Source organism: Zootoca vivipara, chromosome 13 (assembly GCF_965207765.1).
Source record: "Zootoca vivipara chromosome 13, rZooViv2.hap1.1, whole genome shotgun sequence".
Lineage (NCBI taxonomy): Eukaryota > Metazoa > Chordata > Lepidosauria > Squamata > Lacertidae > Zootoca > Zootoca vivipara.
Genome location: NC_142596.1, coordinates 45136413 through 45421945, shown reverse-complemented (window position 1 = coordinate 45421945; position 285533 = coordinate 45136413). Strand labels below are relative to the sequence as shown.

The following is a 285533-nucleotide window of genomic DNA, read 5'->3' as shown; positions in this document are numbered from 1 at the left end:
TTGTAATTACAGTATCGGAAAGACCAGGCAATGCTTCCCCCCTTATTTACTGGGATGGCTTGTGGTCAGAGGGAGGAAAACACACATTTTTTTTACGAGACGGTTCTCTGCTGCCAGCGAAGCTCTGAGAAAGATCTGAATTCTAACATTGGTGGAACAATAGGTGTGTGTGTGTGTGTGCGCGCGCGCACACACACACACGCACGCATGCAAGCACATGCAGAATTGTTCTGGAGCTTCTCTCTCTCTCTCTCTCTCTCTCACACACACACACTGCATCAAGCTTCCCGGTTTACAACAATTCAGATAATACGCATTATGTTTGGGCTGAAAGACAGGGTAAGGATGTCAGCACAGGGACAAAGAATGCTGCCGTCTCCTGAGTCAGAGCATTGGTCAGCTAGCTCAGTATTAGTCCACATTGCCTGTCCCCGGATCTTTGGAATTTCAGGCACAGAACATTTCCAGCCCGGAGAAACCAGGGATTGAACCGGGGTTTTTCTCTATGCGAGGCAGATGCTGCACCACTGAGTTACAGGGCATGCTTCAAAATCCAAGTTACATGTAGCAAGATGGGACGGAAGGTTGTATCTAATGCTAGCCCTCCTACTCAGGGAAGGCCCATTGAAATGAATGGACATGGCTAACTTATCTCCATTAATTTCAGTGTAGGATTAGCACTGGATGCAACCCAGAGTCGTCTTCTCTGTAGGGTAAATGTGAGATGGAGTTGAAGGCTTGAAATAATAATAATAATAATAATAATAATAATAATAATATTTATACCCTGCCCTTCCCAGTCAAGACTGGGCTCAGGGCGGCTAACAACAAAAATATCAAAACAAGCATAAAAGAAACAATTCAATTAAAATACAGATTAAATACAATGTTAAAATTCAATTTTAAAATGGGAATCTACAAGTGGAACCTCATTTAAATATCTGTAGGATAAAACCTTAGGGGAGGGTAACACCGGGGTCAGACTGAGTCAGTCCAAAGGCCAAGCGGAACAAGTGGAATTGGGGTTCCAAGACGCCAGGTTCTGACCTCCTGTGTGCCATGTGCCATGTTTCTGCTGCAAGCCGACCAGACTGAACTCTAAGGTTGGGGGGAGGGGCACCACCTAGGCTTCAATGCTTGAACATTCTGTCAGCTGATTCCCAAGAGCCAATCCCTGCCCACTAGACTAGGCCCTATAAAACCCCAACCTCATTCCTTGCTCTTCAGTTTGAGGAACTCATCTCTGGTGTGAGGGCACTGCCTAAACTCTTGCAATGCTGATGTGGCACCTCTGGTGGCCATGGTGCTGTTGGCATTTCCCACAAAGCCTTTTTTATATATATTAAAAAAAACCAAAACTTGCCAACACACATGCACCACCTGCTTGGTCACGAGTTGGTGAGGGCGATGGTATTTCACCTCCTCTCTTAAAAACTACATAGAGTTGAAGGAGGAAGTTGGAAGTGTGACTCTCTTTCCCACTTCCTCTTCCAGCTCTATGTGCTTTTCGAGGCTCAGATTAGCCCTGCAAGGTCCAGCTTTTACCCAGATCCCTTGAAAATGCAAGATGTGTGCACGGGCATGCAACCTATCTCAGTCTCTTGAAGAGACGTGACCAGACAAGGTGGTAACCACAACACTCATTCAGAAATCCAAACATGCCTGTAGGGCCGAGGAGGATGGTGACCCCTGCTTTAGGGAATTGCTGGCGTGGAGCTTACGGTAACCCCCCAGAGGCAGATTTAAGGGAGTGCAGCCGGTTCTTCTGCACTGGGTGCTGACCAAGAAGGTGCCCACAGGGGACACTTTGACAATGATGCAGAACGGAAGGCAGCAGGTTGCGGGGGCACCAAATTTTGGCACCACACAGGGCACCGCTGAAATTTGAAGGCCCAAAGTCCGCCACTGCTGACCCCTACCTGCCTGGTTTGATTTGATTTGATTTCTTTTCTTTACTTCATAAAGGTAAAGGGACCCCTGACCATTAGGTCCAGTCATGGCCGACTCTGGGGTTGCGGCACTCATCTCGCTTTACTGGCCAAGGGAGCCAGCGTACAGCTTCCAGGTCATGTGGCCAGCATGACAAAGCCGCTTCTGGCAAACCAGAGCAGCACACAGAAACACCGTTTACCTTCCCGCCGGAGTGGTACCTATTTATCTACTTGCACTTTGACATGCTTTCAAACTGCTGCCTCCAATCCACTAGGGTGGAGTTTCGACTCGAAATCCTATGTATGGCCTGGAGCTTGGCGCCAACTGAGGCCTGATGTTCTGTTGGGGAAGCATCTTTTCAGCAACAACCTCTGGGCAGCGTAAGGAGGGAGGGAGGGAGGGCATCCTGGGGTGAGGGCAGCAAAGCCAGTCACTTCCCCCCACCCCTCATCACATACACTCCCCCCCCCCCATCACCCCACAGCGATCTCTCGCTTCTCAGAAAGGTTTATGGCTACTTATCTCCTTGGCTTGAGGGAATCACATAACTCCATCCCCTCCTGAATTTATCCAGTGAAAAATGGGATTCCCTACCATACCCTCCAAAATTTCGCTGATGATGATGGGGATGTCCAAAGGAAAAGGGGGACATTCAGTTTCTGAGAGGTGAGAAACAGCAGAGGGATGAATGGGGAGAGCATGTGTGTTGAATTCACGGGCTTTTGGAAAGGGGACTGGCATAAACTGTCTCTGCCTACATAAGGAGGGAAGGAGGGCATCCTGGGGCGGGGGGCATCAATGCCACCAGGGGCAGGTGCTTTTAAGGTACGTGCTGGCATTTTCGATTACCGCAAGTGGGCTGAAAACCAAATCGTATGGGATGTGAGTGAATTGAGAGAGGATTAAATATTTGCTGGTGGGTATTGATGGCTAGGTACGGTGTGTGTGTGTGTGTGTGTGTGTGTGTGTGTGTACGCGCGCGCGCTCTGTCTGACAGAATGGGCTTCTCTCTCTCTTTTAACTAGCAAAAGAAAGAAAGAAAGAAAGAAAGAAAGAAAGAAAGAAAGAAAGAAAGAAAGAAAGAAAGAAAGAAAGAAAGAAAGAAAGAACAGCAGCATCATTCGCAGGAACTGCAAACTCAATTCTTGTAAATGACCTCAGTCATAACAGGATTACTAAGACCACAGGTTTGAACCAGCAAAGGAAACTCATTTTCTTTGCACAGCAGCTTTTTATGAGGGATGCGAAACTGCCATGGTTTGGCTGAGGACAGAGGTGGCCAACGGGTGGCCCACAAAGGACCACCTACATTTCTCCTTTCGTCACCTCCCCACAAGCAGGGCTGACACCCTCAAGTGGTTGCTTGTTTTCTTCCCTAGTGAGGATCCTATGACAACCGCAGGCAGAAGTTTGAGGGGCAAAGCGTTCTCCATGGCTATGCCTCTGTGCTTACAAACGCTTTCCTTCCTGAGTTCCTGCCTCCCACAGAGCCTCGGAGGACACAGGCATCTTGCCAGGGGAGCAAAACGGTGGGAGTTGTATCAGAGATGTTCCCCACGCTTAACACTAAAGATGGCACATGGTTTCAAAAGTGCAAAGGTCACAGGGTCAGCCTGGAGATCAGTCATAGAGAGGCTTTTTCAGTGTGGGCGGGGCCAGAGACAAAAGTGGGCGGAGAAAATAATGTAAATTCTACCTTTGTAGAGTAGGCTACCGGTAGTTTCTGCACATATTCACACACCGCTTTCTAGCCTTCAAAGCAAAGAAAGTGTATTCTTATTCCGATTACCACTACTATTATTTCATCTCCCACATAAAATTGTTGTTGTTTATTTTGTATATTTTGTATATTTTGTATATTGTATATTTTGTATATTGTATTATTTTGTATTTTGTATTTTGTATTTTGTATTTTGTATTTTGTATTTTGTATTTTGTATTTTGTATTTTGTATTTTGTATTTTGTATTTTGTATTTTGTATTTTGTATTTTGTATTTTGTATTTTGTATTTTGTATTTTGTATTTTGTATTTTGTATTTTGTATTTTGTATTTTGTATTTATACCACACCCATCTGGCTGGGTTACCCAGCCACTCTGGGGGCCTTCCAACACATATAAAGGCATAATATACTGTATTTTTCCATGTACAGTGGTACCTCGGGTTACAGATGGTGGGCTCTCCTTCCTTGCAGATCAGATGCCCATCTGTCGTTGATGCTTTAGCTGTGATTCCAACTCTACAATTCTATGATGCTATGGTTCTACTTAGGGACGTGGGTGGCACTATGGGTTAAACCACTGAGGACTTGCCGATCAGAAGGTCGGCGGTTCGAATCCCGTCGACGGGGTGAGCTCCCATTGCTCGGTCCCAGCTCCTGCCAGCCTAGCAGTTTGAAAGCACGTCAAAGTGCAAGTAGATAAATAGGTACCGCTACAGCGGGAAGGTAAACGGCGTTTCCGTGTGCTGCTCTGGTTCGCCAGAAGCGGCTTTGTCATGCTGGCCACATGACCTGGAAGTTGTACGCCGGCTCCCTCGGCCAATAATGCGAGATGAGCGCCACAACCCCAGAGTCGGTCATGACTGGACCTAATGGCCAGGGCTCCCTTTACCTTTATGGTTCTACTTGGGAGTCATAAGCAGGGCAGCCAGGGAAGTGAAGGGCGAATTACATTTGGCCCCATTCTGTTCTCTTCCGAACTTCCCGACGTTCTGATTTAGCTTCCCCAGCTCAGTGTGAACCAAAAAGGTTGAGGGGGGGAAGGGGAGTGTTAATCCATACCAGTGGCAATACACAGTTTTGCAATTAGGCTAATATACTGAACATGGTAGACGAGGGCACTGCGATTAAGTAGACTCCCAGGGAAGGAAGTGGCTTTTTATCACCCAGATCAGAATATTTATGAACCTATCTTCGCCTCTCATGAAGTTATTGTATCTCAGGTAAGGCGAAAAGCAAGGCTTGCTTTCCCAGCCATGATTTATAACAAGGACGGGAGGGGTTTCCGTGTCACTGGCGGAGCAGGCCTTGCCTCTGCCCGAGGAAACATCCTTACAGTTCAGGATGGGTCAGTCGCGCACGTGGAACAAAGGAAGCTGAATCAGACCATCGGACTTCAATGCCTGGCAATGTCTCTCCAAGGCAGGACATTCTCCAGCAAGTTTCAGAGGCTGAACCTGGAATCATCTGAGAAGATGCTCCACCACTGAGCGATGGTCCTCCTTCCTCTAAAATTCAAGTAAGGTTCTAGTCCTCATGGTTCCGTGTAAACAGCTAAATTTGACAAGGCCACAGAGAGCTGCTTTACTCCCAAATCAGACCATTGGATCCATCTTAGCTCAGTATTGTCAACAACACTGACCGGCAGCGTCTCTCCGGGGTTTTGAGCAGGAAATCTCTTCCAGCCCTACCTGCAGTTACCGTTGGGGATTCAAACCTGGGACCTTCTGCATGCAAGGCAGGTGCTCTCCCCCACTCACGTGGTTGCTCAGGACACCTGCTTTTTTAGGGGCACAGCAGTGACGCAATGCATAGTCGAAAGGGGGTGCAGCCTGGCAATATCACAGAGGATCTCATGCGGTCATGTGCAGACTTGAGATTTAAATTACTTACGGCTGATGATGATGATGGGTGGCTCAATCAATTTCCTTTTCTCTCTGCTTCTCATTTTTCCAATCTTAAGTCCCCGACATTTCCACATCAGTTTGCGGATTTGATGAAAATTCATCAAAGAATTCCTCCTAATATACGCTGTATCGCCCAATATACAGATCTTTTTACAAAGAGAATTTCTCTAATATAGTGCCATTTATAAAAAATAAAAAAAATCCCACTTACATATACATTAAAAAATAAAAATGAAGAAGTGTGCATGCACACGAAAGCTCATACCTATGACAAACTTAGTTGGTCTCTAAGGTGCTACTGGAAGGAATTTTATTTTTATTTATTTTTTATTTTTTATTTTGTTTTGACTATGTCAGACCAACACGGCTACCTACCTGTAACTCAAATATACATTTTTATGAATAGTCTAACCCGGTCTTATGCATCTCCATACACGTGACATGGCCAGAGAACTGCGCTGCAAAATTCAGAGGAGTGTGGATTTGAAGGATGGCTGCGTTATCGGTTTGTGCGTTGTTTTGGAAATTATATTAGGATAAAATGCTTTGTAAAATTATTCAGCCAAAATTGCACGTGTCTGCTTATTAGGAGAAAGTTGCTGGTGAATTTCCATGAGGACTAATTCTTCTAAAGTCACAAATGGATGTGGAAAGGAACAGAAATTAAGACAGGAAGAGTGAGAAAACGGAGATGGACTAAAATGGATAGATGGATCAGAGAAAAGGATTGTTTAGTCAGCGTCAGTCTCACATGGGCAGAAAACGCCTCTGAGGCTGTCACCACCCTTTTCTTTGGTTAGGAATGTATGGGGCCTGTGTCAGCCAGCAGTTTAAGCATCAGAACTCCTCCAAATGGATCCCTAGGAAGGAAAGCATCTCATTTGCCTTCCTAACTGCATTCTGACAACCGGTCGCGCCCCAGGAATGAACTTATGTGGCTGACAGGTCATTTCCGCTGATGACACTAAAAGGCTCATTTGGGCTCCTTGCCTCTTTTAATGGGAACGTTAAAGACACACCATGCCTTTGATTTAAGACTTGCCTTCCCCACCCCCACCCCGTCCGCTTTCTCCTGCATGCTAATGAGAGTCTCTCGGCCACAAATGAAAAGTTCAAAAGTTCTCTGGATCTCCGGGGGGGGGGGGGGAGTGCCCTTAAGGCCTATATTTCACCTGAATTTTCCAAACGAGAATTTCATAGAATCACAGAATCGTCGAGTTGGGAGGGACCCCGAGGGTCATCCAGTCCAACCCCCTGCAATGCAGGAATCTCAGCTGAAGCATCCATGACAGATGGCTCTCCAATTTCTGCTTTAAAACCTGCAAGGAAAGAGAGTCCACAACGTCCAAAGGAACCGACAGAGCAGGTGGACTCACTCCACCAGAATGGGCTTCACTGCTGAAGAAATTCTAGGTTTTCACCAAACCTCTTAAGGGGGTTCTCAAGCCCAAGCTTAACCATGACTTGGTACTGGGCACAAAGTCATAGAATCGTAGAGTTGGAAGAGACCACAAGGGCCATCCAGTCCAACCCCCTGCCGAGCAGGAAACACCATCAAAGCATTCTTGACATATGCCCGTCAAGCCTCTGCTTAAAGACCTCCAAAGAAGGAGACTCCACCACACCACAGTCCTCAGAGGATAAATCGGACTCCCCACAGGTTGAGGATTTTGAGGAGCTGGCAGAGACAGAGGCGGAGCTAGCTGCTCTGGCACCCAGAGCGGAACACAAACTGAGCACCTGGGGGTGGGGGTAGCCACCCCGGGGGCGGGGCTAGTCACCCACAGAGGGTGTGATGAGCCACCCATGTGGGCAGGGTGAGCGTCCCAGGGGAGCACCTCCTGCAGTGAGCAGCGAGTGTCCCAGGGGGCGACACCCATGGCAAGCATCCCAGAGGGGTGGGGCAGCGATGTCACCCCCCCTCAGGGATGACACCCAGGGCAGACTGCACCTACTGCACCCCCTTCCTCTGCCAGTGGGCAGAGTCCTCTGGAAGCTGTGCTTAAAATCCCCTTCAGGAGCCCTCTGGCTGGCAGGAGACCTGACAAAGAATGCTTGGAGTTGTGGAGCCACCACCACCCAGACACTGAGAACGGCAGCGCTAAAAGCTCTGGGCTGAAGAGCAATGAGATGGCGTGCATCGACAAACCCAGTTTGTGAGTAAAGGGTCTCCTCCTCAACCTTGGATCTGTAGCTATGGTTAGAATACAACTCCCAACATCCCTAGCTAGCAGCTCAGGGATGATGGGAGTTGTAGTCCGACCATAGCTACAGGTGCAAAGTTGAGAGTCCTACATTGCAGGGGGTGGGACTGGATGACCCTTGGGGTCCCTTCCAACAGGCCTGGAAGGCTAGAGTTCATAAATTCTCCTTCAGGAGCTATCTAGCTGCTGGAAACATCAAACGTAATCCAAACCCCACTGAGACACGGGTAGATACGGATTAATCGATTAATAACCAATGAATAGATAAATGAGTAACAACGCTGCTCTTTAGCCCATCTTTGCGAACCCAGAATGTTTGTGCAGGAAGGAACAGGATGCACACATTAGCGATCTCCGACCGGACTCTACCGGGTATCTGGCTCCCGGGTAACTCATTGAGCCGAATTCCTAGGAAATGTTGCATAATAGAAAGTTGAAGGGCATTCGTTGTCTCCAAACCTCATTATAGTTGGCTGGTGCGGGGCAGTGGAGGAGATCATAATGTTTATTTTGTTCAAAGGCTGGCCGTGGTCCCAGTGGGGCTTATGGAAGAAAAGGGAAAAAACCTCCTGGTATTTCATTTTATGCTTTTGCTATTGGAACACGGGAAGCAGTTTCATATGGAGCTAAACCATTGGTCCATCGAGATGAGTATTGTTTTTACTAAACACCAAGTGGATCAGGTTATGGGTCTTTCCTAGCCCTACCTGGTGATGCCCGGGCTCGAACCTGGGGCATTCTGGATGCAAAGCAGATGCTCTACTGCTGAACTACACCCCTTCTCTGCTGTGATGGGAGTTTCGTTTCTCCCATCGTTTCAGAAGATGCAGATTTGACAGACGCGCCTTTAAATGCAAGCTGAATTGAATTTCTCTTCTTGCAGCCCTCTTCTTCCAAAACAAGCAGCGGAGGGAAACTTTAGCAGAATTTTAGACACATTGGAAAAGGAAGTTTCAGGTTTGTATGGTACACTGGGCTCGCTCAGCGGAGACAGGAATTCTGACTGTAGCACCTGGACCTGCCAGCAAGGAAACTGAAATTGGTGATGGTTTGGAGGAACATCAAGACAGTGGTAGGTCTGAACTCGCAAAGTTCCCATCAGATTCGGTAGCTAAACAATTAAATGGCATCTACCAAGACTGCAAATTGAACTCAGAGTCCTCCTTTCACACCAATACGAATGCTCATTTCGCATTTGTGATCTAGGCTTCAGATCCAAGGCTACTGATGGATACTGCCGATAATGTAATCTGCTTGCTACCTTCCAAGGAATTGATCTTGGGTGTGCGGGGGGGGAACCGGGGACCCTGTACCCCCCTTTTGCTGTTCCCCAATTAACTCCTTGACCTTGAACTATTGCTACGCAGGAAGCTAGCTGCCGGCATTGCCTCTTGGGCCAGACCAAGTTAAAAGCCAGTGACTTATGAGGCTGGCAAGCCAACAGACTCTTAGGAACTGGGCTGCGGAAAGCAAAATGACCCAAAGGCTACAATGAGCTCGCCAATTCCGGTGCTCTCAGTTGTGTGTGGAACAAAGTGCAGGAAGCCAACATATTTGCTTATTTGTTACTTTTTACAAGCCGGCTGCCCTCCAAAGACATTTGGAGCAGCAAACAGGGCCTTCTTGCTACCTGCACGACGACCCTGCGAGGTAGGTAAGGCTGAGAGGAGGCAACGGGCCCCTGGTCACGCAGAGGAGGCATACAGGGCACCCCCACCCCGGTCTCTCCATCCTTTATCCAAGCAAGCAAGCAAGGGACATTAGCACAGTTCAAGCACACCATTCCAGCCAAGATGAAGCATGCAAGGAAAATTCAGTGGTGTGTCCTGCTGTGAATCCTGGGGGGGCAAGCAGAGAGTTTCAGAGGGCAGCATTTGATACACACACACACACACACACACACACACACACACACACACACACACACATCTCAGGCTCCGCACTCCTGGATAAGGTGGTACGACCGCCTACTCTCCCTCCCACAGGCTGTTAATTCATTGCTGGGAAGTTAATCTGCTCTGTGGTTTCAGCTGCCCTTATTCTTTAAATGCACAGCTGGCGATGGCGCAGTTCCCTGCATTTTGCAGCCCATCCTGGGATCCACCAAGGTGAAGGGCAGGTTAAAAATGCTCTTGGTAAAATAAATGTGCATATGTCCACGTTAATGGGCCGAGAAACACAAGCAGCTGCCTAATACCGAACCAGGGCATTGGTCCATCCAGTCCAGGATGGCTTGCACTGACTGGCAGCTCTCTCTGCCTGGAGATGCCCGGGATTCGATCCCAGGACCTTTTGCGTGCAAAGCACGTGTTGTTCCCAGCTGTGTAGGTGGGCAGTGCAGCAGAGCTCACTGGTTCTGAAACTGACAGCCTGTCTCCATCAGGTAGATGAGGGAAGATTCAACCATACCTCCTCCTGAACCCTACCTGTACATAAATTTCCATTTGGTTTGTCCTTGTGCTTTAAAAAAACAAAACAAAAACACTTTGTTGTGCTGCTATTTTCTTCTTTTTTATTTTGCATTTGTTGCATTTTGTTGATCAGCCAGCTTCTCTTAGCCACTCCGAGCATCTCCGTAAGGAGAGGGAAACGTGGATTTTGGATTTCGTTATAAAATGAAAATAATTATAGAGAGGTTTGCAAGGCTGCACACACAGAGACAAGCACTGATGCCATGGATCCGGTAGACACCTTCTAGGTAGGGGCACTGTGGGCCTGGAATGTGTGCAGGTTCTAGACTGCAGGCTCCTCCCGATGTTTCTTGCTCTGTGCAACCTGCGGCCTTCCAGGAGGTCTTGGACTCCAACTCCCATGAACCCTTGCCAGCGGTCCGGGATGATGACAGTAGAGCAGGTCCCTCGCCCCTGGTGCAGTGGAAGGATGGCCAGCCCCTTTCCCTTGTCCTCTGCAACTTGAACTGGCAAATATCTGTTCCCAGTGGCCTCTGCCCTGAGCCACGCCCTCCGTGTTTCCTTGGAAAGCCGTCTAAGCTTGCAATCCTGACCCCACTTACCTGAGAGTAACATCCCACTGAATGCAACAGCACTTCTGCGTAGATGTGGTCAGGCTTGCACGGTAAGCTAGTAAAAGTCACTGCCTCCAGTGGCAGTGAGTTCCGCAGGTGGATAGTGTGAACGTGTCCTTCCTGGGGGAAGGGGCAGTAGCTCAGAGGTTAGAGAATCTGCTTAGCCTGCGGAAAGACGCAGGTTCAATCCCCAAGTAGTGAGTGGGAAAGATTTCCTGATTAAAAGCCTGGAGAGCTGCTGCGAGTCAGTGTGGACAATACTGGGCTAGGTGGACCCAACAGTCTGTTTTGCAGTGTCCTTATTCATTTTTGCCTTTTACACAGAGCCATGAGGACTAGAGTCTTCACTTTGATTTTAGGGGAAGGACCATAGCGCAGTGACAGAGCATCTATCTGCTTTCCAGGCAGAAGGTTCCCCCAGTGGCATCCCCACATAGGGCTGGGGGGAGACTCCTGCCTTAAGTCCTGGAGAGCTGCTGCCAGTCAGTGCGGCCGGCTCCACACTGGGTGAAGCAATGGTCTGACTTCCTTTGTTCCTCTGTGACATCAGCCATGGGGGGGGGGGGCTACCCTTCTTCCCCTGCATCTTTTCCAGCTGTGTGTTGTGCAGTGACTATTCACAATATTCCGAGCGCAGCCACAGCACGGATTTATATAACAGCACGGCGATAGTGGCAAGTTTTATTATTTGCCACCCCTTCCTTAAAGATTCCTAATATGGCCTTCGCCTGTTACAGGACTTGAGTCAACAATTCCCTTTCCTGGCCAATGACCACCAGGTCAGACGCCCAGCAATGTACATACCGAGTTAGGCAAGTTTGGGTTTCGTTTCTTCCTTCTCCTCCGTTCACAGAGTTTAGAAAGGGGGATGGAGCGGAAAACCAAGCCTTTTGGGGCAGATTGCAGCCAGCTTGGAGTTTCAAAACACCCACTTCTCGGATGGGTGAAAACTCAGGTGCAGTCATGAAGGGGTGGCAGAAGTCGTGGAAGGAATATTGGGGGTGGATCTGGGAAAGGGTGGGAGTAGGATGAATAAGTAAAGAATATCTTTAATGGACTGATATGCACGGTTTGATTTGGGAATGATAAAAGGAATTCCCTGAAATGCCTAGAGGATTTGGCCACAGCAGTAGGGGGGATGAGATTAATCAATCAGAGAGAAGGAAGGAGGATAGATTAATTAAAAATTGGAATATATACATTCCTGGTAAAAAACAATAAGTTAAGGGAAGTAATAAAAGATAGAAGAATTGAAATGGAGTTGAATTAAGTTTGGGAATTGGAAATATAAAAATAAATATATAGATATATAAATATGAGTGCTATGTCCAAAGTAGAAAAGTTAATTTTGAGTATTAAAAAGGGTTAAATTATTACTGTGGAAATTGCCTAATTGATAATTAATAAGGAACCCTGAGTGGGGGGAGTCGGGGAAGTTCAAATTGTTATGAAAATGATATGAATTAAGAAATTTTTTGTTTAGTATTGTTTTTTTTCCCTTATTCTCTTTCTTTCTTTTTTCATTTTTGGCCTTGTCTAGGTCTTTTTTTGCTTGTTTTTTGTCTTTTTGTTTTATCGCTCTATATATGAATGTAATTTGATTATGATGTATTCTCATCCATGATGTTAATGGAAAATGAATAAAAATTATTTTAAAAAAAGAAAAAGAAAACTCAGGAGGTTAGGGAAGCTCTTAATGTTTGATGCTTTGTTGCTTTTTTATTATTAATAATATTTTGTTGGGAGCCGCCCAGAGTGGCTGGGGAAACCCAGCCAGATAAGACGGGGTATAAACAAATCATCATCATCATCTTCCAATGCGGCTTAGGACCCACGTACCTAAGGGACCGCCTCTCCCGGTATGCCCCGCAGAGGACATTAAGGTCCACAAATAATAACATACTGGAGATCCCGAGTCACAAGGTGGTTCTCAATACTAGCCCCGACCTGGTGGAACGCTCTCTCTCAGGAGACTAGGGCCCAGCGGGAGTTGTCATCTTTTCGTAGGGGCTGCAATACAGAGCTGTTCCGCTTGGCCTTTGGACTGACTCAGTCTGACCCCGGTGTTACCCTCCCCTGAGGTTTTATCCTACAGATATTTAAATGAGGTTGCCCTTGTAGATTTCTAATTTTAAAATTGAATTTTAACATTGTATTTATCTGCATTTTAATTGAATTGTTTCTTTTATGCTTGTTTTGATATTCTTTTTGTTAGCCGCCCTGAGCCCGGTTTTGAATGGGAAGGGCGGGGTATAAATAAAGTTGTTGTTGTTGTTGTTGTTGTTGTTGTTGTTGTTGTTGTTGTTGTTGTTGTTGTTGTTACAAACAGCCCTAAGGGGAAATCTCTCTCTCTCTCTCTCTAAAGTGGGTATATAGCAGGGGTGACCAACTCCCAAGAGACTGTGATCTACTCACAGTTAAAAACTGGGAGTGATCTACCCCCTTTTGGGGGGTTCAGGTCAAAGCTGTTGAGTTTTTTTAAGGAAGGGAAGCCCTGTTTTTTTGGGTTTAAGTCAAACTTGTCGAGCTTCTTTTAGGAGGGAGGAAGGCCCATTTTTGTTTAGGGCTTCAGGTCATAGTTGTTCAGCTTTTTTTAGGGAGGAGGGAAATTTTGGGTGAGCTTTTTCTGGGGTGCCAGTGATCTAGCAGTGATCTACCACAGACATCCAGTGATCTACCGGTAGATCATGATCTACCTGTTGGACATGCCTGGTATATAGGGAACAAAAACTTATATAGGGAAAATAGGGAACAATTCTTAATCTCTTGTTGGAAGCCGCCCAGAGTGGCTAGGGAAACCCAGCCAGATGGGTGGGGTATAAATAACAAATTTATTAGTATTAGTATTAGAACAACAGCTCCAAATGAACCTAGGAATCTGCCTTGCACTGACTCGACTGATGCCACAATCCTCATGCAAATGTTTTCTGCATGCTACCTTTTTGCCCAGAGGGACCCCAACCTTTGCCCTCTGGAACTGTATGTTCAGCGCAAAACCGCATGCATGGAGTTTATCCCCCTGCCAAGTTCCTCGCTCTCTTCCCAAAACTAAGCATGCCCAGCCAGCCGCAGCAGAGGCAATGCACCCTGAGACAGATGGGACCACTGGAAGCTGTTTTGCCCCAAGCCAGGTGGTTCATCCATCTAACTCAGCTGGCAGCTTTTTCCTACCCCTTGGGCTTCTGGTCCTTTGAACTGGAGAGGAGAGGAGCCAAGAGCCTTCTGCAAGCGAAGCAGGTGTCCTGCCACTGAGCTAAGAGCCTTCCCCCCTTCCAAGCTTCCCACAGGGTCATTCCAGCGCTGATACCGCAATTCTACAACTGGAGGTGTCAGGAATTGGACCTGGGAATCCTCTGCATTCTGGGCTCTTATTGTATGTTAGAGGTGGGGAACCTTTCGCCCGCCAGATGTTGCTGAACTACAACTCCCATTAGCCCCAACGAGCCCAGCCAATGGCAAGGCAGGATGGGAGCTGTAGTTCAGAGACATCCCATGGGCCAAACGTTTGCCCCACATCTGCTTTAGGTGCTCGTATCACTGAACTTTGCCTCTTTGAATCAGCCTTCTCCACCAAAACGTGGTTGGACGACACCTCGCATCATCCCTGAGCCTCCGTCACAGCGCTGCTGACTGATGGGAGCTGGAACCCAAAATACCTAGCAGACACACCGGGTCAGGAAAAGCCTCTCTAAATATTTTGCATCTCCAGGTCTTCACCGGAGGGGAGGGGATGGTGTCAAGACACTCCTTAAGATCTGCGTCAAAATAACATCACCTGCAAACCCACATCCTGCCAGCTTGAGACTGTTGCGGAAACTAACTACATATAAAGGACCCTTGGGTTGTTTTGTTATGCGTTCTACCATTCGCACATCCCCAAATGGGAATTTATTAGCGTTCCACGTTTGTTTGTTTTTTGCAAACCGTGGGAAGGAAGACCTGGAAGCACACTGCATGTTTGGAAAAGCTGTTACATCTATCTGTGCCTGGGGCTTCTGGGGACATTTTAGAGGTCTTCTCCACATGGTGGAGGTAGCCCTGAGAAGCTGCCCCCGGGAGCCATTGCGTTTGTCCTTCGGACTGTGGCCAACCTGCTCTCTGCTTGTTATTTGCCATAGATGATCAGGACAGAAGACTTCCAGCTGTCCACCAAACATACCCTTCCAAAACATGGAGAGAGCAGGCAATGGAATGTCAACATGGCTCTGTACTGCAGTGTCGGCCAAGGAGCTTCCCTTTAGAGCAGAGTTTCCCAACCTTGGGTCTCCAGCTGTTTTTGGACTACAACTCCCAGTGGTCCTGCTAGCTAGGGATGATGGGAGTTGTAACAGCTGGAGACTTAAGTTTGGGGAGCTCTGCTTTAGACCATGGGTTGTTAAGAGAACTACATGGGGGCCACCATAGCTTTCAGAGCACCGTCTCCTTTATGGGACCGCTCTGACCAGCAAGCAATGTCCTGCAAGGAGTTCCATTCTTTGCGGAAGCGAGATACTCCTAGTACATTCCACCTGAAGTGCAGATAGGGCAAGCACCTAGCAGCGATGCTGTAGAAGTGGTTTGACTTCACCCCCAGAGGTGCACTTCATTGTCTCTCGAGACAGATGGATGCCAACAAGAAGAAGCTTTCAAGCATTGGGCTGCGGGTTGGACTAGATCAGGGATTTTCGGAGTCAGGGCCCACTTTTGACCCAAACATGCATTTGGGGACCCATTTCTTAATCTTTTCCCATCTATTCCCATTGTTGTAGTGCTCCTGCTTCACTGTTGATCCTGTTAAACCACATGGGACCTACTAATGGATCCCAGCCCACGAATTGAAGACTGGTAGGCTAGATTACCTGGGAGGTCCCTTCTCCCTCTGGGATTTTTGTTATTCCATGAGCAGGGCCTTATTTCCAGGGTCCTGGACAAGATCCCAGTTGGCTAGGTCTAATTTCAACTTTCAGAAAAGACCTTCGGCAGCTCTCTAACACCCCTATGCATGCAGAGTCAGTGGACCTTATTATAGAATCATAGATAATGGATGAGTTAGAAGGGAACCCCTAAAGGGTCATCTAGTCCAAACCCCCAGGCAACACAGGAATCTTTTGCCCAGCATGGGTCTCGAAAACACAACCCAGAGATTAAGAGGCTCATGCTCTACCGACTTGAGCTACATCCCAGGCGCTGTTCTTTTTAGAGGTCAATGAATTATGCTGCTTTAACGTGCAACTCTCAAGTAAGTGACGATATTATTATCTCCAGGAAGCATTGCTCTGTGCCCAAAGAAGAGTCACAAATGAAGCCAGAAGCAGATAATGAAGCCCTAGAGTACCCCCCATCCCCAGATGTTGCTGAACTACAACTCCCAACATTCCCAGCCCCTGGCCATACTGGTTAGGGCTGAAGGAAACTAGCTCGGCGACAATGGGAGAGCCAAAAGTTCCCCAAATCCTGCCCAAATCTGTGGCCTTGCAAAAACTAAATATCCAAAGCCCACAAAGAGACTAGAGTTCTGGTGGTTGTTTTTTGCAAAAACTTTTAGAATAAGGTTTATTACCCCATTTAAAAAAATAGGTATAAAATAACAGCACGTTCTGCCCAGCAGAACACATTATTGTCAAGACTTTCGTGTAGCCTTGCTTTGTGCAAACAGTTTTTCAGTTATGAGTTATGTAAACATTAAAAGTCAAGTGTTCCAAGTTCCACCCCTCCTCCTCCTCCACATACAGTACAACTGCTACAAAAATAGATATGTTCATGACTGACACATTTCCAAAAATCCCGACATCTGCCAGCATTGCTGCAATCTGCACATCCCAACAGTCATGGCGCCAAAGGAGTCTCCGCGCAACTCCAAGCTTTCCATCACAACCGCCTCTTCGCCCTGAACAGGGCTCTCTGCGAGCGAGCGGATCGCTTCCACTCGGCCCTCAAGGTCATAGCTGCACGCTATTTTAAAAGCGGCAACAGACAAGAGTGACCTCTGGGGCCTCGATTTCCTCTCCCGTCTTCACCTTCTCCCAGCCGCGGTGGCCGATTTAATGCAAGCCCCTTACAACTTGAAAGGGAACGATTCTAGGTAATCCTTTAAGACCGGGTTGAGGGGGACGCGGCCCAAGTTCTCTCTGCCGTAAGTCGCCACGATGTTTTTCCGACAGAGTTCCTGCAGGGACCGCATGCGCTCCTTGCGCAGCGGGGCGACCAAGACTTTCCGCGGGGAGCTGACATAATGCTCCAGCAGCTGGAAGAGGCAGTTAAACACCTCTTTGCTGCCGTCCAAGCTGAAGCGGCCGGCCTGGAAGACCACGCGGATGCTAGTGGGTCCCGTGGCAGTCTTAACGCTAATGGTGAAGAAGCAGTTCTTTTGCCGACTGTCCCGGATGAGGAAGGTCCCCACCGGCTCGCCTTTGAGCTTCTCATGGGCCGCGTTGACCGACAACGGTCCCCAATAAAAACCGCACTCATCCAGCAAGGCGCTGGTGTGAATGATGGTGCTGAAGTCCGCCTGCGAGCGAAAGGTGTGGAAGTGGGTGTCCCGGGGCGCTGGCACGGCGCTGGCACAGCCGAGAGCGTGGGGGACCCGGGCTTGCAGGGCGTCCCGCAGCGGGGGCTCAAGTCGACACCTCAGGCCTGTCGCGATCCCATTCTCAGGCGTCACGCTGCTATGTGCTACCATCCTACAGACTTGGCCCGCCGGTGTGGTCTTCCATAGCCTCCGGGGCCTGGGAAGCGCTACTGCGACGGGGCTCTCCTGCGATGCAAAAGAAATAAGCCACAAATCAGGAGAAGTCTACCAGGAAGGAACAGCCTCTCGAGAAAAACCACAAAGCTTTGGCTGGTCTGCACTAAGTAAAGACAACACTCCCGTTGGGGAGCGAGCTCATTCATGTCCTCCTCTCTCTCTCTCTCTCTTTTTCCTTTTCAAACAAGAGAGAGAATCAGCCTAAATAACGTTTACACATGCTCGCAAGTGGTTTCCTCCTCTCACCGCAAAATGCATCAGAGGCCCACTGATGGGAATCGCCGGTTCAGAAGCCCGCCTTTCCCATCAGTTGATTAAACCCGATAGCGCTGTTACTTACACAGCGCTAGAATTTATCTCCGAGGCTGCTCTCCGTCCAGGAACAAACTCACCCCACACACACACAAAAAAGGTGTCACTTCCGAGTAAATTATTTCACCCCTCCTGCCCCACCATAGTCGGAAGATGATGCACTCCACGCTCTCCCTTTTTTTCAGACCCCCCCTTTGGTTTTGCTCTGAATGTTTATGAAGAGAAGGAGGAGGAGTTTTCAGAGAATCATAGATATATATATCTATGTATGCCGCTTTCTGAATGAATAAATGCAGGGCTCTAGAAGAAGAGGCTGTGGCTTACTGGGGCAGCTGTATGCTGCAGTGGGAAGGGGAGTTGCAATCATATAATTGTTGGAAGGGCCCTCCAGGGTCATCTAGTCCAACCTCCTGCAGCGCAGGAATCAATGTGGAGTTGTGCAAGAGAAATGTCCCTGCGGATCATTCCCCATCCTTTTTGCTCTTGCAGCAGCCTTTGCTGGCCTGGGACTCCCCCACCACCAATGTTTCTGGAGCGCACACCTACCACCCGCACTGCTGTTCTGGCTGAGGCCGGCGGGAGTCGATAGCCCAAAACATCTGGAAGCCCCCCCCCCAGGTCAGCAAAGGGTGCTCCGCTTCTGTGTTTCGAAGCATGGAAACTCAGAAGAGAGTGGGATTTCTCCAGTTTGGGGTCAAATCCCCCAGAGCAGACACAGCTTGCCAATATGAATAGATTCCTTTGTGCAAACCAAAAATAATAATAATTAATGTGCAGTTTGCCCGCTTGCCAAATCACTGAGTAATCCTAGATCGCCCTCTTGGAGAAGTGCTTCCCCTCCCTCCTGCTTTGCAGCCCCCGCCCCCCTATCTCATGGGATCTTAAGGCTATAATCTCCCCATGCACACACACAAATCAACCTCCGTGAACTTGTAAAGCATTTCCCACTTGCTCTTTAAGACTCTCTCTCTCTCTCTCTCTCTCTCTCTCTTTTTAAAAGAAGAATCGCTTGCACTTTAAGTGGTCCAGTTTAAATGGCTTCCTATTATTGATATATCTTCAGCATCCACCAGTGGGGAGGGAGGCAAAGCCTTCCCCGGGGCGAAACTGCTTGGAACTGCCAGGGATGAGTTCCTAGCCCCCAGCATCCACTAGGGTCGATACATCTCCTTCACCTGCTTCGACCTTCCTGGCAAGCATAGATTTTAGGATTTATTCCCCCCGGCCCGGTCAGTTTATAGATCTCGGTTGGCACGTCACCAAGAATGCACAATGCATTCTCAGAAATCGAGCCTCCCAGGTACGCCTGGAGGTCTGCAGCCGGTCAGATTCTGAGCCGTTCGCAACCTGGCGCAGACTCTTTAATTGCTTCCAAGTTGCGGGGAAGCAACAGCTGGCATCTGTAAAGTCTCCATAAAGTGTAGGATTCGGATCTCGCTGCAAGACCGGTGTCAGCAAATACCATTGCCAGGCAGTGATGAATAATATTAGGAGTCATGAAAATTTTACGGGACCTCACAAACGGGAAATGACTGATCTGAAAGAGCAGCTCAGGAGGGAACAAGGCGCTGAGGTGGCTGCTGGTTGCAACGACCACCGTAGGCTCAAATAGGATGGAGAGCAGGAGAATAATTGGGGGGGCCTTATCTCAAACCTCTCCACCTCACTTTTCGGCACCCAACATGCTATCACAAGCAAAGCGATCTGGACCATGTGGTATGATGCTACCACGAAGGTCTCCCGTCCATGCCCTCCAGTTTTGCAACGTTCTTTGTTATCCAAAGAGCCCTGTGCAACTCCAAAGCTTGTTTCCCTTAACCTGCCCACAAAGGAGCCCTGTGTCACTCAAAAACTTGCTACTTTGCTCCTGGAAATGGCCTGTGTGGTTTTATTTTATTATATAGTATTGTAATAAATCTGTAAAAGGCCTTGCCTTTGAAAGAGGGCACAAGGAATATATGGGGCAAGGTGAAAACGGACAGATTACACTGCAGTAGGTGGTTCTTACACATGTCAGGTACATCACTATAACCCAAATACTAATCCGTTTCTGGACAGGTTTTGAAGACAGAATTTTACTGCCATTTAGTTCATCTACGTACCGAGGATGAGGTGAAGCCTGTTCTTCCAGAATTTTAAGGGCTTTTGGGAGGGAGGGGGGGGAAGGATAAAAGGAGCGAGCTATATCTACCGACACCTCATTAAATCCGCAATAAGTGCAAGACTTCTACAGAAGTTTGGCATAAACTTCCTAAACAAGGAAATCTTAAGACAAAGGGGCAAAGGAAAGGGGAAAGCAGTTGGGGAAGAGCATTGTTTTCGTAAAAAGAATTGAAGGCGCCCTCCCCAAAAGACCTCTCTCGCCCTCGCTCCTTTCCCCACCAACCTCCGTTGGGGAGGAATGGCGGGCCGCTTGCGTTTCAAAGCCGTCACCCTAATGCAAGCAAACGCGAGAGAGACGACCGAGAGAGAGAGAGAGACGTTCTTATTTCACTTTCAAGGTGGCGGCTTTTGAAGCTGTGCTCCAGATCTCCGCGGCTGCTCCGCTCCACATTTGCTAAAGGTCGCTGCGATCTGTTTCGGGTTGGGTTTTTGTGTGTGTGTGTTTTCGTAAGTGCGCCTGGTTTTTTTTTTTTTTCCTCAGCTGCAATCCTGCGCTTTGGAGAGGGGGGCGCGTTTCCTTCCAAGCAAAGCAGCTCTGCTTTTTATTTTATTTTATTCTATTTGTCCCCGCTCCCTAAAATACCCCGGCACCTAACTTTGCCCTCCCCACACCAGAATGGCTCCAGCGGGGCCAGAATCCTGCCAGATCCTGCTCTACCTCCCCCGCCCGCCCCCCAGAGGGCGGGGGAGAGAAGCGGCATCTCTCTACCTGGCGCAACCCGGAGTGTCCGCCTTACCTCGGGGACGCGCCGCTGCTTCTTAACCAGAGGGGAGCGGCACTCCTGAGAAGGGTGGCCGTCGTCGCCCCCGCCGCTGCAGTCGCTGCTGTCGCCTTCCAGCGCCCGGCCGTGGCACCGCCTCCGCTCTGAGCTGCTGCTGCTGCTGCTGCTTCCCTGGCGGGGCTCGGCAGCTGCATCATCCGCTCGGGCCGCCGCGAAGCCACGTCGATGGGCGCTGCGCAGGACCGAGGCTGCTGCTGCTGCCGCTGTTCCTATCGAGGCCGCGGCGCGTCTGTCCTCATCGCCGCAGCTGATGGCTTTTTAACCCGCCCCCGTTCCCTCCCTCCGTGTGGGCCCCGCCCTCCCTCCCGCGGTTGCTGCGAAAACACGTGCCTCTCTCTTCGCCGAACACTTTCGCTTTCCATCCTGGCCACATCAAAGGCGCCTCTGGAGGGGAGGGACCTGGAACTTGCGCGGGCGCCCTCTGCACCCCTTCGCTTGCTTCCAGCCCACGTTTACCTGCAAGCTGAAAGTGCCGGATTTACCTATAAGATAAACAAGGGGTAGCTTAGGGCCCCACTTTCTTGGGGCCCCCCAAAAAAAAATTAAAGGGGGGGGGAGAACTGGATGTACCTTTCCAAAATATAAGATAAAAAACAAATAAAATTAAACCTGCATGCAGCAACAGTGGCAAATGGCTTTAGATACCTATTAGGTCCATAAATTGCCATGTATATATAGCATATATTCAACAAAAAAACCCAGCAGCAATTGGTTGTTGACAAAGGACATATAAAGGGCCCATTACCTTCAGTAGCTTAGGGCCTCATCAAACCTAAATCCGGCCCTGCCTGCAACCCCAGGGGTGCCGTGCCAACCTAAATGAAATTGCGGGGAGGGGCAGGTAAGCCCAAGAGGTGCGCACTTACTCGGGAGTAATCCCCCGTTGCATGCACTCGGCGGGACATGCCTCGCTCGTGTTGATTTGCCGTGTTGCGCTGCTGGGTGTTTGTTTGTTTGTTTGTTTGTTTAGTAGGGAGCTCCGAGCTGCAACTGCGACTGGCCGAAGTGGGACTTGCTCCCGAGTAAAACCTACTCCGGGTTTGGGCTCCCCCGGGATATACAGTGGAACCTCGGTTTATGAACACCTCGGTTTATGAATTTTCGGTTTATGAACGCTGCGGACCCATCTGGAACGGATTAATTCATTTTCCATTACTTTCAATGGGAAAGTTTGCTTCAGTTTATGAACGCTTCAGTTTATGAACAGACTTCCGGAACCAATTACACCCATGCTTCAGTTTATGAACGCTTCAGTTTAAGTACTCCGCGGACCCGTCTGGAACGGATTAATCCACTTTCCATTACTTTCAATGGGAAAGTTCGCTTCAGTTTATGAACGCTTCAGTTTATGAACAGACTTCTGGAACCAATTGTGTTCATAAACAGAGGTACCACTGTAAATAGAGGGTGTTTTCAGCGCCGCCAGGCGCCGGTGCGCATCTTTCTGGGGTTGTGCAGCATAAGAACAGGTTGAGAGGGGCTCTGAGCAGGTGCAGAGTGCGTTCCTTGCATTCAGAGAGCCGCAGCCGCTCCTCTCAGGGAAGCTTGCGCCGGGGAAGTGTCAGAGAAATGCACTGAAAAGTGCAGGATAACTGAATGGTGGCCAAGGTGCATGATAGCTCAGTTGGTTAGAAGGCAGTGCAGGTAATGTCTAGGTTGCAGGTTTGGTCCCCAGTTGCATATTTGGGCTGGACTGAGATGATCCTCAGGGTCCCTTCCAACTTATGATTCTATGAATGCCCAAAAAAGAGCAAGCACCATCTGACCTCCACGTAAGCAAATCAGGATGAATGTTCAATAAATAAATTTAATTCAATCTAATATTTAAAAAATGTTATGGAAAGAGATTCTTTTTAATTTCTATAAAAGGAGGGTCTTGTGCGGAAGGCAGCTTTCTGTTTTAATCTGGAGGTTCTCCTGGTTAGGGAAGGACTTCTCTGCCGCTTTCAAGGAGCAAGAGGAAATGTACTTTGCACATGCATAGAGGTCCTTTCAACTGTTCATTTAAAATACACGTGTGCAGTGCCGGATTTACGTATAAGCTAAACAAGCTATAGCTTAGGGCCCCACTCTCTTGGGGGCCCCCCAAAAATTATGAGTCTTTGTAAATTGTTTTTCTAATAACTTTTGTTATTGCCAAATGCCAATGTGTTTGCATTATTAAGTTTGTTATGAATAAAAAATCATTTTAAGTTAGAACTTAATTGTATTTCACTATTAATATACTTCTTAATTGTATTTCAGTTCAACAATTACTTTGATAAAATACATATGTAGTTATGTGATAGCTTTAGATACCTATTAGGTCCATAAATTACCATATAGCATATATTCAACACAAAAAAACAGTGACAATTTGTTGTTGACAAAGTACAGCTGGACATATAAAGGGCCCCATTACCTTCAGTAGCTTAGGGCCTCATCATGTGTGTGTGTGTGTGTGTGTGTGTGTTGTCCTTGAAGAGAAAACTACTCCAGGATGGTTTCTAGAAAAGCACAAGCCAATTTGTTCATAATAAAAGATCACCAGACTAGCAATTAATAATATAAATGGCCTGAAGATTACTAGCACCTGGCAAAACCAGCCTCTGATGTGCAAGACAATGAGGGGAGTCTGTTGTCTTCATGGCCTTATAAGAACATCAGGGGAACCCAGCCAGAACAGGCCTGCAGCGGACCATCCATTCTGCGCTCCCAGTGGCCAACCAGACACCCCAATGGAAAGACCCAAAGTAGGGTGTGAGTGCAACAACCCTCTCTTGGGCTGGGATTCAGAAGTAGGCCACCCAGGATCCTCAAGGTAGCCCTCATGAGGACTAGTAGCAATTTATATATTTTTCTCATAGCGTTTTTGTTAAGTCTCCACCAATATTTCAAAGCATTTCTCATATACAGTACAATTTTTTTTAAGCATACAATTTTCTTGACTTCCCACCCACCTTTCCTGATATTTTTGCTCCTTTTTATCAGCTGTTTTATACGTTTTACATAAAAGGTGAAAGGTATACCTTTTACATAAAAGGTAAAGGACCCCTGGACGGTTAAGCACAGTCGAGTTTGACTTTGGGGTGCGGCACTCATCTCCGCTTCTGGCTCGATGAGGCTCTGTGACAAGTGCCAAAGCGCATGGAAACACCATTTACCTTCCCGCTGCAGCAGTACCTATTTATCTACTTGCACTGGCGTGCTTTCAAACTGCTAGGTTGGCAGGAGCTGGGATAGATAAACAGGAGCTCGCTCCGTGGTGGGGATTCGAACCGCCGACCTTCTGATCAGCAAGCCCAAGAGGCTCAGTGGTTTCGACAACAGCATGCATTTTTATTATCTAAACCCCACTAATGTTAAATCTTTCAGTAATCAACTGCTTATATTTCAAATCCTGCCTGCGACTTCATATGTTGGTGATAATTGGATAGGTAATCCATCTGCATTCTTCATTAAACACTTTGTCATTATGCCCTCTTAATTTGGCAGTTAATTTTGCCATTTCAGCATATTCCATCCGTTTCATAAGCTATTCCTCCTTAGTTGGTAATCCTTTCTGTTTCCACTCGACCAGTAGCCATTTATAGACCTTGTGGTGGACATCCAGCTGTCTCGAGAGACAATGGAGTGCGCCTTCATGGGTGAAGCCAAACGGCTATGTTAGCAGCACTGAAGTGACCTCCCTGGGGCGCAAGCCTGGGCAGTGTGTCTGGAGCTTCTAGGGTGCCCCAAGGACAAGGCCCCCCCTCTCGGCCTCACGGATGGCAAGCAGCGTCAAAGGAAAGCAGAGCAATGCATTTGGGCCCAGCTGGGGTGCAGGAGTTGGCAGAAGAAGGTGTACAAGACTGTCTTAAGCACACCCCGGAAATTTAGGTTGGTGCCATTAACATGGATTTTTACATGTTCCATTTTCCTAGTGCAACAAATCGGCGTTATGAACGGAATTGAGCTTCTTGCTGTTAGGATAGTGACAAGGAAAAGTGTAATATGAATGGATATTTCACGGGATGATGCTCGTTCCCTGCAAACAAGTTGGATTCAGTGCTCTAGAGTCTCACTTCCATGTATAAGTTTTGTGAAGGGTGAATGCGCAAGAAACAGGTTGTGTGATGGAGCCCTTGTTTCTACCCAGCAGGGCCCTTTTTCTTTTGTTCTCAATGGACTGCAGGTGCTTCCATGGGCTTTGGACCAATGAGCAGCTATTAACAAAGACATCTGAGAATGGAGCCTCTGCACCCAGAGGCAGTCTACCTCTGAACACCAGGTGTTGAGGGCAAGCCACAGGGAAGGTAATGTTGCCTTGACATCCCGTTTGCTGGCTTCCTATCTGGCTGGCTGTGTTTGGAAATCGGCCTGCTGCATTGGATCCAGAAAAGCAATTATTAACCGCCACTAAAAAAAGGTTGGGGGGGGGACTTTATGCTTAGTGGAAATGGGGGGGGGTCTAATTCTACCACTCAAGCATCACTTTCTGTTCTTTAGAACTTAGGACCCTATAAATCAAAGACAGATCTAAGAAGCCAGACAGAAGCAAGGGAAAAGAAAGAGAAACCAGGTCCATTTATGCTCAGAAGTGCAGGTTCTTGGAAAGCTTTGAGCCATTCAAAACTGTCATATCAACCCTGCTGACAAATGTCGTGATATGTCTGTTTTTAATTTATTTCCTCTTTCTATTCATGCAGGAGTGCCAGTTGGCCTCGCAACTGTGGGTGCCCGGCGCTGTGGGTGCCAGGCAGCGTGCATGGCCCTGGTGTCGCAATTTGTGGGTGCCCGGCTCCTTCATGGGGAATTTTGTGGGTGCTTGGGCACCCAGGGCCCCAGGGAGCCGGCACCTATGTATTCATGCATTCTTATTTTTCCTTGGCAGTGAAAGAGGTTTGGGGGGGGGGGCAAGGGCACTGTTGTTTGTCTTCATTTGACTGCAGTGAGAGTTGTTTGTGTGTGTGAGGGGGGGAGAGATTGTTGGGTCAAGTTAGCCCTATTGATTTGTATGTTTTCGGTGGGTCCCTGTTGTTGTTCTGTCGGGCTACGAATGCAATAAAAAGGAGCCACACCGGGGTAAAGGAATCTTCTTTTATATGTCCCTGTATCATAGAATGATCTTCTTTTATATGTCCCTGTATCATAGAATGAGAGAATCATAGAATCATAGAGTTGGAAGAGACCACAAGGGCCATCCAGTCCAACCCCCTGCCAAGCAGGAAACACCACCAAAGCATTCTTGACATATGCCTGTCAAGCCTCTGCTTAAAGACCTCCAAAGAAGGAGACTCCACCACACTTCTCGGCAGCAAATTCCACTGTCGAACAGCTCTTACTGTCAGGAAGTTCTTCCTAATGTTTAGGTGGAATCTTCTTTCTTGTAGTTTGAATCCATTGCTCCGTGTCCACTTCTCTGGAGCAGCAGAAAACAACCTTTCACGCTCCTCTATATGGCATCCTTTTATATATTTGAACATGGCTATCGTATCACCCCTTAACCTTCTCTTCTCCAGGCTAAACATACCCAGCTCCCTAAGCCGTTCCTCATAAGGCACCATTTCCAGGCATTTGACCATTTTGGTTGCCCTCTTCTGGACACGTTCCAGCTTGTCAGTATCCTTCTTGAACTGTGGTGCCCAGAACTGGACACAGTACTCCAGGTGAGGTCTGACCAGAGCAGAATACAGTGGTACTATTACTTCCCTAGATCTATACTCCTATTGATGCAGCCCAGAATTGCATTGGCTTTTTTAGCTGCTGCATCACATTGCTGACTCATGTCAAGTTTGTGGTCTACCAAGACTCCTATCAGTTTCAGTCTGTTGGTTAGCTTATTTAGCAAGGCTGTTTGCCATATGATTTGGTACCAGTGATGTGTCTGTCTGGGTGGGAGAATGTTTGTAGTATTCTTAGTTACAGGTAGGTAGCCATGTTGGTCTGCCGTAGTCAAAACAAAATAAAAAGATTCCTTCCAGTAGCACCTTAGAGACCAACTAAGTTTGCCATTGGTATGAGCTTTCGCGTGCATGCACACCTGGTATCTGAAGAAGTGTGCATGCACACGAAAGCTCATACCAATGACAAACTTAGTTGGGCTCTAAGGTGCTACTGGAAGGATTTTTTTATTTTGTATTATTCTTACAGTAAAGGGACCCCTGACCATTAGGTCCAGTCGTGACCGACTCTGGGGTTGTGTGCTCATCTCGCATTATTGGCCGAGGTAGCCGGCGTACAGCTTCCAGGTCATGTGGCCAGCATGACAAAGCTGCTTCTGGCGAACGCCGTTTACCTTCCTGCTGTAGCGGTCCCTATTTATCTACTTGCACTTTGACGTGCTTTCGAACTGCTAGGTTGGCAGGAGCTGGGAACGAGCAACGGGAGCTCACCCCGTCACAGGGATTCGAACCACCGACCTTCTGATCAGCAAGCCCTAGGCTCTGTGGTTTATAACCCACAGTGCCACCTGAGCTTAGTCCTGCTGAAAAAGCAACACTTTCTAGGGCAGCAGGTGGCCTGACGGCATGACCTGTGTGCTCAGCCACTTATCAAAGGCAGAAAAGGGGTTTTTCACTTTTTTAGCAGCCTAAGCATATCGGCTTCTGATTGTTTTTTAGTAGCAAGTTCCTGGTCCGTAAGGATGTCCAGATAGGTTTGTAAATCTGTGAGCTTTGTTTGGAGAAGGAAAATCAGGAGCAAGGGGGAGGGGTTAGGAACATGGTGTTCATTGGCCGGGTGGTGAAGCCTGAATGCCCCACATAGTTCTCCTGCGTGACAAGTTATGCAATGAAAACCTAATATCTAAATCAGGATGCCAGTCCCTCTAATAGCCAACTCAGAAAGCGAGTGCCGGCCGCTGGTGGTGCGAACACTGAGCTGCTGGGAAACAAAACCCAAACCGTGGAGTTGGTAATGAAACAAAGGGCAAAAAGGAGAAGGGGAGGATTCACTGCAGCTTTGTGTTGCAGTTCGCACTTTCTGTTACTGCCGCAGGCCACAGAATTTGACTTCTCTGCGTGCAGAAGGAGGGTTGCCTCCCAGGGCTTAGAGAAAAAGAGGGTCTGCCGCAGCAATGTGGCTCCAATGAAACAAAGCACATGGGAATTATTTCCCATAGCACGGCCTGTATGTAACTGGTATACAGTGGAACCTCGGTTTATGAACACCTCGATTTATGAATTTTCGGTTTACGAACGCCGCAGACCCATCTGGAACAGATTAATTCACTTTCCATTACTTTCAATGGGAAAGTTCACTTCAGTTTATGAATGCTTCAGTTTATGAACAGACTTCTGGAACCAATTACACCCATGCTTCGGGTTAAGTACGCTTCAGGTTGAGTACTCCACGGACCCGTCTGGAACGGATTAATCCACTTTCCGTTACTTTCAATGGGAAAGTTCGCTTCAGTTTATGAACACTTCAGTTTAAGTACTCCGTGGACCGTCTGGAACAGATTAATCCACTTTCCATTACTTGCAATGGGAAAGTTCGTTTCAGTTTATGAATGCTTCAGTTTATGAACAGACTTCTGGAACCAATTGTGTTCATAAACCGAGGTACCACTGTATATGGTCCAGAAGAGCACTTTCCATTTCTGGAAGCCTAACCACTTGCCAGCTCCTTTGAACAGTTTTATCTGACCATCAGATGCCTTGCTGGGAAAAGCTTATCGGGGAACGGCAAGCTGCGTCGCAGATCCTGTTAAGAGAGTACGCATTGGTGAGAACATCTAGGTAATCATAAAATGCTCAGAAGTAAAGACAGACACCGTGTCCGTTGAGATCAGGTGTGCCAAGCCTAAACTGAGACTGAAAGCATTTCTGCTAAGAGAGTTTAGATGAGAGGAAATGTGCTTCAGCAGATGAGAAGTGAGGCTATTCATTCCCAGTGTGTTGAATCCTAGAAGAAAGAGAAAATGAGAGAAAGGCACTGAGTGGGGAACCTCAAGCTCAGTATCATAAAATTGTAGAGTTGGACGAGATCCCAAGAGTCCTCTAGCCCAACCCCCTGCAATGCAGGAATCTCAAGTAAAGCATCCCTGACAGGTGGCCTTCCAACCTCTGTTTAATTATCTGTTTTAGGATTTTTCCTGGCATCAGCGTCAAGTTGACTGGTCAACGGTTACCTGGGTCTTCTCCCCCCCCCCCTTTTGAAAACAACATTTGATCACTTTTAGTCTGCAGGCACCTCACCTGTTCTCCAAGAATTCTCAAAGATTAGGGACAGAAGGTCTGAGATTACATCTACAAGCTCTTTTAGCTTGGATGCAGCTCGTCAGGCCCTGGAGATCTAAATTCATTTAAAGCAGCTAGGTGTCCTTCCCCCCCCCCCACACACACCATTTTTCCTTATCTTGGGCTGCACCTCCCTCCTTGCATCATTTATTCTGGTATCACCAGGTTGAGCACTGCTTTGGGGTGAAGACAAAGGCAAAGTGGGTGTCCTCTGTCACTCAGTAGCATTTATCCATCTTCTCCATGCACAGGACCTGCCACTTGCTTGTTCTTCCTCTTGCTTCAAACACAGCCGAAGAAACCTTAAACTTTTATTATTACAGTCATACCTCGGTTTAAGTACGCTTCGGTTTGAGTGCTTTCAGTTTAAGTACTCCGCAGACCCGTCTGGAACGGATTACTCCACTTTCCGTTACTTTCAGTGGGAAAGTTCGCTTCAGGTTAAGTACGCTTCAGGTTAAGTATGGACTTCCAGAACCAATTACACTCATACTTCGGGTTAAGTACGCTTCAGGTTGAGTACTCCACGGACCCATCTGGAACGGATTAGTCCACTTTCCATTACTTTCAATGGGAAAGTTCACTTCAGGTTAAGTACGCTTCAGGTTAAGTACAGACTTCCGGAACCAATTGTGTACTTAAACCGAGGTACCACTGTACGTCTAACCTCTCTTGCAAGTCTGAGCTCATTCAGAGCTTTACCCCTCCTGACCTTCTCCCTGCGACTGCTGGCTACTTGTGTCTACTCCTCCTTTGTGATTTCCCCTTTCCTTCCATTTCTTATACATGCCCTTCTTAACTCTCAGCTCATCTGCAAGCTCCTTATGCAGCCACACCAGTTTCCTTAGATGCCTCCTGCTTTTCTTTCTTGCTGGTATTGTCTGCATTTGGGCCTTCAATAGTCCACCTTCAAGAAACGCTCATCCATCTTGGACCCCCCCTTCTTTTTGGGTGTTTCTGACCATGAGCTCCTCAAGCTTTTTGAAACCAGCCTCCTTAAAGTCCAGAGTACACGCCCGACTGCACTCACCTTTCCCTTGCCTCTGCGTCATGAAACCCAAGTAGTGTGGTACTAAATTCAGAAGTGATGGGTCCCTTCTAAGATTATGCCACTTCTAAGATTATACAGTGCTGTTATAATTATACAGTTATGCAATAATAATAATTATGGGTACTTGACTCATGCACATCTTCATGTCTTGCCTTTCAGCTAGATCTCTCTCTCTCTCTCTCTCTCTCTCTCTCTCTCTCTCTCTCTCTCTCTCTCTCACACACACACACACACACACACACACAGAGAGAGAGAGAGAGAGAGAGAGAGAGAGAGAGAGAGAGAGAGAGAGAGAGAGCTTTATTGCGGTCCATATACCCAAAATGGGACCCAGGTGGCACTGTGGGTTAAACCACTGAGCCTAGGGCTTGCTGATCAGAAGGTCGGTGGTTCGAATCCCCACGACGGGGTGAGCTCCCGTTGCTTGGTCCCAGCTCCTGCCAACCTAGCAGTTCGAAAGCATGTCAAAGTGCAAGTAGATAAATAGGTACCGCTACAGCGGGAAGGTTAACGGTGTTTCCATGTGCTGCTCTGGTTTGCCAGAAGCGGCTTTGTCATGCTGGCCACATGACCTGGAAGCTATACGCTGGCTCCCTCGGCCAATAATGCGAGATGAGCGCGCAACCCCAGAATCGGTCACGACTGGACCTAATGGTCAGGGGTCCCTTTACCTTTACCTTTATACCCAAAATACACAGTACAGCAATTCATTCATTCATTCATTCATTCATTCATTCAATAGTATATATCAACAGTTATTAAGGTGCAAGAGGGGCCTTACTAGCTGAGCATAAGCCTAGGGTTGCCCCATTTCAAAAAGTAAAAACCAGGACACCCCCAAAAGTTGTTTTTTTTTAGACAAAACCCAAAATTGTTGAGCTTTCCCCCCAAAAAATGCAAAAAAACCCATGATTTTTCTGCCTAAGATCCAAGACAAGGCGCCGCCTTTTGGAAATCCCCCCCCCCCCGGATGTCAATTCTGCCCTTAAAATCCCAGTGATGTCCGGAAAAATCTGGATGTATGGCCGCCCTACTTTAGCCTGTACATATTGATTTCTGATTCTTACTGCCTCCGAGAGGAATTTTGCTGCAGCCAGTATCAACCTAATCCTCAAGAAGAACATGGTCAAATGACTTGGAGCGTTTCAACATCTTTCGGAGTGATTTGTGCCTTCTGTGAAACTTCATGGTCCATAGCAGAACTTGCATGCCATTCTCTTGAAACTTGAAGCATTTTGTGTTTTAAAGTGTTCTGTCAGACTCCTTTCAAGTTTTGCACAAAGATACAACAACTTGAGCTCTCAGAGGATCTCCTAAGTACCATGGCTTTCACAATTGCCAAAGCCATGTTAAAAACCAGGTCATGGGACATAGAGCATCAGGAACTGATTTTAGCTGCGAGAAAAACATGTTCCCCTCTTTATTTTCAACTCGCTTGGGCACAGGAATCTAATCCCAATTATCTACAATTTCTGTTTAACCTGCAAGAAATAAGGGCTTTCTCGCTGGCTTAACGCTAATTCCTCTAACTTCCTCTGGGGTAGGTTCGCGGGGACGGTAGAAGGAGATAGGATCTGCCCATGTGATGCCCACCTAGTGGAAACTCTAGCTCACATGGTCCTTAAATGCAAAATGTATGATGATATCCGCCAGCAATACCTGGATCAACTATGTATCCCAAAATGGAAACCGGAGATAGAGGTTACACGCTTCCTATTACAGGGGAGAGACCAGGAGCTGACCAAGAGATAAGTTCCTCTATCTTTTGCCGCCGAAGTACATTACAGGACCCTGCCCTTGTTGGAGACCCACAGAGGTGAGATAGATTGCCGGCCCCCTCTTCCTTTAGGGCAAGTGACTGTACTGATGATATGGCGACGATGATATGATACTGGTGATATGGAGAGGAGGGAGAAAGGTTGTTTTCTGCTGCTCCAGAGAAGTGGACACGGAGCAATGGATTCAAACTACAAAAAAGAAGATTCCACCTAAACATTAGGAAGAACTTCCTGACTTGCCTCTAATCACGCTGATCGTCAGCAGAAAGGGTAGGGAGACAGTGGCCAAAAGGCTCCCCTTTCATGCTCTTGGATGCTGGAGGCAGAGACGCTGATACAAAAATGATAATGGGACTTTGAGCCCCCACACCTCTGGACCGCTACACCACTGTTCTCCAGGCCGCAACCCTCTCCCCGGGCCACACCCCTCACCATCCTTGCTTCCCATCCTCTCCAAGTGGATTTTCCTGGCTGGAATGGTTCCTTGAGCTCTGATAATGACCCTTGCTTGCCTGAATAGAGGGCAGGAAGCAGGTTCTTGAGTAGAAACTAGCCTGCTATCCAATTTACATTCTTGGTTACTCCATCCACCTTTGTCCCTGACGCCACCCACCTCTTTTGTGTGGCCCTCGGAAGGTCCCCCGGAAGGGTCTGTGGCCCTCGAGCTGGAAAAGTAGACAGAGCACTGGGCAACGGGCGTTCAGAAATGCGTGGCATCGTTGCACCGGTGGAAGAGGAAACGCTGTCTTGATAGGAAAACCAGCAAGCAGCGATTGGGAGGGAGGCAAGGCAAAATCAGGTGTGTTGATAAAGGAGTGGGACTTTTCAAAGCTTATGGCAACAAGATAAGATACTGGGCAAGGCACAGGCAATAGCTGAGCTGGAACAGTTACAAGGAACATGTCTAAATCTCAGGAAAGAGAGGGGAAAACCTTGGGGCATAGGCACGATCCCGGCATCTGAGTCATGGGGTCGGAGCTCTTTCCAGGTACAATCGAGTTTCACCCTCTTAGGTATTTTTGCATCGGACTCCCACGAGTGTTTTGCGACACTTGATGAGTCAATCAACTTATCAGAATCAGCTTGACCGGAATGGATGGCTTGATTAATCTGATCTATCGCTTATCTGGCTGGAGAAGGGCCCAGGGCTCAGAGCCCAAGCTCAGCATGCAGAAGGTCCCAGCCAGCAGGTGAGAGGCTCAAAGCTCTCTTAATCCATGTTTGTCTTGTTTTGTAAGCTAAAGGCTTGAATCCCGGCTGCAAATCTCCAGTGGGGGGCTGGCTTGGAGGGGAGGCAAGGGGTGCCCTTTCCTCCCTGGTGGATTTACATTTCCAGAAGCCCCCCCCCCCAGGTGTTTTTAGTCCCATGACTAATGATGGAAGAATCTCTCGATTTTTGCTCTCTCAGTTTCTCATGTTCCCAGCCTTAAATTCACTTCTCCACATGTTGCAGAAATCTACCATATTAGAATCATAGAGTTGGAAGAGACCACAAGGGCCATCCAGTCCAATCCCCTGCCAAGCAGGAAACACCATCAAAGCATTCCTGACATATGCCTGTCAAGCCTCTGCTTAAAGACCTCCAAAGGAGGAGACTCCACCACACTCCTTGGTAGCAAATTCCACTGCCGAACAGCTCTTACTGTCCGGAAGTTCTTCCTAATGTTTAGGTGGAATCTTCTTTCTTGTAGTTTGAATCCATTGCTCCGTGTCCGCTTCTCTGGAGCAGCAGAAAACAATCTTTCTCCCTCCTCTATATGACTGATGAGCACCCTTTGGGTTCGGTCAGTAAGCCAGTTACAAATCCACTGAATGGTAGCATTGTCTAGCCCGCATTTTACCAGCTTCTTTACAAGAATATCATGGGGCACCTTGTCAAAGGCCTTGCTGAAATCAAGATAGGCTACACAGGGACTGGAAGTGACCTCTGGCACCATATAACACCGGTCCTGAAGGATCTACATTGGCTTCCAGTACGTTTCCGAGCACAAGTCAAAGTGTTGGTGCTGACCTTTAAAGCCCTAAACGGCCTTGGCCCAGTAGACCTTGAAGGAGCGTCTCCACCCCCATTGTTCAGCCCGGACACTGAGGTCCAGCTCCAAGGACCTTCTGGCAGTTCCCTCCCTGCGAGAAGTGAGGTTACAGGGAACCAGTAGAGGGCCTTCTCGGTAATAATAATAATGATAATCTATTAATAAATAATAATTTATTATTTATTATTTATACCCCGCCCATCTGGCTGGGTTTCCCCAACCACTCTGGGGAAATATTAAAATACAATAGTAGCGTCTGCCCTGTAGAACGCCTTCTTGTCAGATGTCAAGGAGATAAAGAACTATTTGACTTTCAGAAGACAGCTGAAGGCAGCGCTCAGTTGGGAAGTGTTGAATATTTTACTGTGGTTTTGTATGGTAATTTGTTGGAAGCGGCCCAGAGTGGGTGGGGTACAAATAGTAAAATTGCTGCTGCTGCTGCTGCTGCTGTTATATGAATAGGCAATCACATCTGTAGAGAAGAACAAATTCATACCATCCTTACTCCAGGCAAGTAAGAGAGGCCTGGGCTTGCCTACACATTAGGTCTTCAAGCCTAAGATTCCCCACTGCTGGTTTAAAAAGAAAGATCTCCAAGGAGGCTTTGAAATTGCCCACCAGCAGCTTGCATCCGTATACCAAACTGAGCATAGAATCGTAGAGTTGGAAGAGACCACGAGGGCCATCCAGTCCAACCCCCTGCCAAGCAGGAAACACCACCAAAGCATTCTTGACATATGCCTGTCAAGCCTCCCCTTAAAGACCTCCAAAGAAGGAGACTCCACCACACTCCTTGGTGGCAAATTCCACTGCCGAACAGCTTTTACTGTCAGGAAGTTCTTCCTAATGTTTAGGTGGAATCTTCTTTCTTGTAGTTTGAATCCATTGCTCCGTGTCCGCTTCTCTGGAGCAGCAGAAAACAACCTTTCTCCCTCCTCTATATGACATCCTTTTATATATTTGAACATGGCTATCATATCACCCCTTAACCTTCTCTTCTCCAGGCTAAACATACCCAGCTCCCTAAGCCATTCCTCATAAGGCATCGTTTCCAGGCCTTTGACCATTTTCGTTGCCCTCTTCTGGACACGTTCCAGCTTGTCAGTATCCTTCTTGAACTGTGGTGCGCAGAACTGGATACAGTACTCCAGGTGAAGTCTGACCAGAGCAGAATACAGTGGTACTATTACATCCCTTGATCTAGAAGCTATACTCCTATTGATGCAGTCCAGAATTGCATTGGCTTTTTAGGCTGCTGCATCACACTGCTGACTCATGTCAAGTTTGTGGTCTACCAAGACTCCTCGATCCTTTTCACATGTACTGCTCTCAAGCCAGGTGTCACCCATCCTGTATTTGTGCCTTTCATTTTTTTTTGCCCAAGTGTTTACATTTCTCCTTGTTAAAATTTATCTTGCTTGCTTTGGCCCAGTTGTCTAATCTGTTAAGGTAATTTTGAAGTGTGATCCTGTCCTCTGGGGTATTAACCACCCCTCCCAATTTGGTATCATCTGCAAACTTGTTCAGGATGCCCTCAAGCCCATCATCCAAGTCATTGATAAAGATGTTTAATAAGACTGGGCCCAAGACAGAACCCTGTGGCACCCCACTAGTCACTACTCTCCAGGATGAGGAGGAGCCATTGATGAGCACCCTTTGGGTTCGGTCAGTAAGCCAGTTACAAATCCACTGAATGGTAGCATTGTCTAGCCCACATTTTACCAGCTTCTTTACAAGAATATCATGGGGCACCTTGTCAAAGGCCTTGCTGAAATCAAGACAGGCTACATCCACAGCGTTCCCTTCATCTACCAGGCTTGTAATTCTGTCAAAAAATGAGATCAGATTAGTCTGACATGACTTATTTTTCAGAAACCCATGCTGACTTTTAGTGATCACAGAGTTTCTTTCTAGGTGCTCACAGACCGTTTGCGGACAGGTCACCTGCTGGCAGCCTTAGGGGCGGAGCAAGCAGGGGCCGGGGGCGGTACGCCCCGGGCACCGCCCTGGAGGGGGTTTCACTCGGGGCCGCGCCCCCGTCCCGTGATCGGTGCCTCCAAAGCCACGCGCCTCGCTCCAGCTACAAACTCCAGGTAAAAGGCCCGCTCAGCGCGGCACAACCGCCGCACTAAGCAGGCTTTTTACCTGGAGTTTGTAGCTGGAGCGAGGCGCGCGGCTTTGGAGGCGCGGGGAAGCGGCGATACCCCGCCACATAACGACGCATGCATAGCGCCGCCGCGCCCGCCCGGGTGCATGACAATTTGCCGCCCCGGGTGTCGCAGGGCCTCGCTACGCCCCTGGGCAGCTTTCCACACTATGGCGGGGCGCACTGCATTTATATATGTCAACTGCTTTCTAAACACCTGTCTCTGCAGGTATGCCAATAAATTGGAGTCCCCTCTTTTTTTCTCCTTCTCATGAAAAAAGCCATGAATGGTACGCTTTGACCTTGAAACTATGAAACTAGAGGTGATGAAGAATAAACCGAATCAGGGCCTTGTCCTGGATTTCTAAAAACCGGGTTGCTACTGGAATTTGTTTTATTATTATCAACTTAAAACTTTCTAAAAATTATTCCTTTACCTGGCCGGAGCTCTTGGAATCTTTTCATTTGGTTTTCTGCAGGTATGCTGGCATGTGCAAACATCGTGCAGATCTACACCCTCGTCTGCCCTCCATCTTGAGGATGGGTAACTTGGCCACTACAGTGGGGCCGGTTTCCTGACCTTGCACAAAGCGCCTCGGCATGCCGAGCCCTCTGCCCCCCCCCTACCATATGTCCTTTCCTAATAATGCGCCCTGTGCTCAGCAGAAGGTTCAGATCTGTTTACAGCTCTCACCTTGCAATTCCCAGAAAGCATGTGCTCTCATGTCACCAGTTCAATCTCTGCAAAAGTTTCACTTTTGCTTTCCGTCTGAGCTCCCCAGAGGACAAGCGGCTGGCAGCAGCTGTTCATTCCCTCCAACTGCAGCAAGAGGTGAAAGGGGAAAGCAGCAAGTCCATAGCTTCAGCTTTCAGCTCTCCCTCTCCTTTAACTGTTTCCCTCCTGGCTTTTTATTAAGAACTCAACTCAACTTTAAGAAGTGATGCCTGGTTTGGCTGCTTTTCCTCTTCCCTCCCCATCCCTTTTTTCCTTTCATGTTGTGTCTTTTAGATTGTATTCCTGAAGGCAGAGTCTCGTCTTGGTTTTTAACTGATCTTACGTAAGTGTCTCTGGGGGGTGCTTTTTGGCTAAAGAGCTCACATTTGTGTGTTTTGGTGCTTCAAATAAATAAACACCCCTCATTCAAAGAGCTGGGTGCTAAGATTCACACTATATGCCTGAGAATGGCACTTTAGACCAGGGGTCAGCAACCTCTTTCAGCCGTGGGCCGGTCCACTGTCCTTCAGATCATGTGGTGGGCCGGACGGACTATATTTTGAGGGGGAAATGAATGAATTCCTATACCCCACAAATAACCCAGAGATGCATTTAAAATAAAAGTCCACATTCCACTCATGTAAAAACACCAGGCAGGCCCCACAAATAACCCAGAGATGCATTTTAAATAAAAGGACACGTTCTACTCATGTAAAAACACGCTGATTCCCGGACCGTCCGCGGGCCGGGTTGAGAAGGCAATTGGGCTGCATCCGGCCCCCGGGCCTTAGGTTGCCTACCCCTGCTTTAGACCCTCCCTGCCACCAGCAGAATTTGAAAGATGCCCTTATAAATGGGAGAACACCCAGGATTTTAGCATAGCTTGCTCTTGTCGTTATCTTTTCTTATTGGATCCCATTTGCTGCTCTTGAGAAGCGCAGGAGTACACCCCTTTCTTTTTGGGGAGTTGACCTCAGATGCCCTCCGTTGCCCTTGAAGTTTCCAAGTAAGATGGTTTGTTTACAATGCAAACAACTGAGCAGCAGGTAACTCATCCGTTCTGAGGAATCTGGGTCGCTCTCTTTCCAACAAGTGCTTCCTTTCTAAGAACAACGTGTTGCGTTGACTAAAAGATGGCAATCCACCCCTCCCCCAACACCCTCCCACCTTTGCACCCAACATAGTAGCATAATTTATTTGGGCTGTCAATAGAGTTTTGTAAGGACCTATTGGCTAGCGCCAGCAACATCACAGGTGAACAGCAGCACTCCTCTCCGTAGGCCTGCTCCCTCTTGATGACCGTTTTTTGTGCAAGGAGAAGCTGTTGGGGGAAGGGATATCCTCAGCTTCTGTCCTGGAGATCAATGGCCCCTGAAACAAACCAGAAATCCAGATGCAGGCCAGATGCCTGTTTCTTGAGCATCCGTTCTGATTTGTTCAAATGCAAATGGGTGCTTTTCTGAAGAACTGTTTCCCAAGAGGCGCCTCTGGTAAAAAGAGACTGCAGGAAACCACCTTCCCCCTCTCCCAGTATAAAGAATGGGCATGCCTGGAATGCAAAAGTCCTTTATCAACTGCTGTGCATGATACCAGTTCCAGATAGCTGTCACCATCTTGAATTCTAAGGAAAGCTCTTTTTGGGTGGAAACAGCTTATCAAAAAGCCCAGGGAGATGCGGAGTGATAGATCATTTGAGAAGGAAAGGGGAGGGTGTTGGTTCTTGTGGTCCTTCCTGGAAGAAGGTTTCTCTGGTTGCAGGTCTGGGCACTTCTGCTGGGAAGGAAGGAAGGAAGGCCCCGTTGAACCCTGGCAGGACTCCATTCCAAGCAATTGTGCATCAGCTCTTCCATCTTCAAAGAGGGCTTGTTCAAGGCAGCCCTGGCAGATATTCCCAGAGAAGCGGACACGGAGCAATGGATTCAAACTTCAAGAAAGAAGATTCCACCTAAACATTAGGAAGAACTTCCTGACAGTAGATAAGCAGGGATATATGGTCATAGCTGCCAAGTACCCCGTTTTCCCTGGGAAACCCCCGTTTTTTCTTACCTTTTCCCGGCGGTCCCCCGTATCACTTCGTCTCCCGTTATTCTCCCTTATATATTTTTTCTGATTTGCCCATCTATGGGCACCGAAAATGGCCGCCGGCGGCTTCGAAAGTCGCTCTACGCATGTCCTGAAGTGCGTATACGCGACTTCCGGTGTCGGCGGTGGCCATTTTTGGTGCCCATAGATGGGCAGAGCAACACTGGAAGTTGCGTCTACGCAATGGATGTCATATAGAGGAGGGAGAAAGGTTGTTTTCTGCTGCTCCAGAGAAGCGGACACAGAGCAATGGATTCAAGCTACAAGAAAGAAGATTCCACCTAAACATTAGGAAGAACTTCCTGACAGTAAGAGCTGTTCGGCAGTGGAATTTGCTACCAAGGAGTGTGGTGGAGTCTCCTTCTTTGGAGGTCTTTAAGCAGAGGCTTGACAGCCAACTGTCAGGAATGCTTTGATGGTGTTTCCTGCTTGCCAGGGGGTTGGACTGGATGGCCCTTGTGGTCTCTTCCAACTCTATGATTCTATGATTCTATATGCACCTGATTCCCGGTGCAAAACAGGCAGCTGAGCTCTCAGCCCTTCTAGGTTAAGACAGGAAGCATTTCAACAGGTCGTCTCTTCCAGGCATTGATGCAACTTGCATTCTGAAAAATCTAAGGCCATAACAGCCCAGCAGGATCAAGCCCGGTCCAGCATCCTGTTTTCGCAGCGACCAAAAAGATGTCCCAATGGGAAACCCACAAGCAAAATCTGAGTGCAACAGCAATGTCCCCACTTGCAATTTCCACCAGCTGGTATTTAGAGCATGCTGCCTTGGTCAGGGGAGGGAGATCACAGCCATTGTGGCTGGTGGCCCCTTTCCTCCATGAATGAATGTTATCCTCTTTTAAAGCCATCCAAGTTGGCGGCAAACTTCGGCGGCTGTTTGGAGCGAATCGGACAACGCTGGGTTTCGGGGTGACAGCTAGAACCCTCGGTTTTAATATCAATTGTTTCGTTTGTGGGATGCTGCAAAAGTGGGGTTTCCGCTGCAAGACCATTGCCAAACTTTGGACACTCTTGGGTTTGGGGGCATCAACTATGAACCCCGAGTTTGAGGTATCAGTTGCTCGGTTTGTGGGGTGCTGAAAAACACGGGGTTTTCGCTGCAAGGTGCTGAAAAACTATCCCTAATGTGAGATGTGCCTTTTCGCAGCGGCCACACACTGGGTCAATAACTTAATCAAGCAACCCACTGCAACCTCGAAGTCTCATTCCCAGTCAGCTACCAGCAGCTCAGCCACTATTAGCCTATAATATATGCGGAATTAGGATTTCGTGTCCCAGCATGCAACGCTGCACACCTCTATGCTGAACTGCATTTGCCAACGTAGTGTAGGGGTTAGAGTGTTGGGCTGCAGCCTGGGAGACCTGGGTTCAAATCCCCACTCAACCATGAAGCTCACTGGGTGACGTTGGACTAGTCACTCATTCTCAGCCTAACCTACCTCGCAGGGTTGCTGTGGGAAGAGAGAACCATCTACACCTCCTTGAGTTCATATTCTGCTCTGGTTAGACCTCACCTGGAGTACTGTATCCAGTTCTGGGCACCACAGTTCAAGAAGGATACTGACAAGCTGGAACGTGTCCAGAAGAGGGCAACCAAAATGGTCAAAGGCCTGGAAACGATGCCTTATGAGGAACGGCTTAGGGAGCTGTGTATGTTTAGCCTGGAGAAGAGAAGGTTAAGGGGTGATATGATAGCCATGTTCAAATATATAAAAGGATGTCATATGGAGGAGGGAGAAATATTGTTTTCTGCTGCTCCAGAGAAGCAGACACAGAGCAATGGATTCAAACTTCAAGAAAGAAGATTCCACCTAAACATTAGGAAGAACTTCCTGACAGTAAGAGCTGTTCGGCAGTGGAATTTGCTACCAAGGAGTGTGGTGGAGTCTCCTTCTTTGGAGGCCTTTAAGCAGAGGCTTAACAGGCATATGTCAAGAATGCTTTGATGGTGTTTCCTGCTTGGCAGGGGGTTGGACTGGATGGCCCTTGTGGTCTCTTCCAACTCTATGATTCTATGAGTTTCTGGAATCAATAGGTGAAATATAAATAACGATCATGATTATTATTATTACTACTACTAATAATAATGATACAGCCCATTTGCTGAATTTGAAGAAATCTGTTGGGCGCTCCCCACAATCACTTTTTGTTTCAACCGTCCAGAAACCAGCACCTGTTGAATTTTTGCCTGCTCTGCAGATGTTAGCAACACAGAGCCTCTGCCCGCAGATAGGCGCCTGAAGATATGGGACAGATTGTTCCAATGCAGCAGACCTGATCGCGGTGCAGGTTTTCTGGCCGCTGATTGGTGGCGGCGGTTGTGTGCTCTTTCCTCCGACGTATTGCCTCCTTTTTCTCGAGGAAGGTCTGCTTAATATCTCTACTTCCAGTGACTCTTGCCGTCAAAGCTGTTTCCTGAACTTGGTTTCTGATCCTCTTGAAAGATTGAAACTGTGGTTTCTGACTTTTTCTGAAAAAGTTGATTTCGGGGAAATTGAAGCACACACATATGAAACTGTAAAATATCAGCTCTGCTCATGGACTGCCGAGAGGGGTCCCTAATTCCTCCCAACTCCCAATTTCTCAGTAGAGACAGAGACGGGAACAGCTTGTTCATATTCTGTTGATGAACAGTTGCTTAGGGAGCCAGCTAAGTAGCTCAAAGGAAAGTCTAGGTCTCTTTTGGGTATCCCCTGAGATAACATCATAACACTCATTTAAATCACTCTTACATCACTTTTAACAGTCATGAATTCCCCCCAATGAATGCTGGGAATGATAGTTTGTTGGTATACCATTGTAATAAATAAAATAAGACTGCAAAGCGATGGCGGCCAATATCCATTGGGGCTGATAGAGTTCAGCAGTGTTAGAAACTGAGATATACAAGGTAGGCACCAAACGGGTCCTTAAACCAGGGTTAAAGGTAAAGGGACCCCTGACCATTAGGTCCAGTCGTGACCGACTCTGGGGTTGCAGCGCTCCTCTCGCTTTATTGGTCGAGGGAGCCGGCATACAGCTTCCAGGTCATGTGGCCAGCATGACAAAGCCGCTTCTGGCGAAGCAGAGCAGCGCACGGAAACACCGTTTACCTTCCCATCGGAGCGGTACCTATTTATCTACTTGCACTTTGGCGTGCTTTCAAACTGCTAGGTCCGCAGGAGCTAGGAGCGAGCAATGGGAGCTCACCCCGTCGTGGGGATTCGAACCGCCGACCCTCTGATCAGCAAGCCCTAGGCTCTGTGGTTTAACCCACAGCGCCACCCATGTCCCATACCAAACCAGGGTTACAGTCGCCAAAACGGAATGCCTGGTTGCCATTTTGGGGCCAGATGGCTCAAAAATTGTATTTTCCAATACGGCTTTTGGGTTCCCGATATTCGTTATGATTGCGCAGATTAAATATCATGGATAGAATTCTACAGGATGTGTTGCTAGCGGGTGAAAACAGTCCAGGTTCAAGGATCCCCAGGCGGTGGAGACGTCAGGTGCCATCCTGGTGATATAAATTAATAAGTTCCCTTAAAGGGAGATCAGCCTCATAAGGAGGACTGAAATCCTCTAAGGAGCAGGTAGACCTAGGCTCCTTTTGGTCGGGATAAAATGACAAAGACCAAAACCCAGGGCTTGTAAAGCAAAGTGTGATCTTTATTAAAAAAAGAAAACAGAGGTCTGTTATAACAGAGGTTCCCCCCCCCCAAAAAAAAAGCAGAGATGGCAAGAGGAACCTTGAACAAAAGAACATTTTCCCTTATATATCTTTGGCTGTGCATGTAAGTGGATGCAGCTGAAAAAAAGGTGGGAAGGGGAGATTAACAATTTCAGTAAACAGAATACTTGTGAGCTCTATCTGTGAATCTTCTGGAAATGGCACCCTGATTATTCTGGAGATAGCTAGATTACAGCGATGTCCCTGAATTTGATAATATGTAAATGAAGTATTGTTGGTAAGCAGTTGGGTGTGAGGAGGCATTAACATGAAATCCTGTCTATCCTGTTTACTATGTAACTTGTTGCTCACTGGAAGGACAGATCGTGAAGCTGAGGCTCCAATACTTGGGCCACCTCATGAGAAGAGAAGACTCCCTGGAAAAGACCCTGATGTTGGGAAAGATGGAGGGCACAAGGAGAAGAGGACGACAGAGGACGAGATGGTTGGACAGTGTTCTCGAAGCTACTAACATGAGTTTGACCAAACTGCGGGAGGCAGTGGAAGACAGGAGTGCCTGGCGTGCTCTGGTCCATGGGGTCACGAAGAGTGGGACACGACTAAACAACAACAATGTAACTTGTTAATTTAACAAAGTTCTTTGTTTGCCTTTTCCTGGGTAGCCTGGCCATTCCTTTGAGATGGAAATCACTTTAATTCTTGAGACAATGAGAAAGTTCCTTTGCCCCCCCCCCCCATCTCTCCTTGCAGAGAAACATTTGGTCGTTTTGGGAGAATCAAAATGGTTTTCAGGCCTGTCTTCCTGTACTGTTTGCTTGGTACATTTATGAACATTTATTAGTATATATATATATGACCTCGAAATTCTTACAACACTGGCACCTGGGCATCTTCACTGGGTCGCAAGTGGCCCATAGCTAGGTGCAAAATGCACCTGGCGAATTTCAAACGCTGCCCATGAAATAAAGAAGGTAGGCATGTGGCGGCTGCCTGAGAGCAAACCGAGGTGCATAGAGCATTGCCCCTTTGCTGTAATAGACCAGCCTCCACTGCCATCAAGCCCTTTGCAAATTATAGCTCAGAAATGTTTTGGGGGAGTGGGGGCAGACTGAACGTCCACTGAACACACAACCATAGGGTTGCCATATTTCAAAAAGTGACAATCCGGACACTAAAGTTGTTGCGCTTTCTCCCACCCACCCACCCCAAGTTGTTTTTGAGCTACCGGTATTTTTTTAGGAAATTCGCCAAAAAAATTCAACACTTCCGACTTGGGTTGCCATACACCCAGGTTTCCCCAGATATTTTAACCAGTTTCTGGAAATTCCACCCGGACGCTGTTTCTGGTGGATGAATTCCAGATACGTCCGGGAAATTCTGGGTGTATGGCAGCCCTACACAACCATAGTTTGGCCAGTTTCAGAATTCTCTGCCCGGGCGGACGCAAAGCCCACGCTGCCCTAAACTGACACAGATTCTACAGGAAGAGCTCGATACTAACATGACTCAAATTGAAGTTCTTAATCTCAGGGTCGTGGGTTCGAGCACCACATTGGGCAAAAGATTCCTGCATTGCAGGGGGTTCAACTTGATGGCCCATACGGTCCCTTCCAGCTCTACAGTTCTATTATTCTACTCTTGTGTGTGTGTTGTGCCCCAATGTTGCACCACATACAAATGCGGGGAGGACTGGCTCGGCATTTGCAAATCACCTTTGCCACACATTTTTGTCCCAGCTGAGTGACAGCCCGTGCAGTCATCCTGGCAGACATATGCAAAGCAAGCACGCTGAGCGATGCGGCAGAGATTTCCTCCCGTGGCTTTGCCCTCTCCCCGCCCCCCAGCTTGGGAAACAGGCAAGCAGCCCATCTGAATCGATTTGCTTATTTCTGGGGCTTGTCTTCTGAGGAAGTGCCGCTTTTATCTGCAATGCTTTGCAAAAGTTCCCATAATAGATACTTTGGTATTACTCAGCTTCCAAAGAAACACACACACACACACACACACACACACACACACGTGGTTTTGTAAGAAGTGCCAGGCAAAGGAGGCCTGCTCACCTCTTGCCATCTGCTGGACGAAAGTCTCATATGCCAGCAGTTCACTTTTTCTAAAAAGGATGTGTGTGTGTGAAATGCTAGTTCAAGGGAAGGGAACTGTATTATAAATAGAGTTAACATTCTCTGAGTTTCCCAGGAAGAGGAGTTGGTTGTCCATTCAACTTCCAAAATGTTCCAAAACCAAGGTGCAGCTTCCGATTGGTGCGGCCGCCCCGGAAACAATAGCCCCCAACCACATCGGGTGTTCGGCTTCCGAAAAACGTCTCCCAAAACCGGAATACTTACTTCTGGCTTTACGGCGTTCGGGAGCTGAAATGTTCAAGTACCAAGACGTTTGAGAACCAAGGTTCCACTGTCTGGAATAACTTGATTTTTAAGAGGGTTGAGGTTGTTTGTTTTTGCTTTTTGTTTATTGTAAAACCAGAATTGTAAATAAAATTATAATTTATTTATTATAAATAAAAATTATTATTATACATATGAGAAACCTCTGGCTTCTCATCATGGAATGCATCCCTTTTGTGCAAAGGCAGGCACCCCCAAACTCGGCCCTCCAGATGTTTTGGGACTACAACTCCCATCATCCCTAGCTAACAAGACCAGTCGCCAGGGATGATGGGAATTGTAGTCCCAAAACATCTGGAAGGCCGAGTTTGGGGGTGCTTGTGCAAAGGTAAGAGGCACGTTTGTTGCTTTGCCTCTTCTGCCTCTGGCGCAGTCCACCCCTGGCATGTGCCCAAGTTAACCATTCCCACCCTCCAAACCGAAGGACGGGGCAGCGGTGGTGATGAATGGTGGCAGTGAAGGTTGTTCGCGAAATATTCCATGTCCTCCACCCTCGCTTTTCTGCTGCCAATGAAAACAGAGCGAGGCCTGGAGAGCTCAAGACAAAGTCCTGCAGTTGCCAAAAGGTGGCTTTTATTTTTGCACAGTTACCTTTTTGCAAAGATGCAAAAATCCATTGGGGAGGGGGCCAAAATGAAAAACAACCCAGGCTGTGACATTTGGAAGGGGAAGGGAGCTCTGCAAAATTCTGCACTGTTTGAAAAAATTGTCCAAAGTGCCTTGTTAAATTAAGGTCTGAAAAAGAGAAAGAGGAGAGATGGGGGGGGGGAGAGACTCGGGAGTGGGCTTCATGCTAATAAATCCATTTTTAAGTGTTTTAACGTAATTATATTTCAGGCAGGGATGTGAACTCATTAAAGTTGCCTGTAATATACTGTGAGTACAGTGTGTATCCTCCAGAGGTTAAATGAGCATTTAATCTTAATTACAACTTCCAATGAAGGGTAAAATTAGAGAGGTCCTGTAGCCAGCTTAGCTCTGTGCAACGTGGAAAAGCAGGCTAGGATTTTGAGACGTGGAGCATGGGCTATTTGAACTGGGTTTAGGATTGCCCTCTAAAATTGTTTTCAAACACAAACCACCTGTTATCATTTTTTAAAGAATAAAAACAACCCACCAGAATGTGTTGTCTGTGAGTCCCTGAATGTTCAAATCTCTGTCCTAAGTCTTAAAAAATGTATTTAAAATGTAAATGTAGCAGTTTAAATTATGTCGCAGCATTTGACTAATTTCATTAGTAGCTTCAAGAGCAATGTGAAACTTAAAATTAATGAAGAAGCAGTTTAAGCATGATAATAGTTTGTTTCGGCAACCAATTTTCTATATCTGAATTAAGGAGTAGACGGGAAGTCATGTGTTTTGTATTTGGTTTTGAAATGATTGTATTAAGTATGGTGCGGGTGCAAAGGGTGTAATTTTTGTTTTTTGTTTTTTGTCTTTTTGTTTTTGTAATAATAATAATAATAATAATAATTTATTATTATTAATAATAATACTAAACAACCTCTGTCCTAGCCTCTGGGTTGTCTCACTGCTGGGATCTTCAGAAATCGTAGAATCGTATTTACACTTCCCACTGAAGTTCACTCTTCTCCAAACTTTGTGATTTATTTCTCCAGCAAGATAAAAATGCACACACAGTCGTACCTTGGTGCTCGAACAGAATGCGTTCCGTTCGACTTCCGGAACCGTTCGAAAACCAAGACGCAGCTTCCGATTGGCTGCAGGAGCCTCCTGCAGCCAATCGGAAGCTGCACTGGACGTTCAACTTCCGAAAACCGTTCGAAAATACTCGCTATGAGTTCCAAGGCGTTCGGCAACCAAGGTACAGTACAACTGTATATGGGAAAGTGCGAAATAATTGCGCCTGTGGTTGAAAACAAGACGCATTACGTTCAGGGAAATTGCATGTGAAAATGTGCATAGGTCGGGCAAAACTGCATGGAAAAACATGTGCATTGAGGAGAAATGAGCATCAAGCAACTGGCAAATTTTCCTGGGGACACTTTATTTAAATAAAAAATAATGATTAGATAATGATTAGATAATAACAATTGTGTCTCCACTTTCAATTCATAGTCTTTTTCACGGTTTGTTGACATTCGGTATAAATTCTGTTTACATTCGGTCATACATTGGGGAGGAAAAAGAGGGGGGTGGATATTGATTTACAGAAGATTGAGGGCACAAGGAGAAGGGGACAACAGAGGGCGAGACGGTTGGACAGTATTCTCGAAGCTACGAACATGAGTTTGACCAAACTGCGGGAGGTAGTGGAAGACAGGAGTGCCTGGTGTGCTCTGGTCCATGGGGTCACGAAGAGTCGGACACGACTAAACGACTAATCAACAACAAAGAATTTTTGGGTTAGAAAGGTACATACAGCGTCTCTGCTTTCAGTTCATTGAGTTCTTTCTGTAGATCATTCATGCTCAATGTGAGACACTAATGTTAGAGACAGCATAAAGTTGGGGGAGAACAGAGGTGGGGAGAGAGAGAGAGGGCAGGGAAGGAGGCAAATAAGAGCTTCATTAAAGTACCTAGGGTTGCATTGCAAGGCCATTAAAATGAAATGTTGTGCTTGGGCGCCGCCTCTCTTCAATGCCATGAATTGCAATGGAAAAGGGAAAGAAAACAGAACCATGTTTAATGCAAGGGAAGAAACAGGCCTCAAAACGTTTCGCAACACATTAGTGTGCCGGCTGCAGTGTGTAGTTGTGTCGTGCGAACGCTCCCCACGCTCCTCCCAGGGCTGGAAAGGGGTTAGTTTAACCTCCGCTCAGTTTACAAACACAATTGGTTCCGGAAGTCTGTACTTAACCTGAAGCGTACTTAACCTGAAGCAAACTTTGCCATTGAAAGTAATGGAAAGGGGATTAATCTGTTCCAGACGGGCCCGCGGAGTACTTAAACTGAAAGTACTCAGACCGAGGCGTACTTAAACCGAGGTATGACTGTACTGGCTGGATTACTGCATCGCTTCATGTCTAAAAAGTATGTCACCAGTGTGAAAACTTTGGAAAGCTCTGTCTTAAAAGCTCCCTGGTTCATTTAGAGATGATTAGAACCTGTGGCCCTCCATATATTGTTGGACTCCGATTCCCATAACCGCTTCTCATTGCTCATGCTGGCTGGGGCTGAAGGAATCTGGAGTCCCAAGAACATCTGCACGGCCACAGATTCCTAGCCCGGCGACTTAGCTTTGCAGTTTTCTAGGGCCTCTCGAGCCTGAATTTTTAGTGCCCGCAAAATGTGCCGAGGCAGCACGGCCCTGCTGAGCTAGAAACTGTTAGATGGATTCAGAGGGTAGCCTGCTGATCTTTGCATGTGAATTAGGAATTAATTGCTCCCCAAAAGGGGGTCCCGGCCTCGTAGGGAGGACTGGACCCCAGGAAGGAGCTCGGGAGTTTGAGGCTCCTCTCCAGTCTCCAGACAGAGACCACACCAGGATTCAAGAAAGCAAAGTCTGATCTTTTGTTTAAAAGGACAGGAGATTGTTGCAACAAGGTTCCCGCTCAGAGTAAGAGAAGGAGGTTGGGAACAAAAGGTGTTTGGGTGGTTTTCCTTTCCTGCGGTTGTTGACTAACAGTTCTGTTTACAGTCATACCTCGGTTTAAGTACGCTTCAGTTTGAGTACTTTCAGTTTAAGTACTCCGCGGTCCCGTCTGGAATGGATTAATCCTCTTTCCATTACTTTCAATGGGAAAGTTCACTTCAGTTTAAGTACGCTTCAGTTTAAGTACTCCACGGACCATCTGGAACGGATTAATCCATTTTCCATTACTTTCAATGGGAAAGTTCACTTCAGTTTAAGTACGCTTCAGTTTAAGTACTCCACAGACCATCTGGAACAGATTACTGGTAATCCACTTTCCATTACTTTCTTCTTTTTTCATAATATATTTATTGGAAGGTTTTTTTCATACAAAATAGAAAAGAAAACAATTTTACATAGCCAATACAATTAAAAAAGCGACAATACAAAAAAGAAAAGAAAAAGAAGAAAAACTCAATAAAAAAAAGAAAAAACAAGAAAAACCTTTCCTAGAGGAAAGAAAAAATTAAACAATCTATTTTATAATTCATAATTATAACCAATTCCGACTTCCCCGTCCCTTCCTTTCTGAGTCCCTTATTTTCCCCAAAATATACAGCTTCCAATTTATTTTAAAAATACAACTTTTTTCATTCATTTTCCAATATACAACAATCCCATTTTTTCCCTTTATCAAAAACATATAAATCTTGTTTATCTATTATGATTTCCCATTGGCCTCTAATTCTCCCTCAAAAATGATTCACAAAATTATCAAATCTCATTTTATTCCCTTCATTTGCTTCTAGATCCAACCCCCCCCCCCCGGTTCCGGTTTTCCCAAATGCTTCAACTACCGGTAGTTCCTTAGAATTACCTATTTCAAACCAATTCGATCCGTCCAAATATTAAACAAAAATCTTTTTTTTATCCAATCCCAACTCTGACCCACTCTAACCCAATGGGAAAGTTCGCTTCAGGTTAAGTACAGACTTCCGGAACCAATTGTGTACTTAAACCGAGGTACCACTGTATTCTTTAATTTTCAAGAAGAACCTGGGGGGTTCCTCTTGGGCGATCAATATGCAGATCGCATGGTCGGAGATATGCAGACTACATAGCCGGGGTCTTGTTATCAGTGTATGGTGTTAAGCCTGTTTTGAATGATTGTCGGTCGGTGTTGGAGTGAAGTTCCTTCCGCATACCTTTATTACAGTAATTCAAAATTGCCTTTACATTGTAATTTTGTGTGTATTTACAGAGTTATTTCTAGACTCGGTAGATGGCACTGGGGTGGTGGTGGCATTTTGACAGTTGACAGTTCATGAGGAGCAAAGGCAATGATATTCACAATCGTGGTGCAGCAAATAAAACAAGATTTTAAGATTTTAAGCTAAAGGCAATAGAAAAGTAATACAAAGTTATCTGTTACGTTTTTATACATGCATCAATACAAGTAAAAGGACACATTCTCGGAGAAAGGAGCAGAGATACATTCAGATACACTTTGGGGGGGGCACAAGCAGAAAGATACAATTTTAAAGATACAAAAAAGGATACCAAAAAATACATTCTTTTACGCATTTTATTTCAAAGGCACAAGTCTTTCTCGGAGCAGCAGCCTTCGGTAGCACACACATGGAGAATGTGGGGAATGTGGATATAGGCAAGATACAGTTGTGATTCCCCTCTCTGATCCTGATTTCTCTTAAGACACATGAAGGGCATTATACAAATTTCATAGAATCCTAGAAGAGACAGAAGGGACCCAATGGTCATCTAGTCCAACCCCCTGCAATGCAGGAAAAAATAATAAATTTAATAAATATAAATAAAATAGAGCATGTCCAGGAAGAGCTGGCAATATCCCCTTCCTCAAACCCTGGAGAGCCTCTGCCAGTCAGTGTTGACAATACTGGCCTAGGTGGACCAATGGTGTGACTCAGTATAAGGCAGCTTATGGCGTTATTATGGCTGCATACAAACCATAACTTCACAGTGCAGTCTTTCTCTCAAAGAATTATGGGAGCTGTAGTTTGTTAAGAGTTTCTGGGGGTGGTAACTCTGTCTAGGGGGGGCGACTTTCCTTTTCTCCCTCTGCTGCGGTCTGGGGGAATGGATGGCTTCTGCCAGGAGTCAGGTGAGGGGAAGGAGGCCCTTTGGGGGCCTTAAACAGCAGCATGAGTCTTATGTTCTTATGTGGGGGTTGCCCCAGGCACAAAATTTGTCAGGGGCACAAAATTTCAGCGCCTGGTGCAGCCAGAATCCAGCTGCATGCTTCCATCACTGGGCTCTGTTGAGTATTGCAGCAGTGAGTTCCGCAGGCTTAGGTTGAAAGGTCAAACAAGACTACAGGCAAGAAATTGAAGCAAACTAGCGGCCAGGAGGAAGCCTGATCCTTATTGTTGCAACAAGACTCCAAACTACAACACAGTAGAAGCAGAGAGAAGCCCGAAACAGAGGCAGGCTCCTTTTTTAATCAGTTCCCCGAAGTTACCCACAACACGCTTAGTAAAACATCATACATTTGCCTTAACTATGTCATAAATTGGGACGCGGGTGGTGCTGTGGGTTAAACCACAGAGCCTAGGGCTTGCCGATCAGAAGGTCGGCGGTTTGAATCCCCATGACGGGGTGAGCTCTCGTTGCTCGGTCCCAGCTCCTGCCACCCTAGCAGTTCGAAAGCATGTCAAAGTGCAAGTAGATAAATAGGTACCGCTCCAAGTGGGAAGGTAAACAGCGTTTCCGTGTGCTGCTCTGGTTCACCAGAAGCGGCTTTGTCATGCTGGCCACATGACCTGGAAGCTATACGCTGGCTCCCTCGGCCAATAATGCGAGATGAGCGTGCAACCCCAGAGTCGTCCACGACTGGACCTAATGGTCAGGGGTCCCTTTACCTTTTATGTCATAAATTGGGGAGGGGTCTTCTGGCAGAAACCGAAGCACCAGGCTTGTCCTGTCCCTCACATGACTTCCACCTTCCAGTCTTTAGGTGAAACAAAAGTATTTGCATGTTCCTGTTTTCCCAGCCAGGTTAAGCACACCCTTTGTCTCGACCAAGACCCCAATCCACTGAGGTTGGGTTTGGGATTGTTCTTGGAATGACTACCTGTCTGGCACTCAGGTGCCAAGATGCCAGTGATGATCACCCAGGCAGTGGGGCTGCTGAGTCTCATGCTTTGGGGATTATGGCTGCCCCTACCCATTCCCCAAGCTCCTCCCCGCTAGCCATTTTCCTTCTGAGTCGAACAATGTTGGAATGGTGTAAATCTGTCACCGGAGTGATTTTATATGTATTTATAAAGTTTTCCCATTGAGCCAGTACATAGATACGCTTATCAGTTAACTGCTACATTTGGTAATCGAGGGTGGTGCTGTGGTTTAAACCACTGAGCCTCTTGGGCTTGCTGATCAGAAGGTCGGAGGTTCAAAACCGCGCAACGAGGTGAGCTCCCTTTGCACTGTCTCAACTCCTGCCAACCTAGCAGTTTGAAAACACAACAGTGCAAGTAGATAAATAGGTAAGGTAAACGGCCTTTCTGTGCGCTCTGGCTTCCGTCACAGTGTTCCGTCGTGCCAGAAGCAGTTTAGTCATGCTGGCCACATGACCCGGAATGCTTTCTGTGGACAAACACCGGCTCCCTTGGTCTGAAAGCGAGATGAGCCCTGCACCCCATAGTCGCCTTTGACTCGACTTTAATCGAGGGTCTTTGTCTTTGCCTCATAGTGTGGAGAGGCAAGACTTGGTGGGAGTGTCTCTTACCCCCCCCCCCTTCCAGTTTTCTGGTAACAATATGGCTTCTCCATGTGAACCAGGAAGTGATCTCTCCAGCCAATAGAACAAATCTTCTTATCTCTGCAGTTGTGATCTCCCGGGTGTCACAGATCCCGATAGGCACTTGAATGTGCATGCGCGGTTCAGCAAAATTTAGATTGGGACAGAGCAGGAGTGGGGTGAGGGGGAATTGTGCTAATTTTTATTGGTTGGTAAAATAGGGTTTGAACTCGGAAAGTATCAAGGAGCTGGCTGAAATCTCTGGAGACACCGATTCCAAGGAAAGGGGGTAGATTTAGTTTTGAGAGTGGGAATAAAAAGGGGGTAAAAGATTTTGAAAATTACTTCGAATATTTTTGGGTAAAAGGGTAGAGAATATTGGGTAATTATGGTAAAGAGAAGTATGAAGGGTTTATGGTTAAAAAGAAGTCATAACCTAGAAGGAAGAATGTAATTTTAGAGTTGGAAACTACAATAATTAGTGAATTATAAAGAACTCGAGGAAGGGGAATGAGGAAGTCTGAAATGTTTAGATTTGAAATTGAAAAATATAATTATGTCTTTTTATTACTTTTATGGATTTTTTTCTTTTCATTTTTTTCTTCACTCTTGTATATAAATTGATTAAGAATTATCTAAAAATAAGAGAGCTAAGATGTATTTTTATGATGTTTAGTTAAGATCCTGGAAATGTTATGAGTTAACCATAAAAGAATGGAAAAGAAGATAAGTGAAGAACAATGAAGAAACAAGACGGGATGATATTGCTCTATATCTTTGTATTTTTTTTTCTTAAAGCTTTTGTCTTTTCTTTTTATGTAAAATCATTTTCCCTTGTTTATTCTTTTTCTCTTTTTTATGTAAAATCCAATAAAAATTATTATTTTTTAAAAAAATGAATGCGCATGCGCACTCCGCTGCCCTCCTTCCCAACCACCATCAATGGCCTTCCCCTCCATGACTTTGTCCAATCCTTTTTTGAAACCATCCAAGTTGGTGGTTCATGTTCTATGGTGGATTTCTCCAGGTAAGCCTGAGATCTCTCATTATAAGAGAAGGGCTCGTTTCTCTCTCTCTCTCTCTCTCTCTCTCTCTCTCTCTCTCTCTCTCTCTCTCTCTCTCATCTCTTCTTACCACCCACAATTTTAACATTATAATTTAAGACAACAAAGGCTGTCACTAGGTGTGTCTGGCGTCTGCTTCCTGAATGAGATGCCCACAGGAGCACAAATTACTAGCTTGTAGCATGAGCCACCTGCCTGTAATGAATGGGGGGAAGCTGCCATTGGCTGCACAGCCTTGTTATCAGTCATTTGCCTTCTCCCTCATGCAAATCAGCCAGTTGGACAAGATGCTCCCAGGGTGGATACTCCTGGCAGGAATTCTGAGGTTGCCAGGAAGCTCCCACCAATCTGTATGATGCAGAATTGATCACGGGAGTCCCATCTAGGCCATGCAACATGACACCAATCAAAGGGTGATTACCTGGTGATGAATTGCCTTCCTTTGAATCAATCAAATCTAAGCAAACACTTGCATAAGCAGACAGTCAAATGTCTTTATTTTGCCCCACGTTGGGCAAAACATGCCTGGTTGGACTAGACCAGGGGTCAGCAAACTTTTTCAGCAGGGGGCCAGTCCACTGTCCCTCAGACCTTGTGGGGGGTGGGGGGCCGGACTATATGTTGAAAAAAAATATATGATCGAATTCCTATGCCCCACAAATAACCCTGAGATGCATTTTAAATAAAACACACATTCTACTCATGTAAAAACACCAGGCAGGCCCCACAAATAACCCAGAGATGCATTTTAAATAAAAGGACACATTAGAATCATAGAATCATAGAGTTGGAAGAGACCACAAGGGCCATCCAGTCCAACCCACTGCCAAGCAGGAAACACCATCAAAGCATTCCTGACATATGGCTGTCAAGCCTCTGCTTAAAGACCTCCAAAGAAGGAGACTCCACCACACTTCTTGGCAGCAAATTCCACTGTCGAACAGCTCTTACTGTCAGGAAGTTCTTCCTAATGTTTAGGTGGAATCTTCTTTCTTGAAGTTTGAATCCATTGCTCCGTGTCCTCTTCTCTGAAGCAGCAGAAAACAACCTTTCACCCTCCTCTATATGACATCCTTTTATATATTTGAACATGGCTATCCTATCACCCCTTAACCTTCTCTTCTCCAGGCTAAACATACCCAGCTCCCTAAGCCGTTCCTCATAAGGCATTGATTCCAGGCCTTTGACCATTTTGGTTGCCCTCCTCTGGACACATTCCAGCTTATCAGTATCCTTCTTGAACTGTGGTTCGCAGAACTGGACACAGTACTCCAGGTGAGGTCTGACCAGAGCAGAATACAGTGGTACTATTACTTCCCTTGATCTAGATGATATACTCCTATTGATGCAGCCCAGAATTGCATTGGCTTTTTTAGCTGCTGCATCACACTGTTGACTTTTACATTCTACTCATGTAAAAACATGCTGATTCCCAGACCTTCCGCAGGCCGGATTTAGAAGGTGATTGGGCCACATCCGCATAGCTGCCAAGTTTTCCCTTTTCTCGCGAGGAAGCCTATTCAGCATAATGGAAAATCCCTTTAAAAAAGGGATAACTTGGCAGCTATGCACATCCGGCCCCGGGCCTTAGTTTGGGAACCACTGGACTAGACCTTTGTGGTCCTTTCCAACTCTACAATTCTATGATTCTATTAAGTCTTTGATTCTATTATTATTTTTATTATTATTTTTTTTATTATTATTATTATTATTATTATTATTATTATTACCTCGCCCATCTGGCTGGCTTGCCCAAGCCACTCTGGGCGGCTTCCAAAACATATAAAAACAAAATAAAACTTCAAAAAGTGTCCCAATGCAGGGCTGCCTTCAGATGTCTTCTAAAAGTTGTGTAGGAGCCTGGGGCAGCAGTCAGACCAGCAATAAAACATCAAAAAATAATTTTAATGCAGGTGCAGACTGGGAAAGGTCTGTTCTTAAGAGACAGGTTGAAAGAGGAAAGTCTTCAGGAACCACTAAGAATGCAAGAGAAATTGTGTTTGACTAATATTCCAGGAGAAGGTATTCCACAGGCTTGAGGTGCCACAACACTAAAAGCTCAATTCCCATATTGTGGGGAACAGACCTCTTGATAAGATGGTATCTATACCTCACCTGCAGAGCACTGGGACATATAGAAGACAGAGGTTATATTTCAGGTACATTGTTACATAGGCAGGGTTGCCAAAATCTACACTTCTGACAAGGGTTGCCATTCATCCGGATTTTCCCAGACGTTTCAATGCTTTCCGCCCGGACACTGTTTCCAATGGTCGAATCCTGGCAATGTCTGGGAAATTCCAGACGTATGGTAACCCTATTGTAATTAGTTTAAGGGCTGAGTCTGAGTTATTCTTTAGGTTCCTTCCAAACCAGCAATCCTCTACCTGTGAGGGTGGAATGTTTAGGAGGGAGCCTGGGGGACCAGTCAAGCTAGTTCCTTTGTTAAGATAATAGTTTTGGCTGGCTAGTTGTTGTTGTTGTTGTTGTTGCATTCAGGGCTGATTTCCTTCAGATTGGATAGGTTTGATCTTCTTGCAGTCCATGGGACTCTCAAGAGTCTCCTCCAGCACCATAATTCAAAAGCATCAATTCTTCGGCGATCAGCCTTCTTTATGGTCCAGCTCTCACTTCCATACATCACTAAACGACTAAACAACAACAACAGATAGTTAAGAGCTTAGGCGGCTTCAGTGGCGGGCGCCTGGTGCCCCCCAGAATTAGGCATCCGGGTGTACCACACCCCTTTCACCCCTGGGTAAAGACGGCCCTGGATGCGGCACAGTGAGACAAAAACACTCATGGAGGGTGAAAAGCAGAACTGGTAAGGGGTGAGGCCTGAGAAATGGTTGAGTGCGGCTGGGGAGGTTCTCAAGGGCTGGATAATAGAGGCTTGCTCCTCCGCCTGAGGTTCCCCACCCTGGAATAAATGATGCCACACTCCCTTATTATATAACAACTGGCCAGAGGCTCTTAGGCCTTAGGTGGTGCACCAACCATACATTTAAAGTGCATGACTTTCCCTCAAATAACCCTGGGGACTGTAGCTCTTTGTGGGGCAAGCTACAATTCCCAGGATTCTTTGGGGGGAAAGTCAAGTGCTTTAAGGAAGACTTAAATCTGTGTGTGCAGACTTATAGAGTCATACCTCAGTTTAAGTACACTTCGGTTTGAGCACTTTCAGTTTAAGTACTTTCAGTTTAAGGACTCCGCGGACCCATCTGGAACGGATTAATCCACTTTCCATTACTTTCAATGGGAAAGTTCGCTTCAGGTTAAGTACGCTTCAGATTAAGTACGGACTTCCAGAACCAATTACACTCATACTTCGGGTTAAGTACACTTCAGGTTCAGTACTCCGCGGACCCGTCTGGAATGTATTAATCCACTTTCCATTACTTTCAATGGGAAAGTTCTTTTCAGGTTAAGTACGGACTTCCGGAACCAATTGTGTACTTAAACCGAGATACCACTGTATACAAGAGCAATTTGGGTATTTTATTTTAAAAATGGTTTCTGTAATAACATCTGCAATAGCGTATGAAGGACAAGCCCAAGACATCTTGCATCTCACCCAAGATTTCTTTTACATGAGGCAGAAAATCCCTTATGTGGTCTCCCTGGTAGAAAAAAAATGCTGTGGTAATAAATTGAATATCTAACAATTTGCTGCAAAATAAAAAAAAAATCCTTCAGTAGCACCTTATAAACCAACTAAGTTTTTATTTTGGTATGAGCTTTTGTGTGCATGCACACTTCGTCAGATACACTGAAACAGAATCAACCAGACCCTTATGTATATTCAGAGGGTGGGGGTGGGTGGGAATGGGTGATGGGATGATAGGAGTGGTGAACCTGTTGATGGCTGTTAACGACTGCTGATGACTGCAATTGGTCCTGCGGGGGAAAAAGCAAGGGCTGAGGCACAAAAGAAAGCTAGATCATGCATAATAAGATGTTATTTTGTGACATCTAAAAGCAGTTGCCTGAGTAAGCCCATCTGCCTAATAACAGGGCAGACCCAGAATAGCGGCCTACCCTGCAGGGTTGTTGTAAAAGGCTTACTGAATAATCCATGTGTAATTTTTCTTTTTATGTAAAATACAGTTGTTAGTAGCAAGGGGTGGGCGGGAGCCTACATGATGCCCGAGTCCCTTCGAAGTCCTGTGGCCCTAGATCCAGCAAGGGTTAAAATCAACGCCGGAATGGTTCCCCACACGTTTAATCAGAATTAAGGTCTGCTTTGTCCAATGAGGCTTACTCCCGTGTAACTGTGTTGAAGTGTGTGCAGCCAAGTTGGGCTGGAGGTCATTCGCATTCTGTCGGGTTCATAACGCTTTGGAACCGCTCAACTAACATCAACACTTTTGATCTAGAAAAGTAAGGCGGGAGAAGGACAGAATTCGGATTACGTCTGCCCCGTTTCCACCTCCTCTTTCTTCTTTGATCTGGGCCGTTTCCCAAATCCCGCCCCTCCACACGTCAGTCAAAACATTCCATTGAGAGGGAGGGAAGGAGGGAGGAATCAAAGGGAGAAAGAAGAGACACAAAACTTTCAACGTTCCAAGAGCCGCGTTCCACCGGCGCTGATTGGAGGAGCCCGGCGGAGCCGCGTGACCCGGCAGCCAATGGGAGTCCGCGCAGAGCCTGGTTGTAATGTTTCGGATCGGGCAAACGGGGCGAGCCGGTGCGAGGACTTTGCAGCCTGTTTTTTTATTGTTTTTTTTTAATCCGGAGCGGAACCGGAGCAGGAAGGCGGGCGGAGGCTGTTGCTGGCGGCGCGACTCTGCTTAAGTGGGGGAAAAAAAAGAAAAGACAAGGTGAGCCAAGGGCTGGCTGGAGCTTTTGCCCGCAGTCGCTTGGACCCCCGAAAGAGCAGGCGAAAAGGGAAGTTGAGAGTGGAACAGAAACCCCGCGGGCGGGGGGGGGGAGAGCTGAGACGCTCTGAGGGGTGGGGGTCCCTTAAAGATCGAGAGGAAGCCGCAGATCTCCCCCCCCCCGCGCGCGCCTTTTACTATGGATCCACTTTCTGAGCCACTCTTGTAGCCTCTGAGAGCTCCCAATTGTTTTCGGGGTGGGGTGGGAGGACCTTTAAAGATACAAGAAAGAAGCCTCGCTTTCACCCCACCCTCGCGGGGGGGGGTTGTCTCCCCTTCTGCCATTTGTACTCCCCGCTGGACTGAATTAATGATAATTTTTTTTTGCATTTATTTCTCACAATTTTTTCATTTCCAAGAAGCCCAAGGGTGGCGTACGTGATCCCTCCCCCCCGGCAAATATCTATTCCCCACAACAGCCCTGCGAGGTAGGTTAGGCTGAGAGGCGGGTGCTGGCCCGCAAGGTCACAACCCGGGGAGAGCTTCATGGCCAAGGAAGGTTCGGACCCTGAGGAGTCCCACGCTCTAACCCTGCCTTTCTTCTCCACCTTGAACCCCCAGATGGGTTTTTTGGGCTACAATTCCCATCATGACCTAGTGAGAAGAGCCAGCAGTCAGGGATGGTGGGAGTTGTAGTCCCAACAACGTCTGGGGACTCCGGGTGGAGAAAGACTGCTCTAACCACTACACCACACTACTGTAGAGCAGCTTTCTCTGTGGTCATTTGCGGTACACTACCTCTCCCCATAAGTGTGTAGTTTTGCTCGTGAACATGGCTTGGATGTAATTGACCTGCTGTATGTGAGATGAAAATTTTCATTTCGAATGATTTCCTTTACTCTCCTCCTCCTGCATTTAATAATAATAATAATAATAATACTTCATCGCTGTCCCAGAAATAGCTTTGATCGGTGCATAGTTAAAATAGGGGCTCTTCTCTCCCACCAAAAAAAACCCACCTCCCCAGTTATGTCTAGAAAAAGTTCTGTATAACTGGGAAGTCTGTTCATCGGAAGCCTCCATCCACAGATGTCAACAATATCCTCCCTAGAACATCTTTTAATATTGCATGCTGGGCTTCCTGTGATGAAGTGCAAAGTAGATTTTTGGCCTTGTCTGCCCTGTATGTTTAAAGCAGTATCATGCCATTTTAAGCAGCCCTGGCATCCCCCAAAGGATTCTGTTATGGGTGCTGGAAGTTGAGAGACCCTTGTTCCCCTCCAAGAGTTTCCTAGGAAGAGGAATGGACTGGGAGCTGTTAGTTTGTGAGATGGGAACAGGGGTCTCATAACAACTCTCGGCATCCATATACCAAACTACAGCTCCCAGGATTATTATTTTGGCGGCCGGGGGGGGGGGGGGAGGAAGCAGCCAACAGTGTTTAAAGTGGTTGTTGTTGTTCAGTCGTTTAGTCGTGTCCGACTCTTCGTGACCCCATGGACCAGAGCACGCCAGGCACTCCTGTCTTGCACTGCCTCCCGCAGTTTGGTCAAACTCATGTTTGTAGCTTCGAGAACACTGTCCAGCCATCTCGTCCTCTGTCGTCCCCTTCTCCTAGTGCCCTCAATCTTTCCCAACATCAGGGTCTTTTCCAGGGAGTCTTCTCTTCTCATGAGGTGGCCAAAGTATTGGAGCCTCAGCTTCAGGATCTGTCCTTCCAGTGAGCACTCAGGGCTGATTTCCTTCAGAATGGATAGGTTTGATCTTCTTGCAGTCCATGGGACTCTCAAGAGTCTCCTCCAACACCTTAATTCAAAAGCATCAATTATTCGGCGATCAGCCTTCTTTATGGTCCAGCTCTCACTTCCGTACATCACTACTGGGAAAACCATAGCTTTAACTTAACGGACCTTTGTAGGCAAGGTGATGTTTAAAGTGGTATGATACCACTTTGCATAGGCATTAAAGTAAAAGTGGGCCTCATTTTGGGGACAACAGCATAGGACCCCATAACCTGTTGGTGGGCTTCTGAACAAAAATTATTATAGGCTACCCTTTTAAGCACCTCACAGGGATTGAAGCTGGCAGATTCACAAGAAAATGCAAACTCCCTCACAGTGCAAAACTACCCCCACACTGCTGGAGGCCTCTAAGTAGCACTTTTGGGGGTCGCAGGTGAGACAGATGCTGTGCTCTGCTTGCAGACTTCCACTGTGAGAACAGAATGCTTGGCCTGATGGGCCGCTGGCCTGATCCAGCATTCAGGCTCTTCTTATCTAAAATTGCAAATTGGTTTCACAGAACTGTAGAGTTGGAGGGGACTCCCGAGGTCCTCTAGTCCAACCCCCTGCAATACAGGAATCTCCATTAAAGCATCCATGGCAGACGGCCATCCAACCTCTGCTTAAAAACCTCCAAGGAAGGGAGAGTCCACAGCCTCCCAAGGGAGACGGTTCCACTGTCAAACAGCTCTTACTGTCAGAAAGTTCTTCCTGATGTTTAGACAGAATCTTCTTTCTTGTAACTTGAAACCATTGGCTTGGGTCCTACTCTGCAGAGCAGGAGAAAATAGGTTTGCTCCATCTTCTTTTTTTCTTTTTCTTAAATTTTATTTATTTCAAATTTCATAAACAATACAAATAGAAAGAAATCCAACAAATAATACGAAAATAAAGAAGAAAGAGAAAAAGAAGAAGAAAGAAAATAAGGAGGCAAACAATGTTATTTTTCTGATTGCTTGCTCCATCTTCCACGTGACAGCCTTTTAGATATTGGAAGATCGCTATCATCACTCTTCTCAGTCTCCTCTTGTCCCGGCTAAACATACCCAGGGCCGGCTCTAGGTATAGTCCCGGGGGCACCGCTCAGCGCCAGGGCACCCGACCTGCTCGAGACTGCCCTGAACATACCCAACTCTCTCAACTGTTCTTCATATGGTTTGCTTTCCAGAGCCTTGATCATCTTGGTCGCCCCCCTCTGCACACCTTCCAGCTTGTCAATACCCTTCTTAAAATGCGTCACCCAGAACTGGACATAGTATTCCAGGTTTGGTCTGACCGAGGCAGAATAGAGCGGCACTATGACTTCCCTTGATCTGCATGCTATACTTCTACTGATGCAACCTAGAACAGTATTAGCTTTTTTTGCTGCTGCATCACAGTGTGGGCTCACATTGAGCTTGTGGTTTGCTAAAACACCTACCGTAGATCCTTTTCACATGTACTATTGGCAGGCTGGTTCTTCCTGCCTAAGTGTGGAACCTTACATTTGTCCCTATTGAAATTCATTTTGCTCGTATTGGGCCCAGTTTGAAATACAGAAGAGAGGAGACAGTGCCTGAGCCAGAATCCTTCACCTGCTGCAGCTGTATGCTGTTATTTTCATCTGCTTATCTTAAGGAAGTATATAGGCAATCCTATTAAATTAAAATAATTCTGAGCAACTTACACACTAACTAAGAATATACAGGTAGAAACAAATACTGTAATGGACTTTAAAAAACGTTTCCCCCAACTACGACTCAGATCAGACCCATGGAACTTAATGAGCCTTAGTTGATTATGTTCATTAGCTTCAATGAGTCTACAGTGAGTAGGGCTAGCATTTGCTCGAATCCTAAATGTCCCTGCATCTGTTGCGTAGGGTGCTTTTAGAAAGCGCTCTGCAAATATTTCAAAAGTAATTGTTTTGGATAGGAAGTTGGTTTGGAGAAGTCCAGAGTTGCTGAGTGGGATGTAGAAAGCAAGCTGACGTTCTTTCTCTCCCTGCACCTTCTGGCTTGCGGTCTCCACCCACCAAAACTTCCAGTTCCTCTATGACTCAGGCTTTGTTTTGTAATGTTTACGACCAGCTGTTCTACTTAAAGGAAGCGTCTCCTGGCCGTCTGCCTCCTGGATCTATCTGTGTCTGAGTCTTTTTACGTTGATGACAATAGCAGAAGTTACTTGGTGTTTGTTGTGGGTCGATCGCCATTTTTATTTGGAACATTTTGTCACATTCACACCATACAGAGGTACCTTGGTTGTCAAACGCCTTGGTACTCAAACAACTTGGAACCCAAACACTGCAAACCCAGAAGTAAGTGTTCCAGTTTGTGAACTTTTTTCGGAAGCCAAACATGCTCTATTTTGAGTTTTACATTTCCAATTTGAGTGCCACACTTCCATTTTGAGTGTTAAACTGAGGTCTGCCTGTTTTTCCTATTTATTTTGCGTTTTTGTTTTAGTGGCTCTTGTTGTTGTTGTTGTTGTTGTGACTGTGTGAAACCCAGTTCAGCTACTGATTGATTGTGTGGCTAGAGTACATTGTTTGTTGCTTTCATTTTATCGTCTCGTTAGATCAGGCATCCCCAAACTTTGGCCCTCCAGATGTTTTGGACTACAATTCCCATCTTCCCCGACCACTGGTCCTGTTAGCTAGGGATCATGGGAGTTGTAGGCCAAAACATCTGGAGGGCCACAGTTTGGGGATGCCTGCATTAGATAGTAAAATTCATGTTAAATTGCTGTTTTAGGCAGGCATCCCCAAACTCCGGCCCTCCAGATGTTTTGGCCTACAACTCCCACGATCCCTAGCTAACAGGACCAGTGGTCAGGGAACATGGGAATTGTAGTCCAAAACATCTGGAGGGCTGAAGTTTGGGGATGCCTGGTTTTAGGGGTTGTTTTTAGAAGCCTGGAACAGATTAATCCAGTTTGCATTACTTTCTATGGGAAAGCGCGCCTTGGTTTTGGAACGTTTTGGTTTTGGAACGGGGTACCGGAACGGATTAAAGTTTGAGAACCAATGTACCACTGTACGTTTAAAGCAGGTGGCGTTTAAATTTACTAAATAAATGCACTTGTAGAGAATTGTGCCGTTCCCACCAAGGATTTTCGCCATTGCTGTGCCGCATTACCTTTGCAACAACCCTGCGAGGTAGTCCAGGCTGAGTGGGGATTTGCAGCAGGGCCTTAAGCTGCTTCTGCCTGGATTAGCATGTTATCCTTCCACGCATTTGGAGAGAGCCAAGCCTCTGCCAACTACCGTGTTTCTCCTAAAATAAGACACGTCTTATATTTATTTTTCCTCCCAAAAAACACACCACGGCTTATTTTCAGGGGATGTCTTTTTTTTTTGGTGTCTTTGCGGAGGGGGGAGAGACGGAGCGAGGCAAAACGGTGTGTGTGTGTGCAGAGCACAGACTGCCCACCTCGCGGGGGTAACCTCCTGCTGCTGCACCTGGGTAAGGAAAAGGGGACTTCTCCCTCGCGTGCACGCACGCACAAGAGCACCAGAAGAGTGCTCTTCGTGCTGCACTGTGCTCCCCAAGCGGCAGCGCGAAGAGCCTGGTGAGAGGCAGCTGCGGCTGCAGGTGAAGCCCGGGTGGTAGCGAAGAGGCGCCCGATCAGCTGAGAAGCGGGCTTCTTCGCCACCGCCGCAGCGCTCAGTGCGTTCGCCCCCAGTCGCCCACGCAGATCCCGCGCTTCACCTGCAGCCGCAGCTGCTTCTCACCAGGCTCTTCGCGCTGCGCTGTGCTCCCCGAAGCGGCTCCCACCCCCGGCTTATTTTCGGGGGATGTCTTATATTTATTCTACTAATTAAAAGCCTGACATGGCTTATTTTTGAGGACCGTCTTATTTTAGGAGAAACACGGTAAATTACAAAGGGAGCTTGTAATCGGATGGCGCTGTGGTTAAACCACTGAGCCTAGGGCTTGCTGATCAGAAGGTCGGCGGTTCGAATCCCTGTGATGGGGTGAGCTCCCGTTGCTTGGTCCCAGCTCCTGCCAACCTAGCAGTACGAAAGCACGTCAAAATGCAAGTAGATAAATAGGTACCGCTACAGCGGGAAGGTAAACGGCGTTTACATGTGCTGCTCTGGTTTGCCAGAAGCGGCTTTGTCATGCTGGCCACACGACCTGGAAGCTATACGCCGGCTCCCTCGGCCAATAATGCGAGATGAGCACGCAACCCCAGAGTCGGTCACGACTAGACCTAATGGTCAGGGGTCCCTTTACCTTTTATGGCTCTCCTTTGGAAGGTAACGAGCTTCGTGGATAACGAAGGGCTCTCGCTGTCACCCCAGGCTATACAGGTGTCGTCCACAGTGCCCAGGTAGCAAACAGCAAAACCTGGTGTCCTGCCTCATTTTGCCGCAGTTTGTTAAAACTCTTGCCAGCACTGCAGGGTTGGCGTTGCTTGATTTGGGCCCTTCGCGCTTTCCCTGTGGACCTTCTGTGTGTATGTGGCAGCCACATGTTCTCACTTTCTATTTTTAACCTATTATGTTTATTTTAAGTGTTGTTAAAAAAAATTATTTTTATTTTTAGAAATGTCCAAGATGTCCTTTAACCTTGCAATGCAAAGACTTTGGGCAGGGCGAGGGGTATTGTTACTGTGTTTGCTATTGTGGTATGTATTCTTGCCTTTTTATGCTGCGATCCTCAGGATATAAATTTAGTAAATAAAATAAACACATAGATAAGGTTAAATGGCCAAAAATGAATTTAGTTTTTTTTAATATGCTTTTTAAAATTAGTTTTCTTACTTAACAAACACATACAAGAAATTAACAGAAGAAAAACAGCAGAAGAAAACATAACATGCATCCATAAATCCCTAAGTTGAATGGCCAAAAATGAATTTAGCTTAGTGGCTTTTTTCCACTCTGAAGTTTATTCGGAAATAACATATACAGGGGCAGCTCAGTCGGTAGAGCATGAGACTCTTAATCTCAGGATCATGGGTTCGAGCCCCACATTGGGCGAAAGATTCCTGCATTGCAGTGGGGTTGGACTAGATGACCCTCGGGGGTCCCTCCCAATGCTACTATTCTGTGATTTTATAGCAACAGAGGAAGCTGCTTTATATAGGGACAGATCATTGGTCCATCAGCTCACCGGGGTTTCGATCCAAGTCTCTCCCAGCCCAACTTTGAGATGCCAGGGATTTGAACCTGGGGCCTTGGGCATGCAAGGCAGATTCTCTGCCCCTGAGCTACGGACCTCCCCCAAGAAGTCTCATTCAGTTCAGAAGGTCTTGCTCCTTTTGGGATTGCTGTTATCTAAATAAATAAAAGGCCAGCATTCTTCGTTTATGCCGGCAACTGCGACATTGCATGAAGATTCGGTTGGCTATAGAAAAGTCTTTCGGTGGGGGGAAATTCTCATTCCTGTCTTCTACCCCTGCACCCACCCCACCCCACCCCCTTTGTAGGAAACGATGCTAGAGTGACTCTACAATGAACGACGCTGAAAGGAAACAGTTTGGCTCAGTGGAAGAAGAAAGGAACTACTGGAAGGAGCTGGCTGTGAAATACAAGCAGTGGTAAAACATTCAGATGTCCTTCTGTGATATGGGCAGGGTGGGGGACTTTGCAGGCCTGAAATGCTCACTTCTGTGCCATTGCTGAGATTGTAAGCCCCTCAGGGCAGGGACCAGTTTCATTATTATCACCCGATTCCCTAACCATAGCCGCTTAGGCCCTGTCTGCATTATACCTTTATTATACTGCTTTAAGCAATCATGGCTTCCCGCATAGAATTCTGGGAACTGTAGTTTGCTCAGGGTGCAAAGAATTGCTAGGAGAATCCCTCTTTCTCCTCAAAGTGCTACAGTTCCCAGAGTGGTTAGCAATCAATCCCTCTTTTCCAGGCCAATGGCTGGAACCAAACTGAACTTTGGCCTACCTGTACGCCAGGAACCCAGAGGGGAAGTGAAGAACCCATTAAATTTGAAATTAGAAAGTTCTATGGCTGTGGAGATGTGTTTTGAAAGCAGTGTGAGGAGCTCTCCTCGAACTCTCCAGAGCCAAGCAAGATTCGCGGCGGTTATGGGTGGGGACCACCGGCACCCGGAAAGCGTTTTGCGAAACACAGCTGGGCTCCTCGATTTCGCCGGTTGCGGAATCCATCTTCTCTCGGGGCGCGGAATCTGGTTGCGGAATTTGTAACGGCGAGGAGGGCGCTGACTCTGAGCCTGGCTTTGTCCCCCCCTCCAGCGCGGAGAACGCCCAGGAGGAGCTTCGCGAGTTTCAGGAAGGGAGCCGCGAGTATGAGGCGGAGCTCGAGGCGCAGCTGCAGCAGGTGGAGTCGCGGAACAAAGACCTCCTCTCGGAGAACAGCAGGCTGAGGATGGAGATCGAGTCGGTCAAGGTGAGGCATTGGAACCTCCAGGCCGAGCAGCAGTATACCCCTGCGTACCGGTTTTCTGGTCGGCAGAAACAACGAGGGGTGTGTGGGTGGGTGTAGATTCCTGCCTTCCTGCGGACATCCGGGTGGCATCAGATTTTGTTTTCTAGTGGGAAGCATGATGCTGGTCTAGCCAGACCTTCAGTCTGAGCATGGTGCTGATAATGCCAAGGTTGCAGGTTCGATCCCTACACGGGGCAGCTGCATATTCCTGTATTGTGGGGGGGTGATGATCCACAGGGTCCCTTTCAATGCTAGAAGTCCATGAGTGTATGAACCTGCAGAGCACTTCTTTCTGTTATTCTTTCAGGGGGAAGAAATTGGGCAATGCCCAGTTTGGTAAGGTAAAGGTAAAGGGACCCCTGACGGTTAGGTCCAGTCGCGGAAGACTCTGGGGTTGTGGCGCTCATCTCGCTTTACTGGCCGAGGGAGCCGGCGTACGGCTTCCGGGTCATGTGGCCAGCATGACTAAACCGCTTCTGTAACAGATTGAGGTTGAATCCTGACAAGACTGAAGTACTGTTTTGGGGGGACAGGGTGTGGATGACTCCCTGGTCCTGAATGGGGTAACTGTGCCCCTGAGGGACCAGGTGCGCAGCCTGGGAGTCAATTTGGACTCTCAGCTGTCCATGGAGGCGCAGGTTAATTCTGTGTCCAGGGCGGCTGTCTACCAGCTCCATCTGGTATGCAGGCTGAGACCCTACCTGCCCGCAGACTGTCTCACCAGAGTAGTGCATGCTCTGGTTATCTCCCGCTTGGACTACTGCAATGTGCTCTACGTGGGGCTACCTTTGAAGGTGACCCGGAAACTGCAATTAATCCAGAATGCGGCAGCCAGACTGGGGACTGGGAGTGGCCGCCGAGACCATATAACACTGGTCCTGAAACATCTCTATTGGCTCCCAGTACATTTCCGAGCACAATTCAAAGTGTTGGTGCTGACCTTTAAAGCCCTAAACGGCCTCAGCCCAGTATACCTGAAGGAGCGTCTCCACCCCCATCGTTCTGCCCGGACACTGAGGTCCAGCTCCAAGGGCCTTCTGGCGGTCCCCTCGCTGCGAGAAGCAAAGCTACAGGGATCCAGGCAGAGGGCCTTCTTGGTAGTGGCACCAGCCCTGTGGAACACCCTCCCATCAGAGGTCAGAGAGATAAACAACTACCTGACATTTAGAAAATACCTAACGGCAGCCCTGTTTAGGGAAGTTTTTAGTCTGTGGTATTTTAATGTATTTTGTTTGATGTGTGTTGGAAGCCGCCCAGAGTGGCGGGGGAGACCCGGCCAGATGGGCGGGGTATAAATAATTAATAATAATTATTATTATTTAATAAAGAAGGGGGAAAACAGATCTTTCGTGAACAGACACTTTTCGTGAACAAGACACTTTTCGTGAACAAGAGCGTGTGTGAAATAGCTTGCATAGGACCTCTGGATGTCCATACGCACATGAATGCTGAAGGAAGAAGTGCAGGGAAGTGGGGAGATACCTTTACAGAGGGATGCTTTCGTGGAGGTTCCTACTCTGCCGGGGGTTGGACTGGATGACCTTTGGGGTTCCCTTCCTGCTCTAGCAATCTGGTTGGCTGCTTTTGATAATGGGGTTCGTGGGCTGTTGTTAACCTTTCAGACTGGTCCAGGAGAACCCCGAGACATTTCTTGCAGGCAGGCCAGTAGGCAGCTACAAACCATCGCTGTGAGGAATGGAACTTCCTTGTCCAGTGGCAGTCTACCACCTGAGCGCCAGTTTCCAGAGGACAAACAGTGGGATGGGGTAGAAGGGGTTCTGCTGTCTTCCAGCCCTGTTTGTGGAGTTCCCATTGGAGACCTTCTTAGGAGAGAGATAATATGGGCGAGAATAGTGAATGCAGATTATTTTTTAGAGGGGCTGAGCTCTGTGTGGGATTCAGAGTGTGGGTTCGGTCCAGCCAGGTCCCTGACCCTCCTGCTTTGCGGCTGGCAGTCCGACCTGCTATAAAAAGAGACAGGCAGTATGGCGTAGTGGTTAGAGTGTTGGACTAGGACCCAGGAGAAACCAGGGTTCAAGTTCTCTCTTAGCCGTGGGCCATTCACTGCCTCTCAGCCTGACCTTCCTCGCAGGGTTGCTCTTTGGGTAAATCCTGCACACCCCCTTGAGCTCCTTGGAGAAAAACAGTGGGGCAGGAACGCAATAAATAAACGAAAGCCCAGGGTGGGGGAATGGATGTGGTTTATCCCCGCCTTGCCCCAAGGCCTTTTGGCAGAAATGCTTTTCCGCGGGAGGCAAAACTCTCCTGACAGTTGGCTCATTCATCCATCCGAGGCAAAGAACAGCATCATCGCCCAGGAAGGGAAAGGACAGAGGGGCTATTGATGCTCCGACCAGCTGGTGGCCGGTTCCAGCTGGGTGGCAGAGCAGGCCAGGTGCCGGGTGCGAATCCCGAGGCCAAGGGTCGGCCTTCTCCAGCAACAGGCTCCGAGGATGCGAGCCAGAATGTGGGTAGCCACCCGAGAGGCTGCCAGGCCACCCAAGTGTGTGTGCTTCTCAGGGCCGACCGCAGAGTTTGTGACCTCGTAAGAATAGCAGCAAGAGGAGTGTGGGGCAAAGCAGCATTTTTTCCTGCCAAAATCCTCTTGTAGGGACTCGCTGTTGGGCAGGGCTAAGCCAACCCTCCAAAAACTGCATCAGTGGGGCCCAAAACAGAGAACCTTCCCTATTTTGTTTTTCTCTCTGTTTCTGTGAGGCTGAGGGTTTGGGGGTTTTTTTGACTTGGAAGAGACTGTAAATTCCTTTTTGGCGATCAAATTAATTTGCCCATTGCTCCTTACCTTACATAGAATCATAGAGTTGGAAGAGACCACAAGGGCCATCCAGTCCAACCCCCTGACAAGCAGGAAACACCATCAAAGCATCCTTGACATATGCCTGTCAAGCCTCTGCTTAAAGACCTCCAAAGAAGGAGACTCCACCACACTCCTTGGTAGCAAATTCCACTGCCGAACAGCTCTTACTGTCAGAAAGTTCTTCCTAATGTTTAGGTGGAATCTTCTTTCTTGTAGTTTGAATCCATTGCTCCGTGTCTGCTTCTCTGGAGCATTTCGTACTGGTGTTGCAAAACCGAGGTGCTGCTGTACGCAGGGATTTTATGATACGTAAAATGAACCATGGAACGAGAAGAAGGGAAGTCACTGATGTATAAAGGAGTACTTTAATCTTCCATTGCTCTCAGCAGCTCCAGGGGTTGCTGCGATTCTTTTCAGAACGCCCTTCCCTCTGCATTTTCCTGCAGAGGACTTTCTGGGAGCTAGCGCTGGAGGCCAGGTTCCCACAGTGCGCGGGATGCTCTTTCTTACATTTGCTCAAGCTAAGCAGGGTCCGGCGTGGTTTCCGATTGGAAGGGGGACCCGCGCGTTGAGATTCCTGCATCGCAGGGGGGTTGGGCTAGATGATCCCTCGGCTCCCTCCCAACTGTGCCAATTCTGTGATTCTGCAATTAGGAAAAGATCACGACCCAGCACTCCGAAGGCTACCAGCAGATCTCCACCCTGGAGGAAGAGCTCGCCCAGACCAGGGCTGTCAAAGAACAGCTGCAGAAGTACATCCGGGAGCTGGAGCAAGCTAATGACGACCTGGAGAGAGCCAAGAGGTACTAACCCAAAGGGGGGGGTCCCTTTGTGGTGGGTGGAGAAGCCCAGCCCCCCAGGGTTTGGACTGGTGTGGGGCTAGGGATCCTATGGGGGCCGGATGCGAGGTGGTTCAAAGTGAAAGCTGGCGTTCTTAAAAGTTGCAAAGGAGAGGAGGAAGAAGGCTGGCAAAATGCCCCACAAGTGGGAGATGTGGGACAGATTCTGGATCTGAAAAAAGAACTCCTCAAGGGAGAACCAGAGGGGACTCTTGCACACCCAGTGAGAGTGGGAGTGCAAGGAAATCTCTGGAAAAATGGGAAGGAAGAAGGAGGGTGTTGGGAAGTAGCAAGAAAAGTGTGGAAACAGCAGAGTGGGTCTAAAAAAGGCTGGCGGAAGTCTTCCGAAAGGGTGGGAGTGGGATAAAAAGATTAACCATGTGATTTTAGGCTGGATTGATTGAAAAAGTCCGACACTGGTATGAAATATGGAATTTGCTGAGATAGCTGGGAAATCTGGGCCCAGGGGATGGGGGGATGAATGAAGTATTAAATTGGAGTTCATTGCTGGTAAAATTTTAAGCTAAGGGGAGATATAATCAATAGAATATAGGTATATAAAAATTGAGTTTATAGATAAATTGAATGGTGATAATTAGAGAGGAAATTTTAATTAATTAAAAAATAATTTGTATATTGTGAAAACTGCTTTACGATCAATTGAAATAGGGAATCAATGAGGGGGGAGCCGGGGAAGTCTATAATGTTATGAAGATGATATAAGATTATTAGATTTTTTTTTCTTTTTTCTGTTGCCTTTTTTGCTATTTTTTCTTTTTTTCTTTTTCTGTGCTCTTTTTTTTCTTTTTTCTTTTTTCTATTAGTATTTTGTACTTCTAATGTATTGTTTTTCATATGTGTAAAATGAATAAAGATGACTTAAAAAAAAACAAAGTGCAAGCTGGCGGCTTGCCAGATTGGAATTTGAACCCGAGTCTACTCAGCCTGTTAGGTTGTCAAGTTTGCCCATTCCAGCGCAAGTCCTTCTCCTCCTCTGCAGAGCCACAATCATGTCCCTGGAAGACTTTGAGCAGCGCATGAACCAGGCCATTGAACGCAACGCCTTCCTGGAGAGCGAGCTGGACGAGAAGGAAAACCTCTTGGAGTCAGTGCAGCGACTGAAAGATGAAGCTAGAGGTTAGGAAAGGGATGGGTGGTCTTTCGCCTCCTCTCCTTTATTTATTATTATTATTATTTTAAATTATTTTTTCAGATTGAAATTTTACAATCACAAGGTGGCGGTGTGGGTTAAACCACAGAGTCTAGGGCAGCGGTCCCCAAACTAAGGCCCGGGGCCCAGATGTGGCCCAATCGCCTTCTAAATCCGGCCCGCGGACGGTCCTGGAATCGGCATGTTTTTACATGAGTAGAATGTTTAGAATGCATCTCTGGGTTATTTGTGGGGCCTGCCTGGTGTTAAATGAATAGAATGTGTCCTTTTATTTAAAATGCATCTCTGGGTTATTTGTGGGGCATAGGAATTCATTCATATATTTTTTCTAAATATAGTCTGCCCCCCCCCCAAGCTCTGAGGGGTAGTGGACCGGCCCACTGCTGAAAAAGTTTGCTGACCCCTGGTCTAGGGCTTGCTGATCAGAAGGTCGGCAGTTCGAATCCCTGTGATGGGGGTGAGCTCCCGTTGCTCGGTCCCAGCTTCTGCCCACCTAGCAGTTCGAAAGCACGTCAAAGTGCAAGTAGATAAATAGGGACCGCTCCGGCGGGAAGGTAAACGGCGTTAACTTAACTGTGCCGAACGAATGGAAAGGGAACAGCAGCTATCGCTGTCCTTCATAGCCCTCTCCCCTTCCTGTCCAGATTTACGCCAAGAGCTGGCTGTGCAGCAGAAGGAGAAACCTCGGGCTGCTGTAGAAGATTCGCTGGAAGTAGATCGGATGGACACAGCTGTCCAGGCCACTTCCTCTGTGCCTTCAACCCCTGTAAGCCATCGGGGCCTTAGCACTGGAATGAGCACCCCAGGAACACCCAGAAGAAGTATGTTTTTATTTATTTATTCATTCATTTTATTAAAATTATATACCCAGTTTTAAGACGTAATTCCCCTTTCAGCCATCGGTTCTTCTAATATCAGGGCCGAATTGTGCAACAGCTCCCCCTTGTGGGCACTTGAAGCAGCAGCCGCGCACAGTGCGTTTCAGTATACTTTAATGTCGCCCAATTAACTCCTCAAGTCGTACCATGGACGTGGAACGGAATCCATTCCGGAAGGCCGTTCGACTTCCAAAACGTTTGGAAAGCAAAGCGCGGATTCCGATTGGCTGCGGGAAGCTCCTGCAGCCAACCGGAAGCCGCGCCGGACATTCGGCTCCCGGAAATTGTTCAGAAACCGGAACACTCACTTCTGGTTTTCGGTTGTTTGGGAGCCCAAGGAGTTTGAGATCCAAGGTACGACTGTAATAAGACTGGGAATTAGGTCAGGGTGTAAACGCTTGCTGAAAAGGCACTGCAGGTTGGGGAGTGGAAAGGAAGCAAGATTTCACCTGGATCCATTCCTTCAGCTCCTTCTAAGCCGCGGATAAGGATGATGTGGCCCTCCAGATTCTGCTGGAGGCCCAATGGTGCTTTAACATCTTCTGAAAAGAGGATTCTTGGTGTGTTAGCGGTCAGCAAGAGGAGAATGGCTTCTGAGCCTTCTTACACTTGAAAACCTATACCTATACACCCTTGTGCAAATTAACTGAAACAAACAATGTATTTTATTGTACAAAACTCACATATATGTATATTAGTAACGGATATGACCTCCGCTATTTTTAAGCAGCGTTTGAACATGGTTTGGCATGGAGTCTACTAGTTTCGAACAGCCACTGTGGGTTTTTGGATCCCTGTGCCAGCGGCTGGATGAGCTTCTCCATAGTTGTACAGTCTACAGCACAGAGGCGACTTTTGCATATAGCCCACAAATTCTCAATGGGATTTACGTCTGGGGAATTCCCTGGCCAATCAAGTACCTGTATTTGCTGCTCTGTCATGAATTTCTTCACCACTTTCGATGTGTGACAAAGGCATAGCTGCCAAGTCTCCCGTATTCCCCGGGAAACCCCCGTTTTTCCAGCTGTTCCCAGCCGAAAAAACGGATTTTTTTGTTTTTTCCCGGTTTATTCTGGCGTGGCAGCCATTTTGGAACAGGGCAGAGCAGCATCAAAAGTAGTTTCTGAGCATGCTCCGCCCAGTTCCAAAATGGCGGCAGCGCTACTTCCGGTCCAGTCCCTTATTTCTCAGGCCGGAACTTGGCAGCTATGGACAAAGGGCTAGGTTCTGCTGCAATATCCCAGTACTGTCAGGATACTTCTTTCCCAGCCCTGGAATAACTCACTTTCATAGAACCTCAATATATTGTGGAGAGCGCATCATTCCTTCTGTTGGCTGCAGGCTTCCGACACCATAACGACCAACTGACTTTTCGTGTTCGTTTTGAGTACAGGATTACGAGTAAGATAGAAAACATGCTTTATTTCAATTAATTTGCACAAGGGTGTGGCATTGAGGGCTAGTCACTTGCTGAGTCAGCTTATTTTCCAAGGGTGCGGAGTTTCTGCCTGCTGCTATTTGTACTGTGTGAATAAAGATATCCTCTCCTAAAGGTCTTGAGGACAGCTACAGCGCAACTCCGCTTACACCAGCAGCTCGAATATCTGTGCTAAACATTGTGGGAGATCTCCTTCGGAAAGTTGGGGTGAGTAGATGGGCCCTGTTTGCCCTGGCCCCGTGTGGAATACAGGGCCAAGTGAAAGCTGTAGAACGAAGGACATGCTAAGAAATCAACTCGGCCCTTCCAAGATCACTATATATCAATTTTTGGCAATTATATCCCATCTTTTATGCCCTCCAGGGAGCTCAAGGTAGCACACTTCTTTTTCTTCCTTCCCTCTACAGCCCTGGTCAGCAACTAGATTTGAATCAACAGCTTTTTTTGCCTTTTTAAAAAATAAGAATGTTGCTGGGACAGCCACGGGTCTGTTTTGTGGGGCGAAAGCTGGCAGATTCCCTCCCCCCAGGTGTGAGTTGCCAATGTACTCTCCTTCCATGTACCCCTACCTCCCCAAACCCCAGTGTGTTCAGATAGCTCAGTCAAGGGTCATGGGTTCGAGTCCCACTTTGGGCAAAAGATTCCTTCATTGTCAGGGGTTGGACTAGATGATGCTCAGGGTCCCTTCCAACTCTGTGAAAACTGATTTGCTCATGAGCCATTCAGACCTTTAACCCTGTTTCCCCACCTGGCCTGGTCCATGCCAGATAACGGATATGCTCCCTGTCGTCCCCCTTCTTTCATTGGGCTTCCGAACTGAAACTAACTTTGCATTTCCTTCTAGGCCCTGGAATCTAAGCTGGCTTCATGTCAGAACTTGGTGTTCGACCGGGCTCCATACCGAAGCCCCGCACCACCCCAGGTCCACATGGTACATGATAGGCGGCTGAGTGGCCCCTACGGCCCCCCAGGGTGAGTGTTTGCTTTCATGTCTTTGGAGACTCTTAAGTCAGGGCTTGACCGGGTGGGAGGGTGCAGGTTCGAGAGAGATGGTCGACGTGATTTGCCCGGTTGTGGCGTCAAGGAAACGGCCGAGAGCTCGATGAGCTGGGAGGGGAAGACCTTGGAAGGTTCAAGACAGGCAGAAGGAAGTCGTCCGTGCAGCGTGGAGTTAAGCTGCGGAACTCCCTGCCACAGGAGGCCGCAATGGCCACCAACCTAGATGGCTTGAGAAGAGGATTAGACAGAAGGCTGTCAGTTACTACTGGGCACAGAGACTGGAGGCAGCAGTAGTCCTGAATATCAGTTGCTAGAAGCCACAGGAGCAGGAGAGAGCTCTTGTGTTCAAATCCTGCTTGCCTGTATCCCACAAGCATCTGGCTGGCCGCTGTGAGAGCAGCATGTCGGGACTAGATGGGTGGGATCCAGCAGGCTCTTTTTAAGTTCCTAGGGTTTAGCAGAGCATCTGTGGGTTCACGAGTGGAGGCTGGCACCCATTAGGGACCAGTAAAGTGGCAGGCAGGGATGCCTTGGTCTCCCAGTTCTCCCAGTACACGGCAACCACACTGGTGCTCACGCAGGGGAGAGAGAAAAGGGAAGACTCTGTTTTCAGCCAGTTTGCACACAGGCTATCTAAAGCCCTTTTAAATGTGTTGTGCATAGCTGCCAAGTTCTCCCTTTTTTTAAGGGAAATTCCCTTATGCTGAATAGGCCTCCTCATGAGAAAAGGGAAAACTTGTCAGCTATGGTGTTGTGGAAGGGGAAATTAATTGGGTTGGTTTTATTTTCATTCTGTCTTTTGTATATTCTCATTTTATGTTGTGAACTGCCCTGCGATTTACAAGTATAGGGCAGTATACAAAATATAATAATAATAATAATATTAATAATAATAATAATATGCTGTGGAAGTCCCAAGTATGGTAGCTGGTGAGATTAATCTGCACCTTGCCGTGGCACCTTATTCCTGGAATTACCTCTACAGAGGGGCACGGGTCATCTGGTGTTTGAGCTTTAGCCAGCAATAGTTTAGCATTTTAACTTGCTTTCGGGTGAGCTGCGGTTTACAGCTGCAGCCCCCTCGGCTCAGGTGGGGAGGCGGATATACCATGCGGAGGATTCTGGGACAGGTTGCCTTTCCTTCTCCGCAGCTGGAATTTGGAAGTGGTAAACCAAAAAGCTTTAAACTTGCTCGCTTGCCTTTGCATAAGGACCTAGGTGGCGCTGTGGGCTAAACCACTGAGCCTAGGGCTTGCTGATCAGAAGGTCGGCGGTTCGAATCCCTGTGACGGGGTGAGCTCCCATTGCTTGGTCCCAGCTCCTGCCAACCTAGCAGTTCGAAAGCACATCAAAATGCAAGTAGATAAATAGGAACCGCTACAGCGGGAAGGTAAATGGCGTTTCCGTGTGCTGCTCTGGTTTGCCAGAAGCGGCTTTGTCATGCTGGCCACATGACCTGGAAGCTATACGCCGGCTCCCTAGGCCAATAATGCGAGATGAGCGTCGCAACCCCAGAGTCGGTCACGACTGGACCTAATGGTCAGGGGTCCCTTTACCTTTACCTTTAAACCAAAAAGCTTTAAACTTGCTTGCTTGCCTTTGCATAATTTTCACTCTTTCCAGCACAAGCTTTGGGCCTGGATCTGTCCAGCAGAGGGTGTTGCAGGCACCGTCCGGGTGATGCAGGCTGAGAGTTGCTTATTTTGCTCGCTTGCTCGTTATGTCAGCAGAAGAGAAGGCAGTGTTATGTAAACTGGGCTGGGCCCGTTTTTAAACGTTTTTAGCGCATTATATAACCGAAATTGCCCAAGCTTCCTCTCCAGTTCATCTGAAATCTCCCAGCACATCTATCTGCCTGAATACTTTAATTTAGGCAAGGGGGTCGGGTGGCACCTGTGGGTGCAACGCCGCCTTTGAGGTCTTCCTCTGGTACCCATAACACATTTGGGGCACCTGCCCCTTTGGCCACGGGGTGGCAAGGCTGTGAGGACCCCTCTTCTCCCTTGGAAAGGACATAGAGCCAAAGGAGGAAGTTAGAAGAGGGACGCTCTTTCCCACTTCCTTTTTCAGCTCTTATGTCCTTGTCGAGATAGTTTGCTTCCCCTGGATTCAACTTTCCCCAGATTCCTTGGGGAAGCCGAGTGTGCGCACGCATGTTTTTCTCTCTTTCTGATTCTTGGGGAGAGAGGAAAGTGATCCGAGACAGCCCACAGCACTCACTCAAAAATCCAAATGCGCCCATGGACCTTGGTGGTGACCCCTGACCTGGGCAATTCCAACATTTAATATTAGCTAATTGGAGCCTCCATGTTGGGGTGCAGTCTACCAGCAAAAGAGCAAACCTGTTGGGACACAGCAGAGGTGGGACTCTTTCATTCAGGTTCTGGCTGGTGGTGGTTGGAAATGGGATGCTAGATTAGATGAGACCTCCGATGAAGCTGAGCCTCTCCTAGGCTCTGTTCCCCTCCAAATATTTGGTGGGCAGCACTTCCCACCATCGCTGACCACTGGCCATGCAGGCTGCCGTTTCTGGGAGTTGGAAGTCCAAAATATCTGGAGGTCCACGGGTTGGGAAGAGTTGCTGGGCTGCTTTAGTACTGTGTGTGTTTGTGAAGCAAGCCACTAGAAGCATGGCTAAAACCCATTCCTGCTTAATGAGTCACTATTGCCATCAAAACAATGAGATACAGTGGAAACTGGAGTTCTTGGGAAAGTCCAGAAATAAACGATAAATTGCAAGAACTCAGGCCAAAAGAAGATGGATTTCAAAAAAGTCTTCACAAGGTTTTATTGATGTGAAGCGGAGTTTAAATGGGAATCAATCCCAATGTTGAAGGCACATAAAGATAAATTCCAGTAAAAATCAGGACAAGGCCCTGTTTCGACTATTCTTCGTCAGCTGGAATATTAAGAAAGTTAAAATAAATCTTAGGATAATTCCCCTTGTAATGAAAATTCATTCAACTCTCTAAACATAAAGTTTTCTCATATATAAAGGACAGAGACTATATTTAAATGAACATAACTGGTATATCTGTGAGTGACTGACCTTACATCAAACTTACATTCTGTTTTCTAAATAAGGGGTTAAATTGCTTATAATGTACAAAGAAAGCTTGTCTGTGCTTTAAATAATAAATCCTCTTAAAAAAATAATAATCCTTATTTCAGGAATACATGTAATTTGGCCTGAGTTCTTTCTATCAAAACAATGAGGACTAGCAGCTTGGCTGTTGAAACCTAGTATTTCCTCCTACCCTTCACAAATTCTGGTGCTCCCTTACTGTGTTTTCCCTGGCTGCCGTAAGTCATAACCTCTCTTGCGTTTCCATGCTTAACGCCTTTTCCTTCCCTCCACCCCACCTCTGTTTCAACAGGATGGTTAAGAGGCTGGGTTTAGGGACGCGGCCAGCAACTCTCGCAAGGCCAATAGGCCTTCCTCCGCAAGGAGTGTTTCAGATGCTTCTCTGAGGAGCCACCAGCCCAGAGTGCCCTAATCCTGCAGGGTGGAATCCTTGGTTTCTTTTCCTTGTGTTTAATGGGGATACTAACACTCGCTTTTGGCCACTGACTTGAAATAGAAAGTGACTTGTAGAAACACAGGTGTGCCCAGAGACCATTAACTGCATCTTGTTCCACCAGACTGGGGCTCGTCCCCACCCCACAAGCCTGGCGGTTTCTGTGATGCAGTAGATCCATAGATCCACACACAGAAGACTTCCCTGGAGGATCCATCCTTGGAGGCCCTGGCTGGGACGAATGACACCAGGAACTGTAATTCCCAGAACGTTGGATGGAGCCGCGTCCCATTGCACCGATGGAAAGATGAACTGAACTTCTTCAATCTAGCACATCATGCCGTGTCTTCTGCTAAAAGATGATGGATGGCATCCGTGTCGCATCAGAGCCAATCTTCCACCGGAACGCAGCGTTGCTGGGCTGTAAATCTTAATAACAAAATCCAGCTGGTGAAGGAAAACGGCTGCTTAGGAGGAGATTTCTGAAGGGGGGCAAGATGTTTCCATCCCTTTTTGTCTGCCCTTACTTGCTCCTGGCGTAATGTGAGGCTGTACTTAGCTGGGAGAGCCCCACCAGGAATCATTTTCCTTGACTAGAGGATTTTAAATTTGGTTTGACAGCTGAGCCATCTCAGCTCGTCAAATGCCTTTTGTTAAGTGCTTTCTGCAATTGGAGCAAAGTCACACCACCTCTTACTTTGCCAGTGGTGGTTGGGGGACGATGGTATTTTTTAAAACACACACCCACACACAGCCCTTAAAGCCAGCTGCACGTTTGGAAGAGGAAATAAGAGGTGGAGAACGTGCTTAAGAATTTGAAATCTGATACATTGATGTTGCATTGTTGCATAAAGTTTTGAAATTCAAGGTCTCAATTGTGTTTGTAAAGAAGCAGTGTTTGCATTGTGCATTGCATGGAATCCGGGGGGGGGGGGCGACGTTGTTGGGTTACAATTTCCTATTAGTCTTTGATCCAGTAACTGAACTTGTCGACAGATGTGCAACTCACATCTTTTCAGGAGCCTTGGGATTTGGGGCTATGGAGAGAAATCTCAGATCCCACCCTTGAAATATGCAATATCGTTGACTCCAGAAATTTAAACATGTTGGAAAGTCCTTTGGGTGATGGGAACTGGCTGTATGAGGAGGGTGGCGTTTTATGCCATTGGAGAGGTGAAAATTTAACAATTTATTGTTCCTTTTCATTTTGCCCCCCTGTGTGTTCCCAGCCCTCCCCTGCTATAATGGCATTCCACCACCAGTTAGATCCTCTTAAATCTTTTGGAAACTGTTATTTTTGTTCTTTTGAAGGAGATTGAGTACACATTTTACAGTTTAGTGTTCAGTAGGCAACATTGCGCTGTCAGAAGCACCAGTCAGAATTGGACTCCATATTGGGAGCACGCTTGCCCCTTGGGGTTTCCTGTGACTGTTTTAAAAACAGAGCAAGTCTCTAGTCCTCTTTGCAGGCAGGCTAAAGTCTCCTGCCTGAAGCTGGGAAACTCTGTATAAACCTAGTACACCTTTCCCTTTGCTCAGATCAGGCCGGCAAAACTCAAGAGCAGCCCCAGTGATTTTATAAACCTTTATTAGTGTGTATTTAAGCACAAAATTCATCTAGAACAATAACAGTTGGTTTAGTACTCTTCATTCCCCCCCCCCCAAAAAAAGTGATGAAGAAAGGCACTTTGATCTTGTGAACTGGGTGGAGGGAGTTGGAAGGGGGGGGGGAGTGCACAATCTGAGTGGGGAAAATAGTACCTGAAACTTTACGAAGGAAGTTCATAAAGGGAAGGGCAGCGAGATTAGGGAAGAGGCCAGAAGCCCAATAGATTTTGTCTTGCTGTTGGTCTGTAATAAAGAGGGGGGGCGTTTTTGGTCACCCCACCCTGTTGCATTAGTCCCTCGGTGAAGTACATTCGCTCTGGAATGATGCCCGGCAGCGGGCAAAAAAACAGCAATTCTGCAACAGCTAGGAGGGTTGGTGTATACATTGGAGTAAAAGGCAGCTGTGCTCTCATCAAGGCCTCGAGGGAGGTGTCAATATGTCTTTGGGATCAAGAAAGCAGCATACAGTGCTACAATTACCCCTCTTTTATACCCCCCCTTTTTTTGGTGCAGAGTTAAAATCAGCAAGCGTGTCTTTTAAAACAAATTTTAAAAAAATTCATTATTATTCACTGGCTTTTGTTCCGTTGAAATCCCCATCCCGGGCATCCGCTTCATCCTCCGACCCTTCGGCATTTTCGATCACACGCCGGCCGCCGCCGCCACCCCCAGATCGGCGCGAGGGGCCAAAGGAGGACGGCTCGTTTCCACGCCTGCGGTTAAAGGAATACGAAATAAGAAGGGAGGAAGAAATGGGAACCCGGCAGCTCGTTGAACTTTTCCACCACCCCTGGCCCTCAGAAGCAGGGAAAGGTTGAAGGTATAAGCCAGGGGTTGCCAACATAGTGGCTGTGTGCGAACAACATGTCTGCAAGGAAGCCCTCCCTCGCCCCCCCCTGCTTTATTGATGTTTGAAAGCGGCAGTCTGTGATGGTGTGTCCCCCCCCCCCGCGGTTTGCAAATGCACCCCAAAAGGTTGGCAACCCCTGCTTTTAGCAGGCTATAGTTAGCAAGGCAGCTCTACCGACTAGGTAGGTCTGCTCCCGTGGCGGGGTGTGTGGATGGTTAGTTGGTTGGCTGCAAAGAGGATTAAAAAGCATCATTCTTGGATTAGGTGTGGGACTACGTGCTCATCTTTTATTCTGACATAGAGGGGTGGGCTGGAGCTACAAGTGATGCAGGTAAAGAACGTTATAAAAGACCATGAGGTCTAGCAACCTTCTGCCTGGAGTGATGATGCCAGATGAATAAGCGAAGCTGAGAACGGGGTGGGGGTGGGGTGGGGCTGAAGGCAAGACTATACCTTCGCTTTCTGATGGCAGACCACCTCCTCTGACTCCAGAGGCTCGTCTAACCCAGGCATCCCCAAACTGCGGCCCTCCAGGTGTTTTGGCTTACAAATTCCCATGATCCCTAGCTAACAGGACCAGTGGTCAGGGATGATGGGAATTGTAGTCCAAAACATCTGGAGGGCCGAAGTTTGGGGGTGCCTGGTCTAACCTTTCTCAGCTTCAAAACAAAGCTGCCCCCAACAGTGGTTGGACGGCCATTTGTCATGAGTGCTTTAGTTAAGATTCCTGCATTGCAGGGGCTTGGAAAGGACCCCCCCTTTCAATTCTGCCATCTTGCAGCAGACAGTTCCATAAATTCATTACGTGTTATGTGAATCTACCGCAAGCCAGTTTAATTTAGCTGACCCACACTGTTCTAGCATTGCTCTTTTATCTGCTTTCTCCTAGATATTCCTCATTCTTTAAAACTGAGTCACCCCTTTGTCAACCTCTCCCCACTGCAAAACAAAAACCACAACCCTACAGAACTCCAAATATTACATAGCCTGTTCTTAGGTTGGGGCAAGTTTTCCAATGCCCTGGTCATTTTGGTTACATTTTGCCCCAGCCCTGCAAGATATACAGGAAGGGCGGCATGGGTGTGAATGAATGGTTATGTCCACACCCCTGTGCCTATCGGGAAGAGGACGGGGACCAGAATCTGTGTAGCAACAGCCCAGCAAAGCACAATTTGTTTCCTTGCAAAAAGAGAACCTCTGCAAATATTACAGAATGCAAGCGGAGCAGCCGCTTGGGGCAAGTGGTTTTCCCGGGCTGTCCGTCAATGACTGGCATCAGAAGGCGCTCAGCACACCTGAGCAAGTTCCAATATTGAGCAATTGAGCGGATCAATACTGCTAAGACGGTCCCTAGCTGTGGGTTGGGGGTGTGCATATCCCTAGCTCAGTGCTTCGCCGTTTTCTGTGCAGAAAGGGTGCAGGTGACACAAAACTCAGCGGCGAGTTTCTGGCCTTGAAGGCGGGACAGTGCATTTTGTTTTGGTGCCAAGCGAATGCACACACGGTGGTCAGTTAACTGTACTGCACCCCCGAATTCTCGGGCAACCAAATTCCTACAGAAAAGCAGCCCAGAGGCAGGATACTCTGGCATCGTGATACAGGTGAAACTCAGAAAATTAGACTTATCGTTGAAAAGTGCATTTATTTCAGTAATGCAACTTAAAAAGTGAAACCAATATATGAGATAGATGCATGACATGCAAAGCAAGATATGTCAAGCCATTATTTGTTGTAATTGTAATTATTTGCCGTTAGGCAGGTCAATTATAGAGGGACACGGGTGGCTCTGTGGGGTAAACCACAGAGCCTAGGGCTTGCCGATCAGAAGGTCGGCGGTTCGAATCCCCGCGACGGGGTGAGCTCCCGTTGCTCGGTCCCAGCTCCTGCCAACCTAGCAGTTTGAAAGCACGTCAAAGTGCAAGTAGATAAATAGGTACTGCTCCAAGCAGGAAGGTAAACGGTGTTTCCGTGTGCTGCTCTGGTTCGCCAGAAGCGGCTTTGTCATGCTGGCCACATGACCTGGAAGCTGTACGCCGGCTCCCTTGGCCAATAACGCGAGATGAGCGCCGCAACCCCAGAGTCGGTCACGACTGGACCAAATGGTCAGGGGTCCCTTTACCTTTACCTTTAGGTCAATTATAAATGGAATGTAATTAATGAAATGTAATAGCGATGCTTATTTTTGTTTATTTTTGTATTATTGTAACTATTTGTTTTATTACTGTGGAATTTCCGAAAGAAAGCATTTGTAAAAATTAAAAATGTAATAAAAAATAATAAGTTGCATTACTGAAATATATGCACTTTTCAACAATGTTCTAATTTTCCGAGTTTCACCTGTACATGACTATTGCCTGGAATGCAGTGCGCCATTCTGCTCACACCCGGCAGACGGCTGGTGCATGCGGTTTTGCAAAGGCAGCGAGGATTAAACGTGATTGTCAGAGAGGAGAAAGTAGGGAAGGAAGGCTATGCCAAACTCTAGCATTTTGTGAAACGGAGCACAGATCTGCAGATGTTAACGAAAGGAGGGAGGCAGGCAGGCAACAAAGCAAAAATCTGTAATATTTGTCTCTTTTGCTACAAGACATTGACATCTAGATATCCAAGCCTTCAGAGTTTGCAGAAATCTCACATGGGTTTTATTCAGGACAAAAAGAAAAGAGGGTGGGGGACTGGGATTTGATTTGGTTTGGTTTGATTTTTTTTTTTTTTACAAAACACAAGGGGACTGCAAAGATGAAGGCATGGTACCTGCTCAGTCACTGCGAAGGTTCTGGGTTCCCTCTGAAAGAGAGATAAGGCATCTCAAGCAGTTAGCTGAAGGAGACACTCAACATCTGTTTGCAGGAAGGGTTACTTTCAAGTCATTTATTGGTTTTGGTTTTTTTTAAAAAATCACACTGTTTATGCTCTGCCGGAACTGCAGTCGGGAGCCTCTGGTCCACAGGCCGAGACAGGTGCAAAGGAGCAAGCAGGGGTCTTAAAAGGCACTCCCAGTTTGTCCTTGGAAAGTGGGGTTTCTATACGGGGCCATTTAAATGGGAATTTGCTCCTGTGTGGAGCTAATCCCTGCTGATATTGAGCCCAGCTGATCGGTGCTAACCTCTGAGCCCCGCTCAGAGCAGCCGAGATCTTCCTTTGCACCAAGGCCTAAGCTCAAGCGAGGCTACTATGGAGAAGAAGTTCACCTGGAGTCAAGGGGATTGGCAGGGGCTGGTCCCGCAGCCACATTAAAGTGACTTGCTGGGAGAGCTTAAGGGTCTAGCCTGCTGCCTGGAAAAGGTTTCTCCATCCCAGTGCTAGAGGGTAAACCTTTCTCTGTGTGTGTTTGTGTGCTGCTCTTTTAATTGCAGGAGGGGGGAAGGATCTACCCATTTTGGTTCTCCCACTTTCTCATTTTTCTCCGATCTTAAACTCGGTGCTGCACATTTTGCAGCAATTTCCATTAAAAAAAACAACCCTCGTGAAAACTCATCAGCGTTCAAGCGCAAATTTCTCCTAAGAAACGCATTTTAAATATGAAATTTTGACAAGTTTAATATAATACATTTCCCCTGATATCTTCCGTTTTTACGCACGCTTCCCCCTAATAGATGCATTTGGGGTAAATGTTGCATTGCAAAAATTGGGATACGTGCAAATTTTGAAGGCTAGCTGTGTTTCGGTTTGCATGCTGCTTCAGAAAATGCGGACTGGGTAGATTCAGCTTTGAATGTACATAGAATCGGATTTCTCCTCGCTAAATGCAAGAGAAAACAGGCAGCGGAGAGGAAGAAGGTAGCTGGGGCCCTAGGACGCTGCCTTCTACCGAATCAGACGACTGGTTTGCAGAGGCTCACCAAGCTCACAGGTTTATGTTTTTCGCAGCCTTGGCTGAAGATGCTCAGGACTGAACCTATGACTTTTTGTGTGCAAAACAGGCCTGACCCTTGAGCTATGGCCCTTCATAAATGACCCCCATCCCCTCCCACAGCCAGGGCAGAGAGGAGCCGCAGGCTGTGACAGCGATGGCATCCTAACTGAGCCTTACAGACCAGCTCTCTCATACGTGCCAAGCTCCATCTGTGGGCAGGGAACAGAACACACAAATGAGAGTTGGTGAACTCTTAAGTGGGCGATTCCACTTCATACACCAGAGTCGACACCCATCAGAGAGGAAGGACCTTTTTCGGGCAGAGGGCCACGTTCCCACATGGGCAACCTTTTGCTCTATGGCTCTACCGCAAACGGGAGGAGGTTGTGGCGGAGAGAGCACTCACCTGAGTTTGCTCTTCAAGGCGGTCACCTCCCGCCCCATGGCCTCGTTGCTCTCGGTGGCTTCGTCCAGCTCCCGCTGCAGCTTCCTGCGGTTTGCATTGATGCGCTGGGACTCCTCCTCTGCCTCCTCCAGCTGCCTTTTCAGCTGCTTGACGCGAGAGCTGGCCTTGTCGGCCTAAAGGAAGACGGAAAGGCAAGGAGCCCAGAGTTGGTGGCGCCCCCAGCCAGCCTTTTGGCTGCTCAAGCTTTCCTGTGTACCTGAAGCCCTATTTACCTGAAGAAGCATCTCCACCCCTATCGGGAGTGTGAGGTTACAGGGAACCAGGCAGAGGGCCTTCTTGGTGGTGGCGCCCGCCTTGTGGAATGCCCTCCCGTCAGATGTCAAACAGATAAACAACTATATGACTTTCAGAAGACATCTGAAAGCAGCCTTGTATCAGGAAGTTTTTAAGGGTTGGTCTTTTACCGTGTTTTTTTATATTCTGCTGGAAGCTGCCCAAAGTGGCTGGGGCCACACAGTCAGATGGGTAGGGTACAAATAATAACATTATCATCATCACCATATTTACTGTAATGTAATGTGCACCTTTTTTGGGACAAATTACGTCATGAAAATTAGGGCGCATTTACACTCGCCAGAAAATACTGTTTTTTGGTTTCAGGGTTTAGAAAATTGAGATGCGCTTGGATTAATATAAAAGATGCAGGAGGGAAAGGTTAATTTATAAGGACCCACAAAGGGGAGGAGGGAAGTTCAGGAGATTCCTTGGAATCTTGTTTTTATAGTGGTTGTTGGATAATTGATTGTAAAATTTTAAAGCCTGAAAAACTAAATTTTCAAAATAAATAAATAAATTGAGATGTGCATGATGGCGCATTAGATCCGCAAAAATGTGGTATTGTTCCCTTTCAACTTTCCAGCAAATCCTTCAAACCAAGCCCTCTTCCCACACTGCCTTCTAGTTTGGCTTCTCAGCTAGCCCATGCCATCAACACACCTGGTCTTTGTACTGTTCTGCTTGCTTCCTTTCATCCTCAACCTGCAGCAGGACTTCCTTGAGCTTCTTGTCTTTCTGGCGGAGGGTCTTTGCTGCTGTTTGCTTTTCTCTGTGGAGCAACGGAATTGAACGGGAAGGTTAAAGGTACTAGTCCCCATGGAGGAAAGTTGTGGCTGGGAAGAGGGGAACTGAGCAGGATTCAAGGGCAGAAAATGCAGTTCTCTGTTAAAATCTTTTCAGCTTCCCTAAGGGATGAAATTGCTTTGGATTTCAGCTTGGACTGCGGAATATCGGTAACTGATTCTGCAAATGAGCCCTCCCAATGATGTCTAAAAGGAAAGGGGGAAAGGCACACCACAATTTGCACTCCTGCAGGAATATTTTTTAAAAATAAAAATAATAATAAATGGTGAAAAAAACCCACAAAGTTTGTTTATGTATATGTGCACACACATATATGGTAATGCACAAAGAATTTCTTTTTTAACCTTTTCGGATATATTTATAAAATCGTTCAAAAGTATTTCCCAGAAGTTCGTGTTGTTTAAAAGCACGCTGCTTATATTTGCATAGAACTGTTTCTTTTCAATTTCATGCAGACATTCACAAGCACACCTCCTGAGCAATAACAGATTATGACATATTTACGTCCAATTCCAGCACGCACCGCTCCTTTCAGCAACTTCCTGCTGGGAACTTTTGTCCCTCTACAATGGGGAAGGGGGAGCTTAGTTGTACCTAAGACTACAACTCCCCTCGTCCTGGACTATTGGGCCAAGCTGGCTGGGGCTGATGGGAGTTGGAGTCCAACGAACCTCAACTGCTTGTGTCCAAATCAAAATCCTCAGCCCGGAAACCTGTATTCTCCAGTATGTGGCTGAGCCTATTACTTTTGAGCATACGCTCTAGGGCGGGATTTGGGACGCAGAAGCATGTGGATACCCCCAGCTGCCAGTACCTGGATTCCTGTTCCAGCTGTTCTTCCAGCTGCCCAATCTTGGCTTCCAGGGCTGTGATCGTGGCCTTGAACTTGGATTTGACGGCTCCCTCCATCTCCTGCAGTTTGGACTTCAGCTCCTTGTTCTGCCTCTCCAGCTGCTGCCGGGCGCTTTCGTTCTTCTGCGCTGCGGTGCGCTCGGAGGTCAGCTCGTTGTTCAGCTGTTCTGACTGGAACCAATCGAAGGGACAGATCAATCAAAGTGGGGCGGGGAAAACAAGTCCGATTAGGGATGGCCAACCCTGTCCTGTTCAGTTGCTCTCTGGCCCCGTCTGCACTAAACATTTGAAGCAGTATCACGCCACTTTAAGCAGCCATCAAAGAACCCTGGGAACTGTAGTTTGTTAAGGGTGCTGAGAGCCACTAGGAGACGCTCCCAGAGCTACAGTTCCCAAACTTCCCAGGGAAAAGTTACAGGTAGGTAGCCGTGTTGGTCTGAGTCAAAGCAAAAATAAAAAAATTCTTTCAGTAGCACCTTAAAGACCAACAAAGTTTTTATTTTGGTATGAGCTTTCGTGTGCATGCACACTTCCTCAGATACTCTTGAAACAGAAGTCAGACCCTTATGTATATACAGGGGGGTGGTGGGAATGGGTGATGGGCTGATGGGAGTGGTAAACCTGTAGATGGCTGTTAACGACTGCTGATGACTGCAATTGGTCCTGCGGGGGAAAAGCAAGGGCTGAGGCGCTAAAGAAAGCTTGATCATGCATAATGAGATAAGAATCCAATGTCTTTGTTCATCCCAGGTGGCTCCATGGTTTTAAGCTTGGTAATGAGTTCCAATTCAGCAACTTCTCTTTCCAGTCTGTTCCTGAAATTTTTCTGTAATAAAACAGCTGCTTTGAGATCTTGTATAGAATGTTCTGGGAGATTGAAGTGTTCTCCTACTGGTTTCTCTGTCTTGTTGTTCCTGATGTCAGATTTATGTCCATTTATCCTTTGGCGTAGGGTCTGAGAACCGTAACTCTGTGATGAGAATAAAGGGGACTCCTAACAACTCTCGGCACCCTTCAAAAAACTACATCTCCCAGGATTCTTAGAGGGGAAACCATGGCTGCTTTAAAGTAGTATGATTCAGCTTTAAATGTATAGTGCAGGTGAGAACTCGGTTTCCCATTTTCCCAATCTTTTGCTCCATTTCCAAAATCAGATTGCTTTCTCTTTTTTTCATAAGAGGCCGCATGAAATTTCTTAGCAATCTTTGCGTGCATTTCTCCAAACACACCTGCTTTTGCAAGCAAGGGAGCAAAACTGCATGCGTTTGGATAAGTGCACACACCAAAAGGCTTACAAATCTTCAGGGGGCCTCCCTTATATCATTAACCCCAGCTAGTGCGTGTACAGGCATCCCCTGGGAGATCACTGTGGGTTCGGTTCCAGACCGCTGCAATAAAGCAAACAATGCAATAAACCGAGTAACATAATTCTTTTGCTTTCCCTGTGCATAATCAAAGTTTGCGCTATACTAAAGCCTGTTAACCCAGGCCCCCCTTGGCTGCAGGGGCAGGAGGGGGGGGGAACCCAACTCCAACACAGCCCGCTCCGCTTCTGTGGCCAGAAGCAGGATGGCAGTGGAGGGCTACTTTCCCCTGGAAGTGGCCATGCTGCCTGCAGCTGCACCCATGTCCTCACAAGGAGCAGTATCTGTGGGGTGCAATAAAGCCAAGCGGAATAAAACAGGGTATGCCTGTATTGGATTTGAACTAGGTTTTATCTACATCGGGGGTCAGCAAACTTTTTCAGCAGGGGGCTGTTCCACTGTCCCTCGGACCTTGTGGGGGGCCGGACGATATTTTGAAAAGGGGAAAACAAATGAACGAATTCCCATGCCCCACAAATAACCCAGAGGTGCATTTTAAATAAAAGCACACATTCTACTCATGTAAAAACATGCTGATTCCCGGACCATCTGCAGGTCAGATTTAGAAGGCAGTTGGGCCGGATCCGGCCCCTGGGCCTTAGTTTGCCTATCCATGATCTACATAATCATTTTAACTGTCTATATGTTTGCAATATTCATATGTATGTTTTTTATTGAGATGTGAAATCACTTTTGAGAGGCTTCACAGGAAGCGGTTCACAAATTAATATATAATCTATAGACATTTGTTTTAAGACTTTTTTGGGTACTTTTTTTCACCGATCCGCACATATTTGTGCATGCTTTCCTATGGGCTTTATTATAGTGTGCATGCTTTTGGTTTGAGAAACGCATTGCAAAAAATTGGGGAGAAGCGTGGATTTTGAAGGATAGCTGCATTTTGGTTTAGGAAGTTGCTGAGTGGGGAATCTCTTCTATTTGTCATTTGAAGGAGCTGCGAATAGCAAGCGAAATTATTGCTAGTTTTTGCTTTACTTTTTTTGCAACTCCCATCCTCCTTACAGAAATCAAGGTGCCTGCAACGTACCTGCTGGACAGCCTTGCGGAAGCGGTCGCTCATAGCTTCCATGTTGCTCTGCTCCTCTTCCAGCTCCTCCTCCAGCTGGGAGATCCTTGCTTCAAGGCGCCGCTTATCATCCTGGAGGCTGGTCCTACAATCATACCGTGTCAAGGGCTGGTCAGAATCGGACGCCAGAGACAGCTCTGACTCCGAAGATAGGGGAATGCAGACACAGACAGAGCAGCCTCTAACAGAGGAAGAATTGGAGAATTTGCCCCCCTTCCTTCAACGTTCCCAGCAGCCGATTCAGAGGCAGGCAGCACAGTTGGGGGAAGAGTTGGACAGCTTTGAGATAGTAGCTAGGCAACCAGGAGGGAGGGAGCGTTTGGGAGACTCTTCATTCGAGAGCGGCAGGGAATTCCTTCCCTCCCCTCGAACTGAAAGGGTTAAGGAACAACGGAAGCACAGGGGAGGGAGAGCTGGTCATTGGTGCACTTCTTGCTGCGGAAGGGGAAGGGATTCAGAGTGAACAACTGATATCCTGATGGAGGGTGGCCCAATGCTGGAGAGGGTACTGTGTAAGGCACCTGTTTATACTTCTTGTTTGGACAAAATGGCAGCAGTGAGTGGAATTAGGCACGCAGTTCTAGTAGCCTCCGAATCCCGGCTGGGAACTCTTACCTCCCAGAAGCAGAACTTGCCAGCTCTTCAGCCAGATCGTCCTTCTCCTGCTCAGCTTGTTTCCGTGCCCGTTCCGCAGCTGCCAAATCCTGCCAAAGGAGGCAAAATTGAGCCCCTCACTCGACAAAGCAAACATGGCTACTCCAGATCCAAGGCTGGGTGGAAGTTAGATCTACTCATATACCTCTGGGAGATTTGCAGTAGATCGGCAAGAGTTTCCAACTTGCAAATAGCAACTAGCAATAGCAAGAACTAAAATAAGTTCTACCCATCTTAGATTAAAGGGTAAAGGGACCCCTGACCATTAGGTCCAGTCGCGGACGACTCTGGGGTTGCAGCACTCATCTCGCTTTATTGGTTGAGGGAGCCGGCGTACAGCTTCCGGGTCATGTGGCCAGCAAGACTAAGCCGCTTCTGGCGAACCAGAGCGGCACACAGAAATGCCATTTACTTTCCCACCGGAGTGGTACCTATTTATCTACTTGCGCTTTGACGTGTTTTCAAACTGCTAGGTTGGCAGGAGCTGGGACCGAGCAACAGGAGCTCACCACGTCGCGGGGATTCAAACCGCCGACCTTCTGATCAGCAAGCCCTAGGCTCTGTGGTTTAGACCACAGAGCCACCCGTGTCCCTTCCATCTCAGATTAGGTTGCTGAAAGAACACTTGGCGGGGGACAGAAACCAGGAGTGGCTTTTTATCTTGGTACAGGTCACAAATTCCCTGGCTGAACAAGTGCTCCCCTGTTCCTTAGAGCAGGAGAGGTCACACGTGTAACAATCATAGCTGCCAAGTTATCCCTTTTTTAAAGGGATTTTCCCTTATGCTGAATAGGCTTCCTCGTGAGAAAAGGGAAAACCTGGCAGCTATGGTAACAATTGGTTGACCTCATAATTTGGGTTTGTTTTTTTTAATGTGGTGAACTCTGGCTGAACGCATGAAACACAGTTCCTTGAGCCGCATCGAATGTTCTCTGCCCACTAGCTCAAGGGCCCGTCTACTAGTGGATGGCAGTGCTTAAACGTGTGCAACAAAGAGATCCAGCGCAACAGTTGTGTTAGTGGAAGTCTGCTGGTTCCTGTTGTGCAATTTGTTGCACAACCTTTCGGTAAGGCACTTGTGTTTTCCCTTGTGCAACAACCTTCCGCAAGTGCAAGGTTAAAGGGCCTTTAACTTAGCAGCGCTACACTGGATACACCCCATGTTTTGAGAGTATACCCTTAACTGTAGCCCTCGGGCAGACGCTGAGCTACGCCGTCCCCCGAGGGCTAGCCGGGATCCAGATTCTCCAATTTACCTCTTGAACCTGCATCAGCTCAGCCTCCAGATTTTTGGCTTTCTTCTCGTTTTCTCGGGCTGTTGCAAAGACTTCTTCCCGGGCAGCCCGGGCATCGTCCAGTTCACGCTGGAAGTCCTTCATCTGAGCCTGGGTGAGAAGAGACACTGAGTTAGGATGGAGCCTCATCTGCATTCAGGTTCAAATCTTTCTCCGCATCGCCCTCCACCTGATGGGATGTTTCAAGGGTCAAAGAAGAGTGTCTGAAGTTTAAGAAAAAGGTGACGAGGGCGTGGGAGGTGGGGCATGATAATGGTTTATAAAGGGATGTGCGGTGTTAATAGGGATCACACCGATCTATCCAGTTCCCTCAATTTCTGCAGAAATGTGCAATTTTTTAAAAAGTCCTCATGAGAATTCAGCATTTTGGATACGATTTCTTTTAAAATATGCATTTGTGTGCTATTTCCCCTCCAGATCTACACATTTTTTTGCAAAGGGGTCTAATATAACACTTTTTTAGCACAGTCGTACCTCGGATCCTGAACGCCTTGACTCTTGAACAAATCAGCTCCCAAACGGTTGAAACCCAGAAGTGAGTGTTCCGGTTTTTGAATGGTTTTTGGAAGCTGAGCGTCCGGCGTGGCTTCTGATTGCTACCAGAAGCCGCGCTTTGGTTTCCAAACGTTTTGGAAGTCAAACGGACTTCCGGAACGGATTCCGTTCGACTTCCAAGGAACGACTGTGTATTATTTCTACTAATATGTGCATTTTGATGCACACTTCATCCTAGCACATGCATTTGTGGCACACATTAATTACTTGGCTGAAGAACTGCATTGCAAAATTTTTTTGGTGAAATGAGAATTTCAAAGGGTGGCTGTGTTTCAGTCCATGCATCATTTCAGAAAGCAAGAATTAGACAGGCTCGATTTTAAAGGCGAACCGAACTGAATTTCTCCCCCATCTCACTAGGTTTGGAGGGCCCTTGGGCAAGACACCCTCCAGCCGCCCGCCCCCCCCCACCTCAGAGAATCTCTCCCTCCTCACTCCAGTGGATCTAGGAGGCTCTTGTCCTTTGGGCCCCTGGAAGATGCCCAACCCTCCTGGGTGAAGAAAGCAAGTGGGGTGCCCTGACCTGGAGCTTCCGCAGCTGCTTGATGGCTTCGTCCCGGGACTTGTTGGCAAAGTCCAGCTGGCCCTCCGTGTCCTTGATGTCCACCTCCAGTTTTTTCTTGGCGGCGGCGGCCAAGCCCCGTTGCTTGCGCTCGTCTTCCAGTTCCACTTCCATCTCGTGGAGCTAAGTAGCAGCAGGGAAGCAATTGGGAAAGTTTCAGACGTGCGCAGCGGGTTGGGCTAGATGACCCTCGGGGTCCCTTCCAACTCTGCAGTTCTACGATTCTGTGAAAGGCATTGCTCGGTGACTCGCGGCTAAATGTGTGGAAGGCTCGCAGCGCTTCCTCAAACGGTAAACACGCTGGGGGGGGGGGAAGCAGGGCAGTCTTTGACAAGGTCCTATTCTTTGACTACTTTTGGGGAATATCTATTTATTTAAGAGCTGGACAAGGGACAGGCGGTTGTGAGCGATTCGGTTTCCCCAAAAGGCCTTTGGGTTGGAGTTGCTGTCCAGCTAAGTTTGTTCGTTCATTCTTTCAAAGCATTTATAACATGCTCTTTTGCTGGAAAAGCTCAAAAACAGTTTACAGATCAAGAGAAAATAACATGGTACTTGCCCTCAGGTTTACATCCGAAAAAGGAGATGGCACAAAAGGAAACAAGTATGGGGAGGGAAGAGGAAACAAGCACAGACAGGGCCCAAATATCTTAATATTTAAGTGGCTTTTATAATGCTGAGCTTGGATGAAAACCATTTTTTTTAAAAAGCAGTTCACAGGAGCTGCAAAACTGCAGCCACCTGTTCGTTTTGCTGGTTAAATCCATGCCGCAAAACTATGTTGTCCTCCTCTGTCCACAAACACTTCCATATTGAGTTCTGCTCAATAGCTATCAGAAGCCATTCGTGTTCGGATATCTTCCTGCCATCAACTGGAGGAGGTGTGCTTAGGTATTGGATAGCCCAACGCCGAGATTCTATGCTGGTCTTCCTCAAGCTGGTGCCCTCCAGCTCTGGTCCAAAACAGCTGGAGGGGACCAGGTTGGGGGAAGGCTGTTCTAGAACACCCCTGGCCCTGTGGGGGAAAGTCTCCTTACTCTCTGCGGCTACGAGAAGATAGGAGGTAAAATGGAAGCTCATACCTGCTTCTGCAGCTGCCTCCTCTTCTCTTCGTTCTGCTCATCCCTGGCTTGCAGGTCTCTTTCGAACTGTCCTTTCAGTGCCTGCATGTTCACCTCCAGCCTCAGCTTTGCGTCCTCCGTCGCCTGGAGCTCGTCTTCCAGCTCCTCCAACTGGGTCTTCATCTCTTCCACCTGCTGCTCCAAGGCCCGTTTGGATTTCTCCAGGTCATGGACCTGTTCGGAGCGGGAGACAAAAAGGCAGCCCGAGTGACGAGAGAGGATCGAAGGGGGGGGGGAAATCACCAGCGTTGAATTAATAAATAAGGCAAAAGCAAAACCTGGAAATGCGATTGCTGGGCTCACTTGGAAAGTAAAGTCACTGCAATCTGATAATCAACTGGCAAATATACCGTACGCACGTGTGTTTTTACAAGATGCATGTAAACGTTTCAGGCAGATCAGGAGACCCTTCGAGGGAACTTACGTTCTTGCCGACGTCATCTTTGGAGCTCACGAGATCTTCCATCTCTGCTTTCAACAGCTTGTTGGTTCGCTCAAGTTCATCCTTTGCTTCCAGGGCCTCCTCCAGAGCCCGGGAGAGAGACAGAGCCTTCGTCTCCTTCTCCCGAGCTTCAGCCTCTGCGCGGTCTCTTTCTTCGGCATATTTGGAAGAGATGGTCTTCTCCTCTGCTAGCATCTGCCAATGAACAAGATGCTGGTGAGCTTTGGGTCTCAGCAAGAAGGCCATTGCTTCGAATCAGTGGCAAGAGGGGTTTCCAACAGCAAAACAGCTCAGAGAAGCTGACTGCTTAAGGGGTAATATAAAGAAGGAAATCATCATCAAAGCCCAAGCTGCACTGGACAGGAAGCAATAAAGGAAAGCTGCAAGGAGGAAGCATTTAATTAACATTGCAGAGGGGGGGGGGATTTCCTAAACAGGACATACTTGTTAAGTGAATAACATGGAAGGGTTTGTTGTCTTGGGAACAGGCATTGCTGGCTAAGATAGCACTATAGTAAGTGCTGTGCAAAACCTCAGTAAGCAATAAAGGAAACAAAAGCTGCGAGGAGGAAGCATTTAATTAACATTGCAGGGGTCCCTTTCCTAAACAGGACCCGTTTGTGAGTGAACAATATGGGAGGGATTTTGCCGTGGAGAAGGTTATTGCTGGATAAGGGGCACTCCAATGGCAACCCAATCCTTTTAATGTTTTGGTCACGCTTGGCACAGTAGACAACGTAGAAAGAGAGCATGCAGGGAACTGGACTCTTGCCTGGTCGAACTTCTTCTGCTTCTTCTCCAAGTTGGAGACCATCTGGCGCTGGTTGTCCAAGTCGACCACCAGGTCATCCAGCTCCTGCTGAAGCCGGTTCTTCGTTTTTTCCAGTTTGTCGTAGGAAGCTGCTTTCTCCTCGAACTGCTGCGTCAGGCCTTCGATTTCCTTCTGCAGCTTCTTCTTCCCTTCCTCCATGCCCTCGATGGTGCTGACGTACTCCTGGAGCTTCCGCTTGGAGTCGGAGAGCTGCAGTTTGGGGTTCAGAGAAAGGTAAGCCCTTGTGACACCCAGCGCCCCAACCAACGCAGGTGCAAGCACCTTCCCCATGAAGGTGCGTAATCAGCTGATCCAACAGTATTGTGGGAATGTAGAGATGGGTCCATGTACCCATCCAGCTCCCTCCTAGTGGCCCTTTGTTTGGGGTTTCTAACAAAGATGGGGAAGCTGTGGCTCTCCAGAAGTTGTTGGACTACAATTCCCATCATCCCTGATCACCATTATCCCTGAGAGCATGATAAAAGTCATGGATCCTGGGAGTTGTCATCAGGGGCGTACCTAGAGGTTAGGCAGTGGGCAACGTGAATGTGAGCCCAACCTTGCCTTGGGTTTTCTGGGCAGTGAGCCACAATATTTCAGTCTGGAAAATGGGAATTTTAAACAGCCTGCCTCACAGCGGGTGTGCATGGTAAGAAACCAAAGGGGTTCTGCTTTGCTTTTTAACACCCAAAGTGGATAAATTCAGTCGCAGTTATCAGTGATTGTCAGAACCTGCACGGTCAACGTTGAAATGTGCCTCTCCAGGTTCTGCTTCGCTTCCATCTCTTCCTCCAGCTGGTCCTGGATGCTGTTCTTTTCGTCCTCCATCTGGCGAAGCTTTGTAGACAAGTTGAGCTTCTGGCGGGTTTCCTCCTGGAGCAGCTCCTGGGGGGCGGCAAGAAAGCAGAAGCTTTTGCTGGTGAGTCTTCCCCAAGAACCTCCCTGAAAGTCTCAGTTCAGCGTGCGGTGGTACTTACCTGAGTGTCCTGCAGCTGAGATCCCAGAGTCGCCACATCCTTCGTCAGCTTGATGGTCTTGCCCTCTGCTTCATTCAGCAGCCCCGTCACGTTCTCAACCTCCACCTGGAAGGGAGAGGAAGAGCAAAACAAAGCAGCGCTTGGATTAGCATAATCCGCAGTCTTCTCACAGGAAATTAATAATAATAATAATCTCTCTCTCTCTCTCTCTCTCTCTCTCTCTATATATATATATATATAAATGTATGCATTGCGCGCACAGAGGTCGCAGCCTTTCTCCGTAACCGCTGAACCGAATTGCATCAAATTAGGGCAAAGCGTGCCTTGCCCACCAGGGAGGGATCTGGTGTAAAAATTATTTCAAAAAACCACACCTTTCACACCTAAAATAATGATTAAACGCAAAAAAATGTGGCGCGCAAATTAGACACCACCAGCTGACGCTCTGAAGACTTCAGCAGCATCCAATAGAAAGGCAGATCGCGCTCTGTCACCAGCAGAATCTCTGAAGGGCGGCACCAAATAATGACATCATCAACCGAGCAACTGAAACCACCAAGGCGGCCATTACCAGACAACCCACAGGCCAAGGAATGGAGACACAGGGCGGAGGCCTCGGCTCGCATTTAAATACTAGCCCAAGCCAAAGCCGACAGACTAGGCATCGCCTCCCGGCGGCTGCATTAATAGACGCCTGGCAGCATTAGGCAGTCATTCATCATTTCCCCTAACACGCATTTCGGGGCACGGCAAGGGGTTTTTGCTTTTTAAATTAGCGGGTGTTGTGACACATGCAAGGCTCTGGTGGCCATTTTAAGTCCTCGGATATTTGCAGTGGCCAATCCCCCCCCCCCCGGCCGATTTAAATGACAACCCCAAATAGAGAAATAAAACATCGCAAACAGCACAATAAAAAAAAACCCAACACCACATCCTACATTCAAAACACCTACTCCAAAATTAGAAAATCCAAATAACAAAATAAATAACAAAAAAACCCACCACAAAACCCACAACGCCCAAATCATACAATACCCACCCAAATAAATGACAACCCCAAAAACAAAATTAAACAATAATAACTTCTGCTTCTCATGTTCTTATTTTTTTAAAAAATTAATCTAAATATATAAAAATGTTCACGATGTGTGCGCAGGGGCCAATGTATGGAGATATAGGGGGGTGGGGCCAACACTCCCCAGGGACAACAGAGGGCTCAGACAAAAGTGCATGCTGGGAAATAGAACCCAGAACCTAACAGTTCCTTCCCCAAGGGTGGGGGCCAAGGTATGGAGATACGGGGGAGGAGCCAACACTCCCTGGGGACAACGGAGGGAAGGGTATCCTACCGAAACACAGGGATGAGCCGAGGGGGTGGAGGGAGGAGGGGCGGGATACGTCATGGATCGGGACAGGGTGGGGGGAATCACAGGGGTGACACAGGGCGTTGCCAGGCCAGCTAGTAATAATAATAAATTTGCTAGGCTCCTGCATCCTTTTTTATTTTTTAAAAAAACTGCAGAAATGAAAAAGGGTCACTGCATCGTTACCTGCAGCTTGTGGACTTTTTCGTTCAGCTCTGTCCGGACGCGCTCCCCGTCTGTAAACTTGGACTGCAGCTCCTGCAGCTGAACTTCCAGCTTCTTCTTCTTGTTCTCCACCTCCTGCTTGGCCTGGTTGAGCAACCGGACCTCGCTGCTCAGGTCGGCATTGTCCTTCTCCAGAGTCTGCTTGGTCTTGTCCAGGTTGGCTTTGGCCTGAAAGCACAGAGGACATTCGGCATTTACGTACGCAAGAAGGGACCCAGAGTTGACAAGTCTTCCAGCAGTGTGGCGGCCATTGTTCTCTTGTATACGTCAATTTCACCACCACTTGATCACACTTCTTTAATCTGAACTTTGACACACTGGGTCAGTGCGCCAGGAGTCTTGCAGGGGTCCCTTCAAACGCTACAATTCTATGATTCTATGATTTTTATTAATGTTTTGAAGACCCGCCCTATTCTTGTGACCAGGATTTGTTTTAAATACAGTCGTATCTTGGTTCTGGAAGGCATTGTGGCTCAAACGTTTTGGCTCCCAAACACCACAAACCCGGAAGTAAGTGTTCTGGTTTGCAAACGTTTTCTGGAAGCCGAATGTCTGACGTGGCTTCCGCAGCTTCTGCTTGAGTGCAGGAAGCTCCTGCAGCCAATCGGAAGCCACGCCTTGGTTTTCGAACGTTTTCAGAAGTCGAACAGACTTCCAGAATGGATACCGTTCAAGAACCAAGGTACGACTGTATTGTGTTTTAAATTGTTCAAACCTTCCTGGGGATTATATGGTGCAGAAAGGGTATGGAATACTATATCAGCATCAGCTTTTTATTATTTTTTACTATTTGACATCCAATATCATTAACTCTCACACCTGAGACAAAAATGTGCAGTGTAAGGTAAACTAAAGCATGCATAGATTATGTTGTTATCAAACCTGTGACCAGAAACGCTTAGGATTTATGTCTGCCTATTCGTTCTGCCTGTCCTGAATTTTGCAACATCCAGGCCACTTCTGCATTTAAAACACTACGCCCAGAATGCCTAGATTGTTGCGGGTGCTGAGAGTTGTTAGGAGACACACGCCCACACCCTTCACAGAACTACAATTCCCAGAGTTCCATGGGAAGAAGGGTTGATTGCTAAACCACTCTGGTATAAAGGGTGCTTTGACAGAGAGAAATTGCTGGGGGGTGGTGTGGGATGGGGAAGGGGGTGAGACGTCACTGGAAAAAGGACCGTTACCTGCCTGCTACACCTCGGCACTCCTGGTGGCAGTGGGAGCCGCGGGGAGGTGGGGGATGGAAGGGGTGGACAGAAGGAGCAAAGGAGGAATATAATTGAAAAAGATTGAAATATGATTTCTTTAAAGTGATATTGGGGTTGAATATGATAGAGGAAAAATTGCTAAAGAAGGAGGGGGAAATGAAAATCAGTAGGGGGGGAGGGGAAGTCCAGACGACAATGTTTAGTAAAAAGGATATGAGAATATAGCTTTTATTATTATTGTTGTTTTATAGGTATGTGTTTTTTTGTTTTTGTTTTTTTCTTGTTGTTTTTTTTTCCTTTTTTTGTATGTCTGTTTTAGTTGTTGCTTATTGTGTGTCTATCACAAAATGAATAAAAATTATTTTGGGGAAAAAATAAAAGGGTGCTTTGAAATGCACAACATGAGTGTGGCCTCCATTGCATTGGGTGGCCCCGAATTCGTAGGAGTCCCAGCAGTTCGCAAATTCTGGCTCTGAAAGGGCACAGCCGCCCCCCAAAGCAATGCCCTGGCATTTGTTTATTCGCCCGCTGGCTTGTTACCCGTTTGAATTGTTCCAGCTGTTCCGTGAGCTCTTCCACAGCCTGCGTGTGCTTCTGCCTCATCTCCTGGACCTGAGCCTCGTGGGTGCGGGTCTCCTCATCCAGAGCTCTCTTCAAGATGGTGACCTCCTGCTCACGCTTTGCTCTGAAAACAACAGCACAGGCGTGGTTTTTTTTGGGGGGGGGGTCCTTGTGTTCGTCTTTTGCCATCCCAAACCACATTATTTGGGGATACAGCCAGCTCTGCCGTCGCCACCAGGCTGGGAGGGTTGCAAATGCACTCCAGGAAATTTAAAGAGGATTTGAAGTGCTCTTGCGCCCTACTGCAAGAAGAACCATACGCGGCCCTCAAGTCCTTTCTATGTGGCCCTCGGAACCTCCCCCTGGCTACACACGTCGCTGGCCTCACTTTGCACCTAGAATGGTGAGTCATTTCGGACTCACAGCTGTCCATGGAGGTCAATTCTGTATCCCGGGCAGCTGTCTACCAGCTCCATCTGGTACGCAGGCTGAGACCCTGCCTGCCTGCAGACTGCCTCACCAGAGTAGTGCATGCTCTGGTTATCTCCAGCTTGGACTGTTGCAACACGCTCTACGTGGGGCTACTTTTGAAGGTGACCCGGAAACTACAACTAATCCAGAAAGTGGCAGCTAGACTGGTGATTGGGAGTGGCCGCCATCGAGACCATATAACAACTGGTCCTGAGAGACCTACATTGGCTCCCAGTACGTTTCCGAGCACAATATACAAAGTGTTGGTGCTGACCTTTAAAGCCCTAAACAGCCTTGGCCCTGTATACCTGAAGGAGCATCTCCACCCCCATCGTTCAGCCCGGACACCGAGGTCCACCTCCGAGGGCGTTCTGGCGGTCCCCTCCCTGTGAGAAGTGAGGTTCCAGGGAACCAGGCAGAGGGCCTTCTCGGTGGTGGCGCCCTTCCATCAGATGTCAAGGAAATAAACAACTACCTGACTTTTAGAAGACACCTGAAGGCAGCCCTGTTTGATATTTTTTTGTGTTTTTAATATTCTGTTGGGAGCCGCCCAGAGTGGCTGGAGAAACCCGCCAGATGGGCGGAGTATAGATAATATATGATTATGATTAGCTGGCAGAAGGCAGACTGAACTTGGCGGGACAGCACCCCAGTTGCCCTGTCATGCACCAGCCTCCCCCACATGGATGGTGTCCACTTTCCGCTCCTCTCCCGCCCGAACCTGAGCTCCTGCTGGGTGGCAGTGCTGTCCAGGGTGTCTTCCAGCTCTGTCTTGAGAGCCTCCAGCTCCTCGCCCAAGTCCCGCTTCTGCTTCTCAGCTTTGTTCCTTGCGGCTCGCTCGGAATCCAGGTCCTCCTGGAGGTCGGAGATGTGCCCTTCCAGCTCGCGGATTTTCTTCAGGGCGTTGTTTTTCTGGCCCGTTTCGTCTTCAAGCCTGGGAGGATAGGATTTTTAGAAGACTTTTTCAAAACAAAAAAATTAAAGGAACCAACTTACTTAGCGGTAGATATAGTTTGTCATTAAGGCACAGATTGCTCAATCCGGTCACTACAAACTCCCCCCTCCCCATGTGTCTCCCAGAACCAAAAGAGGCATGAAAAGGGCAGAGAAGAGGTTGGCAATGTGCAGGCCCAGTCTCCAATTGCTGGGGGGGGGGGTTTGAGCGTGGAGGGGAGGGAACAGGTAGCTGTGGGGAGGCAGGGACTTTCAGTCTCGGCAACTGACTAATGGGGTAAGACCTACCAGAGATGAGTTGCTGTGCTCATTAGGCCCGACACTCCTGTACAGAACATGTTTTTGCTAATACAGTGGCACCTTGGTTCTCAAATGCCTTGGTACTCAAACAACTTGGAACCCAAACACTGCAAAACTGGAAGTAAGTGTTCCAGTTTGCGAACTTTTTTCGGAAGCTGAATGTGCTCCATTTTGAGTGTTATGCATCCGATTTGAGTGTTACGCTGTAGTATGTCTGTTTTTGTTATTTATTTTGCGTTTTGGTTTTTGCGGCTCTTTTTGTTTTGTTTTTTGTGACTGTGTGGAACCCAGTTCAGCTACTGATTGAATGAATGTGTGACTGCAGTACATTGTTTATTGTTTTCATTTTATGGATCAATGGTCTCGTTAGATAGTAAAATTCATGTTAAATTGCTGTTTTAGGGGTTGTTTTCAAAAGTCTGGAACGGATGAATCCATTTTGCATTACTTTGTATGGGAAAGCGCGGCTTGGTTTTGGAACGCTTTGGTTTTGGAAGGGATTTCCGGAAGGGACTTCCGGAAGGAATTAAGTTTGAGAACCAAGGTACCACTGTAAAGAGTTAACTCCAACTTGCACGGTGTGGTTTACTGTTGGCTTGCTCCTGACAATGTGGCCTTCGGGAAGAATAAAAGATTTCCCACCCCAGGTTTAACCACAGACACCAGTGGTCTATCTTGGGACTTTCTAGGTACAAAGGAGATGCTCCGCTACCCCTGTGCTATTGCAGGAGTGTGAATCACACTCCTGGGGGCTCATTTTGGCTTTCCCCAGGAGGGCAACAGAAGCATGCAGTGGTTTCCGCAGATAGGATAGTGTGTCCCACCAGCAACACTGCCAACCCTTTAGCAAATCCTTTGTCATGCAACCACAGTCCGAAATTACCAGCCATCAGCTGGGGTGCCTCAGGGACTTGTCCCCACCTGGCCAGGGCTGCCTGGAGCTCCTCTTCCTTTTTGGCCAGCTGCAACTTCAGCTCTGCAATCTGGGCTTGGAGGTCGGCAATCTGCTCGTGGAGGTCGCTCGAGTCGCCCTCCAGCTTCCTTTTCATCTTCTCCAGTTCTTGCCGGCACTTCTCTTCTTTCTTCAGGCGGACTTCCAGTTCCGAGATCATGGACTCGTGCTTGTTCTTCAGCTTGGTCAGGTTCTTGGCTTTCTCCTCCTCTTCTGCAAGGTTGGTGGTCAAGTCGCTTATCCTCTCCTCGAGAAGTTTCCTTTCCTATGGAGAAGAAGAGAGGGAGGCACACAAAAAAACCAACAATCTGGAATTGCATTTAGTTTGCATGAACTTACTAAGGAAAAAAAAAACTGGCTTTGCTAAATGTGCCGCATATAATACTCGTTCTGCATTTGTGAGACACTGTGGAACTCGTTGCCTATTAACATCAGGTAGCCACTTCTGCTGTATTCTTTCAGCACCTGCTTGAAACCATTTTGTTTAGGCAAGTCTATCCAGACATGGATGCCTCTATCCAGCCATTAGTCCTTTATTTAAGATATTGCCTTCATCGCAAGATCCCAGGGTGGGTTGCAGCCAGAGATATCGCACAATATTAAAAACCCCATTTCAGTCAAACTAAATAACATTGTGTCAGACAGCAGGGGTGCGCTCACAGAAACGACACGCAAATCTTAATCGTCAAAGGCCAAAGAGGAGCTTCTTCAGCAAAGGGAGGGAACTATGGGCGGTATTCAACGAATCTGTACTTCTGGCTGTGCGACAGAACATCACCGCCTTCTCCTCCCCTAAATCTTCTCTCAAAGGTTGTGGGGGGGGGAACCGTCTACAAATTTAGGAGGTGCACAGTGAGGGGAAGTACTGCTGGGGGCAGCCCAGAGTGCTTGCACTTCTTTGTATTGAAGGTGTCTGGCGAGCCTCTGCGGGGAGGGAGTTCCACATTTTGGGAGCTGCCACAGAGAATGCCCTCTCCCAGTCTGCCAGCCCCCATGTTTCTGTGCCTGGCAGAACCACCAAGAGGGCACCCTCGGGTGCTGAGAGGGGTTGCTTAGGATTTCCCTGACTGCTACCTTTGCACTGGCTCTGAAGAACAGGGCATGGTTTGCTCAGCAGCACGGACCTTTGTGAGTTTGTTGTTCTGATCGTCCATCACCAAGATGTCGTCTTCCATCTTTTTGATCTTGGCCTCCGCAGTTACTTTCTCCAGCTGCAGCTTCTGTCTGGCGGCTTCCTCTTCTTCCAGCTGATCCTCTAGTTCCTTTTGGGGGGTTCATGGGAGGTGGAAGGTTAAAAAAAAGGGGGGATGTGAAGTTTATTTATTCATTTGCTTCTTCAGATATTTTAAGCACCATCTGTTATGCAAGCATTTGAACTGTATAGCAATTGGGGCTGGATTAAGACCTTTGCATTGAAAATAGTATGGTGCCCCCCTCAATGTGTAATCCTCTCTCTCTCTCTCTCTCTCTCTCTCTCTATATATATATATGGTGAGTCTTTTAAAAGAGGCCCCGTGGAACATGTGTACTCTGTATCCACAGGGCCTCTTTTAAAGGACTCACCGTGTGTGTGTGTGTGTTCAAAATGACACAAAACCTACGTGTAGGCTGAAATTAAAAGTAGCTTCTTTCTAGATTCCCTAGATGACTACAGTGGTGCCTTGCAAGACGAATTTAATTCGTTCTGTGAGTCAATTCGTTTTGCGAAAAATTTGTCTTGCGAATCCCATAGGAATGCATTGAATTTTTTTTTTTAAAAATGGCCCATAGGAACGCATTAATTGAATTTCAATGCATTTCTATGGGAAACCGCAATTCGCTAGACAAATTTTTCACAAAATGAATTCGTCTTGCGAGGCAACCTCCGATTGCAAAACCCATTTGTCTAGCGAAAAATTCGTCTAGCAGGGCATTTGTCTAGCGAGGTACCACTGTACTTTGATGGGTTGGGTTTTTATTTGAAATATCAAAGTCTTTTTATAATATTTTTTTTTCGTTTGTCCCTGCTTTACTAGAGCTTAGTCTGCCTGTTGGGTCATCCAGTGCTGAAAGTACTATCATAAACTCCAACACACACACACAATATATATACAAACAGAATTAGAATCCAGCCCAGTTAGTAGTTGTCCAATCAAGGACTTGGCACAGCGTTGAGGGGAAAGCAAGCTTCTAGCCCTCATTGGTGTGAAAATAAATTTGTAAGTGTACCTTCACTGTATGCAGAAGGGACTCTCTCAGAGCCACCCTCCCACTCAGTGGGTAGAGAGCATGAGACTCTTAATCTCAAGGTTGTGGCTTTCAGCCCCACTTTGGGCAAAAAGACTCCTGCGTCAGAGGGGGTTGGACTAGGTGACCCTCGTGTTCCCTTCCAATGCTACAATTCATCCATTCTGAGTTTCTACATCTCTCCCTTCCTTGCCTCTCAGCAGCCCACTCTTCCTCTCCATTCTCCAGCCAAGCCCATTTCTTTGGAGCAATGCTTTTAAGTCTCCCTCTGATCTCCCAGCATAAGAACCCAGTGGCGGTGTAATGGTTAAGAGTGCCAGACTAGGATCTGGGAGAGACCAGGGTTCAAATCCCTGCTCAATCCGGTCACTACAAACTCACCCCTCCCCACATGTCTCCCAGAACCAGAAGAGGCGTGAAAAGGGCAGAGGTTGGCAATGAGCAGGCCCAGTCTCCAATTGCATGGGGGGGGGAACGTGGAGAGGAGGGGACTTAGGTAGCTGTGGAGAGGCTGCCTCTCAACCTAACCTTCCTCACAGGGTTGTTGTGGGGGATTAAATAAGAAGAGGAGGTCCATGTATACCAACTCTTGAGCTCCTTGGAAAGGGGAAAAGGTGTGATATAAATAAATATATAAATGATGATGATAATAAATTTAAAGCTCGGGTACCAGCATTTGCTGCTGCATCTTCTTCTTCTCGGCCTGCAGCTGCTGCCCGCGTTCTTCCTCCTCCTCGATCCTGGCCTCCATCTCATGGAGAATCTCCTCCAGCTCCTGCTTCTTGGCAGCCAGCCGGATACGCATCTCCTCTGCTTCTGCGTAGAGCTCCGTCTCGGCTTGGAGCTGCTCCTGAAGTTGGTTCTTTTCTTCAGACAGCTGGCAAAGGACAACAGCAAATGTTAAAATTCGGGGAAAGTGGTTTTACTTACCCGAGGGCAAACTCGTTTGATCCCAAACTGGCAGTCATGCACCCAGCGCTGCTCAGGAATTCGAAGGGGAAGAAAAATTATGGGGAGTTTTGAAATAAGTGGTTAAAATCAGAGCAGTTTTTAAAGCCTCAGGCCACTATCGTGCTTCAAAATGGCTATCCAGGAATAGCCAAAAATGGTTCCTTGATCTCAGAAACCATCACAAACAATTGGGCTGAAATCAGGGCAGGTGTGAAAGGTTCAATTCATCGTCTTGATTAGAACATCTGCTTGAATTTGCCTGTCCTGGAGTAGCACTAGTTCTGGGCACCACAATTTAAGAAGGATATTGATAAGCTGGAATGGGTGCAGAGGAGGGAGGCCAAGAAAATCAAAGATCTGCAAACCAAGCTTTATGATGGACAGCCTAGGAAGTCGGGTTTGTTTAGCGTGGATAAGAGGAGACAGAGCAGGTATGTCAGCCATCTTCAAATATCTAAAGGGCTGTCACAAGGAAGATGGAGCAAGCTTGTTTTCTCCTGCTCTGGAGGGTAGGATCAGAACCAGCGACTTCCAGTTACAAGAAAGGAGATTCTGACTAAATATCTGGAACAGGCATCCCCAAACTTCGGCCCTCCAGATGTTTTGGACTACAATTCCCACTTTCCCGACCACTGGTCCTGTTAGCTCAGGATCATGGAAGTTGTAGGCCAAAACATCTGGAGGGCCTCAGTTTGGGGATGCCTGATCTGGAAGAACTTTATGATGGTAGGGGCTGTTTGACAGTGGCATTGTCTCCCTCGGGAGGTGGTGGGCTCTCCTTCCCTGGAGGCTTTTAATTTTTTTTTTTTAAATACATTTTATTCCAATTTTCCAAATTCAACAAATTAACAAAACCAATCTTTTATACAAAATCTTATATTCACAACTTTTACCTTGCTCCGCCGAGCTATGACTTCCCCCCCTCCCTTCATGCGGGTTTCTTATTAATTCCTTTTTTTTGCAGTTCCTTTTTTAACATATTGGTCAATTCGTAAAGTTTATTTTAATCCTGCGAGAGTTTTTAATGATCTACAGTTTTTCTCCATATAGTCCACATATTTACTCCAGTCCTTTTGAAACCTTGTCTCCCCCTGGTCACGAATCTTGCATGTCAATCTAGCAAGTTCAGCATAGTCCATCATTTTTATCTGCCACTCCACAATTGTAGGTAATTCCTGTAATTTCCATTTTTGGGCTAACAAAGTCCTAGCCGCGGTTGTTGCATACATAAACAGTGTTTGATCTTCTTTTCTAATCTCTCCTCCTATTATTCCTAACAAAAATGCTTCTGGTTTTTTTGGAAAGGTATATCTAAACATCTTTTTCAATTCATTATATAAACTTTCCCAAAATCTTTTAACTTTTTCGCATGTCCACCACATATGATAAAATTCACCATCTTTCTCTTTACATTTCCAGCAACTTTTATCACTCATTCTATACATTTTAGCTAACTTAACTGGATGTTAGGTTAGAGCCGATAACTAATGAGGCTCAGCTGTCGGACTTGGCTGATAGCCCGGAACTGGAAGGGAGGCTTGCTTTGATAAAGGAACTGGCTGGGAGGGGTGAGCAAATGGCAGGAATAACTCAAACCTCAGAAGAGAGTTTGTCCGAGTCTGGTCCTAGTTCTTTAAAGTTACAGGAACGTAGGAGGGGAGGGTTACAGGATAAGAGGAAATGGCAATTACAGAGAGAGAGGCAGAGGGCGTTGTTCGAGCGTAGGAATAAAAGGAGGTGGACTCACGCTAGAGAGCTAGATGAGTCATCATCTGATTAACTAGTGGTCTTGAGCAGGAAGTTGCAGTCTTTCTTGTGGTTACTTGCCTTTGTTTTGTCTATTTGGAATAAAACTCACTATTTACACACAGACTGTGTGCTAGCCATTGCTGTTGCTTACAGCATGACTCATCTAACTTGCTGCTGAAGGGGAAGCATGTGGATTTAAGCAAGAATGGAAGAAAAGGGGAAGCAGCAACCGGCTGGGGATTTATCAGTCGGCGCAACAGCAATGGAGATGAAGTTAGAAGATAATACTGAAGCTCTCTGGGCAGAGAACCAAGAGTTGAAGGCAAGATTAGCACGGCTGGAAGGAGTGACCTCAGAACAAGCAAGACAACTCTCTGACTTATCTGGCAGGCAAGTGGCAAAGAATTTTGTTCCCCTTCCCCCACGTTTTAGTGGGAGCGGTGCAGAGTATGATTCATTTCGGGCTTCCTGCTTGTATTATTTAAGGCTTAAGGGAGAAGAATACAGAGATGATGATGCCAGAGTGGCCCTGGTGGTGGGGCTTTTGGAAGGGAAGGCGCGGCAGTGTATTGCCCCTTACCTAATGTCTAATGACCGAGTGCTCACTAACTTATCAGCCTTCTTGAAGCTTCTGGATAGCATGTTCAGGAATCCTGCACAAGAAGCAGAGTGGGAACAGGAGTTCTTGAGCCTTAAGCAAGGAAAGGGAACTGTAGCACAGTTCTGGTCCTCTTTTGTGAGACTTGCTAGACAACTAGGCTGGGAAGGAAAGGCCTTGGTTGGATTGTTTAAGGCGGGACTCAGTGAAGAGATTCGGGTGGAGTTGGCAAAAAATCCTGGGTTGAAGACCTTGGAAGAGGTGGCACAAGTCGCCTTGCAACTAGACCTGAGGTTCCAATCGCTGGACAGGTTGCGTAGGGGCCAAGGAAGGTCAGAGAGCCGCAGGACATTTGTGCCCTTAGAGCTGCCGGATTCACGAAGGGTGGAGGAAGAAGCACCCATGCAACGTAGTTCTATCAGAAGGGGTACAACACCTAGTATTACACACGCTGAGAGAGAGAGAAGGTGGAGAGATCGGTTGTGCCTTATCTGCGGCTCCCCCAATCACATGGCTCGTCAGTGTACTGTAGGAAGAAACCGAGGTGCGCTGTCTGGCACAAATGTAACAACACCTGGAGAGGGCATAGTGGAGCAGTCGGGAAACGAGATGACCCAGCCCGTTCTGGAGGCCTCGGGTTGGGGGAAAAGAGACCCAAAGGGCTTCCACCTGGACCGATCTTACCAGTAATTACAGCATTCGCAATGCTACGACTCCCAGATGGAAGGGGCGAGCGTGTGGAAGTTCTTATTGATTCTGGAGCCTCGACTGATTTTATAGACATGGACTTGGTGAGCAGGTTGGGAATAGAGACACAGTCATTGGAAGAACCTTTAGAAGTTAGAACAATTGATGGTAGAGTGTTGCTGTCTGGCTGTGTGTCAGAGGCCACAATGCCAATTGGTCTAGAACTGCCGGGACACCGAGAGGTCATTGCATTCCATATCACCAGGTTGAACTCCTACCCCGTGGTTTTGGGGATGAGTTGGCTATCCCGTCATGATCCGATGATCTCCTGGGGCCAGAGATCGATGACCTTTTCGTCAGTGTATTGCCGACTACATTGTTTGGGAATCAGGGCGGAGAAGAATGGTGAGGCCAATGGTACGCCAGACTGTGGTCCGCTCACTGGGGAAGAGAGACAAATACCCCCACAGTATAAGTCTTTTAGAGACGTATTCTGCGAGAAGGAGGCAGATCGGTTACCACCGCATCGCCAGTACGATTGCAAAATAGATCTGGTGCCAGGGGCTGAGATACCCGCCAGCCGTATCTACGCTATGTCAGAAGTGGAGTTGGCAGAACTGAGGGAGTTCCTGCGAAAAAATTTGGAACGGGGTTTCATACGGCCTACCAAGACTCCGGGAGGAGCTCCAATTTTCTTTGTGGATAAGAAGAACACTTCTGAGAAAAGACTTGTAGTTGATTACAGGAAGATCAACCAGCGCATGATTCCCAGTCGTTACCCGTTGCCACGAATTGGGGATTTGCTGGAAAGATTACGGTCGGCTAAAATTTTTACAAAACTGGACTTGAGGGGGGCATATAATTTGATACGAGTAAGAGAGGGAGATGAATGGAAGACGGCCTTTAACACCAGGTACGGCACATTTGAATATCTTGTCATGCCGTTTGGACTACAGTCGGGCACGGCCACCTTTCAGGCATTTATTAATTACGTGTTGTCCGACTTGTTGGATCGTTCGGTCCTTGCTTATTTAGATGACCTATTAATCTACTCGGAGAGTCTGGAAGAACACGTACAACATGTGAAGGAAGTGTTAGAGCGTCTAAGAGAACATCGATTGTACGCTAAGTTGGAGAAATGCCACTTTCACGTAACAGAAGTGGAGTTCTTAGGCTATAGAATCACCCCAGAGGGGGTGCACATGGATCCAGCAAAGGTTCAAGCAGTAGTGTCATGGCAAAGACCCAAGACTCGAAAAGATGTACAAAGATTCTTGGGGTTTGCCAATTACTATCGGAAGTTTATACCAAGGTACTCAGGCCTTACAGCACCGATAACAGATTGTTTGAAAGGCAAAAAGGCGTTTAAATGGACTGAGGAAGCCCAAAGGGCGTTTGAGAGACTTAAGAACTTGTTTGTAGAGGAAAGATACTTGGCTCATCCAGACCCGTACAAGCCGATGGTCGTGGAAACCGATGCTTCGGACAAAGCCATTGGGGCGGTGCTTCTCCAGGAAGATGACAAAGGGGAACTGAGACCATGTGCCTTTCACTCAAGGAAATTAAACTCGTCAGAACAAAATTATACTATATGGGAGAGAGAGTTGTTGGCAATAAAGGATGCTCTACAAACTTGGCGACATTTCTTGGAAGGGGCGCAGCATCAGGTGGAGGTACGCACTGATCATAAAAACCTAGAGTACTGGCAGACGGCTCGTCAATTGAACCAACGACAGATTAGGTGGGCGCAATTCTTTGCCAGGTTCAATTTCCGGATTAAGTATGTGTCTAGTGCTCAGAATCAGCGGGCGGACGCATTGTCCCGAAAACCGGAGTATTCCGAAATAGAGACCGGGTTAGAACGGAGATTGATCCTGAGCCCCGAACAACTGCAGCTAGCAACAACGACGGCATTAGAACGGTCAGACTTTCTCCAACAAACGCAGAAGGATGGGTTCGCTCAAGAGAAGAGGAAGGCAATACGTAAGGGGGAAGTCCAAGGGAAGGAGTTTACTGAGAGAGGAGGGCTGCTGTACAAGGGGGAAGCTCTCTATGTGCCAGAGGGAGAGCTTCGTGCGAGGGTGCTGAGACAATGCCATGACAGTCCAACAGCAGGACATTTTGGGCAGTGGAAGACGGAACGTCTGGTATCAAGGGATTTTTGGTGGCCACGGATGCAGGAGGAGGTCAAGGAGTATGTCCGGGCATGTGAAGTGTGCCAACGGTCCAAAAGACCTCGCGAAACACCAGCCGGGCTACTTCAACCACTGCCCACACCACAAGCACCGTGGGAAGGCATTGCTATGGACTTTATCACTGATTTGCCCGAGTCGCAGAAACAGACAGTGGTTTGGGTGGTAGTAGATCTGTTCTCCAAGATGGCACACTTTGTTCCTTGCAAGAAATTACCGTCGGCACAGGAGACCGCGCAACTCTTCATAGAACATGTGTTCAAATTGCATGGATTGCCGCAGAAGATTGTGTCTGATAGGGGAACGCAGTTTACCTCCCAGTTTTGGAGGAGACTGATGCAATTGCTGAAGGTGGAGGTGTGCCTCTCATCGGCTCGGCATCCTCAGACAAACGGAGAGGCCGAACGGACGAACGCGACGTTGCAACAGTACCTACGTTGTTACGTGAATTATCAACAGGATGACTGGGTTGGGAAACTAGCGTTGGCTGAGTTTGCTTATAATAATGCTGTGCATGCTTCTACACAGCAGACGCCATTTTTTGCCTGCCATGGGCGACATCCACGGGTGTTTCCAGGTCAGGGAGATGGACTGGCAGTGCCTGCAGCTGAACAGTTCGCAGAAGAAATGGAAGCGTTGCACAGTATTCTGCGAGAACAGCTAGAAAAAGCGAAGGCTCTGTATAAGGCAGAAGCTGATAAACACCGGCAAGTGGGCAAGGAGATAAGGGTAGGGGACCAAGTTTGGCTATCCACTAAAGATTGGCCGAGCAAGGGACGTTGTAAGAAGTTACTGCCGCAACGGGTAGGGCCATTCGAAGTGTTGGAACAAATAAATCCTGTTTCATATAAGTTACGTTTACCGACTTCAATGAAGATGTATCCGGTGTTCCATCGGTCACTCTTATCGCCAGTAACGCCAAGACACCGGTATCAGAAGAGGAAGGAGCCACCACCTTTGCCCATCTGGGTGGAGGGTGAACCGGAATATGAAGTGGTTCAGCTATTGGACTCTCGTAGAAGGGGCAGGGGGGTACAGTATTTGGTGGCTTGGAAAGGGTACGGACCAGAGGAGAACTCATGGGTGAATGCGAGTGATATACATGCATCTAGGCTGCAGAGAGAGTTTCACCATAGGTACCCTAATAAACCCAAACCCCGGGGTTGGGTAGAGGAGCAGGCAGAACAGGCAGACTGGGAAGCTGAAGTGAATGGTGGGTTTGAAGAGGAGGAAGAAGTAGAAGAGTCGCAACCGGGTTGCAGTTATTGGGGAAGTGAAGAGGGAGAATGGTGGGAGGTATCTCATAACGCCCCAAGTAAGGAAGTGCGGAGGCGGGAGGAAGGAGAGGAGGCCCCTAGAGGGGGGGATGATGTTAGGTTAGAGCCGATAACTAATGAGGCTCAGCTGTCGGACTTGGCTGATAGCCCGGAACTGGAAGGGAGGCTTGCTTTGATAAAGGAACTGGCTGGGAGGGGTGAGCAAATGGCAGGAATAACTCAAACCTCAGAAGAGAGTTTGTCCGAGTCTGGTCCTAGTTCTTTAAAGTTACAGGAACGTAGGAGGGGAGGGTTACAGGATAAGAGGAAATGGCAATTACAGAGAGAGAGGCAGAGGGCGTTGTTCGAGCGTAGGAATAAAAGGAGGTGGACTCACGCTAGAGAGCTAGATGAGTCATCATCTGATTAACTAGTGGTCTTGAGCAGGAAGTTGCAGTCTTTCTTGTGGTTACTTGCCTTTGTTTTGTCTATTTGGAATAAAACTCACTATTTACACACAGACTGTGTGCTAGCCATTGCTGTTGCTTACACTGGAGTTAAATACCATCTGTACATCATCTTATATACATTTTCTTTCAAGGCAGTACATGCTGTAAATCTTAAAGTTTGATTCCATAGTTTCAACCACGCATCATATTCAATATTATGCCCCAAATCTTTTGCCCATTTAATCATCACTTCTTTTGTCAACTCATCTTTTGTATACCACTCCAACAACAGATCATACATCTTTGCCAAAAGCTTTGTTTTGCCTTCTAGCACTTCTATTTGAAATTTGGATCTTTTATCCTCAAAACCTATTTTTCTATCTTCTTTAAGCACATCATTTATTTGATGGTATTCTATCCATCCTGTTAACACTCCTTTAATGTCCTCAAAAGGTTTTAAACTCCATCCTTTTTCAGTTTTCGTCAAGATTTCCTCATACGTGGCCCGCCTCTTTTCCATATTTACTTTCTTAACTGTTAATATCTCTGCTGGTGAGACCCACCAGGGTGTTTTAGTCTCTAACAGCCTTTTATTTCTTTCCCACACCTCGTACAGAGATCTTCTTATCACATGATTCGTAAACCCGGTATGTGATTTCTTTTTATCATAACATAAATATGCATGCCATCCAAATCTATTGTTAAAACCTTCCAAATCTAACAAGTCCGTATTCTCTAGAGTTATCCATTCTTTTATCCAACAGATACAGGACGCTTCATAATAAAGCCTCAAGTCTGGCAGGGCGAATCCACCTCTTTCTTTCTTATCTACCAAAATCTTATGTTTTATTCTAGGTTTTCTCCCCTGCCAGACAAATCTTGATAAAATCTTTTGCCACTCTTGGAATTGCCTCGTACCTTTAACCACAGGTATAGTTTGAAATAGGAATAACATCTTAGGTAATACATTCATCTTTATTGTTGCAATTCTTCCTAAGAATGACATTTTCATATTAGTCCATCTTTCCAGGTCTTTCTTTATTTCCTTCCATACTTGTTCGTAATTATCACTGTAAAGATTAATATTCTTTGCTGTCATCCATATTCCCAAATATTTTACCTTTTTAGCCACGTCGAGTCCATGTTTTAACTGTAATTCCTGTTTTTCTTCTTTCGTCATATTCATTGCCATAACCTTGGTTTTTTGTCTATTTAATTTGAATCCTGCCAATTGACCAAATTTCTCCATTACTTCTATAGCTTCTGCAACACTTTCCTTTGGATTTTCCAATGTTAAAACTAAATCATCTGCGAAGGCTTTCACTTTAAATTGCTTTGCACCTACCTTAATACCTCTAATTGTAGATAGGTCTCTTAATCTGATCAATAATATTTCCAGGACCATGATGAACAATAACGGTGATAAAGGGCAACCCTGTCTAGTTCTCCCTGGAGGCTTTTAAGCAGAGGTTGGATGGATGCTTTGGCTGAGATTCCTGCATTGTAGGGGGTTGGACTAGATGACACTCGGGGTCCCTGCCAACACTATTATTATGCGAGCACCTTGTTGGTATGTTAGCCATCTTCCAATATATATGCACACTAATCTTCTAGCTTAACACAGCAAGAAGAGTGAGACATCGTAGTTCTAATCTACTATTTATTTACACACTATGTACAGACAAAAGCATAATGGCATCCGTTCTCCCCAGCTCCAAGAGAACAAACAGAACAAGTGAAAGTGAAAGTACATTAGGTAAAGGTAAAGGTACCCCTGACCATTAGGTCCAGTCGCAGACGACTCTGGGGTTGCGGCGCTCATCTCGTTCTATAGGCCGAGGGAGCCGGCGTTTGTCCGCAGACAGCTTCCGGGTCATGTGGCCAACATGACTAAGCCCTTTTTGGCAAACCAGAGCAGCGCACGGAAATGCTGTTTACCTTCCTGCCGGAGCAGTACCTGTTTATCTACTTGCACTTTGACGTTCAAGGCACCCTGCAAACTCACCTGGCTGTGCTTTTGTTCCAGTTCTTTCAATTCACTCTCGGCCTTGATCTGCCTTTCCTTCACCGACTTGAGCTCTTCATCTTTCGCCTGCATCTCTTCCTCTTGGCGGGTGACCTGTAGCAGCGGCTTCACCTGAAAGCCGAGAATTTCTATGGTTACTTCAGGAAACACCCTGCCTGACCCCTCCACACACACACCCAAAAAGGAACATAGCCTGCCTTTCCTAGCCTCCCCCACAGGGAACCTTTCAAGGAGAGCAGGCTGGGAGCTATAGTTCCCCAGAGAGCAGCCTTTTGGAGGAAGGCTGTTCTAGGGCACCTGGCCAGGGCAGCCCCAGGAAGGGGCAGCTGAGGAAGGCACCTACTTTGGTGAAGAGTCTCCACCACTGCCAGTTTCTCAGCTTCAGGTAGGCAGCGCAATTCCTTTGGATGACCTTCATAGCGGTTAACTGCTGCTGCCTCTTGGCAAAGGCCCTGATCAGAAAGAGAAATATACAGTCAAACCTCAGTTTTCGAACTCATCCATTGACATACATAGTCTGCCCTGGAGCAGCAGCTGAAGTGGGAGGAGCCTGGTAGTTTTGCAGACTCTCCCTTCTGACAATGCTGTGCTCCATGCAGACTGGCTTGCTTGCATAATAAGAATAATAATAATTTATTATTTATACCCTAGCCACTCTGGATGGCTTCCAACAGAAGAAGAAAAACAGCATGAGCTGTTCAAAAGCTCTCTGTCCTTTTGGCAGGCCCATTACACAGGGGATCTGGTCCAGCAAAATCACACCACTTGTAGGAGTGACCATGCTTGATGCTTCTGATTCCGCACCTCCCACCCATCTTAAGCTCCCCCCCTTTTTGGGGGGTGCTCATTGGGAAACAACCGTACTTTCTTGCCAGGTAGCCTCGGGATTGAGCCTGGAAAGTAATGATGACGTCTGTGATCTTCAGGTCCCTCTCCTCCTCCAAATGAGCCAAGACGCCCGTTCTGAAGAAGATCTTGCTCTGCCCGATCCTGTACAGGTTGGGGTCAAGTTCCAAGGCTTTGATCTATAGGGGTGGGAGGAGACACCAACTTGTAGTGTTCGATAAAAACCAGATACAGTATACGCTAACCCTCCGTGTAAGCTTTGTGCAAGCGAATTGGGACAAATGCTCAATAAACGGATCATCTGGTGGAGCCTGCAGTGTGTGTGTGTTTTAAATGGCATGTATTTATTTCTACAGCATTAGAGCAAAACTGTATAAATGAATTCTGGAATACGGGGTGTATTTAAAAGATACATCCCAAAACACAGAGTTGGTCTGGAGTAATTTCGTTGTTCCCGCAAGGGGACAATGACAATAAAGATATCTTATGAGTGGAGAAAATAAAACATCTTAAGGGAAACCCTGGAAAGCAGAGAAAAAGAAGGAAGAAAACTAAGGAGAAGAGGTGAAAAGAAGTCTGGTCATGTTGGAATGTGGAAGAGGAAAGTAACAGAAAACAAGAGTCAGGCAAACAGTGCAAAGAGGGACATATAGCAAAGGGTGAAAAGGCTTTGCTCACCATAAGTATACATGCTTGCTTTCCATCCATAAATCCTTTCGGAATGGCATTTGCAGCAAGAATTTCATAGCTATGGGCAAAGCATATTGAAAATAGCATTGAATTCTGCAACATCTGAATATAGGCGTGATCCAAATCATATCAATCCTTGGGTAAGTAACACGTGCCATCGAATAAAATGTATAGTCTCTCTCACTTCTGAGTTACAATTTATCCATGAATCTATTAATGTCCATATTTTGATATTTATTTATTTATTTATCTATTGGCACATTTTTTGGGAAGAATACCTACTAATTGACTTCTTCCATCAGTTTGTGATTTATCAAAGTTGGGTTTTGCAACTCCATTCATATATCCAGCCAATATAAGAGGAATACAGATTAAGTAAAAAGTTAATCAAAGTATATTAGACAAAAATGGGTAAATTGGGGGGAAAGCATACTAAAATGCTGATGAAAAATCTAATAAAATAAAAAAAGTAAAAACGTGGAGAACTGAAGACTGGGAAAAGGAGAAATTGAGGGAAACAAAAACTGATGGATTTGCCTGTTACTATTTAAACCCTTCGATAACAATCCTGAGCTCCGATCCACGGAGCAAACTGATAGCAACAGTGCTCTTGCACAATTCCCATTCCTTTCAAAAGAGATGATCTTGGTGAATTGGAGCCAGTTTCATTTCGAGACTGTTCATACTCCTGTAGCTTTGCAATGCTACAGGAAGCCTAGCTATTTGCTCCTGCTCAGGACCATTTAATTGCTCATCTTCTAACATTGTGTATGCCATCAAATGCCAACAGTGCCCTTCAGCTCTCTATATTGGACAAACAGGCCAAACCCTACGCCAAAGGATAAATGGACATAAATCTGACATCAGGAACCACAAGACAGAGAAACCAGTAGGAGAACACTTCAGTCTCCCATGACATTCTATACAAGATCTCAAAGCAGCTGTTTTATTACAGAAAATTTTCAGGAACAGACTGGAAAGAGAAGTTGCTGAATTGGAACTCATTACCAAGCTTAAAACCATGGAGCCACCTGGGATGAACAATGACATAGGATTCTTATCTCATTATGCATGATCAAGCTTTCTTTAGCGCCTCAGCCCTTGCTTTTTCCCCGCAGGACCAATTGCAGTCATCAGCAGTCGTTAACAGCCATCTACAGGTTTACCACTCCCGTCAGCCCATCACCCATTCCCACCCCCCACCCTCTGTATATACATAAGGGTCTGGCCCTTCTGTTTCTAGTGTATCTGAAGAAGTGTGCATGCACACGAAAGCTCATACCAAAATAAAAACTTAGTTGGTCTTTAAGGTGCTACTGAAGGATTTTTTTTATTTTGCTCCTGCTCATGTTCAAGTCATGCAGCCCAGTCACTGAGATTCCTAGACCCAGGTCTGATTTGGGGGAGTCTTGCACAACACCCCCCCAAAAAAATCCTTATCACTCCTTGCAAGCCTCTTACCGCTGGCGGAATTCCTGGAAGACAATTCTGTTAGGGAAACCCTGGCGACAGATTCGGATCCCTTCCAAAACACCGTTGCACCTCAGTTGCTCCAGGACCAAGTGAGCATCTAGCTTCCCGGACTGTAAAACAGGGAGACGTTCTTTTATAATTCTATCACCCAACGTAGGAAAGGGGGTAGGAGGGGTTTGCAAAATGCCCGTTTTTACACTTCTGCAATATATAAGTGAATAAGCTTCAAAACCAGAGCAGAGAATTCTGTCTAGAGGCTTCTCTACACTAAAAACTAGTGGTTCTGAAGGAGCAATTCTGTGAACCATAGTTTGGTAAAATGATGGGATTCCTCCATTAAAGATTCTCAACTTCACATACACAGTGGAAACTAGTCCATTAGGGCAGGGGTGGGGAATGTCTGGCCACAAGGCTGTTCTCCCTAAACCGCACACTTGTTCCACACCTGGCATCATATGTGGCATCGAGTGCATGAGCTCCTGGCTGTTCCTTTCTAGGGCAAGGCATGCTTGCTGATGGGCAAGCATTGCTTTGTTCAAATAGCAACAATTGGTTTCCAACTGAAACTGCTGTGGAAGAGTTACTCCCCAGGGCTCTCCCCAGACAAGTTTCCTGACTCCAAAGGCCACATCCTCTCACTGGCCCTAATCTGTAGCCTCCCTTCAAGTGGGAAAACCCAGCCAGATGGACGGAGTATTATTATTATTACCATATTATTATTATTATTATTATTATTATTATTATTATTATTAGGCTTCAAGTTTCATTTTTATTTTGGCGGATTACATGGCTGATTTCTATTTGCTGTCTTTTCCATTTTGATAACCGTTTGGTTTGATATGATTGTTGTGGTTTGAGTTTCTTCAAATTGCTCTGGGAGCTTTTCTGAAGCATAAACAAATACAGTGTTACTGTTTTCGAATGTCTCCGTTGACAAACATTTCGGTTTTTGAATGCCGTAAGCCCGGAAGTAAATTCTTCGGTTTCTGTCATACCTCCGAAGTCGAACATGTCACGCGGCTTCTGCTGAGTGCAAGATCCTGAGGCCCAGCTGTTGGCTATTACGTTTTCGGTTTTCAAATGTTTCAGAACTCCAATGGTCTTCCGATACGGATTACAATGGTACCTTGGTTCTCGAACTTAATCTGTTCCAGGAGTCTGTCCGACTCCCAAAACCGTTCGAAAACCAAGGCACGGCTTCCGATTGGCTGCAGGGGCTTCCTGCACTCAAGCGGAAGCCATGTCGGACGTTCGGCTTCCGAGAAACGTTTGTAAAGCGGAACACTCACTTCTGGGTTTGTGGTGTTCAGGAGCTGATTTGTTCGGGAACCAAGCCGTTCGAGTACCAAGGTACCACTGTACGTTCGAAAACCCAGGTACCACTGTGCTTGGAAAAGGAGTGGATGTGCTCACTCTCGGTGCCAGCAGAGTACTGACCCTTTTTTCGTGATTCGGGATGATGCATCGGACAAAGTTGGGACTCGTGTTCCTTAGGGTGGTCATGAGCTTCGTCAGCTGCTCCTTGTACAGCTGCCCAACTGTTCGGAACATGCCCTTCTTCGTCTTGGAAGCGCTCGGGAGGGAGCTCTCCGTCATCTTGGCCATCTGGTCCAGCCCCACGATGCGGTCCACTGAAACACAGCCAAGACTATAAAGTCAGCCTTTAGGGGAAGCCTTTAGGGGCAGAGCAGCTGCTTGGCATGGAGAAGGGCCTACGCTCAATGGACGGCGTCACATGCTTCATGTCCTTACCATCTTTCCAGAGATCTGCCACAAACTTCTCGGAGGACTGGTTTAGTAAGGACGTCACGTTGTCATTCAAGGGATCCATGTTCTTGGTCAGCCAGGCGGTGGCATTGTAGTTAACCTTCCAGGAACAACAAAAACCAAGTATGTGTGAGTCACTGCAAGTTGTCACTTGGCAACTTCCAGCAGGGGCAGATCTGGGTAATATGGCACCCTGACTGGACCTAATGGTCAGGGGAACCTTTACCTTTACAAGGCAAAAATGTGATGCTTCCCCCAGCCCTCCCTCTATGAGTCTACCACAGAGGTTGGCAACCTAAGGTGCATGGGCTGGAAGCGGCCTATGAGGGTCACTTAACCAGCCCATGAGCCACCCCCGAACTGAGCCGCCCACTCGGCGAATCCCCGCGCGCTGTGCTAAACCAACGCAGCGTGGTGTAGGGACTCTCTTCCGTGGCGCTGGAAATCACTTCTGCACATGCCCAGACGCCGGAAATTGCTTCTGCGCAGGCACGATTTTTGGCATCTGGGCATGTGCAGAAGCAATTTCCGGAGCCGTGGACATGTGCAGACGTGATTTCCGGCGTTGCACTGCGCCGGTTCAACCCACGGAGGATCTCCGCGGGAGTGATCCGGCCCATGCCCAGTAAGCCTTGCCAACCCCTGGTCTACCCCCTCTCTGCCACTGTTGCCAACTGCTGATGCTCCTCTGCCCCATCACTGCTACCATACAGTAATTGAGCAAGGAGGCAGCAGGAGCTGACTCTTCCGCCTTCTCACCTCTGCCGTTATTTGCTTGCTCATTACCCTCCAGGCCAGAGCAAGAGGTAGGTGAATAAGCAAGTTGCAACAGTGAAGGGGAAGAGCAGGTGTAGGGGAATCGTGGGGGGGGGGCACAGCAATGACCTGCCCGTGCCAACCCTATGCACTGTCCCCGAGTGCTTCAGCCTGCAGGCAGGGAGAGGGTAGCATGTGTAGGGCTGCCGTATGTCTGTGTTTTCCCTGACACATCCGGGAAACGCTTAGCAAAATGAAGTCCAGGCGGATTTTTGCCGAATTAGCAAAATGTCCGGGGAAACCCAGATGTATGGCAAGTAGGGCTATTTTTTACAAAAACAAAAGCAAAGGAAAGCAACTCTAAGCATGTGCACTATTAAGAAATTGTCACAAAAGATGATTTGATATGTAAATTAAGCGAATTAGCAAGGTTAACAGCAGCCATAAGACTTCAGACAAATCAAAAATTAAGATCAGAATGGCAATGTTTCGAGGAATATATGGGAAAACACTGCTCTAAAAGGAATGTGTTGATATGCATGGATTAAGTATGTAAAGTATAAATGAGAACAATAATTTGAAAGGGTTATAAGAGATGCATTATCCAAAAAAATGCAATGACAATATTCAAATTTGAACCAAAGGAAGTCGAGTAGTTGTGGAGGGAAGCCACGGGGGTATGTAGGGTTTGTGTTTGTAGTATAGGGGGTATATGTATTTTTTCTTTTTGGATCAGTATAGATTAGTTTATTTAATTTTCATTTTTGTATCCTTTATTAAGATTAAATAAAAAAATATTTAAAAAGAAAGAAAGAAATTGTCTATTCGGATGCCCCTGTCCTGCTCCTTACCTTTCCTGCGTAATGAATGATAGAGAACTCTGTTTTGTCCTTGAGTTGCTTCTGCTTTTGGAACTTGGGGTGGTTGCCTTGTTCGTTACCCAGTTTCTCCACAAAGGAGGTGTCCGTAGCCTTGGGGAACCAGCACTCCTCATCCAGCAAGGCCAGGACGCCAGGGGGGTTATTCTGAAATGGAGAAGAACAGAACGCAATCAGATCACCTCTCGGAAGAGACCTTTCCAACCTACTGGGTTTTGACTGCTGGAATTTACTGTCGTGCTGGTGTCCATTTGGTAAAGAGCTGGGAAGAAAATGGTGTTCATTTGTTTAGAGGAGGAGTGGGGAGTCTTGGGGGGGGGAGGGAGAGAGATGATTGTCTCCTCAAGCCCTAGCAGGTCAAATTTGACAGGTGGGCAGGGTGGCCATCTATCATTAATGATATCAGGTGATGCTGTGCTTCGAAGCCCCGATTGTTGAGACCTCAAAGTGCAACACAGGGCTGTTTGAAAGCCCTTTTGCACAGTCCTGCACTGCTCTTTGAACCTCCTAAACCAGCTGGTTTTAGGATGGTTAAAGAGCAGCATGGGGTTGTTTGCAAAAGGGCTTTCAAACGGGCCCACAGTGGGCCTAGAAACTCCAGTTTTAGAGGTTCAAAGAGCAGCACAGGGCTGTTAAAAAGTCCTTTTGCAAACAGCCCTGTGCTGCTCTTTAAACTCGTGTTCTGTTAATTCATGGCCACAGAGATAAAAATTAATGTAGGAAATTAAGAGCAGCCCTCGTGGGTCAGGCGAAAGGCCCATCTAGTCCAACATTCTGTTCTCATCCCTGCCAAACAAATGACTCTGGAAAATTTGCCATAACTGATTAAAATTAGCCTCTGGTTGCCAAATGCTTCCATTGATCAATTGATGGATTATACCTGGGGTAGCCAATCCTCTGTGATACAATGCTAAGGTGTCAGTGTGGTGTAGTGGTTAGAGGGGTGGAATAGTGCCTGGAGAGCAGCACTATTCCTTAGCCCAAGCTACCTCAAAGGGCTGTTGTGAGGACAAAATGGGGAGAGGGGAAGAACCTTGTATCCCACCTTAAGCACCTTGAAGGAAACTATATACATTTTGTGTGTGTGTGTTAAAAATAAGAAATCAGAATTTAATACTGAGAAATTTAGCAAGTCACACTTGATGCAATAGTTTAAATTTAATGAATTGCTTAATTTAATTTAGACCTGACCAGAAGCCTGACCAGACTTTAAGAAATTCTGAAGGTGGTTGTAATGGGTGACTGGCCAACCAGATGTTTAGACAAAGCAATCTTACTGGTCTTTCGATCAGCTCAATGCAGGGCTGCAGGTCCAGTCCAAAATCAATGAAGTTCCACTCGATGCCCTCCCTCTGGTACTCTTCTTGCTCAAGGATGAACATTGTGTGGTTGAAGAGCTGCTGGAGCTTTTCGTTGGTGTAATTGATGCACAGCTGCTCAAAAGAATTGACCTGCGGGAAGCAGGGGGGTGAGAGAGAGAAAGCAGGGGTGAAGCAGCGGCCATATATAGGGTTAATCTCCTTAAATCAAGGTAAGATTTAATTGGGGCTTTAAGGTTTAAAAAAATTTAAAGGTTGATTTTTTTAACCTTAATAAGAGGGACCCGGGTGGCGCTGTGGGTTAAACCACTGAGCCTATGGCTTGCCGATCAGAAGGTTGGCGGTTCGAATCCCCGAGATGGGGTGAGCTCCCGTTGCTCAGTCCCTGCTCCTGCCAACCTAGCAGTTTGAAAGCACGTCAAAGTACAAGTAGATAAATAGGTACCGCTACAGCGGGAAGGTAAACGGCAGGGCCGTCTTAAGCGCCGCTGGTGCCGTGGAGCGACAGATCCCTCCGGCGCCCCCCCTGCCCCGTTTCCCAGCGTGGCTGCCATAGGCGCGGCGGGCGGGCAGGCACAGCATGGTTGCCATGGGCGCAGCTGCGCGTCAGACCGGCGGACCGGCCGGCCAGCGGGTGGGCGCAGCTCGCGGCGCCCTCCTGGCGGGCCAGCGCCATGGTGCCCTGCGCCACCGGGGGTCTACCTACAAGTTCATAAAGTTTATAAAACCAACAAGCTTATAAACCTACAAACGGTATGGAAGGGACCAGCCCTATCATTAGGCGGAGTGAGGTGCGTGCCTCAGGGTTGCTGGGGGACGGCAGTGAAGTGTTGGAGGGCAGAGCGGTGTGTGTCGAACGGTCTGCCTGCCCCCTCTGAGTGAAGCCCACCACCACCACCACCTACTCCAGAGGATGATGCCCCATTGGACCAGCATCGAACAAGATTCAACTCCAGTACAGTTGGCTTCTGTACAGGGAACTGGGGACAATCCACCATGCCCTTCACCTCAGGCAGCAAAATGCCTTGGACCACGGACAGGACCGGATTTAGGTTTGATGAGACCCTAAGCAACTGAAGGTAACGGGGCCCTCTATATGTCCAGCTGTCCTTTTTTAGTCGATTGTAATATGTCGTATATTTCATGTTATTTTTTATTTCATTTGTTTTTTATTGTATTGTTTTTGTTTTGTATGATTTGTTATTTATTTATTTATTTATGTATATATGTTTGTATGCGAAATTAATAAAGATTTATTAAACAAAAAAACAAAAAAACACTGTCACTGTATGTCGGTTTTATTTTACCGCATTTTTCGCTCCATAAGACACACTTTTTCCCTCGTAAAAAGTAAGGAGAAATGTCTGTGTGGCTTATGGAGCGAATGCGTGGTCCCTGGAGCCGAATTGCCCAGGGGCGAAAGGCAGATCGTGCTTTTATATATATATAAAAAAAAGAGCTAAAGGCTAATAAGAGGGAAAGGGGAAGCAGCTCAGCAGCTGATTGCAAGAGATCTGGGAGGGAGATAAGGGAAGCTAGCTCCCTTCCACCCCGCCCCCTTGCCCAGGCCTCCATTGTTGAATGTTCTGCAGAGGGAGGCTGTTTGTTTCCCCAGCAACATGTGACTGGCTGATTGGATTATCAGAAGCTGCAGAACTGTGAGTTGAACAGGATTTTTTCCCTTTGCAAAGTAAACTCAACAACTTTGAGCTGATCCTTTAAAAAACAGGGCTTTCCCCCTTTCCTCCTCAGAAAACTAAGTGCGTCTTATGATCGAGTGCGTCTTATGGGGCGAAAAATACAGCATTTGTTTTTTACCTTATATTTGGGAAACGTATACCCAGTTGTTTTTTCCCTTTAAATTTTTTTGGGGCCCCCAAGAGAGTGAGGCCTAAGCTATAGCTTGTTTAGCTTATATGTAAGGTCAGCTGCTCCAGTTACCTTGGGCTGAATAATGGGGGCATACCTCAAAAATCTCAAACCCAGCAATGTCGAGGATTCCCAGGAAGGATGCTCCTTGTCTCTTGGTCTTGTCCAGCGCTTTGTTCACCCGGCTCAGAATCCAAAGGAAGAGGCGTTCATACGTTGCTTTGGCTAAGGCCTCTATTGCAAAATCAGCCTGTTGAAAAAGTTAAACGGGAGCAAGACCAAAATCAACGAAGGAACCACAGCCAGCTTTTATTGCATGGCAATCATTGGTGTCTGGGGGAAATTCCCATTGTCTGGTTGTCGAATCTTTTGAAGACCATGACCAGAACTGAGGAAACAAGGGAAAGAAGGCCATTACCTGTTCCTTGGTCTGAGCTTTCTGAACAACATCTCGGCCAACCTTGATTCTTGGGGTGAGTATTGCCCGGGTGAAATCTGTCACATTAATACCCATAAGGTGGCACACTTTTTGTGCAGCTGGAATAGAAGAGATTTGAAATGTCGTTTTATACTAGGGATCATGGAGAAATTCAATTTTGGTTGCATTTCAACCTAATTTGCAGTTTTCGAACCAACATGGGGATGAAAAAATGAGTATCCTTCAAAATCCACTGTCCCCTGAATTTTGGAATGCAGTCCCTCCAACCAACATGTACAAAAAAATGAAGATATTGGTGAAAACAACATACCAAGATGCATTATATTTGGAAAACCTGTTTGTGAAAATGTGTAGGTCGGTCAAAAGTCCATACAAAAATGTGTTTATTAGGGAAAGTTCTCACCCAAATGCTGGTGAATTTTCAGGAGGGTCCCTTAAAAACAGAACCCCACACCAAAACCGCTGCAGAAATGTGGAGAAAGGAATTTAAGACTGGGGGAGAAGTGGGAAATGTGGAGAAACCAAAACTGACTAATTTGTGCACCATTTCATAGAGCATCTTCCCCCCTGTTTGAGTCGCAAGTAAGAGATGTCAGAAGCTCCATCAGAAAGGCAGAGTTTCATTTTCCATGAGCAGCTACTGCTGAATATTGATATATAAGTTTCTGCTGTTGGATATTGTATATTGATATACAATATTCTGCTGTTGGATAATGGCCATGTGTGCATGACTGCTAGTAAGCCAGGCATCCCCAACCTTCGGCCCTCCAGATGTTTTGGCCTACAACTCCCATGATTCCTAGCTAACAGGACCAGTGGTCAGGGATGATGGGAATTGTAGTCCAAAACATCTGGAGGGCCGAAGGTTGGGGATGCCTGTAGTAAGCTATACATGGTCCATTTCTGCAGTGGGGGGAACTCACAAAGAGGGCAGAAATCTGAATCCTGCACCGTTCTCTGTCATACCTGTGTTGTCTGGCATTGAAGCTTGGTCTGTGTTCCTCTCTTTCTTGAAGACGATATTACCAAGCTGGAGAACGGATGAGACAACTCTCAGCATCGCTGTGCGGGTGTAAAGGAGAGATCTTTAAGAAGCTTGAACATACATACAGATTCATACTCCGCTCAGTCAACAAGGGGGCTCAGAAAAGAGTTTTAGCCCCACCACAGTCTGATGGAAAGGTCCGTTTTACATTTTGTACCCAGGATGAATCCCTAAGCTTCCAAGTCCCAAAGATGAGGGAGAGCCAATTTGGTACATCTCTCATACTCAGAAGTCCAGGTTACAACCCTATGGCCTGTTAAATGCTGTGCATTATGTTTTTATTATTATACTGCGTAGATGATGTTCATAGTGTTGTACACCACCCTGGGATCTTTGGATAAAGGGTGGTGTATAAACTGAATAAATAATAATAATACTAATAATATGTTTACACGTAAAATTAGTTTATGTTAGGGTTGCTACATTTCAAAAAGTAAAAACCAAAAGTTGTTGAACTTTTTTTAGACAACCCCCAAATTTGTTGAGCTTACCCAGAGTTTTCCCCGCCCACAATTTATTTCTGAGTTGTTTACTCTTGCATCTTTTATCTCAAGACCGGTTACACACACTTTAAAGTCTGTCTGGAGGATACCGCAGGCAGCAGTAAAATTTCTGGGCCAGTAGGTGTCACCAGACTGAAAAACTACAGACACCCTCTTCCCTTAGACACCAAATGCAGTCAGAGACCCTTAAAGAAAAGAGGAGCATTTGGAAAACAACCACGGCAAACAATTCATCTGACTGATGTGTCCTCTTCTTCCAGTCATGAAACATTTCCAACACAGCTGCCACTTCTCTTTATTTACAAAAATAAAAAAATAAATCCCAATCCGAAACTTCCATGTCCCGATCTCCTTGCAGCTCTCTGCTTGGACGTCAGTGCTAGGAGGACCCCTAAATCCTAGCTTTAAATGGTCATCTGTCTGGTTCTTCCTGGCTGAAGTTCAAATCCCTTCTGCTGAGTTTGTGCAGAGTCCTGTCACAGGAATGCTTTAAAAGTTTATCTTTCCCTCGCTGCATCTCAAACATTCAGAGCCCAGGTTTCCAGCTACTGCTCTGTGCTGAAAAAGTTACCAACGGCATTGAATCTGCAGAAACACTGCCTTTAAAAAACAACAATTCTAATTCATTCTTGATGGTGATCGTACATGATCCAGGTAGGGCTGGGAGAGGTCCCAAACCTGGCAGAGCTGCTGCCAGTCTGTGTAGACAGTACCAAGTTAGATAGATCAACAATCCGACATGTTCTGTGGCAGCGTCCTAAGTTCAAAAAACTCATTCATTCGGCACAAGTTACCGGCCAGAGCTGTGCAAATGATCAGCGGTAGACGAGAAATCAATGGCAATCGAATTTGTTTCTCGTTTGCAATCTAAAGCGCAGATGCAGATCATAAGTTTCTGATGTGACTGAGTGGTAATGAAAACAGTTTCTGAGTTCTAGACATTTGAAGCTGCCTTATAACAGGTCAGGGCATCAGTTCATCTAGCGCAGGGATAGGGAATGGGGTAGTTGTCTAGACCAGTGTTTCCCAACCTTGGGTCTTCAGCTGTTTTCAGACTACAATTCCCATCATCCCTGACCTCTGGTCTTGCTAGCTAGGGATGATGGGAGTTGTAGTGCAAAAACAGTTGGAGACCCATGGTTGGGAAACACTGGTCTAGACCAGTGGCGTAGCATGGGGGAGAAGGGGCGGTTGCCCAGGGCACAAAATTTCAATGCCCGGTGCTGCCTCAATACAGCTGCGTGCTCCATTGAAAATGGCTTCTCCATGCAAACCAGGAAATGACCTCTCCAGACAACGGAACAACTCTTACTTTCTTACTTCTGTGGCTGCGATCTCTTGGGTGATGCAGGCGCCATTAAGCAGTTGAATGCACATGCGTACTCTGTCCGTTTCCCTCCCACATGGCCCCGGGTGCTGGCAACCCATGCTATGACACTGCTCCAGATATTGTTGACCTTCAGCTCCCATCAACCCCAGCCAGTGTCGTTGATGGACAGGGATGATGGGAGTTGGTGCCTGATAACATCTTGAGAGCCACGTACTTCCCATCCCTGATCTAACCCAGAATTTTCTGTGCCAGATATAGCCAACCTGGTGCCCTCCCAATGGTAATGGACCACAAGTCCTATCCCCGCCCCCTCCCGGCCTTTGGTCATGCTCGCGGGAGCTGTAGTTCAACAATGTTTAAGCAGAGGCTTGACAGCCATATGTCAAGAATGCTTTGATGGTGTTTCCTGCTTGGCAGGGGGTTGGACTGGATGGCCCTCGTGGTCTCTTCCAACTCTATGATTCTATGAATGTCTGAAAGGCACTATGTCCTTGGTCCTCAACCTTCAACTGATATGAGCTGGGTTGTGACAGCGGCACTATCACCAAGCGAATAGATGGTAACATATAGAGAAGCTGATTTCCAAATCTGGGTTAAAGCTGGGTCCCATATCTGAAAAGGACGAAGACTGGTCTAGGCTGACTAGTAGCACCGCTTCAGGAGAAGTCTTTAAAATCACTACAGTACTTAAAACTTTTTCAGCTTTTGCAAGGAGCATGTTTATGCTCACACAACATCTATGCCCTTTTCCCTTCCTTATAAATAGCTGATAATCAGGAAGAAGAAACCCAGAGGCCCCGTAGAATCTAGTTGCAGACCCAGCCCAGCTATGGGTTGGTGGTTCCTCCCCACCCCAGTGTAGGCCTCCATTAACAAAATAATCTCCCATATTGCACACACCATGCAATACCCCACTACCCACAAACCATCCAACATTTCACAGGTGAAAACAAGGACATGGTCATAATAGAGAAGGCAGTAAATTGCAAGCATAATTCTGGTGAACAAAAATCCCCCCAACAGTTATTACAGGCATCCCCAAACTGCGGCCCTCCAGATGTTTTGGCCTACAACTCCCATGATCCCTAGCTAAGAGGACCAGTGGTCAGGGATGGTGGGAATTGTAGTCCAAAACATCTGGAGGGCCGAAGTTTGGGGATGCCTGAGTTACTAGAACTGTTGCTAAAAGAAACACTCTCAGGCGTTGAAGAAGTGCGGAGGAAGCTTGAGAAAGTAAAAATAAATACTACAAACCTAACGTTGGAAATTCACAATCCTTTCTCTTCAATTTTGCTTCAAGGTATCTGAAACTAATCTTACATCAAAGCTAATTTAAGCCTGGAAGCTCAATGCATATAACTGGACCACTCTCAATACCAGCTTTGCTAGAAGACGCTTTTCAAATACCTTCATGCAAAACCTGGATCCAAATGCCACTATTCCTATGAAATACAAGACCAAAAAAAAAAGGAGATGCAGTTCACCAGACTAAATCAGGATAGTTTTAAACATCCATCAGCACTCACTTAAATCCTGCACTGGGTGACAGATTGTTGTTGTTTTCGGGATACAGAAAGAAAAGAAAAGAAATGGATAAAGCACATTTGCTTTTTGCGTTTTCCCTTACCAACTTGCTCTTCCTCATTGAAGCCCATAATACCCATAGCTTCCAGGGTCTCCTGGAACATCTCATCGTCTTGCTGAGAGGGAATGGGCACGTAGCCATTAGACAGGAAAGTGTAGTTGTTGAAGCCTTCGAGCAGCAGGTCATCTAGAGAGTGAACAGTAGCAGAATTGAGACGAGCCAGTGCTATAAAAGAAAACTGCAGGTTTTTATACCTCTTATAACAAATTATGTGTGCTTTAATGTAATTTATGTCCTCCTTGTCCTACTGCAAGTGGCTTTGTGTGGGTTATAACCTCAAAAGACAGCCCATGAAGTAGATTCAGAAAGGAAGGGCTGTAGCCAACTTAGTCCTGCTCAGAGCCATTGAAATGAGTGAACTGAACATGGTCCCTTCGGCCCTATATATGCTCCTGTAACGTTTACCCTGGGTGGCAGGTGGCGCCGTGGGTTAAACCACTAAGCCTAGGGCTTGCTGATCAGGTCGGCGGTTTGAATCCCCGCAACGGGGTGAGCTCCCACAACAGAGTGAGCTCCCGTTGCTCGGTCCCAGCTCCTGCCAACCTAGCAGTTCGAAAGCACGAAGTGCAATTAGATAAATAGGTATCGCTCCGGCGGGAAGGTAAACAGCGTTTCCGTGCACTGCTCTGGTTTGCCAGAAGCAGCTTAGTCATGCTGGCCACATGACCCGGAAGCTGTATGCCGGCTCCCTCTGCCAGTAAAGCGAGATGAGCACCACAACCGCAGTGTCGTCCGCGACTAGACCTAATGGTCAGGGGTCCCTTTACCTTTAACATTCACCCTGTAGCCCAACCTATCCCAACCAGGTAGCCCCCACCCCAAAGCCCGCCCTGCCCCCATTATGCCCTTGCCCTGCCCCCTTTCCCGGCCACTTCTGGGTTGCCGTGATGCGCGTATGTGCAGTTTCACGTCAATTGGATGTGCGTTAATCAGTCGTTGCCTGCACTAAGTCAGAAGCAATCTTCCACCCAGCTCAGTATTTTCTGCACTGACTGGCAGAGGCTCCCCAGGGGTTCAGGCAGGGAATTTCCCCCCGTCTTGCTTATGGATGCCACTGGGAAGTTCTGCATGGAAAGGAGAAGTTCTACCACCAAACTACAGCCCCTGCCTTGCTCCCCGACGGTTCAAAACAGAAGCTGTCACTGCCAGGGCCTTACTCTTCATATGTTCCGTGGCTCCAGCAAGCAGATAATAAAATATGTGGAAGGTCCTTTCATCTCGGGCTTGCCGGATAGCCCGGGACTTTTCCAACAAATCTGTCGGCAAATGTTAAGAAAGAAAGAAAGAAAGAAAGCGAAACTTTGGGTGCTTTTAAATATTGGCTCTGATGTTTTCACTACTTACCGTAGTATCTCTTGCATAGGTTCTAAATGATTTTAATGATTGGCTCTGATGTTTTCACTACTTACCGTAGTATCTCTTGCATAGGTTCTAAATGATTTTAATTGTGCACAATTGCTTTGTTATTGTTGTTGTTGTCATCAGATATCCACCTTAAGTGCTAATTTAATACAGTGGTAACCTTGGTTCTCAAACTTAATCCGTTCCGGAAGTCCGTTCCAAAACCAAAGCATTCCAAAACCATGGCGCGCTTTCCCATAGAAAATAATGCAAAATGGACTAATCTGTTCCAGAATTTTGAAAAGAACCCTTAAAACAGCAATTTAACATGAATTTTAATGAGACCAGGGACCCATAAAATGAAAGCAATAAACAATGTACTGCAGTCACACAATCAATCAATCAGTAGCTGCTGAACTGGGTACCCCACAGTCACATAAACAAAACAAAAGAGCCGCAAAAATAAAAACGCAAAATAAATAAATAAAAACAGACAGACCTCAGCGTAACACTCAAACCGGAAGTGTGGCACTCAAAATGGAGCATGTTCGGCTTCCGAAAAAAAGTTCGCAAACCGGAACACTTACTTCTGGGTTTGCAGTGTTCGGGTTCCAAGTTATTTGAGTACCAAGGCATTTGAGGAACCAAGGTACCACTGTAGTGGAAAGCTGGGATATAAGTTACTGTTATGTACTAAGTTGTTTTAATAAAGAGCACCATGGTAGGTTAGCTGCATCTGGCCTCCTCTCCCCCCAACTGTCAACTGGGGGCAGCCATTCCATCAGACCATCTCAGTGGGAGAGATAGGAAGCAGAAGACTCACTCCATCACTTTCCCCAAAAAAGCCAATCTCCACCTGGCACCTCCCAGTCCCTGAACCGTGACAGCTGTGTCATTATAAGAACAACTGCTTTAAGAATTGCTGCCTGAGTTTGATTTCTCCACCTCCTATTTCCTCCCCGACCCTTTTCCTTGTGTGTCATGTTTATTTAGACCAGGGTTTCCCCAAACTTGGGTCTCCAGCTGTTTGGGGACTACAACTCCCATCATCCCTGGGCAGCAGGACCAGTGGTCAGGGATGATGGGAACTGTAGTCCAAAAACAGTTGGGGACCCAAGTTTGGGAAACCCTGGTCTAGACTGTGGGCAAGGACTGTATTAATGGGTTGTATGTGGGAGCTCTATAAATGCTCTATCTATATATATAAAAATGTAGGCATTGCGTGCGCAGAGGTCACAGCCTTTCTCCGTAACTGCTGAACTGTAATGTAACAAATTTGGCCACAATGTTCCATGCTCATCAGTGAGGGATCTGGCATAATTTTTTTCCCCAAAAAGCAAACCTTTCATACCTAAAATAATGATTGAACACACAAAAATGTGGCGCCCAAATTAGACATCATCAGCAGAAGCTCTGAAGACTCCAGCAGCATCCAATAGAAAGGCAGATTGCCCACTGCTGCCTCCAAAGCCGCGCCACCAGATGACATCACAAAATTCCACAGTAACCAACCGAAAACAGGCCTTTTGCAGCAACAAGGCACAACCAACTGAAAACAGGCCTTTTGCAGCAACAAAGCCCAACATTGCCAAGTGGAGGTAGGGGCCTGCCTGGGGGGGATGTGGGGCCAAATAGAGGGCAGGGATAGGTAATGGGTCAGAACAGGGGGGGGGGAGACATAGGGATGAAACCTGCCCTCTCCACAGTATCTCGCCTCGACTTTGCAGACTAGGCTGAGTGGATTTAGGGGCCTGCCTGGGTGGGGGATGGGGGCCCCGAATAGGCCGCAGCATAGAATCAACTGAAAATGGGCCTTTTACAGGGCCATGCCTTTGGGTAGAATAAATGTTATTTCACATAACACATGTGGGTAAGAGAGTCAGGGTTGGAATAGGGCAAAATTTTACAGAACACACACATTGGGGGAATGATTGTGTGCAAAATGAATGGGTCACAGGGATAACCGGGGGGGGGGGAGGAAGAGGGGGCATAATAGGTCATGGATCAGGACAAAGTTGGGGGATTCACAGGGATGAGGGGGGAATCACAGGGATAAGCCGGGGGGGTGAGGGGAAGAGTGGGGGAATCACAAGGATGATCGGCACTGGGTAGGGGAAATCACACAAATAACCCATAGCAACGTGTGGCAGAGCCAGCTAGTAATATAAATTATAGCAGCATCTTTCAGAATCTAAGCCAGAGAGAGAGATTTCCCATTCGTGCCAACTTGAATTTATTTTAACTGAATGTCCCAGGGGCTGAACACAGGACCATCCATATGGGAAGAGGGAGCCTTTCCCCTGTGACATTACCCCTCCTCTTCCGAACACATATCCTGCATGGATTGAGCAAGACCACTTTCTGGGAACTTTACCAAAGCCATATCCCTCATCAACTCTGCTCCACACCCTCCTGAAACACTTTTGCCTTGCAGGGTTGTGCCTCTTTCTTGCCAGGATCGTGGACGGAGAGGGTGGGGGTGAGCTTATCTGGTTTTTACATGGCTGGCGTCTCATCCACTGACCTCCTACATTTGTCTCTGGACATGCCCAGCACCCATAAGTTTCCCTGTGACAGAATGCAGCCCTCAGGTTCCCTGGTCTATGGCAACATCTTGTAGCAATGAGTTCCGCAGGTGAGATGTTGGTCCCGCTTCTGGCTTTTTGCTTCGCTTCAGTTGCTAATGAAGTTAATGAGTTTCTCCCTGATGTTCCTCCTTTTCTTCCCTCTTCCCCCTGCAGATATTTAAGCCTTCTTGTATAAGGGAGATGCTCCTTTCCTGCGCCTTCTCCAGCTCTACAGAGGTTTCGGCTTTGCCAACGACTTCACTCATTTGCTTTCGATATTTACGCAGAGGATGACTACGGGGATCAATCTGCTCATTTGTTTGTTTCTCTGTCTAAACAAAGCCCTTTTGCACAAACACCGCCCCAAGGGAAAAAGCTGCTGGCAGCCACTCCTGCACGAAAAGCAAATTCTTACTGGAAATGTTGACATTTCAGCTTGGTGACTGGGAGCAACCGTCGAGACCACATAACGCAGGTCCTGAAAGACCTACATTGGCTCCCAGTACATTTCCAAGCCAATTCAAAGCCCTAAACGGCCTCGGCCCAGTATACCTGAAGGAGCGCCTCCACCTCCATCGCTCTGCCCGGACACTTAGGTCCAGTGCCGAGGGCCTTCTGGCGGTTCCCTCACTGCGAGAAGCAAAGCTACAGGGAACCAGGCAGAGGGCCTTCTCGGTGGTGACGCCCGCCCTGTGAAACGCCCTCCCATCAGTTGTCAAAGAGAAAAACATCTGCCAGACAACTATCTGACGTTTAGATGACATCTGAAGGCAGCCCTGTTTAGGGAAGTTTTTTTTTTAATGACTGATGTTTTAATATATTTTTAATCTCCTGTTGGAAGCTGGGGGAACCCAGCCAGATGGGTGAGGTATAAGGAATAAATATTTTTATTATTATTCGGTTTGAAAGGTTGGGACATCCTGCAAAACGCAGGCTGGCGCTGCTGCGCTCCAGGGCCTCCCGAAACAGGAACATTGAAAGTCCCTGCGAGGCAGAGGTCGGAAACCTTTTACGGCCTGAGGGCCACATCGCATCATGAGGAATGTTCCAGGGGGCGCATGTCGGTGGCGGGCATGGCCAGAGGCAAATGTGGATGTGACCCTTACCTTTTTGTACTGTAGTCTCTGTGGGATGTAACACTACTGCAGCAGTCAAATACAACATTTCTTGTTTGCCCAGAGTGGACACACGGGGATATTACTCCAGCCAGGAGGACTTCCTGTCACACCTGGTCTGGAGCATCCTCCCCCTCCGTGTGACCAGGTAGATGGGCGTGACCCTGGGAGACCCCATAAAAGGGCTGATCATGCAGCCATCTTCCTTTCTCTCTTGAGACTCTCTTGATTCCATTCCTACTCTTGATGTTTTTTGCTGTCTGCTGGCTCTCAGCCAGCAGCACATGGACTTATCCCTTACACGGCGCCTCCTCCCTCCCTCCTCCTGGCTTCTCCCCGCCCTGCCTAGAGGAGGAAGGGGGGTGGGCTTTGTTGGTGCCAGCAGCAGCAGCGCTCAAGCGGCCGCCATTTTAAGCAGCCCCTCTCTGGAGCCCTTTCGCACGCCACTCATTGTCCCTCCGCCGCCGCCAGCCCCTGCCACTCGCAAGATACAGGTAAGCAGCCATCGGGGCTCGTGGTGCTCTTGCATCATTCCCCCCCCCAAAAAAATATAGTCCAGCCCCCCACAAGGTCTGAGGGACAGTGGATGGGCCCCCTGCTGAAAAAGTTTGCTAACTCCTGTCCTAGCCTATTCTCTCCTGTGGCTTAGTGCCCCCACTCTGGGTGGCCAGAAGGAACTACTGCTATTGCTGCTCTCCCCACTCCTCTGGAAGCAGCTGACCTGAGGAACCATGCTGGGTCCAACACCTGGGCCTATAAATCTGCTGCTTCTGCAGTGCCTCCTTCTTCCTGATCTTGGGATGAGGAAGAAATTAGGTGTTTCAATTCACACTTTAATGAGAACCTAGCTAATTCTCGCTCTGCCCAAAGCTACGCACAAACCCAAGCAGCAGCCATTCAAGATCTGCACCACGAACAAACGAAGGCAGCAAAGCTTCCGAGAACAGCCCAAAACAGAGACACCCACATCAGCCTCCTGCCTCCTCTCGCCACGCGGCCTTGGAACCGTTCGCCTTTCTCAGGCCCAACTCTGAGCTCCGAGTACTACTTTCTCGTACTGCTCCAAGTTCCATCCCACGTGCCAAAAAAAGGATACAGGTTTCTATGTTTGCTCCCACGATGTAGCCAGTTACGTCAAAGTTGATGCGGATGAATTTGCCCTGTCGGTGATAAGAGAAGACAGCTTTTGATACTTTGCTAGCACATCGTGAGAATTACAGGCTTCCCCAGTCTAACTTAACCAGAATGGAATTGGGAAGGGGTTAGTTGGAAGGGATTCTGCGCAAAGTTGGATCCAGTGGAACTGAGCCTCGAAAAGAGCATAGAGCTGAAAGAGGAAGCGGGAAAAAGCGTCACTCTCCCGACTTCCTCCTCCAGCTCTATGTACTTCCCAGGCGAGAAATGGGAAACTCTCACCACCTCGTGACCAAGAGGGTAGTGAAGGGGGCCCACTGGTTTCGTGGGTACCAAAGGAAGACCTTAAGGGGGAGCATTGCACTGAGGGGGGGGCACACTGGGAACCCCTCCCGTGGCTGATGAGAATTGTGGTTGCAGTTGTTTTCTGAATTCAAGCAGGGATCTCCTGCTCCAATTCTGCCTATTTTCCAGAGGCTGTCCCAGATTTACAGAAGCCATCCCGATTTCTGAATTGAGACAGGAATGTCCAGCTTTTCCTGAAAGGTAAAGGGACTCCTGAAAATTAGGTCCAGTCGTGACCGACTCTGGGGTTGCAGTGCTCATCTCGCGTTATTGGCCGTACAGCTTCCAGGTCATGTGGCCAGCATGACAAAGCCGCTTCTGGTGAACCAGAACAGCACATGGAAATGCCGTTTACCTTCCCGCTTGGAGCGGTACCTATTTATCTACTTGCACTTTGACGTGCTTTCAAACTGCTAGGTTGGCAGGAGCTGAGATTGAGCAACGGGAGCTCACCCCGTTGCAGGGATTCGAACCGCCAACCTTCTGATCAGCAAGCCCTAGGCTCTGTGGTTTAACCCACAGCGTCACCTGCGTCCCTCCCTTAGGACATCCCTCTTTTCATTGGATGGTATGTGACAATGGGTATTCTTTAAAAATGCATGGTGCCATTAAGATCCAGCCACCTTTTAGCTTAATTCCCCAGAGGCAAATGAATGCACTGGGCCCAGAAAATCCTGTTGGCACCCCATAGCTCATAATAAGGTCCCACCGTATTATACATTTAAAGCAGTATTATACCACTTTCAACTTACGAATCGGGAAGAGTTGTCATTTTTCACGGTTTTGGCATTCCCAAAAGCTTCGAGGATGGGGTTTGCCTGCAGCAGCTGTTTTTCCAGCTCACCCTAAAACGGATTCAAACGCCATTATCCCCAGGAAGCGGACAAGTCTCTCTGCCGTAAACAGTCACACGCAAGATGCATACAGAGGCTTCGGCCAAGGCAGGTCCAGCCTTGATTCCCTCCCCTGCAGATAAATAATCTCTGTGTTTTTTTAAAAAAATGTATGTATATTGTAATGCACGCTGGGCAGGGCTTTCTTTTGCTATGGGCACCGCAATCTGGATTCTACTACAATGCACACAGCGTAAGAGGGTGGGAACCGCAGCACTGGGTATTTTAAACCAGTCTAGCCCTCCACACATTGCTGAACCGAAACAATGGGCCAATGCTGCCAAAACGTGCAGAGTTCCAATGTGATACAACACAGGTAGAACACGAAGGCACAGAAATAACCAAAGTCTTACTGTATTAATAGGAAATAAGGTAAACGCAAAGTACAGGCGATACACGGTGGATCAGCAACAACGCGACAGACAGGTTGCTGGCGTTTAAGACCTGTTTCGCCCAATATTGGGCTTCTTCAGTGGTATCTTCTTTAGTGAAAGTACAGTTTCTTATTTAGGCTTAGGCCACAGTGTTTTCTTGTTAATTTTGCAAATTCAACATATTGTATTCTTTATATTCTTAGTTAGAATATAATATAACATTCTCCTCTAACTAAGAATATAAAGAATACAATATGTTGAATTTGCAAAATTAACAAGAAAACACTGTGGCCTAAGCCTAAATAAGAAACTGTACTTTCACTAAAGAAGATACCACTGAAGAAGCCCAATATTGGGCGAAACAGGTCTTAAACGCCAGCAACCTGTCTGTCGCGTTGTTGCTGATCCACCGTGTATCGCCTGTACTTTGCGTTTACCTTATTTCCTATTAATACAGTAAGACTTTGGTTATTTCTGTGCCTTCGTGTTCTGCCTGTGTTGTATCACATTGGAACTCCCCACATTGCTGGCTATTGAGGCTGATGGGAGTTGGGAGTCCAAGAACATTTGGGGCCCCACAAGTGTCCCATCACCCGTGCTTTGCACATTCCAGTCTACATGCATTTTTAGAGATTATCTCTGCAAGGGATGGAAATGAGAAGCCTGAAGCGGCCCACTGTAAATGTTGAGCTCTCTGTTTCTTCCTGCCGCTTGTTTAGCCCGGTGCTGTCCATCGACCGTCCTTTGGACGGACAAGGCAGCCGGTTGCAGCAAATGAAATCATTTCTTCGGATGGCCGCAACAGAGGGCAACGCATCTCTTTTCACTGTGCGTCCACTGCTCCATCAAAGGCTGGTGGTGATTTTTATGGAACTACCTGCTAAGAACTCCTCCCTCCCCCCCTCAAACCCCGGACCTAGAGCGTTGAAGCGTTTACTCAGCAAGGGGAAAACGCTGCAAATTAGGCAAGGGAAAGAAATGCCCAAAAAATAAAGAATAAAAATCTGTAAGGTAATGCAGCACAAAGCAGATTACGCCACATCTATTAATCATGTTAAATGCAGGGCTTTTTGAAAAGGTTGAATATGACAATGCATTATTTTGAGGTTTTTTCATATCCAGATTCCCCACCCCACCCTGTGCAAATGCATGCATGCAGTTACACACGGATGATGATGATGAACACACACACACACACACACAAGCAAGCTATGCAATGCATCTAGGCAGACACTAACTAATTAAGCACATTTCAAAAGCAATGACAACAGGCCAGTAAACGGATTTAGGTCAAAGAAAGAGGAAGGTGGAATATCGGAGACGAATATCTTTCCACAAGAGGAATCCTTTGCTTTGGGCTTCTAAACGGTCTCCTCCACTGATCACCTGTGATGATTATGAATCAGCTCCAGGTGACTAGATAGCAAAAAAACTTCTGTGAACTGTAAGAGAACGGTTTCCTTTTTTCCTTTCAAGCTGTCAATATGGGAGAATAACTACGTTTCATTTCTTCATCACTAAGCCAGTTGTTTGGGGAGGAGTGGACAGAGGGACTAGCAACATCTGTAGACTTAGCTGCCAAGCTATGCTGTGCGTAACAGCTGTTCAATTGGCACTTCGCTTCTGGAGTTTTATTCAAGTCATTCTCTGCCAAGAGCTGAAGGAATACTGGATCCTTTTTGAAACCAGAACTGAACTTTCAAAATTACTGATGGACAAGGAGCCCTACACGTAAGATTTCCATTGTCCTTTGGGGGGGGGTGCTTTATGGAAGCATCAATCAACATATCTACAAAAAAAAAAGGGGAGAAAAGGCCTCTGAAACCTTGGAACTAGAGCTGTGTCCACACCATACATTTAAAGCACGCACACGCCCCCCAAAAAGAATTCAGGGAACTGTAGTTTGCTGATGGTGCAAAGAGCTTCCATTGCCAGAACCCTTAAGAGACTCCCATTCTCAGGGTTCTTTTGCAGGAGAGGGAATGCGCTTCAAATGCGCCTTAAATGTATGGTTTGTACGCAAGCTATAGATCTCTGCCATGTCTCACTCAGCTACCCTTTCCTGCATAACTGGTGCCTATCGCTGCTGCAAAACTGCCAAGTCTGTATTAAATAAATCCCCAAAGTTTAAAGCTTAATTCTTTTGCATGGCGATGGTTATAACCTGGCCACTCTGAAGGCATGCATAAGGAGGTTTGTTGCAGGTGTGTAGCACAGGGCAGGCAGCAAGCAATGTCAAAAAACAAGCAGCGTGCAAGAAGACCGGGATGATGTCAACCAGCTACACCACACTGTGATCCTTAGGGAGAGTAAGGCACTCTTTCAAAGGCGGTCCAGTTTGGAAGTGCATCACTGCTCGGGGCTACTTCCTCTCGAAACGCCACAAGTTTGCTCTTCCGAGATGCGTTGGAAAGAGGAAATTATTCCAGTGTGCGAAATGGAGCAGTGCTACTGGGAGAAGCAACTCTGGTGGCCTCAGTTCTCATGAAGACCGTGATCCCAAGCACACTTTTTCTGGGAGCAAGACATGCTGAAATCTGGACCGCTGACTCCGTCAGTGGTGCATTTGAGATTAGGGAATTGGGAGAACATACACAGGAACACTGGGTGCTATCGTTGCCCTGGGCCATGTGATAGTAGGGATCCAGTCACATCGAACCATTGGGTGATTTCTTCTAGAAGGTGGAGTGCAACAACACCATGCAGATCTACACTCTGTGCCTTTGTATATATATATATACACACACACACACACACCAAATAATCCAGGTTACTCACGTAAGCAAAAGATGGACCTTGCTGCAGTCAGATAACACGGCATAAAACAGTTGTCAGTATCATTCCCAAAGTACTTTTTTTTAATTTTTTTAAAAAAGGTGTTTCCACTTGAATTCACAATCCACGGCGGCAGATGCTTATATGTATGTATGCATGTATATTATACATGCAAATAGACACACAACACACCTAGGATCATATAATCATAGAGTTGGAAGAGACCACAAGGGCCATCCAGTCCAACCCCCTGCCAAGCAGGAAACACCATCAAAGCATTCCTGACAGATGGCTGTCAAGCCATCCTCAAGGAAAACCAAGGCAGAAGGACCAACCTGTGGATCTGCACTGGTAGGTTTAGATATGACCTAAATCCAAACAAATAAATGTTTTGCTTGGGGGGGGGGAGAGAGAGGTGATGGGTTAGTCTTAAATTGAGTTCTCCACTTTCCCATATCAATCTGCCACTTTTAAGCCCTCATGAAAATTCATCAGAAAATGAGTGTGGATTTCTTCTAACAGGTGCATTTTAAAAAAACAAAAAAACCACTTCTGCCAAATACAATGTATGCTGGGATCTTACTGTCACTAATATAGGCATATATTGCACGTTTATAGAATGCATTGCTGCACACAGGAGTTGGCTAGAGAGCTGCACTGCAAAAATTTGGGGAAGTGCGGATTTCGGAAGGCGTCTGGTTCGCATCTTGTTTCGGAAAGTGAAGATTGGGCAGGTCCACGTTAAAATGCAAGCTGAATTGAATTTCTACCCCATCCCTAACTCCAACTCCCATCTCCCCTGACCATTGACCATATTGGCTGGGGGATGATGGGAGATGGAATCCTGCATCATCCGGAGAGCACACAGGTTCCCCCGCAGGCCTGAGGTAAGGAAAGGATCCAGCCCAGTCTCACCCATAGGCTTTAAAGATGGGGAGTGGACTTCTAGATTTGCCCAGCATCAGCAACTCCCCAGAGGAGGAGCCACATATGGAAAGCTATGCGCTCTTCTGCCTGTGTTTAAGGAGGGGATGTCAAACAAAGAGCCCTTTTCCCATAAACACACAGGGGTTGTGACATAACTGCGTCCTCTCAGTAATATGTCAGCAACTTGGCAACGAAAGGGATGGAGAAAACGGCCTGAGCTGCAAAGCGGCCGGCCTGGTCCAGGTACCATCGTTCGCTAAAGACTATCCCTGTGCTCCCCTAGGAGACATCTGCGTTGTTTTTTGTTTGTCGAGATAGAAGAGGGGGCTCCAGAAAATGCTTACCGTGATGCTGGTGTCCTTCTTGCCCTTGTGAGAGGAGGCCACGACAGCCAGGTACTGAATGACTTTCTTAGTGTTTTCCGTTTTGCCAGCACCAGATTCCCCTCTAAGGAGGAAAGGAGAAGAGAGGGGGAAGATAGCATTGCTTTTCTCTCCCACCACTTAGCAATCAGGGAAAGGGAAAAGGGAAAGGACCCCAGGGTGGTTAAGTCCAGTCAAAGGCGACTATGGGGTTGCGACGCTCATCTCACTTTCAGGCCGAGGGAGCTGGTGTTTGTCCACAGACAGCTTTCCGGGTCATGTGGCCAGCAGGACTAAACTGCTTCTGGTGCAATGGAACACTGTGACGGAAGCCAGAGCGCACGGAAACACCATTTACCTTCCCGCCACGGTGGTACCTATTTATCTACTCGCACTGGCGTGCTTTTGAACTGCTAGGTTGGCTGGAGCTGGGATAGAGCAACAGGAGCTCACCGCATCACAGCGATTCAAACCGCCGACCTTCTGATCGGCAAGCACAAGAGGCTCAGTGGTTTAGACCACAGCGCCACAAGCTGAGTGTTATTCTGCTTCCACTAGGGGAGAGGGAGGGAGGGAGGGACCCAGCCAAGACAAAGTCCATTCATTCTGACCTCTGTTGGCCTCCGGAGAAATACTAGATTAAACTTCCTACAATATACTCCACAAATTTGCACAGCAATGGACCTATTGCCTTTCTGCTCTGCCTCTGAGAACTCATGCGACACCATGCACACCAAACTGTGAGACCTAGCAACAAATCGTTCCAGGTCCCTTGCAACATGTGTGTGGGACCTCAGGCCCTTGTGCAGAAACTGCCTTCTTGACCATTGGACCCACTCTTGGTCTCGTTCGCTCACTCTGCCAGAGTCTGTCTTTGCATGCAGGGGAGGTCCCTAACTCATTGAGGGTTTGAGACCCATCGGCTACTCTCACCTGGTTCAGCCGGCCAGTCGAAGCCGTTTCCTGGGATTGTGGCTGCTGTCGCCCGCTGACAGCCTCTAGGAGCCACAGGTGAGAGCTGAGTGTTGCATTTCCCTCCACCTTTTGTCTAAGGAGCCCAAGCAACACTTTTGCTGCTCTCCATTTTATCCTCTCAACAACCCTGCGAGGTGGGCTAGACTGAGAGACAGCAGCTGCCCCAAAGTCACCCAGTGGACTTTGTGGCTAAGCAGGGATTTGAACTCCTTTTCTCCCAGGACCTAGTTTAGCACTCTAACCATTATTCCACATGGGCTTCCATACTGCTTGCCACTTATCCAATATTAAACTGAGAGGAGTCAGGAGTCCTAAGGGCTGGAGAGCTTTTTGCCTTGATTCCAAGTTCCTTCAGTCTTGAATGCACATCTTTAAAAAGAAATATTGGAGGAAGGATGTGGAAACAGCACAAAGAGATAGATGGCTATCGCAGGAGTGCATAAACAAGCCTTAAAACTTACTCATTTGTCTGGGATGTTGTCCAGGGGTTTGGGAATATCCATAGCTGGGTGTTTGGGCTTTAAACTTACAAATATTATTTCACATTATCTCCAACCTGGCCCTCAGTCCCTGTCTGGCCCTTGATTCTCTCCCTAGGGCTAGATACCCTTCACCGGCCCTGCTTTGCACCTTCCTTGAAGGTTTTTGCCTGACTGGAATGTGCCCTTGAACTCTGAAAATGTCTCTTGCTTGCCTGGACGGAGGACCGAGGGGCGGAGTGTATAGAAAGTAGCCAACTGTACAAAGGCAACATTTACATCTGTTGCTCTCCTTGCTCCTGCCTCTGACCCCGCCCACCATTGCCATGTGGCCCCCCAGAAACTTTCCCAGAAGGGGACGTGGCCCTCAGGCTGGAAAAAAGTTCCCCGTTCCTGTCGTAAAAGTAACTAAAAGCAGGGACAAGATGGTTGCATCCGAGATAACGGTCCCCAGTTAATTTGCCTCCTAAACACCCTCTTGTATTCCTGAAGTGAAGACAAAAACACATCAAGGAAGCAAGTCCTTGAGGTGTAGGGTGGCAGGGAGAGAATTGATGTATTATTCTTATTATTATTATTATTATTATTATTATTATTAAGGAAGGACATTTGCAGAGGAGTTAAGAGTGGATCTGCCTGAGGTTCCTTTGATCTTGGAGCTGTTCCACCAACTTTGCTCTGCTCAGTTCCTTTTCCTAATTAGGAGGCGGCTCTTCTCAAACGCCAGCCCACAGATAAATGTCCATGCGACAGCCCCCCCCCCACGCACCCGAGAGGAGGAAGGCGGGAGGGTGCTTTGCGTTGGCACCATGCCTTAAGAAGACTAGACGCTGTTTCTTCCTAGGGTGGGAAGCCACGACCGTTCAAAGTGCTACGAGACTGCTTTAAGAGCAGTTTGTTAAGGGGGCTGAGAGTTCTCAGGAGACAACTTCACGGAGCTACAATTCCCAGAGCTCCCAAGGAAGGAGGGCTGACTGTTAAACCACTGTGGGAATTGTAGTTCTGTAGCAAACTACAGCCCCTAGTAGGAAAGCTGTGACTTCTAAATATAGGGTGAGTATGTTGCTTAACTAAAAGGGTGGCGCTGTGGTCTAAACCACTGAGCCTAGGGCTTGCCGGTCAGAAGGTTGGCAGTTTGAATCCCTGCAACGGGGTGAGCTCCCGTTGCTCAGTCCCAGCTCCTGCCAACCTAGCAGTTCGAAAGCACGTCAAGTGCAAGTAGATAAATAGGTACCGCTCCGGCGGACAGGTAAACAGCGTTTCCGTGTGCTGCTCTGGTTCGCCAGAAGCGGCTCAGTCATGCTGGCCACATGACCCGGAAGCTGTCTGCGGACAAACGCCGGCTCCCTCGGCCTATAGAGCGAGATGAGCGCACAACGCCCGAGTCATCCGCGACTGGACCTAATGGTCAGGGGTACCTTTACCTTTACCTGTGTTGCTTAACTGGTGCCTGGCTACAGCATACCCATTCCTCCCAGACAAGCTAAGGAAAATCCCCACAACACTAAACAGGTTCACACAGACCATGCTTAAAGCGTGGAAAGGAGAAGTAGGTAAACTATCCCCGACCCGATCCCCACTAATTCCCCTGGCACACCACCCACTATTCCACCACGCAGCACAAAACCTCCAGATAAAAAACCTGGCAAGCCAAAGGCTTATTATACCACTTAGCAGACTTCTACAAAAATAACAAAGCCATATCAACACAAAGAAATAGAAGACAAACTAGGGGGCACCACTACCAACTGGTGCCTGGCTGTCGCTGGTAATGAGGCCAGAAGGCCCATCGGTCAGATCCGGCAAGGCAATGCTCCTGTGTTCTTAAGGGAGGGGCGTGTGAGCTCTCTGTCCAAGCCCCTCTGAAGCTCTGCTGCAGGATAAACTCTGCCTAAGGACCCAGCCTCTTTCTTCAAATGGATTCTTTGGGCGGAATGATGAACCCTGATCTCGCACAGTTTCAAGTCTTCCTGCAGCTTCACATGGGGCCCGAGGCTGAAATATGTGCATGTTTTATTGGTAAAAATTAAGTGTTCTGGGAACGGCTCCAGACTAAACATGCCAGTTTGAAGACATTTGCGTAAAAGGCTTTCACATAAATCTACTTTACATCCTTGCTTTTGGGAAGACCAAAAGCATGCTTTTAAAAAAAACTAACAAACATTAACTTCACTTATTATACTTTAGCCATCCTTCCTCTTCCACTTAATTTCCTTTGCCCGAGGACAGGGATGGTTTGCCGGAGACCCTATTCCCCCCCACTCCCCAGTTTTGAAATCAGAAATCTGCTGGGCAGGCTGAACTGCCTACCCTGCCGCATCACAGCAAGGATCCCCTTGTTGGATCCCCCCCCTGCAAGGGCCCATCTAATCCAGTATCCTGTTTCTTAAGGGGGGGGGTGGACAACAACTGGCTACTTCTAGCAAAACCAATAAGCCTGGCATGAGAGCATGCATTTTAATATTCTGCTGGAAGCCACTCAGAATGGCTGGGGGAACCCAGCCAGATGGGCAGGGTATAAATATATTATTATTATTATTATTATTATTATTATTATTATTATTATTATTGGCAGCCAAGCAACTGCTGCTCAGATATACACTGCCTTTAAAAAATGGAGGCTCCATAGTCAATCCTTTCTGCTGTGTCATGGGGGAGGGGGGTGTCTTGGCTGTCTGACCTCGCAGACTACGCAGTTTGGAAGGGCGTCAAATGTGGGCGCTTACAGACCGTTGCTATTTCCGAGTGACAGTTAGTCGCATAATGGCCTATTCAAATTGCATAATTATGGTTGATAAGCCAACATTTCCCACTCCCTCCCAACCCCTCCCCTGACTTTTTGCAGTAAGGAAAGTGATGCAGAAAATGCACTAGAAGGGGTCAGCAAACTTTTTCAGCAGGGGGCCGGTCCACTGTCCCTCAGACCTTGTGGGGAGCCGGACTATATTTTGAAAAATAATATGAACAAATTCCTATGCCCCACAAATAACCCAGAGATGGATTTTAAATAAAAGGACACATTTTACTCATATAAAAACACCAGGCAGGCCCCACAAATAACCCAGAGATGCATTTTAAATAAAAGGACACATTCTACTCATGTAAAAACATGCTGATTCCCGGACTGTCCGCGGGCCGGATTTAGAAGGCGATTGGGCCGCATCCGGCCCCCGGGCCTTAGTTTGGGGACCCCTACACTAGAATGTGTGGAATGAGGCTTACTTTGCACAGCGCCCTCCAGCCTCCCAGCAAACAAATCAAGGTGAATGCTTAGCAAACAGGTAATCTGGAAGAGGCTGGTATCTTAAAATCTCCATGCGGTTAGCCCCTCCTCCATCACCACCACCACTACCCAAGGGCTGCCAATAATATTTAAATATTGCATCATTAATGCTACAGTTCTGTGCCCAGACTTTGCATGAAAAAGATATCCGGTTTGATCCTCGGCATCTGCATTGAAAAGGGCAGGTAGAAGTTGATGCTACCGGAGAGCTGGGGAGATCTGCTGCCCATCAGTCAGCAGTACTGGACTCAACGGACAACTAGCCTGCTCTAAAGCAACTTCCTCCATTCCTAAGTAAATTAACCAAAGTGAGCCCAAAGTAGCCACTTGCTAGAGAGGTTGGCCACTGTCCCTCTGAGTGAGTCAGTACTCTGGCCTATCCAAAAGCACACCCAGACTCAGTGCTTCTTTTCGGGGGGTACGCAGGGGTACACATACCCCTAAACATTCTGTGAATCTTTGTACAGTGGTACCTCGGGTTAAGAACTTAATTCGTTCTGGAGGTCTGTTCTTAACCTGAAACTGTTCTTAACCTGAGATACCACTTTAGCTAATGGGGCCTCCTGCTGCCGCTGCTGCCGCCACGCAATTTCTGTTCTCATCCTGAAGCAAAGTTCTTAATCCGAGGTACTATTTCTGGGTTAGCGGAGTCTGTAACCTGAAGCGTCTGTAACCTGAAGCGTCTGTAACCCGAGGTACCACTGTACTTTTGTCCATTTACTGTATTTATTTTTCCCAATTTGCACTATAAAATGGTGATTTTATAGAGTACCTCTAAACATTTTTTTCTAGAAAGAAAGATAAAAGCACTGCCCAGACTGGAGACTCACAGAGAAAACGCTCCATTGAAACCGGATGTTTCCTTTAAAACAAAAACAAAAAAACAACCTACTACTACTACCGAATCTACTTTTAGCTGCAAGAGTGAGGAGGTGGAGGTGTCTCCCATTTTAGATCCCAAACATCAAAGCGCCTTGGAGTTTGGAGCAGCTGGCGCTGAAAATTTCTGGCAAGCTATACCTGGAGCTTGTGGTCAACTGCTTGGCAGCAAAGGGTTTGCTATCCAACATGTAATAAAATCTTTCCTGGCTCACTGATCATGCCCCAGACCACAGCGTCGCCCTGCACACCTCCCGTTTGCAGTCCATTAAAATGGAAGGTAAACACAGGGCATAGGTGAATCTGTCAATACTGGTTTCTCAATTTTTCAGTCTTAAATTCAGTTCTCCATGTTTCCACATCAGCTTGCATTTTTTTAAAAAAGGACCATGAAAATCCATCAGCGTCTTAGTGTGATTTTTCTCCTCATATCTATCCTATAGACATAAAAGCGTAATGCTGTCATCAGACAGCCTGCCCTGGAGGATGTGTAGTGCCGCACCACCGTCTTGGATTAGCAAGAAGTCAGAGCACAGCCCCCACTGGAGGATTTGTAACGCAGAGTGGTTAAACAGTCAATCCCTCTCCCCATGGAACTCTGGGAATTGTAGTTCAGTGATGGGGAATAGGGGCCTCCTGACCACCCTCAGCACCCTGAAAAAACTACAGCTCCCAAAACCCTTTGGGAGAAGCCACAGCTGCCTAAAGTAGCCTGATACTTTGAACATATAGTGCAAATACACACACCGGGCATATATTTCGATCATCCATCCAGGCAAGCAGGGGGCAATATCACAGTTCAATGACAAATTCCAGACAGGGGGAAAGTATTCAAGGATGGTAAGAAGGGCCTGGGAGAGGTTGTAGCCTGGGGAGCATCCTGACGGCGAGTCAGAGAAGACGAGGGGACAATGTTTGGTAACTGACCTGCAGTTCCCCGCCCGTTTCAGTGCCATCAGAGTGCCACACACATAGCAGCTATACAAAAAAGGAAGGAATTTTTCAAAAGCGGGGGCAGGGGGGATTAACAAGCTCCCACAAAATGGAGCTTAAAATGGGAAAGACAACAAGGGGAGGGGAGTTGGGTAGACAGACAGTCCAAGGCTGCCTTTAAAAACAATTTCGAACCTACAGGATTTTGTCCGGAACATGCTATTCAGTCTGAGAGCTACACATATGTCAACTGATAATATCAGTTCCACTCTCCGCAAGTGAAAATGTGAGCAGAAATAGAGAGGTGTGCATGATCAAACTGGTTCTACTTACGTGCAAAGAATGGACTGGTCTTCTCGATCTGTAGATAAAGAGAAAACCCGTATTAAGTTTGGGATATTCAAGAATATGGTGAGTTATTTGGGCTTGGTGTATATATGGTACCCACCATTTCATACAGAAACGAGATCTGAATCACAGTAATGCAGGAATCTTCAAAAGAGTTTATTAAACATATACTAGCAACTTCATACTGGGCATTGCTTAGGCATTCAAAGGAACTTCAAAAAAAAAGTGCATTTTTGAAAGGTTCAGCCCACCATCTTCATTCAAAATGGCATCCCACTGTATCCAAGCACAGGCCAAATCCTGCTCCTTGATCTCAAGAGCCATCACACCAAACTTGAGGGCAATGTCTTAAGAGGTGCCAAAATGCATAGCGAGCGAACACCTTTCCAAAATATACCGTTGGTTATTTATTACACAGAAGCAGGAAGAAAGCCATTTTGGCCAAACCATGCCCACGTGCCCTATATGCAACATCACATACAATGTGAGGTGTGGTGCAGGTAAAGAGACGCCTGGGCTAAAGGGATTTACAGGCACACCGATCAGCTGGTTTCTGGCACTTTAAAAAAATCTCTCTGCGCTGCGCTTTGTAAGCAACAATCAACTGAGTGGCCCTGCGGGGGCACCTGATGTCATTGTGGCATCTGGTGATTGGCATGTGGGCAGCCACGCCCACCTGTCCATCTTGGCCCAAGGGGGACGGATGGGAGAGATAAGGATTCTGATGCAATCCCCCACCCCTGTGCTAAGTGGAGAGGCCAGCAGCGGAACTAAAGCCTTCTGGCACTTATTGGGGCTGTTAGGACAAAAAGCAGGGAGGTCAACAGTAGGTGGCACCAGAGAGCCCATGACAAGCAGAGCAGTCTGATTCTAGTTCTGTTCCCATCCTCCTCTCTGCTGAGTTCTACAAGTGGTACTGAGACCAAAGAGGAGGAGGAGGAGGAAGAAGAAGCTGACAAGCAGGGACACTCCCTGGACCAGTTGGAAGTCAGGTGGCAGGCAAGAGGGAGCTTTTGGTGGGGCAGTGACACATTTGTCCTGATGGACCAACCACCACGGGCAAAGCCAGTGACGTAGCACTGAGTTTCTGCTTCTCATGACTTCTGAGCATCTGGACAAGTCTCTGTGTCACTTGCCAATCGTGTGCATCGAGGGATCAGCAGAAAACCGGAGGGGCCCCCAATGGACGCACAATACTTTTATTTTTATCACACTCCCTAGGTTAGCAACAATGGACATTTTTATTTTTGTCCTCCGGGACAACATTGAAGACAAAAGGTTAAAGATTCAAGTTGTTTCTATTTCAAAAATAGAAACGGACAAGTTCCCAATAGAACGGTGGTTCTTTAAACCGGGGTCCACAACGGATGTGATGTTTTTGGACAGTTCCCGGGGGCTGCCACAAAAAGCAAGAGGGAGGAAACTTAACGTAACAGCGATGTAGGCCAGACTGCAATCACTCTCTCCTTCTACACTCTGGGGCTGCATATACAGCTTACATTTAAAGCACATTCTCCCCTGCCCCCAAGGATCCTGGGCACTGTAGTTTACCTCTCACACAATCCACAGCATCTTCATTTTTTAAAAAAACCTACAGTTCCCAGGATTCTTTGCAGGTGAGCGGGTGTGTTCTAAAAGTATACAGCTGGAATGCCAGGCACGGAACAGAGAGCAAAAAGGGAAGCGTTGTTTTGTAGCAGAAAGGTGTTTGCCGCATCTATCAACTGTCAAACCTCATAGGAGCATGGAGTACTACACACAGATCTGGTTATATATCTTCAGGACGCATCCGAAGCTCTGTATGCTTCTGGAAGGAAATCTCTGTGATCAAACTACAGTCGTACCTTGGTTTTCGAACAGCTTAGTTCTCAAACGTTTTGGCTCCCGAACGCCACAAACAAAGTGACTGCGAACTATTTTTGGAAGCCAAACATCTGACGGGGCTTCTGCGGCTTCCTATTGGCTGCAGGAAGCTCCTGCAGCCTATTCGAAGCCGCACTTTGGTTTCTGAATGTTTTAGAAGTCGAACGGACTTCCAGAACAGATTCCGTTCAACTTCCAAGGTATAAGTTTTTGCACACACTTGAATTTACCCCAGCTGACAGCCTTGGAGAGCGTCCTCATTAGACTTTTCCTCAGCTCCAGGCTCAAAGTTCTTCTCCCTCCTTTTAATCCTGCTAATCACCCCCGCTGACAAATTTAATTGGGTGCACTTAGCAGAGAATGAATTCCACTCGGGCTGAGATACGCCAGTGGTCAACGCTAGAAAGGAGAACAGCCCGGGAAATTAAACAGGGGCATGTCAAAAGTTCCGACAACACGGTTGGGGGATGGAGACAAAAGCCATGGCAGTCCCTTCTCCTCCACAGTCTTGTTCCCGGGTGCCCCCCCAAGTGTTTTATGCACCCCAGGATCCAGGATCTGCTTCCATCATGTGACATTCTTGGGTGGACATTTTTTTTGGGGGGGGGTGAGGTTTCCTGGGCTGGATCTCAGCCCGAAATGACTATCTATACAGCAGAGTAGACATTCAACACAGCCTTTATTTCCTCCCCAGGTGAAGGCTGGGCTAAATGGTACCGCTTTGAAAGCACAAGCTTTCCCCCAGCATCCCACGCTTCCTTCTTCGAAAACAACATTGTTCTTTTGGACCAACCCCCCTTCCTCCTCCTCCTCCAGCCTCTGTTTGCGCCCCCGCTTCCCTCCCAGAGGACCAGCTTGCTCTGCTTAATCGCAGCCTTGAATCGGATGGTTTATCACAAGGAAGCGACTCTGAGCTGGCAGCTTGACCATAAAAGGAGAAAGCAACAGAATCGGGCATCCTGGCCTGCAGCTTCTTGACATTTTATTATGGGCTGGTCTCCCTGAAGAGTTTGTGCATGTTTCTTTCCAGCACAGTCGGGGAGAGGGAGAGGACGGCAGGAAGGAAGAAGACCTCTTACGGCTGCTGCCATTTGACTACCAACCAGGGGTAGATGAACCCGTCCATTTCGCTCCCTACCAGCCTATCCGATCTTAAGTTTGGTTCTCCACCTTTCCCCAGTTAGCAGCTTTTGCATTTTGTGAAAAGTCGTTACAGAAATTCATGAACATTCAGTCAAATTTATCCAAATGTACAGACGTTTGTAAGCAACTTTGTCTCGTATACAAATGCATGCAATTTTACCAGCCCCAATGCATTTTTTTGTACGTTACGTTCGCTAATATATGCATTTTTAGGCACACTGCGGGATGTGCACTTTTACACCCCCTACTTGGCCGGAGAGCCACATTAGAGCGTTCAGAAAAGTGTCCATTTCAAAGGATGGCTGTTTCTTGACTTCACATATTGTTTTGTGAAGTGCAATTAGGTCAGGTTCACCCTTAAATTGAATTTCTGACGCATCCCAACTTACCATGTCAACAGTGGGATGGAGAGGGAAGAAGGAAAGGGACAGGAGCACAAGGGAGTTTTCCAGGCTCTTTCTCTTTTCAGGTGGGATTCAATCACACAGCAGAATTTCAGGTTGCCCAATAAAAGCTGAGCAAAATTTCCACTTCCCCTCTCCACCCTCTCCCAAAAATCATTCCCCCCCCCCCCGAAAAAGAAAGTGATGGGAAAATGCACTAGGAAGCAGGTGGTCACAACTGCATGGCACAATGTCATATAATTTTCCCGCAAACAAATCATATTGAATGCTCCACAGATAACCAAAGTTGCCTAATCTCCCAACAAACTCTGGGCAAATGAATCAGGATTAGCAAATGAGCACACCAGTCTGATATTTTTATGGGAGGGAATTGCATCTATAAATAAATACATCTGGAAGGTCATCTGAAATGGTCCTAAAAGCATCGGGCAGTTGCTGCGGAGGCGGGTTCAAGGGCATATCATAAATTTTGGGTTGGGCAAATGAAGCCTGTGTTCTTTTGAGCCTGTATCCACTTTAAAAAGGAAACTGATTTGTTGTGGTTTTGAAAGTGACAGGTAAAGGCATTGCAAAGCATGGCATGGACTAACGATTAACAGAAAGACATATAAACTCTGTGCAAGCAATTCAGGATGAATGTTTGTTGTTACATGGCCTCCCCGGAAAGAAATCTGAATGAATAAAGGCCATAGTCTAACCTCTGCGTAAGCTTTGTGCAGGCGAATCGGCATGAACCCTCAATAAACAATCTGCCTGGAGAAAGACAGCCTTATCCTCCTCTATAAATTTGTCTAATCCCCTCTTAAAGCCATTTGAATTGTTGGCATTCAAAACATTTTGTGAGAGCAAATCCCATAGTTTAACTACATACTGGGTGAAGACGTCTGTCCCAAGTCTCCCATCATTCCGCTCTCACTGGATGGTCCCACTGGATACTGGGATTACGAGAGAGGGAGTTTCTGGAGGTGGTTGGAGGATGGATGGAGACTAACAGATTGAGGTTGAATCCTGACAAGGCAGAAGTACGGTTCTTGGGGAACAGGGGACAGGCGGGTGTGGGGGACTCCCTGGTCCTGAATGGGATAACTGTGCCCCTGAAGGACCAGGTGTGCAGCCCGGGAGTCATTTTGGACTCACAGCTGTCCATGGAGGCGCAGGTCAATTCTGCAACCAGGGCAGCTGTCTACTAGCTCCATCTGGTGTGCAGGCTGAGACCCTACCTGCCCATGGACTGTCTCGCCAGAGTGGTGCATGCTCTGGTTATCTCCTGCTTGGATTACTGCAATGTGCTCTACATGGGGCTACCTTTGAAGGTGACCTGGAAATTGCAACTAATCCAGAATGTGGCAGGTAGACTGGTGACTGGGAGTGGACACTGAGACCATATAAAACTGGTCCGAAAATATCTACATTGGCTCCCAATACATTTCTGAGTACAATTCAAAGTGCTGGTGCTGACCTTTAAAACCCTAAACAGCCTCAGTCCAGTATACCTGAAGGAGTGTCTCCACCCCCATCGTTCAGCCCAGACACTGAGATCCAGCTCCAAGGGCCTTCTGGCGGTTCCCTCACCATGAGAACCGAGGTTACACGGAACCAGGCAGAGGGCCTTCTCGGTAGTGCTGCCCTCCCTTCAGATGTCAAGGTGATAAAGAACTATGCAACTTTTAGAAGACATCTGAAGGCAGCCCTGTATTGGGAGGTTTTCAACATGATGTTTTTATTATGTTGTAAGCTGCCCAGAGTGGCTGGGGAAACCCAACCAGATGGGTGGGATATAATTATCATCATCATCAATATCATTCCCCTTTCCCTGTCCCCTTTCTCCACACCTAAGATGATTTTAGGCACCTCTACCATGTCCATCCCCATTGCTCACTTCCTCCCCCCAACTAACCCCCGCCAAGTGATTTCCTCAGTGGCATAGCGGGGGGGGGGGGGTCACAGACCACGCTACGCCACTTCTCCAGACCCCTGATCCTTTGGATCTAAGGATTTCCTGTATTCTACAGCATACTTTTCTGAGCAGAACTGTACCCAGTATTCCAAATGTGGTCACATCATATAGGTAAAAAGGTAAAGGACCCCTGGACGTTGAAGTCCAGTCAAAGGCGACTATGGGGTTGCAGCGCTCATCTTGCTTTCAGGCCGAGGGAGCCAGTGTTTGTCCACAGACAGCTTTCCAGGTTGTGGGCAGTATGACTAAACCGCTTCTGGCACAATGGAGCACCGTGACGGAAACCAGAGCACACAGAAACGCCATTTACCTCCCGCCGCAGCAGTACCTATTTATCTACTTGCACTGGCGTGCTTTTGAACTGCTAGGCTGGCAGGAGCTGGGACAGAGCAACAGGAGCTCACTCCGTCGGGGGGGGATTCGAACCGCCAACCTTCTGATTGGCAAGCCCAAGAGCAGGCATCCCCAAACTTCAGCCCTCCAGATGTTTTGGACTACAATTCCCATCTTCCCCGACCACTGGTCCTGTTAGCTAGGGATCATGGGAGTTGTAGGCCAAAATATCTGGAGGGCCGCAGTTTGGGGATGCCTGCCCAAGAGGCTCAGTGGTTTAGACCACAGCGCCACCTGCATCCCATCATATATTACATCCAGGGCAATAGTTCCCATTTGCCTGGATCCCTCCCTTCCTGCACTTCCATATTAAGAACATGCAGATATAGAAAGCTGCCTTATGCTTGGCCAGGCCATTGGTCAATTTAGCTCAGTACTGTTTACACTGACTGGCAGCAATGGCTACCCAGGGTTTCAGGCAATCCTAACTGGAGATGTTGGGGATTGAACCTGGGACATGCAAGGAAGATGATATTTTGTTAAGCTACACGCCTTCCCCAACTATTCTCCAGGGGCAAAGAGGCTGGGGCAAAGAGGCTGGGGCAAAGAGGCCAGGGGCAAAGACACAAACTCCAGAGACCACTTTAACCAGGAGGAAGTTGCATGTTTACTCACGGAGCAGCTACATTTGCTGCGTCTGAACTTTAAGCAATGTTTCTGAGCATCGTGCTGGAGACTCACACAGCTGTATATTTTAGCTGTTTAATTAGACTTCTGTGTTTTACACTCATTCGGATCCTTTAAAACCTTCCAGTTGTATATAGGAATTGTTAGTATATCTTGGCAGTAAGTCTATGTGAATGATAGCGGCCGAAACAAACAAAAAATTAAACGGAGTGAAAATTACAACCATAATTCAGACACTCAAAGGAGGGAGCTGGACAGAGGACGCAAAACAGCCCCAGTTCGGAAGCTCAAATGTGCTCAACCTGTTTGTCCGTTTTGAAGCGCCCGAATGCTGACAAATGATGAAACAATCCAGATGTAGGCAGGGGGAAAAGGGACAAAGCAGAGAGGGAAGGGGGGGAGGGGGGAGATGGATAGGCAGAAGCAAAACAGAGACTGCCCATTTTTTTGGCAAGCTTATTTCCTCTTGGCCAAATCAAGACCCATTCTATAGGAGCAAGTTTCCCAAACATCCAAAAGATGAAATGCATTTGCTATTGTGAAAGTTGCCTGCACTTGGAGGTGGGGTTGGGGGAGAAATTTGGTTTCGATTGCATTTTAACAAGAAACAGCCTAATTTGCACTTCTTGAACCAATACGTGAACTGAAACACAGCTCTCCTTTGACATTCACAATTCTCCAGCCAAACAATGTGGATTATATCATGGGTTAGTGAAGGTGACACAGAGATGCATTAGGGGAAATTCGCTGCAAACAAAACCCCAGTTAAAATTGTATGCAATGTCTTTATCGGGAGAAACTTGGGAGAAAACTCTGGCAATTTTTCATGAGGATGTTTTTGATTTCTAAAAACAAATTGTACGCTGCTGCAGAAATGTGGAGAACTAGATTTTAGGGCGGAGGGGGGGGGTGGAAATGAGAGAAACTGAAATGAGCAACTTCATCCATCCCCAGTTGGAGGGGGAATTACTTGCAGAAATATGTACATTAGTCAAAATGGCATAGGAGAAATTTGCCATTTTTCTAAACTGAAAAAGCCCCGTCTGCTGTAGCACAGGGGTAGGCAACCTAAGGCTGTGGGCCGGGTGCAGCCCAACAACTGTATAGCAAGTCTCACTGAAAGCCTTTCCAGCTAAAGGGCGGGGGTGTAAATGCAGTAAATAAATAAAATAACTTTTGCAATTCATCAGGGAGTCACATAAGGAGTAAACACATGCTTGGGAAGCTCAGCAGCAACCCGGGCGCCAGATGCAACAGTCCCGATGGCTCAAGTTCTGGACTTTGTCACCCCTTCAGCCCAGCACTGGCAGCTCTGACTGGCAGCAGCTGCCTTATATGTTGGGCAGGAATCTAGAAAGATGAAATTCACAAATGCACCAGAGGAGAGGCCGGCAAATGTGAGTATCCTGCAGACTTTTAGCCACTGGGAAAGGCCAGTTCAGTGGCAGAGCATCTGGCTTGCATGCGGAAGTTCACAGGTTCGGAACCCGACACCTCTGGTCTGAAACCCCAGATAATTGCTGCCAGTCAGAGTGGACAATATGGAGCTTGAATGGCCAATGGTCTTGACTCAGTATAAGGCAGCGTCTGATACTCCCATGTTCCCAGACGGCAGAGTGGCAGCCTCCACCAGTCCACAGGGAGCACCTCTCCATGTCCCTATTTGCCAAAACTATTTGCAACGCATTTGACCCTGCCCACACGCCTGGCCCAGATGGGCAAAGGGAGAGGAGCGTTCCCTTTTTGAGTCAGATTGTGGATGGCAGACAGTGCCAAAGGATTCTTAGGAATGTTTCTGCAAGCCCGCATAGCCCCCAAGTCATGAAGCAAAGACAGGAGCTAGGGCTGGCCCGTTACGATGCTCTGGGTGGAAAAGGCAAACCTCGGGAATTGGAACAAGGACTAGGAATAGACGGGTCTGGCAATTTCAGTTTCTCATTTTCCAGTCCTAAATTCAGTTCTTCACATTGCTATACCTGCTTCGTTTCTTTTAATAATAATAAAAAAACCCTCAGGAAAATTTTTCAGCATTCACATTTTCTCTAATATTCACATTTTTGCAAGCAATTTCTGCTAATATAGTGCATTTCCTGTGTTACTATCAATAATACACGCACTTTCCAAGAATACACACATTTTGCTCACTTTACCAGTACAGTCATAGCTTGGAAGTCAAACAGAATCCGTTCTGGAAGTCCATTTGACTTGCAAAACGTTTGAAAACAAAATTGTGGCTTCTGATTGGCTGCAGGAAGCTCCTGCAGCCAATCAGAAGCCCCGGAAGCCCCGCCGGAGTTCGGGTTCCAAAAGAACGTTTGCAAACCAGAACAATCACTTCCAGATTTGCAGCATTCGGGAGCCAAAAGGTCCGAGTTCCAGGGCGCTCGGGGTCCAAGGTACGACTGTATTGTTTACTCCAATTGGCAACAAGCTGAGAGAGATCCTTTCCAACTCTGCTACCTCCTGAGATTCCTTTCAATGTGATCATCATCAGAGGCCGTTCCCCATGTGCTACCTCCAAGGGAAGTCTGGAGGGTGGAAATTTGTGCATGGGCTTTTTGGTGGTGGCTCCCCATTTGTGGCTTGCTGTTCCCAGGGAAGCACACCATCATAGTCAGCTTTTAGGGATGAAACTAAGACATTTTTGTCTGTCCAGGCTTTTGCTCCTTACCTTGGGCCACACTGTAGTGTGATTCCTGGCCTGTTTTGTGGCAGTTATCTTTACCTGAGCGCAGGATTTGTCCTTGTTATTGTTGGACGAGCGCTTTCCAGGAATTTTGCTCTGCTGTATTTCCCCCGATGTATTTCGGGCTTCTTTTTTTATGACTGGCAAGCTGTTCCGTATTTCATGGGCTCGTAAGTCCCTTTGAGCCATCATCTTGCAGAAAGCGAGGAATAAATGCAAATAATCATGGAACCCGGGACCTTCTGAATGTAAGGCATGCTCCCTACCACTGTGCTAGGGGTCCTTCGGTGTAAGAGACTTTACACCACAGCCAGACCACTGCTCCATGTAGCCCAGTGCTGTCTGCTCTGACTGGCAACATCTCCCCTAGAGAGAAGGACCTCTGGCGGATGCCAAAAACCGAACCCAAGACCCTCACTGCAGCACCAAAGTGCTATATCGCCCATCACTTTCTGTGGCCTACTTTTGGCCAGAGAAAACCGACACAACATTTTCCACGTGATTTTTTTTGTGTGTGTGTGACGCTTAGAAGCAAGTTACCCAGCCTTACCTTGCATCATACTCCTGTAGGCTGTGTCGGCGATGGCATAAATATGTGGGGGCATCTCGTGACGTTTCTTCCCTTTGTACATATCGATAATCTTCTCTGAATAGATCGGCAGTTGCTTGTACGGGTTTACCACCACGCAGAAGAGACCTGAGTAAGTCTGTAAAGGGGGATAAACGTTACCAGCAATGTGATGTGGGGTTTTGTTTTTTAGAAGCCCTCTACATTCCCTTAATAGTCCTTTCCTTCCCCCCCCCCCAGCAGAGTTAAAGTTCTGTGAGGGGAGGTAAAGAATCGCTAGCAACATTCTCAACCAAATTACAGTACCCAGAATCCTTTGGGGGGAAGCCATGACAGTTCAGGGGATATGAAACTGGTCTAAGTTAAGAGTGTGTGGGGTCAACCAAAATGATCAAGAGGATGGAACAATGGCTCCCCTACAAACGAAGGTTGCAACATTGGGGACGTTTTAGTTTAGAGGGAAAGTGTGTAACATGACAGCAGACCCTCCAAGTGTCCCTATTTTCCAGGGACAGTCCTGGATTGACAGAAGCCGCCCCAGTTTCTGATTTGATCCCGGAATGTCCCGCTTTTCCTTAGGACAGGGGTGGCCACCTCCCAAGAGACTCTGATCTACTCACAGAGTTAAAAACTGGGAGTGATCTACCCCCTTTTGAGGGGTTCAGGTCAAAGCTGTTGAGTTTTTTTTAAGGAAAGGAAGCCCTGTTTTGGGGGGTTTAGGTCAAACTTGTTGAGCTTCTTTTAGGAGGGAGGGAGGCCCATTTTTGTTTAGGGCTTCAGGTCATAATTCAGCTTTTTTTAGGGAGGAGGAAAATTCTGGGTGAGCTTTCTTTAGGGGTGCCAGTGATCTAGCAGTGATCTACCACAGACATCCAGTGATCTACTGGTAGATCGCAATCTACCTGTTGGACGTGCCTGCCTTAGGACGTCCCTATTTTCATCGGAGAAATGTTGAAGAGTGTGGAGTTATGCAACCCCCGAGCCAAGGAGATAAGTAACTCTACAACCACCAAAGGCAGCCCTGTATAGGGAAGTCTCCTAATGCTTAATGCTTTATTGTGTTTTTATATACGTTGAAAGCCGCCCAGAGTGGCTGCAGTAATCCAGTCAGATGGGAGGGGAAGAAGGAAGAAGGAGAAGGAGAAGAGGAAGAGGAGGAGGAGGAGGAGGGGGGTGTCCCTATTTTCATCGGAGAAACGTTAGAGGAAACGTTATAGAAATTTATAAAATTATGCATGATGCAAAGAAAAGAAAATTTTCCTCCTCTCTCATAACACTACAACTCAGGGGCATCCAATAAAGCAGAATGTTGGAAGATTTGGGACAGACAAAAAGTGCTTTTTCACACACTGCATAGTTAAACGATGATGGGGTTGCCATATGTCCAGGAAAACCTGATCATGTCCTCTTTTGGGGAGGCAACATGCCCACTCAGGCAGATTTTTACATTTTAAATGACATGTCCGTTTTGGGGGGCTCAGGCTTGGCCTGCGCAGCCACACCTGGATCCACACGCCTTTTCCCACAGCTCAAGCTAGCAGCGGCTCGGGCTGTCCTATTTTTTGCTCTTCAAGATAGGGCAACCCTATTTATGGAACTCCCACCTGCAGGAGGCAACAAGGGCCACGAACCTGGCTGACTTTTAAAAAGGACTGGACAAATTCGTGGAGAATAAGCAATCGGTGGCTAGTAGCCAGGATGGCTAAACTCTGCCTCTGCCATCAGAGGTGTGATGCTTCTGAATAGCAGTTGTTGGAAACTGAAGGAGGGGAGACTTCCTCTTGTGTTCGGATCCTGCTTGTGGGTTTCTCATGGGCATCTGCTTGGCCACTGTGGGAACAGGATGCTGGACCAGATGGGCCATTGGCCTGATCCAGCAAACCTCTTCATGTGTGTGTATTTGATTGAGTTGACAATCGCATTGTCGCCCACTTCCTGCAGTTCAGTCAGCAAAGGACTCTTGCAGAAGGAGACTGAATAAACCTCTTTCATTTTTTTTCAAATCGCAGCAATTATGCACAGTGGCAAACAAGTTGATTCCTGCACCTGCAAGACATAGGGGTAGCCAAGCAGAGGCCCCTCCAAAGGTTCTTGGGCTCAAACTCCCAGCAGCCCCAGCCATCACGGTCAATGGTCAGGGATGGTGGGAACTGTAGCCTAACTATATCTAGAGGGCACAGGTTAGCCAACAATGCTTAAGAACAGGCATCCCCAAACTTCGGCCCTCCAGATGTTTTGGACTACAATTCCCATCATCCCTGACCACTGGTCCTGTTAGCTAGGGATCATGGGAGTTGTAGGCCAAAACATCTGGAGGGCCGCAGTTTGGGGGTGCCTGCTGAAGAAGATAACAAAGGCCTGCCCCGTTCGTCTCGACGGCCAACCGTTCAAGCAGAATGTGAGGGCTACAGTTCTCTTTTCCCATGGCTCCATTTAGGCTAGCCTTGCCCTCTGTGAATTTGTCTGATCCCCCGACTAAAAATGGGCTGCCGCCATCACTATTTCTTGTGGCAGTGAGTTCCATAGTTCAACTACATGAACCAGTGTCTGTCCTGAATTTCCTATCGTTCAGTTTTGTTGGAGGACCCCAGTGGGTTCCAGGGAGGGAGTTCTACCATGTCTTTCTCCCACAATAGAATTTTTATCATCGCACAGGTCAGGAATAACACAGGCCTGTGTCTCAACGTGGGACACTTAAGATCATTGCCAAGAGTAAGAGCATGGACACCGTTCTAGGATAACCACGCAGGTTTTTTATTGTGCACTACTTCACACATTTTTTTCAGGGGTGACCCTTCTCTCTCCCCCCCCCCCCATCTTCCTCCCTTCTCCCTCTCTTTTTCCCCAAGCATCTGTGCAAAATTTGGGCTGAAGGCACCTGGTCCATGCACCCACCGAGGGCATTACTGCAACAACTCCAATTCTCTCCACCACCACCCCAGTTTTCTAATCTCTTATTAAAGCTCCCAAGTATGTAATTATACAAAAACCATCCGAGGCTGACCTTTTAAATCAACTCACTATGTCCTTGAGCGCAGATTTGAAGCCTGGGGTTTCCCTTTCTTGACCATATTAGGAGACGGCCCAAACTTTTCACACAAACTAAACACTTTATATGGCATGAAAGCAAATGCAGAAATATCTGTTGGCAGCGCTGAGGACCAGAACAGCTCAGATGCCCTGGGCTGAACTGCATAGGTTCAATAAGTCCGTAGCAACTCATTCTTCAGGGCTCTGTTTTGGCACTGAAGGGGGGGGTTGCTTTTCTCTCTCTCCAGAGGATCAGAGCACATCCCCCCCCCCACCAGGGTTGTCAGCTTACCCTGGGCTGCACAGCCTGTTTACAGAATCAATCCGGCCTGGGCAATTGTCACAGTTAAATCCACAATGGCAGGTGATGAGGGCTTTAGCTCGCGTTCCTTGCAAGCATCCAGAAATATCTTGCTGGCTGCTCCGACTACACTAGACAAACCTCTTGGTCCAATCCACAGGGGGTTGGACTAGATGATCCTCAGGTCCCTTCCAACTCTACAATTCTATGATGGTTGGATACTCCCATTCTGTGTGTATATAATAAGTTATTAGGCAGCATCTTAAAAAGCAGAGACATCACCTTGCCAACAAAGGTCCGTATAGTTAAAGCTATGGTTTTCCCAGTAGTGATGTATGGAAGTGAGAGCTGGACCATAAAGAAGGCTGATCGCTGAAGAATTGATGCTTTTGAATCATGGTCCCATGGACTGCAAGAAGATCATGGACTGCAAGAAGATCAAACCTATCCATTCTGAAGGAAATCAGCCCTGAGTGCTCACTGGAAGGACAGATCCTGAAGCTGAGGCTCCAATACTTTGGACACCTCATGAGAAGAGAAGACTCCCTGGAAAAGACCTTGATGTTGGGAAAGATGGAGGGCACTAGGAGAAGGGGACGACAGAGGACGAGATGGCTGGACAGTGTTCTCGAAGCTACAAACATGAGTCTGACCAAACTGCGAGAGGCAGTGGAAGACAGGAGTGCCTGGCGTGCTCTGGTCCATGGGGTCATGAAGAGTCGGACACAACTAAACGACTCAACAACAACAAATTGTTATTTTTATTGCACAGCCTCAGTCTGGCCTCAGGCACAGTTTTGGCACTGAAATGCCAAGCAGGTTGCCCTGCTTGGTGACCTTAACAGGGAGAGAGACAGGGTTGCACAGTGGCTTTTAACACCATTGAACATTGCAGGTTTTGAATGCTTTCAGTGTGGTGTGTGTGTGTGTGTGTGTGTGTGTGTGTGATTTTTACTGCTTTTCTGTTTGCCGTCCGGAGGATAGTTGCCAAGTTCTCCCTTTTTTAAAGGGAAATCCCCTTATGCTGAATAGGCTTCCTCGTGAGAAAAGGGAAAACTAGGCAGCTATGGTCCGGAGGAAGGGCATGATAGGTGTTTAATAAATAAATAAAACAAAACCCAGCAGCTCCCAGTCACCAACTGAAAGGCAAAAGCCTTTGGATGCAATTCAAGGTGCTCACTTTAGTATTTAGAGCCCTATACGACTCAGGCACCAAATATGTAAAATAGCACTCCCTTCCCTATAAGACCCTCTTGGTTGCTAATGCTGGTGGAGTGGTACTTCCACCGGCCTCCGAAGCTCAGAGTCGGGTGACCTGGGAAAAGTTAATTCTTTGTGGCAGCCCCTAAGATATGACAGCCATCTTCAAATATCTCAAGAGCCGTCACATGGAAGAGGGGGAAAGTTTTGTTTTCTCCTTCTCTGAAGGGTAGGACTCGAACCAATGACTTCAAGTTACGAGAAAGGAGGTTCCGACTCAACGTCAGGAAGAACGTTCTGACAGTAAGAACTGTCCGACAGTGGAACTATCTCCCTCAGGAGGTGGTGGGCTCTCCTTCCTTGGAGGACTTCAAGCAGGGGTTGGCTGGCCATCTGACATGGATGCTTTGGTTGAAATTCCTGCATTGCAGGGGGTTGGACTGAATGACCCTTGGGTTCCCGTCAAATTCTACGATTCTACGATTCTATTATTGTAAGTTGTGGAACTCCCTCCCCAGAGAGGGCCTCCTGGCACCTTCACTACACAGCTTCTGGCGACTGGGTGAAGACACACCTCTTTTTGACACTGGAGACCTGTATTTTGCGGACGCACCTTACCGTTACTATCTAAAGCTGCTTTAAACTGTTTTAGATACTGTGTTGTGGTGTTGTAACCCACCTCAGGGCGAAGGATAAATCGCCACCACGATGAGTGCGCATGCAACAGCCCACAGACCAACCTCAGACTTACGTAAATGAGGCCGGAGAAGTATCTCTCTCTGAGGTTGTGCAGGACGGAGGCTTCGTTGAGGCAGGTCAGCTCGGCCATGTCTTCCACCTTGGAGAACTTGGGGGGGTTCATCTTCTGGATGTCATCCTTGCTGCAAGTCACCTTCTTCCCGTTCTCCGCTAGCTCCACCAGCACCTCGTCCCCTTTCTCCTCCTTGATGCTCGCCGCCTCGAACCCATGCTTTTCCGAAGGGATCCACACAAGCTTTTTGGCCGACCAGTCCGCCTGGGCCACCGTGCTGTTGAGGACGTTCTTGTCCACAAAGAGGAACTTCTCGTCATCGCTCAGCTGGCCTTTCTGTGCCATTTTGACTTAATGGGCACCTGAGAGAAAGAGGTTTTTTAAAAAAGTTTTACAATTATTATTATTATTATTATTATTATTATTGAAGAATTTATATAGTGTCCCATATCTGGGGGTCTCAGGGCAGTTCACAGAATAAAATCAAGATATAAAACCACAAAACACATAATAAAAATAAAAACGACAACCCAATAGCCCCCCCCCCCCCAAAAAAGAAAACCATCTTTTAAAAGGGCATAGGATGTAAATCGGATCAACCAAAGGCCTGGTTAAAAAGGAACGTTTTTGCCTGGCGCCTAAAGGTGTATAATGAAGGTGCCAGGCGAACTTCCACAGATGGGGAGCCACTACAGAGAAGGCCCGTTCTCGTGTTGCCACCCTCCGAACCTCTTGAGGAGGAGGCACACAAAGGAGGGCCTCAGAAGATGATCTCAAGGGCCGGGTAGGTTCATACGGGAAGAGGCGGTCCTTGAGGTATTGCGGTCCTGAACCGTTTAAGCGTTTATAGGTCAAAACCAGCACTTTGAATTGGGCCCGGAAACTAATTGGTAGCCAGTGCAGTCGGACCAGGATCGGTGTAATAGGCTCAAACTGTCTTGCTGTGGCAACAAAAAATAATTTTGCACAACTTAGTTCACCAACCTGCTGCACCCTCCAGGTGCTTATGACTACAACTCCCATTACTGTAGCTGGGATGGATCAATCAGCAGAGCATGAGTCTCTCAATCTCAGGGTCGTGGGTTTGAGCCCCGTGTTGGGCAAAAGATTCCTGCATTACAGTGGGGGTTGGTCTAGATGACCCTAATGGTCCCTTCCAATTCTATGATATTCTTCTTTTATGTTTATTAAGTGTTTGGAGAAAAAAACCTGATAAACTTGTCAGTCCATCGGGACTGAAAACAATCACAGTGAACTACGGAGGAGCATTAAGAAATTTAACACGGAAGAGCCTGCCTACTTCAATCCATCTCTCCAAAGGTTTCTCTGTATTTGTGAGTTTGGTGAACTCCCTGTCCAAGAGGAAAAGGTTGCCAAGAGGCAACAGAAGGATAATGGGTCGAATTTCTCTTTGGCGGCACGTAATTGAGAAGTCTGTTTTTTCTGCTAGTCCAACAGTTCAAACACCAGCATGCCCATCTTAAGTCTTTATGAGATACCTGCTTCTTTTTGAGATAGCAACACATTGTTGAGAGGGAGGGTGTCTTATGTGATGTGGCCTTCGCAGCCACGAGCGCCGCTTCAGTATATTTTGAAATTTATTTGCTTTATTAGTTAAATCTGCAGCCTGCGCTTGGGCTTTCCTCTTTTGAAAGTAGGACCTACACCACACAAACTGTCGCCGAATGAAGTGGGGGGGGGGGTTTGGTGGCCGAAAGAGATCGCCCAACCTCCTTCCTTTTAAACTGACCGAGCTTCAAAGGCGAACCCAGATCCCCGTAACTAAACAAGTCAAGTCGTTTGCAAATGCTCCCTGTTTGCAAGAGGTCCACGTAGGCTACCATATATGGGCATGTTCTGCTCATTACCAGCCGATCGGCCAAAAAAGAGAAAAAGGAAAAAGGAAATCCAACGATAACAAGTTCAAAACAGATACCTTTTAGGGAATAACGAAGTCCTTTGCCATGTCGGACAGTTTAAAAAATGGTACCGTTCGTGTCTGAGACAGCGTGGCTACGGCAACAGCATCCGAGCCAGCTGATGAGTCTAATCAGACAAGTCGATATTTTGAGGAGGACAGGACCTGAGGGGGCCACCGCCAAGAAGACACTGGGAATTAACGCGCTTCTCAAAACCTCGACTTGCATGTTTGGTGCCGAGTTAGTGAAATAGAGGCATCTTTCGGACTGGTGGTTTTTGCCCTCTTCCCACAGTTTTTTGAGATCTGTCCTCCCTTGCAGGGTGGGTGTTGCTAGCCGCTTCAAGCAAGCAGCCATGGGTGGGGGGGTTGTGCTCCTGAGGCAAATTTGCATATGCTAAGGTATGCTAATTCGCCTCTGGGCAAATGAAGATGGCGGGCAGCTGGGGTCTCGCCAGCACGGGGCTTTGCAAATGCACCCAGCTGCCCTGTAAACAAAGTAATAAAAAAGAGAGAGAGCTTTTACAAAGGAGAGGGGAAAGAGAAGGAGAACAGCCATGGCCCTCTGAGGTACTCCTTGACAATGCTCCTGCGCTGAGGCGCTGTTTAATAAAGGGCCCATCGGCCATTATGCAAAGTATTTAAAGGAACATCCTAGCATTTAAATAGTTATGGTTTCTGCAGCCCAAAGGATCCTGGGAACTGTAGTTTGTTGTGGGTGCTGAGAGTTGATCGGAGGCCCCTGTTCCATACATATCCCAGGTTCAAATCCCACAGCGTTTTCACAATTAATCCCTCTTCGAGGGGAACTTCAAGGGGAACCTGGGGAGCTGTAGCACTGTGGGAGGAATAGGAATCTCCCGACAATTCTCAGCGCCCTTAACAAACTACAGCTCCCAGGTTCCTTTGTGGGAAGCCATGACGGTTAAAGTGGCTCCACAGAGCTTCAGGCGTTTAGTGTGGATGGGGCGGAGGATTACACAAAATGAATCTTTTTAGGTGTGCTTCAGGTGCTACACTTTTCAGGTGTTCAACCTAAAAAGAATTTAAGGAGAAACACACACCAGTTTGTTTCCAGGCCCAATCCAAGGTGCTCACATTAGCATTTAAAACCCCAAACAGCTCAGGCCCTGAATATTTGAAAGACATACCCTCCAACATTTCTCTGATGAAAATAGGGATGTCTCATTTCCTAATGATAATTTATACCCCGCACATCTTACTGGGTTGCCCCAAGCCACTCTGGGCAGCTTCCAACATATATAAAAGCATGAAACAATAATAATAATAATAATAATAATAATAATAATAATAATAATAATAATAACTTCCCTAAACAGGGCTGCCTTCAGACAACTCGGGGGTTGGATAACACCACACCCTCCAACATTTCTCCAATGAAAAGAGGGACTCCCTAAGGGAAAGCGGGACATTCTGGGATCAAATCAGAAACCAGGACAGCTTCTCTAAATCAGGGACGCCCCTGGAAAATAGGAATACTTGGAGGGTTCTGTCTGAAAGGCCAACTCCTTCCCTGCAGACCCTCTTGGGTATTAAGATTGGCAGATCTGGGTAGTTCAGGAGGGGTAGCAGTATCCAGCACCATTAGACAGCTTTCAACATAGTAAGCTGAAGATGAAACTCTGGCCTTTGGCACCTGAAATGTATATTTTTAGGGCCTAACCCCTAGTCCGATTGCAAATGGCTTTATCTGATTTTAATCTCGCATTTTCACATTGCTGTAACCTGATTGTGGAGGAGGAGGAGGACAATGACGATGGTGATAAGATAAGATAGGATAGATAGATACTTTATTGTCGTTGTACATAGTACAACGGAATTGAATGCCATCCCATAAAAACAAAACAAAAACAACAATTAGAGCCACACACACACACACACCCATCACAACTCCCTAAGATCATATTATTTAGTTACAGCATTTAAGATGGTTATAGCTCTTGGATAGAAACTGTTTTTTAATTGATTCGTTCTTGATTTAATTGTTCTGTATCTCTTGCCCGAAGGCAATGGTGCAAAAAGAGTATCTCCAGGGTGAGATGAATCCTGCAAAATATTATTTGCTTTTTTTAAGGCAGCGGGAACTGTATAGTTCTTCCAGGGATGGGAGAGGATGACCGATAATCTTTCGGGCTGTGGTTATGACCTTCTGGAGCAGTATTAAGGACCAGATTATTATCTCCACACCAAACAGAGCTAAGAGACCCTGAGAGACCAGGGTTCAAATCCCCGCTCAGCCATGAAGCTCCCGGGGTGACCAGTAACTGTGCCTCTCAGCCTGCCCTGCCTCACAGGGTTGTTGTGGGGGTTATATGAGGAGGGGGAGAACCACATAGGCCACCTTGAGTGCATCTTTGAGCAAAAGGAGGGCTATCAATGGAGTAAATATATAGCAAAGAATGGCTGCAGCTTCTTGTAAATGGGGAACTCGGCTGCAAGCCCCGCTGTGGCCATGTAACAGCATGTCGAGCACATAGAAGGCTTGTGAGCATCATCTGCTACGACCCCCAATGCTGTTGCTTTCCTTTACTGCCATCTACTGACTTTCCCCTTACAGTACTTTGATTTGAAGCTTTAAGACTTTCCTTTGCCTTATTTGTCCTTCTGAGGATGAAACAAAACAAACCAGTAACTAAATGTCACTATTAAAAAAAAAGGACGTCCTTGGAGCTGCCTCAGCTCCTTCTGGACAGATCTGACTTTTTAAAGAAAAAGAAAAAAACCCGATTTTTGCTTGACTATGATCACCTCTCCTGTAAGGTATGACAACGAAGGGGTGGGGGGGGGAGAGAAAGCCGATTCAGTTTACATTTAGAGGCAACCTTAACAAATGCACATTTTCCTAAACCAAATGCAGACAGAGGGACAGCCAGCCAACGATCAAAGCCCTCACGCTTCTGAGTTTTGCAGTGCAGTCTTCCAACCAAGTAGTGTTAGGATAAAGTATGCATATAATAGTGAATATTATGTCGGAAATGTGTATATTTGTCAACGCTGCACGCAAGAAATGGGTTTATTCTGAAAAATCAGCACTGAAAGGCTGAGGGTTTTTTTTTTTAAGGCTGTAAATTGTTGCAGAGGCACAGAGAACTGAATTTAGGGGGGAAATGAGAAACGAAGAAAACTGAAAATGGATAGATACTCTCATGCCTGCTGAGAGCCTTCCCCAACTTGTTGCCTGCCAGATTTTATTGGACTCCAACTCCCACCGGTCCCAGCCGTCATGTCCGATGGTTAAGGAGGCTGGGAGTTGTAGTCCAACAACCTCTGGAGAGCGACAGGTCAAGGAAAAGCTGGTATTTATGCCACAATCCAAGATCTCCAATTCATATGGGGAATTGAACCATCCGTGGGGACTCATTCATCACTGAAATAACTGGCAACAAATCTTTTCTCATGTCAGTAGCTTGTTAAAAGGCAATTTGCCAAGATGAAAAATGTCAAAATTCAGTTACCTGCCATGAATGATTTCTCAGCATATCTTTTCTTTTTAAGAAAGCTGCAGCTGAATCTCTGCTTCTTAAAGCCTCGTATAACTTAATTAACTCTGCAAAGGCTTTCATTCTTAACCTTGTTCCTATACATGAAAGGCACACTTTACACCCCTTGTAGGAAGCTCAGCACACTGGGAATCCCACCTGCCTGCTAAAGAAGGTTCTATATGCCAAGCAATGGCGGTTTCTACATCTGCCCCAAAGGAAACTTCCTAACTGCATTTTACAAAGACGAGCAATTAATTTCAGACTGATAGCAGAGCTCACTCTGAACTCACAGCAGCACTGGCTTAAGCAGGAGAATTCCTTTGCTGTCAAAAGAGTACTTACAGGGGTCCAATTGGGAAAGCAGAAAATGTCTTGGGAGAGTCCGGAATTGATGCTGCTAGCAGCTTGGGCAGACCAAGGCTGCTCTCCCTTTGCAACCTCCCTATATAGAGGTGGACTGGCTCCCATGGGGAGGGTCCCCAGAGACCGCCCCCTGCTGGAAAACCCTTGCACTACCTGGGGGGGCTAACAAATAAAGAAACTCTCTTGTACATTCTTAGGTTCAGTTTGAAGCTGTGGCTAAAACAGACCTCACTACCACCTCCCGATAAACTGGGGTTTCTGCCTTTTGTTCGTAATGGCTTGCGGGAGAAATTTGTGTGATATCTCAGAAATCATCAGACTCCTCTTTCACGCTCACTTTTTAATAAGCCATTTCCCAGAAATGGAGGGGCTTTACTTGGTCTGCAAAGCAGCAATGTGACCCTTCTTAACCCCTTCCTGATTTCTCATGTCTCTGGGTTTACAGCAAGAGAGAGAGAGAGAGAAGCATCAGTTAGGAAGGATTAAGAGTAAAAACTCCCAAATTTTCTCCCTTGCCATAAAAACAGTGTTATCTCTCATCGGTCTTTTGATGTCCGGCTCAAAACATCAGAGCAAAGTATGTTCATTTCCATGAGAAGGGTCTCTTCCTTGGAAGTGGGAGGGGGAGACGAAAGGTCCCTCTTCCCAAGCCAAGCCGAGCCCTGGAAGGAGAGGTCCCCCCACATCCCCCCACGTGTTTATGTAACATTTTGGAACCTTGGGCCGTTTTAAGCCCGGCCTGTCTCTGGGGAGCGAAAGGGTCGTTTTTTTCCCAGCTCCTGCCCCAACCAACTCTCCACAGAAGCGGCTGTTTTGCAGGGAATCCCAGCCTCCTGAGAAAGTACTGCACATAATTTATATATATAAATACCTCCCTCTGTCCTTAAATGGGAAAAGATAACTGTTAAATGGCTTGTGGCATTGGAGCGCGCGGGGGGGGGGGGAGCGAGCAGGGGGGAAAGAGGGAGGGAGGGAGGGAGGATGGAATGGGTGCCTCCGGTGTGGTGGAAAAAAAGAGGCAGGCAGTACCAGCTGGCAGAAAGTGAACGAAGGACAGAGGTGCCTGCAGCCAGCTTTGGGGAGGAATCTGGTCCTCATCAAGGCCGGCAGAAGTTTCAAAAACAAAACAAAATTCTATGCATTCAGACTTCCATACTCTCTCTCTCTCTCCCTCTCCCTCTCTCTCTCTCTCTCTCTGCATCTCCCTTGCCTAGGCCTGGGCTTCTCAGACATCCCAAAAAGGGAACGCGAGGATCCTGCAGGAATTCCCATCAACATACCGGATACGAAATGCCCCACATGCAGCAGCTGCAGCAGCCTAAATATGGAGCCCCATGTCAAAAGCAGAGGACCGATGGACCGGAGGGGAGGGGGGGCAGGCAAAGAGACGCAAAGAGTTTCGCAGGAACCAAAGGTGGAGGAGTTCTTGAGACGCAGCAACGCTTGCTAACTTAACACAGGAAGTTGCCGTGGACCACCAGGCCAGGGCTGCGTCTACACTGAGCAGAAGCGGTTCCTGAGTTTCACAGCAAAGGATCTTTCCAAAGTCCTACCTGTAGGCAATTCCTTGGTCCATCTGGGACAAGTCACTTGATCTACACTCACCTGGGCCCAAAGAAACATAACCATCACCCTTCTCCTCCCCATTTGACCCTGAACTTCTTCTCAATGTCACCACAGCGATCCTCATCCTTTATTTACACAGCAATGTTATCAATAAACGTCATGGCCCTATGCCTTTGCTTTTCTGTTAATGCCTTTGCAAAATGTTTGTTTTGAAACTCTTCACAAAAAGTATTTTCGAAAGAGTCCATCTAGCTCAGTACTGTTCACACGGACTGGCAGCAGCTCTCCAGGCAGAGAATCTTAGCCTCAGTTGGAGAGATCAGGGAACGAAGTTGGTACCTTTGGCATGCAGAACAGGGGCTCTGCCACTCCCTCCCAAAATAAAGGAATAAATAGGAATATAGGAAGAGCTATATTTCACCAAGTTGGAACATAGAATAATAGAGTTGTAGAGTTGGAAGGGACCCCGAGGGTCATCTAGTCCAACCCCCTGCAATGCAGGAATCACAACTAAAGAATCCATGGCAGATGGCCACCCAACCTCTGCTTAAAAACCGCCAAGGAAGGAGTCTACCACCTCCTGAGGGACTCTGTTCCACTGTCAAACGGATCTTAGTGCCAGAAAGATGTTTAGTCGGAACCTCCTTTCTTGTAACTTGAATCCATTGTTTTTTGGGTCCTACCCTGGTCCAGAGAGACCAGGGTTACGTAGACCTGGATTGGCAGCATGGTGCCTAGAGACACCACAAGGTGTTCCCAGGGCCCCTTCCCCTCTACACATACCCACGCTGAAATTAGGCATGGGATAAAAGCCTTCTATTGTCTCCAGCTCAAGGCTTTTCTCAAGCCTAACAGATGCAGAGGGGGGACTGGCCTTCCTGCAATTCTTGCCTTTCCCCTACACTTTCCAAGTAGATCATTCCCCCTCCCAACCTTAGGGATTTGAAAACTTAAACACTTTTTTCAAACTCAATAGCTGGCCAGGGATGGAGTGTGAGCATGTACATGAACGATGCCCAGAACACTCCCTTTGTTGGGTTTTCATGTGTGTTCACGGGCCCCACAAAAGGTTGAAGACCCCTAGTCCACCCTGACCCACTTCAACCCTCCGGGTTTTCAGACTGAGGTTTTCCCCTGGAGATGCCAGGGCTCTGGATCCAATGTTTTCTACTACTGAGCTATGGGCCATTGTGTTCCGTGGGGCTACCCTCAACGGTGGCTAATGGAAAGTCCTTCCCAAGGCCAGAGAGCTCTGCTGTCCTAGACTTCTCTTCCTAAAAGATGTCAGGTGTTTGGAGGTTGTGAGGGACAGGGGATATCGCGAAGTCCCTCCCCTCCTGAGTTCAAGCCCGTCCCCGAGCAAAGGGGAAAGCAGGGAGAGTTCCGATTCCAGTGGGGAAGCAGGAAGTCGTGTCCGAGGCTCAGGCAAGGTAGAGGAGCCAGGGTCCCAGGTGGGACAGGAAGGGGCAAGCAAGGGGGGAAGACCCATCCCCCCAACTCCAGAATTACGCAGGAAGAGGAGGGGCAAGAGGATGGGTCTGCCAAAGCTTTTATGTTGGAGAAAGACGCGCCAAAAGCCATTAGGAGGTTCTGAAACCGACTGACCACATCACTCCGTGTAAATAGCAATGACTTGAGCACTGTAAATACGCAGCACCAATAAAAGAATAAAATGCAGAGCTGCGTGGCGTCGTTACTCTGAAGTAGTCCACTCCGGCCACCGTGACAGCAACCTCCTAATCATTTTTGGGCTACTTTGGAGTTGCCGGGATGAGCGTGTCAGAGGCGGAGAAGTGGCGGCAGATCGCGGAGCAAGCCCAGCTAGAACTGCAGCAGCTGTCGCTGCAGGCGCAGGGAGAATTGAAGGCAGCTAAAGAGGAGACTAAGAAGGTCCAGGACGACCGGCTACAACTTGCGGAACAGGTGAGAGAGCTTCAGGAAAAAGAGCAGCAATTAAGGGCGGTGGCGGTAGACCTCCAAAACAAGCTGGATGCAGAGAAAAACAAGGCGGGAGGGGCACCCCAAGTCCAAGTGCTGCCAGGAAGGAGAGCTGGGACCCTAGTTAGCAAGTTCAATGGAGACCCGAAGGAATTTCAAGGCTTTGAGACTGAGATTGTGTATGCTCTTGAGCTGCACCACGATGAGTTCCCTGATGATGAGCACAGAGTAGCGTTTATTGTGGAGCACCTTACCGGGGCAGCCAGGGAGTGGCTAAGACCGTTAATTGCAACAAGGAATCCTTGCATGAAGAATGTCAAACTATTTCTAGAAGGTTTGAAAACGATGTATTCGTCCGATAGTCATATGGACCAGACTAAGGAGGAACTTCATAATTTACGCCAAGGAAATATGACAGTTCGCGCGTATTGGGCGAAATTCACCATGCTGGTGCACAGATTGGGGTGGGAACTGGGGTCCCCCCCAATGCAAGCGGCGTTCTACTTGGGGTTGCATGAGGAGGTGAAGGATGAGCTCTCGAGAGGTCCAAAGCCCAGTGATATGGATCAGCTGAGCAAAGCGGCTCTGGCGGTGGGGGTGAGACAGGAATCCCGGTGGAGCGACAAACAAGCAACGCGCGCAAAGCGGGCTTGGTTCCCACGGTCGCAGGAGAAACCACTCCCCCAACAACCCTTTCAAGCCACGCCTGGGGCCAGCCAGGACCAGGAACCCATGCAGATTGATAGCGCGCGCGCGCGGGCTTTTCAAACCCCAGCGGCGCCAAGACGCAAGGAGGGAAAGGGCGGGAATTGCTTTCTCTGCAACTCCCCCCAGCATCTCGTCAGAGACTGCCCACATCGCAGGGAGTGGCAAGGAAGGGCGGGGACGGTGGTGCCCTCCCCCACTGACGCAGCACCACAGCAGGGAAACGGGAAAGCCTGGCTGCAGGAGACAAGGGGCAGCAGCCAGGCACAGTCAGCAGACAACAGCCCCAGCCCACCCACCCGCACAGAGAGGAGCAGAGCCAGCCCACCCCTCCCAGAGCAGGAGTGGTTCTAGAAGTCACGCTAACGCTCCCAAATGGCTATCCCCTGACAGTCCTTGCCTTAATTGACAGTGGTGCCTCAGCGAACTTCTTCTCGAGAAACTTTGCAGAAGAGCACCAGATCCAGCTTCTGCAGCTGGATTTTCCCCTTCACGTGGCAACCATTGACGGCAGAGAGCTGCTGGGGGGGGGCATCACTCATCAAACCCCCCCCATGAGAATGACGGTGGGAAGGCACTCAGAGACACTGGCATTCAACGTCACCACCATCTCAGACCCCCCCATCGTCTTGGGCATGAGCTGGCTGGCGCGCCACGACCCCTCCATCAGTTGGCACCAGAGATGCATCACTTTTGGATCGGACTTTTGCCTGGAACATTGCATGCAGCACCAACCAGGGGAGGGGCCTCCGATAGCCACGGTGGCCACCATGCACGTCAAAGGGGGTGAGGCGATACCCAAGCCGTACTGGGACCTGCAGGAGGTCTTCAGCGAAGCGGAGTCCGACCACCTACCCCCACACAGGCCTTTTGACTGCCAGATCAACCTGGTGCCAGGGGCAACTATACCCCCAGCCAAGCTGTACGCCATGTCAGACCAGGAACTGGAGGATCTGCGCGCTTTCATCGACAAGAACCTCAAGCGGGGGTTCATCAGAGAAAGCAAGGCAGCAGGGGGCAGCCCGGTCTTCTGGGTGGACAAGAAAGACACGCAACAGCGCCGCCTGGTGGTGGATTTTAGACGGCTGAATTCGGTGACAGAGCCAGTGGCTTTCCCCATGCCCAGAGTGGATGATCTCCTGACAGCAGCACGCAGGGGCAAGATTTTCACCAAGCTAGACCTGAGGGGGGCGTACAACTTGATCAGGATCCGGGAAGGCGATGAATGGAAGACCACGATGTTCACGCCTCTGGGCTCTTTTGAATATCTGGTGATGCCCTTCGGGTTGCAAGGGGGCTCAGCCTGCTTCCAGGCCTTCATGCACCACGTCCTGGGGTCCCTCCTCTTCAAGAACTGCCTGGTCTTTCTGGATGACATCCTTATCTATTCCAATGACCCAGTGCAGCATGTGAAAGATGTCAGGGAAGTGTTACAGCGCCTGAAGGAGAACCACCTGTATGTGAAGCTGGAGAAGTGCAAGTTTCACACCAAGGAGGTGGACTTCCTGGGCTACAAGCTATCAGACAAGGGGCTGGCGATGGACAAGGACAAGGTGCAGGCCATCCTGGACTGGCACAGCCCCAGGACGCGCAAAGATGCCCAACGCCTACTAGGCTTCGCCAACTTCTACAGGAAGTTCATCAAGAACTTCTCTCGCGTTACGGCTCCCATCACTGACTGCCTGAGAGGCAGGCAGAAGTTCAGGTGGACACCAGAGGCGCAAGCAGCGTTCGAAAGCCTCAAGAGGGTGTTCGCCTCGGACCAGAACCTGTTCCACGTGGTCCAGGACGCGCCCCTACGCATTGAGACAGATGCTTCTGAGAAAGCTGTGGGCGCCATTTTGTTGCAACTGGACGCCAACAGGGAGTGGAGACCCTGTGCCTTCTTCTCCAGGAAGTTGACACAGCCCGAGCGCAACTACACCGTGTTTGACAAAGAACTTCTTGCGATCCACGCTGCGTTCAAACATTGGAGACACTTCCTGGTGGGCGCCAAGCACCCCATCCAGGTGTGCACAGACCACAAGAACCTGGAGTTCTGGAGAACTGCCAGGGTGCTCAACCAGCGGCAGATACGGTGGGCAGAGTTCTTCTCGAACTTCAACTTCTCCATACACTACATCCCGGGAGAGCAGAACGTCAGGGCGGATGCCCTCTCCCGCAAGCCAGAGTACATGGAGGAGGAGGAGCCACCAGCCCCAAGGCACATTTTCCCCCCGTCGGCATGGTCCTGCGGAGCAGCAGTGGTGAGCGAGGCAGAACTCACAGCACTGACGGCAGCGGATGACTTCGCCAACCGCATCTTCAGAGAACTGAGAGGGGGGAGGGAGCAGGCAAAAGACTTTGCAGAACGCAGAGGGCTGCTTTTCTACAAGGGGGCACTGTACCTGCCCACCACCCAGCTCAGACGTAAGGTCCTCAAACAGATGCACGACAACCCAACGGCGGGGCATTTTGGAAGGGACAAGACCACTCACCTAGTCATGAGACACTTCTGGTGGCCAGGGGTGAGGGAAGATGTTCGAGACTATGTACGGGGCTGTGACACCTGCCAGCGGGCAAAGGTGGTCAGAGCAGCGCCACCAGGGTTGCTGGAGCCCTTAGCCACGCCACACAGGCCGTGGGAAGTGCTGTCCATGGACTTCATCACAGATCTGCCTTCTTCCCGGGGTAAGACCGCAGTGTTGGTGGTGGTGGACCTCATGTCCAAAATGTGCCACTTTATACCGTGTGCCAGGGCAGTCTCTGCAGAAGAGACAGCCAAACTGTTTGTTGATCACGTTTTCAGACTGCATGGATTACCTTTAAGGGTTATATCGGATCGTGGCCGCCAATTTGTTTCCAGGTTCTGGCGGCGGCTCATGAACCTCCTGCAGGTGGAGGTCAGCTTGTCGACGGCTAGACACCCGCAGACCAACGGACAAGCGGAGAGGGTCAACGCCATTCTGCAGCAGTACCTGAGATGCTACGTCAGCCAGAGGCAAACGGACTGGGTGGATCGCCTGCCACTAGCAGAATTTGCCTACAACAATGCAGTGCACGTCTCCACAGGGGTGTCGCCCTTTAAGGCCAATTACGGGCGCGACCTCAGATCTTTCCCAGAGAGGGAGGGGGAGGAGGAGGAGGAGGGCCCACAGGCTGAGGATTGGGCAGAGGAACTGGAGACGGTGCACCAGCAGCTCAGAGAACACTTGGAGAGGGCCAAGGAAGCGTACAAAAAGGGGGCAGATCGCCACAGGCGACTAGGGGAGGTCATCAGGGTGGGGGACAAGGTGTGGTTGTCCTCGGAGGGCCTTCCCACCAGAGGGAGGTGCAAAAAGCTGGCACCCAAAAGGCTGGGCCCCTTCACGGTCACGCAACAGGTCAACCCGGTGGCATACAGGCTGGCACTGCCAGAGGACATGAGGGTGCATCCAGTGTTTCATAGATCGCTGCTGTCGCCGTACAGGGAAAGCAGCAGGCTCCGAGACAGCGAACAAACCCCCGAGGGAGGGGGGGAGAGGGAAGGCAGGGAGCACCTCAATGAGGCCACGGCCATCCTGGATTCAAGGTGGGGGGTGGGGGGACTGGAGTACCTCATGGCATGGGAGGATGCTCCACCGTCCCAGAATGAATGGGTCCCAGCCACTCAGATACAGGAGGAATTCTTGGTGGAAGAATTTCACGCCCTCTTTCCCCACAGACCCAAGCCCTGGCACATGGAAAGGGAGGGGGAGGAGGAGGAGGCACGGGAGAGCAGCTCACCATGGCGCTGGGAAGCGGAGTTTGAGGAACCAGAGGATGAGGTATGGGTGTCACCGAGATCCACCCAGTCAGAGGAAGGAGCAGATTGGCAGAACGTTTTTACCCCCACCAGCTCTGACGCCACGGACTTTTTGGGATTCCCGTCCGCCCAGGCGGAAGGGGGGGGCTCGCAGGACTGGGGGGAGGTATTCACACCAACGGGCTCGGAGAGCACTGAGTTCTTAGGCTTCCAGTCGTCACCGACACATGGGGGGGGCCTGGGGAGGGGTGAAGGAGAGCTTGGGAGGGGGGTGGATGTGAGGGACAGGGGATATCGCGAAGTCCCTCCCCTCCTGAGTTCAAGCCCGTCCCCGAGCAAAGGGGAAAGCAGGGAGAGTTCCGATTCCAGTGGGGAAGCAGGAAGTCGTGTCCGAGGCTCAGGCAAGGTAGAGGAGCCAGGGTCCCAGGTGGGACAGGAAGGGGCAAGCAAGGGGGGAAGACCCATCCCCCCAACTCCAGAATTACGCAGGAAGAGGAGGGGCAAGAGGATGGGTCTGCCAAAGCTTTTATGTTGGAGAAAGACGCGCCAAAAGCCATTAGGAGGTTCTGAAACCGACTGACCACATCACTCCGTGTAAATAGCAATGACTTGAGCACTGTAAATACGCAGCACCAATAAAAGAATAAAATGCAGAGCTGCGTGGCGTCGTTACTCTGAAGTAGTCCACTCCGGCCACCGTGACAGAGGTGATGGACATCACTGCTGAGACACACTGCCAGGAAGGATGTACAAAACTGGGCTGGGTGGAATCATAGAATTGTAGAGTTGGAAGGGACCCCAAGGGTCACCCTACAATGCAGGAATATGCAGGTGGCCCATATGGGAATCGAACCCATGACCTTGGGGTTATCAGCACCACACTTTCACCAACTGAGCTAACTGGCTCCACACTGCATCTTCTGAAGCAGTTCTGGATGTTGCAAAAGTCCCGAACTGCAAAGAGAAATGAGGGATCCCCCCAAAAGAACACCCCTCCATTTATGCAAACTAGGAGAAAGCACCTTATAGCCAAGTTTTCAAGTTATTGCTTTGTAAAGCTGAACGCCGCCTTTGAAAAAGCACGCAGCCCGACTGCAGCAACCACCTACAAAACGAAAACAAAAAAGGCTGTGTGGTGCTCCCTCTGGAAGTTATAAAGCTTGTTTCGTAACGATCTGCACCTCTCAATGGCCGTAGCTTAAAAAGGAGTGGAAATTCTTTCCCATTCTTTGCGTTCACGTACATCCAGAGGCTGCTGGCAGACAAGTGCGCCTAACAGAACAAAGAGTGGCAGATGATTTATAGGGCGATACGGAGCTGAGCTGGAAAGCTTGAGGACGATTCATTGCAGGACAGGGGCTGAGGGCATGCAGGTCCACGATGAAAGAGAAGCCGAACGCAATTGCGCTAAATAAAAAACAACGCATCCAGCTGTGGGCTGGAAGCTGAGCTCACTTACCTGCGTGTGGACCGTCTAGTTGATGCTGGAGTCTATGGGACTAGGGCGGCTTCAAGTTTAAGTCGGGCACTTTAGGGAGATGGCGAGCTGTGCCACCAGAGTAGAACACCAAGCAGAGCCGAGTAGCAATTGCCAAGGTCAAGCGATTCCGCCCTCAGATGCCAGCTCTGTTCTGATGGGCAGCTGAAAAGTGCGGCTGGCTGATTTGAAAGCATCATGTGTCAATGCTTTGCTGAGGCTTGCTGCTGCTAACAAGATCAGAAATCTCTCAGAAGAGGGCCTCTCGCTGCTGGCATCAGAGGGGAACCCCCTTGCCCGGTTCTACAGACAAGATGGTGCAGAGAACAGGCAGGGGCCGTTCCTCCTCACCATGTCTGCACAGATCCTAGACGGTGGGTGGGCAGTACAAGGGGCTTCTGTAGACCAGTGTTCTTCAGCAGATGCTGTTGGACTAAACCAGGCATCCCCAAACCTCGGCCCTCCAGATGTTTTGGACTACAATTCCCATATTCCCCAAACATGGGTCCTGTTAGCCAGGGATCATGGGAGTTGTAGGCCAAAACATCTGGAGGGCCGCAGTTTGGGGATGCCTGGACTAAACCAAAAGTATTGTTCTGCTTCCCTTTGGGCCACACCAGTGAGGCAGCCCAGGACCTCCAGACACACTGCCCAGGCTTGCGCCCTGGGGAGGTCACTTCAGTGCTGCTAACACAGCGGTTTGACGTCACCCCCGGAGGTGCACTCCGCTGTCTCTCAAGACAGACAGATGCCAACAGCAATTCCCATCAGCCCCAGCCAGCTTAGCCGTTGATCAGGGATGATGGGAGTTGTAGTCCAACAGCATCTGACTGCAGACCCAGGGTTGAGGAACTCTTAAAACCTAAAACCCCAACTACTCGTGACATCAGCTACTGCAGCATGGGATGGCTCCTCCTGAACAATCCCCTCCTGGCAATTATAATAATTATAATATAATAATCATTTATTATTTGTACCCCGCCCATCTGGCTGAGTCTCCCCAGCCACTCTGGGCGGCTCCCAATCGAATATTAAAATAATACAGCATTAAATATTAAAAACTTCCCTAAACAGGGCTGCCTTCAGATGTCTTAATAATGTGACATTTATATCACAAGGAGCCAAGGCTGTCACACGTGGTCTTTGTCCTCCCACCTGGTTTTATCCTTGCAACAAACCAGGGGGAGGGCAAGATACAGGGGAGCCTCCTGGAGAGCTTCAGGGCTGAGTGAGGATTTGAATCCAGATCTCCCGGTTTTGCAACGTGAGGCGAAAGACAAGGTGGCCCTCCTTCCTAATTCAATGTACAGAAGCCAGCTTGACTGGCAGCTGAAACTTAACTTTTAACGCTGGCAATAGGACAGTGTCCTACATTGCATCGGAGGGCCGAAGGCTAGCTTAGGGGGCAAGGGGCAAGCACTGCAAGATGCACAGAGTTTCCCTTTGGCAGACAGGCTCCACAAGGCCTCCTTTCCCTCCACAGCCATTCCTTCAGACTGCCGGGGTGGGGGGGGGAGAGAGAGGAGAGAGAGAGAGAGAGAGAGAGAGAGAGAGAGAGAGAGAGAGAGAGAGAGAGAGAGAGAGAGAGAGAGAGAGAGATGGGAAGCAGAAGGCTCCGCCAAGCATCTCCTACCCCTGCACTATGCAAGTTGGTTGTTATAGGAACAACTGCTTAAGAATTGGTGCCCAGGTTTGCATTCCCCTCCCCTCCTCTTCCCTCCCCGTCCCTTTCACCTTGTGTGCCATGGGTTGTTGTTGTTGTTGTTTAGATTGGAAGCCTGTATGCTGCAGGCATCCACGAGATCAGAGCAAAGTGGAGCAGTCTCAAAGGAGGATTCCTAACGAAATGGAACAACATCCTGAGCAGCTGGCTGAACTGGGGACAAACACATAGCAGTCTTGTTGCAGCTGGTAAAACACCTTGGCAGAAGACCGATCCAAGGAAGAAGGACTGGGGGGGGGGGTAGGGGTGTCCAGTTATAGGAAAGAATATTCCCGATGAGTATTAGCTCTGACACCAAGGGGGTGTGTCTGTGCTCTCTTTAAAGAAAGGGCTGGGCAGAAGGAACAGTAACACATTAATTCAAGTAGCAAGTTGTTACACACATATCAATGCAAGTTTCCTGCCAGAGAGTGGCAGGGAGGTCACGAGCTGTTTCTGGAAAATCAGGACTTGCCGCCAGGTGACTAAGGTGTTCCTCCTAGGGAAAGATGGAGAGGTTTCTCAGGAAATGAACGTTAATCCAATTCCTCAGGGGAGATGCTTGCTGGAGGCTGCCTCCACCCCTGTCTCACGTTCATTAATGCTAAATAAGGTTGTCTGCTTGCATTAGATGTGGTTGGGAGTTCTGGAGACCAATTAGGCTTGCACTTATCAATCTGCATAATAGGGTCATATTACTGTGAGGACATTCCCCTGAACCGCAGCTACTATGGGAGAGGACGATATCTGGCACGAACCAGTGAGGTTTCCTCTTTCACTTAGGTTGAACTAGTACTGTAGCTTTCTCCAATTCCTTGCAATAGTGCTGCCCTCACTGCTTGAAGAAAAGCAAAAGCAAAATATCTTGGGGCATATGCAGAGTGCCAGTTGAAACAGAGATTCTTGGTAACGCAAAGGGGGGCTGGTGTTACCCACAACATAGAGACACGATACCATTGCTAGCTGAGACTTGCAGCAATGCTTACACAAAAAATAGTACTTTCCAGGCTCAAAGTGTAGAATCTAACCAGAGTTTCTGTGCCGGGCCCGGCCTCCCAGAAAATGCAGCAGTGTCAAGTGGAATGCCCGCTTCATCTGTTCTGCAGAACAGACATCATAACTTTGTTGCAGGCTCAAGTTTCTATCTAGCCAGTGAACTCCAACCATCTGAGCACTGAAGGTCAGTTTCCCCAGCCATTCAGACCCAAAAGCTCATCTCATGAAAGGGGCTTTTGTAAAGCAATAAATGATATCGGGGGACAATCATCCTTCAGCCAGGCAAGCAGAAAAAAAGAAGAAGGAAGAAAGATTACTACATGTTCAGTGTTATTGCTTAAAAGCATACTGGTGCAAAATGAAATACAGTATGCCAACTTCCTAGCCTCTAAGGGGAAAAAAGTGTGTGTGTAAGAAAAAGAAACTATTGTGCCTAAAACTGCACAGATGCTCGTGGGGCCAGGGAGGGGGCACCCTTTCCTAGAAAGTAAGTGACAACATAGCTTTGGGCCTCAATCCTAGACAGCCATAGCCTGGGTGGGAGGAAAAACATGTATGTGGGCAGAAGTTTTTTGAAAGTTCCAGCTTCATGGGAATGGCAAGCTGCTTTTCCATTTTGAAGCGGGTCAGCTTGATGATGATAAAATAAAATTATTATTATTATTATTTATCTGTACCCTGCCCATCTGACTGGGTTGCCCCAGCCACTCCAGCTTCAGCAAAAACCCATGAGATGCCCTGTGAGGGACAGGGGATATCGCGAAGTCCCTCCCCTCCTGAGTTCAAGCCAATCCCCGAGCACAGGGGAAAGCAGAGAGAGTTCCGATTCCAGTGGGGAAGCAGGAAGTCGTGTCCGAGGCTCAGGCAAGGTAGAGGAGCCAGGGTCCCAGGTGGGACAGGAAGGGGCGAATAAGGGGGGGAGACCCATCCCCCCAACTCCGGAATTACGCAGAAAGAGGAGGGGAAAGAGGATGGGTCTGCCAAAGCTTTTGTGTTGGAGAAAGACGCGCCAAAAGCCATTAGGAGGTTCTGAAACCGACTGACCACATCACTCCGTGTAAATAGCAATGACTTCAGCACTGTAAATACGCAGCACCAATAAAAGAATAAAATGCAGAGCTGCGTAGCGTCGTTACTCTGAAGTAGTCCCTCCGGCCACTGTGACAGCAACCTCCTAATCCTTTTTGGGCTACTTTGGAGTGCCGGGATGAGCGTGTCAGAGGCGGAGAGATGGCGGCAGATCGCGGAGCAAGCCCAGCAAGAACTGCAGCAGCTGTCGCTGCAGGCGCAGGGGGAATTGAAGGCAGCTAAAGAAGAGACTAAGAAGGTCCAGGACGACCGGCTACAACTTGCGGAACAGGTGAGAGCGCTACAGGAAAGAGAGCAGGAATTAAGGGCGGTGGCGGTAGACCTCCAAAACAAGCTGGATGCAGAGAAGAACAAGGCGGGAGGGGCACCCCAAGTCCAAGTGCTGCCAGGAAGGAGAGCCGGGACGCTAGTAAGCAAGTTCAATGGAGACCCGAGGGAATATCAGGGCTTTGAGACTGAGATTGTGTACGCTCTTGAGCTGCACCACGATGAGTTCCCTGATGATGAGCACAGGGTAGCGTTTATTGTGGAGCACCTTACCGGGGCAGCCAGGGAGTGGCTAAGACCGTTAATCGCAACAAAGAATCCTTGCATGAAGAATGTCAAACTATTTCTAGAAGGTTTGAAAACGATGTATTCGTCCGATAGTCATATGGACCAGACTAAGGAGGAACTTCATAATTTACGCCAAGGAAATATGACAGTTCGCGCGTATTGGGCGAAATTCACCATGCTGGTGCACAGATTGGGGTGGGAACTAGAGTCACCCCCAATGCAAGCGGCGTTCTACTTGGGGTTGCATGAGGAGGTGAAGGATGAGCTCTCGAGAGGTCCAAAGCCCAGTAATATGGATCAGCTGAGCAAAGCGGCTCTGGCGGTGGGGGTGAGACAGGAATCCCGGTGGAGCGACAAGCAAGCAACGCGCGCAAAGCGGGCTTGGTTCCCACGGTCGCAGGAGAAGCCACTCCCCCAACAACCCTTTCAAGCCACGCCTGGGGCCAGTCAGGACCAGGAACCCATGCAGATTGATAGCGCGCGCGCGCGGGCTTTTCAGACCCCAGCGGCGCCAAGACGCAAGGAGGGAAGGGGTGGGAATTGCTTTCTCTGCAACTCCCCCCAGCATCTCGTCAGAGACTGCCCACATCGCAGGGAGTGGCAAGGAAAGGCGGGAACGGTTGTGCCCTCCCCCACTGACGCAGCACCACAGCAGGGAAACGGGAAAGCCTGGCTGCAGGAGACAAGGGGCAGCAGCCAGGCACAGTCCGCAGACAACAGCCCCAGCCCACCCACCCGCACAGAGAGGAGCAGAGCCAGCCCACCCCTCCCAGAGCAGGAGTGGTTCTAGAAGTGACGCTCACGCTCCCAAATGGCTATCCCCTGACGGTCCTCGCCCTAATTGACAGTGGTGCCTCAGCCAACTTCTTCTCGAGAAACTTTGCAGAAGAACACCAGATCCAGCTTCTGCAGCTGGATTTTCCCCTGCACGTGGCAACCATTGACGGCAGAGAGCTGCTGGGAGGGGCCATCACTCATCAAACCCCCCCCATGAGAATGACGGTGGGAAGGCACTCAGAGACACTGGCATTCAACGTCACAACCATCTCAGACCCCCCCCATCGTCTTGGGCATGAGCTGGCTGGCGCGCCATGACCCCTCCATCAGTTGGCACCAGAGATGCATCACTTTTGGATCGGACTTTTGCCTGGAACATTGCATGCAGCACCAACCAGGGGAGGGGCCTCCGATAGCCACGGTGGCCACCATGCACATCAAAGGGGGTGAGGCGATACCCAAGCCGTACTGGGACTTGCAGGAGGTCTTCAGCGAAGCGGAGTCCGACCACCTACCCCCACACAGGCCTTTTGACTGCCAGATCAACCTGGTGCCGGGGGCAACTATACCCCCAGCCAAGCTGTACGCCATGTCAGACCAGGAACTGGAGGATCTGCGCGCTTTCATCGACAAGAACCTCAAGCGGGGGTTCATCAGAGAAAGCAAGGCAGCAGGGGGCAGCCCGGTCTTTTGGGTGGACAAGAAAGACACGCAACAGCGCCGTCTTGTGGTGGATTTTAGACGGCTGAATTCAGTGACAGAGCCAGTGGCCTTCCCCATGCCCAGAGTGGATGATCTCCTGACAGCGGCACGCAGGGGCAAGATTTTCACCAAGCTAGACCTGAGGGGGGCGTACAACTTGATCAGGATCCGGGAAGGCGATGAATGGAAAACCACGATGTTCACGCCTCTGGGCTCTTTTGAATATCTGGTGATGCCCTTCGGGTTGCAAGGGGGCTCAGCATGCTTCCAGGCCTTCATGCACCACGTCCTGGGGTCCCTCCTCTTCAGGAAATGCTTGGTCTTCCTGGATGACATCCTTATCTATTCCGATGACCCAGTGCAGCATGTGAAAGATGTCAGGGAGGTGTTGCAGCGCCTGAAGGAGAACCACCTGTATGTGAAGCTGGAGAAGTGCAAGTTTCACACCAAGGAGGTGGACTTCCTGGGCTACAAGCTGTCAGACAAGGGGCTGGCGATGGACAAGGACAAGGTGCAGGCCATCCTGGACTGGCACAGCCCCAGGACGCGCAAAGATGCCCAACGCCTACTAGGCTTCGCCAACTTCTACAGGAAGTTCATCAAGAACTTCTCTCGCGTTACGGCTCCCATCACTGACTGCCTGAGAGGCAAGCAGAAGTTCCGGTGGACACCAGAGGCGCAAGCAGCGTTTGAAAGCCTCAAGAGGGTGTTCGCCTCAGACCAGAACCTGTTCCACGTGGTTCAGGACGCGCCCCTACGCGTGGAGACAGATGCTTCTGATAAAGCTGTGGGCGCCATTTTGTTGCAACTGGACGCCAACAGAGAGTGGAGACCCTGTGCCTTCTTCTCCAGGAAGTTGACCCAGCCAGAGCGAAACTACACGGTGTTTGATCGGGAACTTCTTGCGATCCACGCTGCGTTCCAGCACTGGAGACACTTCCTGGTGGGCGCCAAGCACCCCATCCAGGTGTGCACAGACCACAAGAACCTGGAGTTCTGGAGAACTGCCAGGGTGCTCAACCAGCAGCAGATACGGTGGGCAGAGTTCTTCTCGAACTTCAACTTCTCCATACACTACATCCCGGGAGAGCAGAATGTCAGGGCGGATGCCCTCTCCCGCAAGCCAGAGTACATGGAGGAGGAGGCGCCACCGGCACCCAGGCACATTTTCCCCCCGTCAGCTTGGTCCTGCGGAGCAGCAGTGGTGAGCGAGGCAGAACTCACAGCACTGACGGCAGCGGATGAATTTGCCAACCGCATCTTCAGAGAACTGAGAGGGGGGGGAGCAGGCAAAAGACTTTGCAGAACGCAGGGGGCTGCTTTTCTACAAGGGTGCACTGTACCTGCCCACCACCCAGCTTAGACGTACGGTCCTCAAGCAGATGCACGACAACCCAACGGCGGGTCATTTTGGGAGGGACAAAACCACTCACCTAGTCATGAGACACTTCTGGTGGCCAGGGGTGCGGGAAGATGTTCGAGACTATGTACGGGGCTGCGACACCTGCCAGCGGGCAAAGGTGGTCAGAGCAGCGCCACCGGGATTGCTGGAGCCCTTAGCCACGCCACACAGGCCGTGGGAAGTGGTGTCCATGGACTTCATCACAGATCTGCCTTCTTCCAGGGGCAAGACCGCAGTGTTGGTGGTGGTGGACCTCATGTCCAAAATGTGCCACTTTATACCGTGTGCCAGGGCGGTCTCTGCAGAAGAGACAGCCAAACTGTTTGTGGATCACGTATTCAGACTGCATGGATTACCTTTAAGGGTTATTTCGGATCGTGGCCGCCAATTTGTTTCCAGGTTCTGGCGGCGGCTCATGAACCTCCTGCAGGTGGAGGTCAGCTTGTCGACGGCTAGACACCCGCAGACCAATGGACAGGCGGAGAGGGTCAACGCCATTCTGCAGCAGTACCTGAGATGCTACGTCAGCCAGCGGCAAACGGACTGGGTGGATCGCCTGCCACTGGCAGAATTTGCCTACAACAATGCGGTGCACGTCTCCACAGGGGTGTCGCCCTTTAAGGCCAATTACGGGCGTGACCTCAGATCTTTCCCAGAGAGGGAGGGGGAGGAGGAGGAGGAGGGCCCACAGGCTGAGGATTGGGCAGAGGAACTGGAGACGGTGCACCAGCAGCTCAGAGAACACTTGGAGAGAGCCAAGGAAGCGTACAAGAAGGGGGCAGATCGCCACAGGCGACCGGGGGAGGTCATTAGGGTGGGGGACAAAGTTTGGTTGTCCTCGGAGGGCCTTCCCATCAGAGGGCGATGCAAAAAGCTGGCGCCCAGAAGGTTGGGCCCCTTCACGGTCACGCAACAGGTCAACCCGGTGGCATACAGGCTGGCACTGCCAGAGGACATGAGGGTGCACCCAGTGTTTCATAGATCGCTGCTGTCGCCGTACAGGGAAAGCAGCAGGCTCCGAGACAGCGAACAAACCCCTGAGGGAGGGGGGGAGAGGGAAGGCAGGGAGCAACTCAATGAGGCCACGGCCATCCTGGATTCAAGGTGGGGGGTGGGGGGACTGGAGTACCTCATGGCATGGGAGGACGCTCCACCGTCCCAGAATGAATGGGTCCCAGCCACTCAGATACAGGAGGAATTCCTGGTAGAAGAATTTCACGCCCTCTTTCCCCATAGACCCAAGCACTGGCACATGGAAAGGGAAGGGGAGGGGGAGGAAGCACGGGAGAGCAGTTCACCATGGCGCTGGGAAGCGGAGTTTGAGGAACCAGAGGATGAGGTATGGGTGTCACCGAGATCCACCCAGTCAGAGGAAGGAGCAGATTGGCAGAACATTTTTACCCCCACCAGCTCTGACGCCACGGACTTTTTGGGATTCCCATCCTCCCAGGCGGAAGGGGGGGGCTTGCCGGACTGGGGGGAGGTGTTCACACCAACGGGCTCGGAAAGCACTGAGTTCTTAGGCTTCCAGTCGTCACCGACACCTGGGGGGGACCTGGGGAGGGGTGAAGGAGAGCTTGGGAGGGGGGTGGATGTGAGGGACAGGGGATATCGCGAAGTCCCTCCCCTCCTGAGTTCAAGCCAATCCCCGAGCACAGGGGAAAGCAGAGAGAGTTCCGATTCCAGTGGGGAAGCAGGAAGTCGTGTCCGAGGCTCAGGCAAGGTAGAGGAGCCAGGGTCCCAGGTGGGACAGGAAGGGGCGAATAAGGGGGGGAGACCCATCCCCCCAACTCCGGAATTACGCAGAAAGAGGAGGGGAAAGAGGATGGGTCTGCCAAAGCTTTTGTGTTGGAGAAAGACGCGCCAAAAGCCATTAGGAGGTTCTGAAACCGACTGACCACATCACTCCGTGTAAATAGCAATGACTTCAGCACTGTAAATACGCAGCACCAATAAAAGAATAAAATGCAGAGCTGCGTAGCGTCGTTACTCTGAAGTAGTCCCTCCGGCCACTGTGACATGCCCCTTCCGTTGTGTACAGAAAACTTCCCCTTGTCCAGAACTAGTCTGATACAGGTTTCCTTTGCTTGTGTCTCTTAAAATTATTCCTATCAGCATGCTAGATCAGATAGCTAAGCTAAGTACTTCACTAAAGCATAGGCAGCTGCAGCTACTGTAATTCACAATAGAACAGAAGCAATGTTATATATGGCTTGGATTTTATCTGGTTAGCCATAATTAATCTACACCCGGTCTGAGGGCATTTCCTAACCCAACCTTACATTTTACTCCCTTCTAAGAAGTGACAAATCCCTCCCAAAGAGGCCTGAATGTTTGTGAGTGTTCCATGACATCGCAGCATTTGCTCAGCCAAGGGTGGCTCAGGAGAGCTGTTAGCTGAACACTGTATTCTTCCCATTTTACATACAGTTCTTAATTTTTATCCTCATTTCTGATTGCTAATTTTGTCAAATGAGAGACCAGGGAGAGGAACCTGCCCTCAAGCATAACACTGCAGTGCTGCTCCAATGAGGAGAAGCAGCTAGGAGCACAAGTCTTTTGTCCTACTGCACCCAAAATTTCAATCTTGGCTTGTAGGCAGTGCTTAAACCAGAGTTTCCTAGTTTGGATGTCACAGGAAACTGTGGTTAGGAAATCAGGAAGTCTCTAGTCAATCAGGGCATGTGAGAAGAGGAAGGAAAGGCAGGGCACAAAAGCTCAACAGCATTACATCTGCACCATACCCATAACTTGGTCCTAAATCTATATAATATCCTTAGCTGAGGCTTAACACTGTCCTTTGCTGAACACTGGAAAACACTTCAGGATTGCAGGGAAGGCCGAAACATTTACTAAAATAACATCCCATTCCTGTAATTGTTAACATCAATTATTGTGGAAAGTCCCTATCGTTGTGAAAAGTCTGTTTCCACCACATAAGGATTCAATTATCGGACACCCTCGCAAGTCAAAGTTTAAGGCAAATTATCTTTTATTCATGTACAAAGAACCAAAAATAGAATTCAGTATGACACTGAGCTGAAACACTGGACGCTTTTAATTTTTAGACCTATAGGCCAAACCTGCTCCTCCCCCCTTTTGTTTACCATTTATCATACCGTGAAAATAAATGGATTCTGACCCACCAAGAGATTGATGCTGTAAAACTGTCACAGTTTCTTATGTTTCCACACTAACATATCCCTCCTTTTACCAACAATATACCTTGGACTAGAACTGTAGAGGAAACCACAGCACAAAGATGATTAGAAATGCCACATCTACAAAATTGCCCTTACCCATTTTACCAATCAGTCTTGAGAACTTTGCACAGTAACAAATAAACACCTGCTCTGCACGAAGGGACACGTGATGGTTTATTTCATCTGTTTAGGCCCCGTGAACTCAACATATCTTCAAGCTTTGGGCCAGCTATGCATCCTGGCTCCGCAGCAGCCCCTGAGAATTAAAACAAAGACGACGTGTTGCATTTCAACATGGTAAGTAATGCCAACTCTTGAGTAATCATATTTTCTTATGAGATCTACTTGGGATGAGCTGAACCTACAGATCACATCACTGGCCAACTAGTTTTCCTGCATGGAGGCCAAAAATCTGCTTGGAAAATTGATTTCAAGTTGCAGAAGAGTCATACTATGGTCTTGCACAACTCCTGCTCATTTAAGCTAGGCTTATGCAAGTTATCTTTCCAGTGAATGGCACCTCTCATCCACTTTTCCAGACAGGATAAAGGCAAGTCTTGTGCCTTTGCTTCTGCAGTTCTGTGCACACTTACTTGAATACAAGTCCCACTGAATTCAGGAGGATTCACTTTTGAGTATAGATCACGCTGCCAGCAGCTCTTGCAATAATAAGTTGGGTGAGCCGCGTAGCAGATCTCCTCTGTGACCAATGTTACCCAAACATCCCAATCAATAATATGCCGCTCTTCAATACAGATTCTCAGAACAGTTTCCAATATAAACGAAACAAGTAACTACAGCAGCAAGACACAACAGCAACTTGCACAGGTTAAAACCCAAAGTAAGAGAAGAAATCCAGAATGCACTTAAAAGCTAATAAACTCGGCACCAAGCAAACCACTCTAGGGAGGAAGTTGCAATGCCCAGAAGGCACCACAATGAAAGCGCTCTCTCCAGCCGCCATCGACATTGACTCCAACAATGATGGGACCCAGCTGAGAAACTCCATAACAAATCTTAACAACATGGCTAATTCATGTAGGACTGGGGCGTTTACGTTCCTCCATACATTGCTGGACTACAACTCCCATTGTCCTTTGCTGGCTGGGGCTGATGGGAGTTAAAATCCAACAACATCTGGAGAGCATCAGATTCTCCATCTTAATGCAGGAGGAAGGTGGCCAGGTTTTATGTTTGGTTATGTCTCAGTACCAATGATGATGTGTGCCAGTGTCAGAACAGTAACTTCTCTTTTCCTTGAAAGTAAAGTTTATTTGCAAGCCCCTCTCAGGGGTGGCAAACCTGTGGTTCAGATTTTTTTTGGTCTTCCAACTCCAATCAGACTTTGCTGGCACAGCCCAGGGATTATGGGAGTTGTAGTCCCAACAACATTTAGAGGACAATAGGTTAAACACTTCTGCATTATTTATACACTCCCACACACCCTAACCAAAGCATACCCATTTGACTCCTTTCGTTGGTTGGTTTGAAACCTGTAACAAAGGTGCTCTGGGGAATGTATTGCAGACCTTTTCTTCATTACCATGTAACAGCTGGTTTATAATTCCATACAGAAGTGGCCTGTTAAAAAATGGGGAAAATTGTTGAGTGGAGAGAGCTGAAGAAACAAGGGGCAAAGGATCATTAGCCACTCCCATTTACTTTAGTGGAACTTGCACAGAGGGAATCTTTGGTGGACTATGCTTGCAGATTTTCAGCAAAGAACAATTGCCATATGATCGTAACTCAGAAGCAAGGCCCTCTGGGTCCAAGGAAATGGACTTCTTTGTAAGCACTCTTTAGAGGCACACTTACAGCATAATCTTATCTACTCAGAAGTTTAGGACTTTATTCCTAAGTAAGTATGTATAAGATTATAGCTTTAGAAATTTACCACAGAGCCCCTGAAGTGTGGGGAAAACATTATATGTGTCATCCTGCACATATATGATTAAGAATGTATTCATCATATATCAACACTTTAAGGCATTCAAAATCCAGAGGGAGCTTATAGAACCAGAATATATGGACTATGTCATCTTACACTGATCTGCTGTTTGGATCTTCAACTATATTTAGTTCATTAACAAGAAATTCTCTGTCCAATGGAACTTCAGGTTGGCCAGATTCTGAAAAACAGAACATGTGAACATTAATCCTTTCTGAACTCGGATTCATAGAATCATAGAATTGTGAAAGTTAAAAGGGACCCCAAGGGTCATCTAGTCCAACCCCCTGCAATGCAGGAATTGTATGTACCTAGCTATTTTAGTAACCCCATTCACGCATGGCTCGCAAACAAATCACTATTCACCAGCCACCAGCCACAAATCTCCAGAGACACATTTCTGTAGGACTGTAACTTCTGTGATTTCCATTTCCATATTCATTATTTATTGGATAGTATCCATGCAACAGAGAAAAGGAAATAGGAAAAAGGCTCACCTGCTGTTAGAACAGATGAAGCATATTTGTATTTGTTGAACTCCAAGTATTCACGGATCAGTTCGTTGATTAAAAGGTTCTCATGGGACAACGATGGCCGTGGCTCGCTTTGGTCATCCAGCGCGTTGAAAACTTCAGCTCTGATCCTTGCTTTGATCTGTCCCAGCGTACCTCTCTTCTCCAGCGTGTCTGTTAAAACTAGGGAGTACAAAACCAGGCAGCTTTTCTATTAACAAGAAACCCAGCTGTAGCTGTTCCAAGTGCGAAAACAAACAAACACATTCCCCCCCCAAAAAAAGAACAACCAAAAAAAACTAAGCCTTTAGTTCTCATGAGCTGCTTTGGACAGAAGCTAAGTTTCATTAGACATGCTGGACATTAAAAAAAATTGCAAATTAACAAAGTAGAATGAGATTGTCGCAGACAGAATTAAATATGCTTCCTTGTTGGCATGATAAAACGTATCCCGATCAAGTCCATGACAGGCAGCTAGGCAACAGGTACAGCACCCCACAACAGAATAGCAGCTGCCCCAGGTGAACTTCCACCTGCTATGCAGCTCTTAAAGGCTTAGGAGCAGAGCTGGGGGAGGGCAGACACACACCCCAGTGAAAAATAAGTTTAAAACAAGTAACCCCGCCCCCCCTCCTCGCACCAGGACAAAGGAAAGAGAACATTCCCGCTTCCCTTTACCTGCTTTCAACTCTGTTATGGTCGCCATCTTGGAAGGGGCAACCGGAGGCGGAAGTGGGAAGGGAAAAATAACCGAAAATTCCCGGATATAAACAAACAGGCTTCTCGGTCTCTAGGGCAACCGCAGGGGCAAAGCACGCGTGCGCATTAGGGACGGAGGAGCCTCCCTCCACCCGGCGGCGGTATCTGCTCTCTACTGGCTGCGCGCTCAGCCAATAAGCTTATCTGGAACCGTTAACCCTTTCCTTTCCTCGGGCTTGGACTTTTTCATTGGCGGGGGGGGGGGAGATTGCTGGCTTACTAGTGAATGCTAATTTAGATTTATTTATGTGGGGTTATTTATACACGAGTAGATTCTCCCCTCCTTGCCCAACAGCATCCGTTGCTGCATGGAAGGCAGATACTCAACAGGTGATGCGGTGCCCACCTTCCTTGTAGTTCCACGCTGGAAATAAATTCTCTACCTGTTGGATTTCTTACTTGTCCTGCAACCATGAAGGCTTAGATGCCCCATTAAGAAGGGGGTGAGAAGGGTCTACAAATTGCTTTTCTTCTCCCTTTTTTGTTCAGTGAAACCTCAGGACTGCTGAAGATGCTTTACAATCCTAGAATCATAGAGTTGGAAGAGACCACAAGGGCCATCCAATCCAACCCCCTGCCAAGCAGGAAACACCATCAAAGCATTCTTGACATATGGTTGTCAAGCCTCTGCTTAAAGACCTCCAAAGAAGGAGACTCCACGACACTTCTTGGCAGCAAATTCCACTGTCGAACAGCTCTTACTGTCAGGAAGTTCTTCCTAATGTTTAGGTGGAATCTTCTTTCTTGTAGTTTGAATCCATTGCCTCGTGTCCGCTTCTCTGGAGCAGCAGAAAACAACCTTTCACCCTCCTCTATATGGCATCCTTTCATATATTTGAACATGGCTATCATATCACCCCTTAACCTTCTCTTCTCCAGGCTAAACATACCCAGCTCCCTAAGCCGTTCCTCATAAGGCATTGTTTCCAGGCCTTTGACCATTTTGGTTGCCCTCCTCTGGACACGTTCCAGCTTGTCAGTATCCTTCTTGAACTGTGGTGCCCAGAACTGGACACAGTACTCCAGGTGAGGTCTGACCAGAGCAGAATACAGTGGTACTATTACTTCCCTTGATCTAGACGCTATACTCCTATTGATGCAGCCCAGAATTGTATCCTGTTTGGTATACATTCAAAATGAAATAAATAAATAGTCCAGTAGCACCTTAGAGACCAACTAAGTTACCGTAGTTCTGCTTATAAGCTTTTGTGTGCATGCACACTTCTTCAGATAGTATCTGAAGAAGTGTGGTATCTTGGTATCTGAAGAAGTGTGCATGCACACGAAAGCTTATACCCAGAACTAACTTAGTTGGTCTCTAAGGTGCTACTGGACTATTTATTTATTTCATTTTGACTGCGTCAGACCAACACAGCTACCTACCTGAATCTGGTATACGGTACATTCAGTGAGCCAAAATTGCATATACAAAGAAGCATATGTTTCGTTTATAAATTATTTGTTGCTTGTATTTTTTTCTTCGGGTGGGCTGTCCAGATCACACTGAACTTGGTTACAGTGGTACCTCGGGTTACAAATGCTTCAGGTTACAGACGCTTCAGGTTACAGACTCTGCTAACCCAGAAATAGTACCTTGGTTAAGAACATTGTTTTAGGATGAGAACAGAAATCGCGCGGCAGAGGCATGCTGGCAGTGGGAGGCCCCATTAGCTAAAGTGGTACCTCAGGTTAAGAACAGTTTCAGGTTAAGAACGGACATCCGGAACGAATTAAGTTCTTAACCCGAGATACTACTGTATATGGATTAATAGTTGTCATAGATTTGTATAATTTTTACCCTGCCTTTAATTATCCATGCCCTCCAGGCATAATACATTGAGGAAATGGGAAGCTAATTTACGATACACTTAGGTCAAACCCACTGATCTCAGAATTGCCTCCACTGGCTGGAAGAGACTCTCCTGGGATTCAGGCAACAAATGTCCCCAGACCTATCCTAAGATGCTGAGGGATTGAACTTGCAACCTTGTGCCTATCCTTTCAGAGGATTAATACCCTGCCTTTTTATATGAATGCCCTCCAGGTGCAAGTGGCCTGTGAGCACTCTATTTTAAAAGAATAAAATGGAACCTCAAAGAAAAATACACCACAAAAAGCGGCTAAGAATCAAACAAAGGTTTTCAGACATCATGAAAAGTCCTGAATGCATTTGAACAGAGAATTCCTTTTTGGAATTATAGGGACAGAACTACCCAAACTGTGTAGGAATTTATTCATGTATGCGACTACAACGGCAAGAATGTTATTCGCCCAAAAATGAAAAGAAGGAAGTCCTGACGAAAGAAGAATGGATACAGAAACATACTGTATGGAATACGCAGAAATGGCTAAACTTCCCGGAAAAATAAGAAATCAATATAACAAACTTTTTATAAAAGAATGGAAATGGTTTATGGAATATTTACAAACAAACTGTAAACAGATAAGAGCATTGGCAGGATTATTGTAATAACCTGCAGTTTTATAAGAGTATACATTTAAAGTAGATGAATAAATGATTAAGTTAATTTGGAATATGCAGAAGATATAAAAAATAAATTTAAGAAAGAGTGGGAAGGAAGTCGAGTTTTGAAATTTTAAAATGATTGTAAAATTATTGAAATGTATAAAATTGAAAATTATAAATGATTTTTTTTATAAAAAAGAATGCCACTGTTAGGGGACACCACCAAAAAGGCCTTCCATCAGGTAGCTGCTTGAGTGTCCTCAGAGGTACACAGGTAAGGGAAGATTTTGTTTCTGGCAGGGCTGGAAAAGTACGAAGTGCAACTGGTGCAGATTCTTCCACCCCGAACCCAGCATGGAAATGCCAATAGGAGCTGCTGCCCAATGTATGTGGTAGAGCAGAAGGCATGGAACCCAAACAATAAGTTACAGGCCAGCAGTAAGACTAGAAAACACATGTTTCATCCAAAAAGTTGTTCTGGAACACATACTTCTCTGCCTACATGTTCAGAAGCACTTGATGCGGAGCTGAACAGCAGTCTTCACCTGCCTTTCCAAACTGAAAACACCTTTAGCCCACAAACATGCAGCCCTTAATTTTTTTTGTCACCTTATGTTGCATGGTGGGTTGTGCTGCTGTTGTGACCTGCCTTAGGTCAGGCTGTGACCCAGTACAGTGGTACCTTGGTTTGCATATGTCTTGGTTTGCATACATTTTGGATTACAAACACGTCAAACCTGGAAGTGCATGTCCCGTTTTTGGATTACAACCCATTTTTATTTGGATTATGAACAAATTGGATTACGAAAGCGCGCCTTGGGTTACAAACTGTTTTGGTTTACAAACGGACCTCTGGAACGGATTATGATTGTAAACCAAGGTACCACTGTAGTGGGTCAAGACCTGCCAGTTGAATGCTGACGAGTTTAATTATTAACTTTTTACAGTTCCCAGTTCACATCTACGTTAGATAGCCATAGGCCAGTGGTTTTCAACCAGTGCACCATGGCACCCTGGGGTGCCTTACATGATAGTCAGGGGTGCTGCAGGCAACACTGCTCTCGGTCCCTCTTTCCTTCCCTCCCTCCTTGTGCTTGCTTCACGTTCACATTTGGGCAGTCGGGCCACTAAGTCTGGGGGCATCCTTTTTCCAGGTCCCTGTGGGGTGATGTGAGAAAGCACTTCTCTTTGAGGTGGCTGTGGGTGGGGCAGTGGATCAGAGACTGTGTTGTCGGCAGCTGTTGCCTGGAGAGCACCCAAGGAGAGGGGGTAGAGGAGAGGAGGCTGTGGGAACACTCCACAAGGGAGGGTGTTCTGTAGGCAAGGGGTGACATAACTGGGATTCTGAGGGTCAGAGCACATTTCCCCACAGGGGAGCCCCAGAACCAATGTACCGTAGTTGGTCAAGGGAGCCGTGCACTCAAAGAGGTTGAAAACCTCTGCCCTAGGCAGCTGTTTTCTATGTTGTACACTAGAGGGCAATGCATGTGTTTATTATTGGCATGTTTTTATTGTTGGCTATAGTCTTGAACATCCCATCTTCTACCTGTAAACTATATCTTCTTCTTCTTCTTCTTCTTCTTCTTCTTCTTCTTCTTCTTCTTCTTCTTCTTCTTCTTCTTCTTCTTCTTCTTCTTCTTCTGTAAATACTCCATTTATTCTATGTCAGGCAGGGGAATTACAATTACAAGAGCTCGGGACCAAAAAACGAGCATTTAGATCAGCAGGATGTTGGCAGGTATGCACTACGACAGTGATGGCGAACCTATGACACGCGTGTCAGACGTGACACGCAGAGCCCTCACTGCTGGCACGCGCCCCATCAGCCCATTCACGCTGCTGTTGGTCCCCCCCCCCATTTGTTCTCCCACTCCTCCTACAGCTTGTCTCTGCTACAGCTTGTCTCCGCTGTTAAAACCCGGATCCTTTGTTGTTGTTGCTGGTAGCCAGAGATTGGTTTTTTAACCCTTTCTGTGCTGTTTTTCTGGTGCTTTGGCAGACTATGATTGGGTGTAACAGCGTTCGTTTTTCAACCCGTTCTCTGCTGGTTTTTTTGTCGCTTTGGCAGACTATGTCGGTGCTGTGTGTTAGTTCCAGCGAAGGTATTATTCGTCATTTATTTCTGTTCTCTCCCCCCCCCCCAAAAAAAACGCAGCAGCTTTGGGGCATCCCCTCCAAAAAAGCAAAGCAACTTTTGCACCCCCCAAAAAAACCTCCAAAACTTTGGTCAGCAGCTCCCCCCAAAAAGCTCAACAACTCTGGGCACTTTGTGATGAATAAGGGTTTTTTGGTTTGGTTTGGTTAAATCATTAGTTTTTGGTTTATTAAATACAGTTATATATTACAATTATACATTTTTGTTATTTAAACTATAAATATCGCAAAATTATGGTTTTTTCTGGAAGTGACACACCACCCGAGTTATGCTCAGTTTTTTGGCGAATTTTGACACACCAAGCTCAAAAGGTTGCCCATCACGGCACTACGATGTGATCCTAGGTAATGACCAAAAGCCTGGACAAACAGGAATGTCTTAGTCTCATGCCTAAAAGCTGACTATGATGGTGCCAGGTGCGCTTCCCTGGGGAAAGCATTCCACAAATGGGGAGTACGATCTCTGAGTCAGGACCTGACAGCCCTGCTGAAGGGATGCAAATGGTCAATTTGAGTGTAATCTTAAAGGTGTGCCAATTTTTTTAAAAAACATCCCTTTTAAAGCTTATGGAGCTGCTGCATTTTTTTTTTATTTATTGTGCCAATTTAGCAGGGGCAGCTTTTCCTACTTTTTCCTGCAGGCATCCCTGCATTAATAATGCTTGCTTGGGTTTGATGGGAGTTGGAGTTCTGGAGGGCCATGGGTTGCCTGTCTCTGCCCTATACCAAGAAACCTAGCAATTTGTCCTAGTTGAAGCAGGAGAGCTTCAGCTGTTTTCCTCTACTCATAGAATCATAGAATTGAAGAGTTGGAAGGGACCCCAAGGGTCATCTAGTCCAATGCAGGAAACTATAGCATCATAACTATCAACTTTTCCCTTTTTAAAAGGGAAATTCCCTTATTCCGAATAGGATTCCTCACGAGAAAAGGGAAAAGCTGACAGCTATGCAGCATCCATGACAGGTGGCCAGACAACCCCTGCTTAAAATCCTCCAAGGAAGGAGAGCCCACAACCTCCCAAGGGAGACGGTTCCACTATCAAACAGCTCTTACTGTCAGAAAGTTCTTCCTGATGTGTAGTCGGAATCTCCTTTCTTGTAACTTTGGTTTGAGTCCTCTCCAGAGCAGAAGAAAACAAGCTTGTTCCATGTGACAGCTCTAAAGATATTTGAAGATGGCTATCCTATCTCCTCTCAGTCTCCTTTTTTCCAGGCTAAACATACCCATCTCCTTCAACCGTTCCTCATGAGGCTTGGTTTCCAGATCCTTGATCATCTTGGTTGCCCTCCTCTGCACACGTTCCAGCTTGTCAACATCCTTCTTAAATTGTGGCGCCCAGGATTGGACACAGTATTCCAGCAAATTTGGACTCGCCACGTCCAAATTTGCAGCGGGTGTATCTTTAAATGAAAAAGAAGGAAGTGATCATCTTGCATATGTCGAAGAGAGTGAAAGTTGCTGATTAACCACAAATGCAAATCTGGTTTGTCAGAAGCTGCCTTAATATCCGGGTTCAGATATGTAACATCTGTTACTAAGTACAGGTAGGTAGCTGTGTTGGTCTGAGTCAAAGCAAAATAAAAAAATTCTTTCAGTAGCACCTTAAAGACCAACTAAGTTTTTATTTTGGTATGAGCTTCCGTGTGCATGCACACTTCTTCAGATACACTTGAAACAGAAGAGTCAGACCCTTATGTATATACAGAGGGTGGTGGGGTGGGTGATGGGCTGATAGGAATGGTAAACCTGTTGATGGCTGTTAACGACTGCTGATGACTGCAGTAGGTCCCGCGGGCGGGCGGGGGGGGGGAAGCAAGGGCTGAGGCGCTAAAGAAAGCTTGATCATGCATAATGAGATAAGAATCCTATGTCTTTGTTCATCCCAGGTGGCTCCACCATGGTTTTAAGCTTGGTAATGAGTTCCAATGAGTTCCAATTCAGCAACTTCTCTTTCCAGTCTGTTTCTGAAAATTTTCTGTAATAAAACAGCTGCTTTGAGATCTTGTATAGAATGTCCTGGGAGATTACTAAGGCGTTTCTAAGGTGGTGGTGGTGGGAGATATTAATATATGATACTGTTCCAAATCTGGGGTAGCAGAGTTTGCGGGGTACAAGGGCACCCATCACTGCAAGAGTTAGCGAAAGTTATAAATTAATACATGATAGAGTTTAGATAATATGTGGGGTAATGAAGGGAAGTTGCTGGGCCAGTGAAAAATACAGGATGAACTGGTTCTCCTGTTCAGGAGATCGCTGATCATGATGCAATTAAAAGCACAAGGAGAAACAAGTATTGGGTCATTAAAGAACAATTGACCATGCAAAATGCTGCCCTTCCCTCCAGCCAGCTCAGGGTTAGTTAGCAGAAGACAACAGCAGAATTGAGGACAAATGAGGATGACTGGATGAGCTGCTGTGAAGGCCAGAACCATCTTGAAAGGCTAGGACAGTGGGATGGAAATAGTGTGCAGTTTGCCCTGGACTCCAGTGCTCCCCTGCTGTGGGGAACAAGCCCCTCTTAACAGGGGTGCCAACTTTAATACAATATGGGGGGGTCCAAGTAAGCTCTGCACAGGCACCATTTGAATGGCGATGCCCATCAACTCCTCAAATATTTCATGGGGGGGGGACTGAACCCCCTCCCTCCATTGGCTCCTAAGCATCTTAAGATGCCATGCTCTGAACTCTCTCTAAAGTTAGACCCAGGTGTAAATATGGGTACAATAAACTGTATTTCTTAAAGACACTTGTCTCCGCAGTGCCTTGATTTCCCAATGGAAACTCAACCTTTGGTGAGCACCTGGAACCCCCTGGAATCCTGCTACTCCTAGGCAGAGACTGGGGTGTCGTGCAACCACTGTAACAAAACTTAGTGAGCACGGAAACATGGTAGGGAAAATATTAGCATTCCTTGTAAATTAATGGTGGACCAGCAGCCAGATGAATCCATCCAGGTGTCTCCCTCCCTCCCTCCAAAATCTCTCCAAGCCACACATACCTGCTAGTCCTACTTCACATCTCTTTTTTTTTTCTTGGCTGAAATGTGTCTTTGAGCACTGCCGATGCCTCTTGCTTGCCTGGAAAGAGAGGGGTAGTAGAGTGTAGAAATGAGCCTACTGTACAAAGATAACTATCTGAAGAAGTGTCCATGCACACGAAAGCTCATACCTTTTTAGAAGACATCTGAAGGCAGCCCGGTTTAGGGAGGCTTTTAATGTTTAATAGATTATTTTATTTCATTTTTCTGTTATAAACCGCCCAGAGTGGCTGGGGAAACCCAGCCAGATGGGCGGGGTATAAATAATAAATTATTTATGATGATGATGATGATGATGACAAACTTAGTTGGTTTCTAAGGTGCTACTGGAAGGATTTTTTTATTTTGTTTTGACTGCGTCAGACCAACACGGCTACCTACCTGTAATCTGCATTCATTGTATCGCCCACTTTTGCCTCTGGCCCTTGGGCCCCAGAAGATTGCCAGAGCAGGAGAAAACAAGCTTGCTTCCTCTTCCATGTGACAGCCCTTGAGATATCTAGTAGATGGCTATCATTTCTCCTGTTCCCTCGTTTCCAGGCTAAACATACCCAACTCCCTCAAGCGTTCTTCATAAGGCTTGGTTTCCAGGCCCTTGATCATCTTAGCCGTCCTCCTCTGCACATCTTTCGACTTGTCAATATCCTCCTTAAATTGTGGCGCCCAGAACTGGACACCACATCCCCACAGTATTCCTGATGAGCCACAACCATTCCCCATTACTATTACTATCCATTTTAATTTGCTTAATCTCTTTTTAAAGCCATTGAAGCTAGTGGCCATCAACAGATAAGATGTTCCATAGAGTAAACTTATGCCATGTCAAATGCTGTCTGCCCTGAATCTGTTGCCAAATTATTTCACTAAAGGATCCTAAGTTAGCATAGGGCAGAATGCTTTTCACACACATTTGTGTCTACACTGATCTCCTCAGCATATGTTGCCTAATAATAGGGTTGGCCAGTGCCTTTTTTTGGTAAAAAATGTAGTGCTGGTACTCATATCTTGATAAAAGATATTGCCCAAATGGCTGCCATGGGCAACAAAAAAAGAGAGGGCAGTACTTTGTACTGGTGAGTACCATAGAGGAAAAGAAACACGAGGGGTGGCTCGGTATATTTTAATGGCTTGATACGAATTAAAAAGTCTGTCTTATTTTACTGGTATGCTGGAAATTGCTTTGTGATGAAAAGCTGTCAGAAAAATAAAACAATCCACTCAAATCTCAAGAATTATTTTCTGAGAACTTGCTGCTGGGGTGACACTTAGGAAATGTGTTGAGGATTGAGGTGACACCTAAAAAGCTCTTTTGTGTCCACCTCAGGCACCCAAATCCAAAGCAGCGTATGAACGCCAGCCTGTGGAAAATTTATTTTCCCGTAAATGGTGCCCCGTGGAAGCTCCGTGAGCCATGTTTGTCGGAAAATGTCAGAGAATGGATGGCTTTGTTTAGGAGTCTTGATCCGTTTGATGTTAATCGCACTTGATCCATTCCCGCCGCTCTGACTCTGTTCCTCAGCTTTCCCTTGGAAAAGCCGTTATTGTTCGTCAAGTTTATTGTTGAATTGGCAGCTGGCCTCTTTGGCGTAATGGTTTCCTTGTAAAACTCAATTGCCTTACTGACAATTTCATTTCTCAGAAGGTGGAAGAAGCAACAAGGGGATGGATCATCTATCTTGGACCTGGTCCTCACCAACAGGAAGGAACTGATAGACAAAGTGGAAGTACTCTGAAACTTGGGAGGAAGTGATTGTGTCTTCCTGGGTTTCATGATAGTGTAGTCGGACATGATAGTGTAGTCGGACATGCACTCTGGACTTTAAGAAGGGCAATTTGAAAAAGTTTAAGGAGCTACTGGGAGAGATCCCATGGTCAGAAGTGTTGTGTATTGAGTCAAAGGATTTTATATCTGTATTATTATTGTCTGTATTTGCATTAGGATAAAGTAACTGCCTTTTGGTTCCAGAGGGTACAGCTACTATTGGTTCATTTAAGCTGCTGTATTTGGATCCTCTGTCTTATTGGTTTCCTCCAAAAGGCAGCACTGTGATTGCTTGATATTGTTCCCTCCAAAATGTATCCCTTCCTAGCTAGTCCCCTGTCCCTATAAATGTAGCTTTCCTCTCCTCAGTCTTCAGTCTTGTTCACTTTAATAAAGAGCTGTTACTAGAGAACTGTCTCCAGCATGTTTTGTCAAGAGAGCTGAAATCACAAACCCCACGTCACAACAACTGGCGACGAAGGTGGGATCCGGAATGCTGAGGAGCGGTTAAACACAACCCTGCCTCAGAGTCCGGATTGCAGCTGAGAACAAGACTCACTGGCTAGCTGAGAAGACGACCCTGCCCGCTAGGACAATGGAGAGTCCAAGGGTATTGGAGCCCTTCCAGCCATCAGAGCCCCACACCTGGGAAGACTACGTCGAACGCTTCGAGTTCTTTGCAGTGGCTCAAGGGATCACCGATGCCAGCAAAAGAAGGGCCACATTCCTGAGCTACTGTGGGCCCGAGACCTTCAAGCTGGCCAAGGCATTACTTGCTCCAGCGAAGCTGAGTGAGACATCTCTCAAAGATATTCTTGCCTGCCTAACAAGCCACTTGGCGCCTACTGAGACCAAGATGGCCCGGCGGATGGAGTTCCATAAGAGGCAGCAGCATGCTGGGGAGTCTGTATCCACATTTCTGGCTGAACTCCGGAAGCTCGCTCAGCACTGCGGCTTCCAAAATCTGGAAGAGACTCTCCTGGATCGGTTTATTGGTGGTCTGAGCAGCAAGAAAGCCAGAAGACGCATCGTGGCTAAAGAAGAGGTTACCCTTGCTTCAGCCTTGAAAGAGGCCACCGCCACGGAGAATTATGAAAGAGAGGAGCTTGATGCCAGTCGCAAGGCCACTAAGCCACAGATAGAAGTTGCGCATGCCATGGACGAGCTAGAGGCTACTCCGAGCCAGAGCCCAGTCCGTGGGGTCGAGTCGGTGCGTCAGGCCTGCACAGTGCACAGAGATCGCCGAGGCAGTTGCCCAGGTTGTGGCGGAAACCATGAAAGGAAGAGTTGTCGTTTCAGGGATGCTATCTGCCGGACGTGCGGAAAGACGGGTCACATCGCCAGGGTCTGTAGATCGGCGGCGTCGGGAGCGACAGGAGCACCTAGACTGGAGCATCGCAGACCGCCCACAGCAACTCGTTTTCTAAAGGACTGCCACTACGTAACGGAGATCAACGGGAGGGCCGTGCAGTTTCCAGCGCAAGGCAAGGCACACGTCAAGGTGAAGATTGAGGGTCAGCAGTGCGACATGGAGGTGGACTCCGGATCCGCATTCACCATCGTGTCGGACCAGACCGCGAAGACATTCTTCCCCAGGGGTAAGTTGCCCCCTCTGGAGCCCTTTCCGGCAACCTTGCAGTCGTACTCAGCAGGCCGCATCCATGTTATGGGAATGTGTGCCGTGAGAGTACAGTTCCGGGACAAACAGGCTGTACTCAAACTGGTGATTGCGAAGGGCAGTCGCCCCAGTCTCCTGGGCACTGACTGGTTCCCTGCCCTGGGACTGAGTATCTCAGGGCTTAATTCAATCCAAACCTGCCTGAGATGAGCGAGGTATTATGCAAGGAATTTGCTGGTCTCTTTAATGGAAAACTGGGTTGTTATAAAGGGCCCCCAGTTGACTTCGAGTTGGACCCCGGGGTGGCTCCAATCCGACTCAAACCAAGGCGAGTGCCATTTGCACTGCAACCCAAGATCGAGGCAGAGCTGGATAAATTGGTCAAGCAGGGAGTTCTCTCACCCGTGGACTCTGCTAAGTGGGAGACTCCAATCGTCACACCCCTTAAAGCAAATGGGGAAGTCAGGATATGTGCAGATTACAAATGTACTATCAATAAGGCACTCAGGGGAAACTCATACCCCATTCCAGTCGTATCACATCTGTTGGCTAAACTGGCTGGGGGCAAGGTGTTCGCCAAAATTGACCTGGCACAAGCTTACCAACAGCTGCCAGTAACCCCACAATCAGCGGAAGCACAGACTATTGTCACACATAAAGGGGCGTTCAGAGTTAACAGATTACAGTTCAGAGTTTGTGTGGCCCCAGGGATTTTTCAAGGGCTCATGGAACGCCTGTTAAGAGGTCTGCCGGGGGTCTTGCCATTTTTTGATGATGTTTTGATTGCTGGAAAAGACCCACAGGAACTGGTTGCGCGTGTCCGTGCAGTGTTGCTCAAGTTCAAGGAGGTGGGGTTGCAACTGAAAAAAGAAAAATGCAGTTTTGGGGTGCCAACTGTGGATTTCTTGGGGTTTAAAATTGATGCACCAGGCATCCACCCCACAGATGCTAAGATTAAGGCCATCATCGAGGCACCACGACCACAGAACAAGACGGAGTTGCAGTCATTCCTGGGACTTATTAACTTTTATCATTCGTTCTTACCCCAGAAAGCTTCGGTAGCTGAACCATTACATAGACTATTGCAGAAAAAGAATGTGTGGCGATGGGGGCGGGAGCAGCAGAAGGCTTTTGACTCCTTGCGAGGAATGCTGAGTAGCAGGAGCGTCCTTGCTCATTATGATGAGTCAAAGCCGCTGGTCCTGGCATGTGATGCCTCTCAATACGGTCTGGGGGCTGTGCTGAGTCATAGGGAACCGGATGGGTCGGAAAAGCCCATCTCTTTCTATTCCCGTACGTTGTCGCCCACAGAGCGCAACTATGCTCAAATTGATAAAGAGGCACTGGCTATTGTGTCCGGAATCAAAAGGTTCTATGATTATTTGTACGGTCGCCATTTCTCCATTGAAACGGACCACAAACCACTGTTAGGGTTGTTCAACCCAAACAAACAAACGCCACAAATTCTCTCCCCCAGAATGTTGCGTTGGTCAATATTCCTGAATGGGTTCCAGTACACCTTGACCCATGTGCCGGGGAAACAGTTGTGCCATGCTGATGCGCTGAGTCGATTGCCCCTTCCTGGCGGGAGCAATGAGGATCCTGCTCCGGCGGAGCACATTATGATGCTAGAAACACTTCCGGGGGCTCCTGTAACAGCTACGGATATAGCTGAGAAAACTAGGAAAGATGCTGTTCTCTCTCGTGTGCTCACTTGGGTGGGGAGGGGGTGGCCAGGTGGTCCGCATGAAGAAAAATTCAGGCCTTATGCGACAAGGCAGCACGAATTGTCCATGCATAAGGGTTGTCTCCTATGGGGAGATAGGGTGATCATCCCAGCACCACTGAGAAACAGGGTTCTTGAGACGCTTCACATGGGACACCCGGGAATGGTCAGGATGAAGTCGCTAGCCCGATGTTATGTGTGGTGGCCTGGAATGGACCAGAACATAGAACAATGGGTACGAACATGCAAGGCATGCCAAGAGGTGCGGCCAGAAGTGGCCAGAGCACCAGTCCACTGGTGGGAGCAGTCCAAGACTCCCTGGAGCCGGCTGCACATAGATTTTGCTGGGCCATTCCAAGGGAAGGTCTTTTTGGTTATCGTTGATGCATATTCCAAATGGTTAGAAGTGGCGATGGTCCCTAGCATGGCATCAGCTGCCGTAATCAAGGTGTTGAGGCAGCTGTTTGCTACCCACGGGTTACCTGAGACCATTGTATCAGATAATGGGGCAGCTTTTGTATCCCAAGAATTCAGGGCATTCTTGGCTGATAACTTTATAAGAGGGGTCACATCCGCGCCCTTTCACCCATCCTCCAATGGGCAGGCTGAGCGCATGGTAAGAACAGCCAAAGAATCCATTGCGCGCTTAATGGAGGGTAACTGGTCGGCTCGCATTGCGCGAATGTTATTTTTGCAGCATGCGACGCCGTGTACTGCGACGGGCAAGTCGCCAGCCGAGCTGCTCTTAGGTAGAAGACTGGTAACGGTGCTGGATTATGTCCACCCAGATAAAATGCCAAACTGACACAACAAGGTATCTCGCCCCTGAAGATCTGGTCTGGGTGAGGAACTATTCACGAGGTCCGCGGTGGGTGGCCGGTGTGATCACCCGGGCTAGTGGACCTGTGTCCTATTATGTGACCTTGGAAAATGGGCAAGTTTGGAAGAGACATATAGATCAGCTGAGGCGCCGGGCGCTCAGCAGGGAGGAGTCAGATAATTCATCCCTGGCTAATGACCCACAGCTGCAAGACCAGAGTGAAAATGGTCCAGAGGTACAGTCACCAGGGGCTTCAGCAAATGAACCAGGGTCTGCTAGTCCTCATGATGACGAGGTACAGGTCGGGGACCCTGAGATGTCTGGGACTCCATCTGTTCCTGATGAAACCCCTATAGCAGCCCCTCCACCACAGGTAACACCCAATCCAGAACCTGCAACACCTGTTGTCAGGAGATCAGGTAGAAGTTGTAGGACCCCACAGTACCTGAGGGATTACGTCTGCTGTGCTCACTAGGGGGGGAGGGGTGTTGTGTATTGAGTCAAAGGATTTTATATCTGTATTATTATTGTCTGTATTTGCATTAGGATAAAGTAACTGCCTTTTGGTTCCAGAGGGTACAGCTACTATTGGTTCATTTAAGCTGCTGTATTTGGATCCTCTGTCTTATTGGTTTCCTCCAAAAGGCAGCACTGTGATTGCTTGGTATTGTTCCCTCCAAAATGTATCCCTTCCTAGCTAGTCCCCTGCCCCTATAAATGTAGCTTTCCTCTCCTCAGTCTTCAGTCTTGTTCACTTTAATAAAGAGCTGTTACTAGAGAACTGTCTCCAGCATGTTTTGTCAAGAGAGCTGAAATCACAAACCCCACGTCACAACAAGAAATACTCAGAGAGAAGAGTCCAAAATGGATGAGAGTTTCTTAAAGGTGAAATATTGAAGGCACAAATGCAGACATTTCCAACAAGAAGGGGGTGGCATCTAAAGGAAGCAGTGTGGCTGCATAAGGAGCTTACAGATGAGCTGAGATTTAAGAAGGGAGTGTATAAGAAATGGAAGAAAGGAGAAATCACACAGAAGGAGTATACACAAGTAGCCAACAGTTGCGAGGAGGTCAGGAGGGTTAAAGCTCGGAATGGGCTCGGGTTTGAAAGAGAGGTTAAAAATAAAAATAGAAATATTTATTTGGCTATGTTCGAAGCAAGAACAAGCAAGTAGTAGGTCCTCTGCGTGGAGAAGTTGGATAAATGCTATTGAGTGACACAGAGAAGGCAGAACTACTCAACACCTACTTTGTCTTTGTCCAAAAAGAAAGCAGTGGTGAACCGGGTGATAACAAAATAAACCATGCAATGAGGGAGCTGCAGCCCAAGATAGGAAAAGAGGTGATAAGGGAACACCTAGCTACTTTAAATTAATATATATCTCCAGGGCCTGGTGAGCTACCCCCAAGGGTACCAAGGATCTTCCTGATGTAATCTATTTTTATTTAATCCCTCGCACCCCAAGAATAACATTCAGTGCCACAAGATGCAGGGGATATTTGGTTGAAACTTGGTCTTCTAAGCACTCTTATTCAAGCAAGACCCAATAATTTCAATGACGCTTTCAAATCAGTGCTATTTTTCTAGGAAAAGGGGTGTTAGAACTCACCATAAACACCCCCCTTGTTTTCTTATAATAGCAATGGCATCCACCTGAGAGGTCCTGGAATTGAGTTCCGGTGAGCTCCGGCTGAAAAAAGCCCTGCTTTCAAAGATTATTATTAGTAGCAGCAGCAGCAGTAATAATAGTGGTAGTGATAGTAGCATTTTCATGCTACTTTTCCCAGATGCATCTGAAACAGCTCAGACAACACAAGGGTAGCAATGCACTCTCAAGTCGTATGCATACTTGGGAATAAGCCCTGTTGAACAAGGTTTTGTGTTTTTTTTTAAAAAAAAACTATTCTATTTCAGTATAAACAGACATATCTGAGTAAAAATGCAAAGAATGGACCAAAACATGTATAAAAGAGGGGTTGGAAATTAATGCTACTGTAGAAAGCAGAACAACGATAAGGAAAGGAAGTGCAACCATTATTGGCAATTGACATGTGGGGGTATGTGAGCAATGTAATGGTGCCATAAACCAATAAAATAAGTTCTTTATTACTCTGTGCCTGTTAACTCAGAAAGCCCAATGGTGTCAGTGGAAGTCATAGCTGCCAAGTTATCCCTTTTTAAAAGGGATTTTCCTTATGCTGAATAGGCTTCCTCACGAGAAAAGGGAAAACTTGGCAGCTATGGTGGAAGTTACTTATCCCAAGCCAGTGTGGGTGGAATTGCTGCTTTAAAACGCAAATCTCTCAGCACCATTCCTCAGAAGTCTAGCTCTGCATTCATTGCGGCTGCCTGCAGAAAAATGTATTTAGGGTTGCAGCCTGAAACTGTTTTAATACATTAATGAATTTCAAAGCATTTATATACTGTATCTCCTTTCAGAACAGTTTGCCAACCTCCTATTACTGTGTTTATTGAGTTGTAATCTTCAAGGGCGTAGCCAGGATCAAAACTAGGGGGGGGGCAAGCCATGATCATTCAGGGGCGGGGCCACAAAGTGGGAACGTGGGCGGGGCTACAGGGCCAGCTGGCCTGGCGACATTGTGGTGGCGGCAGCGGCCACCTTGTGCTTCTGGGGCTGGCAACGGCGGCGGCTACCCTGCTTGGCTGGAGAGGACGGGAGGGTCGGGCAGGCAAGAGGGGGTGACAGGGTGGGCGAGGGCAAGGCAAGGCACGGCCGCAGTCACGACGGCTCCGAGGCGTTGCTGCATATCAGCATAATATTTCAACCATGTTGTGGGTTCAAGCCCCACCTTGGGGGGAAAATCCTGCATTGCAGGGGGTTGGACTAGATGACCCTTGTGGTCCCTTCCGACTACAATTCTATGATTCCATTGATATATTACCATAGCATATGCATCATTCTGCTTTCTTGAATTGTCCTACTCCTAGGCATAGCAGCCAACTCCTAGAGGCCTAGGTGCCTCCCCCCCCCAATTACTAGTAAATACCGTATGTGAAAGAGTCATCCCCCCCATGTTGATGGGCTTTCTATGTGGGGCTAATCTGCCCCCCCATATTTTATTAAGAATGGAAGAGGGAGGGAAGGAAGGAAGAAATAGAGAGAGGGATAACTCATATTTGTGGGTGCCTCTGGGTGACGCTGTGATGCTGGAACTCTGCAGCAAGAGGACGGGAGGGTCGGGCAGGCGAGAGGGGGTGGAAGGGCGGGTGAGGGCGAGGGAAGGCACGGCCGCAGTCACGACAGCTCCGAGGCGTTGCTGCATATCAGCATAATATTTCAACCATGTTGTGGGTTCAAGCCCCACATTGGGGAAAAATTCCTGCATTGCAGGGGGTTGGACTAGATGACCCTTGTGGTCCCTTCCGACTACAATTCCATGATTCTATTGATATATTACCATAGCATATGCATGATTCTGCTTTCTTGAATTGTCCTAGGCATAGCAGCCAACTCCTAGAGGCCTAGGTGCCTCCCCCCCCCCAAAAAGAAATTACTGGTAAATACTGTATTTTAAAGAGTCCTCCCCCCCCATGTTGATGGGCTTTCTATGTGGGGCTTATCTGCCCCCCCCCAGTATTTTATTGAGGATGGAAGAGGGAGGAAAGGAAGAAATAGAGAGAGGGATAACTCACATTTGTGGGTGCCTCTGGGTGACGCTGTGATGCTAGAACTCTGCAGCAAGAGGAAGATACCGGTACACCTGTACAGGAGCCTTGTAAGCAGCTTTCTCTCTGCTTGATTTACAGCAGGCACGTCCAACAGGTAGATTGTGATCTACCAGTAGATCACTGGATGTCTGTGGTAGATCACTGCTAGATCACTGGCACCCCTAAAAAAAGCTCACCCAAATTTTTCCTCCTCCCTAAAAAAAGCTGAACTATGACCTGAAGCCCTAAACAAAAATGGGCCTCCCTCCCTCCTAAAAGAAGCTCAACAAGTTTGACCTAAACCCCCCAAAACAGGGCTTCCCTTCCTTAAAAAAACTCAACAGCTTTGACCTGAACCCCCCAAAAGGGGGTAGATCACTCCCAGTTTTTAACTCTGTGAGTAGATCAGAGTCTCTTGGGAGGTGGCCACCCCTGATTTACAGTATACAGATGCAGGAGGAGGGGCAGACTGGAACACCAATGCTTTTTATAAACATCACTGTGTCTATCAAAGCTACAGCCCCCCCCTTCTTATTCACTTCCTTTTAGCCTTGCAGGGCCACCTTAGTCAAATTGAATCCTCTGCACCCTCATTAAATCGCCAATAGAACTGTTAATGCGATCCCTGAATGCCCATTAACAACTCCCACTGAATAACAATAGGGTGAATAGGGTGGACCTTGCCTGAAGGGATATTCTGCTCCATTGTCTTAACTGCTTAAGTACTGGTAGCCACTTTGCTTTATTTATTTGATGTGTTTTTGTTACAGCTGTGTTCCCGCCCCCAGCAAGTGGAGAGCTGCTCTTGCTAAAGCAAAGCCCTTTCCACTTCAGTTTTTGGAGGGGCAAAGTATTGGTTATGGTCTGTAAAATACAATAATTTTTTGCTTCTAGGGGGGGGCAGCTGCCCCCTCCTGCCCCCCCCTGTCTACACCCATGGTAATCTTAAAAGATTACAAAAGGGGTGGAGATAGGGAAGTGATGATCATAATGATGCTGTGGCTTGGCCAGTATTAACCTTATTATTTAGACAAGCTTTTGGTGCAGTGACTTAATTTCTTCTTTCCACCCTGCGGTGCATTTGGGGTTGTTTCCCACTACAGATCCTGTTCCTCTGAGGTTATATTTACCTAATTCTAAGACCTGCTAAGCAACAGATGGTTGTTATTACATCCTCAGTATGTAAAACCACAGAATTCAAAGAGGGAGTACTTTCTCTTTACCGTGACATATGTATATGTATGTATGCATGGTTTCGATCCATGTCTCAGAAGACAATGGAGGAGTGTGATCCTGGGGGAGAAGTCAAACTTTTTGGAAGGATGCAGTGCCTGCTGAGGCTGTACACACTGATATATGTGGCTGATAAATGTATGTATCATGTGCATATATATGTTTGTGTAGGGTTGCCATATTTCAAAAAGTTACATTTCTGACACCTGCAAAGTAGCTGAGCTTTTTTGGGGGGGGACAATCCCAAATATATGTAATATATAATATATATGCTGCTGCTGTAGAGACTGAAATATGCAGCTGATAATTGTATATATTTCGTGTGTGCGCGCGCGTGTGTGTACACACACACACACACATCATGATCATCATCATCTGAAGAATCTTTATTTGCATCAGCCAATAAACAATAAAGAGCAGACCAAGGGGGCCTGCTGCAGCCCAGAGGGGCCTACTCCGAGCAAGGCGCCCGTGGACCGCTACGCGGCCTCCTCCCCCGGCCCTCGCCGTCTGTCAGAGGCCCCCACCGGGGCCTTCGCCTCACGGGCAGAGAGAGGCGGGCGAGGGCCAGGGAGGAGCAGGAGGGCGCGCCTAGGCCGGCGCTCTGAGGCGGCCTCTCCCTCGCCGCCCCCGACCGCTCCGCCCAATCAGCGCTGGCCCGGCTCGGCCGGCGGCTCCTCCTCCTCCCCGGCAGACTCTTCCTTTCCCTCGAAGCCGGAGCTGCCGCCGCCGAGCCAGGCAGAGCTTTCGCCGGCCAGGCTGGGCAAGCCCCGACACCGACGCCCGCCATGGACGTCCTCCAGCGGCTCTGCAGGGGCCCGGCCGGCTCCGAGCCCTTCTGGGTGAGAGTGTGGGGTGGGGGAGAGAGAGAGATGGGGCAGCATCCCTGGACCCAGAGGCCGGGCTTTGTGGGGCGCTCGGGGGAGGCGAAGCCCCTTTGTGTGCGCCGCCTCCACCCTCAGCAACTGGGATTCAGTGGGGAAACTGGGAGGGTGGGGGGACGACGACAAAGACACCCGCCCCCTATATTTTCTCTTTCCTCCCCTTTCGAGGTGCATCTCTCCCTCCCCCGGTTTTATTTCTCAATTGGTTTATTATAGAGCTTGGAAAAGGTGCAAGCATTTGGGGGGGGGGTGTGTGTGTTCTTTTTTTCCCTGATAAATTTTTATTTTATTGGTGGGTGGGTGTTTAAAGGCAAGCAGCAGCGAGGAGGGAAAGCGACAATGTTTGGGGCATTTTTAGCCTTCCTCCCAAAGAGTTGAGGAGAGGTGGTTGTTTTCTGTGTGAACTCTGTGCATGGTCTGGGGAAAGGGAGGTCTTTCTCCTGGCAGCTGTGAACTGCTGCCCCCAAGACCTACAGAGGAAAGGCGGTATGCAGATTGAACAGGCCAATAAAGAATTGGGGAGGTCCACTTCTTTTGCCAGGCTGCGCAGTTAAACTATGGAACTCGCTGCCACAAGCTGTGGCAAATGGGGATTGGAAAAATTTGCAGGGGGTCAAGCCGGCAATAGCTGCTAGCCATAATGGTGGCTGGTGCTGCTTCAAGGCTCGGAGGCGCCATGCGACTGAATATTGCTCCCTTGGGTTACAATTATGTCCTGCTTGTGGGCTATTGGGTTTTCTGGTTGATCCCTGTGGTAAATGGGATGCTGGACTTCGTATATTCTTAACCTGACTAGAGGAGTAACTCCCCATTGAGCACACAGCAGGGCCTGCTTATGAGTAAGCATATTTAGGATTTGCGCTGCTAGGCAGCCACCCTTCACACTCCTTAACCCGGGAGTAAGCACAGTTGCATATGCTTCTGAGTCATGTGTGTGCATTTTGGGCTCCGTTACTGTTTTTCTGCTGTCTGCTCTAGTCTGTAATTTACACACAGAGTATGTCTGCACAGTGGAATGGTAAGCATGTTTACAGTACTTTGAAGCAAGTCCCATGGAGCTCAATGGGGCATACTCCCAGGTGAGTGTGCATGGGATCATAGTCTTTCAAATAAGTGGGCTTAACAAATTCCGTTTAAAGTTGCATTAGAACAGCCAGCAGTCCCCCAGCTCCCTTCATTGCCATTAATAGACTCCGTTAAACTCATTCGAAGATCCCTCTATTGCAGGGGGTTGGACTACATGACCCACATGGCCCCTTCCAACTCTACAATTCTATCATGTTGCCAACTGCCCACTGAATGCAACCAGGAGCAAAGAAATCAGGTTTGCACCTGCTCTGCTTTTGCCTGCACACATTCAGGATCCTCAGGTGTTCCCCTGGCCTGCTTCTAAACGTGGAACGGTTTTCATAAAGCAGAAAAAGGGAGAAGGCTTTGCAACATGTCTGTTTTTTAAAGTATCTGTTGGATCTGCTTTCCTGGGACTGGCCGCCTGGCAGTTGCTATTGTGGCTGATCTCTCGTTCATCTTTTGTAGAAGTGTTTGCTTTTGTGCTGGTGTCATGTTTAACATGTCACATGGAAGCTGTACATTTCAGACAACATGTTTTTACCCTCTTGCAAAACTTCAGAAGACGCCCTGAACTTCTTTTGCATTCCAATTTCTTTTTCTTGTTCTGAAGTGGCTTCTATCTTTAATGTGGTTAGGGTTGTGTTTGTTACGAATATGTTACACACACACACACAAACTGTGCACACCAACAGCTTATATAACAGGCCCACACCTAAGAGATTGTAATGTTGGAGCACAGGGCAAGGAAGTGGTAAATGCTGCTGTCTTAACTGCTGTTGCTTTTCTAAAAACAAAAACGTGTTTTTGCTGACTTCTGTATCTGTTCATTTGGATTTAATTTCTGTTTGTAGAAGCTACTGTACTTAGGCTGCAATCTTGTGTACATTTAAGAAGAAATAAGCTACAGTACATTGAACTCCATGAACTCAGACTTTCTTCTGAGTAGACTTGTAGGTTTGCATTGCAAGTGGAAGTTGCTTTGTTTCTGACATATATTTGTTGGCACACGTGTTTTAGAGCGTATTCGACACTTGGGGGCAAATACTTTTACTTTTCTGCTCTGTACTGCAATAATGAGCCTTAATGCTCTTAAGTGATGCAGGTATGTGAAGTGGCATGACTCCAGTGCGGTGAAAGTTTGCATGGAGAAATTATGTCTCATCATGACTTTCTCTTTAGAATTTCGTAACCAGTGAAAGCTGGAGGTAGTTGGTTTTACCTGGTTCTTGTCATTCGTGTATTGGACATTAATAAAGTGGCTTTATTATTAAATAAAGGGGGCCTTATTTGCTTAAAAGTATTTATGCTGCATAATTTTTGTAAGCTGCTTTGAGGATTTTTTTTAAAAAACAAGCAAGCAGCGGTATATAAATTGCATGAAAAAAATGAGTAAAAAAAGAATTTTCAGAAACCTCTAAGCAGTCTAAAATAACAAAACTCTGTAATTAAAACAAAAATTACAACCTAAAACCAGTAAGTAGCAGTATGAAAAGGAAATACAGTAAAACAGAAATTCAGAAGATTCAAACACTTGAAACAGAGTCCTGTCTTTTTGAAAAATTAATTTATTAAACACATTAAAAACATAACATACAAAAAAGCAAAAAACAAACTAATCGTACTTTAGATACTTCTAGATAGTTATTACAGTATACATAATTGAATTGTCAAGAATCTAAACTAAATGTGTATTATATGTTGTTGTTGTTGTTGTTCAGTCGTTTAGTCGTGTCCGACTCTTCGTGACCCCATGGACCAGAGCACGCCAGGCACTCCTGTCTTCCACTGCCTCCCGCAGTTTGGTCAGACTCATGTTCGTAGCTTCGAGAACACTGTCCAGCCATCTTGTCCTCTGTCGTCCCCTTTTCCTAGTGCCCTCAATCTTTCCCAGCATCAGGGTCTTTTCCAAGGAGTCTTCTCTTCCCATGAGGTGGCCTCTTCTCATGAGTATTGGAGCCTCAGCTTCAGGATCTGTCCTTCCAGTGACGCGAGCACTCAGGGCTGATTTCCTTCAGAATGGATAGGTTTGATCTTCTTGCAGTCCATGGGACTCTCAAGAGTCTCCTCCAGCACCACAATTCAAAAGCATCCATTCTTCGGCGATCAGCCTTCTTTATGGTCCAGCTCTCACTTCCATACATCACTACTGGGAAAACCATAGCTTTAACTATACGGACCTTTGTCGGCAAGGTGATGTCTCTGCTTTTTACGATGCTGTCTAGGTTTGTCATTGCTTTTCTCCCAAGAAGCAGGCGCCTTTTAATTTCATGACTGCTGTCACCATCTGCAGTGGTCATGGAACCCAAGAAAATAAAATCTCTCACTGCCTCCATTTCTTCCCCTTCTATTTGCCAGGAGGTGATGGGACCAGTGGCCATGATCTTATTTTTTTTTTTTGATGTTGAGCTTCAGACCATATTTTGTGCTCTCCTCTTTCACCCTCATTAAAAGGTTCTTTAATTCCTCCTCAAAGTTGTGTCATCAGCATAGCTGAGGTTGTTGATATTTCTTCCGGCAATCTTAATTCCGGCTTGGGATTCATCCAGTCCAGCCTTTCTCATGATGAATTCTGCATACAAGTTAAATAAGCAGGGAGACAATCAGGGTGGATAAAAATCAATGATTTTTTTTTAAAAAAATAAAGAAATCTGAATTTTTCATTTAAATCGTTTTTTAAATAAAATGCTTTTTGAGGAAAATATATTACCATCCAAAGGTTATTCCATCATGAAATAAAGATTAGTTTTTTAATTATGTAGAATAAGGTTGTATATGTTTTGGGTGCATCCCTGCCCTGAGGTGCTTACAATCGCTAAGCCAATAAATAGGTGCTTGCTCTCCTGACTGGGTAAAGAACCAGCAGCTTTGAAGTCTCACTTAGCTGCCCTTGTAAAGTCAGGATAAGTTGTAGCTTGCTATTTTTGCCAAAGGTTTGTGACTAATGAAGGACTTCTGAAGGTTGGAACGCCTTGGTGGAGCCCTGGTAACTGGACCCACTGGCTGGGAAATAGTTATTGCACAAGCCCGAAGTAGCAGTGGAGACTTGCTGAAAGGGAGGTTCCCTGTGGAGACTCTTAGATTTTCCTAGAGGGCTCTTCTTGTGTGTTCTACCTTGCTTGCTATGGCAGTGTTGGTATTACTGGAGGAAAGCATGTCTTAAATCAAATTCCAGATGTGAGCGGCTAAACAAAATTGGTAAGGGGTGTGTGTGCAATGTTAGAAATTAGCCAGGCACCAGGTGCATTTTGCGACAGGAGTGGGTCCAATTGCGACCACGCGAAGATCTCTGGGTGCCAGGTTGGCAGCTGACATCTCCATCTGGCTGGCCCCTCCAGCCTTCTTAAGCAGGTCAGCAGAAGAGCTTATTTATTGACTTTATATCCCACCTTTTTCTCCAAGGAGTATATGGTTCACACACACATCCCTCAGTTAATCCCTCCAACAGCCCTGTGAGGTAGGTCAAGAGCAGGCTTCCTCAAACTCTGACCTCCAGATGTTTTTTGGCCTACAACTCCCATGATCCCTAGCTACCAGGACAAGTGGTCAGGGATGATGGGAATTGTAGTCCCAAAACAGCTGGAGGGCCAAGTTTGGCCATCACTGCTCTAACCACTGCACCACACTGGCTTCCTAGAATACTTCTGCTATGAGGCAGCTCTATAAATAAAGTAGGTAAATAGATATGGGGGAAACAAAATGTCACTTAGAGAAGGATCTGAAATATTTTCCTTGAAGCTTGAATTTGTTTTGCAGTCGTACCTTGGTTGCCGAACGCCTTGGAACTCGTACGTTTCGGCTCCCAGACAATCGAAAACCAGAAGTAAGTGTTCTGGTTTTTGAACGATTTTCGGAAGCCGAACGTCCGGCGCAGCTTCTGATTGGCTGCAGGGAGCTCCCCCTCAGCTAATCGGAAGCCGTGCCTTGGTTTTCTAATGGACTCCCGGAACGGATTCTGTTCGAGAACCAAGGTATGACCTTTGATGTTTTAACATGTTGTAAACCGCTTTGGGACTTTTTTCTTTAAAATATAAAGCAGAATAGAAATGAAATGAATAAGAATAAGAAATTTCATTGAGGGGGAAACAGTGCCTATACATTCCATTGCGGCACCAGTAACCCAGGTTTAATTTGGCCTGGCACCTGGGGAATTTCTAACACTGCTTCCCACTAGTAATCTGCTGTTTGCATTCTTGTACCTGCTGTGATTTTGGTGGGGATTTGTGGGTTCCTAGTTCCAATGTAAGGTAAAGGTAAAGGGACCCCTGACCATTAGGTCCAGTCGCAGATGACTCTGGGATTGCAGCGCTCATCTCGCTTTACTGGCTGAGGGAGCTGGCGTACAGCTTCTGGGTCATGTGGCCAGAATGACTAAGCCGCTTCTGGCGAACCAGAGCAGTGCACGGAAACGCCATTTACCTTCCTGCCGGAGCGGTACCTGTTTATCTACTTGCACTTCATGCTTTTGAACTGCTAAGTTGGCAGGAGCAGGGACTGAACAACGGGAGCTCACCCCGTCGTGGGGATTCGAACCAGCGACCTTCTGATCGGCAAGCCCTAGGCTCTGTGGTTTAACCCACAGCTCCACCCACATCCCAATGTAGTTCCAATGTAGAGCTGCAGTATTATGTACTCTAGACTAGAAAATATAGGCCTGCTTAAGCCAGTTAGATGAGCATGTTGTGGCACAAGTTGTGTCATTCTGCTCAGCCTCACGGTGAGTGCTTTTTCCCCTTTTATAAATGCTTAGGGGTACTCTCATTTTCCTACTCATATGGAAATACTGCCCCTCAACGAGGCCAAACTTAGATTCACAAAATGTTTAGGGGTATGTGTACCCCTGTGTCCCCCCAGAAGAAAGCACTGCTCAGGGTAACTATTAGTGTGCCAAGGGCCCAAAGCATTCATAGACAGAGGGGGCTGCCTGTTGTGCCTCTGTGTGACTCCCTACTCTGGTCTTCCTTTCTGTGTGCCTCCATTTGGGACAGGTAATTCTGCCTGCAGCTTACATCCCGTGTGTTTGGATAATTCAGTCACTGCTGATGCAGACAGCGAAACGATCTGTTCTCTGTGGAGGCTACCTGTTGCCTCTCTGTAGCAATTGCTGGTTTCAGATTGCCTCCATCTGGTTAGAAGGCATCCTTCAGACAGGTGACTCTTGCAGAGAGAGGGAAGGTGGGCCTATCTGCAGGTGGAGATTTCTTAGTCTTCCACACAAGTTAATTGTTTCAGGTGTAAGAAGAGCATGTCTCTAACACTGATTCGCGAAACACATAGAGGCCTTGAAGTTTCAAGAATGCAGTCTTTGGAAGAAGCCTTTCAACACTGAGTTGGCTGTGGGCAGAAAGAAAGGGAGTTTATTGTTTGTTGAAGGTCATGCTAAGTCCCTGCTAAGTTTCCTTTCTCTTAGTTTTTAGCAAAAGTTTCCATCAGTGCAGTATGCAAAGTCCGGTGTATCTAGTTTTCAATATGTGTAATGTCCCTTTCTTTATACTATAGTAACTGATTGAACATCATGCGCTCTCCGTCTCGCTTCTGCTTTTGGCTTTTTTCCAGAGTTTGACAAGAAAGCCGAAACCTTTACCCCGTTCCATTTAAGTCCTGCCTTGGTGGCCTTAATTAAAAGAGCAATTACTGTTTTCTGATTCTGCTGTTTTGCCAGCTAACTTGTAGTTGTTCTAGTAATGGTTGAAAAGAGAATGGCTTTGTCCTGTTTCTCTTTAGGAATGGAGCTGTGTGGCTGATTGTAACAGCCTGAGTTTCCAGCGCAAACGGATAATTCACCTAAACAGGCTCAATTGAAACAAATCTGAGCTGCAAAAGAGCAAAACTCAAACCTCTTAGTGTTCTTCCCTTCCTACCAGATTATCTCCCCACGTATCATGGCTTGCCATCACAGTTTTGGAAATTATAGCTGAACTGCTGGGATTGCGAATAGGGCCAATGGTTAAATCAATAAACACCTCTTCTTTAATAACAGTGAAAGTTAATATACATATGGGGATATGTGCCAGGCATGTAGGATTATTATAAGTTATGCAAGTATATTGGAGGCTGAACAGTAGTTATGACTGGTGTTTATTTATGGCAAGAAAGATGATTAATTGGAGCAAATGTGTCATTTCTCTAGAACAGGGCAGTCCAACTTGTCATACCAATTGGGCCGCAAGAGTTATTCAACACAGAACTCTTGGGCCACACGCTGAATTTAATTTCCCCATCGTAAATTAAAAGTGTTCACAATATATTTCATATATACCATTAATATATTTAAATATTTAAATATATGAATTTTTAAAATATTAAACAGAATTAATACACAGACAGATGGTAAGGGGAGAAAGGCGTTATGCTGGCCATATAGCCGGGATAGCTCAGTTTGTTAGAGCGTGGTGCTGATAACACTGGGGCTGCAGGTTCGATCCCCGCATGGGACAGCTGCATATTTCTGCATTGCGTTGGGTTGGACTAGATGATCCTCAGGGTCCCTTCCAATTCTACAATTCTGTTATTCAGGCAATGGTTTTTTCCACTTGCCTTGCCCCACCCTCTAGCCCTAGGAGCCTGCAGAAGGGAACTGCTGCCGCAGGCATTAGGTATATGTGTTGTTGATTTTTTGAAGAACTGAATAGTGTGGAAGATTATGAGTCATGAGGATGGTGAGCGTGTTTGTAAGAATTCTTCGTTAACTTTTGGTTGCTGTTTGTTAAAGCTGTTAATGCTGCTTTATAGATTATGAATGCTATGAATCTTATAATACGACTTTTATTGTAATTTTGGCATTCAGCTTTTTTGCTAGTTGTTTTGTAAATAGTGTTTTATAGATTGTAATCATTTTACTGGTGATTTCTTAATTATTCTATATGGTTTATGTTGTAGTTGTGATGTTATATTAGGTTATTGTTGCTTATTGTTTGTAAGCCGGTTTGCGATTCACGTGAATGAAAAGTGACATGGAAATAAAATCAATCAATCAATCAATCAATGACGCACACACACACACACAAAAATATAATTTTAAGGCTCTAAGATGTTTTTCCTTGAATGTTGCCAAGGGCCCCCCAAACAGGCCTTGCGGGCTGGACCACCCATCTCTAGAGCTTTTGCTTTTGTTGAAACTGCCAAATTCCAAATTCCATTTAACGGATTGACTTCTATCCGTCTCTGCTAGAGAATATTTTTACTCCTCAAGATACCCTCTTCGCTTCTCCCTGGTATTGCTAGTTATATTTATGTTGCCCTTCCTTCAAGGAGCTCATAGGGATGCATAAGAAAACCCCTCTGCATTTTATCTTTATTTGCACCCTGCTCAGGTAGGACTAAGAGACAAGAGATTGGTCCAAGGTCACCTGGTGCGTTTCATGGCTGAGTGGAGATTTGAACCGGGTTCTCCCTGGTTGTACTCTTAATACTCTAACCACTATCCCTTCTCTGGTAAGCCTTGCAAGCTTCAGTGGTTGAACAGGTTTCTCATAGGCAGAGAGCCCTGGTTGCATTTGAACCTCCTTTTCCCCAAAGTGGGAGCACGAGGCACATATTGCTTGTGGGACTCCCAGAGGCATCTAATCGGCCACTTTAGGAATGGGATGTAGGCCTTGGTTCAATCCAGAACAGCTCTTTTTATGGATTTAGCACCCTCTTTACAACCTTTGCAGCCATTCTCCTGCATTTTACCTTGTATTCAGATAAGGTGCTGAATTTTTGTATGCTTTTCTGCCTCCGCCCCACAGGGAGATCGGAAGCTTTTGCTTCCATTTTCAGTAAGCAGCAGTTTAGTATTTTGTCTGAACCCTAAACTGTGGTTAATCTTAACTATGGTTTGCTGTTAGCTGGTTTCAATAAAACATACCGGTACTAAAGAATTGCCACATTTGTCTGGGTTTGGATATACAGTGTAGTGGTATACTTCAGTTAATTTAAAGATAGAAGCGAGTTGTTTTTTTATGATCTTCCCATGACTCCTCCTTTCATGCAGCACCAGACTTTCTACCCAACTCATCTTATTTTTGTTTTGTTTCCATGGCTTAGTCAGTGCTTTTTTCTGCAGATATTCATAACTCATGATTATGATGAACGCTATGCAAGGAGAACTCAAGTTTGGAACTGTTATTGCACAGTACTTGATTTTTATTTTATTTTATTTTTTACTGTGGCATAAAAATGCTTGGGCTGTGTTTAGGACAAGACTGTTCTGCTTTTTTTGAAGTCGTGCAGGAAACATCTCTTCCTGCCGCGAGAAACTGCGCATAGCAAAATTCTACCTTTTGCACAGCTGTTGGAAGGAAAACGAGGCCCTCCTGTCTTGCTTGACATCCCTGAAAAGAGACTGCTGTTTAAAGGGCTGCAGTTTGTTCCAGTAACCCGCTGAAATAAAACGGGAGAGAAAAACTGTTTACTCTGCATTTGTGTGACCGACGCTGCAGCAATCCGTTTGAGGACCTGCTGCTTCTCTTTGGGCTTTAAATGCTGAGAGGGTGCCTTCCATGCTCGCTGGTGGGCCCTGTAGCCTTCTGACTCTGGCTAATCAATAGCACCGCTGTCAAAGCTGATCTGGACATTTCTCGTGTGTTTTTGGGCTGCTGATCTGGTGCTCTCCCCATGAATGCCATTTGCAGGAGGGGAAACGAGAGAGGGGGGGGAGGCATTGTTTGAAAAAGGCCAGTGCTTTTAATATGTGGCACTACACACAGTACGTAGAGGCAACTCTGCTGTAAGTTACATTTGAGGAAAGCTTATTGTCCGCATTCTCCTTGCAACGTACAGTTTTTGTTTTGTGGGGTTTCCCCCGCCCACCCCCCGTGCCTTTCATACACCCAGTAAATCTTGCCCTTAAAACAAGCTGTTGTTTCATCAGTTGCTTGGCTTTTACAACTAAGTCGCTCTTGGGTTCACAACTCCAGTACACCATGACCCTTTCTCTAGGTATTTCCCTTTTTTCCTGTCCCAAAAGGTGCCATAAATCAGGACACTTCATGGAATTTCCATTCTGCTCAGAAGAGAGGAACTGTGTCCACTGTGTAAAGTGAACTGGGTCCACTGTACACTGTACAGCCAATGTGTCAGTATCTTTATTTTCACAATGTCTTTTACTTGTTTTCTCCAGTAAACGAATTCCCTTGTGCTTCTGAATTGGGCAGGCTGATTTCAAATCTGTTTTATAATATAACTGCAGGGCTTAATGATGCATGACGCGGATAACAGTGTGATTGCTCGTATTTTGAGATAAGTGAGTTGCTCTGTTAATATGTCCTAATAACCTTGCAGAAACAGATCTGGCCGGATCAGATCAGATAATAATGTTTGACGACGTAGTCGATGGTTGCTGCAAAGTACATACATGCAGACTTTCTGATAGTGACTTTTCTGTGTCCAGTGTCTGATTATGGAAAAAAAAATGTAGCTTACTAATTCAGGTTATATTTGTCTTCAAAGGATTAAAATTCTAGAAATACCTGTTGCGGTCTCCAGTGGTGTACACTTCTGTGGGCGGGTGAACAGTAATATTAATTGACTGTTAAGTGTTTTGAACTCTGAACGGGCTGCTTTGCTTTGTCCTCCTTTTTGGCCTGCTGTTTTCACCCGACATTGCTCATCTTTTCGAGCCTCTTTGTAGCAACTTGCTTGCTCTTTTCTCTTTCCTTTAGTTAAAACTGCGGGATCTTTCAATTTGGTGCTAGGAACACAGCAAAGAAAAAGCAAAGGAACAGTCACAAAGGTTGTTTTGAGTTGCTGTTTGGGGTAAAATGCATGCAGCAGGTGTTCATTGATTTGCAGAGATAGATTTTTCAGGTGTTTTCTTCCCAGAAGACCTGGTTGAATTGCCAGTGGCTGTAATTACCTGCAGGGTTTTTGCAGGGAGGGACAGCATTGTTTGGCATAGGGATGGCACAGCCAGCCGTGAAGTAGCAGCATATTATAGTAATTTCATTTTTGATGCGTTGCATCTCGTTGCACAGTTAAGTCATAGAAAATACCTGTAGAAGAAGTTGGTGGGAAGGTGTGTATGGTTTTCTCAAGATGATCAAGGTTTTTTTGGATATGCCCTCAGATGACCTTTAAGATGACTCTGTTCAGCTGAGGATTCCTCCTTGGGGAACCTTTCCACAAGTCACCTACCTGTTACTTGTTGCTTCTGCTCCCCCCAAATATAACGGGGGTCAGAAGGGACCTGCTTTAAGAGTCGGTGTTTGTTTAGCTCTCGGGGTCCATCCCAGGTCATGGTATTTTAATAGTTCACAATGTCAGAGGTGGAGAAATATACCAAACTCATCCCACTTGAATAATCTGCTTTGTATCCTTTGCCAAATAAAAACATTAGTGCCTAGCAAAGCACCGGCACTAGCTAATTAAGGCCACGCTTGCACAAGCAGCAGATAAGGTGGCAAGTCTGTTTCTGGGCAGTTATCCCTTCAGGCTGCAAGTGGGAGTTTATGGCTGGATGTTTCCATGTGAAGAAAATTCCCTTTATGTAGATAATCAGCTTGTTAAGAAAGCTAATCTAGAACTGTCCTCTCCATGAAATTCTTATTTTCTCTCTCTGGGATTTTTCTTTTTTCTTTTTAAATATATATTTCCACCCAAATTTTGGATGAAGCAACATTGCTATGTGATTTCTGCTATGTGATTTCTGCAGCAGAACAGAGAAATGGGCTTCCCAGGTTGATGAGCTCCATGTACCCCTCACTTCCCACTAGATCAGGCATCCCCAAACTGCAGTCCTTCAGATGTTTTGATCTACAACTCCCATGATCCCTAGCTAACAGGACCAGTGGTCAGGGATGATGGGAATTGTAGTCCAAAACATCTGGAGCCCAAGTTTGGGGATGCCTGCACTAGATCATGTGCAGAAGCTGCCTTCTTGACCGTTGGAACCACTATTGGTCTTGTCTGCTCAATCCACTGGAGCTTGTCTTGACATGCAGGGGAAGTCCCTAACTCACTGAGGATTTGAGACCCATTGGGACCCCTCCCCTGGTTTAGCCAGCCAGTCAAAGCCATTTCCCGGAACATGGCTGCTGTTGCCTGCTGACAGCTTCTATGAGCCACAGCTGAGAGCTGAGTGCAGGGTGGGGACCAAAGGTGGCCAAACTACCCCCACAAAGAGCACATGTCCCCCCCCACCTGAGGTACTACCCCTCCCCTAACACCCCATACACAAAATGTTCATGGACTGAGGCTCTAGTCTACTTCAACTCTCATCAACCCAGCCAACGTGGCCAATAGTCCTGGACCATGGGTAGCCAATGTGCCCTCTAGATGTTGCTGAACTTCAACTCCCATCAGCCCCAGCCAGCTTTAGCCAATGGCCAGTGATGATGGGAGCTGCAGTCCAGCAACACTTTGCAGGGCCCATCCTTGAAAGCTTCTGCCATAATGAGTCTGTTGCAACCAGACTGCTGCTGTTTTTGATGTCTTTCCAAGGGATGGAAAAGCAGGTGTTGACCCTAAGCTCATCCTTTAAATGTGTGAGTTACCGGATTATTGCGGGATTGACGGTGCGTGCAACTGCCCTAGAAGGCTGGAGTACTGCTAATGCTAGCGGAAGTGGTGTGAAAGCTTCAATATCTCTGGAGGGCTCAGGAAAAGGCAGGAAGGGCGTCTGCCTCGTCTTCCTTATGTTAATTTTTAAAGTAAGATCTTGGGGGGGACACACACACATCCTTTTGCACCCTCAATAAGCTTCCCAGATTGAAAAGGCAGGTGCTCAAAAGTCAGGCATAGGCTGGGGTTGAAAGATGCCTTGCTATATTCAGCCCCTGGAAAGGTTATTCGAGGCTTCACTCAGTGCCGGGTTCACCCAGGGTCACCCACCACCAAAAAAAGTGAACTGTCATGCCTTCACCCCTCCTCTACTTTCCAGAGGCTCCTGTTAACATCTGCAGAGCTGTCAACAAAGGAGTGCAGATTCAGGTCATGCAAAAAACGGCTTCTTTCCATTGCCCCATTGTGCAAATATAGTCCCTTGCATTTGGCCTGCATTTGACTTTTTTTAAGCTCTGAGCATTCCTGTCTTTAAAAATCTTCCCCTGCTTCCTCATTTAACAAAGTATTTGGTTTTCCCCTCCCCTTTTATATAATTGCTGCAATCACATAAGCTTGGGTGTGCTTATTCTGTGAGAAGGGAGCTAACATTCTGGCTTATCCCCCCCCCCCCCCCGTGGATGAATTAATGGGTTGTATCCTATCTTAGTCCTACTCAGTCGACCTGGCTAACTTAGGTCTGTTGACTTCAGTGAATCTGAGTTGAACTTGGCTGGACAAACTGGTTTTATTCTCTACTTGATCTCTGGAATTTTTGTTCAGACCAGGATTTCCTTTTCCCAACAGGGCAAAGGGGGGGGGGGGAGCTTGATGGCAAGAAGGTGAAATTGGAATACAACAGAACCAACTGTCTTAAAGCTAAGTGTTGATACGCTCTGTAACGTAAGCTCTGTGTTGCATCACAAATCCTGCAAGGAATGCTGTAGGCGTGGGATAGCAATAGCCAAGCAGCCTTCGCTGCAGAAGACATGCGGTTAGGGGAGTGAAATTCTATACACGCTTGTAAGTCCTGTTGAACATGATGGGATTTATTTCAATGTATGCGTTCTTGGGATCAGGCTGGAAAGCATGTGAGCACAGCACCAACCATGCAGTGCAGACTTAACAAAAGCCGCAAGGTACTTTGTAGTCCTCGTCCGATGACTGAACTACAATTCTCCACTTAAACCAAAAGCAGAGCTGTCACCCAAAACCTGTGTGTTTGTATAGAGATTATGAAAGCTGTCAGGCTGTATGAGTCACTGAAAAGGTGGAGATATGAGCCCTGATTTCCGAGAAGAATAAACTCTGTCCTCATTGCACAGAGGTGATCCTTAAATGCCTTTTGCTAGATGTGCTACGAAACTCTGAAATAGTTTTAGAGTTGTTGTGTGTGTTTTGTAATGGTGCTGAAATAGCACACTGTTATTTTGCGTCATTTATATACTCCCCTCCTCAGGTTCACCAAGAATTTGGAATTTCTAAGCAGAGAGCAGGAGAATGGGGGAGCTAGGTGGCTGAAGTGTTGGGAACTTGCAGAATATGTACCTCTTCATCCAGGCTTTTCAGGGTGGCTGATTTTGTTTTGACCACCTGGAATTGATGAATTGCCACCCCCTGTGCTGTCCTTTGGTCTGATTTTAATTTTTAATTTTTCAGACATTGTTTTCTTTGTGTTCAACCCTGGGATTGCACACAATTAAAAAAAAAATCGAATAGATATGGACAGCCATGAGTAAAGGACAAGGAGTTGCATCGGGCACTGAATCCCTTGCTTTCTGTCAGTACATCTCAGTCCCCATCTTTGGGCACCAAATTCCATGCATGGGGACAAGGCAGGAGACCATTCTACACTGCAGACACAGACATCATGTCCGGAACCCTTGTCTTTTTTCATTTGGGAAGGTTTCGTGTACCTTCTTTACCCTGGCTTATAGACGCCTCAGAAGGTGTTTCCATGAAAAACAGGAGTGTGTGTCGTGAACTGCTCTTTGATCTTCGGATGATGGGTGGTATACAAATTAAATTTTTGATCCAACTTCCCATTTCCTTTGGAAGGTACTTCCTCTATTCTCACCGTCCCTCCTTCAGTTACTGTTGGCTTGCTGCTCAGTTGGGTGGGAGCCTTTTAATCTTTTGTTTTTACCATTAAAATAGCTTTCCCTTTGCCCACGCTCTGCTCATAATTAAAAATAGCCAGCAAATCTCTCTCACAGGGTTTTGGAGGGGCTACTGGGAGAGCTAAGCTAATCTCGTTAGGGCATTTCTGGCATTGCTGTGAAGTAATCGGATGCTGTGTCATTACAAGTGCCAAAAACTCAGTGGGTGCAATCTGGAAGGCGCTTTTTTTTTGCTGGGCGTCCTCCCCTTGCTGAAATGAGGCTGGTGCTGTGAAATTCCTTGCAGCCTCTCGGAATGCTGGAAGGACCCACAATATTGAATTTGATAGGCTTCATAGAGAGCAGAGCTGCTTACAGGTGAAATCTTGCAGGGTAGGAAGCAGTTTTATTATTACAGGGTTGCTGAACTGAGTTGGCTAGAATCTTGATAATATCTGTTACTGCCAATTTGATTAGCACTCTGAAGCGGCTTCTAGGTGTGCTTTTGAAGATGCCAGTGTACATTTGAAGATGGGACGTGGGTGGCACTGTGGTCTAAACCACTGAGCCTCTTGGGCTTGCCAATCAGAAGGTCGGCAGTTCGAATCCCTGCGACAAGGTGAGCTCCCGTTGCTCTGTCACAGCTCCTGCCAACCTAGCAGTTCGAAAGCCAGTGCAAGTAGATGAATAGGTACCACTGCGGTGGGAAGGTAAACGACGTTTTTGTGTGCTCTGGCTTCCGTCACGGTGTCCCGTTGCACCAGAAGCAGTTTAGTCATGCTGGCCACATGTCCCCGAAAGCTGTCTGTGGACAAACGCCAGCTCCCTCGGCCTGAAAGCGAGATGAGCGCCACAACCCCATAGTCGCCTTTGACTGGACTTAACTGTCCAGGGGTCCTTTACCTTTTTTTTTTTTGAAGATGCAGGATGGCTTTCCCCATGGAATGCACAAACGCCAACACCACCCTTCCCCAACTTGGTGACCTCTGGATGTGTTGAGATTACAATTCCCTGCAACCCTGACCATTTATTGGCTAGGGAAATTGGGTGTTGGGCCCAAACGTCTGAAGGGAACAGGTTAGGGAAGGCTGGTCTAAGCTTTGGCATCCAGGTACATACATCCATAAGAACATAAAAAGTGCCTGCTGGATCGGGCCAATGGCCCATCTGTTCCCACATTTGGGTAGTCATCATGGCTACACAGATGCTAATGGATCCGGACACAGGAACATTCTTCCCCTCCTGTGGTTTCCAGCAAGGGGTATTCAGAAGCGTCTTGTTTCTGGCCTTGGAGGCAGAGCATCACCATCATAGCTCCTCCACATGTTTGTCCAGTACTCTTTTAAAGTCATCCAAATTTGGGGCCATCACTGCCTCCTGCGAGTGAGAGCTCCATAGTTTATGCATTGCCTAAATAAGTATTTTCTTTTATCCCTCTCGACTCACCCAGTGTTCAGCTTCGTTGCATGTCCACGAGTTCTAGCGTTATGAGAGAGGAAGAGGGGACAGACTTCTTTTCTGTCTGCTACTGTTCTGTGCCATGCACAATTTAATCCACCTCTGTTGTGTCTCCTCTTATTCACATCTGCAACCATTCCTTGGAGGGGAGCCGCTCCATCCCCTTGATCACTTCCCCTTGATCACTTTGGTTGCCCTTCTCTGAACCTTTCCCAACTCTGACAAATATCCCTTTTGAGGCGAGGCAACCAGGGAAATGGTGTGAATTGCCATTTGCCCGAGTGGCTGCGACAAGTCAGGATCATTCTGTAGATTACCCAGGAGGAAAGCTTTGCAAAACTCTTTCTTTTACCTTTTTTTGGAGAACAGCTGTAGATCAACAACAGAGCACCTGCTTTGCCTGCAGAACAGCACAGGTTTGTTTCCTGGCAACCCTACGTAGGGCTGGGAGAGATTGCTGCCTGAAACCCTGGGGAGATGCTGCCAGTCAGTGTTGACTGTACTGAGCTAGATGGGCCAATAAGCCCACTTGTGTTGTTGATTGTTGTTGCTGTTTTTAAGCGACAAAATAACTCACTTTGTGAGTGGAGCAGTGAACTTTTAGGTCAGTGTTTGGAGACTTGACTTGCACGTGACTGGAGGAGCATGATGTTTCTGAGTTGGCATGAGCCAGCCAGACAGGAAAACCACCAAGCAAAGGGCTTGGTACAAGCACCGTCTCAACAATACAGCAGGTGACCCTGTTGCACCCAGTTTGTCTGGCCTCAGGCTAATGAGACTGAGGAACAGGAAGTGAGCAGAGGAGCCTCCCTTACAGGTTTTCTTGCCCAAAGACCGTGTCTGGTCTCAGTAACTTCGCCTCGATGCTCCTTGCCTGTTACATCAGAAACGCGAGAGTTAAAAACTGGCTTTCAGAAACGGAAAACAAGCCTGGCTTCCAAATTCTTCCTCTGTTTCCCGAGCAGCAGTGATAGCATCAGTCCTGAGTAAAGTTACAGCATCTCAGTAAAATCTAATCTCTTTGGTGGGGGGGGGGGATCTTGTCATTTGTTGACAAGAGTATTGCAGGCAATACAAAGCAGCAAACAGCATAAATAGATGAGCATTGGTACAGCAGTATCAGTAAACAGTAAGCAATATAAATTTGTCAATCGATAGAAGCAAAAGCCGTAGCAGACAAAACTAGCCATGTGTAACAATAACAGTAAAGGTATAAACAGCACATGAAATACAGTTATATAATATGTAGTTTCAAGTATAAATAGAGCCAGAGCGAGCTTAAATAAAGCAACAGAAAAGCAGTAAACACCTCCCCAGAAACACACAACCACCCACTTGCAAGGAAATGTAGTCCCATGTCTCCAGCAAAGGTCCAGGCAAGGAAATAAAAACCTCCCCTCCGATTGAAATAGAAAGGAGAATTGAAAAGAAACATAGGAAGCTGGCTTGTAAGAGCTCATTGGTTCATTTAGCTTATCTCTACACTGACAGGCAGGGGCTCTCTGGGGGTTCAGACAGGGAGGAAGCAGGCCAATGCTAACTTAGTTACATAAATATATCTGCTAACAAGGAGATTCACCTTCTCCTGACAGCACCTTTTTTTACCTTGATCACCTACAAGGAAGGCAGCTATTCACTGGTTCAGCTCTTTCACTTCCTCGCGTTCCCATGCTGGAAAGAAAATCTTCAGTGCTTTTTGGGCTTCCTCTTTGCCCTTCAGCCGTTAAAGGCATACATACCCTACTAAGTAACATTGCTTATCAGCACAACCGAATCCTCAATGTATTTACTTTCATTGACCTTTCAATGTCACTGCACGGGAATAACGCTACTGATTTGTATTACTGTTGTTGTTTATTTGGCGGCAATCAATCGGTCGATTCATAAAACTTTTGCCCAAATGGCATTCCTGAGATAGCGCAGTCGGTAGAGCGTGAGGCTCTTGATCTCAGGGTTGTGGGTTCGAGTCCCACTTTGGGCAAAAGATTCCTGCATTTCACGGGGTTGGACCAGATGAGCTTCATGGTCCCTTCCAACTATGATTCTATCCTGCCTTTTGATGTGAAGGCCCTCCAGGTGGCCTGCAAGAAGCAGGAACAGAGGAGACTGCCTTATGCAGAGGCAAACCATAGTCCCATGTAGCTTAGTATTGTCTGCACTGACTGGCAGCAGCTCTCCAGGGTTACAGGCAGGGAACATTTACAGCCCCACCTGGAGATGCTGAGGATTAAACCTGGGGCCTGCTGCATACGCTTCAGGTTAAGTACAGACTTCCGGAACCAATTGTGTTTGTAAACCAAGGTACCACTGTACTCTACAGCAGGGCTGGCCAACTCCCAAGAGACTGCGATCTACTCACAGAGCTAAAGACTGCCAGTGATCTACCCTATTTTGGGGGGTTCAGGTCAAAGTTGTTGGGCTTTTTAAATGAAGGTTAGCCCTGTTTCTTGGGGTTCAGGTAAAGGTTGTTGAGCTTCTTTGGGGGGAGCCAGTGATCTGCCAGTGATCTACCACAGACGCCCAGTGATCTACCGATAGATCACGATCTACCTGTTGGACATGCCTGCTCTACAGCGTTCCAACCCTTTCCCTTCTTTTCTCAGGACTTGAATGTAACATGGCACACCGAGAACCCAGACTTCACCAAGTGCTTTCAGAAAACCGTCCTCACCTGGATCCCTTGCATTTACCTCTGGGCTTGCTTCCCAATCTACTTCGTGTACCTCCACCGCCATGACAGGGGATACATCCAAATGTCGCATCTCAACAAAGCCAAAACAGTAAGTGGCGCATGCATGCTCTGATGAAAATAGGGACGTCCCATTCCATAATGATAATTTTACTAGCTATACCCCACTCATCTTACTGGGTTGCAGCAGCTGCTCTGGGCATCGTCCAACATATATAAAAGCATAATAAAACATTGAACATTTTAAAAAAACGTCCCTATACAGGAATGTTTTCAGATGGCTGGGGTGTGTGTGGATAACTTCATACCCTCCAACATTTATCCAATGAAAATAGGGGCATCCTAAGGAAAAGCAGGACATTCCGGGATCAAATCAGAAACTGGGATGGCTTCTCTTAAGTCCCTGGAAAATAGGGACACTTGGAGGGTCTGCATGATATATATGAAAGCTAAAGTCTTCAGAATCAACCAGCCCAGTCCATGTTTCATGAGCACTATTTATCTGAAAACAATCTTTTTTTTTCCTGTTTCAGGCCTTGGGCCTCTTATTGTGGATAGTCTGCTGGGCAGATCTTTTCTACTCTTTCTGGGAAAGAAGTCACAACATTTTCCGAGCTCCTGTTTTTTTAGTCAGCCCTACAATTTTGGGCATAACAATGGTGAGTGAAAATGATGTTTTATTCTTCTGCAGCTTCATTTTAGCAGCAGAACTTGTTTTGTTTGTAACCAAGGACAATGGGGATAGCTAAAACGAGCCGTTTCCACCAATAGGAAATCTCATTATGCTTGTGTCCTGATTGTAAATCCCAGCACTAGCTTGTTGCTGCCTTGGTGCAGCCTTACCAGATCGGATTCCTGCACAACTCCTGATAAGAGAACCAAGGAGGAATGGCTTCAAAAGTTAATGGACTATGTGGAAATGGCAAAATCTAATGAACTACAGCAGAAATAGTGAAATCTACAGTGATAAAAGAGACCAACTGTTTATGGAAGAGTGGATACCCTTTTTGGACTACTGTATTTGAAATACTGTTATAATCAAATGAAAACATAGGCAGGGTTCAAATCACGAGCAAAGAATGAAAACAATGATAAGTGAAATAGAGGATAATTGTATTAGATTAAAGTATGTCATATAAAGCGGTAGGTATAAGGTGGAAATAAAAACATCACGGGAGTAAGGGTGGGAAGTCAAAATTTTCAGAGAAACGTTGAAATATAAGTACATTTTTAAAACCTGTGAAAATCAATAAAATGTATGTCTTAAAAAAAGAAAAATACAGTCGTACCTTGGAAGTCAAACGGAATCCATTCAACTTCCAAAACATTTGGAAACCAAAGCAGGCTTCTGATTGGCTGCAGGAAGCTCCTGCAGCCAATCGGAAGCCGTGGAAGCCACGTCGGACGTTCGGCTTCCAAAAATAGTTCACAAAGCAGAACAGTCACTTCCGGGTTTGCGGCGTTTGGGAGCCAAAATGTTCAGGAACTAAGCTGTTCGAAAACCAAGGTACGACTGTAAATCAATAAATACCATAAAGTTGGAAGGTACCCTTGCAATGCAAGACTATACGGCTGTCTCATATGGGGCTCGAACCTGCAACCTTGACATTATCAGCCCCATGCTCTAACCAACTGAGCTGTTTCCAAGGGGAGGATTTGTAGCCTTGTTCTCGTTTTGCTTTGCCATCATCAGTTCTGATGGAACAGTAATCTCCTGCCCTTTGATTTCTCCACAGCTGCTTGCCACATTTTTGATACAGTACGAGAGGGTGAAAGGAGCCCAGTCTTCAGGAGTCATGTTGCTCTTCTGGCTTATTGCGCTCCTGTGCGCCACCGTAACTTTTAGATCCAAAATTATGCACGCCTCGAGCACGGTAAGCAGCCTCCGCTAAACACAGATGACTCTTTGGAATCGCGAAGGGAATCGGTTGCTTGTTTAATGATTGAACTCGGGATTCTTCTTGGCAATCTCTGTGCAGCCACACAAGTGAGTTAATGGCCCATTAAACTTCATTCTGAAGCGTTAAAGGTCGCTAAAGTGTGTTCACTTTCCTTTTTTCCTTTTTGTTTGAAACTCAAATCAAAGCCTGGATGAGCTTGTCAAGGGACTATCAAAACAGCCCTGCAGTCTCCTTGGAAATGCAGTTCAGAGATATCCCCCCCCCCCAAGAACAAAGCTGTGGGCGGCTGCTGTTGAAAGAGCTGGGAAAATGTTTTGTTCTTTCCCCTGATCATTATGCAGATAATTTTCTGCATTTTTCTTTTTTTAAAGATGTGCTAACTAGTGTGTGCATGCACATGTACATTCTAGCATGCTGTAAAATGCAAACACTTCCATTTGCTACAGATTTCTTACATTATTATTATTATTATTATTATTATTATTATTATTATTATTATTACAATTTCTATACCACCCTTCATCATAAGCTCACAGAATAAAATGCAAGATAAAAACAAGAACTAAATAATTAAAAACAAAACAACCCTTGAGGAAATGGTTCGTTCTCAGGTGTGTGCAGGTGTGCAGGTGTGTGCCTCTGAACATGGCAAGTCTGTAGATCAGGGGTCAGCAAACTTTTTCAGCAGGGGGCCAGCCCCCTGTCCTTCAGACCTTGGGGGCGGACGCGGACTATATTTTGAATAAATAAATAAAAAACGAATTCCTATGCCCCACAAATAACCCAGAGGTGCATTTTAAATAAAAGCACACATTCTACTCATGTAAAAACATGCTCATTCCTGGACCGTCCGTGGGCTGGATTTAGAAGGCGATTGGGCCGGATCCAGCCCCTGGGCACTTAGTTTGTCTACCTATGTATAGATTGTTATGGAATATTAGCCGCTGGAATCCCCTTCTCTTCCTCCTGCTTGGACTTCTCTAACCCCCCCTTTAAAACCTTTTAAAACTCCGTCTATCAGCACTTTTTATGGCATACCATATTCCATAAATTAGTTACTCCCTGTGTGAAGACGCGCTTGTTTCTCTGCCCTGAATCTCCTGCTGATCAATTTCGTTGGATACGCCCAAGTATTGATGAAAGAGTTTCTCCATCTCCTTTCTCTACGACACACGTTATTTTGCTGGTTTCTGTCAGTACGCTAACCACAGCATCCCATGTCTTCTTCTAGGGTTCTGAAGTCGATGTTTTTCGTTACATTACATTCTACATCTATTTCACTTTGGTGCTAATCCAGCTGATACTATCCTGTTTCCCTGAGAGGCCGCCTTTGTTTTCGGAAACAATTCATGTCCCTGTAAGTAATTTTGCCGTGGGAGGTGCCTCTCTGAGGGACGCCTGGGAATTTGTAGCTCTTGCTTAAGTAGATTGCTTATAATAATTTTGTGATTGATTGATTTTCAGTTTTATACATTTCAATAATTTTATACTCATTTTAACATTTGAAAACTTGACTTCCTTCCCCTTTTTTCTGCGGTTCCTTAAATGTATTTTAAAAATATATTCTGCATATCCAATTTAGCTTAATTTGCTTATTTATTCATCCACTTTAAATATATACTCCTCTAAAACTGCAGGTTATTACAGTACTCCTGCCAATGTTCTTAGCTGTTTGCTTCTAATAATTTTGTTTGACCATATTATATGCAAACAAATTCTTAAAATAAGAATTCTTGAACTCTCAGAGTTTCCAGAAAGAAGCAAGTTTCTTAGCCAAATTGTTGGTGGTGGTTTTGTTTCTTAAAGGTCATTTTCTTCCTATTTTTCTGGTCCTATAAATACTGCAGTGTGGAAACGTGTGTGTGTATCCTAAGCTGTTGTTCAAAAATCTCCACAAAGAGCCTCACGAACCAGGGAGGGGTCATTTCTGGTATCTTGTTTGTGCACAGGCCTTCTCTCTGTTTTGTGGGATTAAGCATCATTTCCCTGGCTTGACGGTTGTGATTTAGCTCTTAATTAGGTCCATGGTTGTGAGTTCTTATTTTTAGACAGTGATGTAGTTCATGCACTTAAATGGCCTCTGGCGGTTTATGTATTTGCTCAGCCAGAAAACAATACTGATTTTAGTGAACAGGTGAGCTGGTTTGGGAGTTTGAGCTGGGACCGAGCGGCGGGATAAAACTGGAAAAAGAGGAGCAATCAGCAATATTCAGCTTACTTTTCCCGATAGTAGACCAGCTGAAATCAATGTACTACTCTACTAGGGCCAGGGCCTTTTCAGTATTGGCCCCAACTTGGTGGAACGCTCTTTCACAGGAGACCAGGGTCCTGCGGGATTTGTCATCTTTCCTCAGGGCCTGCAAGACAGAGCTGTTCCGCCTGGCCTTTGGGTTGGACTTAGTCTGACCCCTGTGTTTTCCTCCCTCATGGTTTGGATTTATGGACTACTTAAAATGAGGCTGCATTTTAAATTTTAATACTGTATTTTTATTGTAATTTTATTGGTGTGAGCCCGGTTTTGACTGGGGAGGGCGGGGTATAAATAAAAATTTATATTATTATTATTATTATTATTATTATTATTATTATTACCTAACTTAGTCACTGTCACTAATTTCAACAGGTATACTTTGAATGAAAGTTACTTGCATTCTGCCCATAAGAATCTGATTTATACCAAGTCAGGGCCATTGGTCCATCTAGTTCAGAATTCTCTACACTGACTGGCAGCAGCAGCTCTTCGGGGTTTGAGGAAGGAATTATTTACCAGCCCAACAGGAGATGCCATTGAGGGTTGAAGCTGGGACCTTCAGCATACAAAACAAATGCTCTGCCTCTGAGCTGCAGCCAGCAGGGGCATTCAGACACACACGAGAACGAACTTTTAGCTTGCATGCACTCCTCCTTCCTTGCATGCAGTGGCTCAGTTCAGACAATAATTCTCTTTCCCACTGCATGCTGGTTTCAGCACACTGTCACTGGGTAGCTAGGTCGGTTAGAGTGTGGTGCTCATAACGTCAAGGTTGGAAGTTTGATCCCCATATGGGACAGCTGCATATTCCTGCATTGCAGGGATTGGACTAGAGGACCCTTGAGGTCCCTTCCAACTCTACAATTCTCTGGTTCTATGATCCTGGCTTTTATTAAGCCAGAGTTCCCTGTTACATTTGAAAAAGGGGAACACTGGATTAATGTGGCACCCGCCCTGTGGAACGCCCTCCCACCAGATGTCAAAGAGAAAAACAACTACCAGACTTTTAGAGGACATCTGAAGGCAGCCCTGTTTAGGGAAGCTTTTAGTGTTTAATAAATTATTGTATTTTAATCCTTCTGTCGGAAGCCGCCCAGAGTGGCTGAGGAAATCCAGTTTGATGGGTGGGGTATAAATAAATTATTAATTAATTAATTAATGTCAACAGGTTAATGAATTAGGAGAAATAAGCCAGGATACCCTGGAATGATTGCCCAACCCAGCCACTGACCAATGACTTCCTGGTTCAGTAGCAATTTATACTTTCCCAGTTCTTTCAATTAGTAAACTATGAAACCAGGTCTGAGAAGTTGCTAATCTCGGGGTGCCACGGGAGAACAGAATATGTGAGCCCAAGATTCCTTTGGTCTTATTTTTGTTAACGCCCAACCACCACTTGATGTAGTGCTTGAACAACCCCTGTAATGGGTGTGAATTCTTAACGGTAGTCTTGTCCCTGTAGCGCTGCTGGCTGATTGCACACTGCGGTAGAACACTCTTCCCAAATGGAAACTATGGCAAACAATACTCTTAATAGGTAAACAGAACAAGTTAGCAGTTATTCCGGTTAAAACTGGATATGACTTCTAGGTTAGAAATGTTCTTCAGAAGGAGAGGCCTGTGTTCAAATCTCACCCACTCTAGGGACTTGCTTTCAGTTAGTTCCCTATTTGTGAGTAGAGAGCTACTTACCTGAGTGGTTGGAAACCTGAAGTGATGGTACTTGCTGCTGTTGCTGCCCCCCATTTACAGTTCTATTGTTTGAGTAATATATCTTAATGAAGACTAATGAGTGGTAATGTAATCCAAGGCAGAATTTGCTTGGAACCTGAACTAGGGTCTTTTTGGTTACAGCGACTGTTTTGCCATGAATTGATTCATTTCAAAGGAGGCATTTCTTCCTAATAGGAATGCAATCAATCAGAAAGAGCAGTCAAAGCCCTTCATCGTGTTTGACCTGTTGCCACTGACTTCTGCCAACATAAATATTTATCTTCAGCCTATTCTCTGCCTCTCTTGATCCCTGGGGCAGATAAAACCTTGCTCTTTGGCTCTTGCTAGTAGTTTAGTTTTGATAGCTAGCAAAATGCTGGTGAGGCTGGCGAGCAGGTGGCCTAGGCTCCCCTTCCCGTTGTGCACTAGCCTGTTCATTCTTTCCCCAGATCCAGGACTGAGAACCTCACTGCCTTTAAGCCATATCCATCAATGGCTACTGGCTGTTCCGGTAGTTCAGAGGGGTTTCCATGCAGATCTGCTTTCTATTATTTTTGGGAGTTGTCCGTATGGTGTGCTTCCATGGAAAACTTGAGCACGCGAAGGAATGCGATAATGCGGGAAGTGCTTGGCTTCTATACTTCATGACAACGCTCTCTGTAACCAAGAGGTGGTTGCGTTGGCTGTGCCAAAGTTAGGAGTGGAATCGGGGAGATCCTTACCCCGCCCCCTTGCCATTCCTTTGGAAATATAATTATGGTAGGGTAGCGGCTGTTGTTTCCCCTCGCTTTTAAATCAAAGCATAACTTGTGCCTGGTTCAATTCGTCTGAGATGATACATAAGAGCATATTGGCTTTTGTTTTTTTAGCTGCTGCTTTCCCCCTTAACCAAAGGGTGGGGACCACCATGCCTCGATGTGTTGTTTGTGACCTCATAAGCCCTGCCATATGTAAACAGACTTCCAGACGCAGATGATTAATAGGGCAGTTGGGGCTCCAGCAGCTGTTTGATAAGTTAGGGACACTCTGGACTGTTCAGCGGAAAGCAAGGACAGAGGGTGCCTGTCTCCGGCCTGGAGAAATAACTTTATAATGTGTTGTGTCGCTGGGCCAGGAGCAGCGAGTTCTCGCTCGGCTTGGCTCTGTGTGGCCAAAGCAGCCCTCTTCCCTTTCCCGGACCCAGCTGAATTCGTGCAGGTGGTGGTGGTGATAACAGGCCAAGTGAGGTAGTCGTGAAGCCAAGAAGCCGAGACAGGTTCATGGTTGCTGGGATTGGGGTGTTGGTGGAAGCTGGCAGGGCTAGAGACCAGCAGGTTGGCAAAAGCTGGCATAAGCAGGGAGCTTTTGCAGAACAAAAAGTATAAGCTTTCTCATTCCCGGGGAAAGGAACTCGAGCAGTGCCACCGTGGGCTTTCGTGCTCACCACTCCAGGAAGGGAGTGCCAACCAGGGTTGGTGCAAGGGGCTCTCCTCCTTGGCAATGTGCTCTTTGTTGAAGTTGGTGGCTGCTTTTCAGCTCTGCGGTTGGGCGTTGAGCTAGAATGGAAGTGAGGGACTGAGCGATGTCTCACCACCCGGGAGACTGCCCTTTTTGTAACCCTGACTGCATGTTGTATAATTGGCCTGGCCTTTAATCTGTTGGGAGGGACTGAGACGCCAAATATTTTCTAGTTTGGCTGCGGGTTTCTGGCGCTGGGGAAGGGAAAGTTTCCCCTGATATCTCTAATAAAAACCGCTGACGCTCTTGCCATATGTGTGCTAAGGTGCTTTTGGAGCCAAGCAGCACTGGTTGACGGGAATATTTTTCAGTTTGTGGCAGGAAGATTTAAGTGAAGGGCAGTATAGCTCAGCGACAGAGCAGCTGCATTGCATGTAGAAGATCTCAAGTTCGGCCTCTGGCCTCTCGAGCTAAAGGCCCCTCCCTGAAAACCTGGAGGAGTCTTACCTGTCGGCATAAATAATACTAGCATTATTCAGGATTTCAATCGGGGGCCTTTAGCTGGAGATGTCCGGGTCAGCCTTGGGACATGGCACAGGCAAAGAAGGTGCTCTGACTTGCTCTGAGGCAGCTTCCTGTGTTCTCGAACATTTTGTTTAAAACTTAAGAGTCTAATTGCAGAGGCAGGGATTGGGGCCTTGCAGCTGAGAATTAGCTAGCGGCTTCAATTTGGGGTTTCAGCATGATAAAACCTCCCCTCCCCCCCAAAAAAAATCTGGTACTTCTCCCCATTGCTGTTAGAGAGCTCCATTTGAAAATGTTTCTCGTGTTACAGGTGAAACTCGAAAAATTAGAATATCGTCGAAAAGTGCATTTATATCAGTAATGCAACTTATTATTTATTATTTTTCTTTAAATTTTTACAAATGCTTTCTTTTGGAAATTCCACAGTAATAAAACAAATAGTTACAATAATACAAAAATAAACATTGCTATTACATTTCATTAATTACATTCCCATTTATAATTGACCCGCCTAACGACAAATAATTGCAATTACAACAAATAAAGGCTTGACATATCTTGCTTTGCATTTCATGCATCTATCTCATATATTGGTTTCACCTTTTAAGTTGCATTACTGAAATAAATGCACTTTTTGACGATATTCTAATTTTCCGAATTTCACCTGTATATACAAACACACTGGGGTTTTGTGGGATGTGCCATCTACGTGCTTGGTTTTAATTTGGCATGTGTTATTGATCTGAATTCATAATGTTAAATGGGAATCGTTAGTTTTTGTGTGCAAGTTAGTGTGTATAATAAGACTAAAATTCAGAATGGAAATGAAAGTAGGTTTGGCATGCTTTGTTGGGATTTTGAAAAAGCACTTGGGTGTTACATTCTGCAGAAAAGCAGAAATACTAAATCAGATTTGTAACAGGTTGAATATTTTTCACTCCTTAGAATCCCTGCCCGGAATCCAGCGCTCCTTTTCTGTCCAGGATCACATTCTGGTGGATCACTGGGTAAGAGGACAAATGGTTCACAGCAGAGCTCCACCAACCTACTTTCCCTATGCCTGTTTAAGGTTTGCTCGAGGCTCTGTTATCCTTGGCAGTTTGACATATAAGTCATATTGGGAGCTGGCTCCTCCTTAGAAAGAAATGAGAAACAAAAATGGTTGTGTATCAAGCATTCCAAGTGAAATAAACCAATGACCATATGAATAACAGCATATTTGAGGAGTGAAGCATTGAAATTCTGAAAGACAGTGGGTTGGCTGTTTTCTTTCTCTCTTTCTCTTTCTCTTTCATTCTCTCTCGGTTTTCCTTCCTTCCTTCCTCTTTTCTTATCTAAGGCAGGGATGGGGATGTCCTTGACCACTCCCATCAGCCTCAGCCACGATGGCCAATGATCCGGGATGATGGGAATTGTAGTCCAGCACCCAGCTAGTGGAGCTTAAGTTCCCTGCTGCTGGTCTAAGGCATGTACCTATGTTTGCATTTCATATGTGCTGCGCTTGTGTGCCTAGTGGCTTATTAGTCCCATGTTTCTGCTACAGAAATACTGATTATATATACTTGCAGTTCTCTGTAAGTGGTTTTGCCACTGGACGTTGCCTAAAGCAATGTGCAATATTATTATTATTATTATTATTATTATTATTATTATTATTATTATTATTAAAAAGCAGCATAAAAACAAATACAGTGGTGACTCTAGTTGCGTTCACCTCCCGTTATGTATCTTTCAGGATGTGTATGCAGCAAACCCAAAAGTATTTTTCCGAGTTTCGCTGAGCGTGCATGCACAGAAGTGCTGAACTGTGCCATGTGCAGAAGTGGCACCTCTGGTTGCAAATTTCTTGGGATCTGACCGGAGCTCCGGAACGGATCCCGTGCGCAACCGGCGGTGCCCCTGTACTTAAAAAACAACAGCAGCATAAATAGAATAGAATTTGATATAAACACAGTTGTGTAAAACAGCAGTAACCAGGTAAAAAGAGTTCAACTGAAAACAGCAAAGAAAGCTTTTTTTATTTTTGTAAAATAGACGCAAGCAGCAAAAAAGTTCCACTCTGAGGCCAAGCAGATCTTGTTTCAAGGATAGAAGGGACCCTGAGCCATAAGCCACCCATGACGGGAGAAGAATGGAGAGCTTTTGGGGGAGGCCATATTGTTTTAGGATTATATCACACTATAAAACCATGATGCCAACTGGTGTGCTATTCAGTAGAGGGGAAATTGCAGCTGTTTCCATAACTTTTGACTGGGGGGTGGTCCTGAGTGCTCTGAATTTCTATGCACTGTTTGACTAACTGCTGCATTTTACAGACACCTGAATTGTTCCAGGTGAAACCTTGACAGCAGCTGTATACACCTACCTCTGAGATGTGCTTCATTATTCAATCACCTGAGAGTTGTGCCTTTTCTAACGTAGGTTGATGGTTCATGGATATCGGCAGCCATTGGAAGCGAAAGACTTGTGGTCGTTAAACAAGGAGGATACGTCTGAAGAAGTGGTGCCGGGTATGGTTCAGAACTGGACGAAGGAGTATGCGAAGGCAAAAACGTAAGTTTTTTTCAGTTTACCGTCAGCATTAAACTACTAAGAATACAAAAGTGGGGAGCCTGTGGCTGCCAGGTGTTGCTTGATATCATTCCTTGTGCTGGCTAGGGCTTGTAGGGGGTATTGCAGATCATTCTCGGTAACTCCACTGAGGTTTCACCTTTCATTTTCTCTGTAGACTTTCTTTCTAAAACAAAGTCTGTAAAACAGAAAGAATGAAGAAGGTGGGGGGGGGGTGGAGCTCCTCAACCGTTTCTGTCATGGTTCTGCAAAATGTGGGAAGCGCTTGGTGAGTCCAGGAGAGGGGAGAAGGCAAAAAAGTCAATGAATAGCTGAATTGCAAGCCCTGCCTTGCAGCTATTCAAAGCCTCAGTCTCTGAAACACAGTTGCACGCAGGCAATTCCAAAATCAACGGATGGTTTACAGCAGGGGTCAGCAAAGTTTTTGTGGCTTGGGCTGGTTCATGGTCCCGCAGATGCTGGGGTGGGCCGGAGCTTCCTGCAGCCAATGGGAAACCAGCCAGCGTCGTGGAAAGTGGTCCCCGCTCTGCTCTGCGCCAGTTTAGTGCAGGGCCGGTTAAATGACCCCCATGGGCCGCTTGTGGCCCATGGGCTTTAGGTTGCCGACCCCTGATTTACAGCATATTTGCAAGGAACGCAGGCCTGCTTCTCTGCCGAGGCATTTCCCGCCTCTTCTTCGACTTTCTTGCAGATGCAAGACTTTGCATAACTTCGAAACCCATTTCCCTATCATTTAAAGCAGCCTGATGCAAAAGAAGCCAGGGTGTGTGCACCTTTAACAGATTATTTATTTATTTATTTATTTATTGAATTTATATACCGCCCTATACCCAGGGGGACTCAAGAGTATTTCAGCCTGTCACACAAGGTAAACCTGCTGCAATTCTCTCTTCTATATGGCTACTAAACATGCAGGCAACTTGGCTCCTTTTGCATGTGGCCACCGCCCTCGTCTCTCCCTCCGCCCTTCACAAAAAGCAGCATCTAATGGCCAGGAGGAGAACCGCACCTGACCTGCCACCTGCACCTGGGGTTAGAAACTTGCTCACCAGGTGATGTTGGGCTGCCAATTCCTGGCCAGCGTTCAAGGGATGTTAGGAGCTGTAATCCAGCAATATCTGGAGTGGGTGGCGGCGGCAATGAGTTCTACACCATTTTTTCATATTTGCAATAAAGAAATATGAAAATATGTGCGAATGAAGTATGCGAGTGAATACAGAATCTCTGGACGCTTCTTTTTCGATAGGCTCTCGACTCCAATGATGTACTCGCCCAAGAAACCCACAAAAACCAGTGGCTCGAACGGGGATGTGACGGAAGAAGTTGAAGCTCTGATCATTAAACCGTCTCAAAGGGACAAGGAGCCGTCTCTTGCTAAGGTGTTATACAAGTCGTTTGGGCCGTACTTCCTCATGAGCTTCCTGTTCAAGGCCTTCCATGACCTTATGATGTTTGCAGGACCTGAAATATTAAAGTAAGCATAGCGCTGTCTTGCTCCCATCACTGTAGAGTGCATGGATAGTTGCTGGTATCAAACTTTTCCATGGGTGGTTGTAGATTGCTTTTGATCCTCCTCATTCCTTTATGAAGCAGAGAGTGGTTTACTTGGGTCTCCCAGCCATTTCCTACTTTCACACTCATCAGGACCAGAAGTGGATGTCCTCAGACTAGGGTTGCCGTATTTCTTTTTTTTAAAAAAATATTTTTTGTTGTTTTTTCTGACATACACATAACCATAAATTTATAAGATGCAAATTAAGCCAAATAAAATACATAAGCCATCACCAAACAAATGTTTACATGCTCCCATTCCCCCCTACCTTCATACCCAATTTTAGTTCTGCCGAACCCAGCTTCCCTTTCGCTTCACATTTAGTTTTACAGTTTATCTCTTACATTTTGCGCTTTTCTTTTATCTTATTTTCATCAGTCCCCTTCTTTATCCATATTTTATATTTAACAGGGTTGCCGTATTTCATACAGTGAAAATCCAGACACTAAAAGGTGTTTTGTTTTGTTTTTGTAAAGTTTCCTCAAAGTTGTTGAGCTTTTTTGGCAAATTTACACATACAAAAACTGACATCTTAGTGATCCCCCCCCCGACACTGCTTCCGACTGCGGTATTCTGGATATGTCTGGGAAATTCCAGGATATATGAAAACCCTACCCCAGACCATTCACCACCCAGAGAAGTGCAGTGACCTGGGGCCTCCAGAGGTATGAGAAATGGTTCAAACAGGTCCTGACTTGGAACAGGTGGTTGACTAACTTGCATCAGTGCTGGAATGGTGACAACACTTTGCAGGCACTTCTAGGATGGAATAGTTGAGATGGCTTTAGACAACTAGTTGGGGTATTTTTTTGCAACACCGAGTGGTGATAATCCAGTGCGACTAGATTGAGAAGATCCAAAGCTGGTGAGCTCTGGGGCACCAAGCATAATTCCATCCCTGCATTGCAGGGGGTTGCACTAGATGACTTTTTGAGTCCCTTCCAGCTTTACCATTTTATAATCCCTAGACCAGTGATGGCCAAACTTGGCCCTCCAGCTGGTTTTTTGGGGACTACAATTCCCATCATCCCTGACCACTGGTCCTGTTAGCTAGGGATGATGGGAGTTGTAGTCCCAAGACAGCTGGAGGGCCAAGTTTGGCCCATCACTGCCCTAGACGATAAATTATGAATACTGTTGAAAAGAAACCCTGGAGCTAGCTGGGGACAAGTTTCATGCAATATGGTGGGATTTTATTTCCTATGTGAACTAACCCTCAATTACAAGAAGGGCTGCCGCCTGCCTCTCTGGAAATCTGGAACTTGTAAATGCGGGCTGGTTCTCTGCAAAGTTATAGGACCTGGGCTAACATTTGCTGCGAACCGTGATATGTTCTTCTTTCTTCAACACCATCTGTATCTTGAACTTGGGCCATTCTTTAAGATACTTTGGAACTCCATGCCATCATTTCTCTTCTCCTTTTAACTTTCAGGATTTCGGTTGGTTTGCTTTGTTTATGGTCTGCAAAACCAATAAAAAAAATTATTTCGAAAAAAGAACATCAGTACATCAGCACAGATGTGGGCAGGGAGGATGGTTTAGTTTCTGTGTTTTTTGGTTTAGCTGAAATAAAATGCGCAAGGCAAGGGTGATGACCGGCTCGATTAAAGGAATAGCAAGATCCGTTCTCTCCCTCGCAAGTCTGGCACGCTTAGGTAAACTGCTGTCTAGGAGTTTACTTGGTGTTTCTGTTCCTCCACTTACGACGGGTTTTCACAGCATTTGGAGGCACTCTTGGCAATCCCCTTGGAAGATTTTCAAACATTCCTTGGTGAGAAGGTACAGAACCTCTTCCCTGAAGATGGCTTGCTAACCCTCTCCTGACCTTCCTGTCCACTGCAGGGCAATGTGGCTCTGTTTGAGCAGGAACACTTTGTTCACATAAAACTGCGATTGAACTCTAGTACATTTGCTCAGCAATCCATGCAAATGGCCTGTGCCTCATATGAAAGCCAAGCGATTTGTTCATCTTGTTCAAAATGAACTTCTCTGGAGTGTAATAGCACTCCAGGGTCTTCAGCAGAGAGATGCCTTTTGTATTGCCTGCCACCTTCTACTTTTAGCCAGAGCTGTCTGGAATTGACCCTTATAAATGCAAAAAAAAAGCTCTTTCATAAAACGCCAGTGCTTCTCTCTTAACACCGCACCCTGGAGTTTTAGATAGAGAACACGGGCAATGTGATTTTTAAGGAAATATTTGGGAAGGAGGTGCTGAAATCTCAGTGGCAAGCCCACCCCGTACTTACTTTGGAACAAACATTGTTTTAACCGATTCTCATTTTTATATAGTTGTAACCCCTGGAATCTTATGGTGGTGGAGGGAGGGGTAAGAAAGCCAAAGAAACAAACCCACAAAAACCTCCCTTATGCATGACATGCTTGGAAGTCTGTCCGGTCTAGTAAGTTATGCATCTTTCCCACTTTATTGCTTTACAAAGGCAGCACTCTGAAATAATCAAGCGTCGCCAATGGCCTCTTTAGTGGTGGCTCTGCAGAACGCTTTTCCCAGGCTGCTTGCCTGGTCCATACCATTAAGTATGGCAAGGATTTTTTTTAAAATGCTTTTAATTTCCCCATGTGCTGAAGTATATTTTTAAGCAGCTATTTAATTGGATTTTAGGAGACCTTACAGCTGTTAAATTGAATTGTCCTCTTTTTCTTTCATTAGCCACTTCAAAAATGTTTGCATTTAAGAGCTGGTTGGAATTAACACACACACCCCTCTTTAATTGACCTGTTTCACGGCCAGAGTGTTTTCAGTCTTGTTTCCTTGCAGGCACACGCTGTCTTTGGGCCTGTAGGGAACTGGAGATGGTGAACTTCCCTCGCTCACTGGCCAACCAGGGCTTTTTGCTGGCTTCCTTTCAAATGTCCCATGGCTTGCTTCGTTTGCAGGTTGCTCATCAACTTTGTGAATGACAAGGACGCCCCCAATTGGCAAGGCTACCTGTACACAGTTCTCCTCTTTGTCTCTGCCGGCCTGCAGACTCTGGTCCTCCACCAGTACTTCCACATCTGCTTTGTGACGGGGATGAGGCTTAAAACAGCTGTGATCGGTGCAGTCTATCGGAAGGTAGAGACCTGCAAATGTATAATACCCTAACTCCGTCTGACCTCACTTTATCCACAGGGATTGGCACCCGCAGTGAACTAGACTAAATGTCTCTCTCAGTAAGCTTTCATCCTAAACCTCCATGGTTGGCTTTAACTTTAGGCTGGGGTAGCATTGCTGCATTGCTCCGCAGCTGCATAGGGAGCCGCGACGGTCCTCGCCCACATCTCGAGGCCCTGCCCTGGTTGCAGCCGCTTACAAATGACTTCCACCCTAGAAGCGTAGCTTAGCAATGCCACTCCTTATCCTTTGGGGAATGGCTTACTCCAGATGGCAAATGAAGCCGATGTGCTCTAATTACTCACTTGGAAGAAGGGCGGTGGCTTCTTTGCGTAAACCAGAACATTCCCTGTCTGAGAGCGGCAGTCAGTCAGTGTGGACAATACTGAGCTCAATGGATAGATAGTCTGGCTCCATATTAAGCCAGCTTCCTATGCTCCCAGTGGCATTTTCATTCCTTTCTCCTTGGTGATGTTTGTTTTGAAAGGGATCCAAATTCACCTTAGAGACACTGCCTGCTTCTATCAGAAACGATGACAGGACAGTCTTACACCAGTTCACGCCAGCTGTTCATCTCACCCAGTATCGCCTGTCCTGATTCGTAGTAGTTCCTCAGGGTCCGTGGCTAAAAGAGATCTTCCCAGTCACCTGCTTTCTGATTCTTATTAGTAGGAGATACCAGGGGTTGGTAGTGGGAGCTCCTCTTTGCAAAAGAATGTGCTCTACCACCAAATACCGGCCCCTCCACAAAGCCTTGTCTGAATACCATCTAGCAAATTAATAAACTCAACTTGTTTGATGATATATGCTTATTTAGTTAACCTTTCACTATTTAATTGATGTTTCTGGCTCATTGGTATGACCTATCTCAAACCTTTGGAGGTTATTTTTTTTAAAAAGAGAGAAAGAAAAATGCTTTTGATTTCTAAAGCTCTAGGCATGACGGGTTTTCCATTTGAGAGCATTCTGTCCCAAACTTTAAGCCCATGCTTGCCTTCCCTTTAGTTCATGTGTTTATATGTGTGTGTGTTTATCCAGCACCTTCGCTGCCAAACTCCTGCATCTAAAGAAGTAGGATTTTGCCAATCAAAATTCTTTATGCCCCAGCAAACCTTCCAGCCTCTGGACTTTTCATTTTGTCTTCCTCTCCTCTACCCTGCCAAGGCCTTGGTCATCACAAATTCAGCAAGGAAGACTTCTACAGTTGGAGAAATTGTCAACCTGATGTCGGTGGATGCCCAGAGGTTCATGGACTTGGCTACCTACATCAACATGGTCTGGTCTGCACCTCTTCAAGTCATACTGGCTCTCTATTTGCTGTGGGAGGTAAAAGTTTTGTGCGTCCATTGTTTCCTTTACTGTAGCTAAACAATGGTGCTTATGTTACTCAAGGGAAAGCCAGAATCCTGTCATTAAAGGATTAGGGCTTTAGAATCCAGGATGGGATAGCAGGGAAGGGAAGCAAGTGCAGACAGCTCTCTGTCTTGGACTGGTAGGATGCAGAGGAATGGGGGAAGGAACCAGCTGGGGAACCATCAAGGGAAGAAGCCTCAGAGCCCAGGGAGTGATGGTGGGACAAAGATGAGTGGTCACAGGGAGAAGACTGGGGGGGGGGAGGTGTCAGAAGCCGAAGGCTTTAGTGAGCAGGGAGAATCTGTGGCAGAGAGAAGTCCAGAATCAGAGGCAGAAACTGAAGCAGGAGAGGAGGGAGGCCAAGAAGCAGAGATGAGTCAGACTTGACGCAGAGTCATGGGTGTCTCCCCCTCCTCCTGTGTTAAGCTCCCCCTCCCCGCTGGTCTCCCAGAATCAGAAGAGAGCTGAAATGGGCAGAGCAGTGGCAGGCTGCACGCAGGCACAGTCTCTAATTGTTTGGGGAAAGCCCTGGGGAGGCAGGGACTTTCAGTCTTGGCAATTGATTCAGGGGGTCAGACTTGCTGGGGATGGGCTGCTGTGCTCATTAGGCCTGACAATCAACCGTTAATAAAGAGCTAGCTCCGACTTTGAACGGTATGATTTACTTCCAACTTGCTCTTTGACACTCTTACGCTGTAACCCTCAACTAATGACTGGAATCTGAGTATGCCAAGCTATGAATCAAACTCCTGGTCCACGCAGCCCAGTGGTGTCTCCTCTGACTGGCAGTGGCTCGCCAGGTTCTCAGGAAGAGAAATGTTTCTCCCACCCTCTGTTACTTGACCCTCTTAATGGGAAATGGCAGGGGTTGAATCGGGGGACTCTGTGCCTTGAAGGCATGTGCTCTCCCACTCAGCACTCTTCCCCAGTTTCCTCTGGCTAGAAGGCAGGAAATGTTGCAGTACCTGCTCATTCCTGCAACGGTTTACTGTTTGGACCGCGGGGTTTTTATGCTTCCGTTATGCCGCATTCTAAATATGCTCTCTTTAGAATTTAGGTGCCTCGGTGTTGGCCGGTGTGGCTGTCATGCTGCTCCTGGTTCCAGTCAATGCTGTGATAGCAATGAAGACAAAGACCTATCAGGTAAGAGAGCCAGTGTGGTGTAGTGGTTAAGAGTGGTAGACTCTTAATCTGGGGTAGCGTCTCCGCTCCTCCACATGCAGCTGCTGGGTGACCTTGGGCTAGTCACACTTCTCTGAAGTCTCTCAGCCCCACTTCCCTCACAGAGTGTTTGTTGTGGGTGAGGAAGGCAAAGGAGAATGTTAGCCGCTTTGAGACTCCTTCGGGTAGTGATAAAGCGGGATATCAAATCCAAACTCTTCTTCTTCTTAAGAGACTTCCTTTCTGCACAAGAACGATAGATTCCGTCTCTAAGGCACGTGTTGAGACTTCCTGTCTATCGTGCCTCACGGAAGAATGTTGCAAATTACCATACCAGCCAGTAATAGCAAGATCAGTGTCTTGTGGTCTGATGTGACAGTCAACCATGCTTGTAAATCGCTATGCACCTCTGGTGGGAAAGAACCTTCTCTAAGTGATCTTGCAAAAGATTCCCCATTTTCCTTTCTGCTTAAACCACAGACAACTAAACATGTATGTTTAGTGTACTCAAGGGCTAATGACTCCCCTGGACCTGTTTTGCAAGGTTGGGCAAATCACATCGTTAACTAAGATGCTGCTACAAAACTAAGATGCTGCTAAAACATCTGTCAGTGGTGTTTTCAACCTTCCTGTCTTGTGAAGGAACTACTCAAGCCAGTCTAACGCTTTCACCTGCAGCTATCTCTTTGTTCCTTTCCTATTGATGGCTTGGCAGCACATGTCAGTTGTAAGTTTTACAAAACACAGTTTCCGTTTCTTAAAGCCACCTCATTTTATAGCTCAGAGCTACAAAGAAACCCAACAACAACATTTTTAAATGACGGGCTACTGTTCAAAAGTTTTATCGCAGGCCGACTTGGGAGAGAGAGCTGCCTCGACTTGCTTTTGTTGCGATTGGGTTCGTTTCAGGTTGCTCACATGAATTGCAAGGACAACAGGATTAAGCTGATGAATGAAATTCTCAATGGGATCAAAGTGCTAAAACTTTATGCCTGGGAATTAGCCTTCAAAGAGAAAGTCCTGGGGATCAGACAGGAAGAGCTGAAGGTGCTCAAAAAGTCCGCTTACCTCGGCGCAGTGGGGACGTTCACATGGGTGTGTGCCCCATTCTTGGTGAGTAAAACAATGCTTTCAAAAAGCTGCTAGTAGATGGTATTCTTGCACACTGCTGTTTTCTGTGCATAGAACTCTGCTTGTTGCTTTCCACACATCTGGGCGCTCATTCAAAGAGGGAATGCTACAAGAATATTAACATACATTGTACTTTTGACATGCTGTCGTCATTCAAGCTAGGAGATTCTTGTTGCCCAGTGTTTATTTCATTTTATGCAGCATACGGTCCTGTGGCCTGGGGAATCCCTGTCTACTGTGGGAAACTTCAGACACCTTTGCCCAATTGATGTCAGTAGGACCAAAAAAGGTTGCATGCTGGGGGAGGGGGCTGGGACAAAGTTCTCCAAAGTTATCCTGGTCCCCCGGAACATCACCAAACCAGAGAGAGACTTAGACCAGCTTAGAAGCTAGCCCAAATCTTTCCCATGGATTTTCCTTCCCCTTTTCCTGCTGTCAAAAACAGAAAAGGCGAAAGCAGAGCATACAAGGAGCACAAGTGCTGTCTTCTGACCTTACTTCCTCCCTGCTTCCTTCTTTTTGTAAACTGCTTTGAGGTTTTATTACAACCAAGTGGTATATAAGTCTTGTGAAATAAATAACGGCCCAGCAAGGGCGTTGGATGGGTGTTCAGAACAGAACACCAACTTTCCCAGCCCTGCCCCCACCAGCCTTGGGATTGCAGCCATGGTACATTTTTATGCCATCCTTCAGCTTAAACAAATCCTAGAGCAACTGCTACCAAAAAATAAAGGAAGAATGTAAAATAACCCAATAGCACGAAGAAGACACCATCAATGCTGCAGGAGCAGCAAACAAACAAACAAACATGGAGCAATAAAACCAACAGAATTTTATAAAACTGCTCTTGTCTGAAAGGCTTGGACTGTTTCAGAAGGTCTTTCATTGAAAAGGAAGTGTTTTAGGTTTAGTGCCAGGCAAGCCTCCCTGGGGAGGACATTCCATGTGCCACCACCCAAGAAAAAATCCCCCTCCCTGGTTATCACCCACCTAACTTCTTGACAGCATCCATCCTGGGGCAGGGTGTTGGCAAAAAACACCTTATGGTCTTTTCCAGCCTTATCTGTTGCTCAGAGCCGATTTGAGTCTGGCACCATCTTTGCCAACCTGCTCAGGGCAGCACAGGAACCTCCTATATGAAGCCATGTTCTGTAATGCTTACTTTCACCAGCTGGATTGGGTTCTGATTGCATGAAAATGGTTTGCTGCGCTGGGCTCAAACAAAGGGCGCAGCTTGCCTGCCTGGAGGTGGCAAATAAGCCACAGCTACATATTAGGATAAAATGTGTGCTGTTCGGAGGTGTCAAGTGTTCTCTCCACTCAAGGATTCCTTTCCTTGAGTTGCTGCTTATGTTTACATTGCAGCAAGCTAGGAGGACCGGCAGAAGCACATCGCTCAGCCTTGACTTCAAAGGCGTGTCCAGAAATATTTTTACATGAATAGCAACATTAAAATAGTTGGAGCTGAACTTGGGACTGTCCCATCTCATGAAAGTCTCTGGGAGGTCGCTTAATTTCCCCATGGGGCTTGAAAGCAACTGGTAATTTAAAAGGGCTGCACAAATTGGCGTTTTCTTACACCTGATTTTGTGCTTTGATGACTGCGGTTCATTGAATTGTCCGTGGAGCATCCAGGGAGTCAGGCTGCTCAAATGTCATTTTGGCAATCCACTAGGAGTGTGGCCAGTGTGTGTTTGTGTTTTGTGCTTAGGGTTAAGAAGAACCTAAAATTGCCTTAGACTCATAGAATCGTAGAGTTGGAAGGGACCACGAGGGTCATCTAGTGCTACCCCCTGTAGTGCAGGAATCTTTTGCCCAATGTGGGGCTTGAACCCTGAGATTAAGAGTCTCATTCTCTACTAGCTGAGCTATCCTTATTAGATAAGAGTAATCTAAACCAGGAGTGGCCAAGCTAATGCGTGGTTCATCATCATGCCGGCACAAAAGGCAATCGCTTTCACAGTGCTTGATGCTCAAATTAACTTTCATTTGGAGGAAATTATTTTTTCTAGTCCTCGTTGTTAGTACAGAGGAGCTTTTAGAAGTTTGGGCAAATGGCTGCAAGTTGATAGGGCGTTGGCTTTCCTAGTGGCTGCATCACCTTCATCCTCTCATGCCTCCCCCCCCCCCAAAAAAAATACTGCCAAGATTTGGGTAGCTTGAACTGTTTGCTGGATTTAGGTTTCTTCAAGAACTTTGATCCCGTTGCCATATTCCCATCCATCTGGTGTTGCTGCAGGGGCATGGAACAGAGCAGAGTGACTAAATCCGTTTACATCAGGCGTGTTGTTGGTCGATGGTGTTTTTGTGTGTCTTTGTAGATGCTGGGAGTAGAACAGGAAGAGTGGTATTGAATGAGGAATGGGTATTTAATGATTCGCATTTATGCAGCAAGGTGAGCGCAGCCTTATTGTAAGCCGGCATGCGCCTTGGCGAGAGGGGAGCTGAAGAGGGGAGGAATCCTTAAGTCTTAACACGTTTTCAAAATGAGCTTATTGCTTGATTTGTAGTTTTCCCACTGTCATTGCTTGTGGGTTGTTCCTTGCTTTTGCAAACTGCTTAGAGACTGTCCTGGTATTGAGTGTTCTGTATAAGTATGTGAGCCGTTTGATTATGGTGAGCCGTTTAATTAAAAGAGAAGAGGGAGAGGTTGTAAGTGGATCACCTGTTTTGCTTGCAAAGGGACCCAAGGTCAGTCCCAGTTTAAAAACAGAAGAAGCAGATGACACGGAATTCCCTCTTCTTGAGAAAATGGAGAGCTCCTGCCAATCCAAGTAGAAGGCCTGGAGTGGAGAACATTTAGCCCTCGAAATGTTGCTGGACTACAACTCCCGTCATCCTGGGCCACATTTGCTAGGACTGATGGGAGTTGTGGTTCAGCAGTGTCTGGAGGACCAGAGTTTCCCCACTCCTGCAGTAGGTGATACTGGGCTGGAGAGGCAAATAGACCAGGTCAGACTAAGGCAGCTTTCTGAAATCTTTGAAAACCGGCAGCTCCGCTTAAGCTGGACTCCAGTCATGGTTCACTGTTTGCAATGTGAAACGCCCTTCTGCACGTTCTTTACACAATGCTAATATTTGCACAGTCCTGAGGACAATGAGTGACCCAGCCACGGCCATGTACAGGAAGCCTGTTAAGTCCACCTGGGTGTTCTTAAGGACAGCAAAATAATCAAGAGCTGTTTTGAAAAGGAACCCTTTGATTTAAGTGCTTTGTTGCTGAAAGGTCCTCCTAAGATGTAGGCCGAAAGCATCTTCTTGAGAGCACAAAAGAGCAGGGCATAGAGCCCATTGCATGTGTCTCCATCCTGTAGCTTTTCAAAAGACTTTATTCCAAATATTTATACCTGCTTATCCATCTGCATTGTCAACACCATGGGGCTGTCATGCCCCAGCTAAGGGCTCTTACCCACACTTTCTCTTGCCTATGCAAGGGGTCTGGCCTCATGGAGATATGGCAGAAGAAACATGTCTCGTGGATAGTCTCTTCCCTGGGGCTTTTTTTCTGAAGACACTGGTTCTGAATACCAAAGTGTCATCTCTCTCCACCCCCCAAAAACCCCACACATTTCTTTTTACTGAAAAAAATACAGCCTTCCCAAACATGGCACTCTCCAAGATTCTTTGGACTACAACTCCCATAAGCCACGGGTCTGATGGGAGTTTTAGTCCAAAACATAGAGGATATCAAGTTGGACAAAGGCTGCAATAAACAGGCAATGTGTAATCACTCTTTCTCCCTCCTTTTTATAAAGATGCACACACACACACACACACACACACACACACACACACACACACCAGGACAACATGTCATTGATTTCTTTTTTTTCCAGGTTGCTCTGTCAACATTTGCTGTTTTTGTGACAGTTTCTGACAAGAATGTCCTGGATGCTCAGAAAGCCTTTGTGTCGCTGGCGTTGTTTAACATCCTCCGGTTCCCCCTGAACATCCTTCCAATGGTCATCAGCAGCATTGTGCAAGTAAGGGTCTCTTTGCAGGCAGTTGCCTTGGGCCGGAGGTGGGCAGGGGGGGGGGAGAGAACTCCAACCAACTGTACACAGTTAAGAGTCTCACGCATATTCTTTTGCTCCTGTCCCTGCTCACTACTGGAATGTGGCCCCGGGTAGACTGGCCACAAGGAAACACAGCTCCTCAGCTGGAAAGCAAGCGAAAGCACTCAGGGTGCAGAACAAGCCAGCAAGCATTGTAGCCTTGGTGGGGATTCCTAAAGGCCAAATAAGGAGGCCGGGGCGGGGGGCGGGCCTGTGTTTTCCACATTGGCCAACCAGTTGCTTCTGGGCAGCCCTTAAGCAGGACAGGAAAGCAACAGCTGCCTCCCATGGTTGGCCCAGAGCAGCTGGGATTTGGTGGCCTGGAGGTTCCGCTTGTTTATCACAGTTATTAGTGTTTGATAGATCACACCACAGATTTGAATTGTACTGCTTGGCATCTGTCTGTCTCAGAAGAGTGCGCCTTCGAGGGTGAAGTCAAACTGTTGGAGAGTTACAGCGCCTGCTGTGGCCGTAGAGACCGATAACAGGAGGGCTATAATTTGTTCCAGCTGGGGCAGATGAAGGCGTCTGGTGGTTGTGCTGCTGCAGATGCCCCATGGCGTTTCTTTTCTCTGTGCTCCGCCCAGCGGTCATTCCTCCTCTGGTTGCGGCTATGGATGCACGACCTGTCTGTCTCCAAGCGCTGCAGTCATCTGCAAGGGATTCCCCACAGGCCAGGGTTGATGTTGCCAGTCTTCACGTCCTGTTTGCTTGTTTTGTGCTATTGCTTTAGCTATTAATGTATTGAGAGACGGGGGTTGTACAATGCCTGGAGAATTTATTTCATAAGGCATCACCTAAGTGCAAATGAGAAACTTAATAATCTCTTCGCCCCGTGCTGAAATGACAAATAAGATTGTTGCCAGGTGGGTCATTGTGGGAAAAAGCAGTTCCACAAAAGGAGGGGGGAATTCCTACAGAATACACCTAATCCGCTTCTTAAAGCCACCTAAACTAGTGGCAGCAAGCACATCCTGTGCCAGCAGATTCCATGTGTTTGTTTTGCGTCGTCTGGCCAAAATTTTGTGAGAGCAAAAATTGGCAGACACCCGAAAACGAAATGCAAGAGGTATGCTTCATTCGAGCAACCTCTCGGCTTTGTTGCCTAGGCCAGCGTGTCTCTGAAGCGCCTCCGAGTCTTCCTGTCTCATGAGGAGTTGGATCCAGACAGCATCACCAGAAGTTCCATCAAAGACTGTAAGTTCAAGGTTTATTAGGGGCCAGGGGTGGAGTTTCCCACTTCATTTGCCTCTGCCACTTCCCACCACCAGATTATCCAGTCAGCATTGCTCAGGCTTCAAGGTGGCTTCTTCTAAGGCAGGGCTGGCCAACTCTCAAGAGACTGCGATCTGCTCACAGAATTAAAAACTGGCAGTGATCTAGGGGGATTCAGGTCAAAGTTGAGCTTTTTTTAGAGAGGAGAAAAGCCCTGTTTAAGAGGAATAGTGTTTACCCTCCCTTGCCCGGCTCAGCTCTTTGATGCTGAATGAGCTTGTGACAATGTCTAATTTGCATCCAGGTACAGATGGACCACAAAGTTCTCCAAGTCTTCCTTTCCCTGCCCTATGCAGAGTAGTAGTTTTAAGCCTTGCACTATGACCTGGGAGGTGAAGGTGCATATTCCCCCAACACAGCCAAGAAGCTCACTGGAAGACTCCTAGGAACACAGGAACCTGCCTTACATGGAGTCAGACTCAGTATTGTCCACCCTGACAGGTTGGAGGTCTCTGGGGCTTCAGGCAGGAGTCTCTCCAAGCCCTCTATGGAGATTCCAGGGATTAAATCTCCCTCAATTGCTTTTGTAAGCATGTAACCTATTTTCGGTTGTGTTGGTGTTTTGACCTGAATGAAAACAACCTCTTTCATTGTTTGCTAGCTGATGGAAACAGCATTATTGTGAAGAGCGCCACCTTCAGCTGGTCAAGAAGTGATCCTCCATCTTTGAACAAGTAAGAGTGGCGGCTTTCTTCCCCCTCCTCTCCCATTAAATAGTTTTCATTGCACTAATGCCAGGATGGGGAGCCTGTGACCCTCCAGCTTCTGTCGGACTACAACTCCCATCATTTCCTGACCACTGTTTGTGCAGACTGGGGATGATGGGATGACAGGTCTGCACTGGCACCCATCCCTTTGGCCGCTCCCAGATACAGACTTTTTTCAGTGATTGTCTTCCCTTTCGGTTGGATTTCCAATGCCCTTTGCTCAACCCAAATGCATTTTCTATCACTGCCTCTTCACTGTTGCATCTCAGTCCAGTGGAGCTGAAGCTGTGTGCTCTTCCCACCCCCCACCCCCACCCCTCATTCCAGCATCAGTCTTGCGATCCCAGAACACCGCTTGGTTGCCGTTGTTGGTCAGGTCGGTTGCGGCAAATCCTCGCTGTTGTCTGCTCTACTGGGGGAAATGGAAAAGAGAGAAGGGCACGTCTCTCTCAAGGTACGACAACTCCCCTGCAAAACATAAAGCTAAAGGGACCCCTGACCGTTAGGTCCAGTCATGGATGACTCTGGGGTTGCGGCGCTCATCTCGCTTTACTGGCCGAGGGAGCCGGTGTACAGCTTCCGGGTCATGTGGTCAGCATGACTAAGCCGCTTCTGGCGAACCAGAGCAGCGCACGGAAACGCCGTTTACCTTCCCACTGGAGTGGTACCTATTTATCTACTTGCACTTTGGTGTGCTTTCGAACTGCTAGGTTGGCAGGAGCTGGGACCAAGCAATGGGAGCTCACCCCGTCGCGGGGATTTGAACCGCCAACCTTCTGATCAGCACGCCCTAGGCTCTGTGGTTTAACCCACAGCACCACCCGCATCCCAAAACATACGAGATGTAAAATTATAAGAAGAGAATATGCCTGCCCTCAATGAAATCTGTAAAGAAACATGTGTGGGCTGTTGTGTGGTACGGCCAGGAAATAGACACTCTTTTTTTAAAGTTCAGCAGCACATATCTTCGAGACAGCTGGTGGCAGAGTACTGCTGCTTGCTCAGGGGTCACCCTGGCTGGAATTAGGAAGGAATTTTCTCCTGGTTGACTAGTGACCCCACAGGTTTCCTGCTTTCCCTGTGAGCATGTGATACTGCCTGAGCTCTCTGGATGGTTATACCAATCTGTTCTGTACACAATATCACTGCATCCAGGGTGGGCCACCTTACTGGCTCCTGTTCGCTCCTTGCAGCGTGGGGTTGTTTGTTAGGGGCCTAATGTGTCAGGTGAATGTGGTGTCGTCCCAAAGAAGATTAGGGTAGTTTGGGATGAGCCGGCCAGCTAACCGAATGAGCTAGCATTGCGAGATGTCAGAATTGACTTGGGAGAGTGATGGGGAACAGAGAAAAACATGGAGAGGCAGTTCTAGGGGTTGATGTATCCTACAGGGTTTTGTTTTGTTTTAAAACCTCTCAACGTGGACCAGAATCTTGCACCACTCAACCTCTCTTCTCTGCAGGGGTCCATCGCCTACGTCCCTCAGCAAGCTTGGATCCAAAACGCGACTCTGAAGGAAAACATCATATTTGGAAGAGAAGTGAAGGAGAGCCACTACAAGCATGTGATTGAGGCGTGTGCCCTTTTGCCGGATCTGGAGATCTTCCCATCAGGAGACCAGACCGAAATTGGAGAAAAGGTATTTAACGTGTCATAGCGGTCATGGGCTCCAAAATTTGTTTTCCCGCATTTGCTCCTGGGGTGTGAGAACAGATCCTGAATATGTGTAGGACCGCAAGTATAACTCCCAGGGCTCATCTGTCCCGTTTTCTGCTCAAGCAAGGATGGATCTTTGTGCCTGCCTCTTAGGTGAGTGCTGCAGAGACCAAGCCCTGTGTATGCGTGCGCATCTTTATTCCATTTCTTTCCTTCCCCTGTGAAACTGCTGCTTTGTAACAGAATCCTTGTGGAAATGGAAATCAAGCCTTTCACAAAGCAGAAGCCCTTTCCGGTGGACAGTTGCAGGGTCTCATTTCCACCCCCTCTTCTCTTCCCCAGGGTGTAAACCTGTCTGGTGGCCAGAAGCAAAGGGTCAGCCTGGCCCGAGCCGTCTACTGTAACGCTGATGTCTACTTGCTGGACGACCCCTTGTCAGCTGTCGATGCTCATGTTGGGAAGCACATCTTTGAAAAAGTCATTGGACCAAAGGGAATCCTCAAAAACAAAGTATGCTTGGAGTGCAGGTGGCTTCGTTCTGTTCAGTGCGGGGAGATGCTTTGCAAAGTTCAGGAAAGCTGTTTGGAAATGTTTCCATGCCAGTCATAGAATCAAAGAATTGTAGAGTTGGAATGGACCGCAAGGGTCATCTATTTCAACCTCCTGCAATGAAGGAATCTTCTGCCCAACTTGGGGCTCAAACCCACAACCCTGAGATTAAGAGTCTCGTGCTCTACTGACTGAGCCACTCTGAACATATAGTTAGACCAGGGTTTCCCAAACTGTTTTTGGACTACAGTTCCCATCATCCCTGTCCACTGGTCCTGCTAGCTAGGGATGATGGGAGTTGTAGTCCAACAACAGCTGGAGAAACCTTGAGTTAGACAATCTAAGCCAGTTTGGGAAACCTTGAGTTAGACAATCTAAGCCATAAACGGAGGAGCAGCCGGAGTGTAGCATGTTCAACAAATGTGCAAGTTTCCAGATCCCCACCACGGCTTTCTTAACTGTTTTTTCTTTTCTTTGGGCACCTAGACTCGAGTGTTGGTAACCCACGGTGTTGGCTATCTGCCCTTTATGGATACAATCGTAGTAATGACAGAAGGAAAAATTTCCGAGATGGGATCGTACCAAGAGCTGCTAAAGGAAGACAGGGCCTTTGCAGAGTTCCTGCGCACGTACGCCAGTGCAGAACAGAATGTGGACAAGGAAGGTAAGGGTCTCTCTCTGTATGTGTGCTTGAAGCTAAATGGGCTGCATGGGGAGACCGTGGGAACTTACCCAGTATGCCTTGCTCCCTAGAGGATGCTGATCAAAGAATGGTAGAATTGTAGGGTTGGGAGTGACCCTGGGGGCTTGCGATGCACAATGGGGATGATGATATGGAAAACAGCAACAAGGTTAACCTCTTCCATATCCGGAGGAGGAGGAGGCTGTTGTAGTTGTTGTTTTTGTTGTTGACTTGTTCCTTGCTTACTACCCTAAGGTAAAACACATTTAAAGGCTCAATGGCAAATCTGCTCATAGGTTGGTGAACACGTTAATTTTGGAGCAGATTAACTTTCAGACTGATGTAACCGCGTGAAGTAATTTGCCCTGGTTGGGAACAGGACTTGTTCAGTTTCATAACTTCCTCTCATGCAATCGGCACCCACCCCTGTTTCTTTCTGCCTCAGCTTTGACTGAAATAGGGTTTGCTGTGGCCGCCGTTCTGAGTGTTAAGCTCTGTGGGATGGTTTTGGGTGACAGGGTAAACCTCGTAACGCTCTAGATAAGTTTAGAACCCATTGTTATCACTCCAGTCCAGGCCTTCAGCTGTTTCTTAATAAAACAACCAGGATTTGCTTTTTTTCTTCCATTTGGGGAGGGGGCATGGCTCAGTGGTAGAGCATCTGCTTTGCATGTGCAGCGTTTCTCAAAATCAGGTCCCCCCGCTGTCGTTGGGACTACAACTCCCATCATCCCTGACCACTGGCTCTGCTAGCTAGGGATGATGGGAGTTGTAGTCCAATGACAACTGGGGACCCAAAGTTGAGAAACACTGATGTATAAAGGTCCCAGGTTCAATCCCTGGCAACCCCAGGTTGGGCAGAGAGAGAGAGAGAGAGAGAGAGAGAGAGAGAGAGAGAGAGAGAGAGAGAGCGCTATGTCTGAAATCCTGGAGAGCCACTGCCAGTCGATCTAGATCAAGGATGGGGAACCTCAGATCTGATGAAAGAATGCAGACCTCCAGGTCTCTGTCTGGCCCCTCAAAACTCTCCCCAGGCCACACCCCTCCCTGGCACTGCTCCATACCAAATGTCTTTGCCTGGCTGGAATATGTTACTGAACTCCTGACAGTGCCTCTTCCTTCTCCAGATGGAGAATAGAGACGTGAATATGTGTAGTAGAAGCTAGTTTACAACTGCAAAATCTGCATGAATTGCTCTGCCCCCTTTTGCCTCTGCCCCAGCCCTCCACTGGCAAGCAGCCCTCGGATGATTGCCCAGTGGTTGATGTGGCCCTTGGGCAGAAAATGGCTCCCCACCACTGAGCTACCGTGTTTCTCATATTATAAGACATGTCTTATATTTATTTTTTCCTCAAAAAAACACACTATGGCTTATTTTCAAGGGATGTCTTATTTTTTTCCTCCTCCTCCTGCCGCGGCCGGCATTGCTGCTGCGCCTATCACTATGTCTTATTTTCGGGGTATGGCTTATATTCCTTGAATGCTTAAAAATCCTGCTATGGCTTATTTTATGGGTATGTCTTAAAATATGAGAAACAGGGTAGGTGGGTGGACCAGTGGCCTGGGGGCTCGGTGTGCTGCGCCGTGTTTCTGCAGTGACTTTGGTGCGGTATTCTTTTGAACAGCAAAGCTTAGGCCTCGTTCATTTCAGCGGTGCTTGTGCAGCAGAACTACCTGATGCCTTGGTAAACTTCCATAACAAGTACTTGCCATCCAAAAGCTATAATTTGCTTTCCCAATCTCCCTCTCTCTCTCTTTTTCTTCTTTATGCTCACTGTTGCAAAACCACACAGACTCAGGGAGAGAAGGTTTGTCTCTCTTTACCATAACAGAACAGTTTTCTCTTGAATTCACTTTGCGTTCGTTTTTATTATTGCTAATTTCTCCTTCTGACATGAATCTCCAGGTACCAGGTCAGATGAGGACGAAGGTTTGTGGTACTGGAAAGGTTTCTGTGCATGTTGTTAGAAGCTGTATAGTTCTTTAAAAACCTGCTTCGTCTGAAATGAAAGCAAGCATGTTTTGGCAAATCCAATATGCGTGAATGATGAAGTGGTTCTTTTTGGAACTGGCTATTCTTCCTTTGCCAACTCCTACTACCTAATTCTTTGGTGTTGTCAAGTTTCAACCACTTAGGGTCACTTAAGAATTTGGGCGCACCCTCTGAGACTTCAGACTTTTTTGCATTTGGAGATCGGCCCTGCCAGGTCATATCACAGTTTGTTTTTGGAAAGTCCCCTCAGCCCCGACCACGGCTTGCCACGTGACATGGGGATGTTGCTGTTTGAGAGCAACGTTGTGTGTTCCTTTGGATCCTGGCCATCTTCTCTCAGCTGTGAATTCCACAAGGGACTCGAATGCTATTAACAGAAACCTTGCACGCTTGGAAGAATGGCTCCCCTGCTTGCTGGCTTAGTAGAAGTAGGCAGTGAGTTTGCTTCTTGCTGGTCTGACATCTACTGAACTGGCCGTTTGTGAAGCTAATTTTTTATTTTTAAAAAAATTGGCAAATGAGATGCATGAAAAGTGATAGGATGACCTCAGCAGTTTTAAACTGTTTCCTATCCCCACAGGGTTTGTGACTGTGTTGGTGAGCTTTATAAGAGAGAAATCTCTGCACTCTGAACCTCCGTTCCCCCCCAAAAATCCCACATGGGAGATTCCTGGCAGTGTGAATGGTTCAAATCTGTCTTAAGTGGGCTCTGTAATTAGACCTCGATCTCTTGTCTTAATCACGAAAGGTTCAGTTTTAGATCTCGCATTCATGGAAGAAACAAAATTTTAAAAATCCTTCCAGTAGCACCTTAGAGACCAACTAAGTTTGTCATTGGTATGAGCTTTCGTGTGCATGCACACTTCTTCAGATACCAATGACTTAGTTGGTCTCTAAGGTGCTACTGGAAGGATTTTTTTTTATTTTTTTTCGACTTCGGCAGACCAACACGGCTACCTACCTGTAACTATTCATGGAAGAGTTATAGGCTTCATCTTGTGAGTCAGTGTCTTAACTACTCAGATGAAATGTAGTCAGTTGAGAAGTTTGAGTTTTATAGAGGCTTGCTTTTGAAGACGTACTTCCTTCACGTGCAGCTCTGGAAAGCTATTGCTTACAGTGCAACTGGTTCTGATTTAGGCAACGTTCATCCTCCTTTCCTGAAATTCCCTGTTTAACTTTTCCATTACTTCCATTGCCATCTTGATTCTGGAGGCGTTAGAGACACTTGGAGTTTGAGATGAAACCAATGTCCGTTTAGTACAGGCACCCCCAAACTTCGGCCCTCCAGATGTTTAGGACTACAATTCCCATCTTCCCCGACCACTGGTCCTGTTAGCGAGGGATCATGGGAGTTGTAGGCCAAAACATCTGGAGGGCCGCAGTTTGGGGATGCCTGGTTTAGTAGGTTCCGAGTTTTTATAGAGGTGGGGGAAATGGTCGTTGGGAATTCCTAAGCAGAACCCCTACTTTTTGTGTTTGTTTGCTTGTTGAGAAGAGTACCCCAGATTCTGCCACTTGCATTCCTTCGCAGGGATGGTACTCAACTGTACAGAAGTCTAAATGCGTGTTCATTGATTAGGTTGAGATTGGCATCTATGGTGGGGAACCCCTGGCCCCTCAAATGTTGTTTGGGCTCAAACTCCCATCAGCCCCATACAGTGTGGCAAATAATGGCCAGGTAAGATGTGAGTACTTGAAGCATAGCCATTATCTTCTGCATAGGTATGCAGGTGCAGCCTTAAATAACAGGCATTTATATGTGTAGAGGTTGTTGCATAAGTACAGTGGTGCCTTGCTTAACGAATGCCCTGCTTAACGAAATTTCCGCTTAACGAAAGGTTTTTTTCTAGTGGAGGTTGCCTCGCTAGACGAATTCATTTTATGAAAAATTCGTCTAGCGAATCGCGGTTTCCCATAGGAATGCATTGAAATTCAATTAATGCGTTCCTATGGGCAAAAAAAATTCAGTGCATTCCTATGGGATTCGCTAGACGAATTTTTCGTTATAAGAAAAGACTCGTGGAACAAATTAAATTCGTCTAGCGAGGCACCACTGTATCTGCTGGGTTGGGGCATGATATCACCATTTATGAGTTTGACCAAACTGCGGGAGGCAGTGGAAGATGGGAGTGCCTGGCCTGCTCTGGTCCATGGGGTCACGAAGAGTCAGACACGACTAAACAACAACAACAATCACCATTTATTCCCTCATGGACTCTACAGCATAGTTATCTGTACATGTGAAAAGGTTCTTAAAGGACCACAAGCTTTTATTCCTGTTTCACAATAAAGTCTTCATCAGCGAATAATTATCAATGAAATATTCATACTAGTGGGATCATGCTAGTGGATCAGTGCTCACTGGATAGTGTAGCTGCTGATGCTTGCAACACAAATGCACAGGACCTATGAATATTTAATTGATAATGATTCACTGATGAAGACTTTATTCCAAAACAGTTGAACTATTCTAGATATACTGTTCTTTTGAGACTTCAAAGAGACGTCTTCCTTTGGAGACTTTAATGAGACATCTTCCTTTGAGAGACGGCTTGACGTTCCTTGCTATTCATTGATTTGTTTGATTCTTTGTTTGACTCTGATACATATAACAACTTGTATTTTCTTGTATATTTTGTTAGATGTGTTGTATGATATATACATCATTTTGAAGTGGCTTATTTGTATATTTTGGATGACATCATAACCGATTATATATTCACTAACAGTTATTAGCCAGAGTGTTGCGTTCGCATTTTTGTAGATTGTTACATTTTGCAATACAGGGTTTTGTGTTTGTTAAGATCAGAAATAGGCACTTCTGCTCACTCAAGGAAAGGATACGCCTCCCCCCCAATTGGCTTTAATAATGTTTGAAAAGTGTCCGCTGCGCCCAGCATGCTTTTAAGGAGAAAGCAATGTGTTCGACATTCCTCTCCGTCAGCTTTCTGCAGTTGAATTAAAACACTTTGTAGACTGGGTGGTCTCGTGGATTTCCTCACTCACTTCTAACAAAAACAGACATTTTCTGGATGAATCAAAATGCTAGCCATGAGAGCTAACCTGGACTTTGGCTGGCTACGGAGCAAACGTTCTCTGTTCCATGCATCTCATATCAGGGCCAGGTAGTTGATGGACCTACTTGTGATGCTTAAACCAAATGCATGTGTTTAGTTTATATGCTGATCCTGGTTGGGGGCAGCAGGTTTAATTTGGGGGTAGCCTTCTGGCACCGGGAACTAGGAATTTGCTCTCACCCTTTTCATGCTGTTATTCATCTCGCTTCTGCAGATGCAAACAGCCCAACCGCAAAGGAAGGGAAGCACATGGAAAATGGTGCTCTTGTGAACGAAGCCTCAGAAAAAGAAGTCATGAGGTATGGAAGCTTCTCGGATCTTCATTGAATGAAGTTGCTTTGACATGGTCTTCCTGGTGGCTTTGTGGGGAAAGAAACCTCTGCTGAAAAAAGAACCCTTCCCAGTCCACTACTGTCGTCAAAAGAAGCCCTCTTGGCTGTGATGTGACCTACAAGAATCCATCTCATGACCACCTTGTGGGATGGCCTCTCTCCACCACCACCCCGAATATTTAGCAGGCGCCAACAGTACTGATGTTTTGTCAGCTAGTAAAAACACATCCGTTCACTCAGGGTTCCAGAATGGCACAAAGAGGTTAATAATGTCTTATCTCAGTGTTACTCAGACTCGGGTCTCCAGCTGTTTTTTGGACTACAAATCCCATCATCCCTGACCACTGGTCCTGTTAGCTAGGGGTGATGGGAGTTGTAGTCCCAAAACAGCTGGAGACCCAAGTCTGGGAAACACTGCTTTAAATGAATAGTGTGCTATGAAAATGTTTCTGATCTGAAACAGGAAAGGCCCAACACCTGCTTTCTTGGGAGCTGCTCTGTTCTTTAAGCAGTGACCGGAGGACCGGAAGTGTGTGGCCTCTGCAGACTGACACCTCATGAGCCCTTAAGTCTCCTTGCTAAAGTTGTCATTGCCTGGCAGAAAGAGGCTTTGCGTCAATGTAGCACATGCTCTCAGGCTCACATGTGGCATTGCAGTTCCTTACAACTTGAAAACAACTTGGAGGTTTTATTCCTTACTAGTGGAATGGTGGGCAAACTGTTTTAAAATCAATGGGGGTATGGTTATCAGAAAGCCAGATGAAATTGCCAGGGTGGTCAGTTGAACACCCTCAGTCTAAAACTGAAAACGCTAAACTAGCAGGTCAAGGTTCTCTCCCTCTCCTTAATCCCTCTTTAATCCTCCACTCTGAGCAACGCTACTAAGGTTTCTCTGCATGGCAGGTGGGGAAGAATGGTGCTCTGTTCTTACTTTCTGGTGCAAAGTCTGCCATTTCTCCTCCCTACCCCAGGGAGATTTCTTTACCGGCTTAAGTGGCGATATGGTACACATTTTGCATAGCCTGGACAGAAGGAGTACATCTGAGAAAGTAGAGTTTAGCATATGTTGCCTTCCCTGTCGTAAGTTTTCACTTTGTGGTCTAAATTTGGGAAACTGATTGCCAGATGTTCACCCACCTCCAAATGACATGTGAGAAGTGTGTTAGAACCGCACTCATGGTTCAGGCCTAAGAAGAAACACTTCAAGACCTCAGTTAAGCTCTGGATAAGCTTTGTGAAAGGCTTCAAATATATTGGACCCAGAGCAGGCTTTCGTTCTTTACAGGACACTGGAGAGATGAAAGTGGCTGTTTCTAAAATTGCAAATTCTTGACTCCCAGATTTTGCAGGGGGTGCTGTGGATTTTCCCAGCCTTGACACTGATTTTATTAAAAATATTTATATAATTCGTTTCAGCCCTCAAAAGGGGACCCCGAGACCACAAACAGGCGTCTTAATACAATGAAACTACGTAATGAAACCACCAGCAGTTTACAACGGTTAATTGTCCAGAAATATATCAGTACAGTACAGCCAAGTCTTAAACGCTGGTGTGGTTGTGGTTGTTTTAAAAAGTTATAGAATCATGGAATTGTAGAGTTGGAAGGGACCGTGAGAGTCATCTAGTCCCAACCCCTTGCAATTCAGGAATATTTTGTCCAATGTGGGGCTCGAACCTGCAACCCTGATATTAAGGGTTCTCATGCTCACAGGCAGCATCTTGAGCTTGTGCATAAAAGTAACTGGCATGCCTTGATTTCTAAACCGTCACACATTTTCTAACAGGCAGCTCAGCAACTCTTCCATGCACAGCGGGGAAAATGGGAAGTCCTTGAAACAGAACAGCACAGCTGAGCTTCAGAAGACGCCGGCAGAAAAAGGTGCCTGGAAATTAACAGAAGCGGACACTGCCAAGACTGGGAAGGTGAGAGGTGAATTGATTATTTTCCTCATTTGTGGAAAATCTCTTGGTTTCCAGGAACATACGATGTTGGCTTGTCACCGGGCCACACCTTGGCTGTGTATTGTCTACACCAGGCACGTCCAACAGGTAGATTGTGATCTACTGGTAGATCACTGGACGTCTGTAGTACTGGTAGATCACTGGCTCCCCCCCCCCAAAGAAGCTCAACAACTATGGCTCCCCTAAAAAAAGCTCAACATTTTCGCCCTGCAGCCCATCAAAACGGCACTTTCCTCCTCCCTAAGAAAAACTCAGAAACTTTGACCTAAGCCCCCCAAAAGCAAGTAGATCACTGCCAGTTTTAAACTCTGTGAGTAGATTGCAGTCTCTCGGGAGTTGGCCACCCCTGGTCTACACCAAGAGTAGCGCTGCTGCTCCCTCCAGCCACCCAGCTTCCTTCAGCTCAAGCCAGTGGCAGCCCAGGGATGATGTGGGTTGGTTGGCACCACACTGGCTGCCCCCTGGCCTACACTGCTCTGCAGCGGCTCTTGAGGGCTTCAGCCAGGGGTTGAGCCTGGGACAATTGGAATGCAGAGCGTGTTTTCTGCTGTGGCGTGTCCAGCTCTTCCCCCAAAGGGAACAACAACCTTTCAATCAAGCAAGTTGGTTTACACACACACAAACTAATGATGAGAGTAGCTTCAATTCAATTTATAAAAAAAAGCCCTCCTCCATTGTTTTGTGGTAGGAGACAACCTGGTTCTGAAGTCAAGCGTCAGAGTTTGGAGTCTCTGTTTGGGGGACCGTTTTTAAAGCTCCTAGCATCTGCTCATCCCGTTTTCAAGCCGTTGAGTTGCACCAGCTAAGTTATACTGAGAGTAGACCCACTGGTATTAATGAACCTAAATTACCGGTAGTCGTGCCCAATGATTTCTGTGGGTCTGCTCTGAGTAGGGCTAGCATTGGACGCCCGTGGGAGGGGTGGGAGGGAGGGGAAGAAGTGCTGCCCAGCTCATCTGTGGCACCCTTCTAATTAAAGAGACTTTTCAGCAAACCAATTAATCAATCGAACAGTGCAGCCTTCATTATATGAGCACAACTACTTTGAAGCCGAGAGTTGCCCGACCCCAGAAATGTTTTAACTCTCCGGGTTGGTTTTGTGTTTTGTTTCATTTCTTTAAAAGATGCCACGAGCTTCTAGCTTGGCTCCTGGAGCCTGGAAGACCTGGAATCCAGACATCTGGCCCCACTCCAAGTTTCCACTGTCAAACGCAGGTCCTTAATTCCTGCGGGCCAAGGGCATGTGTATGTTTGTCTTTCCCCGATGGGAGGCCTGTGATCCAGGCGGCTGCAGCTGCTGCTGCTGCTTCGAAAGAAAGACTCTTCTTCAGCAGCCTAAATTTTTACAGTGGTACCTTGGTTTTCAAACAGAATGCGTTCCAGGAGTCTGTTCGACTCCCAGAACCATTCAAAAACCAAAGTGTGCCTTCCTGCAGCCAGTGGGAAGCCGCACTGGACGTTCAGCTTCCGAAAATCATTTGAAAACCAGAACACTCACTTCCAGGTTTCGATTGTTCGGGAGCCGATTTGTTTGGGAGCCAAGGCATTTGGCTTCCAAGTACGACTATACATTTAATTGCACCTCAGCTCTGGAGCTGCAGCCCAGTTCTGGAACACGGTGCAGTCTCACTTTGTTGGATCAACGGCAAATTATTATTATTATTATTATTATTATTATTATTATTATTATTATTAATATCCTGCCCATCTGGCTGGGTTTCCCCAGCCATTCTGGGCGGCTCCCAACAAAATATTAAAATACAATAGTCTGTCAAACATTAAAAGCTTCCCTAAACAGGGCTGCCTTCAAAGTCTGTTATAGAACAGGGGCAGACAACCTGTTGCCCTCCAGAGTAGCCTTCTTTAATTGTGGGTCCACAGATGTTGCTGGACCATATATCCCACCATCCCTGGTCCTTTGGCCATGCTAGCCGGGGCTGATGGGAGTTTGTAGTCCAGCAACATCTGGAGGGCAACAGGTTGCCCATCCTTGCTCTCCTTGTGTGTTTGGGTCCTGGAGGCAGGAAAATGCCTGCAGAACGTGCATAGTAATATAGTAATATAGGATATAATCTGGTGCTGGAGGGAAAGCTTTCCAGTTCAAGCCCCGTTGGAATAAACAGGTGCTATCTGCTTGCGCAGCTTCTGTTTACTTAAACGGGGATAGCGCTGAAATATTTATTTTTATTATTAGTTTGTATACTGCCCTTCGTCCTTAGATCTCAGGGCAGTTCACAATATTCTCCCCCTACCATATCCCATTTGTTAGGCGAGTCTTGCCACCTTTAACAACACCTCTCACAGCTTTATGATTGAACCACCCCCAGTGAGATATTTTCAAGGCAAAGACTTGTGGCCCTTGCACTCGTCCTACTAGTCTTTTAAAGTTACTTCTGAGGAGTTCTTAGCGGGTGGTGGAAGCCAAAGCGGCCGGTTGATATGATTTGTCCCTGAGAAATTTAATTATGATTGTCAGGTTTGATTTTTACATGGTTTTTAGACATTAGGGTAAAAAGAAATGGCACATAGACATACTTTAGTTATTAACTTTGTAAATAAGATTGATTAATTTGAAGCTCACATGATTTTATACCAAGCCAAAGAACTACAAAATAAGTGATTGGTTAGTATCATAGCTGCCAAGTTTTCCCTTTTCTCACGAGGAAGCCTATTCAGCATAAGAGAATTTCCCTTTAAAAAAGGGGAGAACTTGGCAGCTATGGTTAGTATATGTTTTGCCGCCTCTCCCCACCCCCCCTTACACATATGAAGTTGTGTGCTTTTGCTTTTTGTTGTTGTTCCGCACATTAATAAAACTGCCTCTGCGGCGCCGCCACCCCCAAAAAGCACTCTTCTCCCTGGAAGCAGGCCTTAGTGACACTTGGAGTGTGCTCTTCCTCCTTTTCTGGGTGTTGGAAATCGTAGCTCCAGGACCTTCTCGGCAGCTCTTCATGGGCTAGCACAAGCACTGACTCGGTTCCCCCCTCGAACCTTGAGCCCGTCAGGGATTTGCACATGGGTTCCACCTGTGGGCTTCCCACAGCACCTGTCTGGACAGCTGATGGCTTGACAGCACCCAGAGGGGTCGTGTCAGGATAAAGAAACCAAGTGAGACGAGAGGGGGGAGCCGTGGAGGGTTTTGAAGACTAAGAAGCCTATGCAGAGCAAGAGGGGCGAAGGATTTTGGCAGGATGGGAGCAAATTAAGAGAGTGGGGAGTTGCATCCCGAGAGCGGTGTGCTAAGTCCGTTCCTTTCTGTGTTTAGGTGAAGCCGGCTGTCTACTGGGAGTACATGAAAGCCATTGGGCTCTCCATCACCTTCATAAGCGTCTTCCTCTTTCTCTGCAACCACGTGGCCTCTCTGGCTTCCAACTACTGGCTAAGCCTATGGACGGACGATCCTGTTATCAATGGGACGCAGCAGCACACAGACCTCCGGCTGGGAGTGTACGGAGCGCTGGGAATGTCTCAAGGTCCGCTTGCAATCTCTCTCAGCACTTGACACCCTACTCAGATTATCCAACTCCAGTTCCTCCACCTCCGGCCTTTCCTTTCACCTTCTCTTCATCACTTCCCATCGAGGTGCACTAGCGTTTCTGCTGCGGCACCGTTCATTTCTTCCCATGTCTAGCGTAGCTGCGGCAAATATACTAATGGCCGTGCAGCCGTAGGGTTTAGCTGCTGAAGGCTTCCGAATGTTGAAAGGGAGGGACTTGAGGTGTTAATTGGGTAGGGAGTAGAATAATTCTGCGTTAATTCTGTGCTGCTGTTCTGGCCCAGAATCCAGCATGCCAAGAATCTCCACTTCTTAACAATTTTTTTTGAAAAAGGAGTTTCTAGTCTTCCTGGCTGAAAAAAAGTTTGAAAATGCATGGAATTTAAGACACTGCATGAAAGCTAAGCAGCGATTTCCGCTTCTGTGCTCTCTCTGAAATAGAACTAATGGTAGGAAATCAGCAAATTTCTTTATTCTGGCCTTCCTCTAAGGAGCACATGGCTCCCCACTCCATCAATGTCCTCACAACGACCCTGCAATGTAGATTAGGCTAAGAGTGTGTGGCCCAGGGCTTACCCCCTGAGCTTCATTGGCAAAGTGGGAATTTGAACCCGGGCCACCTAGAGTTGGTCTAGCGCTTTAAAACATTCCACCACCTTTGAGGGAGTCACAGCCCTCAATATGCTCAAACTGTTTTCCTGCTTCTAATTGCAACAAAATGCAATATTTGCAGGCAGGGATTGGCTAGCTTCGGAAAAGGGATTTTGAGAATTTGGGGGGGGGGGGAGTCATAGAATTGTAGAGTTGGAAAGGGACCTCAAGGGTCCTCTAGTCTAACCTCCTGGAATGCAGGAATATCAGCTAAAGCACCCATGACAGATGGCCATCCAAATCTCTGCTTAGAAACCTCCAAGGAAGGAGATACCACCGCCTCCCGAGGGAGACCATTCCACTGTCAGACAACTCTTATTGTCAGGGAGTTCTTCCTGATGTTGTCAGAATCTCCTTTCTTGGAAGTCCCGGGATCCTTGTTCTGGAGATGAAGCGGGCAGAGAGAAAGGGGACCTGAAATCTTTCCACCTCCACCTGCCCTTTCATCCAGAGGCAGGATCTCTCCATCGTCTCAGCTGCACATAAACACACTACGCGATTTCCCTACTTGCACGTCAAAAACCACCCTGCGGACAAAGCCATGTTGCAAAGCCTGTGACTCGCGCTGAGTGCTGGCACACACACCCCAGACCCTCTGTTTTCTGAGCCTGCCTCTTCCGGCTCTGCTTCCCGAGTCCCTCCTCTTCAAGGCTGAGTTTGGGCCCGGCTTGCAGTCCTGCTTTGGGGATTCTCATAGGTGTAGGGATGCAGGAAGCTGCCTTAAGACAAGCAGACCATTGGTCCATCGAGCTCAGTTCAATACTGACTGGCAGCTGCATTCTAGGGACCTCCTGCTACCAATCGGATGCTCTACCCCTTAACTTCGGCCGTTCCCTTTTCTTGCTGGCCACGGTGAGAACCGGCGGCAGGGCTGGATGGCCTGATCCAGAAGGGCTCCTGTTAGGTGCTAATGTTCACTGTCTGCAGTAGTAACCCTGCCGGTTTCCTCCTTCTCCCCTTGTTTGTGGGGCGTGGAATACTGAGTGGCTGGGGGCCTTTGCACGTAAGTCAGCAGCCTCGATTAAGCGTCAAGGGAGTTGCCCTGGGCCTCCTGGCAGGAGCACCCTTTGCTTGAGGACACGGTGACACTTGATTCTGTCTGGCAACATTTCTCCAAGCTTCTCCAAGAGCTCAGTGGCTGGGAAGGGTTCAGTCCAGGTCATGGCTCCGAAAGATCACAGGCAGGAGGAGGAAGCTGGGGTCGGGCTGCTTCCTGGCTTTCTTCTGCAGAGAATGGCAAACCCTTTAGAAATAAGTGCATTCTGGGTTGGGGATTCCACTGGTCTGGGAGGCGGAAGGGCTTAGCTGAAGTTCTAGCTCCTCCTCAGGGCACAACTGATTAGCTGGCACTGGGCGCTCAGCCGAGGGGCACCACAACAATAACAGGACGGAAGGCAACAGATGGGCCTGCGCCTCTCTCCTCTCCCCACCCCCCTCACACATGCACCCCTTAAACCTTAGACCGCCCCACAGTCTCTCAGGACACCCCCGTCTTTATTCAGCTCCTTGCAGAAAAGAAATTTAAGGCAAACACAAAATATGAAACCCTGCAGAAGAAAATCCTTCATCAGAATTGTAGAGCTGTGCAAGTAGTCTTCGACAGCGGTAGGCTCCATTCGCGAGCCCGCTGTGTTAATAAGGTCTTCAGTCCATTCGTTCATAAGCGAAGTTGAAGGGAAGGGCGCCGTCACTTAGGGGTGTTTTTGTGCCTGTCTCCCCGAAGGTATTGCTGTGTTTGGCTACTCCATGGCTGTTTCGATTGGAGGAATATTTGCTTCCCGCCGCCTCCACGTCAACTTGCTCCACAACGTTCTGCGGTGCCCCATGAGCTTCTTTGAGCGGACGCCCAGCGGGAATTTGGTGAACCGGTTTTCCAAAGAAATCGACACCATCGACTCCACCATCCCCCAGATCATCAAGATGTTCATGGGCTCCATGTTTAACGTCATCGGGGCCTGCATCATTATCCTGTTGGCCACGCCAGTGGCTGCTGTGGTCATTCCTCCGCTGGGATTCGTCTACTTCTTTGTACAGGTACGCAAAGCTCTTGTCCCTGGTTCCAGCTCTGCCTCAGACACTTCCCCTTAGCCAGCCTGGTTCCTGGTGTTAGCAAACTCCACAATTGGCTGCCGCTTCAAGCGGGCATCTTCATTCAGTCCTTTAAGCCAGTGTTTTTGAAATGTGGGTCCCCACCAGTCATCGCTGGACTACAACCCCCAGCAACCCTGACCCCCGGTCCTGCTAGCTAGGGATGATGGGAGTTGTAGTCCAGAGCATCATGAAGGTACCAGGTTGGGGAAGGCTGCGTGGCATAGCAGTGGGTGCTACTCCTTCTAATAAAATCACAACACCTCTTGTGTGCTATAGCCTTTTCCGTCAAAGAATAAGCTGGCCACACTTAGTCCAGACATTCGCCATGTGTCTTCCTCTTCACTCCTTTTAGGAGGTTTGCTGCTCATTAGCCAAATAACCAAAGTTTCTCAGATTGCTTCTTTGGTTATGGAACCAAATAAGAGTCTGCTGAGCAGGCACAGAGTACTTCTTGGCAGCACCAATCTTGGATCACTAACTGCTCAACATAAATATACGAAGCAGGATATACCTCTTCAAAAATAGATTGACTGATGTCAAAGTGCTGCAAGCAAATAAACAAAATTAACTACAGTGATACCTCGGTTTTCGAATGTAATCCGTTCTGGGAGACCGTTCAAGTTCTGAAACGTTAAAAAACCGAAAACTCAATACAGAAGCCGCATGGCATGTTTGACTTCCGAAGCATTTACTTCTGGGTTTACAGCGTTCAAAAACCGAAATGCTCGTCAGCGGAGACGTTCAAAAACTGAGGTACCACTTTATAATAAAATGCATAGTTCCCAGAGTCAATTTAATTATGATGATGATGTTCTTGCATAATCAACCGATGCTTTTTTTCTTTAAAAAAATGTTTAGGGGTAACTCTCATTTTGACTCAAGAAGATCACCATTTTATAGTTCAAATCAGGAAAAATAAATACAGTAAATGGACAAAAGTACAAAGATTCACAAAATGTTTAGGGGTATGCACTGCATATAACTAATATAACCTCATTGCCCTTCCTCGGGGGTGCATTTGTTAGGACATTTAAAGCTCTAAACAGCCTCGGCCCTGTAGACCTGAAGGAGCGTCTCCACCCCATCATCCAGCCCAGACACTGAGGTCCAGCTCCAAGGGCCTTCTGGCGGTTCCCTCATAACGAGAAGTGAAGTTACAGGGAACCAGGCAGAGGGCCTTCTCAGTTCAGTAGCCACACCTGCCCTGTGGAATGCCCTCTCGTCAGATGTCAATGAAATAAACAACTATCTGACTTTTAGAAGACGTCTGAAGGCAGCTCTGTATAGGGACATTTTTAAATGTTTCATGTTTTATTATGTTTTTATATTTGTTGGAAGCCACCCAGTGCGGCTGGGGCAACCCATTCAGATGGGCAGAAGATAACTCCTACTATTAGTTCATTTGCTGGAGGCCTCCATATTTCTCTTTTCTCACTTGGCCAGTTCATTGTGCCTGCATCTCCATCATGGAGGAGTTCCAGCTCTGTCTTGGAAGCACGACGTCTGGCTTCTAGGGTGAAAATAATTTATGTAGAGGTCCTTTTCCAAAAGGCGGCAAGCATCCTTCATATTTATCGATGCCAGAGATATGAAGTCACCATTCTGCATCCCCATGCACAGAGACAGCAGGAAATTTAATCCTCACTTAAACGGCAGGGTGAACGGGTGCAGAATTGAAGCGGGTTTCCTGTTGTGGTTGTGAAGCGGTGCGTGTTTGTTGCATGCAGCACAGTTTCCAGTCCGCTGCAGCTCAGCTTCTGACAACATAATGCATCTTTGTGTCCTCTGCAGCAAAATTCACATCATTGACTATGCCATAAATTACACATTTCATTGCAGCATTACATTATTCCACACCCAATCATTTCAGGGCATGAATCATTCATGTCAATGCAGGGGAAACGCAGTGCGAATGTGTGAGGTCGGGAGAATCAGCGTTTTATATATACCGGTAGTTTATGGATTGAAAAGCAGCAGCAGCGACTAACAGGGATCATATTCCCTGGATTGATTTCCATCCCAGACACAGGACAATTTCCACTCCTGTTTCCGTCAGGGTTCCCTGACAACCCCAGCTACGCTCCCAGTCATCCCTGAGCATTGGCCACACCGCGAGGGGCTGATGGGAGTTGTAGTTCGCATTGGCTATCCCTGGACTAGAAGCAAAGTGGGTGCGAGGCGGCCTCTTACCCATCGCCTTGATTTCTCTGACCTGGCCCTTTTCAGCGCTTCTACGTAGCCACTTCCCGCCAGCTGAAGCGCCTCGAGTCGGTCAGCCGCTCCCCGGTCTACTCCCACTTCAACGAAACGCTGCTGGGGGTCAGCGTCATCCGAGCCTTCGAAGAGCAGAAGCGGTTCATAAAGCAGAGCGACATGAAGGTGGACGAAAACCAAAAAGCTTACTACCCAAGCATTGTTGCCAACAGGTAGGTGGACGACCCAAGGAGCGTTGGGTTTGAGTTACAGAAATCTTTTCCCTGCTTCCAGTCTGTTTGAGTACCTGGGGGATTTCATACACATTGGTCCTTCAGCTCCAACAACATTCCAGTGGATTTGGTTCAGAATTGGAGGCCCTCTGCTGGACATTTGTGGAGGCGAGCAGAATCGTTCCTGAGTCCCAGACTCTAATCCCTAGTTAAACTTGGGCATGTCAGCTGGTCCTAAGGATCTGTTTCCTAAGTTTCAACCAGCTTTTAATTTCCTGTGTAAACTTTTCATGATCAGCTACCGGCCCATATACACTAGTGGCCAAAATTATGGAAACCTTTTGGAAAAAGTGTATTTCCAAGGTTTGATGGCTCGTAACACAACTTTTTTTGGAGTAATACCATAAAATTATATATCAATGGAAAGATAATTCAATGAAGAATGTAATGCAGGCTTGGATCAAGCATTTCCTGGTGGTCATTCAGCAGATGAGGGCAGAATTTTAAAGCCCATCAATGGCCTTGGGAATTGATCATTCTGCAAATGGAGCCATATTAGTTCTTCTGCTTTAAAGAGACCAGGGGGTTTACAGTGGGATGAGCTCCTGCAGGCAAAAACCTGCTTTATTTGGTGCATCAAACGAAGACAGGGCAGTGGTCTTCAGATGATGGGTGTCAGGAGCCAACCAGCAGTAAAACAAAGTGAAGGCAAAGTGAAGTTTAAAAAGTGGTGTTACGAGCCATCGTTGCCAGAACAAGATGACATCTGATAAGCTCTCTAAACACTCCTTTTTCTGGTTATTTGGCTATAACGTTTGATAGAATACAGATAATTGAACAAACATTCTTGCATTACATTGTTTGTTCAATTATCTGTATTCTATCAAACGTTATAGCCAAATAACCAGAAAAAGGAGTGTTTAGAGAGCTTATCAGATGTCATCTTGTTCTGGCAACGATGGCTCGTAACACCACTTTTTAAACTTCACTTTGCCTTCACTTTGTTTTACTGCTGGTTGGCTCCTGACACCCATCATCTGAAGACCACTGCCCTGTCTTCGTTTGATGCACCAAATAAAGCAGGTTTTTGCCTGCAGGAGCTCATCCCACTGTAAACCCCCTGGTCTCTTTAAAGCAGAAGAACTAATATGGCTCCATTTGCAGAATGATCAATTCCCAAGGCCATTGATGGGCTTTAAAATTCTGCCCTCATCTGCTGAATGACCACCAGGAAATGCTTGATCCAAGCCTGCATTACATTCTTCATTAAATTATCTTTCCATTGATATATAATTTTATGGTATTACTAAACAAAAGTGGTGTTGTTATTATTTATTTATTTATTTATTTACACATACCCCACCCATCTGGCTGGGTTTCCCCCACCACTCTGGGCGGCTTCCAACAAATACCAAAATACATTAAAATATCACAGAGCCACCAAACCTCGGAAATACACTTTCCCCAAATGTTTTCCACAATTTTGACCACCAGTGTATACTGTTTCCCCTGTTTCTCTCCCTGCAAGGCTCACTCTCCCCGCTTTCCTCACGCAGGTGGCCTGCAAGGGCCTGGTGGGTATTAAAAGAAGCCCCCTCTTTCCTTCCAGGTGGCTCGCAGTCCGGCTGGAGTACGTTGGGAACTTCATCGTCCTCTTCGCCGCTCTCTTTGCAGTCATCGCCCGCAATAGCCTGAGCCCAGGGCTGGTTGGGCTCTCCATCTCCTATTCGCTGCAGGTAGCTCACGGAAAACAGGCTGGGTTTGCTTTTGGAGCAGAAGCCTAATAATCTTTTTAAGATAAAAGGGTGCAGTTCTTCGTCTTTGGTGGCTAAGCGTTTTACAAAGCTATATAGATAATTCAGCAAGGAGAGAATTGTGATTTTTAGGTAGCGTTTAGCGAAAGGTTAGGAGGTATTTAGGGAGCAATCCTGTTGCTCTCTGGGAAGGCGACTGAGGGTGCTGTAGGCTCCCCTCTTCTCCTGCAAGGTCAATCGCTAGATTCAGTCTCAGTGTGATGGAGGCAGGGTGTATACAAAGAGGCAGTGGACCCATAGATTCTATGCAGTCTTGTTCCCCTGGTCCTAGTACAGGAATTGGCGCTCCAGATGTTGCTAGGACTACAACTCCCATCACCCCCCACCAGCACGGTCAGGGATGATGGATGCTGTAGTCCATAACATCTGAAGGTTCTCCACCCCTGTTCTAAAACCATGCCACTCATTGAGCTGGCATGGTTAATCTGTGGGCAGGGGTGAGGAAAAATAAACCACCAGATTCCCACCCCCCAACCTGGCAGGGGGCTTTGGATGCAACAGTAGCTCCACTGTGGAACTTCTCTCCTTCATCCCCAACCCTCAGCTGCCCAGGTAAGATACTTGTGTTAAAAAGAAAGTACTTGCAATAAAACAATTCCAGCCCCCAAACGATGAGCTGCTCTGTCTATGCTTTGAGTCTTGGAATTAACATTCAGACGTGAGGTCCTTCCTCTTGCAATTCTGAAATTCTGCTTGATCCAAGCCTTTCCCTCTTGCTTTTTCTGCATGTGCAAATTGGCTCTTAACTCTATAAACAAGACACCTCAGCCCTCCTTGTGCTTCATGAAGATGTAGACCAGGGGTTGGCAAACTAAGGCCTGCAGGCCAGATCCGGCCCAATTGCCCTCTGGATCTGGCCCGCGAACAGTTCTGCAATTGCCGTTTGGATTGGTGCGATCGCCATCCCCCCCCCAAAAAAAATTTCGGATGCCTTTTTTTTGCACTTCCCCCTCCCCTCCCTCACCGCAGTGGAGTCTCCTCCCTCCTCCCTCCTTCTTCCTGGCTTCTCCCCGCCGTGTGGAGGAAGGGGCTGGGCTTTGATAGGAAGCCTCCCCGCCCTCCCGCCTCTCCCCATGGCCACGTTGTGGGCTGGAGCTTTTCGTGCCTACTGGCCCCGCGCCTGGTGCCCAGGAAAGCTGGCCCGAAAAGGAGATGCGCTGGCTCCCAAACGCAGGCAGAGCGGGAGAGGAGGAAGGCAGGGGGAGGGGATGGGTTGGGGGGAAGAGAGAAGCCCCTTCCGCCGTGTGGGCGCAGCCTGGCCCGTTACTAGGTCGGGGGCCGGTTCAAAAAAAAAGTTTGATGACCCCTGATGTAGAACTTTTGAATGGTTTGCCAAAACCTTCAGAATTTTCGCCCGGAGATAGAGAAGGAGATAACGTCCGAAACAATACACGAGTCCCCAAGCGTGTTCAGCAGGCAGAACTTGGAACTGTCAGCTTGCTGGGATGTATGCAAAACACATATTTGGGGCCTTTGTTTTTGTTAGATTACCACTTACTTGAACTGGTTGGTTCGCATGTCGTCCGAGATGGAAACAAACATTGTTGCTGTGGAAAGAGTCAAAGAATACTCTGAGAAGGAGAAAGAGGTAAGTTTAAGACCGCTCCTCTAGCTGCAGTTTTGAGGGCACATTGTAAGCCTGAAGGTTACCAAGATATAAGGGATCTGCATTTCCTGCTGGTCACCCAGCAGATGAGGGCAGAATTTTAAAGCCCATCAATGCCCTTTGGAATTGATCTCATTCTGCAAATGCAGCCATATTAGTCTTTCTGGTTTAAAGAGGCCAGGGGGTTTACAGTGGCATGACCTGCAGGTAAACACCTGCTTTATTTGGTGCATCAAGTGGGGACCGGGCAGTGGTCTTCCGATGATGGGTGTCAAGAGCCAGCCAGCAGTAAATCACACGGACAAAGTGAAGTTAACTCTTTATTGGAAAAACAGGATCTGCACAGGGGTGGCCTTTAGAAAGCACCTGAAGGCAACCCTGTACAGGGAAGATATTAATGGTTAATGCTTTATTGTGTTTTTAAATATTTTGTTTGGAGCTGGCCAGAGTGGCTGGGGCAACCCAGTCTGATGAGCAGCATATAAATAATAAAAAAATTTATTATTGTTGTTATTACTACTGCTATTATTACTATGCACAGCAACTCTGTTTCTGAGGCCAAGAATGTAGCCTTTGGCTCCAAGGTTGCTGTGCCGGAGGACTGGGGGTGATATGGTGGTATAAAATACTGGTAAATTGGTTGGGGATAATTCAAATGGAAATTCCCAGGTGTCCAAAAGAAAAAAGAAAAAGGCTATTTATGTATGCCACTACTGCAGCCCATGTTTCGTTAGCCCCAAAATGGAAAACGAGCGAGGTCCCAACTAAAAAAGAACAGCAACTTAAGCTGATGGAATATGCGCAGCTTGCAGACAATATATAGAAGAAGAAAACAAGAAGATTGTGTGTTTAGAGAAGATTGGAAAATGTTTATTGGCTATATGGGGGCGGAATGGTGTACACTTGAAAACGTTGGCAGCATTAAGATCAATTCAACAGTGTAAATAAGTTTTGATGGATGTAATAATGGAATACTGAATGGTTTGGTTCCTGTAAAATATGCAGGGATTTATGATATGCAAAATGAACCATGGAAAGAGAAGAAGGGAAGTCACTGAATAGTGGAATAGCGGCCCTGCTAAGTCAAACCAGAGGTCCATCTTGAGTAGCATCCTGGTTTTCTGCCGTGGCTCTGGGAAGCTCACAAGCAGAACAGGAAGCTTGAGACTCTGAATCTCAGGGTCACAGGTTCAAGCCCCACATTGGGCAAAAGATTCCTGCATTGGAGGGGTTTGATGGCCTTCGTGGTCCCTTCCGACTGCATTCTATGGTCATGGGCAGGCATCCCCAAACTTCGGCCCTCCAGATGTTTTGGACTACAATTCCCATCTTCCCTGACCACTGGTCCTGTTAGCTAGGGATCATGGGAGTTGTAGGCCAAAACATCTGGAGGGCTGCAGTTTGGGGATGCCTGGTCATGGGTGATGGGAGGTGGTGTCCTCCCACATCTGGAGGACCACAGATTTCTCCCCCGTGCTATTGGGGTCTGCTAGGTGGCACATCAGAGGCTAATAATGGAAGCTTCTGCCTTTTTTCTTTCTCTCAGGCAGAGTGGACCATTAAGCAAACGGCCCCACCAAGCAACTGGCCCCATGAAGGCAAGGTGGAGTTCAAAGGCTATGGCCTTCGCTACAGGGACAACATGGATTTGGTCCTGAGGGACATCAACATCACCATAGACGGAGGAGAAAAAGTGAGTGCCAGGACCCATTAATGGACACTGAAGCAGGGGGGGAAATTAAGAAGGCAGAGAAGGTGCTCTTGTAGGAAAGGGGAGGAGGGAGGGAAGTGGAACAGCTACAAAGCCTTAAATGGCTGAGGGCCACAGAATCTCAAGGACCACCTCTCCGCATATGGGCAGCCCCTGACTCTGCATTCATCATCTAAGGCCCTTCTTCCTGCGCCTCCTCACGTGATGTGTGGAGAATGGCAACATGAGAACAGGGCCTTCTCTGTAGTGGCTCTCCATCTTGGAATGCTCTCCCCAGGGAAGTTTACCTGGCACCTTCGTTGCAAATCTTTAGGTGCCAGGCAAAAACAGTTCCTCTTCAACCAGGCCTTGGTCTGATTTAAAAATCTATGGCCTTTCAAAGGTGTTTGCGGGAGGGTTTTGTATTACTGTAAATGTTTTTGTGTTTCCATTCTGCATTTAATGTGGTAAACTGCCCTGTGATCTCTGGGCAATGTATATAAATTTAATAAATAAAGGAAGAGCTGAGGTGGGAAAGGAGCTGTGTGGAAGGGAAAGCTGGAAAGGCAGAATTTGTGGGAGGTGAGAGGCGACAATAAAGGAGCCTTTATCAAGAAGAGTATCCAAGAGAGAGGGTTTTTTTTAGGGCTGCCTGGCATGATACTTTTTGAAGACATGAAGGGGACACACAGACACCCCTCGCCCATTGCCTTTCTGTGTCTTCGGGCAGCTTGAAACTTAAAACAGCAGTTTCAAGGGTGGGCGTTCTGTTTTCCAAGACTCCTGTGTGCCAAGACTGACTGCTTTGTCCATAAAGCAGGGCTGGGGAACCTGTGGTCTTCCAGCTGTTGTGTGACACTCCCATTGGCAGGGATGATTCAAACTGCATTTCAGCATCCGGCTCGGCCACAGGTGTTCCCTGGCCGTGTCATAACAAAGGCAGCGTCTTTTCCGCTTTGCAGAGCTGCAGAGTTTCTACCCAAGCGGAGCTGCTAGTCCAGCTTTCTTAAAATAAGTCTCTTCCTTCCTCAGTCTGGAGGGCAGTGGGGCAGGAAGATTCCCCTTCAGATACTGCTTGCATCCTTCGTCCTCTTGGCTCCAGCCTTGCTTTCCAGAACTAAGTGAATCACGGCTCCTCCCCCCCCCACCCCCCTTCTGCCCTTCTCAATAGGTGGGCATCGTTGGAAGAACGGGAGCTGGAAAGTCATCTCTCACTCTCGGCTTGTTCCGCATCAACGAGGCAGCCGAAGGGGAGATTCTCATTGATGGGATTAACATTGCAAAGATTGGGCTCCACGACCTTCGCTTCAAGGTCACGATTATCCCCCAGGTAAGCGGGAATCTCTGCTCAGCCCACGCTTGGACTATTTCGTCATGAGCCGTGCTTTCTATGGCCATATTCACTGCTGATGCCGCCTCGTTACAGGCTGAGTCCGTGGATCTTATTGGGTGCCTGGTTTTATTTGCTTCCTACATACACATGCAGCTTCTATGCCCAAAGCATTTCAGGCAGTGCTTAATAATGGCCAAGAGAGAGAGAGAATGAAAATGCAGAGAGGAAGCGAACATTTGCAAGGCCGTGTCAGATGGCTGATCAGGGCAGTTTCAGGAGGGAGTTGGTCTTTGCTGGCATAAGCAAACTTTTGTGTTGGCTCAGATACATTTGTGATGGATTTACTTTCAAGTGGTCTTTGAAGTTGCTCGGTAGATGGAGGGTGGAGCCCCATCTTTTTTGCACACACGTAAGGGGCAGGCGGGCCTCATCCACCTGGGAAGGAAGCCCATCTAGGAGAAGGGAAACTCTGTTCCTAAACCCCTGCTGCTTTGCAGGATATCTTTGGGGAAGAGCAGGCTAAGGAGTAAACCCTACACAAATCTGGAGTTGGTTGGACGGCGCCTTGTACGCCTCCTTCTGGCAACTCCTGGATCCATGCTGGTGCCAAACGTCTTGCTCTACTTTCCTTTCGACTGAGAGGGGAGTCTTGTTATCTGGGCAGCCCAGGACCCCCATGGACACTGCCCAGGCTTGCATCATGGGGAGGTCACTTCGGTGCTGCAAGCGCAGCAGTTTGACTTCACTCCCAGAGGCACGCTCCACTGTCTTATCGAGACAGACGGATGCCAACAGGATATATGTATGAACCTAAGAGGAGATTAAACTTGTGCCTACAAAGGCCTGCTCTAGCATCCACTTGCTCACCTTGTTTCTTTTTAACGTGCAATTGTGCACGGGCTTGGCAATTGCACATTAATTTCTGAAAGGATTTGGACGCACAACCAGTGGCCTCTGGTTCCTACAGTACACCCATGTTGCATTCTTGTTAGTGTGTAACCCACTGCTCCCATGGACATGACCTCTGCTGAGATCTGCCCAGTCCTGCTACTGAGACTGGTTTCTAGATACCCAGGCAGGAAGGAGGCCTCTTGGAGGGCACTTCGCTCATGGCTCAAGCATTTCATGTTTCCTGCATCGGAAGCAGTTCCGTGCAGGTAGAGAGAGGAAATGGGCCCTCTGGGTGCTGTGGGGTTCTGACTCCCATCAGCCCCTCTCCGCATGACCAGCGGTCAGAGAGCATGGGAGTTGTAGGCCAGCAGCGCTTTGAGGGCACCATGTTGTCTACCTCTGTTGTAGACTATTGCACACACCTACCTTAGCAGAAATTTCTGAAAGGTGCAATGCAGACCTGATTGATGGCTTTCGGTTCTCTAAACAGGACCCCATCTTGTTTTCTGGCACCCTGCGCATGAATCTGGACCCTTTCGACCAATACTCTGATGAAGACGTCTGGACGTCTTTGGAACTCGCTCACTTGAAAAACTTTGTCTCAGCACTCCCTGATAAACTCAACCACGAGTGTTCGGAAGGAGGAGAGAACCTCAGGTATCGTACAGTTTCTTTCCCTTTTTATTTTCCTTTCAAATCCCGTTACCTTAAGTTTTCCCCAGCTGTTCGTTGGACTACAACTCCCATCATCCCTAGCTAGCAGGACCAGTGGTCAGGGATGATGGCAGTTGTAGTCCAACAGCTGGGGACCCAAGATTGAGAAACACTGAGCTACGACATTAACCTCTTTGTGCCATTCTGGAACCCTGAGCAAGTCTTTGGGCAAGTCTGGCTGAGGGTAGCAACATTTCAATACCCTTTTCACTCTCACTTCTTTTAAAACCAAGTCCCACACTGTAAAAAACAAACAAACCCTAACCTCTCAGTGCAAAACCCACATTTTGTCCACATAATATGTTGTAGGGGCACACTCCCTTGGGCTGTAAAAGAGTCCTCACTTTAGGAGCATTGGGTGAGGACACGTAATTGCACAAAAAGCAATATTAGAAACAGAAACTCAAGCTGCCTTAGTGAGTCACATGGAACCCTGTATGTGAGAGCTGACTCCTCATTTTGTGTGTCTGTGCTTAAGTCTAGTACCTCGGCTCCAAAATGCCTTAGGAGTCAAACATTTCAGCTCCCGAGTGATAGATAACCGGAAGTGATTGTTCCAGTTTTCGAATGTTCTTTAGGAAGCTGAACGTCCGATGGGGCTTCCGCGGCTTCCGATTGGCTGCAGGAGCTTCCTACAGCTAATCAGAAGCCATGCTTTGGTTTCCGAACGTTTCGGAAGTCCCGAACGGATTCTGTTCAGCTTCCAAGGTATGACTGTAGTGGAATCCAAATCAAAGCGAAATCATGCAAAATCTGGTTCTTAAGGTTTTGCTCTGCTTTTTAACATAGGATCTATTTGGTCGTTTTCCTCATGATCACAGAATGCATGTTTCTGCCTCCTCTTGACATAGAATAGTAAGGAATGATGTTAGATATTTTTCGAAAGAGGCTGTTGAATTGAGTTGTGCAGTAGCTTTTAAACAAGCTGTTTAGATTTTGTTTTGTTTTTTAAAGGTTGGCTTTTTCTGGGTCCCAGATCACGGGTGCACATTTGCAGCTGCCTTTTCTTTTCAAAATAAAAGTGAAAGTGGCTAATTCAAGTATGATCTTTAAAAACACTATTAATTAGCTAGTTGGCCCTGAAATGGACTGTTGTTAGAGATTCATTTTTTAAAGTTTTGGGGTTGTTTCCCCCCCCCTTTCTATCTCAAGTGTTGGGCAGCGACAGCTGGTGTGCCTCGCTCGAGCCTTGCTTCGGAAATCTAAAATCCTGGTTTTAGATGAAGCTACAGCGGCCGTGGATCTTGAAACAGATGACCTCATACAGTCAACAATCCGGACGCAGTTTGAGGGCTGCACAGTCCTAACGATAGCACACCGGTTGAACACGATTATGGACTATACACGGTAAAAGTGGATGCTTCTGTTTTGTACACATCTCTCTTTCTCCTTTTTAAAACAAAAAACCAACCCATTGTCTTCTTTCATCCTTGCTATTCTGAAACCTCTGCTGTTGTTTAAAACTGCCATTTTTCTCCCAGTGTGCCTCCAGGCTTGCTTTACTCAAAACTATTTATGTTGTTTTAAACCAGGCATCCCCAAACTTCGGCCCTCCAGATGTTTTGGACTACAATTCCCATCTTCCCCGACCACTGGTCCTGCTAGCTAGGGATCATGGGAGTTGTAGGCCAAAACATCTGGAGGGCCGCAGTTTGGGGATGCCTGTTTTAAACAGTCACTATTTTCCTCTGAGTGTTCTTCCCTTCCAGCTATACTCAAACTTCTCCCTTTTTCGTTCCTCAGCTGCCTCGTGTGAGAGGATATAAATGAAATAATAATTATTTATTTATTTATATCCCATCCATCTGGCTGGGTTTCCTCAGCCACTCTGGGTGGCTCCCAATCAAATATTAAAAACACAATAAAACATCAAACATTAAAGACTTCCCTTTACAGGGTTGCCTTCAGATGTCTTCTAAATGTCAGATAGTTCCCTGTAACCTCACTTCTCGCAGTGAATGGGGTGGAGGTGAAAACGGGGGGCAAACAGGGCTGCAGAACAGAAGTGGCGGCTTAAGAAACAGGCTGGGGAAGGTGAAAAGTGAGCTCCATAGTTGCATAGGGCGGCAAGCGGAAGCTCTGCAGGGTTAATGTGAGGAGGGGAAACAGCAGGGAAGTCGGTGTGTGGAGTGATCTGGGGCACAGCTCTGTGGAATCGAGCCTGTGGCCCATCTAGTCCGGCATGGTGCCCTCGCAGCGGCCAGCCAGATGCCTGTGGGAAGCCTGCAAGCCGGGACCAGAGGGCTCCCCAATTGTGATTCCCTTATACTACCTCTGACAGTAGAGGGAGGAGAACACAGCCATTGTCGCCGGCCGTCAGGGATAGCCTGACCCACTATGATTTGTACTTGTATTTGCAGGTTATCCCTGTGTGTGGCTAGCAGTGTCAAGTGAGGGTTTAGCCTCTGCCCCCTATTTTGCCCTTGGCTCCCATTGATGGACTTCCAGCAGAGAATCAAAACAGACCCTGCGCCTCTGAATTCTGACCCCACCCCCCTGGAACTGCAAATGTGCTGACTACATTTCTGTTTTCTTTTAGGGTGATTGTCCTTGACAAGGGTGAAATTGTGGAATATGGCTCCCCTGGAAGCCTAATCCAGAAGAGAGGCATTTTCTACAGCATGGCCAAAGACTCTGGCTTGGTTTAATGCCCGGTTTGTGGCAGCTCTCGCCGGGGGGTGCAGCTCAGAAGGGGACTGGTGAACCAAACACGGACGAAGACGGCAGCATCTGCCGAAATCCATCAAGCCAAACAATTCCACTCCTTGCAACGTAATGGAGACACAACAGGCACAAAATTACTTCTCTCCTCTACACTTTCCTGACCTTTTAAAGGGTTAGTTTTCAAGCATAGGGATAGCGATGGACAGGTTGTATCTTTGAGCCCCAATCCCATCTATTTACTTAGAGCAGGGGTGGCTATATTTTGGCCCTTCGGATGCTGCTGGTCTGAGTTCCCTCTGACCCCATTGGCCATGACCAAATTGAGTCCCTGGAGAAGGCTTGATTGAATTTGTGCTTAAAACATGGCTTAGCCATCCTTGTTTTTGTGGCAAGGAGCTCTTGGAGACACTGGATAATTTCCTTTTGAAAACCCAACATCTCAATGGGAGAATCCTTTAGGATGGCTGCTAGAGAGGATAGGAATAGCACAGTCCGAAACTTTAACACCACAAGCAGAAATGCCACATGCTGGCACGGGCGGAGGAGCGAGGGATTCCCCTTCTATTCTGATAAAACATGCTTATTGCATACATCTATCTAGAGCAATCCTGGCTTGTTTTGAGGATGGAGGAAAAAACGAAAATGGAAGACAGGTGATTTTTGTTCTTGGCCATAGGAAGATGGGGATTTGTTTTATTATTCCCAAGAACTTTACCCTGTACCATAAGATACATATATATTTAACCCTGTGGATGAAAGAATCACTCCCAGTTGTAGGCAAAATGCTTTTTTGTTGTGGTTCCAAAAAGCAAAATTCAGCCTAATAGTTTCTGTCTAAGGTCCTTTCTCCTCTCCCCCCCCCCAAAAGCCGTTGTGTTCTTTTAATTGGAAAGGATCTGCAACAAAACCCACAATTTTTGTGTTCTTCACAGTCATTTTACCAAAGCGAAGCTGGAAGGAAAATCAAACTTATCAGTGCATCTAAATGCTCACTCCAGGATCTTGGAACAGCAGACTTTGAATTATGTTGCTGACTTTTTTTTTAAGACACTTCTTTTCTTAGAATAAAGTTATTTATTTTTTTGTAAATACAATTCTCTAAAGTTAAATAGATCGAAATTTACTTTGGTATTTTTGTAATGACTCATGGAAAGAGCTTTCAGTAAAAACCTTTTTGTTTGGAGAACTGTCCTCGTTCTTACGAGTTATTTGTAAACCTGCAGGGTTGTGTATACAGAGGTGGAAGGTTTTGTCTCCCCAACATGGGAATACTGGACTTATTGTAACACTTTGGGTGTGTGGTTTAATTTGGGTTTTGCAAGGTGAAATATGTGGGTTTTGTGGACAATTGTAAGCTTTTCTATGGTCTTCTGACAAAGGTAGCGAAGATAATTTGTTTTGAACCGAAGCTCTGAACTTTTTAGTGTCATGTGAGGAACAGTCCCATGAAAGCTGGAACAAACAAACAAAGCAAGCTAGGGAATCCTCTTCTGTGGCAACCCCGCGGTCAAACGTCACATGATTTCAAGAGCATGTGATCAGCATGGAAGATTCTAATCAAAGGGGAAACCCATTCTTAAAAGGGAAACTGTTGGAAGGGGCTCTAACTCAGCAGGTCACATGCTGCTCGTCCAAACCTGTTTGGGCCTGTATGAAACTTAAGGCCAAGGCTGGAGACACAGGGATGCAAATTGCAGCATCCCAAGTGAGAAGGCGCATGAGTCACCGGTTTAATGTGTGGGAAGGAGAATGCTCCTACTTTAACCTCCATTGTTCTAGGTTGAAGGCTCCCAGTACCTTTCTGAGCACAATTCAAATTGTTGGTGCTGACCTTTAAAGCCCTAAACGGCCTTGGCCCTGTAAACCTGAAGGAGCGTCTCCACCCCCATCGTTCAGCCCGGACACTGAAATCCAGCTTCGAGGGCCTTCTTGGTGGTTGCACCCTCCCATCAGATGTCAAGGAAATAAACAACTATCTGACTTTTAGAAGGCATCTGAAGGCAGCCCTGTTTAGGGAAATTTTTAATGTTTAATAAATTATTGTATTTTAATACTTCTGTTGAAAGCCGCCCAGAGTGGCTGGGTAAACCCAACCAGATGGGTGGGGTATAAATAAATTATTATTACTGCATTAAGACATGATAAGGGGGGGGGGGAGGTGGACAGATGGAGAGGAGAGCCTTCCCAATCCTCTGTACGAATGTGGCAAAATAGCTTATTTTCAGCAGCA

General features: G+C 47.2%; 5 protein-coding genes, 1 long non-coding RNA gene and 1 other non-coding gene across 17 annotated transcripts; 3 read left to right on the top strand and 4 right to left on the bottom strand.

Annotated features, from left to right (window-relative positions):
* Positions 1 to 16289: 16289 nt before the first annotated feature.
* SOCS1 (suppressor of cytokine signaling 1) lies at positions 16290 to 21015 on the bottom strand. Its single transcript, XM_035132183.3, has 2 exons — positions 20725 to 21015; positions 16290 to 17521 (listed from the first exon to the last, which is right to left on the bottom strand). Exon 2 carries the CDS (start codon positions 17444 to 17446, stop codon positions 16823 to 16825), a length of 624 nt encoding a protein of 207 aa, XP_034988074.2. The 5' UTR covers positions 17447 to 17521; positions 20725 to 21015; the 3' UTR covers positions 16290 to 16822.
* Positions 21016 to 57856: 36841 nt separating this feature from the next.
* NDE1 (nudE neurodevelopment protein 1) lies at positions 57857 to 78748 on the top strand. 3 transcript variants are annotated; one of them, XM_035132127.3, is made up of 9 exons: positions 57857 to 58053; positions 65247 to 65357; positions 66031 to 66184; positions 69693 to 69841; positions 70878 to 71014; positions 71693 to 71869; positions 73480 to 73571; positions 74209 to 74336; positions 78006 to 78748. In XM_035132127.3, the coding sequence occupies exons 2-9, from the start codon at positions 65272 to 65274 to the stop codon at positions 78046 to 78048; spliced, it is 966 nt and encodes a 321-aa protein (XP_034988018.3). In that variant the 5' UTR covers positions 57857 to 58053; positions 65247 to 65271; the 3' UTR covers positions 78049 to 78748. The 3 variants fall into 3 exon arrangements, with proteins under 3 accessions (XP_034988018.3, XP_060138530.2, XP_088513070.1); XM_060282547.2 differs by lacking the exon at positions 57857 to 58053 and adding an exon at positions 61864 to 62127; XM_088656944.1 differs by lacking the exons at positions 57857 to 58053; positions 78006 to 78748 and adding an exon at positions 77741 to 77974 and having other exon boundaries at positions 65263 to 65357.
* A 704-nt stretch (positions 78749 to 79452) lies between these two features.
* MYH11 (myosin heavy chain 11) lies at positions 79453 to 167668 on the bottom strand. Of its 4 annotated transcripts, XM_035132126.3 has the most exons (42): positions 167610 to 167668; positions 161847 to 162208; positions 156547 to 156703; positions 146909 to 146936; positions 140009 to 140111; positions 138741 to 138761; positions 135448 to 135540; positions 134313 to 134376; positions 129351 to 129449; positions 128176 to 128319; positions 124637 to 124732; positions 123650 to 123768; positions 123329 to 123481; positions 121321 to 121494; positions 120017 to 120190; positions 118395 to 118509; positions 118080 to 118273; positions 116631 to 116752; positions 115158 to 115227; positions 114498 to 114658; positions 113977 to 114085; positions 113613 to 113744; positions 104396 to 104602; positions 102624 to 102761; positions 101469 to 101764; positions 100015 to 100227; positions 98802 to 98946; positions 97009 to 97215; positions 95459 to 95563; positions 95214 to 95366; positions 94443 to 94691; positions 93653 to 93865; positions 93190 to 93402; positions 92072 to 92233; positions 90955 to 91083; positions 89660 to 89748; positions 89006 to 89129; positions 86556 to 86764; positions 85598 to 85706; positions 84602 to 84774; positions 83094 to 83126; positions 79453 to 80202 (listed from the first exon to the last, which is right to left on the bottom strand). In XM_035132126.3, exons 2-41 carry the CDS (start codon positions 162189 to 162191, stop codon positions 83102 to 83104), a joined length of 5832 nt encoding a protein of 1943 aa, XP_034988017.1. In that variant the 5' UTR covers positions 162192 to 162208; positions 167610 to 167668; the 3' UTR covers positions 79453 to 80202; positions 83094 to 83101. The 4 variants fall into 4 exon arrangements, with proteins under 4 accessions (XP_034988017.1, XP_034988015.1, XP_088513066.1 ...); XM_035132124.3 differs by lacking the exon at positions 83094 to 83126; XM_088656940.1 differs by lacking the exon at positions 138741 to 138761.
* Positions 166417 to 169382, top strand: LOC148683714 (uncharacterized). Its single transcript, XR_015946844.1, has 2 exons — positions 166417 to 166545; positions 168845 to 169382. It is a non-coding gene; the product is annotated as an uncharacterized LOC148683714 (long non-coding RNA).
* Positions 169383 to 176434: 7052 nt separating this feature from the next.
* TRNAI-GAU (transfer RNA isoleucine (anticodon GAU)) lies at positions 176435 to 176508 on the bottom strand. Its single transcript has one exon. It is a non-coding gene; the product is annotated as a tRNA-Ile (tRNA).
* A 10768-nt stretch (positions 176509 to 187276) lies between these two features.
* Positions 187277 to 190683, bottom strand: CEP20 (centrosomal protein 20). Its single transcript, XM_035132130.3, has 5 exons — positions 190644 to 190683; positions 189951 to 190148; positions 189550 to 189634; positions 188966 to 189086; positions 187277 to 187761 (listed from the first exon to the last, which is right to left on the bottom strand). The coding sequence occupies exons 1-5, from the start codon at positions 190669 to 190671 to the stop codon at positions 187735 to 187737; spliced, it is 459 nt and encodes a 152-aa protein (XP_034988021.1). The 5' UTR covers positions 190672 to 190683; the 3' UTR covers positions 187277 to 187734.
* A 19218-nt stretch (positions 190684 to 209901) lies between these two features.
* Positions 209902 to 284489, top strand: LOC118092540 (multidrug resistance-associated protein 1). Of its 6 annotated transcripts, none has more exons than XM_088657352.1 (32): positions 209902 to 210054; positions 228845 to 229021; positions 229464 to 229589; positions 230667 to 230804; positions 232063 to 232188; positions 237703 to 237764; positions 239179 to 239310; positions 240575 to 240802; positions 243776 to 243953; positions 245157 to 245318; positions 246396 to 246488; positions 247416 to 247619; positions 251474 to 251620; positions 252802 to 252889; positions 253569 to 253641; positions 254002 to 254128; positions 255135 to 255311; positions 255671 to 255838; positions 256364 to 256541; positions 258466 to 258489; positions 261847 to 261931; positions 263750 to 263888; positions 267193 to 267400; positions 269798 to 270108; positions 272392 to 272591; positions 274201 to 274327; positions 275892 to 275993; positions 277558 to 277704; positions 278873 to 279031; positions 280416 to 280582; positions 281792 to 281986; positions 283179 to 284489. In XM_088657352.1, the coding sequence occupies exons 1-32, from the start codon at positions 210001 to 210003 to the stop codon at positions 283285 to 283287; spliced, it is 4611 nt and encodes a 1536-aa protein (XP_088513478.1). In that variant the 5' UTR covers positions 209902 to 210000; the 3' UTR covers positions 283288 to 284489. The 6 variants fall into 6 exon arrangements, with proteins under 6 accessions (XP_088513478.1, XP_034986571.2, XP_088513479.1 ...); XM_088657353.1 differs by having other exon boundaries at positions 209938 to 210054; positions 230667 to 230917; XM_035130680.3 differs by lacking the exon at positions 258466 to 258489.
* Positions 284490 to 285533: the final 1044 nt, after the last annotated feature.

Coding starts and splice junctions, on each gene's coding strand:
- SOCS1 (XM_035132183.3), bottom strand. CDS start 17,446: ATGGTAGCACATAGCAGCGTGACGCCTGAGAATGGGATCGCGACAGGC.
- NDE1 (XM_088656944.1), top strand. CDS start 65,272: ATGAACGACGCTGAAAGGAAACAGTTTGGCTCAGTGGAAGAAGAAAGG. Junction 66,185..69,692: donor TGGAGATCGAGTCGGTCAAG/GTGAGGCATTGG, acceptor TTCTGCAATTAG/GAAAAGATCACGACCCAGCA. Junction 74,337..77,740: donor GGCCCCTACGGCCCCCCAGG/GTGAGTGTTTGC, acceptor CTGTTTCAACAG/GATGGTTAAGAGGCTGGGTT.
- MYH11 (XM_035132124.3), bottom strand. CDS start 162,191: ATGGCACAGAAAGGCCAGCTGAGCGATGACGAGAAGTTCCTCTTTGTG. Junction 118,510..120,016: donor TCATTCATTACGCAGGAAAG/GTAAGGAGCAGG, acceptor TGTTCCTGGAAG/GTTAACTACAATGCCACCGC. Junction 93,866..94,442: donor AGCAGAAGAAGTTCGACCAG/GCAAGAGTCCAG, acceptor GTTCATTGGCAG/ATGCTAGCAGAGGAGAAGAC.
- CEP20 (XM_035132130.3), bottom strand. CDS start 190,671: ATGGCGACCATAACAGAGTTGAAAGCAG. Junction 189,087..189,549: donor GATCCAAACAGCAGATCAGT/GTAAGATGACAT, acceptor ATTTTTTAACAG/GCCACTTCTGTATGGAATTA. Junction 187,762..188,965: donor CAACGAAAGGAGTCAAATGG/GTATGCTTTGGT, acceptor TTTAATTCTCAG/GGGCTGCTGCGGAGCCAGGA.
- LOC118092540 (XM_088657352.1), top strand. CDS start 210,001: ATGGACGTCCTCCAGCGGCTCTGCAGGGGCCCGGCCGGCTCCGAGCCC. Junction 230,805..232,062: donor TTATGCACGCCTCGAGCACG/GTAAGCAGCCTC, acceptor GTCTTCTTCTAG/GGTTCTGAAGTCGATGTTTT. Junction 232,189..237,702: donor CGGAAACAATTCATGTCCCT/GTAAGTAATTTT, acceptor TTCACTCCTTAG/AATCCCTGCCCGGAATCCAG.